The sequence below is a fragment of the Corvus moneduloides genome, chromosome 3 (genome assembly GCF_009650955.1).
Source record: "Corvus moneduloides isolate bCorMon1 chromosome 3, bCorMon1.pri, whole genome shotgun sequence".
Classification (NCBI taxonomy): domain Eukaryota; kingdom Metazoa; phylum Chordata; class Aves; order Passeriformes; family Corvidae; genus Corvus; species Corvus moneduloides.
Genome location: NC_045478.1, coordinates 39,555,292 through 39,815,280, shown reverse-complemented (window position 1 = coordinate 39,815,280; position 259,989 = coordinate 39,555,292). Strand labels below are relative to the sequence as shown.

Sequence of the window (259,989 nt, the reverse complement as noted above, 5' to 3'; positions counted from 1 at the left end):
CCCTGCAGAGGCCACACACCCACCCTCCACCCCAAAGTGCTGAGAAGTCACATCTGATGCTGCCACAAGCAGGACACGTGTGCAGTGTGTCCTGATTAACCTCCTTCCTCCACCGCCTCGCCCAGGGAGACAGTGAAAACAAGACTGGTGGTGAAGGGGAAAGCCTTGCCCCCACACACCACACGTGACTCCACCCCAAACCCTGAGAGCCTGCAGCAGCAGCCACTGTGCTCATCTCCGGCATGGCTCAGTGGCCTGGCACGGGCGTATGTGGGTCATGGCTGTCCTAGGCCGAGCTATCACTCAGTGATCCTGAGGAAAGGAGGTTTTTCTTGCTAGCTGCCAGTGTTGCAAGCTGGAGTCCGAAAATTAAGCAACGATTTCTCAGCCTCAATTAGTCATCTAAGAAACATCTATTTTAAGACTAACCTCATCTTAGATGTGGAGGCATCCACCATAATAGGTGGATAAATTCATGTAGATCTTGGGGAAAATGCTTCATTTTTAAAATTTCATCACAGTTTCAGATATTCACTATTTACAATTGAAAAGCCAAATGGAAACTCTTGCTATTCACTGATGACCCACATCAGGTTTTAGAGCTGTTTTTGAAAAGTAGAAAGGGTATTTGGCCAAGAACTGGTGGTAAATACTGAAGATTTTGATGGGTTTTCCCACTCAATAACTATTTCGTTTGAATGCAGAGGAGGTCTGTGGGATTTAGGAAGAAATGTACCATCCTTATTGGTGTTGTACCTCTGTTTTGTTACCGTGTTTGAGTTAACATAAAGAGAATGGTTTTCTTCTGTTCATTTTCTAGTTATTTTTAAAAAGGAAAGCAGAGTCTTAGAAATGAAGCACTTAAAAAGTTTTCTCTTCTATTTTTACCTGCACAATTGAACACTTTAAATCCAGAGCTTCTTCCCAAAGGACATTAATAAAAACTGACGAATTCAAAAATGGGTAGGGAGAGCATCGGAGATGAGCGCTTGTTGGGCAGACATACAGAAAATGAGAAAAAGCATCAATTCTCATGTGAGTCCTCCCCTTCGGGGCAGTTGCAGACACCAGAAATCCTCATCACATTTGCAGTAGGGTTGGTTGCCTGCTTTACCCTCTAGAGATGTGCCTGCTAGAAGACCCAAACCTTCCCAAACCATTTGCAAATGCTTCTAAGTGGAGCAACTATCTCTATTAAAGCAATGAAAACTAAGTTTCTTTCCCATGCACTCCTGGGATACTCTCTATTTTGGCTCATATTCAGGAAGGCAATTAAATATGTGCTAACTCTATGCTCATGAATAGTCACATTGAAATTTAAAGAATTACACATGCCTAAGTGCTTTCTTGAATGAAGCCCAAAGCTTGTATCCCAAAGAGAGCTAGAAACACCATGGCTGAAAGCCACACACTGCTCTGAAGGCCATGTCAAGGGAGCTACAATTCAGCAGATGCTCCCAGGAGGGTGCGGGGAGTAAAGGAAGGGAGTCCAGATTTATGGATGTTGCAAAAGAAAATTCACCATTTTCCATTTGTAGTCATTGCCCTACCACTCTTGATGAAAGCATATAATGTTTTTCTTCCATTCCCTGTTTCTCCTTCCCCAACCTGATAGAATTTAACTAAGTAATACCTGATGCTCACTATTTTGCAAATTTCACCTATAGGACCCGTAAGTATTGTGGAGTATATGTGAAGAGGATACAAAGAGGCCCAGGGGAATCTCTGCAAACAAGGCATAGGAATTTGGTTAGATTGTTACCTACCTCTGTGGCCTTAGCAAAGGCAGGAAAGTCTTTCTCATTTTCCCCAGCTAATGGTAATAATTTCCCAGGAATACGAAGTGAAACTCCTTCAGGACAATTTATTTGTTGTAATCTGTGCTTGCATTGGTATTAATTGTGTCCTCTTCTGGTAGCAGAGCTGCTGTCAAAATAGAGAATCCTTCTTCCCTGGCTGCCATGAAATACAGTGGTTTACACTCTCTTCTGCCAAGTGACCTCCACCATGAATGCTAAGTTGCCTACCATGGTAAGTGCCAGCCCCGAACATGCTGATGCAGCCCAGCAGCTCCTGTGTGCTTGGGTTGGGCTGAATTAGTCAATAACCTGAGAGAAATGGGGTTTGCTAGGTATCAAATGTATCCTGACGGTATTACCAAGTGGTTTTCAGTCACTTCCCTTTTTTCTAGATGCTCTGATACCTCCTACTTTGGGCAAAATACAGCAGAATACTGTTTAGCACAAAAGATCAGGTTTTTTTCCTTGCAAAGCCACTGTGGACACACTCTACCAGGAGCTGATGAATGATAGTGTCACTGTGAAGGGACACTTGGGTGACAGCTGATAATTTACATATCATTGACTTGGCAGCTTCTCAGGGAAGAGTCACTGAAATCAGAACACCCCCTCCACAGGTGCCAATGGCTGACTCACTTGAACACCACAAATTTCTTGTGTGGCCTCAGACAATGCCCCCAGGGTCCCACCTCATTCCTTTTCTCCATTCCTTTTTGTCCTTTCCATCTGCAATCTCCTCCACTACATCTTGTGCAGGAGGAGGCCTAGTGCCATCAGGCCCTGCTCTTTTGTGGAGATGGTCCAGGCTGCCTAGGGGAAGAGGTCATGCAGAGATGTAAGAGGTTTCAGACAAACCATTCTTTTCAGCTGTGCCAGTTGTTGCCCTTGATTTGCCAGTTTCAAGTCAAGATGCAAAGTCACAGGAAAAAAGGAACCTAATTTTAATTCTTAAGGTTGTTTTGAACCATGATGTATCGTTGATATTTTTTCTGTTTGGCATTTGTCCTTTTTAAATGCAAAGACTTTAGTTTTCTGTTATGCAGAAACATGTTTAGTGGAGTGACTTTTGGTTTCAATTTAGCTAATGGGTGTGAAAAAGAGCACTTTCTTCATTTGGACTCATTCATTCACAGTTAAGAAATCAGTTGGGAGTGGAAGAAGCAGTAAAGCTTATTTCCTCTTCCAGCTTGTGACTAGAAGCAGGTGGGCAAGGTCAAGACATGCTCGTTTTAGAAACATAAAGGATGTGGGTGAGACTTTCCAAACTGCAGCTCAGGGAGGTACCGTTCCCACTTCACACAACTGTCACTAATTTCCAGTGAGATACTTTGGAAAATGCCACAGAGAGCTCATCTCTAAGGACTTATATGTCTTTAAATATCTAGTTCACAGTCACCAGTAGCAGGCTGTCCATTCATTAAAGCACAGTTACTACTTCCCTTATTCAACACATCCTTTAGATGTAGGTACAAAACTTGTTTTGTTGCCTTGCCTATTCAACCTTCCCCACAAAACACCAGGTACATTTGAAACAGTTGGGGTTTTGTTTATTAATAGAAAATATTGGTTAAATGTCTGATTTGTGTACTTCTTATTGATTTTCCACTTCCACCCATCAACTCCTTGACACTAATAATGGAACTATTAGTTCTAAGAAATGTTGTGTTTTACCTTTATCTGATTCAACACTCGTGTGTCCACGCATACAGTCTTGCTCATGATCAGAGAAGTTTGATGTCTCCCCTGCTCAGTCATCTGGTCCTGTGCCTGAGCATGAGAAAGGGTCTCCTGGTTACCTGCCACCCACTACAGCAAGTAAATATTCATGCCCTTTAAGACCTGTCTCTCCAGCGTGGATCACTCACACTCCAAAGGTTTGGGGGGGTTTTTTGCCAGTGCAAAATTTCCTGGAAACCTCTGCAAAAGCAGAACACAAGTGGTGTTCTGGTACCAAATCTAAAATAACTGCAAATGTTTTCTGGAGACTTTGCTGCACTGTGACTTGTCCTTTGCTGAAGTTCCCAAATTATTACCCGATCTGTAACCTAAAACTGGTTTCCGTGAGAAATACTTTCAGTTTGGTTTTTCATTGGGGTCTGAAAATAGGTCTGGCACAAACGTCCTGCCCGTGTTACCAACCACAATTTTTATATATAGCAAGCACTCCTGTGAAATAGATTGATTACAGTTAGCTGACAAGAATTATTTCTACCAGACAGTGAGATCCCCTTGCGAGTGTGGAGACTGTTTCAGAGGAGGTTGCTGTTTTAAGCTTTCTTGAGGTGTGCCCACAAGTCTGTTTATTCTCATGTATCTTATGTGGTCAGGGTGGTGGTGCTGGAGATTTTCATTTCCGAGCAATTTCTTTTAGTTTATTAAATTAATTTAGGTTCAAATGGAGTACTGGGTTTTCGTTTGTGGTGCTGCTTTTCCTGTTACTGTTGTTGTGGTTTACCGTCCACACTGGGGTATTCAAAAACTGCCCTTCAAACTTCACCAAATTTGTTTTGTGATTTGTGTTTTAGCAGTTCTGAGCATTTCTTATTCTCAGGATGCTGGGCATGGGGCCGGTACTCCCTGCAAGAGGAATCACAGGATATACAGTGCTGGGACATCAGTGGAGGCTTGTGGCTTCAGCCAGACTCATTTCAAGTCCTTGTTGGTCAGGAACTGAGCAGATGTAGAGGTCCGTCCAGACAGGGTTTACAATAGCAGTAAGGCCTTCTTTAACATACAAATGTTGTTAAGGAGTTGCATTTCCAGATTGGCTTCTTCCCTGTATCCTATAGTAGTGCATTTTAATTGCTAAAGCAACTCATGGAGAAGACAAATAAATAATTAAATAAATAAATAAATAAAGGAGAGATAGCCGAGTCTTTCCCAGGCTTAAGCAATGATTTAGAGGATGATGTTAGGCAAGTTTTGGTACTAATTTTCCTATTTGTAAGATAGAGATCTTAAGATTAATCACAGTGGGCCAGTCCCTCAAGGATGTCATGAAGGTTAACTCCTATTAGAAAGTATTCTGAGATAATCAAAGAAAAGGTTCTACCCACACGAACATAGTGGGAGGCTTGGCATTTCTCTACTCAGCTATAGTGACGACATTTGAGATCGTGACTCCAGTTCCCAAATATGAGCAATACGGGATTTCAGCTGGGGAGGTGGGAGTGAAACGGTGCAAGAGCACTTCAGGAAAGGGATAACTGAGGGCATCATCTGCTCAGATCCTCAATGGTCAACAGAGCAGGACCTCCTCATTTTCCAGTGCATATTTACATCAGTATACATTTCCTTAGGCTTCAGAAACGTGCAGTTTAAACAGCACAAGAAGCACAGAGGAACAGAAAGATGCCCCTCTTTCCTTTGACAGCAGCTCTGCTGTCAAAGTTGTGTACTTGGCAAGGGCAATATATCTGACAAAGTCTGCTCAGACGGTATTTGCAATCACAAAAAGGTCTGCTTGAACAGCATTACCTCGAGACAGGGTCTGAACCTCGCTCAGAGAAGCACAGCTGCTTCTGCTGGGAGTCTCTCCAGTGAGGTGTGCACCATGGGGTCACAGCAGCTCTGGAAAAGCTGCTGCAACCCAGCCACAAATGCCCCCAGCTGTGCCCCTTGCCTTGCTCTCATGTCATGTCTCTCGCATCAGTCCTCTCTGCTCCCAGACCTACAGTGTCATGCCAGTAATCCCATGGCCACCCACAGGAGTCCTCAGTTTCCCTTCATCACCTCTCATCCTAAACCCGTTTATTTCTTGCTTGCTTGAAGATGGACCCATCATAGTTGTCTGTAATGATTCTTCTTGCACAGCCCCCCAACTTCTACCACCGTGTCATCTTCTTCACACCCCAGTCACATCCCAGTCAGTTTTCTAGCACTCTCCCACTCCTAAAGACCACTACAAACAGATGAGTAACTCCAAAACTAACTTTGCATTTGTTTTTAATAGAGATGGTGAGTTCCCTGTGTGATAACTTTTGCATGTTATCATCATCTCCATCATTTTTTCCGGTATTCAAAAGCCTTTAATGTTCTTTGCTTTATGCCAAAACAATTTTGCCACTTAACAAAGGGAGGCAGAACCCTGTCAGTTTTCTCAGTTGAAGTTCGGTGCAAAATAAATATTGGAAACCACTAGCATAACCAGTTCTTAATCCTGTGGTAGTCTGCAATATGCTGCAGTGCTCCATGGTCCTTATCATTAGAAAGTGTTTCTGATGCCTAAAATAAATCTTCCTTGATGCACATTAGGCTTGTTACATGTTGTGCTGTTGCCACTAGGTATGGACATTTTATCACAGTCTTCCTCACAGCTACATTTTACATATTTGAAGACTGTTTCCTTTTTTCCGGAGTAGATACAGTCTCATTTTTCAATTTTTCCCCTGAGTTCACATTTACTAGACCTCTAATCACTCTTGTTGCTTTTGTCTGAGCTTTCTCCAGCATGTTAGTAGGGCAGCTAAATATATCACTGCTCTTCTTTGAGATTCAAATCGGTCTTTATGCTATGAATTATCCCCAGAGCTCCCATAAGCTTGGTTACCAGCCTATTCACCTAAATCCTTTGCTAAACCACCACTTTCTAGGATAAAGCCCCTATTCCTATAGGTAAGCTGCCTTTATTTATCCCTAGCTTCATGGTCTTTCATTTGGCTGTCAAAACATGTACTGTTTAACTGATCTTCCTTTAACAAGTAATCCAGATCAATTTTTCTAGCTGACCTATCCCTAATGCTTCTTCACCAGTTTTTTGTTATCTCCAGATCTTCCCCCAAGACCAGAAAGAAAACCTGTGGGACCCTGCAAGGAACCCAGGGCCACAAACTCTCATTTACAGGCAATATTTAATCTCTTCAGGATGGGCCCTTTTGACTTTGAAGTTCTCATTTATTTTACAGCGCCGTGCACAGCACAGTGAAATCACTTCTTACAAAACCCTAAAAGTGTTGTGTCATCTCATTTACCCTTACCAAACCTGGGATCTGCTCAGGAAGCAATAGCAAACCTGCTATGTGGAAGGAACCTACAGCTCTCTTAGGGAGTGACAAAGAGTTTGAGGGAAAAAAAGCTGGTGTGTTGCTTGGAAAAGAAAGAGAAATGTAAAGGCAGGAAAAGTATCAGACATAGGAGGAGTGTATCTGTACTCATTTCATAAAGACACGAATTAAGTACTGGAACTGACTAACTAAATTGATTGCATCTGGTAAGCATTAACTGAGCATACATTTCTGAACTGTTTGCTGCCTTTTTGATCCCACTGGGTAGTCAGTTTCTGATATTTCCACTGAACCATGTTTAATCATGTTTAGCAATATTTTAGTGATAAGTGATAGCTCCACTTCCAGCCTTTGATGCACATGATTATATTACCTCCTCCTTCAGTGAATGCAAAAATCCACTGGTAACTGGTACTACTGACGTCTGAGGAAGTCAGGGCTGTTATTGTTTCAGTGTTCAGCATGCTGCTGCTGCTGCACCGCTTTGATCCGTGGCCTTACGTGGCTTTTTAAAGCGGAGGAGGGTGGAGGGAGAAGGGTTACTGGGCTTGTAAACATTTCTATTACATCAGATTAGTTTCCCTGCCATGTGCAATCTGTTGGTGTGACTCAGACTTTCACATTTTATAAAGTCAGTTATGTCTACCGGGACTGCAACCATTCTGAGAAATTCTAGATAAATGTGAATTAGTTTTATTCTTATCTTATTACACAATGTACAATTGTACAAAAAAAATGCCCTTTTGTTGACTTTTAGTGCAGATGCGCAACCACTGGCAGATAATGAGAACAACATGTTCCTTGTCTCACCAGCTCTTTTATTCTTTGGCTGAAAGTCTTAACCCAGGTTTAGGACTAATCCGTGCTCATTCAGGGTGTTCTTAGCTGCTCTCCCACCTCTCAACTTTTCTTTTTTTCATTGGAGCTGCACCACGGTGACCTGAGATAGAAGTCACTAAATAGCTGGAGTCATGTTTCTCAGAGTAGATCATTCAACCACTTTTACCCTGGGAAATAGGGCATGCTTTTTGCAGTTGAAAGATCTGGGCAAGACAATTTATTTTTGCCCTTGATTTCATTTAGGGCACCGCCAGTAGCATGGGAAAAGTGATAGTCATTACCAGCACAAATATTAATGTCTCATACGAAATAATCTGGGGCACCACATGTAACATTTTCCCTTCAGGACTTTCTGGGCAGGATTTTCAAACGCTCCACAACAGTCCAAGTTTACAATTGCTTTGTTATTTCCCACACATTTTCTTGCCAAATGTTTCCACAGTTGTCTGCTATTCAAATAATGTCTTACTAGAGGGATGATAATTTTCATTGTGTTAGGGAATAGGCAGGGTTCGCAGGTTGTTTGCAGATATCTTCAGCAATGGCTGTGATTTCTTCAGCACTGGGGTAAACGAAGAGTGTTTTTCTTTTTGGATGACCTACCTGCCTGCCTCACTAAGGCACATCACCATTTCTAACTTTTCTGGCAACAGTAAATAGGACCCATTCACTAGCCCCAGGCAGAGGAAAAAAGTGCACCACATCCTTGAAGAAAACATGATGATGGTTTGTAGGGAGGCCCCAGATACTCCCCCAGGGTCCTGCAGTGCATCAATGCAGCTCTGCAGCATGGAGAGCCAAAACCCATGTTTTTGGAAAGTGCAGGGTGGGACTCACAGACAAATAAAGACTGTGAGTGAGAAAAAAAATATTCAGGAGATTGTGAATGATCCTTACCAGTCCTTCATGTAATTGACAGGACATCATCCTGTAATTGCTACTAAGCAAAGAAGCCACTAAAAACCATACAAGAAACTATTCAAGATACTCGATCAGCCATCACAATGGGCTGCATCTTGGAGATATCTGCTAGGGTCATGCAGAAAAACCATTGCCACACACAGCAGGGTCCCACATGGGGATGGGAAACAGGACTAGAACACAAATCAAGCAAGAATCTTTCATTGCCCTAAACGAGTTTCTTGGTCTTTCTTTCTGCGCCTGTGTTTAATCCCACACTCAAGACCAGTTTTGAATGCAGACCCAGTGCACAACCCCCCTTTTCTTCAGGTGAAGGGGGACCTTGGTATGGGTGGGAAGTGAGGTGGGTGCTGACAGCCCTCCAGCCAGTGAAGCCCTTTCACCAGGCTGCCATAGACCAGCGGGCTGTGGGATGGCTCAGGAAGATTTTATCACTCAGAGGAGTGTGTCAGTGCAGAATATGAGCCTAAAGATGTTCTATTTGTGGAAAAGCATTTTCTTATTAACCAACCTGTATTTGACAGGGTTTTTACTGAAACAACAGCCTCCCCCAGGCAGGTAAATGTGACTGTGCCAGCAGTTAGCATTCCCCGGGGCCTTCCTGCATCTAGCATACAATTAGATACATTTGTCTGCAAACGCTTTAAATATTTCAGCTGGTCTGCCATTAAGGAATAAGAAAGGGTTTTATGTGAAGAGCACTGCAAGGCAGCCAGTATCACAGAGAAGGCATAAGAATGATTTGGGAAAGATAATGGTTGTGAGTAATGTTATAAATGATCTCATAGACTTTTTATTTTTTTCTTCTGTGAAATAAATGACCTTCCTTCTCCCACTTAGGGAGCAGAGCAGCCATTACAGCGTGAAAAATGTTCCTCTCAGTCAAGACCACTCAGTACATTTTTACTGAGGTCCGTTGGATAATTTTAATGACGTCTGCTCATTTTCACTCCGCTCTTCCTTGTGGTCTTGCCAATACACAGAGATGACAGCAAGAAACAAGGGCTCTCTCACAAGGATGCAGGAGGCTTCGCATGCCTAGGTCTTCTCTGATGTCTGAAACATCACTTATGCACCTTTGCCTTTCAACTCCAAATTCACTGCTAGTGTTCTTATTGGCAGCTGTAATACTCATATTACAGCTAAATTTATAAGCCTCAATGAGAACCACGACACAACATGATGAGACACTACGCCCCTGTAGCAGCAAACAGAATATCAGGCTTTCAAAGATCTAATGGGCAGTAACACAAACACGGCAGGCATGTGAGGATGCAGACAGTGACAGTTTTCTGTGAGCAAGAGGCCAGAGAAATGAGTGTGTGACCCACAACACCGCCGTGATGCCACCAAGTGGGTTATCCGGGGACATTGCAGTGCCAGCAGGTGAGTCAGGCTTTCTCCTCACCTTTCCAGGCCGTGTCTTGCAGGTACCACATCTTTCACCCCTGTCACTCTATGCATAGTCACAAAGCTGTAATGTGGAAGTTTTAATTTGAGACATGCCTAGAGGCAGGGTTGCCCCAAGATCTTGTCCTTGCTCTCTTTCAGTGTTAAGGCCGTGACAAATAAGCTCCCTTTGGAAAAGAATCCCACTCAGGACCCACTTAAAATTTTCCTTTCTTCCTCACTTGGTAAAATTTTCCTCCTTTCCGTCTCTGTGGGATGTGCAAGTGATGAGAAGAGAAAACAATTATACCTTCATTATGCCTTTGTATTCAGAAGATACTGGCACAGGAGATCTCATGAAAAGAGGCCTTGCCCCCAGTCAGGTTTTACTGTTCTGGATGCCTAGTAATGGGTGAATAGCATGCGAAAGCCTTACACACTTGTTATAAGTTTAAGCATTTGTAATCATGTATTCAAGATTGTTAGACATCATGGCTAAAAGTCCAACTGAGACATCTTTCGGAAGAGCAAACCCCCCACAATAATGTTTCTGTGTTTCAAATAATTCAAATCCTTATTAATCTCACCCATTCTACTACTTAAAGCCTATCTCAAGGATTCCTGCATGGAGTAAGATTCAGCACACGTGGCAACAATTGTGCAACTTCTTTTGATTCCCAAATTGCTATATTTACCACAAAAACTTTGTTTCAGTCAGAGTCCCCTTGCAAATGTGTTTCAACTTAAAATGTCAGTTAAAGCACCAAAACCTGAAGCCCTGCCTCCTTTTTCATTTAGAATTTGTTCTGGCAAAGCTCTCCTCAAGTCAAGCAGAGACACCACCACTCCGAACAAAAGCTTCACAGTTTGACTCAATAAACTTGCCATCTTCACATAAAGAAATGGATAAAGACGCAAACAAGCCATTGTCCTGACATGTCACGTAGCTTTTAGGCAGGACACTGTGTTCAGCCTCTAAGCGGGCCACCAGACCAGCCCTGGCACTGATCAGTGCTGCTGAGCTTAAACCTTTAGTCACGGCAGTCCTGCAGTGATTCTCAGATCGCTCTGCCAAAAGCAGCTGTGGTGGCTACACGGGAGCAGATGACAACCCAGGTCAAGCTTGCAAGCTCTGATGCATTTCTGGTGCTCACAGCAACACTGTGGTGTCCTGCCCGACCCCATCTCATGGAGTGGTGGGAGCACACTTAGGTACATCCAGCCTGAGCACTGGAAACTTGCCAGCGATAAACCCACAGGTGCCCATCACTGTTTTATAGCCTTTCTGCCAGAACATAACAATTGCTTCCCAAGGCTTTCTCTCCTTTCTGTAGATAAGGTCTGACAGCACTAGAGTATGGGCTGCTTGCTGGTGCCTGGTGAGGGCGGCTCTGGTGCCAGACTATGAGGTGTAATTAAGACATGGGCAGTGACTCCCATATGGTGCAGGCTGACCGGCTGTGTGCAGGGACCTCATGCTAGACTAGTAAATGACCACGTCATATTTCCAGGGAGAGTAGATGGTGTGCTCATGCTGCATTAGAGCATGCTCTGTGCTGCATTTAACAGAATATTTCTTTCAAGTTTATCCGTGTTTTTCAGAACCCATAGAACAAAATATCTAATGTAGCTCATTTACCTTACTCTCAACATCATCGAATATTGGTCCCTAAAATTTATGGGCATCCAGGGTGAAAGACTGCCTGGATTTGAGATAGATGTCATTGTGCAATAAAATGCTCATGTTTGGAGTAGAAAAAGAAAATGATTTAGTGGAATATTGATTTTATAAGGAGAGGGGGAATTACAGTTGGTGATTGGAGCTAGTCCAGCTAGAGATGAGTCAAAGCAAATGAGAAGATTCATGCACTTATGTTAGGAACTTAGTTTCCCTTACTTAGATAATTACTTATCTGTCATTGTAGAAAACCTTACAAGTGCAAATGCAATGTCTCTGTGAGATAGGGAAGGTTTGTTTTCTTCCATTATGCTCACAACAGAGGCCCAAACCTTATGGTTTGTTGAGAATCCTCTTGAAGACCACCACCATGGTCCAAGCTGTTAGGGCACCCCAGCTACCATCAGATCAGGGATATGGTTGATCATGTAACCCACCTCAAAGGGTCACCTTCACACTATCCCCACAGCTGTCATGTTTACATCCTCTGATCCCAGTCCTTGGAAGTATAGACACATTAGGTATCCAAATCCCTGCAGGCCTTCAGCTTCCCACTGACCGTGGTGCTATGATAGACTGATATGGGTGAGCAGAAAGGGACCTTTTGGAAAGGGTATGATATCTTCACCCATGTTGGGACCAAACACAGAGAGCCCCAGGCAGACTACTCTCCCCTACACCAGGAGCTCTGAAAATTTGTAGAGGCTCTTTCCACCAAGCTCAGACCTGTCAAGCTCAGGGCACCTACCATGACTCTCACTTCTGTTTGCTCAGAGGAGATGGAAGACAGTGTATGAACTAAGAGTTTGCCCAAGGCCCTAAATCAAAATAATAAGCAGATGTACAGTGCAAAACTATTCTGCAATTGTCAAAAGCAAAAACTTCTGTTCTCCAATGCAAGAAAATTATAGTGATCCCCTGCGGAGAGGCTACTGCCAAGGGGTAAACCCAAAAACTGTCCACATTTAATAGCTTTGCACCATTAACGACTAAAAATAACACTAAACTTTTACAAAAGTTCCAGACTTCCTCACTGGGGAATGCACAGATAATAGAGGTATTTTCATATCACTTTTTTTTTAAATTGGGGCCAGCTCAGATAAAGCACAGACCACACACTGAAAGACTGGTCACTCTCTATTACAACAGCCATCTGGAATCCTCTCAGACTAAATGTACCCAGGCCATCACTGGAATAGGCCACGGTAGAAAAACAGAAAGCAAAAAAATGGAATGTGACTTAGAGCTTAAAAGAAAAGTAAGAAATAAAGTCTGCCCTTTTAGCACTTTCTTGTGGTCTGAAGAAGTTCAATAAATAAAGAATGAGAGCCACTAGCCCTTTCTGACTTACTATGTCAGGTGTCAAATCCAGATTATAAGGTATCCTTCCATCTTCTTGGTAAAGTAGATCTGTTTCCATCATCTATAAAATAACAGAGACAGGACAGTTTACCCTACCATACCCCAAAAAAAAAAAAAAAAAAAAAAAAAAAAAAATCAAAGGGGTAGAAAAATCCACAAAATATCCTGGTGGTCTTCCTCTGGGTCCTGTTCATATTTTTCATGCTTTCCTTTACCAACCTGGAGAAACACTGCCAGCTCACTTGCCTGGTTCAGAAGCCAAAGTTCCACAGATGGGGCTGCCTAGTAGGAGCCCTTGGGCTCACAGTGGTGACACCAGCTGCTATCACCCATCTCTGATGCACAGAGGAGGTGTGGGGATAACTGTGGCTTGTGCATCAGTGGTCTTGCACGAGGTGGTACAGTGGCAAGACCTGGCAGTCACATTCCTCCTGCCAAGCATCCTCAGGATTGCCTGCATTTCTGCTCCTCAGGGTCTCCCCTTCTCCATGCAGTGGTGGCTTTTCCATAGCAGCAATCCCATACGTACTCTTCCAGTGTGAAAAGGAGGACCAGGATTCCAGACAGGCCATACACAGGAATACATCTTGTGTCCATGCCCCAGTGGTTCTGTGAAGGCCAACTGCAAGAAGGTGCATGGGATATGATCAGTTTGTCAGTTTTCTCACAGCTTCAGGGCTCCACGAAGGACTCAGAGCAAACTCCAGAGTGTATTGCAGAACACTATCCATCTTTCCAAACATGGATGCTGTGGAGGCCAAACATAAGGCCAAGTTTCTTACATATTTCATGCCTAGAGATGCTAACTGAAGTGCACATGGCTTTGGCAGCTGGGTGCCCAGGCAATGAAAAAAATTGGCCTTGAATTTTCCAGCAGGGCCACTTTTGTTGGATTGAGTTAGATAGATGCTGACAATGGCTCAGGAGAAAAGTGCAGAGTAAGAAGCTGAAGTGCAGGTCTCTAAACACAGCTCTCAATCTCCTCATCTGTCTGTCCTTGTCACTGTGTATCCCCTTATGCAGATGCCTAAGCACAAAGCAACCCCTATTTAACCCAAAACAAAACAAAGCAAACTTTTTCTTATCACCTACTGGGCTTTGTAACACATGACTCTGTTTTTCTTCCAAGCATAACAAAGGTCTGTGGCAGGATTTATCTGCGCACCAACAACACTCTTTATTCAGCGCAGGTGAGAGAACAAAGCGGTGCCTCCCTGCCTGCCCTGGAGGACCTTACACAGTGCCTACACAAACATTAGCAATACGTGTAGCTGTTGCACTGTGCACTTGCAGGGTGGAAGTGTCAATCTGATCTCCTGAATGGGTACTTTTCATGATGCCTCATGACATAATAATCTTGTAGCATCTTTAATTTAAAATAAAAGCTCCTGCAGAGGATTGCTCCTGCAGTCTTCCCGACCTGAAGAACTCAAGCGGGGAGATGGCATGCAGACAGCTATACCTTAGAGGATTCCACTCATGGCTCTTCCATTGTTTGTTTGACGGTAATGCAAAAAAGGTGCAATCGAGATCAGCATCAGTTGTGCTGTGTGTCACCCAAATACACAGAGAGATCTAGATGCAGGTCTGAAAATCTGTAGACATATTTAACTAGCTGCTTTTGATCTGTATGGCACCGTGGGGCAACAGCAACTCTCCCTAGACAGATGAGCAGAGGCTGAAGGAGCCAGAGGTCAGGTCTGTACAGTGTCACCTGCAGGCACATGAACTGACACTGTTAAACAAGGTGGTGTCAAAGAAAAGCTATCTGATTCATCAAATCATAGATCCACCCATGCACTGTATCCATTCTGAGAGTGATTTTAAATTAATTTTGGCCTAGGAACCCAAAAAATATACATTTACATCTTTCTTCACGCAGAAGAGGTTCCTGACCTAATTTACAGCAGGGACACACAAGCAACACTGTCAGCACAAGCACGGGGAAGAATCCCTGGAGGGGGGAAAAGAGTGGCTGAAGGTGAGGCGGAGGTCCCTAATTTGGCATTGACACCAGCACTGGGGTGTCTGCAAAGCTCAGCCTCACAAACATCAGGTCTGGGCACCCCCACTGCTGCCAGGTAACATATGTCCATTCACAGCTGCATCCACAGCAGGATCAGGGTGGAGAAAAGGAGAATTAGAGCATAGCAAGAGAGGAAAGATATCATTAGCTGCTCAGGAATGCTGTTTTTTGGTACTGTCTGCCATTTCTTTTCCTCCTTTTATTCTATTTCTCTGGCATGAATAATTTAGAAAATTAATAGATTAAAAATTAATATATGCCATTGTAGAATGTTCATGAAGGCACATTGCAAGAGATTATCCTTTCCCCATTCATACTGCAGGCCCAAAGCTGAGCTTAGCTACCCCACTGGACTCAAACATTTTTATTTTTCCTTTGTGCATTTTGGATCCAATAGCTCAAGGGAAACTGAACAAAGCTGGGAAATGGAATTACCAGCCTAAAAACAAGACAAATCATGACTGTCACATTTCTACACTAAAAACTAAAAAATAAAAGCATGGAGAAAAGAAAGACTGACTGAAAGGGTACGTGAAGAATTCCCCCTTGAGAACCTGTTTCTGTGTCTTTCGGGATTAATTTAGTCAAGGAGGGGACTGTGGATACATTATAATGCCTGCTGTTTCAACTGAAGGCTATTCTAAGCAAACAAAATCTTAAAATTACACAAAGCAAAGCCATAAGCCCAAGAGAGATGGCTTTGAAGTAGTATATTCGATCATCCTGTATCTGGTACAAAAGCTTCTATTCAGCTCAGTTTACAACAGTTTAAACAATGTATTTTTAACAGGGAAGGAAAAGAAAAATAAGATTTCATGGTAAGCCACATGGTTAATGGCCATTTGCAAGGAATTGCTGTGCACTCACCAGGAAGACGAGTTTTGTGATCCAGCCTTTGGGCTTGAGACAAGTTCCAATTTTAGTAGAATCCATTCAATGTTTAATTTTTCCAGGGTAAACTCAGTGAATACCTTTCAGTGCTCTATCTGTATTTACACTATTAGGATTCACATCACTGTGTTTTCCAATCTGCTGCTGTGTGAGAACTTTCGTGAGAACTTTCTTTATTATCTGCCTGATATGGATGTGGAATGTTTTGGTCAGGGTGGGGCTAAAGTCTGATACAGTGCACTCAAAATTTTCCACAGTACAGCCTGGCTTTTCTCTGGCATGGGTTGATCAAACCTTTGTTTCAAATCTTTGCAAATTGTGATCTGTTCACCTTGGGTTCACCCTCTGCTTTTCTCTGGTTTCTCCCCTATTCTCATTCCTTACCCTTTCTCCCACTTGTCTTTTATTTCCACTTGCATTGCAGCTTTCCATGTGGAGATACAGCCCTACAGAGGAACCCCCCAAAACCTAAACCCAAGACACAAATCACACAAGAAGCATGCAGTTAGTCTCGTGTTTGCTGCCATCACATTATTTGCTGTGCTTAAACATAGCATCCTATTTCTGCCTGGATCCAGAGACAGACAAAGACACTTTGGCAGCTGAGGACACCCTACTCTCCTTTTTTTTTAAATATTGTTTTGTGTCCCTCCTTCTCCCCTGCCACAAGCCCTGAGCATCCAGGCTGGAAAGACACATGGAAATGGGGCAACCCATGGGCTGGGGGGCAGGTCCCCTCATTGCCACTGCCCCAGTGAGTTTCTCCCCTCTTACAGAGAAAAGCAGAGGCTGCAGCAGCAGCTAAATCAGGGAAGGCGGGGGCTCTGTAAGGTCGTCCTCCTACAGCAAGGGACAGTTTTCTCTGCATTTCTGTATCACATGTCTTCCCCTGGGTGGCTTTTAAGGGCCTGGACCCCTCAGTGTGGAGAGGTTGGAGCTCTGCAGCAGTGTTGCATCGGGCAAGAAACTGGGGCCTTTCCCCTCTACAGCTTCATCTGAGAAATGAGGATGCTGGGGACATGCATTCAGGGCTCATCCCAGAACATTTGGTACACTCATCCTTAACCCCGAGGAGATGATGGTCCCACAGGAGCCCTCACAGTCTCTAACACCACCAGTATCCCAACAGCATCAGAAGACAGAAGGGCTGCAGCATATTTACCTCCTCTTAGCACCTGTCTTCTTAGGGGTGATCAAGGAAAAAGTTTCCAGCCTACCCATTATTAAGGCTTTTTTTTTTTTTCTGGCAGTCTATCTGTCCAGCAGAAACTGGCTGCTGTTTTTGCAGTGTCTGGCATGTTCAGGTTACAGTTTTGCTGGTCCTTTAATAATTTTACTAATAATTATTATAGTTGATTTACATTGTCCCACTCCACGGTGTACACATTGGCCTTGCAAAGCAGTTGCAAGCCTTGTCCCCCAACACAGCTGCATTTTCTGTGGTGTGCCTGATCTACGTGTAATTCATGGCTCAGCTGGGATTTTGGTGGCATAAATAGCATTACACCATTATGAGATGACAACAGATGCCAGAGCTGTTATCTGTCAAAGCGAAGCCCGAGAGTGCAACTTCTACCAGACTAGCAGCAATTAGGTTTGCAAGTGTAACCAGATCCTATTGTTAATCCCAATTCTGTTTGGGCATCTGTAACAACTGGTTATGTTGTAAGACCACGATGGCTTCCAAGTAAGAAATCACAGCATTTTCATTATGTGCTGAGCATTCATCACATCGGATCCATTTCTCAGCATTTAATGTTAATTACTAGCTTGGGGTTGTATTAGCTGAGAGCTAAATGATGTAGTACTGCAGAAAACTATTAAGATCTGCGTCACATAGGCAAACATGACCATCCACTTCTAGAATGTGAAACGAATAATGAGTGGGTATAAAGGAGTTCTCAGAAACCCCGGCTGAATGCATTCAAGAGTAGTGCTTCCTCTTTAATGGGCTCTCTGCCAGAATGACACATCACTCTGCCTCACTGGAGTAATTTATAAACAGTCCTTCACAACACTCTTTTCTGTCTTGCATGTGCTGCTTCTCCGCACAGGGATAGCTGCAGAGGGAGGATGCACCTGACAGTAAAATGCTGCACTGTTTAGAATAGCAAAACTCCTGAAGAAAGGAAGAACTTGACTCTCCCCAGGACCAATCCTAAAGGAAAATGGAGGGCAGGGTTGATGTGAAAAGCAGAGTTACATAGAAGGAGTTGGCTACCGACCAAATTCCCAATTCTTTGAGGCTGACTTGGGTTTTCCACTCGAAAGCACTGCCTTGGTTTCAGACTGTAATGCAATATGTGAAAGCATTCTGTGTAGCTCCCTGCATTCCTGGAGAAAGCCAGGCCAGAGCTAGAGACTGAAGTAAAGGTCTGTGAGGTTTACACAGCATTCCCCCCGAGGGTTGGTGCTGAGGTGTATCAAAGAGAGTGTTTAAAGGGAGAGAAAGGAGCTTCTTAAAATCTCTGTGTACCTTCCCCTCCCTTCCTCTCTTTCTGCCCATGCACGCTCCCAAGCAATGAGTCACTGCTGGTTGTCACAGACTTGGGATCCCCACTGCACTATTCAGTACACAAGAACACAGTCCTTGCTTACAACACAAACATGAAAAGCTAGATCCAGAGACACAACAAAGCGTAGGACAATTTTAGCCACCCTGCAGGTCCAGCAAATTACGGGCAAGATTTTGGCCTGCAGTGTTCAAATGAGAGCCTTTCTGGAAAGAGGGGCTGAAAGAAAGGCAGAGAGCATTGCACATTTTTAATCAGGAACTCCACCCAAGCCCGAGGAGAAAATGCAGAGGTGCTTGCTTGTGGCTGATGAAGGTGGAAGTCAGCCTCCTGACAGTGAATGGAGGTTTACGGGCAGGGTGGGGATAGGCGCTATTAGAGCTTGCAAGCAAAGAGAAATTATTTCTGCCTGATATCACAGAGAGATGAGAGCCAGCACAGGGATGTGATCACCACAGAGAGAAAGGAGCCAGCAAAGAAAAAGTGATGACTGAGTAGTCCAAGCAATGGGCGAAGGAAATGACCACTGCAGCAAAGTTCCTGCTGCAATAAAAATGTTAAGATGCTGGATGCTGAGATGCTATGAAGCCAGCCAGCCAGCCAGGAAACATTATATCTAGATAGAGTATTAACAAGAAATCTTTGAGGCATAAACTTGGCATGTTTATTTTAAGAGAAAATACTAATTACTTAGGTTGGAAAAAAAAATGCTTCCACTAATATCTGAAAATCCTTATGCCAGAAGGCCTGTTATGCCTTTCTCAGGGAAGAAGAGACAGCTTTTCTTTTGGGTAACTTGCCCATCTATTACCTGCTTCAACAAAGTGATTCCTTTGTCCCCTGCCAGATGTTTATGTGACTGTTTATACATGGCCCTACAGAGGTTCTGTACTTGCAGACTAGATGTGAAACTACAGACTCATAGCGAAAGCACAAACAGCACTGTATCATGAAAAAAAATGTTCCAAGACAAGTTCTAAGCAAAATCCTTTAGCAGGACTTTAAAAGACTGCCCTGCCTTTAACCAGTTCCGTGTTAGGAGATACAACACTGAATGACGATACAGCCGATCTGCCAGAACAGTGCTGGAAGTTACAAAGGAAGCTGTTCGGTTGAGGGCTTTACACAGAGAAACTATGTGTATATCTTTTCTTGCTACAGTTTCTTGGGCTTTAATGGCCCTTCCCTTTTGTCCCTTTGAACATGCAGTACTTCTGCCTAAACGCGCTAGAGCCTCTGTTACTTCAAAACCATTGTTGGGAATTTCCACAATTGCAGCCTTCTCCTACTGATGGAGGAAAGGATAGCTTCTGACAATGAACTTCACACACATGCAGACAAGAAATGCATTGTGTGGCTTGCCACTTGCCTTTGTTTCCCTGTTTTGCAGAATTTGCTTCTCTCATCAACCTGCCTAGGGCTGCCAGGGACTAATGTTGCCAGTGTGGTGTTGGATATGTCAGTCAAATGCTGAGCTTTGAACAGAGAATATCTTCCTTTACAATTAAAATGAGCTGCTATCTGGAGAAAGGTATGGCTGTCAGCTCCATGGAAATTTAACTTGTCCAGTAATCTCCTCCCTGTTTCAAGAGTTTGTGACCTCCGTGAAAAGACACTACAGATGTTGTCAGTATAGCTCTTTCAGTAATTCAGCTAAATCCTATTGAACTACTTGAGCTACTTCATTTCATCTTTAACAGCAGACTTAAAACCTGAACACTTCTGTAAATGAAAACAAATGTAGGTTAAATACCCAGCAGGGATTTCTCTACCTACCTCAAAAACAACTTAGCACCTTCTCTCCTCCTAGTAGTACCAACAACTTCTTGCTAGGAAAAAATTACTAGGAACACAGATGAGCTTGTAGCAAATACAACACGGTAAAACAAAAATGCAGCAGCAGTGGAAGAAAAAAGGGGAAAGCATATAGAGTAAGAAAACTTAATTCACAGCTTCACAAAAATCTCTGGTTCCATCCCTTCCTCACTATCAATGGCTTCAAGACAGGATACCTGGGAAGGACAAGGGACAGAGGTATTCACAAATACCAGGTTTTGCCTTCTCTCTAGGCTGACTTCAGAGGCCAGTTTGCCGAGGACCTGTCCGTAGTCAGTGGAGAAATACAGGCAACTCCAGAAGACAATCCATGGGACCTTAAGAGACTTCAGATCTGGAATGTCCTCGGAGCCCTTTCGCTCCAGCACAGCAGCAGACAAGCGACACTGGCTTGAGGTAGCTTATCAGCCCCCCTCTCGATATGGTAAAGCCAGGGAGAGGACCACAGGGAGAAAATGCAGCTCTTCTTTCTGGGCTGAGGGACTGAGCAGGTCTGCCCACTGGACTGGATGATTTATCTCCACAGGCTATACCCCTCAAGGCACCTCCTGTGGCAACATAACCAGACACAAACTTCAATCTGGAGGAAACAGGCTTCTGAGGAACAGCACCTTTCTTGTGAAGAAGGGGTGATTTCCCACACACAAGTGAGGTCCTCAGATTGCCTGACGTGAAACAGCATCGTACAAGAGTGGCTCTGCTCTCTGCTGCGTGGTGCTGCTGGAGAGCTGGTGGGAGCCCAAGCAGTGGCTGAGCCAACAGATTCTTTCAGATTTGTCCTGTACCCTGTGGGCCAGCTCGGTTAGCTGGGGTGTAAGCGAAAAGAGGCATAGCCAAGGACTGTAAGCTTAGCTAGTGCTCCAAAAGGAAAGAGAAAAGGAAAGAAGGGAAAAGCCACTCCAGCAGAGAAAGTTGATAACAAAGTTCATACTTAGGAGAAAGGATGTCAAATGTTTCAAGGCTCTTTGATGTAAATCACCAACCTGGAACACTTAAAGAAGAGTGAGTGTGGGTGTTCAGCAGAGACAGATGCCCCCAATTAGTAATTATCCATGCTTAAAAGAAAACTTTAAAGTTTGCTGCCTTACAGATTTCACTGGCAGGGTTACTTGTCAGAGGAAGTGCATATGCATAGTACTAATGTTAGCAAGGAGTGGGATTTACAAATGACATTTATCTCCGGCATTCAAAGAATAATAGCTGAGGAAGTGAAGGGCTAAGGAGTGCTTGTTTGGCTATTTCATTACTCTGGTATTGTCAAAAATTAGCATACTTGTTGCTGTGGCTCTTGCATTCTGGACTGTGACAAATCAGTCAAAAGACAAAAATTTTCATACAGAGAGCGAGCTATATATAAATATGTGTGTGTGTGTGTGTGTATTCCAACATACACTGAAAGCGTTTTCCCTGATTCTCCCTGAATCATTACAGTGATCTCTTTTAGTTTGGCTAAAAATATGAACATTGTGTCATCAAATATGACCAAGAGGTAGTACTATCATAGATATTGCATTCTTACCAGCAGCCATAAACAAACAAACAAACAAACCAAAAAATAAACCAGGAAACCCCAACAAACAAACAAGATTATAAGACCATTTACACTGCAAGAGATGCTGGATAATGAGCTGAGGTATTAGCAGATGACTAAGAATATTCCTGGACATTTCTGGTCCCTGAAAGAACTTCTTTTAGAGTTCATACTTTATTAGAGAAAAACTCCAGCCCCTGGTCATGGTGCCACAGCGAAGCAATCTCCCTCAGTTCTGCTCTTCTGACCTACTTAGTTGGGCTTGGGCTGCTATTTTCATGCAAAGTATTTGAAATCAGCCTCATCATTACAGCGAAGAGCATTATCTCTCGCTGTTTTCCATCTAGCCCCAAGAATAACTCTGATGTCAGCGGGAAGCTCTCTCTCTGGCAGCAGTCTCCTTGCTGCCAGCTTGTCAGATAAAAGGTCAGCTGGCTCTGCCAGCTCCTCGGACAGACCCACCCTGTTGGGTCCTCTGCTCACACCCAACTGCCCCAAGCAAAGCAGCCCTGGAGGAAGCCAGCTCCTGCTCTCCGCTTCCACGATCCCATTCAGTTGCCTGTCCTCAATTACACAAGCCAAGTGCAGTCCTCAAAAGCACACACTGCAGCAGGGCCATGCCAGTGCCTCCTGGTCCAGCCATTCCTCCTCCACAGCAAATATCCCGAGCTGGAGCCCCGGGAAGGGGAAGAACACTCCCATCCTCATGTCAGGGCTTTCCCAGCAAACAGCTGGCATGTGGCTTCCACATTTCTCCTCTAGCAGGATTAATGTGGAGAGAGGGGAAGAAGGCAAAAGCTGGGACCCAAAGTGCTGACTGGTAGTTCTTGGGCATGCAGATGGAGCACAGGCTCCTACTGGCCTCACCAGCGAGAGCTGGGATATTTTGTCTGTTTCAGGAAATTTTTCCCCCAGCTGCAATACAGCCTAGAGTTCATTACATGAAATCACTCTTCCAGTGAGGATATAAGAAATTACAGGGTGAACAAGAATAACCCCCCAGGAGTCCAGCCCTGAACACACAATCCTAGCAAACCTCATTCATATCACTAACCACAATGGCCATTTTGCCTCAGGAAAGACAGAGCTAGGACTTCAGAGTTTGGCCCAAATCCTAGACTATATAAATAGATTTCTATGAATCAAAGCTCCATTATGTAAGACATAAAAATAAAAGAACAAATGAGAGGAAAAATAAGCTGAACTTCAGAGTCTGCAGTGAAGCATCATCTTAAGAGTCTGGGCACTGAGTCAAGACACAGATCTTTTGCTTTTCTTTTATTTTTTCCCCAGTTTGCCTGCTTTGCTTTAAAAGTGACTCATCCACTCACTCCCCCTTTCACCACCACTTCCCATGTTGTTTCAAACATGCCTATACATTTTAAAGCTCAACAGGACCATCCAAACTGCCTGATTATCCACTGCACATCTACATTTGCATTTCCAAATTAGAGGGGAGAAAGGGATGTGCCCACATGAAAAATGCCTCAAACACGTCGCCAAGGTTAAAAGAACCACGGTGTGAGGCATGCTGCAGTTTACAATGAATTGAAATGTGACTAAAGGCAGCATGTGACAGCCTTCTATATTTAGCGGTGGCTTTTGCTTTTACACTCTTTGAGATACCCTGTCAGAAAAGCATCTATGTTTGTGCATCTCAGCAGAAGAATGAGCCCCTGAAGGTGAAGGAAATCTCCAACAATGGCTTTGTATACATTCCAGTTGTCGCTGGGGCATTTGTTTATACACATTTCAGGCTTGCCTCCCTCCCCACCTCTGGCACATTCCCATCCACTCTTTGCTTTGACCAGGGAGTATTTTTAGCTGATGTAGAACAGTGATTTCACCATTGGATCTCCTTGTCACACCTTTTCCACAAGCCTTTAAAAGAGAAGGCTTGAGAGCAAAACACAGTGCCCATCATAGGAGTGCTGTGGTTATCATTGCAGTAAGAGATGAGATACATATTCCATTTGCATTTTCCTTAATTTATGTTATTTGCATAGCCAAAGGAGTGAGGAGTCTGTTTTGTACAAGGCAAATCCACGTTGAACACAGTTTGGTCTGAAGGGCTTTCTTTTGTTCAGAGAGATTCCACTAGTCATATGTGCACCCTTTCAGCAGAAAAAAAAATTTAAAAAACAAGTCAACTATATATATGATTTTTTTTAAAAAATCACCCTGAGCTGTCTTTCTTTTGGGAGAGGGAGATTCTTTTTTTCTTCTTTTATTGCAGCTTTTATCTACTGTTTGGTAAATAAAAGCATTTCTTACGTGTACTTGTATTACATGCATCCCTTTAGGTTTATAAATAGTTACAGAAAATGATACTTTTTTCACAGTCCCTTTCTAGTCTGCCTAAAGCCTTGCCTGACTGCTTTTAAAGTGGGCTTAGCGACATTTAGATAACATGGTGATGCATGCATATAAGAACAGCACTAATAGTCTAGCTGGGATAAGCATTAGAGCATTCCCACTATTCCAGATTTCCATAAATAACATAAATTAACCTCCCAGCTATTTATATGCAGCACCAGCTACAAAAGGCTTTTATTTCATTCCTTTTTTCTCACCATTTGCTAAATCAATATTCAGCCAACATTCTGGGGATGGCATCCATTTTTTTTGCAACAGGCTGCACAAGCACAATGGATGTTGCATAAGTTTAATGGGAAACAGCCACAAAAATGTCTCACTGCAGAACATTGCTGGTCCTTATAGGCCTCTCCACTGGGAGATTTGCAAAACAAAAGTAAGGCTTGTTTTACAAGAAGCTCCACATATTGTCATCCCCAACCAGGACGACAAAGTCTGCCACTGAATTCATGGCAGCTGTGAGACTATACAGCAGTAAAACCATTTCTTTGCAAAGGCCAGGAAAGGGATAAAATGTTCATCCTCCAGACCTTGCAAAGATTCTTGGTCCACAGCCCAGCTCTAGACCTGTACTCCATGTTTCCAGGGTTTGGACATAGTATTTTGTGTGCTACCATAGCAACTGATGCTCACATATCTTCTAGCAGATGGCAGTTCCAGGAAGGAGGCCTGAAAATGTCTTTGTAGCAATAATTGCATCCCTCGGACATTTCAGAATGACTCTGTCTTCCAGGCTGCTTCTCATGGTGTTTCAGGCATCACTGGTTGGCATGTGGCTTCACGAAGTAAAGACAGGGCAAACTGGGAGCTGCCTTCTCAGTATCAGTCAGCTGTCCTGAAAAAAAATCAGTAGAAACTTTTTTAAAAGCATAGAACAAGTAGATGCATGGAAAAATGTGACAGAGAAGAATCATGAAGGATGTTGTGCAGGGAAGTAGTGTCTTAAAAATTCAGCAGAGTTTTCTAAAGGAGTTTACAAACATGTAGATGTAGCTCATTTGATTGATAAAGTAGGAACAGATTTACAGCAGGGTTTCACAATATCCCTTACCAAAGGCTCATAAAGATGCTAAACTAGGGGGGAAGTTCTCTCATGAAATAAAGTTAAAAGAAACAAAGAGGAGGAATAAACCTGGAAGTCCTGTGAAGATCTGTTCTGCTGGTGTCATTAAGCACATTCACTAACCACCAAAAAATGGCAATGGAGACTAAGCTAATGAGGTTTATTGATGATACTAAGCCACTGAAGCCCTAAAAATGAGTGATGACTGTGCAGAATCACAATGCAGTGTATGAGACAAAGCAACAGGGCAATAAGATGTCAGACAAAAAGTGGTGCCCATGAACACAACCTCTATGCATATAAGGAAAAGCAACCCTAAATTCAGAGATAAGTTATGTATTAACCCTCAGAAAAGTAATCCTGGTCTTACAACAGCGTTTTCTACAAACACGTTAGCTCAGGGTTTAGCCGCACCAAAGGAGTAACTGGTACAGCCGGAATTCTTAGGAAAGGAACAGAACCCAAAATCCTTGTTATTCCTGTGTTTTGAAGCACCTATGGAGTTCATCAATCTTGAAAAAAAAAAAAGGATACAGTTACAAAAAGGATTGTCACACACCACCAGTGATTAAACGTATGAAAGAAAATACTCACGAAGCAAGTAAACAACCTAGGAGTCTTAACGCCAAGAGAGGTCAGTAGGGAGATGGAAGGTAACCTTGAATGGCGTGGACTAGTTGGATAGGGAATGATTATTCACTCTTTCTATACAACGGGAAGTACACAGCGTCACATATTGAACCTACAAGGCGGTAGTTTCGAAACAAAGGTGGCAATTTTTCACAGCAAGAAGGATACACTGAGGAATTAATTTCCACAGGATGCCGTAACTGCCAAAAATTTGCATGGGTTCAAAAAAGCAGCTGAACAAAGTCATAGAAAAAGACCATCCTGAGCTGTTCTGCATAAAGATGCCACCTCCAGCTCAGGAAGTTTCTGGGTTAGAGATTGTCAGAAAATGGGAATATACCTGTATCACTGGCACCCCAAAACCATTTTCCTATACACTGTCAGTCAATGTCAGAGACAGGATACTGAGTTAGCTAGGGCTTTGGTCTGGGTGGTCACAGTCCCCTCATACTGCATCACCTGAGCTGTAGGAACTGATCTCAGGCTCTGCTAGATGTGGCCGAGCTTAGCACTTTTGACTGAAAGCCAATCTCCATCAGCTGCTTCAGATTTACCATAAATTTACAAGGGCACACACAGTTATGGTACTATTCCATCCTGCCTCGGCATCATGTGCTCTCTTACTTCAAACTAAAAGGGGCAACTCACAGAAAGCATGAAGGGAAGCCGAATATTCTGTATTAGGCTTTTTCAAGCCCTATGGACCTTATTCTTTTTCCATGCTTTGTTTTCATCCTTATTTTACCTGAAATGTCATAGAGAAAATGAAGATCTGCTGATCCAATAACCTCCCTCGTCCATCAGCTCTTTTATTAGCAAATTACTGCCTTTTGGTCTGAGCTTTTCTCATGGAATCAGGAAGGGACAGATTCTGAAGACTGGATTCACCCTAAGTTGTACCTCACTCAAATACAGGTCACATCGCAATCACTGCCACTGTTTAGAGGATTAAAAATTACAGGGCTAGTAAGAATGCAAATCTCCCCCTAATGTACCAACTCCGTCTATAAGAGCCCTGTTTGGTTCATCTTACTGTGGATGCTGCCCCATTAAAACCTTAAAGAGAGCTCATAAATATAAAAATACCCAAGAGCGTGGCAGAGAAACCTGCCCTGAATAATTGTACTGAAATATTCTAAAAGGAACTTAATTTCCTTCTCGATAGCCTCAGTAATACTTTGAAGAGAGAAGAATGAAAGTGAGGACATGCATTACAGTCTGTAGAGGTACAAAAAGAAACCTTTTCTCAGTGAATACGTCAGGGGAATATGTCTAAAAGGGCATATCTGTGAAAATATGACCTCTGATTTTGCCAAGGTCAGCAAAACCTACTGTGATTCACTTTGTAAGTGTCGGTCACACAAGTTAAAGCTGCCTCAAGGCAACTTTAACTTCTCTCCCCAAATTCAACAAGACATGATGTTTTTGAAAGGTTTGCAAAATCTTCCTCTCCATGGAGGAGCAAGATTATCTGGTCCAACATTTGTTTATTTATGGATCCAAATCAAGTTAGTTCTTTACTATAAATTCATATGGACTGGCAGATCAGAAAGCCATTAAGAGATGTTAATCTAACATGGAACAGGCTTCTTAATTTGAGTTTCCTAGCACATGCTGCTCACAGGTGAGTGCTGTTCTTCTCTTAGCCTCAGTGGCAAGAAGACACTCACATCACACAGGCCTACAGTGCCATTTGTTGAGAAAGTCTGTTACAATTCTGGGTTACACCATTTGCTAAATATTTCTTGAGTTAAAGCTGAGAAGAAGAGGGAATGGGTCTTGCACTCTGCCTTGAATGCCTTTACACGGCTGCTCAGAGGCTGTCACTGCATCTCATAATCACTGTTTTTGGAGACAGAGATGGGCATCTGGGGTCACACCATTACCCATTCCTTCAAACATTCCTGGTTCATAGTGTCAGAAAAATGAGCTCCCAACATCCTCTGCACTTGTGCTCACATGGGATTTCATTATTGTGCTAGGAATAGGAGGATTTCCATAGAAGGTTAAAATATTTTTTGTCCTACATAAAACTGGCCAATTCTAGACGTTTTGGGAAAAGGTGCCAGAATCTTATTAAGCAGCTGTGGAGTAGTGTGATATTCAAAACAGTTTCCAATTCACCTGCACTAGGAAGAGAAAGTAGTTTATCATCTGCAAGGTATTTATCGCCTTAATTTTTTCAGATATCTTAAATAAACTAACAATACACATTCTTTCATTGATGTGTCTAAATGCCTAGCACTCCCTTTACTTTCTTCATATCTTGTAGCAATGAACATGATAGATTGTTGAAAAAGTATTTACCTTTTACTGGAAGTGGTTATCCTTCAGTTTCACTTTTGTTTTATCCCAGGCAGTGTTATATGCATTGTTTGTGTGCCATAGGATGCTCTGTCCCCTTCTGTTCACCTCCCACCTAACATGAGCAAGCCCTTCTAGTCAACCTTTCATCAAGAAATCTCCCATCTCTTTAGTTGTTTTATCACCAAGTTTCTGTAGCGTCTCTAGAAAGACTGTCTCAACTCTCAGTGAGCATACCTTACATGACTTACAATGATTTTGCAGATGTAAATGGTACCACCTCACTCATTTATTAATTGGCTGAAGCACGTTGCTTGTTTTCTGATAGCTATGGTATAGCATGTGGTGTCTTGATTGTTCCTGTTTACAAAAACACTAACAAATCCTTCTGGTTTGGTTGTTGCTTTGTTTTAAATTCCAGTTTTGCTAGAGCCTTAGATCACTTGGTGACCTGACCCTCAGCCCAGCCTCTCCCTGGTCCTGGGCCACCGAGGAGGTTGAGCTCTAGTGGGGCGCCCTGACTGAGCTGCAGTCAGACAGGATCACTGCTGCCAGGAGGTGATGCTCCACTTCATCCTCACGACACCTCTGCATTCCCATCATGCAGCTGCACTTATTCCCATCCTGCAGCACCAGTGTTTCTTGGAACTCTCACTGAGCTGAATCAACTCCTGAAATGAGAGGGAAATGAACATCAAAAACAAAGGGCACTTTCTGATGGATCAGATAGCTGGATCAGCTGCACAGTCAGCCTGAAAAACCATGTCAGAAAGAGGGTGAGAGTCCTAGCTGGCAGCAGCAGCAAGAGGAGGAGGAAGGAGAGAGAAGAGGAATGAGATGGCATCTGTCAGCAGCTACAAGCCAACAGGGGACCCCCAGGGAGAAGACAGGAAGATGTTTGGGATGCACCTGTTTCAAAATACACCTACCCAAAGACAGAAATACTGTTTAAACTACCTGACTGCTAAAAGCTAAGGGCATGCAGAAGAAAAGTTCATCTTTCCATACAGCTGCTGGGCAAGCATCCCAGCAGTGCCAAGCCTCCAAAAGTGTTACACCACTGCTGCCAGCAGCCATCTCGCTCTATCGTCTCAGCCCTCTTTGCTGCCTTTCACTGCCCTCTCTTGAGTCACGAACCCAAGGCGGCTTGTGTACCTCTGTGGCTGCAGTGGTTTCCCTTCCTTTCCAGAGTGACATATTTCAAACACTTGCTCTAGATAAGGTGCTGGAAGCTTCTCCCTGTTAGCACTTAGCCACTGAGAATTGCCAGCCTACTTCTGCCCTGCGCCTCCCAGCCATCGAATACAACACCCCTGGTCCTGTAACTAGCTCCTCTGCGAACTTTTTGTCAGGGACTTTGTCAAAGGCTTCCTGAAAGTGCAGGTACTCAGGATCACTGTAGAACAATCCCAGCCACGTATCTAAGGAGTCCATGGAGCAGTAGTGTTTTGTGGTGTTTTATTTTTGCTTTAAACTTTTGCTTTCTCCTGAGTTTCCTTGATATTCAGATGCAGAAATGATGCAGAACTTCACAGGAGGGAAAAGGTGCACAGCAGAAAAAGATGAGATAGGGAGCATGATTATGCAGGAATCCTGTGCAACTTGAATTGTAGGAAAGTCATTTTGTCTCCTGCACTGGAATGTCTCCTGCTGATGGGTGCAACCCTTTCCCAGTGACTTTGAAAATCTTGATAAGGAAAGTGATGAGACACTTAGTGCAGCTAGAGCTCTAAGACTTGGGTTTGCCCTCCCACGCATTTTGGGTGGGCAGGCAAACCACAGAATGTCATCTGTGAAGTCAGAAAGCATTGGGTACATTTAATTACTACATTAGCACTTGCTAACTCTTTGAATGCCAAGAACTGGTTGTGGAGGGTTTGGAGTTGTTGTTCAAACTTTGGTTTTACCTCAACATAACTATTGGGGAAGAGGCTCACACATCTGAGAGCTCGAGTCAGCCCATTAATGGGCACTTACTGCAATAAATAGGTCAGGAAATAATTGAGGCAAAGCAAAGAACTGAGTGGCTTTGGCTTATTCTTATACTTCTCATTGTTTCTAATTCTGTATTTTCTCACTCACAAGGTTTTTTCAGCAGTTTTCTATTTCCAACAATCTTACTTGTTCTGAAGAAAAATAAGCTAATGTAAATAAAGGATCTTTTCAGTTAAACAAGGTATTTCAGCCCTTGGGAGTTAGGCACCACAGAAATCCCCTCTGGGAATCTGTGCAGATCATTTTACCAGGACTTGTGTGTTCCTTTCTGCACAGCCCACTCATCAGCAACACCCTGATGACTGACCACAAGCCTCATCACGCATCCCATGGCCTAGTCACTCCCTTTCCGAGATATCCTAAGGAGCAGACCAAATCCACTGACAAGAGCAGCCAGCTGCTGCCACCCCCTTTCTCATGAGTGCACAGCCCTTGCACAGCCATGGGGTAACATGCCATGGCATTGGAGCAGAGAGGGATCCCAACATCCCAAGGAGACACGAAAGGTTCTTGTCATCCCAAATTATCTGACTCAACCCAGTACCCAGTTGCTCACCCAGCAAAGCAGCTGTTTCAGATCTTGTTGTATGAGTTCTCTGGGCAAGCCCAGCTGGCTCCCAAAGCCCCTTCCCCTGGGAAACACACTCAGTACCTCCAGGACCTTGTCAGAGCCATAAACAACTGGAGGCATTGCACAGCACACCTCTGTCTAACACAATGGTAAACCTCACGGCCTAATGACCCAAAAAGTTGGGTGCTGTTTCTTCACACAAGAAAGGGAAATTGTAGTTGCATTTGGCAGTTTCCCTGAGAACAAAAACTGAGGCATGCAGCTGTTCTGATGTGATCTATATAAATATTTGGGTAGGCAAATATCTGAATCAAAAGGAGCTTTCTGACAGATTTAGGATCTTTCAGTTATTTTTCCATTCTTGGGATATCTGAAATGAGTCAGTCATCGAAAAATCACTGTTGCTTTGTGCTGGGGGATCAGTGACAAACCCCCCCCTGTTGAGAGCTCCTCTTTTAGTCAGCATTTCCTTCCTGATCCCATGACAGGAACCAAGGTATGTGTGTACCAGGGCTGAGATTTGCCATCCCTGTGCATGCTTGTCTCCTGCTCACCAAGGAAGCAAGAGCCTTCCCACCACTCCCAGTGTGCTGCAACCCTGCCATCTGCCCCGGGGACATGGAAATGTCCTGACACTGGGCGTCTTCTCAAAACACGCTCAGGCTTGCAGTATTCATACTGTCTTGCCTAACTCTGCTCCAAATGTTGTTGAATCAGAGCCTAAAGGATTGCAGTGCTTGTTGTTCAAAGCAGGATTAAAATACTACACAAGATTGGGTTTTGCTGTTGAGTTTGGGGTTTTTTTCCCAGCAGATCCCCCTTTACCAAACTATAACTTTGAGGGCATTTTTGTTCTCTTCTATTACCCCTTTAACTTCTGCCATGCATATCCTTGTCAAGCACACACTCACGCATTGGGACACCACGACTTTACTCCATAGAGAGTTATTAAGCCTGATGTAAACACACTGTTGTTTTCATTTAGCTTCTAGGTGAGATACTAAGCAGGTTTTGATCAGCATGAATACATCTTTTCACTGAACCTGGGGTAGATTTTTGTACATGGATATCCCTTACAGGTCTTCACTCAGGCTTCTACACGAACAGTAAGGTAAGAGGTTATAACCACATCCTAAGTCAGCCCAGAGAGGTTTGCGCTGATGCAACTGAACTCATAGAAATTTGGGTGTGCACAAACTCCTGAATGTCTAGCAACCAGCTTTCTGCAGAGTTGAGATCCATATTCATATGTATCTTTTTCTAGAGAGACTGAAGGTGGTTGCCCCAGAGAGCACTTTGTGGACACCAGCGTCTGCCCACACAACTTGTAAACTCATATTTTACTGAGTTCAGCTGGCTTGCCAGCTCTTATGAGCTCTGAGCCACACGAACACAGAAACAGAGATCAACAGGACCAAGAGTTGCAGGCTCTGACCAAGGAGAGAGTGCCCCAGGGCAGGGAAAGTGCAAAGGTGAAGGTGCATCAGCAGCTGTGGACAGGTTCACCCACCACGTGGTGCAGTCAGCTGGGCTAACCGTGTCACCTCTGCACCCCTGTCGTGCCTGACTCACCCACCCCACATCCATACATTATCATCCAGGACATCATCACAGTGGGAGCTCTTTTCTACACAGTGTCACAGACTAAAAAGAGAAGAGGAAAAGAAACATAAAAATACAGAAAGTCCATGCTTTTTCGACACTGACCTCGTAAAAAAAAACATTCAAAAAAGCTCCCATCCCAAATAGCAGTGAAACTGTTTGGTAACTTTCTGTTCCACACAAGTTCTCAAGCATTGTCAGCCTGGAAAATGGCTTGGTCTTAACCCGGCCCAACCTTCTGGGGCACCGTCTGTGACACTATCTAGGAGTGCCAGACTATCTGCAGTTGGGCCACCAGCCCACAGAGACACCAAATTTACACCAACCCTTTGGAGTAAGTGGGTCTAAACCCCACAGTGTGAGACCTGACAACATCAACAAGGTGTGCTCACTCCTAGTGATTGGAGTGATGTTACCTGGGGCTCCAGATGCCATACATGTCACCTGAGGTTGCTGAGAGAAAAGGGCAGATAATAAAAACAAAAGCTGTAAAACACACACAGCAGATGTTTTTCCTTGCAAATGACACTGGAGTGTTCAGGAAAATAAAGTGTCTGCTTATTATCTAATATTTTCACACATTTTATTTTCACTTGTATCATCCTTTCAGGGTATCAAGCTCTTAGAAGGGTTTTGGCTAAATCATTCCATGAATGGGAATAATCAAGCTTGTTATTTTTTTCCTAAAGCTTTTCCCTGCTTACTAGAAACGAGTTCCAGCACAGAATTGCTATGTCTTCCTTTTAGATTTAACCTTCCTGTCACTCTAGTTTTACTACTGTGGGTCTGAAATTCATTGACATAGAAGCCAACTGTGGACTGGTGGTTGTGTAATGTCCCTTTATTTTATTATTTAATCTTCTTTTTATCTTGCTTATGTATGATATCTATGGCTGAATACATTCAGCGTGGTTATGGAATATCAGATCACTCTCTCTTCTTCCCAAGAAGGGAAAGAGAAGGAAAAGGGGAGATTTCATCTCAATCCCCTGGTATCAGGCTCTGAGTGTTATTCACTGTGCTAATAACTGTATCATCATGTTTATAAGCTGATATGCTTTTAATTGTTTCACTCACTTTCTCATACACATGAAGTAAGCACTCTAATGGGTTCTGTACCTTTCATCCTTTTTTTTATTGTTAATGGTATCTCCAGTAATATAAAATGACGGATGAGTGCAGTCTGAGAAAAGCAGAAAAATCAATACACGTCCAGACTCCACATGTGAGAGGCGAGGAGCTGGGGCTGCCAGGCACTGCAATCCCTCTTGGGCCAGACAACAAGAGCAAGGCAGTGAACAACGAAAGGCACACCAGCAAAACAGCTCCTGTGGAAACAAGCAGTTTCCTGGGCATCCTGCACACTCTGCCCCACCATTCTACCACCTGTTTGTAAAGAAGGGGTGTCCAGCCACACTTGATGTACAGACACACATGCAACATGGCTGTGAGCACAGCACTCGTGCCCCAGCTGGGGTCACTCCCAATTCAGGCAGCACACACGGGTGGAGTTACCCCTGTGCAAACTGACTGGGTTGTCTTCTTCCCAGGCTCTGCCTGAAGTGAAATACAAAGGATTTTGAGGAATGAGAGAAGAAATGGCAAGCCTTTTCCTTGAACTCAGAAACAGATGTGTCCATCCTGGCAGGGGCCATGCCCAAACTCAGGTGTGGGCAGACTCACGTGTGCTTGAAAATCTATGCCCCAAAAGATGTGATGGTGTTAGAAGGTGTCAAGCAGAACAGTGAAGCAGCTTTCTATAGCTTGTGAGGAACACCTGACAGTGCTCTACATGGCTAGAGGAGGGTGTCACACACATTCCACAGGAACATGACAACCCCACGTCGCATTCAGCCATCGCCAGCAACCGTGTTAATAATGCACAGGGGCAGCCACTTGCCATTTCCAATTCTGTAGACATCTCTGTTTTCCCCACAGGAAAACATAGTTTGATCTTTGGACATTCTGCTTAAAAACTCTGGATTATATATATATATATTTTTTTTTTTTTTTTTTTTTTTTTTTTTTAAGGAACAGGAACAAAAAAGTCTAATGGATACCAACAAATTTTAATGCATTTAGGGAAATAAACCCAAAGGTAAGGAGAAGTATTTTTTGTTTTAAAACAAGAGCCCATCCTTCACATCAGGCTGTAGCCTGGAGTGGGTATGGTACTGCCAAGTCATAAGAGCCTGTAATGGAAATGCTGACAGACCTTCAGCACCACCACAGTCACAGTCACTCTATAAATAGACTTCGCAAATGCTTGGTATGTGAGATGGCTTCAAGTAGCCACTTGACAGACTCTGGCAATCTGACCAGTAATTATTTCAGAAAACAATCACAGATGAGATCTGTTCATCTTTGTACTCATTCTTGCAGGTGGTTTGGGTGCGTACCCTACCTATTCTCCAGTGCCAGATACAACGCATTAAGGATGCTGTTCTGGCAGGTACAGTGCTGCCTCTCAAACAAAGCTGTAATATGACCTACTTTGCTCAGTCTAGTACTATTCAATAATAAGTGGCCTCTATTGGGTTTCTACATGTAGACAACATCAAACACATTTCACTGAAACATTTAGATATTGATTTTACTCAGTCTGGGAACTTCAAAGTGGGTTCTTTCCATGTCATCTTGGAAATGCATCCTCTTGCCCCCATGCTATAGATTCTGTGTTAGTGCATGTGCATGCGGACTCCCTCAGCTGCTAGTCATCCCTCTGCTCTTTGTTCCTAAATTAAGGGCAATTGCTGTGTCTCTTTATCCCCTAATGGCAATAACTACTTTGTATAGTAATGCAGGAGCTGTCCCTGCTGCTTGGCTTCCTTACAGCTACCCAGCCGTGCCTGGTTTTTAACCAGAATGCAAAATAATACACTGATCCTAAACAGGAGCACTGGGGGTACTGGAGGACTGTTTAAAATTTGTGAGCTTCTTTTTTTAGCTTCAGGGAATGTGTTAAGTTTTTCTCATGCATTTGCTCATCCCATCATATGTTCTGGGGCTCTGTCTCCAACTAAAAACTTCATGGAGATTTTTTATGTTCTCCACCTATTGGGATTGCACTGCTGGTTTCTTTTCTTTCTGTTTTCTTGCTTTTGGGATAAGATCTCAATCACTTAGAGACCCGAGTACAAAAGGCATCTTGTTAAGAGCTAACTAGAAAGTGAAAAAGGGCCATCAATACACTTTCACTAGGGGAGTTAAAGGCTGAGCTTGAGTCAGATTTCCAAAGACAAGGTGCTACTCTTTTTTTTTCTAAAGTTTTCATGGTAATTTCAAGCATGGGAAAAGTGTTCCCTTCTAGTCTCAGTTTATTATATTGCTTTTCTGCACATAATTACACTGCTGCCATGGTTCCATCCAAAGCCAGTTGCATCCCGAGTCAGCCTCATGCAGAAAGTGGTGGAGGGCCTTTAGTCTTGAAGTATGGGTGTTTAAATAAGCTGTCCTAATAAGCTCTCCTGCAGCAGGAGAGACCACTGGTATCAGAGCAGATTGATGAAATGGAGCCCTACCCAGGTGTGGTCCATGTTCTTGTCACGTATTTGGGATTGAAAAAACTTCTCCTGCCCAGAGTCAGGAGGTGTTGGTGTCCTCTGCACTCTGCCAGAGCAGTACAGAGCAGATTTCTGTCCTCCTTATCTGTGAGCCAATGCAGGTGTCCAAGTGAAACATCCATATATCTCACCCTCAGATGCATTCTTCAAAGTTGAGTGTGTGGTATTTAAACAGAAAAAAAAAAAAAAAAAAGGGGTAAGTAAATGTTCTTTTTGGGGATCTTTTTTGATGGAAAGCCTTTATGCAATCTATTATTATGGTGTGCTGGATGTGATGTTGTTATTATTATTATTCTGTCTCGACTACCATCATTAGGTCAATGGCAGTTATTTTCTTGTGGAAAATAATGAGTTAAGAGTGCCACAGCAAATGAAAATCAACAAGCACCTGAAGGAAAGGAGCTGCAACACTCTGCTGCAATAGGTCAGCTCTCTTTCAAACACAGCTTTTTCAAACTTTTGCTTCTTCATCAGCACAAATGTGTGTTCTCGACCAAGTGCCATTTACTCAGTAATCTCTCCTCCTAAAAAATTAGGTTAGAAAAAACACATCACTTATATTCCCAGCAATTATTTCCTGTGAATGTCATTTGTTTGAAAGGCTGAACACAGGAGATGATGTCATATCCCAGTAACACTTGAGGAGGTTTGAACCAAAGCAAGACTAATCACATGGGGCACTTCATGAGGAAAACATTTAATCTGGGAAGCACAGACAAGGTGGACAGTGGCACCATCACCAGAGCCCTTCACAGTTCCTGGGGTTCCTGGTGCTTCCCTCAGCTTTCTGCCCAGCCTGCAACAGATAGACTGTCTGGGGCTCCAGGCTTTGTATGGACACTGCTTTGGGTATTTCTGTGGCTTGGTAATGCCAAATGTCACCTGCTCAGTCAGCACTGCAGAGCACATGATTCTCACCATGACTTTGGTGACAGTAGATGATTAAGCATCAGAAAGTACCAAAGGCAGAAAGGATGGGGTTGTTGTTTTAAGTCTGAATCCTTAGGGTGATGGGGGATGTTAGAGCACTTTCAGCGTATATTACCAAAAAAAAATAAGACCATGAGTAAATCGGGACAATTTGATACTGCTGAAGTCAAAAGCTTCTGCTGTTACATTCCCTTATGCATCAGAAATACTGAATAACAATTGCATATTTCTTTCAAAGGAGCACACACAATCCACTGTGGTTTAAAGAAGGTGAAGGAGACCCTGGCAGAGAATAAAGATGAGCTACAAAACCCATAGTAAAGGAATTCCTCAGTGGAGATCTCTTTTCTGCATCCTTCCTGCTTTCCCTGGAGCTAAACACAGTGCTGTATTTAACTGGGGATCAGATCCTGCTCATTTTTTCAAGGCCTGTCATCTTCAGTTTCACTCTTTGTATACAGCAATTGGGATTCTGTCCTACATGTTAAAATAAGGATATTAGCTAGCAGAGAGAATCCCTTCCCAAGCTGTGAGATAGTGATGGAGTCTGCTTTGTGAATGCTAAAAGGGAGCGTGCAGTGTCTGGAAAACACTACACTGACCTGTGGGGTTTGAAACCTGCCTATAAAGTTCTCATTTAGATGAGATGCTCTCAGAGCAGATAAGCCAAACTATGCTCTTCCTAAGTGTCTGCTAATAACCTTAATGGAGTGCAAAAGCATAGAGAGGCACCAAAAGGGATTTAAAAGCAGAGAGAGCGGGAAGAGCAGTAATGTCACTTCACAGATAAAATCCCACACCCCGAATAACACAGAGGTGCTGAGGTAGGCAGGAACCTCTGGAGATTGTCTCATCCATATCTTAAAATGAAACACTCCGATCTACACGTTCGCATATATTTAAAATGGGACACGGACATCACATCACTATCATTTGACCAAAAACCGTGGAGGACCAAAGGCATTGTCCGGAAAAGAGGAGGTTGGAATCACGGGATGAGATCTGCAAACATGCCTGAGAGTGCTGGCACACCCGAGGCTAAGTCTGCTCCAGTCTCAGTGCTGCCTGACTTAGCAGTTCGGATCTATAGGAATCATAGCCGCAGGGCAGAATCCCACATTCCCCACAGGCTGTGTGCAGAGGATGAAAAGCCAAATAGTGAGCTCTTGAAACACTGGCAGGGTGAGCAGGGAGTGAAAGTAGGTGGCCATTAGCTCCCAGAGCAGACTGGGCAAAGCCCCTCAAAGACAGCTACGTTCTCTGCTCCATTTGGAATTCTCACTTGGAGCTGGCTGCCAAAACTAGCCGAGCCATTTCGTATAGGAGGCAAAGAGCTTTCCTGCTCTGTCCCAGCATTGTCTGTCCATTAGTCCACAGACACAATACTGGCTGGGAAAGCAGCTGTGCTGACAGCCCCATACACTTGGTGTGAGCAGGTTGTGAGTGCAGGACACTCACCGTGAACACGAGCTGCCCTCACTGCCGAGCTATGAACACTTTGGATGAGTAGGAACTTCCTCTTTTGAGGACATTCCACTTGTAAGGGCCCATACCCTGCTGAGAGAGTTAGGATCCCATGGAATGCAAGCTTTCAAAGTGCCAAACGAGGCAGCACAAGAGTTAAGCTTGAGCTTTGTGCGTGCTGGGGAAATACTCTTAACACACAGGTGAGATAGGAGCTTACATGCAGTGTTGCTCTGAGGGTTTTGTCTGCACTGTTTACAGAGACATTAAAGCAGCAGTTTCTTTTGTCAGGGCTGGTGGGAATTAGGTACTGTTCTCCCTCAGGGGCTTGAGAAATCCCACCCAGGAAAACAGAACACACCCAAAGATCCTGCCGAAGCCAGGTGATGATAGTGGAGGGGAAGACATGATTAAGGATCTCCCTGAGGATTTTGAGCACCCAAATTGCTGCCAGAATCTATGGGGATCTCTCAGTAGCAGTCAGGGTGGGGGAAGTGTGGAAGCAGCAAAAAAGTGCATCTGGCTGGGCCAGCCCCTTTCCTTCAAGCGGCACAGCCAAGCTTTGAAAGACAGAGAACAAAAGGCAGACTGGTGAGCAGGGGAAGAAAGTGCTGGAAAGGAATTTGTTGCTACAGGAAGCTCAATGGTTTGTCATAAAACAGACTGCAGTTCTGTTGTTTCCATGTTAAACCCTAGAAAGGGGCAGCTTCAGCACACAGTGGATTCTCTGGTGCAAAACCAGTGGAGGTTTGAAAAGAACGACAGGCAACTTGAGTTTCCCAACTACAGTAAAAAATAATAGCGGATACTAAGCTTTTTTTCCTTTTCTTCTCCTTCCAGAAATTCCCTGGTTTCATCTTTTTGAGTCTTAAACATTGATTTAATTCCAGGCTTGCCTTTAAGGAACAAGAAAACATGTAGCGGGCCTTCTAGATCCCAAATCTATGGCAACACTTCCAATTTTCATTACCAGAAATAGCAAAAGGAAATGAAAAGCAGGTGCGGGAAGGCTTCTCTAAATGATGCCAGGGCTGTGCTTTAACCTTCACTGGAGGCAAACACACATCTGTGCATGCCAGGCTATTGCCTTACTGCTTAGTTCCCTTACAGTTACAAAAACCTGACAAAAGCAACCAAACACACTCAAGTTTCTCTAAGCATGTTTGCTGACAGCCCTTGCCACCGAAATATTTCACTGACCTTTGACAAAGACAGTAAATAAGGTTTGCTAGGCTGCAGGGAGGGAAAAAATCAGGGCATTGAGGATCTCAGAATTAAACAAAGGAAAGGGTAACATGAAAACAACTTTGGAGATCAGTAGGAAGAAAAATAGGCATCTCATTTGTCTCTTGATCACATCGTGTCCTAGCTTTTTTGCATATATTCGCAGTACTTTCTCCAAGTTACTTGAGATGACTTTGGTTTGATCCTGCCAGATGCTGAGCAACAAGCCACAGCCACACTCAGCAGTTTGCAGAGATCGAGCTGAGATTAGTCCCAGATTATCTCAGCGCAGCCTGCAAAAGCCAGTCATTCTGTTTTCCATTTCTGTGGCAAAACTGCGAGATCCTGGAATTTGTTCTTTCTCCTCCTATATACCATTCAGTGAAGCAAGAATTAATGCCCCCGAGCTAGCTGTACACTGCCAACTCAAGCCTTTAAAATGAACACAAAAATCACAGCCCAGCCTGAACAGGGAAATGTAAGCCTGAACCTGGCCCCAGCGACAGTGGCTGCTGGAAAGGCCCCCCGAGGCAACTCCAGCACTGTAATAACCTACGTAAACAGGGACGGTGTTTTTTCTTTTTTTTTATCCTCTGCCTTGCTTCAGTGGAAAGGGGTGGAAAAATAACTCACTTGTGTACACAGTCATTTAGGCCCAGTCATGATTCCTTTAGAGCGTGTGCCAATGGATTTTAGTCATTTTCTGGCAAAGGTTTCCCTTTCAACCACAAATACTGAATAGTTACTGGGTGAGTCACCACCTTGAGTAATCTAATTACTTGACCAGTACATGCTTGCTTCCTGTGCTGCAGAATGTCTTTCTTCACTAGGATGTTTTAACGTGTGCCTTTTGTTCAGGGATTTTCTTTCCTGCAGTGGCCAGCATTGCAGGGCTGGGAGTCCAGAGGGGTGCTGAGGAGCTCAGAGTCCAGTTTCCAGGGCAATTCCTGCTGAAGGTTCCTGGCTGCCTCAGGGCTGAGAAAGGTGCTGTGACCTACTGGCCTCCCCCACTTCAAATCCAGCCTGTGCTGTCCTTGGGAGAGTGGCAACCTGAGGGTTAGAAGGTAATTTTTCAGACAGAAGGCCTTTACTCAGCAACTCTGGTCATAGCTGCAGGCATCATGTGGTTCTATGCAGCTTTACCAGCAAACTGTAGAACAGCCAAACCTGCAACATTTGCCTTGTGCTGGTGTCCCAGTCAGCCCCTCGGATCAGAGCAGTCAGTGCCCGAGGGCTGCTCTCACTGACTTTAGGAGGGGAATGTTAATAACAGCTGCATGGGATGGTGTTGGTGTGAACCATATCAGCTGGTGTTGGTACGCTTTTGCAAGGGTTTTGACCTGTTTTCCCTTTCTCATGTACTAGCTTTATAAGAAAACATGCTGCTAAAAAATCACAGGGGTTTAGAAACACTACAGGACAACAATATTTCTTTTAGCCTTTAGAAGATGCAGTGTTTCAGGAGAACTTAAATGCTCGAGGATTACACTGTGGTGAGTGTTCACAAGACACCTTTTGAAGAATGTTATTAAAATCTTTTCTAGCCCTTCCTTTCATGGTTGCAGCTTTCTGTTTCATTTCCTATTTATGGGGGCCCATGCTTTCCTCAGGGCACCTTCTGGCCACTATTTACTGAAAGCTTCTTCTCTTCAGGAGAGAAAAAGAAAAGAGAGGCAGCAAGAGGGGAGGATTAAATTATACTCTGATATTTTCATGACAAGAAAAGCTGACTATAATAAACTTACTCTAATATAAATGTATGATCCTGGTAGAAAAATCTCGAAGTGAGATGTCTTTGGGCATTTATGTACATATAAACACTGCTGACAAACACAGCAGATCCAACTGTGGCTATGTCTGATAGCCTGTATCTCTGCTAGAACCATTAGATTCTCTCCTGACCTGGCCTATGTGAACACAGAATTCCTAGAAGAAAGCAGAGCTGTTGAGAGACACCCCAGAAGAGCCCAGCTGGCTGCACCAGCACTGTCCACAACGTGCCAGTCAATGGAGCCCAAGACAAACCCTATTTTGTACCTTTTCCTAGAGCCGGGGCTAAACATTTCCATGTTTGATGTGAGACCAACATAACATGTTGTTGTCTCTGCTCTCATTGTCCTCCTGTCAGATGACATTTTTCCGTCATTACTGCAGAAGCACACCAAGTTGGACTGGAAAGGATAGGATGATATCACCTACTCCAATTCTCCTCAATCTTGGGTGCTTCAGGAAGAGCATTGCCAGCAGGTCAAGGGAGGTGATCCTGCTCCTCTACTCAGCCCTGGTGAGGCCACACCTGGAGTGCTGTGCCCAGTTCTGGGCTCCTCAGTACAAGAGAGACCTGGAGCTCCTGGAGCAGGTCCGGTGGAGGGCAACAAACATGATTGAGAGACTGGAGCATCTCTCTTATGAGGAAAGGCTAAGGGAAGCTGGGCCTGTTCAGCCTTGATATGAGACAACTAAAAGGGGACTTCATCAATGTATATAGGGATCTGAAGAGAGGGTGCCAAGAGGATGAAGCCAGGCTTTTCTTGGTGATGCCAAACAACAGAAAAAGAGGCAATGGGCAGAAACTGATGCACAGAAAGTTCCACCTGAACATCAGAAAGAACTCACACTGGAACAAGAAGGCTACACACTGGAACAGATTGGCCAGAGAGGTTGTGGAGTCTCCCTCACTGGAGACATTTAAGAATCGTCTGGATGCAATCCTATGTCATGTGCTCTAGGATGACCCTGTGTGAGCAGAGAGGTTAAACCAGATGTCCCACTGTGGTCCCTTCCAACCTTATCCATTCTGTGATTCCTTGAACTGTGGGCCTTTAAATGTTTCCTGTGATGGCAAGGTCTTCTTCTGAGGTTAGGAGGTGGCTTGGGGAACCCATGTGGCTTTTGAGCATAACCTGACATCATACCTAAGGCAAACCATCACCAAAATGAGCAGTCCTTCACCTCATCATCATCCCCATGAGTTGTTCCTGTCCTCTTTCCTCCAGGCATTCATATGAGGTCAGGATTCTTCAGTACAGTAGCTGAACCAGCCAGGGAGCCACACACCTTTTCTTCTGGGGTTAGTTTTCCTATGGCTTTCTGACCTGGCCAGGTAACAGCAGGGCCAGGCCAGCCAAACACAGATGGTGGCAGTGAAGGAAGCTGTGGGACCAAAAAGAGCCAGAGACAGGACAGCATTCCTAAGATATTGGCTGTGAGTTTGGGCTTTCATAGCCTCAGGCCAGCCTGTGAAAACCACTGTGCTCTCTGCTCTGAATCAGACAGGTTCATTCTTTAAAGATAGTTGTCAAACTTTTTTTTATATTCACTTAAACTTTCACCCATAAACTATCATCACTTAGAAGTTACCTTCATTTTGCTCCTTAACTTTCTTTATAACAAGAATAATTTTTGTCCCATATATAAACCTGAGGTAGCCTCAGTAATGTGAGCAAAACAAGGTCTAAAAACTAAAATTAAGCCTTGGAACTCCCAGGCACAGTCTCAGTGGAGGAGAAATACCTATTTCCTGCAATGTCTGTGGCCACCACTGTAGACAGAAAGCAATCAGGGGGTAATGTTCAGATGTTCCTAACAGCAAACTTCTGTACCTGATGCAGAGCCCTGAGTTACCAACCTGGTACTCAACGCTTCATGCTACCCAAGACCTGCATCCCTCCTCACCCTGCCTCCATCAGAGCTCTGGTTGATCTCAGGTGTGGGGCTCAGCCTCCTCCCTCACAAAGCCAGAAACAACTGTATCACCATAGGCATTCTGAGAGCAGTGGGATAAAGATGCATCATTCAGAAAGGCAACTGATCTCATCCTAATGACATGAAGCAGTGTCAAGGCCATCACCATTGTGGTAAGCTGTTTCAATATCTATTTACCAACACTGCTAGGAAGGGGCTTCTATTTCAAGGTTGAATTCATTTAACTTCAGCTTACAGATATTGGATCTTGTTATATTTTTATATATGGCATTAAAATATCGTCCTAGGTCTCATTTCTCTGTGTAAATATCTATAAACACAGATCAAGTCACCTCTCAGCCTGCATAAGCCTTGTCTTTGGGACTTGCCTTCCACCACTTGGGTCATCTCCGTAGCTGTCGTTTGAATTTCCTGCATTATTTCACATCTTCCTTGAAGCATGAAAATGAGAAGTGGACAAAGTGTAGTAACAGCTGTCATTAATTCAAAATCACTTTCCTTCTTCTACTTCATATTCCTTTATTATACATCTATGGGTTGCATTGGCCAGTTTTTCCCACCATACGACATTAAATGCTTGTGGTTTGGTAATTATTTGCACCGACCCCCGTGTCCTTCTGTTCAGTACCACTTTCCAAGAAAGGGCTCTTCATTCTGTGCAAGATTTTCAATCAGAAGATAATGCAGTATGAAGCCAAATGGCTTTGAGAAGTATAAGCATAGATATTGATGCAGCTCTGTGGGCCAGTAATCCTATCATAAAAGGGCAAGAGGTTTGTGTGATGAGACACGCCACACCTGAAACCATACTGACTTACATTTCCTATCATTTCTGATGTAACTACGGATTGGTTTATTGTTTATAGACTCCTGAATTCAGTCTTCTAATATTTTGACCAGGGTGTCAAATTTCCCTGAATTACACTGCTCGCCCCCTGCCTACATATCCAGTTTTTTCAAGCTCTGAGCACCTTGACTCACTCCTTTCATCCTCTTGGCTATGTGTAAACTGAATAGGCTGATTTAAAATTTTGATCTTTAGCAGATGCTGCTTCATGAACCTTCTTCTGTACTTCAGAGGTTTCTACTCCCGGCTCTAACTTCATCTGAGCTGGATATATTCTCCTGCTCCACCCCACCTACAACACAAAAATCTCTCTGAAAATGTCTGCCTTTTTGAGATCCAATTCACACACCCACCGTCTGCAAGCAGCAGTGGAGCCTTAGCTAACCTACAAATTTATTTCTTAATATGACAAAAACACCTTCTTATTGACTTTAGCCATTTAGACCCAAGCTACGTGAGTGACTCCTTCAGCTCTCCCCATCACTGGGCATTATTTACAGTTTTTAGCTTCACTGTTCATCCACCCTTTCAGCCTGGAAATCTTTCCAGCAGCACATCTTCCCCATGTGACTGCAGAACCAAGGCTGAGGGATGCCAGTAGGACAGCACGAAACAAATGCTCAGCTTGAGGTAATGGTTCCCAAAATACAAATCGGTTCTGTCAGCAAGAGGCTTGAGTTTTTGGAAAACTCTCCCTGTTGAAGTTCAAAATATGCATGATAGATGTTGGTACTTTCTTTACAAGGTCAATGAAACCAGGCTGATTTCACTGGTGCAGGCACAGCTGCCAATTTTTAGGTCAGTGATGATCTCATCTTCTTCAAGCAGAATGAGAACCAGTATGCGGAGTTGTCATATGTTCTCCTGATACCCGCATGGCTACTGCAGCACCAAGGTCAATACTAATTTAATCTGCTTTTGTGACTGCAGTGAAGCCACAGCACCTCTGCATTAAGAAATCATTCGTCATTTCTGGAAACTCAGGAAATGTTGCTGCTGGCCAAGGGAGTCTAGTCAGTGTGTCCTGAGAGAAAGGGGTGTGTGATAATGCAGTTTTACTGCACATTATATAGAAGGATTAGGAGCACATAAGATTAGATGCACTTTAATAAATGTTCACTAACATCAACATGTCTTTAATTCATTGCTTGAAAGTGCAGCCTATAACCTTTCAGAGAGGCTGGTTAGGATCTGTAATGGTCTAAAAAGTACTGATGTTCTTAATGGACAGTGCCTTAGGTGAGGCTAATGTCACTAGTGCAGATCCCCAGCATACATATCAACCTGGGATGCCCAACATCAGTGTCCTTTATTATTGTGACATTGTCCTTCACTTCTGGAAAGCAGAAAACTGCTGTGGGATCCACCTGTTCCTCCAAGAGCCATATGCACTGCCAGCCCCCTTGGATTGATGACTCTCTGCATCTTTTGTGTTGACTGGGACCAGCTGGGAGGCCCTTATGGGCTTTTCTGAGATTCCTCTGGCTTTAGACAAACAGGATTCCTCAGTTTCCCACTCCACCACCTGTATGTCCCTTCTTGGTTCTTGCAGGTTCTTTGCAGATGTCTGATTCAGCACCTGGTGGTGACTCAATGCCTCCTGATGCGACGATAAGATTCCGGTTCTTCTGCTTCTGATCATGACAAATTGCCAAACTCTTTCTTTGGTTCTCATGTTCCCTGCACAACTTATCTCCATTCCCAAAGCTTGAAAGATTTGCCATAATACTGGCCAGATCGAGGAAACTTTAGAAGAGTGTTTGTATTTCTGGCCTTTTGTGAGATCATCAGCTTTTTTTAAGACCTTTAACTTCTCTCTGTAGATCTTGTAGCTCCCCCTTCAAGACAACCACAGGTAAGAAACAAATAAGATGTGGTAGAGGTAAAAAGAACTGGTAGTGCTCTTCTAATCCTGATCACTGCATTTGTAGAAGAAAGCTCTCAAACTACCAGAGAAGAACCTCCTAAATGAGATGCCTGAGCTCAAACTTCATATTTTTTCAAGAGCTGTTTGCTCAAATAAACACTTCTACATTTCGAGTAGAAGTGTTTCCACTTGCAAAAGATATACAAGAAGTCTGAGCAGTGTTTGGCAACGATATAGAATGAGAAATGGATACGATTAAGGTCCTATTAAAAAAAAGTTTTGAAAGGGATTAAAAGATAATTATAACGAGGATTAAGAAAAGAAATAATATTTTTCCTACTTTTTTTTTTTTAAATTCAATGCCTAATTCTCCAAAAAGAAAAAAAAAAACCACCAAAACCAGACAAAAGACATTTATACTGTATATAAGCTTAGCTATGAAAAATATGCCTACCTTATTTTTATGGTATTTCAGCTTTTGTTCTGTAGCTTTCAGTTTGTTTTTTTGCCTACAAAGACAAGGTTTCTATTGTTGTTTAGCACATAATGTACTTTATGTCATTATGATCCACAAAGCAAAGAACTGACAAAGCTGGGTCTTTGACTGTACAATAACTGGAAAGCACTGTGGGCCCTGTTCTGCTCTTACGCCTTAATCAGTGCAGTAATAGGACCTAATTCTGCTCCCATTCAATTTTCACTGTTAACTTTTATGAGAATAAGGACAGAAAATATATTGCACGGAACTAAAAACCTGACAGGTTGGATGTTGTTTTCTTTTTTTTTTTCTTAAAGGGCTAACTCTTCACACTGAATTGCTGGGAGCTACAGTGGAAATGGAGAATGAGTTGCTTCAACCTTTACAGGCAGTGCCATGGTTTTGATCTGTATTACAAAGGATCACTGAACATGAAGAGACCTGGTGGCTTTGGAAACCAGCCCCAGAGTGGCTGTGAACATATTTTGCCCCACATCCCACCCACTTTCAGTCCATACAGCTGCCTCACAAACAGTTTCCTCTTGGACTGTTTGGATGCACCTGGGAGCATCCTAGCCCACAGAGCAGGCTCAGGCAAGCACAATCCCTGCAGCTGCTGTAGAGAGCACACCTTGAGCCCAGGCAGACACTGTGCTTACAGACTCCCATCATGGAAAACAGTCAAGTCTGCTCTTGAGGTTGGTATTGGCATAGTCAATACTGTCTCTAGAGATTTCTGGGGATCTCTGAGTGCTCTCTGTGACCCAGTTCAGTTTCTGTTGCACCGCTGTTTGCCCATAGCATTTCCCTGGTGTGGGTGGAAAGAAAAACATGTTGTCTGCCAGGTACAGATGTCAGAAAGGGCTAGGCCCTCCCTGCTCTGAGTGGAGCACGCCTGCATACTCATAGGAGAGGCCATAAGGAGAAGAGTAGAGCTGGGCTGTGCAGCAATTGAGGGCTAAAGCTGCAGCCAGCACAGATCAGCCATGCTCCAGGGATGTTAGTGATGCTACCTCGCCTGTGCCAGCTGAGGATTTGGCTTCTGGCATCCTTCTTGTCCGTCAGAAAGGCCCAAAATGCAACATAGCTGTGAGCAAAAGAATAACAAAGGTTTTTGCTAGCAGCAAGGGTTAGAGAGCAGTATCAGTTTCTTCAATCGCTGACAGAGTCCCTGCTGCCGGCCTCATCACCTGCCTGTTTCAGGCAATCTCTTCTCTAGGCTGCTTTAGCCATCTGGTAAGATTACAAACAGAACAAAGCAGCAGCAAAGGAGAAGAAGAAGTAGGTGCAGACAGAGCTCGTTCATCCTACCTCCCCCCTATGCCTCCTTTCCATCCTCTGAATGTGTAAATCCTGGCTGTGGCCAGGCTCCTAACAAATTGTGTGCGCAGAGGTAGCCAAGGCCATTTGATGCAGCTCTATTGGAAATCTGATTTCTCGTTGGTTTTACACAAAGGTCCATTAATTAGGGCTGATAGAGTTTAGTAAAAAAATCTGCTTGGCTAGCAAGGGCACTCTCTCATTTGCTCTCGCTTTTCTTAGATCTTGCCAAGATCTCAAAAATAGAGGAAGCTTAATTACAGTCAGTGGATTAATCTCTAAGGGAAAGAAATTGTAATTAGGTCTTTGAAATGTGCCACTTTTTCTTCTGGGCTTTCAGAGTTTGTCATTGTGTCTGTCTGTCCTTCTGTAGGACTGGAAAAAAGGTAATTCTGCATAGCTTTTATGCTTATTCTTCACCCCAAGCCAGAGATGCAAATGGCAGCCTGACTTCATAAACTTTTCCAGTTGAATATGATGAAACTGTTGTTTCTTCAGTTTTTCTCTTAAGTCCTGCTTGCTGCTTCCTGTGGAGCAATTCTCTGAAGCCGTGGTCACTTTGGGTCCTGCAGCTAAGGCTGCAAAGGGCTTTTGGTGTCTCTTTGGACTCGTTCTCCCCTTCATGAGAGGAACAAGGAAAGCCTGGGGTTTGACTGTGCCATTTCGAGCTGTTCGTGTGATGGCATGAGTTGTAACTGCCCGTCAGTGATCGATGGGAAGGCAATAAACCCAACGCCTCGTAGTCAATCATTTATGTTCATGTTCAAGTAGGTTTGAAGGTGAACAGGGGTGTTGGGGAGATCTAAAGCCAGAACAAGGCATTGCAAGAGATTTCAGTGAATTCCCATTTCTCACACATGGGAATTAGGCACAGGTTTAAAAATCACCTTGATAAATGAGAATGTGTCCAGCAAAGACACACCAAGCACTCTGATTTATAACAGTCATTGCATGCAGTCATGTTCCTGATACACAGTGCCTTTGCTGTTGACTTTGCATATATGTAAGCTGATTTTCCAGACATGTGAATTGGGGTACATCACACTTTGGCAGGTGAGACCAAGCCCTTTATGTGTACACAGTGGCAGTGTATCAAGGAGAAGAATAAAAAGAGAAAATTAAATACTGTCCTATGGGGGGGCGAGCATGGAAGGATCCTTCAAGATGTATATCCCTTAATCCTTCTGCCTAGTATTTCATCATTCCTCAACAGTGTAGTAAAGCTATCCCTTCATTAAAACTCTCAGTCCTAGGGAAGGTGACCCAAACTCCCCTTCCATCCATTTGAATCTTGCTCTGACAGCCAGTGACTAGTTAATTATTAATATGAAATATTTGATGGTACATACAGCAGCTGAACCCAGTTTAATATATGCTCAGGGCGACTCTCTGAAGCTGAAATCAGCCATTCTGATGCTTTGGATTTTTCTGCTGAAGTTTTGCCTTTTGCTTCCTCTTTTACTTCCCTGTCTTTCTTTCTTGTGCCTTTGTGCCTTCATGCTGAGTGTCTTCTTTCATCTCAGCGATGAACTTACAGGTCTGCATTTCGATTCTATCCCTTTATGTACTGATCAGGCTTAATGGAAAAAATAAGAAACAGGACACAAGCCCTGGCTTCATCCAATCCTCAGAAACCCTATTTCTTTCTTCCATCTGAAATGGTCAGCCAGTCCAGCAATCCACACTTTGAAACACTGCTCTTCTCTGCATACCCCTGGAGTCCGAGCTGTGCTATTAGTCTCAACTTATGTGAAATCACATCACCCAGAGTTAAACATGTGCTACATGGGGTAAATATGGGCTTTGGAAGATTTATCTTTCGTCTTAGGGCGTGCTGTTAGGATGCAAATCTCCTCTTTAGAATGATTTGCTCACCAGGAGATTATGATTGGCTACCTGCATGCTTTGTCCACACACACATAAATTGCAGAGGTCATAACTACCTGCCCACCCTGGGTGCAGCCAGAATTACTCACAGAATCTGTTTTTTTATTATTCAAATTAGAGGGATATCATCTGTTTGACTCCCATGCAAGCTCTTCAGCACTGATTTTTCAAAACAATTTTCTTTTATTGGGGCAGGTCACATTTGGCTACACCACTTTTGTCCTTTGTTTGGGCAGCATCTTCCATGCTGATCAAGAGAATCTACTTTAGTTAAGGTTCCCCATCCACCCACCCCCACTTGCAGCAAATATTTTTATCCACTTCCTTTCATTTTGCCATTTTGAGAGTCATGAGCCATGATAATACACAAAGGCTGGGCCAACACAGTCCAGAATCCAAGCTTGGTCCTGGAGAAAATCCCTCTCCTGACTGGCAGAAGCAAACCCCAAAGCACCCAAATATCATTTCCCTCTTAACATGAGAGTCAGCTCAGTTAAAGCCTCTTTGAAAACCTGGCCATCAGACCATTCAGGAAAATAGCAACCAGAACAGCTACTTCAAATAGTGCTAATGTCAAGTGTAGCAAAGACACTGGAACTTGGCGAAGCCTGATTGTCTGTTCTCTCTTATTTACTGTACCGCCAGTACTCATTTTATGATCACCAGAATACACACAGTAGTTATATGCTCATTATATTACACCCATCCCTCTCTAGGGAAAATGTGAGCATGTATTTAACCAATATTCTATTGCCTGCTGTAATTCCAGCTCATGTTAGGGACTTAGCAAGCAGCACACAGCAGAAGCAATAAGCCCCATTCCTTGTTCCTCCTCCGCTCATCCAGCAGCCACACTAAATAATGCACGTTGTTTTTCCTGAAGAATCTCTTTAAGCAGCATCATAAACCAGCAGTATTTGCATCGCTGAGACAACCTTTGTTCCACTTAGCACAAAGTAACACTCAGTATCTGCGTGCAAAAGCAGAAGGGGAGGTGATTCGGAAAGTATTTTGGGAGAGTTTAGAAAGCAGGATTGAGATTTTATTATTATTATTATTGGAAATGTGAACATTTTCTATCACATTAACTGACTTTACAGCAATTTATTTTGCTGCTATCATAAAGGGAGGTAATGAACCATGAAGTTTCTTCAGGAAATTGTCAGCATCTGCCTGCAAATAATTTTCAAACACATGAGCCATGAAGGAAGAACACAGTGATTCAAAGAAAATTGCTTGTCCTCATCCTAAAAGAAAACCAGTCAGTGTCATTGGTGTTGGACACATTCAGGAGAAGGATCTAGTTCAAAGATATGTCAGTGGTATGTAACAATGGAAAATTTAGATGCATGTTAGTCATCTCACAGATAAGATTATCTCCGTTGAAAGCATATATTTCCACAGCTGGATAATCCTACTGAAAGGATAATCAATAAAATGAGAAGAAATTCAACAACCTGCTTTTTATTCTCTTAGGGATCTCACTTTTAAAAACAATTACTTCTCTGTTATCTGTGACACCTCCTTTGTTCCTCACAGTAGGTGCCCAACACTAAATCAAAACCGAAACCCATATCTAATCAAAGATAATAGGAAATTTAAAAGATTTCCTTATCAGTTCCAAACACATACGGCATCAGGTAGCAGTTATCTTGGGTTAGGAAGCTTTCTGGGTGTGATTCACAGATAGAATTTACCTCATATCTCTCTAGCTTTGGTGACAAACAAGGTACTGAAGAATAAAGCAACATCCTCAGGTTGTGATATACTGGAAATCTATGGGAAATGGATTCTCCATGCCTACAGCCTTGTGTGGTCACTCATGGTGCAAGGGGAATATAAAATGCAACCCGCCATATGTGGAGCACTTTATTCACACCATTAGTGGGTGTAATTGACTGTGCAACGTGCCTGGAAGTGAAAAGTCAAGCTCACGTATGTTTTAATCTTTAAAAAGTTTCCCAGTGATAGAAAAGTTGTACATTTTCTCTATTCAAGCTTTCATTTTATACAGTTAGGACATCTACCATTCCCTCTCTTGGATCTTTTCTTCCTTGATGTAATAAGAAAAAAGGGGGTTTCATTTTTTTTTCCTTTACTGATACATTATCATTAAAAATATCTCAGACTTTGTTATGACTTCACACAAAACTGGTCGCTGATATTTCTCTGACTAGGAAAAAGCCAGTGTATGTCTTCATAGCAAGTTCACCAGCTGAAGAAATGTCTCACTAAACTCATCACAAGCAGAATTAGAGTTCATTGATTTACTCATTTTACCCTGTGCTCATCACTTTAACAGCTGAGCATTTCATAACTTTTGAATGGATTTGTCTCTGAAATAGATTGGTGAGGTAAAGAAATTTTATTTACTTCAATTTTAGTGGTGAAGAACTGAGGCAATGAGAGACTAAGTGACTTGTCACAGGTCGCAAAGGAATCCAATAACGTATCCAGGAACAAAGACCAGACCTCTTTAATATCAGTTGGGTGCCCTAGTCACAAGAACATCTTTCTTCTCCTTTCTCCCTTAATAACCTCTAACTCATTTCTTCCAGGGATTCTTGCAGCAGTCTGTGTCTCTGTTCACAGCTTGCTTGCTTTTACTGTAATCCCATCAAACTCTCCATCCTTATGGTGCTTTCAAAAACATTTTATATTTATTTCTGATATCAATGCAAGCAAACGATCACAGTATTCTCGAAGTAGCATTATAGCAAAGTCAGTATGAAACAGATGGAACAAATAAAATGAGGTGATGAAATGCCTCTCTAACAATAGTGCGAAGACGATATATTGCTAACAACACACAGTCTGCTGCTTCTCCACTGTGTGTGTATAAAAGCTTTGTTAACAGAAATCACAACTAGTTATTAATCAGTATTATGGTTAATGTTTGTTTTTACTTGGCTTTCAGCTGGGAGAAGGATATGTAGCAATTCCTCCCAGAGTACATGTCAGCAGCCTAAAAATGTCAGAAATACCTGGATTCAGTTATGCACCGTAACAATATTTCCTTGGCTGGGAAGAAGATGAGAAGGAGAGCTTGCAGCACTTAGAAAAAGAGGAGAAACACAGCATTTTGGATACATCCTTACAAGTGCCTATCCCATTTTCTAGTCTTGCTGCAAAAATTGTAATGGTCAATGGGGAAATGGATGGCGTTCATCAAGGTCTCTGGAGTCAGCAACAGTCCCAACTACAGTCATGTAACTGCCGGTGAAGTCAATGGGACAGGGTATCCAGTGGGCTGCAAAGCCATTTCTCCAGTGTATGGCTCATACAAATCATTCCCATTTCAGAAGTGACCTAACAGATGATTTATGCTGGTATCAGTGAGTAAGCATGCAAAAAAGCCATGAAAAATTTGAAGGTAGAATTCATCTAATTGAAGGTGGAATTTCTCCGTGTTTAATTTTCAACATGGCTATAGGTCAGGAAAAAGGTCTGTTCCGTATCTGAGCTGGGATTCTTGAGGATGCCCACGTTCTAACTCCCCAAAATCCTTACTGTGTTTGCATTCAATCTGAACTTAGGCTGCTGCAATTTACAAAGTCTGCATGTCCTTCTAGTATCACCCTTGGGCTCTTTCTACGAAACACTGTAAATCTTCTCATTCACCCAGCTCTGACTGTGCCACATGGATGTGGAGGCTGCTGGCAGGGGACAGTCTGTCACACCAGGCACAAAGACAATGGCCATTCTCCTCACCATCATTAGCGCAGCCCTAAACAGGCACAGAAACCCACCCGAGTATTCCCTCGTTGTAATTTTCATCTCACCACGATTTTCAGGGTGAATACCAGAGTTCTTCAGCAACTTAGGCCTCAAGCAGCATCCAAAATTTTCTTGAAGGAAGGTCTAGACTCAGTTGGGATATTTAGAATTAAATAGTTCCCACTTACTTTGTTTAGCCCACATTCAAAGTTCCACTAAGTTTCACATCAGCTGCGGGTAAATGTTCTAGATCACACCTGCAACTTGTGTCTTAGGGGGAAATATTTCAGTGCTTGCCCCTGAAAAAAGTAGTAGTTTCATTTAGCTCCTTCAGTCCCACTCAGGTATTTCCAGTGGAAGAAGGAGTAGAATAAGAAAATCTCCCAGATTTACAGAAATGGTGTACAGGTCAACTCTGTCAACTACTTTCATCCAGACCTGGCAGGAGGAGTCAGCTCAGTGAATGGGACTGAAAGACAAAGGGCTGGAACTACTGAAACTTCAGTATGTGCCAGAGGTACTGGTTTTCTCCAGCCTTTTCAAGGTCTGACTCTACAGAAAACTGGTCCAGAATTAGCAGTGGCAGCCCCAGTGTGGATGAGCATCCACACAGCTCTGCAGCCACAGCCACATCCCGTGGCAAGGCAGGGCGCTTTGCACAGCACTGCTGAAGGAACAGCCCCTGGTATGGCACTACTTGTGGATGCTATGTCAAAATCCATCAGCAAAAACCTCAGCCTTTCACTTCAGAAAACACATTTCTGGAGAACATGAATATACTTGTTTGTTAATTCTGGTAACATCTGTAACAGTCAGTTTTCAGGAAGTGCCATAGGTTTTTAGCAGAAAAGTCCAGAAACGTTAAAAACCCCCAAACCTCCATATAATTAGAAACACTTGTACTGGGAGTGATGGCTTTCTCTTGTTATGCTATAAAACAGAGAAACTTGTCTTTACATGAATTTCCAGTAACCTCTGTTTTTCTTACTCTTTTATACATGCTGTCCTCATAATATTTTTATAGGATGTGACAAAGAAACTATTTCAATAAAGCTTTTCTTTCTTCATGTACTGAGGAACTATAACTTTTCATTTAGCCTTTTAAGATATGACACATCCTTTGACACTTTCTGACTCCAGGTACAAGGCAAAGGCAACTTCTGAGCTTGTGTTTTGGTTTTCCTTCTCTTTTTGATCTGTTTAGCTGAGCTCCTATCACTTGAGAAAGAATTTTTAACCCATACATTTCTGGATGCTGAAAAAAAATTGCTTTTCATTAACACCAGGACTGCTGCACTTAAGAGCTGCAGCAGAGCTCTCTTTTCCACCACATGGGACTGGACACTTTTTAGCAGAGCTTTCTTTTCCACCACAGAGGACTGGACTCTTCTATCCTTTAGTGCTTCCTTGATTTGTTGATAATGTCCCACTTATTAAAGTTTTCCTGTCATAAGCTCCCTTTAATAATTTTCTTATTTATTACTCATTATGAACATGGCTATTGGCTTTGATCAATAACATAATCCCATCTGCCCTACAGAGATCACTAACTCCACAGATAAAGATGACCTTACAGGTCTTTCCCTTCCTTGGTCTTTACTCACTTTTCCACCTACTTCTGAGCAAAATCCACAAATACTCAAGTTGTCAAATTTTTAAAATTTTATTTTCTTCACTAATATTTGCATTGGCTATTTGGGATCTTTAAGACTGAAATACTGAAACTAAATTGTCACACTTTTGTATACAAGTATGCTCCTACAAAGGCTAATAAAGAATAGGCTAATTTGCACATTCAGATAAGAAAAATTTGAAAAATCAAATATATTTTTGTGAATAGACAATAACACACATAACACTTCTTGCATATGAATCTGAGCTTGATAGGTACATTTTTCCTTCAGGTTAACATCAAGACAACATTCTGCCCAGTCACACCCATATTCATCTGCAGAATTTAGCCCTAAGCCAGTTCAGATATAATTATTATCATTTCCTCCTACTTCCCTTTAAAGTACTGCAGGCATCGTTTGCTTTGAAAAGAGCTGAACAACTTTTTCCCATGAAATACATAAAATAATCCTCTACTTAGAGCACTTGCTTCTTTTCACTCTCTACACAGCACATGTGGTTCTCATGACAAGAGAAAGGAAGAGATTATTTTCCTCTCCTTTTTAATTAATCCATTTTGTGCCAAAGCTGTAAAAAGAAAGCAAAGATTACTCAGTCAAAAGTTTTTCTCTCGTGACCTTCTCAATGATAAGTAAAAATGGAAATTACTTGGAATTAGAGTCTGGGTAAGGTAGTGAACTAGCTGTGCATCTTTACAGGTTTGCCTCACTGCTAGTTTACATCAGACATACAAATTAAGTTTGTGGTCCTATCCTGGGCCTCATTTGTACAAATCACAAGCTCCAAGAGGGCAGTGCTGTAAATCACCCCCACAGGCAGCCAAGAGAGGTGGGTGTGTGTAAGTGCTGTGTTTCAGCCATGGTCCTTGGGTCAGGTAGTCTCCGAGTTTCCTACCAGCTCCTCATTCAGCTCCACTCTCATTTCCTCCCTCACCTCCTGGCCCACCTCACTTCCAAAAATGCTCACTCCTCAAAAAAAAAGTCAGTTTTAATAGATGAAATTGACACAGAGCCTAGAAGAAACCACTTGCAATGGTTAAAATGAGGGATTTATAAGCAGCTGACAGGAGGTAAGTATCTGATAACCTTAAGTTAAAGTTGCTCTTCTGGCTAATATCATTGTTAATGATAACAATATTTAAAAAATCAAATGCCTCACTGAAACATCCCATTGTACTTCTTTATCACACTGAACTGAGGCAAACAAACCTTTATAAAAAATTTCAGAGCCTTAAAGGCTCTTTCAAGACAGGAGCTGCTGTAGTAGAAGAGTGTGGTGCTGTGAACTTCAGAGACATTGGCCCCAGGACAGCACTGGGGGAGCTTTCACATAGACATGTTAGAAATTCTGACTGAACCAGCTCAGCACAAGTAAACTGTAAATAGACAATAATTCAGAGTGAGGAGAGGGAGCAAACAACCAAAGATAATAAGATAAACAATACATAATTATTCAAATAGACTAAACAAAAATAAAGCTGCATGTATGTCTCTGTAAGCCCTCCGGGTCATTACGGAATTAAGGACACAATTAACAAGGATTAAGACATTTTCAAGAAGCTGAATTTATTATTTACATTTGTTCTCACTGTAGTGGGGGATTTTGAAATTTATTGAAATGATGATTGTGCTATTATGAAGATAAATATTTCTGAAGAAGAGGTACTGGAGCAAGTTAAGAAAACCTAAGGTGATGAAGTTAAAAGAATTCAGGAGTGTTCAGAAGCTAAACTTCAGAACAGAGAGACTGACAAGAGCATGCCATGTGCAAAAACAATGGTGTTTTCCAAGACAAAAGAATTTCTCTCTTCCAAAATATGAGACAGAAAGGAACGCAGGCAGCATCAACCCCAGCACCGAGGATGCTCACTATGTGCAACCACAGACATTGTTACTTTGGGGTACAGGATCAGGCCAGGTGAGCTGCTGCTCTCTCCCTCAAACCTGCAAAAGAGTCCCATTAAATTGAGGAAGCAGAAAGTGTCAGCAGGTTCTCAAAATCCTTTGACAGAGCTCCAGCACTGCTGGCAGAGCAGTGGGTCAAATGACAAACTGTGGATTAGTACACTGCATTATGAACAGATTAAGCAATAGGAAATAAATAATCTTGGTACAGTCCTGTGAGACAATAGTGAATGCTACACCCCTAGTGTCTTAAAGGTTACCCCTCACATCTTCCCTTTTCCATTATGTTTATTTGTTCATTGTGAAGTTTTATGAAGAGATTGCCTGAAGAAAAAGGGGAGCGTTTTCTTTCAGCTGGATTCTCCTTGCCTTCGCCACCCCTGGGATGACATTGCTAGGTTGAATAGCTATGCCAAAGTTCATGGTACCATGTTATGCATTCCAATTTCTTACTATTGGGACAATATTTCACACCTTCCTGGCTGTGATTTTTCTTCTGCTGTGTCATCCTGCCACATCAGAACCTGGTCTGGAAAGTGAAGCAGGAGAAACACAGAACACCATGGATCTGGTGCTGTTCCTCAAATGATTTTTCAAAATGATTTAGAGAGGAATGACAAAGTGTCACTGAAGTTTATGCATGCTGCTAAGACTGAAGAGCAGCATAAATTATGGAAGATGGTGAGTGGTTTCAGTAGATCACATGTATACACCCCAGGCATGTAAAATGTAGTCTGAGGAATACAAAATAACATGCTCCTAGGTGAAATAACAGTTTCTTGACATGAAATGGTATTCTCTCCACATCGTGGTTTCAGAAAAATTCAGTACAGGTTGCAGAAGGCATTCCTCCCACCTCTCCCAGGATGCACGTAATTACACTTAACCAAATAAAATAGCATGAGCCATGCTAGGTAAACAGACCAACACACTGCAGGCAGTTTCAGACCTCTCTATTTGGCAGGCTGCTTCTTCTGTGTGGAGATCATTGCTGAACAAGGGCTCTGGTTTGGGTTTTGTTCTGTTTGCCATAGCTGAAGCAGCAGCTGAAGAGATCCTGGGGAAAGCTGGTGGAAACAGAAGCATGGCTGACTTTAGCTATGGAGAAGACATGAAGGAAAATGGACATTAGCCAGCAAAATACACATATGCCCACCCCCACTGCTCATGCAGGCAGCTTGCTCCCAGCCCTTGCTGCACTCCCAACTCGCCCAGTGTCTCTGCCTCGCATGGAAGGGGCACGCAATGGGCCAGCAGATCCATCATTTTTTCTTCACTGTCTGAGCCCACTACATGAACCCCATGTCCCCTCCCCTCCTCCCTTCCCCGCCGCACCAACCTGCCCCTCTCCTTGGACTCACAGCACTGTGCCTCGCTAAAACACAGAAGTGCTGCCATCTGTGCCCTTGGTCAGATGCTGGGGAGCCTCCATGCTGGGGAGCATCAAGCAGGCAGATCATCCTCTTGTGGGGTGCCAGGCTGGGGCGGGGGTGCCTCTTTGCTGGACTCTCGAGGCAGTGGATTCACATCGATGTGGGGTGCTCTGCCCTGTCCCCAGCCTCCCACTCCCTCTCCTCCCTTTGCGTGTCCTGGTCTTATCTATCTCCTGTCAGTTCGTTCAGAAGGTTAGGCTGGCAGAAAACTAATTCTGCAAAGAAATGTGCAGCCACTTGAGGTCCCAAACTGGCATACTGTAACACCAGTGCCTGACTTAGGGGCAAGTAGCGGGTGAGGGATGGGAAAACACAGCCAGAGGTGAGGATGTCATGAGAGTAGCACCATGAGAACTGTTTGGAGCTGTCTCAGAAGCACCCCCTTAGGCACCAGTCTGCTGGCCACCTCAAAACTGAGGTCTTCACCTGTGCAGCAATGACAGCCTCAGGCTGTAAAGGCAAAACTTTGGGATGAAAACCTGCAGAGTTTGGGCACTTCTTTGTTTAGGAGGCACTCCTCTGTTCAGGAGCTCAGGGTCACACCTTTAGGCTTGAGCACTTACGCCCCATGGGGAGTAGTTAAGCCTTTTTTGATCTCCTTTACCTTCTGAGATTGCTGTTAAGGTCCATGTGCTGGATTTGAATAACCATTTTGCGATGTACATAGAAGAAAACCACATGCAATGGAGAGAGTGCAGAGAGGATTATCACTCTGATGTAATGGAGCCAGGATCACACTGCAATGATGCTCAAGGTCATGCAAGGTCATCAAAGAATTATTTGAAAGCATTTCTTGCATTCTTGCCCAGGAGAGAAGAAAATCTGGACTAAGCTGGGAAGGAGAGGGAGTCTCAGAGGCACTGTGTGTTTACACAGAGGAGCCCAAGCGGAACTCCTACTATTTCATGAGGAAATACTGAAAGGGCAGAAAGAAACTGGCACCACTGCTGCCCTCTGTGAACCTTTCCTATGCCCTGTTCCTCTGCCTGCCACTGCCCTCTCCTTTGAGACAGTGGGAGGGAGGCAGCGTGGCCAGGCAGCATCCTCTGACTGCTGGCAGACCTCTCACATACAGAGGTGAGACACAGAGAGGAACCTGTCCAAACCTCCTAGAAGGATAGAAAGGGAGAGCCACTGCCCAGTGCCAACAAAAGAAATCTCTCCAAAGCAATCATTTCGCAAGTGGGGGCTGGGAAAGAATTAACTGCTTCAGTTAGGCAGGGCTCAAGGGGAAGGGAGTGGTAGCTTGGGTATTTTTTATCTAGACAATTAGGTCTGATCCTCGGGCAGTGGGTGTTAGGCCAAGGCTGGAAAACTTTCCCTAAACTAGCAAAGCACAAAGCTTTCACGCAGTGTGTGCTCGGCCCCGAGAACTTCCTGGTAACTCTCAGGTTATTGAGGCAGATTGTTGATTAGAATCCAAGAGAGGATTAGAAACTCTTTTAAGCATAAATAGTGTTTGCAACTGTGTGAGTTAAGCAAACGGATACAAGGGAAATCAAACCTCACGCTTCAGGGCATAAACTGCTCTCTTGTGAGTCAGGATCAACCTTTTTTTTTTTTTCCCTCTACGCATAGCATCTCATAATTAGCTAGGTGCTTGCTGTGGTTTTGATTTGCTCTGAAGCATCAGTTACTGGCCGCTGCCAGAGGCGGGATGCTGGACTAGATAGACCCGTGATGTGTTTCTGTAGGGCAATCCTTTTGTTCCCATATTGGCAAAGCTTTGTGGGAAAGCTTTAGTGATTCATGTCTTCAGCAGCTCCTAGTCTTGCCGAACATTGTCCTCTCATTTCCATAGGCACTAAAGTCACTCTGAATTGCTAGAGAAATAAAAAGGCAAAGTTGCAGGAAGGGTTATTTATCTACATGGTGCAGACAGCATTTATTTAATAAATACAAAGATGCTTTTAAGACCCGAATGGGCAATTTTTTGCTAGCAAGAAATTAATTATTTTCCATTTTCCATTTCAGTTGCAAAGCCAAACAACTTCCAGAAGGTTTTGTATGTCAAAAAATACATATTTCTCTGCGTGTGTGTATACACATACTTTTATGCATACATATATAAATATAAGTTGCTCCAATAAAGGGGTTTGAATTACTAGCATTTCCTTACAAATTAAAGGCAGGCAAGGACCAGTAATGCAGGTGACAGAGCATGCACTAACAAAGTCTGCCTCTCCATGCTGCCTCTTTGATGTACCTCATCTTTGCCCCGAAGGAATTTCATTATCCTATGGTGAGCTGGTAATGAAATCTGTACTCAGAATCAAGCCTTCATAGAAAATGATATCTTGAGTCTTTGTTCTGTACAGACTAACTGTGTGTGGTAGGAATATGTTTCTATTTGTGTGTGATCTGAGTGTACTTTGAATACTGATCTCCAGATAAAAAGGATAGAGATCTAATTTGACAAAATACTAAATTACTCTATCTTGCCTTATCTAACAAAATTCTGATGCTTATTATAGTGATGAATATTTGGGGCAATACTTGTAGTGTTCAGCATGTGTGAGAAAAATCTCTCTGTGGAGAACTGACTGGAGTGTCAAAGACCCTGATTTATAAAGAGTGCAGAGGGCTCTTAAGTACTATTTTTAGAACAATGCCGCAACAGATTTACACGCAGGGAAGAAACCTTCCTCTACAGTCACTTAGGAGCAAAGTAGCATTTCACTGCATAATAATGAGGAATTAATTGCTCTTTGTCATCACTTTTTATGCAAATTGCCATAGAACACTTGCCCAATGTGCATTTTACCTTTTAACAAAGAAAGTAGTCATGACAAAATAGACCAAATTTCATAAGCTAAAGACAAAAGTAGGCTGTACCATAGGCAAATTGAAGCTAGAAAGTCTATTCCTTTGAGGAATTCTATCAACATCCTATGAAAGTCCATTAAAAAAAAAAGAAACAAGGAAAATGTTTCTTGGCCTACATGTCTAGTTAAATTAAATTAAGTTCAATTATTAGACAAGTCACATTTCTTCACATGGAATTTGCTCATCACTCTTTACAGCCTTTGTTTAATTTTTTCTTTTTGCTTGGCATAATCACCAAATATCACCAATAGTTTGTTTCCTTACTGCTTAGAAGATTTTACTGTATCCTTACTGGATTTCAAAACTCACGGGTTGCCAGTTATTAAAAAATGTTCTGACTTATATTAAAAAAAAAACCAACAAAAATAAAAACATTATCAGCCTCGTGTTTCATGTATGTTTTCACAACATCTACATTTAGATTAAACTGACAATTCTTCAGAGAAAACTAGAACAGAAACAGCTACAGAATAGCATTTCCTTTCATTGCGAGAAAGAGAAATACATAATAAATCATCATTCTTCTACATGAAGCTTTTTTTTTTTTTAGTCATTCTGCAACTGACATTGAAAATTTAATGTAAAAATTAACTAGATGGCAGACTGGGTCAAAATGTAGACATCCTAATGGATTGCCTTGTGTCAAAGCATTTTGTCCAGAAACATCTCAACATGTTTTCTTTTTCCTGAGAAACATAGGAAGGATATCAGTGTGCCAGGAGTTTCTGTCTTGCATGTGCAATGAATTAATTCAGTGAACCAGCGGGTCTTTTCAATCTCTAGTTTCTACCAACTTCAAACATAATAGCAAGTTCCAACAGAGTCCCTTTTCTATTCATAAGCTATTCGCTGCAAACCTTTGTAGTTCACAACTTCAAGTTAACATAGCAAAGAGCAGTTTCAAATCACTCCCGTAATCAGGGGTCACAATTATTTGCTGCAGCTACCAAAAAAAAACCCAAAAAACACCACATGCTGCAAGCCAACACACTCTGCTTTCACCTCTAAGACAGAAAAATAACAGAGACTTGACTTCTGCCTTAAGTGTTAACACTTCAGCAATACTATCTATTAATCAAAAAACAGTTGAATGCAGCTTATAAATCCCTCTGCGTGGAAAGAGCCATCTTCATCCTTACAGAAATATATATTCTGTCCTGGTCCTTGCTTAAGGTACCTTCTTGATAAAAGCAAAATAAATGAATGTGAAAAGTAAATTAATCAAACAGATAATTACATATGTCAGTGGACACCCACAGTTTCACTGGGGTCAAAAGTCTTTGGTTAGTATTAAAGCTAAAAGCAAAATGAACTACCCTGCAAAAGCCAAAGCCGTCAGTGTAGCACTGAAGCACTCCAACCCCCCCATAGCCTCTCAGAACCCCCCCATAGCCTCTCAGAACAAGTCCAAAATACTCCAACGGCTTCTCTAAGGCCATCAGAAGCAGGGGGAGGCACCATGCCAGTAGGGCCAGTGTGTGCCCACTGAGTGCCAGTACATCTGCATCCTCCATGTTCGCCTCCAGCACTCCCACCAGTCCTTCTCCAGTCTCTGCTCACCCAGAAGCCATCCCAACCTCCACAAGCCTTCTTATGCTCCAGTCATGTTTCAGCTTCATGAAGCACACATTATTATTAAACTACATGACGATCAGACTTGCCTTTTAAATTTTACATTCCCAAGTGTTGCTGTGTGTCACTTCCCACCCCTCCCTCTGAAGGACACAGTAGTGTCTACTGCAGCTGGGCTCTGACAAAGCTGGTGGCTTTGCATTCTGCTTTGTCCTCCCCTCCATCTCCACTGCCCACCCCCAGTGCTCCAGGCTTCTCTCCCAGTCACACCAGCACTGCATTGTCTCCATGGCTCCATCTGCTACATCCTGCATGACTCATCACCAGAAATACCTCTCCAGCAGCAGCGTGCTCAGTATTCCTTCTCCAGCAGAGGCAAAGAGAGCACACAGCCACCACGACAGCAGCCCAGATGGAGAGAGACCGAGAGAGACAGTGCCAGAGGCACAAGAGGCAGCCAGGCATCCAGTCAGACATCCCACCAGAACTGCCACTTCTGAAGACATCCTCTGCTGTGGCTGCACAGCCCATCCAGGAAAGAAAGAAAAAGCCCCTGTTACAGTATGCACTGAAAGCAGAATCATGGGTGCTAGAAGGTCGCAACTGTTACCAACTCAGTACCTCTGTGAGTAATAATTACCTCTAGGCTTTTACTCTTAATAAGTGGATTTAAGTCTAGTCAGCCATTGGCTCATGTGTATAAACTCTCATTGATGTTGAAGACTATGTAGAGTACAAGAGTCCTTAGAAACAGCAATTTCTCTCCACAGAACGGTGCTTTTCTTCTTACCTATCCTCTGTTCCTTCCCAAAATCATGACTTTGAATTAAATCTTGCGAAATAACTGGTGTCCTGTGACATGTCAGAACTGCGACCTAGACTGCTCAGAAATGTCTCTGAGCTCTTGAATGGAAAAAAGTCTCCAGCCTGACATTTAATATCTAGAACACAAACACCACTCTGTCATATCTAGATTAACCTCTGTGTGCCCTCTTTGTTCTCCAGCCCCAGATGTTTTCCCTCCCTCGGCACTGTTCAAGAGAAAGAAGTGTTTTTCTAATCCTCTTGTGCATCCCTTGATTTGCAGCAGGACAGCCTGGACAAAGCAGATGTTTTGCCTTGTCTCACAGTTTGCTGCAGATATTTTCACTTTTCTGGATAACGGGGTTAGGAATGAGGCCTACAGCCATGAGCTATGCCATAACTGATACGGTGAAGGGAATTCCATGAGACAGTGGTGAAGGAATTACCATGGACATGATGGTCTGCTGATGGGGGAATAACCTATCAGGAGGACAGATGACCCTTATCAATTGGCCAAGTGGAAGAGGGAGTGGTACCGAGGTGTCACGGTTCTGTGCTGGCCTTGCACAGGACCCACAGTCTTTGCACCCTCTCTCTTTGTAACTGTCCATTTACATTTGAAGTGGCTGCCCTCCTCCCCCAATTATGACAGCAGTAACAGAATATTTTACTACCTCCACTTCTCCCCCAAAGTGGAAACTGGCATTTGAAATCCCTCACATTGCAGACAAGTCAATGGGCTTTCTCCTCCCTTTTCCCCAAAGCCAGGGATGCATTTTTGGTAAGATTTGTACTTCTGACTGCATCGGAGTATACCTGGGAATGCTCACACATAGTGCTACATGCTAGTATTTTGCAGGTGTAGTGAACTTATCACCAGCAATCTAGGAAGAACCTATAACACGTAGCTCCAATAAACAGCACTATTTGTAAAAAAAAAACCAAACCGTGTTTGTGAAAGTTTCTATTGAACCCGACAGCGCTGAATTGGCACACTGCACCATTTGTGAATCTTATTGTGAAGGAGACCAGACTAATAGTGTAACCCAAACTATTTGTGCACCTAGGACCTTAATGAAAGCAACTGGATTTACAGTGTCAAACTGGTTCTAATCAGAAATTAAACTCAGCCACACCTAGCGCCTCTGATCTCAGGGCTAGCTGGAGAGCAAGAGGGCTTAATTTCTGCCAAATGTCTATACTCTTAATACAATAATTATAAAGACCAAGTGCTGTTGAAAAAATGGATTACAAGGCTTTTGAGCAAGCAGAACTAAAACAAGGTTTTGTCCACAACTGCCCTCAAACAATTTGACTGTGCTGATTCTTAGTGATAGGAGAATGTGTGAACCGAGATTTAAGTATGTCATTTCAGATGTCCTTGCTTTTAGAAGCAGACTCTGGGATCATCCTGACCTGCAAAATCATGGAATTTGACAGAATTGACCTTTAGAACTCTTAAAAAAAATAAGTTTTATATTATATTTTTAAATACCACTCTAAATGCAAATTCTAAAATGTAACTCACAATTTGTAAATAATAATGAGCACACTAAGTAAAAAAAAGCTGAAAGCAGTAATAGAGCTGAGGAAATTCTCAGCAGATGGCACTGATTTAAAACAAAATGAGGAAGGACAAAGACTTAACCTGGCTAGCCATCTTCAGGACTTGCTGTGGGCTGCATTTGCACTGCTTTTCACAGCACTGAACTTCAAAGCACCAGCAGGCTGCTAGGACTGTGTTTGCTTTGGGGCCGACAAATTCTGATCTCCTGTAAAACCATTGGAAAAAATAATCTTTAGCTCATTCATCCTACCTGTCTAGCATAGGTGTCGCAATTACTTTTGCCAAATTAAACTATGTCAAACTTAAGTCGGGTGATCCCAGCAAGCAGGTGACGTGAACAGTTTACTTCTTTTCTTTTTTTTTTTTTTTAAGACAAAAACCAGAGAATCCACTTAGCGAACACAGAACAGTTTTTGGACATATTGTGCAAACCTTAATGATTCCTGGCCTTTTGTTTCTTGCCGTACATAGAGTTCCTTATATTCCCTTTTTATTATGTTATCTGCATCAATTTTTTTAAAGGTCAGCGCCTGCCATGTTTTCCTACCTTGCTTCCTGACACTATAATTTTAGTCCCAGCAACAGTGCTTCATTGGTACTTCAATATATTTCCAATATTATATCCCACCACAACCTCAAAATACCATGCCAGGGATCTGAAGCTCTGTGCATGACAAATGTTCCTTTGTGGAGCTTTTGATGTGATGTCAAGCCACGCTCCGGAGACACTACATTGTGGATCTTTGATACCGCGCACCATGACAATGTCTCCTTCGTAGCTGTCACCGCCACTGACTCAGGGTGTGCTGTTAGTACTGTCAGTGCTCCAGGAAACGTAATGTACCTGGGGTGTGTTAGGCTCTGCTTGCGAAAAGACATATGGTGCCTGTAGTATAATCAGTAATCAACTGTGAATTTCTTAATCACGGCAAAGAAAATGATGCAATGTCATTAATTCTACCTGCGCAACCCAGGAGAATATGTGCATAATTACCAATAATGACTTAGATCTCTGCACAGGACCAGGGCTTACCCAGGAAAACTGGTATTTTTCAACCCAAATGCTGCAGGGCAAAATGTACTTCAGAAGGAAATTACAACTTCCTGAATTAAAACCTGCAAAATCTGTCCTTATTTTTCCCTTTTCACTCCTTCATTTCCATTGTAAAGATCAAATTGCACAAGATCCACTAACGTGTTGCTCATTCATAGTCTTTGAGTCAGCGTGGTTGAAGCCAAGACTGCAGTACTTGTCTTCCCGTAGCACTTTAAATTAGGAATTGCCTCTCACTAGGAAAAAGCCATTTGTTTTTATAAATACGTGACTGAAATACCTTGCAATACACAGAGCTCTCCAACAAGTGGCACTATTAAGACTATTCAAGTAACGAGATTGATATGCAAATGAGATCTCAGAAAGGGATGTTGGGACATGTTTTACAATATTGGATTCACTTTAAAATCTTTTAAATTTACATATGAAATATGATTGAAATATATATTCATAATTCAGCTACTCTGGAAAGTTTTGTGTTATCCAAAAAGGAACCACTGAAAAGTAGGTCAAGTGCCATAAGCTCAACCAGGCAGTCCTCTCCAAAGAGATGAAGTCATGGCAGTGTGGAGAAACCACCTAATTAATATCTTAGCAAAGGTAACACACAACCAGTATATTTGTCCATAGTACTGGGCCAATGCATGTTGTTGAATGTGTGGACACAGCCTTTTCTCGAGGATGCGTTGCAGCATTCATGGCAAAGTCATCCTTTAACTATTCTTGGGTCAACTTCTAAATTGTACCTCTTCACATTCATTCTTACCTCATTTTGTTGTCTTTGCTTGACAATTTGGGGATTGTTTTGAGAGACCATACATGATGCTTCTTCAAATAATTCATATTTGTCTGGAATATATGCTTGGCTTCACTGCAAGAAAAATGGTCCAGAAATAGTTATATATACAAAAATTTAGGCATGAAGATAGTTGACTGCAATGGAAACAGGACCAGATTTTTTGCTGGAATACATAGATTTGTTGCTGGAATATAAGCAGTTTGGAAATGAATTGGGAAGCCAAGGCATTAAAATGCAAAATATGTGATACAAAAATAGCATTTTTAAACAGTAGGCTTCATTTGGTTAGTATAATATTCCTTCCATATTCGGAAATCAACTCTGTCAGTTTTTCCCAGTTTTCTAGTGTTATATAGAGGTACAACAACCACAACAAAATCATCATCTGAGTGACATACAGGAATGTGAATTCTGTCTTGCATTATGAGCTGATCACAAAATGATTAAAAGCATTTAGGTACCAAAAGCTGCATAGAGCTACTTGGTGAGTTTTCAAAAAGCCTCTGTGCAGAGTCCCTGCTTAGCTCTACCTTCTTTCACTCTGTGCCAATATCTCTGTCCTGCACAAGCGCGACCTGATTCACACTGAAGCCACTACAAATTTTATCACAGCGTAAATTGAATAATAAAATCTAAAATGGACATTTTCACATTACTCTTCCTTTTAGGCAAATAGTAGCATTCATTTTAAAACATCAGCCAGTAAGGTAAATGGCAATTATTGTGCTATGGGCAGAGCGTACACAGCGTGCTTTATTGAGTTCTCAATTTGGACGGCTTTGACTACCTGGAGCCGTATCTCCTGGAGTGTGCTGTAAACAACAGAATACGTGCACTTTGAATGCAGTGGCATAACGAGCACGTAGCGTGCTAACTAAAGCATTACAAATGATGCATGGCTTATTTTTATCTCTCTGTCCTTCTCATTATAGCATTTTTATCTCTCATGCCAATACAAAATTATTTTTGTGTCTCAGGGAAAAACAAGGCAACACGAAGACTCAGCCCTACCAGTGTATAAACATGATGAGTCTCCTTACACCCTGTGGGACTTTTTTCGTGTGCTTAACACCATATATGTCTGCAGAACCAGAACCTAAATTGCACTGGTGAGCAAGGCTTTATATGAACATTATTTGGAAAGAGAAAGTGAAGTTTATGAGTCAAAATCTCCACTGGGGTGCTGTTCTGCAGCCACATGTAGCTAGGAAAAGTAGGTGCAAAATGCTATAAGGAACTAAAGGCTTTCCACTTTACTCAAGTGGACTATAGTGCAAAATGCAAACTGGGAAGGATCACGTTTTGGAAAAGCGACTATATACTTGCCCTGACATACAAAGAGTTGAACCTAGGTTGACAACATAGTTTTCTGTAGTTTAGCAGACTTTGAAAACGCAGGTAGCCTGATGAAGCTGCTGCAATTTCAGGAGAAGAAATCATTGAGAAAATTTCACTGGAATAGCTCACTCCTCTCTAAAAGATACAGAAAACACAGCGTATCATCTGGCTGTAGTGAAAGGGGAAACAGAGGATGAAAATGTACAATGAAAACTGACAAACGCAGAAAAAATAACAAACATGCACGTTAATTACTGAACGTGCTTTTGTTAGCAGTAGGTCACCATCATTCTTTATTGACATTTACTGCAACTGCAATTTCTTTTTCAAGACCACTGACCCAGGAAAATGCAACCCTCTAGTTATCCAACGCCCTTTAATTAGAGATGTCTCCAGAGATAATCTCACTCACGGCCCCTATTGTGAATCATTTATTCTCCAACTTTCCTTTTTATCAGCTGTCTTTCATCTTTATGTGTTTCTGTCCGAGCTCGGCTGAGTAACTCGGGCTTGCAGAATGCGGCTTATTCATTTTCCGGCTCTCCCAACTGCGTTTCACGTCCATTGACATTTGGGGTCTCGCTCAGAAGCACCGGCTGCCGGCACCAGGATAATTTGCAGGAATCACAGCTTTCCACTTGGCGAAAGGAACCATGGCGCCAAGCCTTGGGGTGGGAAAAGGGCTCGGAATCGGGCGCTTTACACACACACACACACACACACACACCCCCGAGAGGAGGCGAAGAACAATCAGCGCTCCCGCGCCGGGAACACTTGTCGGGGTTTTGTTTTTGTTTTCTGTCCCGGGAGCGCCCATCTCCCCGTGCGGTGTTCGGCACGGCTGACTCATGACTGTTGGGCTCTTGCGGTCGGCACTCTAAGTAGGATGAGGTTTCTCCGGGGGGCGGAGCGCGCAAAATAACGCAGACATCAACACCGAGGCGGCCCCGCCGGCAGCCAGGGGTGACCGGGGTGGGTGTTCTTTGCCCTGCCCGTCACACCCTGCCCCGTGCCTCCCCACCGCCACAGCCGTCGCCGCGGGGCCCCCTCGGGCCGGCCCCGCCGCCATGGCTGCCCCTCGCGGCGGACTACGGCTCCCAGAGCCCCCCGCGGCCGCCGGCGCGAGCCCCGGCGCGGGGTCCGGCGGCACGCGCGCACGCACGCACCCACTCTCCCCCCCCCCCCCCGCACACACACACACACACACACACACACACACACACACAGAGTGCCGCGGGAGGGAGCGAGCGAGCCCGCTCTGCGCATGCGCCGGCCGCTGGCGGAGGGGCGAGGCGGGCGGAGCGCCAGCGGCGCCGCCGCCGCTATTCGCGGAGCGGCCGTACGCCGCTGCCCGTGCGTAGGGGCCGAGGCGGGCGTAGGCGCGGCGGCGGGCGCTGCGCCGTTGGCGTAGCGTTGTTGTGAATGAAGCGCGCGGCGGGGCGGGGAGGGTGACGTCAGCCTGCGAATGTCAACAATGTAGCGATTGAGGGGCGGGGGCGGCGCTGGGCCAGGGCGCGGGAGGCGGCGGCGGCGGGCGGGCGGCAGAGCCGGGCAGCAGCAGCGGCCGCGGCAGCAGCAGCACAGCAGCGCCGCCTTCTCTCCTCCGCCTCCACCGGTCGGGCTGCCACCGCCGCCGGCCCCGGGTGCCGCTCCGGCAGCGACACAGCCGCCGCGGTGCTGCTCCCCCTCCCCCCCGCCGCCCGCCCTCCCTCCGCTGCGGCTTTCTCTCCTCCTCCGGCCCCCCTGCCAGCCCTCCCCTCCTTCCCTCCCTTCCCCCTTTATTTTTCTCCGCAAGACTTTGGCTCTGGAAACAGCTGGTTCAAAGCAATCGCCATGTGATGATCGCCTGGGTCGGGTTTTTTTTTTTTCATTTGGGGGGGGGAGGGTGCAGGTTTCTGACCGCAGAGAAATACTAATAAGAATTTCCGAAACAACAGCAGCAGCAACAACAAGAGCAACCTCCCCCTTCCCCAAACCTCCTCAGCCGTAACAGCCCCCCCAGCCCCGGGCCCACTCCACCCCGCCCCATTGCCTCCCCCACCTCCCGCCCAGGCTGCAGCGAGAGGGGCGACCCCCGAAAGTTGCGCGGAGGCGAGGTGAGTGCGCCTGTTCCGCGGCTCGGCAGCCCCGCTGGGGAAGGGGAACGGGCGGGGGGGGCGAAGTTTGGGGGGAGGCTGGCCGGGCGGGGGGCAGCGTGGTTTCTCCCCTCCTTCTCCTCCTCCTCCTCTCAGGAACAGCAGCTGTTGCGCGGGGTCAGGCGGGGGGCTGCACCCCCGCCCCCGGAGCTCCGCGGGCTGTGCAGGCGCGCTTAGTGCTTATTCCTTAAAGTGGGAAATACGCACGTTGCGTAACGGGGAGTGTTCGGCGGGCGCCCAAGTGCGCGTGTGTCCGTGCGCGCTCTCCCGCTCCCCTCCGCGCCGCTCCGCACGGCCGGGAGCCCCGGGCAGCCCCTCCGCCAAGCGCCGGCCCCGCGCCTTGCCCGGCCCCGCCGCGGCCACCTGCAGCCTCCCGGGGCAGGCGGGCAGCGCGTCCCGCCGTGCCTCCCGGTGCCCCTGGTGCCGTCGGTTCGGTTCGGGATGCGAACTCCGGTAACAGTTTCTGGGATCATTAAGGCGCAGCGTGCGGGCAAGGCAGCGCGCCGCGGAGACGCTGGCTGTCATGAAAGAGGCTAAGTGTGAAACCGTGCCTCTCCTTTTGTGGAGCGGGCTATTTTGGTCATGCAGCGGGTGTCTTGCTTAAATCGCTTCAGTTGCAGTGAGATCATTGTGCCCTTGTTATTGAAGCCCCGGAGGCTCCGGAGTAAACCCCGTGTTTCAGTCTTTAATAATAAACGTGAGGCAGGGACGACGTCTGATTAAAAATACTCCTTAAGATGTTGGAAAGATTGGGAAATTACAGCGTTCCTGTTTGCTCTAGTTGAAGCCGTGTGTCAGTGTTTTCGTGATGAAAGCCCGTTTTCAGGGACTTTGGAACTGTCGCTAAACTTGTGCATATTTTAATTTTTTCTTCTGAGGCTCGAGCTGAAAACAAGTTGGGGTTTTTTTGAGCTGGGAATTGTCTGAGATTCTGCTGTAGCTGGTGGAATGCTCTGCAGTTTGGGGAGGGTGGTGATGCTTGGGTAAATTGACTTTTTCAGGTGTGTAAATACTGAATTTTGAGGTAATTGCTGAGATGAGATGGGTAGAATAAAACGATAAGGTGGTGTATTAGACTTTTGCTGCAACAGCCCCATAGACAACAGCTTTAAACCACTGTTCTAGGAGCTTTACATTTGACAAGTAGAAATAAAATTCCACCTCTCATGTGGGCTTGCTCTTTTAAAAGCCTTGTTGGCTTTTGTGTCCACCCGCTTGCCCCCTGTCACTGGGATCTGGGCAGCTGTGCAGCAAAATGGATCGGCGTCGTGCTTCCCTGCAGTGTACTGAACCTGTGCTTTCAGCATCGCTTTTCGCGTTTGACCCTCCAGCTTCAAAGGCTGTTCTGAAGGTGCTCTGCAAGGAATGGAAGGAAGCCGTGACTAATTGGAAAAGTAGAGAACTGAAAAATCAGGATCATAGGTCTAGTTTTCTTGTTAGTTTCCTCTGTAACGCTGGGCGAACCACTCAAACAGATGTATGCCAGTACACAGCTGTCAAGTGGACAAGAAAGGTCCCTAGTGATTTTGCAGGTAGGGTGGTTCTCAAGATATTTAGGTATCTTTTGTAGAAATGTTCCACAGAAGCAGAGTGTGCATTTCTGGGCAATCCTGGGCAACTCTGCTGTGAGACTTGAGGTTAAACAGCTAAAATTTTTTTGAACTTTTACCATTGTGGAGAGTAGATGGGGAAGATGCAGGCAGCAAATACATGACTAATGCACATGCCGACAGATCCTGAGTTGTTAATCAACAGCAATTGTTTATGCTGAGGTATCTCACACTGGGAAGCAGTGCTAGGACAGGTATTCCTAGTCTTTTTCTGACCCAGAGGTACATCTGGAACATCTGTTGGTGGTAATGTGCATGCTGGCAGATTGCTCTGGTGATGCAGGTGGGATGCCTTCCTCTCTTTTCCTCTTGCCTTTCAGTCATTCATTTTGCAGCAAAACATTGGCTGTTTGCTCTTCTGTGCTGGGCAGGAAGGAAAGTTAGGCATAAAACCGAGTTTATGAGGAGATTTTGGTAAATCTTTGACATTGTAAAAGTCTTCAGATACTCATTGAAATAATAAAATCTCACAAATCTCTTTCTACAAGTGCATAATAATAGACAAAGAGACCTGAAAATAAAACCCTGTAGAGATGATGTGTAGTGTGGAATATGTGGCTGAAGTTGCTTGCCTTTGCTTATTTTAAAACTTTCGTTGCTTGATTTTTCAGTTCTGAAGTGCCATAGCTGTTTTTCTTAATAAGGCTGCAGTATGGTTGCCAATTAGTTATTTTCTTTCATGTTTTCTGAAAAAAAAGGTGTTATGGAAAAAAATCAAGTGTTTTTTTTTCTTTAAGAATAGAAATAGATGTTTTGTCATTGTGTGCCTGTGACGCACACAGGCACACAATGACCCTTCGTGGGTAGGGCTTCACATATGCACAGATAAAGAGGAGACCTCTCAGACCATAGTGAAGAGAGGTTTATGGTACTATGCTGAAAAATTATATGTGTAACATTGATATATGTGAAGTAATCTTTTCAGTTGTAATCACATTTTTACGTAATAAACAGTTGGTAAAATTGAATAGCATTTTTTGTGTGACGTGAGGAGTCTCTTGGGGTTTTAATTTAGGTGGTATGAACATGTTTTATATATTCAAATCAAAATGTATGTGCCTTTTTACTCAAAGGAAGACTTTCTCAATGGCTTCTTAGTTTACACTAAGAACATACCTGTAGCGTTGAACAGGTCTGACTTAGATTTGAAGGCATGCATGCTTTTGTCTTTCATCTTCGGGTCTGAATTTTCAGCTCAGCTCATTTTGGGTGTGATAGTTGTATATCATCATTTTCTGAGTTGAGCTGTTAGGGGAAATACACTAATCATTCCATTGATGAGTTGAAGAAAATTCAGATTTAAACTTCACGCTTTCTCTAAATCTGAGTTAGTCCTGCTGCTTTCAGTGTTCCTGTGGACTATAGATGCTTTAAGAGAATGTGTAGAGAGTGTTGTTCTGATACTGCAGTTTTTTATTGATATTTGAGTAGGTGCCCAAATGATTTTGATGTGGTAGATGAATGGGCAGTAGAGTTCTACTCCCAGTAACTCCTGCAGGATTTCCGGAATAGTGCTCAAAGTACTCATTCAGGTTGTTAAAAAAAATGATCATCATTCCTTTAAATTCAGCCAAAAGATACTAACCTTGGCAGCTGTCTGAATATTACATTTATTTGAAGCTTGCATCAAGAAGATGTAAAATGTATGAATATAGCCAGCTGAGTTGCAATGTGCTCTTCTTGCTTTTCAGATAGGCAGAAACATCTTTGTAGTGGATTGAAAAGAGCACTGCATACTATGCCGCTCTTAGACTATGAATTACAATTTTAAAGCAGGCAAGCAAAGGAATGTACACAAATGCCTCTATGACCAGTGATGGACTTGCAGCTTCTAAGTTACTAGAACTAATGATCAAAGAGCAACCACGTGTTCAGAACAGGCAAATAAAAAGGAACAAGGGAATAAGTTCAGGAAAACCCTTATGCTAAAAGTTTACATGTGTGGCAGAACTTTGATCTGTCAAAAATTGGGCTCAGAAGACTCCTCTGCTCGATTGTATTGATCTTTCTGCAGAAGGAGCCACAGCAACAATCTGAAGAACACCACCTGTGCTGCACTGGCATCTCAGCAGATCAAAAGATGGGTCCCGTTTAGCTTGAAAAAGACTGTCTGTAAAAGCTCCTAGTACAGTGGGGGCTGAACTGCAGCTCCTGTGTGGGTGAGGGGGCCGCCAGGCATGCAGCCCCTCTGTGTGTAACCTCTCGGCCCTCCCTGACTTCCGTGTCTGCTCCCCCTTTGCTATTTACACCTGCTGGTAGAAACCTGCCCTCGGAGACGGCTGGGGCATTTCGGATTCAGTGCCTCAAAGGAAATGGAGAAGGAGGAGGTGGTGGTTGCAGGGGCAAGAGGCACGGGGACCTGAGCTATGCCTTTTTCTTCTTTTTAGTTTGAAAGGTGACCTAAGATGGTCAGATCCTCCCAGATTTATTCCTAAGACCTACCATTTGCATACAACTGTCTCTGCTATCTCAACTGAACAAGATGTTTGAAAAGCTATTAGGAACAAAAGACATGGGAATTTCCAGTTCATCCCTAGAAGGTATTGAAATAGAAGCCTGAAGCTTTTTTTTTTTCCCTTTTTGTCTTTTTTTTTTTCTTTTTTTTTTTTTTTCCTTTTTTCCTGAGTGTTGAAAACAATCAGCTGGGCTGTGATGGGTAGATGGGGTTTGGTGCACAGGTTCAAGAGGAGTCTCCCCACTAAGAAAAACAGGAACTGTTTGCTGCCTGTCACCACACAGGGCTTCTGGGCTGTGGAGCAGCAATTTTGTTTTTTGAAAAGAGGAAAAGCAGCTTAAATAAACAAAATGACCCTTGAGACTTAATCACAGCTACTTATTATAGCTGACATTCACTGAGGGGTTTTTTTTCTTTTTTTTTTTTTTTTTCCTTCTTTCTTTACTGATCGCTTTAAAATTTAAACCTGAACTAGGAAAACAGGAACTGTAGGTGTGGAGGTGTTCCTTCACCCCGATTTGCATGCAGGCTGTTTTTTATTTAGTGGGTAGGTGTGTTCGGTGTGTGTGAGAGCAATTGAACATGTCAGCAGTTTCTTACGAGCCGCTCTTGCTGACTCACGTGTCTGGTGCAGCTTGGAGCTACCCTGGCTATAAACTATCCACAATAGGAGGCGCGGGCAGAGACCGGCAGTGCCGAGCCGCTGTTCAAAGGTTATTTTCGGTTCTCCGGTCACTGCTTTGCTGTGGTTTTCTTCCCCAGCAACATCAAAACACACTGTCATTTTGCCAGGCTGCCATTCCTCTAGGTGCGGAGGGTAAAGTGGAAGTTCATTGTGCCGCTGCAGAGGTTGCGCTCCAAGTGCATTCTGGCGCTACTGATGTTCAGCAGGCTAAACCTCTGGGGTTTACTTTTTGTCTTTCTTTCTTTCTTTTTTTTTTTTTTTTTTTTTTTTTTTGGGGTTGTTTTTTTTTGTTTACTTTGGGGTTGGTTGGTTGGGGTTTTTTATGACTGGGATGTTACCAAAAAATCCCCCTGAGTATCTTTCTAAATTTGGGTATGGCAAGTCTAGCCTATGAATTGTGTTTTCCCTTTCCAAATGCAGGCTGTGCTGTGGAGTCTCCTACTCTCCACCCCTTTTTATGGTAGAAATCTTCTTTAAAGCCAGCAAGGAATTCTGATTAAACTTTAAAAAACCTGGTTTACCTGTGTTTAATTTTCAGAATTTTGCTATTTCTTAGTCTGGTTTTTACCTCCTGTGTGGCAGTATCACTGGCTGCTAGCATGAAAGGATTCCTTCATCTGCTCATGCTCTTGTACAACTGCTTCTTTATTTACAGACTCTATTCTGATTACTCATAAGGATCCTAAAATGATAGCTGCTGCTGACTGATGATTTTTAACTGATCTTCTTGTTGTGGGTTGTTTTTTTTTCCTTTCTTCTTTCTTTCTTAGCTGATCACAAAAGCCTTTGCAGAAGTGGAGTGAATTAGCCATCTGCAGTTCAGGATTTACTGTCAGGGAGTTTAGATTTGTAGCTGTCTTTTGTGTATTTTTCTTCTTCTTGTGGAATAGGGTGAAAAATAAGCGGTCTTTGAAAGTGTGATAAATAAAATCAGCTGCTGTAGAGCAGGGTTTAATAACAAGGTGAGTTCTTGTCACTTGTTTTGTTTTTAGTCAACTACTTTGACCAGTAATGAATAGAAAACCACACTGAGAGCTTTATAACACATGAAGAAAATGGGTGTTCTTGGTTTCCGCCAATACAAATGACTCATCAGTATCAGTAGGGTTTCTACTTCTAATAATAAAACTGTGGAAGACCTTTAAAACGTGTGGTTTTGGCCCCTACTCTTAGTGAAAGGTTGGAAAATATTACTTTGAGATTTTTTTTTTTTTTAAACTTACGGAAGATTTAGTGATTTGCTGTGATCTTGTACCATCCAAAGAAAACCTACTTATACCACTGCTTGCAGTGCGAAAGTCTTCCCCTCTCCTGTCTCCTTCTCAGCATTTTGCATTTCACCGTAGAGTGTTGCTTAGCCTCGATGTCAGAGATGCACATCTGGAAAATATAATGTATTTATGTCGAGTGGGGGAAGACTTGGCACACTACCTCCTCTTGCTGAGCTGCTGTTCTCTACCTCTTTTCCAATCTGGTAAAGAGAGGGACAGTAAGACTGCTGAGTGACCTGTATTGCTGTTTCAGCTGGGGGTCAGGGGATCTGGAGAGGAAAGTAAACAGAAAATAGGAGTTGAAACATAACTGACAACGGTAGGATGTGTCTGTCGCTACCTGGAAGGAAGCGCACATCTTCCAGTACTGAAAGTGATACTGAAAAAAGTGCAAATCAGAAAGTGATCTTTTAAATTATTTTATTTCTCTCTCTCTTAAAAAGTAATAGTTTTCAAATCCTTTTATCTTTTTGTAAAGATTCTGCGCTGTGTTCAGTGCAGTGAAGCAACCTCTAGCACATCCTGCTTTTTTTTTTTTTTTTTTTGAAGGTGTGCCTTGTAGAATGCAAGGTTATTTTGTTTCCATGTAAGCAGATCATGCCCTTCATGGTGTTACAGTATATCAAATTTTAATTCTTTTGTTCAAGGTGTAGTACCTTTAATGGTAGTCCAGTCAGTGTCTCCTGATCTGCTGCATTAATATTTAGTGTTGCTATTTGTTTTCAAGTGGCCTGTGTTGTTACAAGGTTTAAAGACTATACATGAGGCAGAGCTAGTATTTTCTTTGCTGTTAGAGTGAAAATTCCCACATTTATGAAGCCTCCATGATTACTTTCTCTGTTGTTGCAATATTTATACTAGTAAGTTATTCCTTGTAAGGATGTGATGGTTCTTTGTTTCTTCTTATTCTGTTCTAAAAGCAGAGTGTGCTTTTTAAAAAATCTGTTCAGGGGCAGATTCTCAAAATCTAGACTCATCCCAGCTCCCTCATTGTCAGCAGGCATCTTTTACCACTAAATATTTAAATATATTTATGTAGTTGGTTTGGGTTGTGCTGAAATACCTTGGATGTGTTTGTCAGTTTCTTGTGTCACCAGACTGTGATGGAGAATCTTTGTCTTGTAGCCTCTTACTGGGAGAGGTACACTGAAAATAGAGGCACAGAAGCCTGTGGAAATAAAACTTTGCAACATGTGGAAATCCAATTGTTTGTTACATGGCAACAATAGGACAGGTTTTATTATTTTCAGATGGATATAGCATAAAAGGCCAAATTCCAACTTAAAGGATTTTAGGGACAATTCTTCTTGAAGTTCACAGAAGAGTAGTTGGTAAAGACTGCAAAATAAGATGTCAGTGGTCATTCAGAGTTCAAGAGGACATAGGTCCAGCACTCTGATTCTGACTTGTCTTTAGAAAATCATGCCGACAGAAGTGTCGTGAAGGTTGGATCATGGCAAATGAATAATGCGTCTAAACCTCATTGATGTTTTGAGCTCTGCTGACTCTGAAATGGGATTTGTGTCCAAAATCACTGAAGGCTGGACCTGTGAAGGGCAGCTGACAGTGTTGCTGCTGAAATTTGGGACTGTGATTCTGCTCAGCATCTCCTCCTTGCCTTTGCTTGCCCTGGCACCTGTCTCTTCCCACAGTGGGCCAGCCCTGAGAATTAAATTGGCAGGAAATTAGTCAGCCGATGTGTAGGGTTAGTTCTGTGCATGTTAAGTTTGCTGTGGAGTCTGTCAAGAACCTGGATAATGCATCAAATTAAACTACAGCTTGGTAAAAGACTTAGAGCTGGCCATGGGACATCTGGTCCCCAAAGTGCACTGACCATCACTGCACCAGGCCCCATCTCCTGGAGATTGTTCTTGTCTTCCTCCAGCAATGTGTGGCTCTGCAGAAAACCAGTAGCAGCCTGTGCCTAGCCTAACCTATAGCTTGGCAGTAGGAACTTGCTTCCCAGGGCATGACAGGTTTGGAATATATATTTCCATCTTGTGTCTGCAACGGACAATTGAAAAAAAGTTAGAGGAAAGCAGAACTCATTTGATTGAGTCTTCGATGTTAACAAAATGCAGAAGTACTATCTCCTGCAAATGTTCAAATAACTGAAAGAGGGTAGGTTTAAATTAGATATTGGAAAGAAATTCTTTACTGTGAGGATGGTGAGGCACTGGAACAGGTTGCCCAGAGAGGCTGTGGATACCCCAAATCTGGAAGTATTCAAGGCCAAATTGGATGGAACTTAGAGCAACCTGGTCCACTGGAAGGCATCCCTGCCCATGACAGGGGGTTTGGAACTAGATAATCCGGAAGGTCGTTCCAACCCAAACTATTCTGTGATTCTATAACTATTCTAATTCCTACCTGATTCTGGCTTCTGACCTCATGCAACATGGTCATGTCACCGATCTCCCGGATGTGATGAGCTCTTGAGAATTTTAAATCTGTTGCATAGGAGGAGATGAGCAAACCTAGTGACTGTGGAGAATTTTCTGAACCATGTGGCTGCAATCCAAAACCCTTGGGTCTTCTCGCAACCTTTTATCACTCTGGGGATGATGGCAAGCAATGCTGAGTAACAAGTTCAGCAGATGACCCAAGTGACTTGAATTTACTCAGGTGAGGGAGGGAGTCTAACTTCATCCTTCAAAACAAGAGGGTGAAATTAGGAGCTGGTAGTGCCTTGTGCCACTGGGTGAGAGTAAGAGGTCCTGCTTGGCCATGTGCTTGTGCTTTGCTGAGCTGATTCAGCCTTTCAACCTAGTACACATCAATTTACCCTGGCTAATTTTCATAGGCAATTTGATGAGTAAGACCACAGGTCCAAAGAGCAGCAGAGCTAATGTGGGAAAGACAGGGGGAGCAGTGGGTGGGCAGGTTGCTGAGGGCAAACACAGATCTCCTAGATTTGCTGTCTGTAGCTTCACTCCACCAGGCTGCTAGAGCTGGATGGCTGTTGTTTGGGAGGGGGACGGCACTGCTGCCCCTTTCCTTTGTTCTTGAGCAGCACCTGGGGTCATTTTCTGCAAAGCTGAATGCTGGCTGTGCATTAGGCAAACTTTTCACCAGAACCTGAGTAGTAAAGATGAAAATGTCAGGAAACTTTGAAGGTCCTCCTTCTTCTGGGAAACCTAAATTCTGCTTCAGGTCATCTTCAGGTATCTGCTGTGCCTGAGGTACTTCTGTGTGTGGAATCTGTACCCTGCCAAGTGCTTGTGACTCAACTCGGCAATTTAACTTCATTTCCAATCCTTAATTTGTTCCTGTAATTTATTAAATGTGTATCAAGGGAAAGTGTGGAGCAGAGTTCTTACAGAAATCCAAATTAAGTGATGGTGTGAAATAATCATGAGGCATGTCAGTAAGCTAACCCCAATGTAAAACTCATGGTAAATTATGAAATCTATGCATAGTTTGTCATAGCTGGAAAATCATGGGCAATGCGAATTTAAACACTTGCAAGGAAATTTATTTGTTTGTCTTTTTCCCCTTCTTGGTCCTCTTCATTTGTCTTATTATTAGACTAAAAGTAGAGTCAGTGATTCATTCAGTAATCTCTTTCTTGGACAGTTAGTCATCTGCCAATTTGTGTTAACTTTCCACTTTGTTCAGAAAGTGAGTAATGCTTTATGCACCAACCAGCAAATTCCAAGCTTAAAAAGCTGTGAGTATCACTTAGATCGTCTCCAAACTTTCTCTAGAAATATTTTACTGTTTTCTAAGATCAAAGTGAGGTCTGCCATGTGGTGTTGTGCAGCTACAGTCCAGTTGTTTTGTCTAGCCACAGTTACTAAAGCCAAGCACAAGGTTACAAATGCAATGCACAAGTTCTGTTGTACAGCAACCCACATGTTATGTAGTCAGTGTAATGCTTCTAGTTTTTCTTCGCAAATCCTATTTTCAAGGGGTAAATGCTGCCTCCATGGTTCTCTTTCCCTGCCCTGACTGCCGTGGCTTGTTAATTTCTATTGTTTCCTACATCAACAAATTGTGATGCTATCAAGGCTAATTTAGTCAAAATAGCTTGCAAGGAAAGTAGTAATTGGTATTAGCTGCCTGCTACAAATATTTCTGGTGCTTTTCGTGATTAGTTTCGGTAGAGAAAAAATTATTGTGCTGTTGAAGTGTTATCTATATAGAACTTAAAGCTATAAAGTCTCTCTATAGAAGTGGGGTAGATATTTTGATCTCAAAGTGATGCCAGTTATTTCTGAAGATGAACACAGTACTTGATTGAATCACTTGAGAATTTAACTACTTTTTTCTTTCTTATGGAAACTGGAGTAGCATAAAGAGCAACAAGGTCAGTAATGTCACAGGAGAACTTTATAGGACCAAGTCTTTACAGTCTGCTCTAAAATAACATGAAATGGCTGACTACTGCACTCTGCAGCAAAGAAATTTGAAGTGCAGATGACACTTGAGTGCTCTGGAGAGGGTGTGCAAGGGGGTAGGGCAAGGTGGCAGTGGTAAACACGAATGCCAAAAGTGGTTTGCTTGGCCCCCCACTTTTCCTTTCTCCTTCCCCAAGTGCCTGTTTTCCTCCCCCACGATTTGGAGTCCGTTTCTTGCAGTGAAGTTGTCCTCTCTCTGACTGTCCTTTGGTATAGGTGGTTTCAGGGTTTTCCTAGTGCCACAGTTCTGTAAACAAGCAATGCAAAAGCTGGCAGAGAGGACAGAATAGCCTTTGGTTGTAGGGTCTGCAGTGTGATGGGGCCATAGAAGAGCTCTGTTGTGCTCAGCTGTTGTCAAAATAAGACAAACATGATTTGGTCTTGAGGAAAAGATAGAAGAACTTCATTTTCCCAGACTGGATTCCTAGAATCTAATTCCATTCCATGTAAATACTGAAAATATCCTGTAGCTATGTTCTAGTGTGAAGAATAAGGGCTTCTGAAAGGTTTTCCCTTCCAGTCTTAACTTTGCACATCAGCAAGTTTGGATAGTTTGGTTAAGCTTTGGACAAACAGCCATACTGGGGATGCTTATTTGAGTGCCAGCCTTTGGGATTTGCCCGTCCTGGTTACTTGCACATTTCCTAGCATCAGCAGTGTTAATGCACTCCCCACCACACACAGGATGTCGATGCCCACACTAGCATTGCTTGCAGATTTCTGATTTAAACCTTCAGAGGATTGTGAACAAGCTTGTCTGCTTGCTAGTTTTGGGGTGGAGGTGGGGGTGGCGGGGGTGGGCAGGCAGAGAAGAGCAAAGGCTGAGGTCGGTGGTGCAGCTCTCAGTTGAGTTTGGTTCACGCTGTACATGCGTGACTCAAGCAATGCCTGATTCACCGCCTGAAGGTGGCTTGGGATTTGCTTGGTGGTTTTTTGTTTGTTTCTTTAAAGTAGGAGTCCACCCAGAGGTGAGAATTAGTGCCCTTTTGTTGGACTATGAGTAAACCAGAACTGTGAGGAATGTCTTTGCTCCTAGCATTTTGCTCCAGATGTGCAGTGGTCAGTGTTGGTCAACAGACCTGGAGCACAGAACTGATGCTGGAGGAGATGGGCATCTGGCTTTCATGGGACTTTGCAGGGTTTGGGGGATTGCTTAATCGCCAGATTTGGCACTTCAGGTTGCAGGTCACCTGGATGGGGCAGAGGAGACTGCAGGATTTACAGCTGTACTTGGTAACACCTGGCACAGCTGCTTTCTTTGGCTAGTCAGAAATGGTGGGGTGAAGGAGAGATGACCAGGTGCCTGAGATCTTGTATGTGTTGAAACCCAGATAAGGGCAGTGTTGACTGTTGCAAAGCTGAAATTATATTCAGGGCATTTTTTTTCTGAGGATATATATATAGATATATATATAGATATATATATATATATATTTGGTATTGTCCCCTGCCCACTTACCATTTGTTACTTGACTGTAAAGTTCAGGCTATTCCCAGGAAGATGGGCAGCCGGTGCCATCATCCCACACAGAGAGGCGCCCAAGGATCACAGCCAGGCGAGGGATCTCCCGGGTATTTATGGAGGGGTGTCTCCTGCCCCGACTCACTCTGCAGGTGTGCTGTGCAGTCGGTTAGAGAAACCGCGAGTTGAAGGGTTCGCTGGGGTGAAACAGTTTACAAATAGTTTTCAGTGTTTGTTTTTATTTTTAACTCCCTCCCCACCCATGGGTCCCTCCCCCAGTGTATTGGCAAACGTGAAATGGCTCAGAGAGAAGATCGTTGCAGCAGAATAGGAAAAGCACCCCAAGAGTTTCCAGAGGACCTTTGGAAAACAAGTTGCTTTCCCTGCATCTTTTTTCTGCTCCTTTCTTCTTTGGGGTTTACAGGGGTAAAACTTCTTTCTCTGTGGCTGCTGGGTTTTTCAGGGCAGCGGTGATATCACATGATTTCTTTTTTTTTTTTTTTCCCTTTAAGACTGACCACTGATGAAAAGATACCTATAGCAGTGTATTTGAAGCTAGTGGATTCAGGGTGCCCTTCTGGCACCTGCAAGGAGAGCCCCCAAACCAGGTGGTGCTGCTCTGGCACCAGTTCCCAGTGTCCCCGGTAGCACGGTCCCCATGGCCAGGCATCTTCTGCAGGCATCTTCTCTCAGGCACTTGGTGTATGTCCTTTTTGCCCTAATTTTAGCTCATCGCGGGGAAGTGATCTCAACCATATAGCCGCATCTGAGCATGAGAGGAAATTTAGACATTTCTCTATTTTATTTTCCTAACCAATGTTCAATTGCTTATGGAAAATTCTGGTCAAAAGGGTAAAATTTCTTTACTGGGTGCTTAATCTCAAAACCACAGCTCCCTGTACCCAGGACACAATAGTGGTAATGCCATGCTTACAGCCTTTTTCCAGCACAATGTAGGTGTGGGTAGGTGTGCGTGCGGGGGAGAAAGGGAAAGGGCACGAATGTGATGGAGGGGGTCCCTTTTGCTCCTTGGGCTGCTTTTCTGGTTTGTTTTTTAAATTAAAAAATGAGAAAGTAATTCCGGCTTGCCCGCAGACGAGGTTAATCATAGCAGAGAGACCCGATGCCAGTACTCCATGCATGTACTTCCCCACATGTGCTGCTGGCTGCGTGCGTACTGTGCGGCTGGCACAGCATAGCTGGAATGTATGTGGGAGCATGTCTGCTTCCTCTGAGGGTGCTACAGGTGGTCGGGAAGGTGGGGGTGGAGGAGGAGATGCTGGAGGCAGGCGAGGTACGACACCCATTTCCTTTGGCGTGTGTTTTGCACTCGAAGCCGCTCCTCGCCGGCAGCCAAGCGGCTGCATGTCGCACCCGCGGTACTTTGTCTTTGCACTTACTGGAGGTTTATGACTAAGGTTGTGGTTTAATATGCCCTTTTTAGGTATGCGAAGTGTTTAAAATTATCTAGTGTTGCATTTCTTCTTTTTTCTTTTTTTTTTTTTTTTTCCCCTCCATGGCATCTTCTGCCTTTAAAAGTTTCCGTAATTTTTATAGGGCAAGCATAACTTCATTTTTAAAAGAGAAAAGAAATTTTTCCTGATTACTCATCAGCTAAGAGTATGCATTTTTGCCTTTCAAAGATCACTTTTTGAGACTAAATAATTTTATGGCTTGTAAGTTTTAAATGCCTAACACAAACTGTTGGAGAGCCTTAAAATGAAATAGAAAGCTTAAATACCTGGAGTCTGTGAGGAAACACTCTCTCTGTAGATGAGTTGCCTTTTTTTTGCAGCCGTACCCCAAGAAGCTTGGTGTTAACAGTTGCAAGTACAGATTTGTTTCCTTTTAATTTTGAAGTCTTTACTTGAGGGCTTGTAATTTTCCTGAACTGTTCAGGTGCCTCTTAATGCCTTGAATATTTGTTGAATGTATTGCATGTGGCTCATATTCCCTTACATTTCAGATGGAATGCTATAGCCCAGCAGGCTACACGGGATAAAATTGCACGTGCTAGGTTGGGAAGGAGGTGGAAATGGAAGGGAGCAGACATACACATGCACACCTTGCTGGTTGTAACATTCTTCTTTCTTAGCAGATTGTGCTGCTTTAGTGCCTGTGATTCCTTTTTTTTATTTTTTTCTTTTTTTTTTTCTCTTCATGTCCTGTACTGCCATGGAGCAGGATATAGTTTACGTACTCCTCTTTTTTTATGAAGAAAAATGTGGTTTTCCCATGAAGGTACCTGGAATATTTGGCATCAGCTTGGTTGACAGGAGCTCCAAATGCTCTGCTCCAGGGGAGCTTGAGCAAGCTGAACTGTCAAATGTAGGTATTAGATATCAGAGGTGCAGAACAGTCTTTCTGATGTTTGTGCTACATCCTGTCTCCTTGTCAACTGAGGTGGCTACTGAAGGACCCAACAGTATTTCTCTTCTGTGTGTTTGACACTTTAGAAATTGTTGTACACAGCCACGTATGTTGATGCAGAAGCCTTAAGGCTTGATACATGTTTTGAAAGGGTGCAACTGCAGGGAAATCTAATATTCCACAAAGACGTAGCAAGCTCTGTGAATCGTTACCAAAGTCACACAGAAAAAAATTAATTTAATTTGGAAAAAGGTGCTGAAAATCCCATGGCAGTGTGGCTTTAGCTTATCTCCTGCAGAAAGGCTGCAGATTTGGTGTCTTTTGTGTATTATCTCCTTTGGACTTCAGGTTGCCATTCTTTGTAATCCTACAATCCGCTTGCCAAAATCCATGTATAGATAGGTGTCCCAAATGTCCCTCCTTGAGCACTGTAGGAGCTCCAGAAGCAGCTCAAGTAGAAGGTTCCAGTCCTCTGCCAGAGGATTTTCTGCTCAGTGCTACCTTGCTGATGGTCCTGGGAGCTCAGCAACGCCTGTGGAATTAACCCGACTCAACGCTGCAGGGTGATGGATGGTCCCTGCACCAATGGAACACTCACACCTCTCGGGTAATACAGTCAGTGGGAATGGCTCCTGAATTGCTCATGAGGCAAAGACTGTGATTTAAGGGCTGTTTGCAAAAAGTAACAAGACGAGGGAGGTTGAGTTGAAATAGTCATAAATGTTATGTGCAGCTGCCAGGCTGGAATTGTTGGATTAGAAAATGAGAGAGAAAAAGATGCAAAGCCAAGAAGCATCTGAGAAAAAAATCAGGAATTATACAAAGAGTAAAAATGAGAAAACAGTCGAAGTCCAGTACTCTGTCACACTGGAAAGGGAAAGACATAATTGTTTCAAAGTAGATAATGTAGGAATTATCAGAACAGAAACCTGTTCTAATTTGCTGCTTCCTAAGTAACCTCACTTAAAAATTAGCCCAAAAAAGAGCTGCTTGCTTACAGGAAACCATGTTTTTGACTAGAAGGTACAGTAAAAAGACAGGGTGGGGCATAAATGTGCTTTATGGTATAAAACTTAAAGTCAAGGGTATGCTGCAGAGCACTGTGAGTGAATCCATGGTACTTTTCTTTCTTTTTCAAAATGAGCTCAGAAGGTATTGTGCTCTCAAGAATACCACACCAAGGTTTGAGCAGTTGAAAAAGGCGCTTAGCAGTTTCAGGGAGCTTTAAAACATTTGACTCCCTGAAATAACACAAGCAGAAGTTCAGCATATAGAACTTGCATGCTGACCAGAGGCATGGCAAATACAGTTCTGATTTATTTTATTTTTTTAGCAGTCCTGCTGGTAGATGTAAATGAAGCAGATTGAGATCTCACCATGGTTGCAAGCTGTGGCAGAAAAATTAGCACCACACTTTCCAATGGAAGCAGAACAAAAATGTAAAGTCTGCCAATTAAATTGGAAACAGCTCTTAATTTCCCCTCTCCTTCTCCTCCCACAAAGGATGAATGGCTTACTCTTCTGGATGGAACTTTGTGTAATGACTCATATTTTTGTATGGATTAGTGTGAATATGTAGGTGAGGGAGATGCTGGTATCTGAGAAACTATATATAGTGTCTGGAAGAAGTGTCCTGGAACGCGGAATAAATGAACATTTGATCTGTTTCTCATGCTGAATTAATGGAAACATAAATGCAGAATATCTTCCTCCCTTTACTCCCTTTCCTCCCAGATGCACTCATCAGATACAAAGGAGGCTTACGGTGAACAGAGAACATGCCTGTTATGATAACGGAATTAGTCACTAAAATGAGGGTATTCCCCTTGCCCGATCTGAAATACGAATGGACAAGGCACTAGGAGCCAGAACTGTGGCACTGCAGACATCAGCAATGAGCATGCTAAGTTTTGTGGTGCCCTTTGTGAGGTGGTTATTGTTCTGATTGGTTTCCAGCAAGGAAAGAAAAGCCTGTCCACCTCTTTGCACTGCACTTCTTTGGTCGCAGGACACTGGTCCGTGCCTTACGCAGCAGCTGGAGGGAAGAGCATCACACTCATTGCTCTTCTGGTGGCACTGTGGCATGCCTTGTGTTAGACTGTGTCACCATCATACCTGCTGCTGTAAAGCAATAGGTAGGGCAGCTGCATTCCTGTTTGGCTAAGCCAAAATCTCATGGCTCTGCAGTCATCTATAGCTGGTAACTTGAGCTGAAAGTATGGATTCACATGGGGCTTCTCCAGAGGACTGCCAAGTTTTCATCTCAAGGCTACTGGCTTACCCTCTCCTCTCTACACACATTTACTATGCATCCATCTGCATCAGAATAGCTTTTAATGGCAGGTCTGGGGAAGTGATTGTCTCCCTGTGCTTGGCACTGGGAAAGCCACACCTTGAATGCTGTGTTTGGTTTTGGGACCCTCACAACAAGAAGGGCTTGGTTGGGGGGCTGAAATGTGTCGACAGAAGGCTGATGTGAACAAAGCTGGTCTGAAATACATATCTTAGGAGCAGCTGAAGTTGTTCAGCCTGGAGGCTCAGGAGGGACCTTATTGCTCTTTACACCTACTTGAAAGGAGATTGTGGAGAGGTGGGGGTCAGTCTCTTCTCCCAAGTAACAAGTAGTAGAACAAGAGGAAATGGCCTCAAATTGCACCAGAGAAGGTGTAGATTGGATAACTGGAAAAATTTCTTCATGGAAAGGGTCATCAAGAATTGAACAGGCTGCCCAGGGCAGTGGGGGCTCCATCCCTTAAGGCATTTAAAAGACATGTATCTGTGGCGTTTGGGGGCATGATTATTTAGTGTTGGACTTGTTCAGTGCTGGTTTAGTGTTTGGAATTGATGATCTTAGAGGTCTTTTCCAACCTAAGCTATGCTGTGATCTGGTAAAACCCTTCTCAATGAAATGTTCAGGTTAGAGATAAAAAAGAAAAAAGACAACTTTCTTCAAAGACATTTCAAACTTAGTCATTTAGCTGTGTTTCTCATAAGTGGTAAAAGTAAGGGGTCAGTGAATTCCAGTAGAGGAGGTCAAGGAGACAGAGGAGGATGGACACGTGTTGAGCTGAAGTTGCTGCATGTACACACAATAGGATCTCCATCCTCCAGTTTTGTTTACTCTTCTTAGTCTGCAGCAATGTCACTTGGTCCTCAGCAAAAATGACCTTCCACATGGAGTCTCCATTGATGGCAAAAGCGAGAGAGAAAACTGTTCTTGCACCCTTATATGACAGTCGTACCTTAAAATTGGACCTGAACTGTCCTTGTTGAGCAGTTTACCAAAAATCTGATGTAGTTGGGTCATAATTTTTAGATTATTCACCACAACTTACTTTAGCATCTAACTGTAGGGACCATGTTTTTACATCTCAAACCTGAAGAGATGTATTGTGGTAGTGTAGCATTGTTATTAGGTAAGAAGATTGGAAAATCTGAGGTCAGTTCTGAGCTCCTGGCCTCTGCTATCCTCTGGCAGTGTGTTGCTCCTCTTCTCTGGGAGGACCCTGGCTGTGGGGTCTCCTCAGTTCTCTGCAGGAAAAAAATTCATTTTTCCTTTCAAGCAAGATGCCATGCAAGACTTACTGTCAGGGTGCCACAATACCCTGGGACCATTTTCTGGAGAAGGGGAAATGCATTTACATTAAAAACACACCAACACCACCAGCAAAAAGAAGCAGCTGCTTCTCATATAAGTGTGGGGGGGAATCCCACAGTGTCTTCAGAGAAGTAGGCTTATTTGGTCATGTGCAGTATCTCAGACCTCCCACCATCACATGTCAAGGAGGTCTGACTTCCATTATAAAACTAGTACCTGGCATGGAATAGAGTTATACTGAAGCCTTATTGCCTAGAAACCCAAACATGGACACATCCAGAATTCATGTCATTTGGTATAATTTCTTGAAAAGAGTTCAAAACTCCAGTGTTTATTTTGGATCCCCAATGCAAGGCACAGGAGGGTATTTTATGATTAATGAGCTTTTCTGCATATGTTTTTTTGTGCCTCTTGGCATTTAGAAGTCTCACTGACCTAGCTTTTTACTACATTTCTGTCTTGTTGGCATTCTCATCGGTAGTCTCTCCCGAGATGCGAGAATCTACCCTCAACCAGCCGGTCTCTCCTTGGCTGCAAGGATGCAGTCCACCACTCATGTAGCTTTTCTGTCCCATTCCTGCCATCCCTCCTTTTGTTCTCTGCTTTGGTACAAAACAATTCCTGTAACACATAAAGCCGTCATCCTCACCTCGTGAACAGGATCTGGTTATGATGGGGAGCAGCCTTATACTGGAATTTTTGGCTTAACCGAGAAGAGGTGAATTTGGGTACCAGGAGTCTGGCCACAATACTTGCTGCTCAGGGGGAGTCAGAATTTCAGCCCAGGCTGGCCCCCCTGCACACCAGGCTGGTGGTCCCAGTCACTACAGCTGCCGTGATGGCAGTGCAGACCTGTCCCACACTGAAACACTGGCCCATAGGAAGAACTGCCCTTCACCTACCTTTCTCTGCCCTCAAAAAAGGAGAAACACCGCATAAAAGCACATGGTTGCTGGTACTCACATGAGAAAGGAGTTTTTCTTCTATGGATTTGTGTGAATTTTATGGATAGGGAGGGGTTTGGCTTAGACATGGGACTGATCCTTCCTCTAAGACAGTGTGAGGAACTTCTGACATTGAAGATAAGCAATTTATCCTTTCAGATGGGAGCTTTCTCAACTGGTGGCAGCCTGTATATGGCACATCAATCACTCTGTCTCCCCTGGGGTTTGTCCCTGCAGCTGCAGACCATGTGCTTGTGTATGTTGCATTCACCAAGGAGGTGGGGGTAGTATCTAACCAGCTGTAAATCAGTGAATCACTGTAGGGGAAATGATTTCCCTTGGGCAGAGGAATGCTGTGCTGGAGCAGAGGCTGGCAGGCCCTCCAGTGGTTCAGGGAACCCATGCTACTACTCTGTGGTGGCTCACCTGGGCTGGAGAAGGGACTCCTGGTTGTCAGGTCCAAGACTGAATAAGTCTTGGGTGCTTCACAGCCACTCTGAAACCATCCATGTCATTTCCTCTGCAACTTTGACCAAGGTGTGGAGGGGCTGGGCAGGAAATGTGGGGACAGAGGGCTGGAGCATGAGCCAGTGTCTCTGTAGAGCGAGAGCAGGGAGATGGAGGACTACTGAAAAATAAGAGTGTGCTGCAGATCAGGCAATAGGTCTCCAGGGACTGGAGCATGAGAAGAGCATGCTTTTGCTTCTCTGTAAGTAGGACTTAGACTTCCTTTCCTGCCTGTCTCCTTACTCAGAGTAGTAAAAAAAAAAAGTCATCTAATCAACCTGTCAGAAGCCCTGCCTGTTGCTTCTGCCCAGCTGAAGAGGCAACCATAAGTTTTCTTTTTTTCTTGGCTGTTAATGCATGAGTGAGTTCAGTCTATACCAGTTTGTTTTGTTCACATATAGCTAGTCTATCTACATAGTAAATATTTTTTGTCTTTCTCCAAACCCTGGATACAACACACCTGCTTTTTACAGTGATAGATGTATGTTGATTTAACTAATTGTCTTAAATGCAGGAAGTCAGCAAGTAGATGGAGGATTTTAATTTCTTTGAAGCCATTCAGGAAAAGCAGCTGGATTTCTATTCTGCATATGTCCTTATTCCATCCCATGCTTGACTAGTTTGGGAAGTGCTGTGATGAGCACGTTCAATGGTGAGTTCTGTCACCTGCGTGAGTGGTTGGATGATCATCGCAGAGGCTGCAGAAGAAAGTGTGCCTGAACGTTTGGGGCAGAGAAAGTGGCTCAGCTTCATTTTTATGGAGGAAGACTTAGAGGTTTGAATGAGCTTTTTCTCTATCCTGGTGAGTAACCCAAAAGAGTGAGGCATTCCAGGATAGAAGCTATTGGAAAAAGTTGCTAGCTGACAGCCCTCTGCTTTGGGGCAAAGGCATCCTCCTCAGAGCTTGGTTTCCAGCATGGCAAGGGGAACAGAAGAGACAGGATGGGGTAGTTTTTCCTGTGATTGACTAGTGTTAGTCTTTTTGCACCTTGCCCTGAAGTTTCTGTAGCTTTATTTCCTGAAGCTGATAGTGAGGTAGATCATGAGTGTGATCTGAGAAGGCATTTTCTTGTGTACAGTATAAACTATTATACTGACAGTATTTCCTCTGAATGATGCATTTGGGAGTCTTGTAAAAAATGTAAACAAAAAGTACTACTCTGTGGGGAACACTTAGCTTCTACAGAAATGAAAATGAGCAAAACTAAATCAGTGTATTACATCCAGCAGACCACTATCCAATATCCAGTGAAATAGATAAAGGGCTAGCTGTTGATGGGAGATGCCGCATTGACCTGTGCTGATTTAGGGTCCCATCTCCTCCAAATGGAATAGAAGAGCTGTAGTGAACATTAACACAAAAGCAGCCATTCCCTGTATGGGACAGCAAAGATCATGCTTACAAGCTGTGATCCAAATAATGAAACAGTTTTCACTGTGGGTTTTTGGTGATTATTTCCTTTGCCTGGGAAGGATGTTGTTTGAAAATTGACAGCTCATAAATATGTAGTGAGGCCTTGGTGCTCCGGGCAGTATTATACTGCTCTGAAAAATGTATGGCAAAGATGTTCCAGTATGTTTCCTCTTGGATCCTGAATACAAGAAATATCATAGGGGTAGAATGGTACATCAGTACTTGTTAGTGAGATGTGGAAGATAATGTTGATTTAAAGAAATCACCCTTTGGCTGTAAATGCTTTCAGTAGGTCAAGGGGATGGCATAGTCTGGAACAGGTCACAGCATGGAGGCAAAGTGTGAACGTGACCATTAGCAATTGAGTTCAGCAAGGAAGGTATCTTGTTTTGTTCATACCTCATGGATTGTGCTTTTCATTTCTTACAAAACCCCAAACGTACCACTTTTAAAGTGTTGGACCTTTGCTTAGTAACACCATCCTTCCCAGAAAATCTATACATAATAGCATTGTTTTAGAGGGCACAAATCCTTGCTTGGGCTACAAACATGTGTTTTGGATGGGATGTATTTGTGCATGGAGTTTTATATAGCAATTGTCCTCTCTGCTTTTGTGGGTAAATTTTTTAGCACTAAAATATTGAGCTGCAACACTGTGCTTCATTGTTAGACTCCCTGACCTTTGCCTCTAGTTGGAAAGGGGGCAGGAAATCTTTGTTTCCTAAAAGCTGCCTGAAGTCACAGAAGAAAGCAGTATCCCTTCTGCTAGCAACATATGAAATGACCTCTTGGTGCAAACAGAAATAACTGCAGCCACATGAAAGCCATGCAGAGGCTTGGTTGTGGGAAGTCAGTGATGATAGGAAGCAAATTAACAACAGGGAACTGGATGGTAATGTTGGTTATCAGATATGTAAGCTCATAGGTTGCAATAGTTCTGCTTATCAGGATCTGCAACCCTTCTCTTCCCAGAGCAAGGGTGAGCCATGGAGCAGTTCTATCCTCACTGCTTCAGTGGAAAGACCCAGTTGTGAGCAAAAGAAAGGTGATCTTACAGGGAAGGGAAATCAAAATTGTTGCCTCTTTCCAACTCTTGGATTGTGTAAGAGAACAAAAAGCAATCCAGAATGGTGAAGACAAAACATCTCAGCCTCTCTTGCCAGTTGGAGAACTGCTAATAATGTTTATAGTCCTGGAACAAAAGACAACAAAACAAGTTACTTAAGAAAAGAGTCCATCACTCTGACAAAAATAGAGCTTTCAGCTAGTTTTTTGTCTGAGCCTGTGTTTCTTCAACCAATCAATCCTGTTACTGAATAAAACTCTGGAAATAAACTTAACAAGATTAATGTCTGTAACTATTTGTAAAACCTATGTGTTACACAGTCTCCTTAAATGAGATTATGTCATGTTTATAATACTTACTCATATTTTGTCCCCAGTCTGGTCTAAAATTGAATAGTTTTCATTAATTTTTCTTGCTTGTTTAATTTCATGCTTAAACCAATAAGTTGCAAATCCGCATGACTGCCCACTTATTGTTACACTCAGAATAATTGCACTGAGTCACTGTGCATGGACTCAGATTGCCATAGGGTGTTAATACTTGATACTTAACCAAGCATGTTTATCTGAGAGCTGGCTCATCAGTCTGTGGAATGCAATGTTTAGTACATGAAGTTCAGCCTAGAATTATTGCAGTTAGGAGATGTAGCCTGTGATCATTAATAATGCCTAGAATTAGTGCTGGTATTTTCAGGGGTGTTAGGGAAATTAGCTGCTAAGTGTGGGAAAATAAATGCAGGGAAAATTAGTGTTAGGCTTTGAGAAAAAGGGGTTTATATGCATTTAATATGGTCTTCCTAAAAGCTTCTTTTTTCTGCCTGTGTTTTTTTTTTTTTTTTTTTTAATCCATGTAGGTATCTGGTTTTTGTCTATGCTCTGTCTTGAATGTCTTGGTTACCCAGAGAATTTGGGATTATACAAGCTAATAATCAATTCCCTTCCTAAATGAAAAGATTTTTTTTTTCATGCCCAAGTTTATTTCCAAGCCTTAGTCCAAATGTTTAGTTCCAAAACTGACGTATTTTTCCCTAGTGAAATTTTCCTCTGTGGCAGAATAAAGACCAGGGAAACTGGTATTTGAAATTCCATTTCACCTTCATTTATTTTGCTAATGTGTTTTCAGATAATTCAAATGCTGAGAAATTTAGTGGCAGCATCACCTGCTGGAGTGTGTTTTACAAAAGAAAAACAAATAATGAAGAGGGTTTAGGGTTTATTTGCACCTTCTGCTGAGGGGCTGTTCTCCAGTACTGAAAGAAGCAAGTGATGTTCTGCCAACTCTTGGCAGGCAGGTAAGAACAGGGAACCCTTCCCCGAGCAGATTCCATGCACCAGCAGGTAAGCAGCTGCTCGGCTGCTCTGTGGGGTATGGGCTGGGTAAAGCCTGCAGAGCTTCTCTTCCTTGAGCGGGGGGGATGATTGCATGTAGGACTTTGTCAGAACCAATACTTGGGTTTCAGCAGAAAAACATCTTTTTTTTTAAACTGCAGTGGGTCCCTAGTTCTTGCTTTTGGGATTACTAGCAAAGTGTCAGCAGCAGGCTGGATGTCATTTTTCGTGGTGGAAGCATCTGTTCAGTTCCTCAGACGGAGATAAAGCAAACTTTGGATTGGAAATCAGATGAGTTTGTCAGTCAGAATAACTGTATTGTGAAGCTCCAGGTGAGGAGTCAGACGGCACTTCATTCTTTGTAAAAACAGAGGAAAGATTTATATGATGTACCACTCTTTCACATTCGTAGTATTTAATGCCATTTAGGACAGTGGCTCCCGACCATGGTGGTTTTGTTAGCTGATTTCCTGTTACTGCAGTTACTTGAATATCCAAAGGAATTACTGTTATGCAGAGACCACTGCTGTCAGCTTAATACTTTGTGTTTCAGTTGGCATTTTTATGTTCATGTATGATAATTATAAATAATGTTTCTTTTAATTTTCCAGCATGTGTATTACAATAAGGACATAACGGGGGAATGGACTGGAGACAACATAGTTTAAACTATTCTTTCATTTATATACCACTGTTTGATCTCTTGTTGATCGTCTGCTATCTATACAAAGAATGCTTTAGTAAACAATATTGATTTCATAGAGAATGTAGAGGAATTGTATTATGTGCACAAGAGAAGTTTGCATATTTTTTCCAACTGCATTATATTTTGCTTTAGATTTTAAGTACTTTGCATTATTCTTAACAGCAATAACAAATGGAGCATACTGAGGTATACACATACCATTTGTTCTTGGGAACCAGTGTAACATACATGGGTGTCAACTGCGTATCACTGTGGTTTTTAACCAATTTATGATAGTTTTGTTCTGATGCAAAGCCTTAAGTATGCTGGAACCAGGATTGCCACCCACTTTAAATGTTGTTAGCAGATAGCATTTATTGCAGAGAATTGAAAATCTTAACATTATGAAGTGGTTGTAAGAGGCTTTTGTCTTTCTAAAGCAACTTTTATATTCCATCTGTGTAATATCTACCAGCGTTGGTACTGGAAATAATTCTGTAACATGTAATGTGGCTGTGGAGTTCTACCACGTTAATTAATTCCACTGAGGTCTTGGACCTCCTAGAAAAGTAGAGGCATCCCCTTTAACTGTCCAAGCAGGGTACAACTGACTGAACAGCAGAGTTCTCTCAAAGCTCTTGGTGACCATAGAATCCTCACTGATCCTCTGGATGGAGTCCAGGAAGCCCATCACTTCGAGGAACACATGTGTCAGATCATATGACCTTACATAATAACCACGCACGTGAGAAACCCAGAGGGTGGGTAATCCGTGGGATGTCCAGTGCGATGCTGGCAGTGGACTAGCAACTGCTTGTGCTGGAGAGGTTTGCAAGTGACTACCTTGTGGTTTCTTCAGCTTTCATTTGTCCTCCTGCTTTTCTCGTATAGCAGTTAGGCTGGAAGAATGGGAAGTACGGCTCATGCAGTCCACTCAAATGTTTCTGGAGGAAGTTCATAGATTGTTCCTGTTGCCTCCAGTCAATTCTTTGGCTGAAATTAGCTTGAAGATTAGAGGAGAGGATACAGCCACAAACGTGCACACACAAGCTTACAGAACAATGAACATACCCAGAGAAATTGCCCAGAGTAAATTTTTTGTGTGTCACGTAAACAAACAGATCATAAACATTCAGTACCTGCTTGTTAGGTTTGTTTGTTAGGTTACCCTGTGTTGCCCAAGAGCTTAAGTTAAAACGCTTACCAGTGGCGTGTTTGATCTTCAGGGATCTACTGATAGAAACAGGCTGAACCTCTTCACCCCGTCCTCTGTTTCTATATGTGTAAAATGGACACTACCTGCCTTCCCCGGGGCTTAGAGAGGATTATTTACTCCTTACAGCCAGCTTTGGAGAGGAGAAGCACTAAGCAGGGTGGTGTGACGTATGACTGCTCTGATGGAGATGAGGACAGAAAGGCACCAGGGTGCTCCTGGAGAGGGAGGAGCATCCGCCGGTGAGGACAGGGTCAGGAGAGTCCCTGCGTGGGTGCATGGGGGTGAAGGGAAGGCCACTAGTGGCCACAGGGATACTGGAGCTGCTTGAGGCTGGTTGGCCCTGCTGGGACATACGCAGCCTGCTCTTTAAAGCAAGCAGAGTGAGACAGGCAGAGGCAAAATACCCACAGTGTTTTGGTGCTTACGAGCACAAACCTGTTGGATTTAATCAGCTTATGCAAAATGAACTGTACCTGGGACCTGCATGTGCTGGGCTTGCTGGGTGAGCTCAGGTTCTGGCATGGGTGTGTGCAGGTCCCTGCACCTTCCGTGGGCTGAGGGTTGCTGTCTTCAGACTCCATCACCCTGCCCCAGGCCTCCCCCAGAAAGCCTACAAGGTCAGGAAAGCCTCATCACTTGTCATGATCCTGCACAAATTTGGTGTTTACCTGGAAAACCATGCTTGGGTTCTGCTTGACTAAGTCAAAACCTAATTCATGACAAGTTAACCTTATGTAGCAGAATTGGGAGAGCAAATGTTCACCTGGCTCTTCCTGCTCAGCTGAGCATGTTTCTTTCTTGTGAGCTCTGTGCCATTCCTGTTAGTCCCTGTTGCCTCTGTGTTCACAGAACCAATTAGGTTGGAAAAGACCTCTGAGACTGAGTCCAGCCTGTGACCAAACACCACCAAGCCATGGTACTAAGCGCTGCGTCCAAGTCTTTCCTTAAATGCCTTCAGGGATGGTGACTTCACCACCTCCCTGGGCAGCCCATTCCAATATCCGATTGCCCTTTCTGTGAAGAATTTCTTCAATCTCTCTAACCCAGACCTCCCCTGGCACAGTTTAAGACTATGTCCTCTAATCCTGTCACTGGTTGCCCGGGAGAAGAGACTGACCCCCACCTGGCTGCAATCTCCTTTCAGGCCATTGTGGAGAGTGATAAGGTCATCCCTCAGACTCCTTTTCTCCAAGCTAAGCAATTCAAGCTCTCTCAGCTCCTCCTCATAGGACTTGCACTCTAGACTCTTCATCAGCTTCGTTACCCTTCTCTGGACCTGCTTTTGCACCTCAATGTCTGTCTTGTCGTGAGGGGCCCAGAACTGGACACAGCACTCAAGCTGTGGCCTCACCGGTGCCAAGCATAGGGGAACTCTGTTGAAGGGATGCAACCCCATGCTCTTTGCTCTTCCCATCAGTAGCTTCCCCATCATCTGCTGAAGGGTCCTGGTGGCTTTCACCCCCCTGCCATGACTGGTTCTCCTTCCTGCCTATTCCCTTCAGCCTCCTTGGGGATTTAACTCCATGTAGTTGGTCTGGATAATCCCCAACAGATAAAGCAGTGTCTGAAACTGGGGTACAGTGAGCTCCCACACTCTGCAGAACAAAGGGATGCCCAAGTGCATTCCTGCCTTCCAGAGGACTTCAGATCTGTACACTAAAAATCAGCTGGCTTCTCACATTAACTTTTTGGTGGTGGTTTTTTTTAATGCTCCTCATCCCTCCCAAGCAGACAAAAGGCTGTAGTATTAGAAGAAAATTTTATAAATCCAGGGAGAACACACTTCTCCTTGTACAAATTAATGGTCTGTAATAACTACTGTGTAGGAATTGATTTTCTGCAGGTAACAACTTCATGGTCTTGATATGATAAGGTAATAGAATTGTGCATTTTGTGTGTAACCCCTGCAGTATTTCAGGGCTGTGATAGAAACAGCCTTTATCATGCAAGAATAACAATTGCATTCCAACATTTTTAGGTTTCAACATCAAACACAAGAGCAATAAAACAAAAAATCTGAAATTCATTAGCCATTTTCATCTGAGTTTGCCAGGCCCCATGCTGTAAGTGTGGTGGTACTTCAAAGACCATGACAGCTCAGTTTAAAAAAAAAATTAAATAATGTCATCCTCTTGAAATATTAGCATAGCAGAAAAGCAAAGGAAAAGCCTCTCTTGGCATCTGCATCTGTGATGGGTAGATGATTCCTTTGTCATCTTGAAGTTCTACCTAAACTTGTGACAGAAAACCCTGGCACTTCATTATCATTAGGCTTCTTGCTGTCTTTTTTTTGGAGCAGTTGGCAGGCTCGTTACTTTCCCCATGAAACAGGGAACCTCCAGCTCACAGAGATCCTGGAAGAATGCGCAAGGAGCTGCATAGGGGCAGAGAGGAGCTGTGAGGTGTGATTCTGTTGTAAATAGGCTCACTTAGGCCTGGGGGCTTGTTGCAGCAAGAAGTAGGGCTTGGATGGCAGGTGGTGTTGGTTCCTGATACAGAGGATCACCACTGTGATTCTAGACAAGCGATGCCCTTAGAGTGCTTACTATGCCCTTCTCTGTGTCGGCTGAAAAAAAGGGTGGAGCATGTAGACAGAACTGCTGGTTTGCCTGGCTGCATGCAAGTCTCATACTCATTGAAGTAAAAGATGGTTTCTAGAGCCTACATAAAATCCACCCATATGCCTGGGTCCCTCTTCTGTGCCTTGGACGAACTAAACTTGTGGACACGGAGTAGGTCTGAACTCTGGCTAAGCATTTGTATGTTTAAAGCTGCTGGCAGCCTGAGAGGATGGTCCTGGTCTGTGGAGAGAGGGAAACTGCACTGTGATATCCTGTTCTGAGGGAAGCCATTGGAGAGCGTGACCTCAGGAGGTGCCAGAAGAGACACCAGTGTTGATACGTACTTGGGTCAAGACAGACCTAGAGGATGAAGTTGGCTTCCCAGGGCAGCAAGAGTGGGCATGGATCAGGTGCTGTGATTCTCCTGGTTGCACAGGTTGTGGTTCTCCTGGTTTTACCCAGAGCTGTTTCTTCAGAGGAGTAGGACTTACCAAAGCCATAAGTACCAGCTGGGCTGGTAGCAAGCAGGTGCTGTTGACACACGAGCAGGGCTGCAGGGCTGTTACCTCCTCTCCTGGTGGGGAGGGTGATGCACTTGTGCCCCATCCCTCCCTGCTTATGTTATCAGCACTGCAGTTCTGCAGCCAGCTCTTCTCAGTGTGGCATTACAAGTCTCCTCTGTTTTTATGGCCACATTTGAAATATCTCATTGCTTATTATGCAAAGTATCTGCTTTTCATCACTACATCTTTTTGTGTGAATGTTGTATTGAGTCTTCAGTATGTATTTAATATTTCTTGAATGTTACATGTTAATCGCTTCCAATTTTCTATTGCTTCATCTTTTGGCCACTTCAGCGTAAATTATTGTTATAGCTGCCCTTTTGTGAAATGTGCAATGCCTGTTCCTATTTTTCTTGTCAGTTTCATTTAAATACTTGGCATTTTAAATAAACCTTCTTGCCTTATATATTTTGTTTAGAACAACAGATTCCCACTGAATCAAAGATCGGAATTTATTTAGTTAATAGGGAGGCTGTGTTGCATTACTGATTGTAAAACAGACTGTTGTAGCCTACAGCATTAAACTGAGAATGGTGCATTTTTTGAAAATTGAGGTTTGTATTTTGATTCTTTTTTATATATCGGGTTCTCAAAAAATTTTATTACTGCTCTTCACGCAGAATTTCACCACAGCAAATGACATGTGCTATTCCCCTAGATCTTAGCCTTTGTATAGGGAAAAGGGTAGAGAATCATCTTCATATTCTTGTTGTATGAAAATGTTCTCCTTCAAAAGGCTAATGAGAGAAACTGGACCTCAGCAAGAAAAATGCATCAAGGTGATGTGTCCCTGACTCTGAAGTTTGTGTGGTGCTTTCTTCAGTGGCAGGGGGAGCTGCTGGAGTCCTTCTGAAACACTGCTGAGTGTCCTCATCCCAAAGACAACTCCTGAGGGATGTAGGGGACAGAGCAAAGTTTGGAAGTTGCAGGGGACTGTGAGAAGGGAGCGGCCAGCAAAGAAAGCTGCATAGATGGTGATAAGTTTTATCTCAGCCCACTTACAAAAGCTTGAATTCCCCTTGGATCTGTTGGTGACAGAGTGACAGCTCTTCTGAGCGTGTCCTTTCCCTCTGGAAAGTGAAGGATGGGAAACTTCTTCCTAGGATGTGTGGGAGCTAGTAGACCAGATGAAATGAAGGGTGACAGGAAGGGTCCCTGCTGCAGTGTTGGGGTATTTTGTTTAATAAGACAACTGTGCTAGGACTGAGAGGTGCTGATGCTTCCTCACAGTCTCAGACCACTTCTTTCCTGGCTGGCTGGCTGTGCAAATCCAGGTCCTGCTGTTTACCCTGTACAGAAAGTATTTGGTGTAAAGGGGATGTGCACACAAAGACTGGTGTGAGGAAATGCAAGATCTCCCAGAGATAGCACGGAATTGTTTCTTAATGGGGTTGTGGTACAGTATGTTGTAATGGACCTTCAGAAAAGTATGAAAAGTATTTGCCTTGGTGTCTTAATACCCTCTCCAGAGCGGGGAGTGGTCTCCTGCCTGTGCGCAGCTGTTCTGGGCTGGAGCCTCAGGCTCCACTGTGGTGAGCAGCCCCTCTGCATCCTGCACTCATCACTTCTACTCTTGAGATTTTGTATTTAATAACAAGGCCACTCACAGGCTGGGATTTGACACTGTCTTTTGTAAATGAGTGTTTTGAAAGGAAACCAGTGGACTTTGCTGGATGCCCATGAGTTGGTCCAGGTGCTTGTTTCTAATGCAGTGAGTAGCTCATTCATGGGCATAACCCAAAGGGGATGTAATTGGCTGTATCTTTTTTTTTTTTTAACTGAAAAAAGTATTTTTGTAAGTTATTTTAAAATGGCATTAAGTTAAAAAAAAAAAAAATCAAGCAGGTGCCATGCTGAAGCATGTAGTGCTTTTACAGTTTCACAGCATATCTGTTTTCTTCCTTTGTGTTATTGTTCCCCACAAAAGCAAGTGAATTGAACACACCAAGCAAATGACTGATCATAATAACCTTTAAGGAGCTGGATTATTCCTCAGGTTTATGCTGTTTTGGGATGCCTGTTGGTTGCATGCTGACTGTGAAAGAGTTCGTTTATCTTAATAGTCGCAAAACAAAGAAGCACAGGATCAAAAGAATGGGTTACTGTTGAGATGTTATAACCCAGAAATAAAAAATAAATATGCTAAAAATGCCTTCCATTTCTTCATAAAATAAATTAAAACAGTGTTAAACAAGCATCCAGTTATTTTTAGAAATTTCTAGAAAGCTTAGAATGCAAGGACATGTGTGACAGCTACCAGGCCACTGCAAGACCACATGGAAACATTTAATTAAGAGACCGTTTTCTTTTCAGATTATAAGATATTATTTAAAACCAATTTCAGCTTGTTTTTAAAATCAGTTATTTTCATCCACTAACCTCTAAACACTGCCTATTTCTGCTTTGTCTGCTCTGAATGCACTGAGTCTGGGAGAAGGCGAGAGGGGCACTGAAGCTGTGGGTATGTGCCCTGTGCTGCCGTGGCACTATGCACCAGATGGTCCCACCCTGCAGCTCACTTGCTGCTTATTCCCTTTGGTTTCCCAAGACTTACTAAATTTTTTCTTCTATAAATCATGAGTTTCCTTTCCTAGGAATTAATCATTTCGCTTATTTTTTGGTTCTATATTTAGTCCTTCCCATTCATCAAGTCTCTCACACGTTAATCTTCCAATATTGGAAGAGATGCATGTATTTCTGTGCCAGTTCAGATCCCTGTCCATATACCCCAATTTCCTCTCTTTGTTTGGGTGACCAGGAACAAGATGCTCCAGACGAAGGAGCAGTACTCCTGCCCCACCTCGAATGGCAAATACAACATCCTGACAGCCTGTGGTATCTTCATCCCTTAGTTATTGGGTCAAGACTGGAGAGACATGAGATGTTTGTGTTCTTTTCCATGTCTTGCTGAGATGGGAAACTCATGTCCATTCTCTTTTTTAATCCAGATGGACTTTTGTCCTGCTTGGTATAAAGAGAAATGAATTACTTTTGGGTAAATTGCATGTTGTATAGAGTATTTTTTTCACATACTGAATTTTTATTTGGGTGAAATTTATTTTCTTCTTGAGTTACAAGAAACACAATCTCCTGGTTTATCATCCCAGTTTATTTTCTAAAACATGTATTTTGAGCAGACCAAATGAAGCATGCTCTCCAGAACCGGAGCACACCTTCCTGCCTCTCAACAGCACTAGGGCATAGGTTTTGCTGTCTCCCCTTTTTTGGATCATGCATTGCTGGAATGCCCCTTTTTGGAGCCCAGGTATGGGCTGGCCAGGCACTGGTCCTGTGCTGTCCTGCCACCACAGGAGGGCAACCCACGCCACCCCTGGTGGCACCACAAACTGCTGCTTAAATTGGAGAGGTGTTTGTCAAATGACTTAAAGGCCACCACTGTGTGGATGCATTTCTTGTTTGTTTTTTGGGGTTTTTTTTTGGGGATTTTTGACAAAACAAGGTAGAGATATCTATCAGCTGAGTGGCCTTCTTGAATGGAGGTAGGACAAGGGGTAATGGCTTTAAACTGAAAGAGGATGGGTTTAGATTAGATATTGGGAAGAAATTCTTTCCTGTGAGGGTGGCGAGGCACTGGAGCAGGCTGCCCAGAGAAGCTGTGGATGCCCCATTCCTGGAAATAGTCAAGGCCAGGTTGGATAGGGCTTTGAGCAACCTGGTCTAGTGAAAAGTGTCCATAGCAGGGGACTTGGAACTAGGTGATCTTTAAGGTTTCTTCCAACCCCAACCATTCTATGATCTCTGAATAAGAGCTCTTTTGTTCCAAGATGCACCTGCAGCACCTATGTAGATTGCTTTATTTTACTTATATCTATGAATTCTACAGAAAACTTTGTAAAAGTCACATCATGTCTTTTAAGTGATTCTCCCAACCAGCCCCTGGCTTAAAAACACTTCATGGAAAGGATGAGGGGGCGTGCTGAGGTGTTGACACGTGCAGCATGAGTTGGGAAGACCTGAGGCTCCTGTGTCCAGTGGAGTAGGGCTTCCTATGGTACAAACCTGGCCTGTAGAGCCTACAAGAGGGTGTGACAAGGGGGTTTATAGTTCTGGAGTTGAATGCATGCATGCAATGCCTTATTTTTGGCAACGTGTCCTGCCAGCATCTCTTATTGTTCCATGACTTACTCAGACATGTGAATAACTTCCCACTTCTCAACTGCAGGTTGACAGTGGTGCCCTTTGTGGACTTGAGTGAACTCCTTTAGAGTACATAGTGTTGCTCTACCTTCAGTGTGTGTACAAAACCGCTCAGATAAAATAAATTCATTGTACCTCACTGCAGCTGTCAGTTAAAGGAAGTTGTGCATTTTTCCCTTCAGTTTTGGGATAATTTTTCTCCAGCCTTCTTTGAAAGTCCTATAGCATGCTACTTTTTAGATCAATCTCTTTCTTTACAGAGGAAAAATCACTTTCTGATTATTTGTGTTCAGAATTATGCAAAGGAGCTGCTGAACATAAACATGCAACTGTAAGTGCCATAGAAATGTACTCTACAAAGATTCCACCGTTAACCGCACCAAAGAAAACAAAAATGCAAGGTTATTCAAATCAATGTCACGTGCAGGAAGTGACATTTAAATTCTTACTCATTTAAAATTAAGCCATCTTACCATTTTCCTCTTCTGAAGTGTTGAAGATTTTCCATTAGTTAAAGGGTTGCCTTGCAGGCCTTCAAGAATAAGTTTTTCCATTATTTTTTTTAAAGGCTTGAGCTGCAGGGTTTTTAAAAATGATAGCATGCATGCAAGTGTGAGAACTGTGTACATTTAATTGGCTATTTGAGAAGCTGTGCTAGAAGACTGACCTCAGAAGCATTAGGAAATGGCAGTTCCACTGCTTATATTTACACTTCATAAAAAGTATTGTTTAATTCTTGGAAGAAGAGGGTGTTTCAGTCTTGCTCAGTTTTTGTCTTTGTTCTGGTTTGCTTTGCTTTTGTTGGTGTTTTTCCTTGTCCACTTCAGTGCTGGAATAAAGTACTGAAACAACTCTGTGGTTTATGGCTTTTACTCCGAAGTTTTTCATTTTTTCATTGTGTTGAGCCTTCTGTAAACAGATTTTCTTGAATCCAAACAAAAAGCTAGGGTTGCAATGGGGAGCCTTTTTTGGCTGCGAAATCATCAGGGTCAAAATCACTTGCATACATCCAGTCCCAGGGGCAGTGGGCTTGGGCTTGCCCAAGTGTTGACCTTCCCCACTGCTCCTGGCTGAGCTCCTGCCTGGATGGTATCCTGAGCTGTCGGTCCCCTCCACCATTCAAGTTGTCTAAACAAGAGTGCTCTTCTTACTTTTTAAAGGAGTGTTGCTGGAGGAAGCATCTTTCCTTCCTCTTTGTTACAATTGCTGATCCTTTTGCCCACAGGTTGCACTGTGTTGAACGCAACTGTTGATGCTCTTCCGAAGCATGAAAGGACAATGCATTTGTTTTGTTTCTCAGGTATCTGCCTGAAATATTTGATACTGTTGAAATATCAAGATGTTATCTCAATCACTTTTGTACTTGAGCATTTCTCCGTTGCTAAGATTGAAAACAAAACCACCAAATCTGAAGTATGAACTGTGTTTCTAAAGAAGTATAAAATTTAATACACTTTTAGCTGGTAACACAAGTGCTAACTGGTGTAATTTTTATAATTACTGTTGAATCTTGTTTATTAGATTATGTGTGTGTTCCTTTTATCTACCGTTTATCCACAACATTGAGGAAAAACATGTCTTCATTTCCTGTATATTATTCTGTCAGCCAGAAGTGTTTCCTATTGGAAGATCTTAAAATACAGTGTATCAAGGAGAAAATAAATTAAAAGATACTCTGTTAATAAAAAGGAGGGAAAAAAAGCTAAAATCCTGTTAAATAATTAAGATGCTTTGGGCTTTATCAGGATTGACAGTGTTCTTGCCATAATATACATATGCAAAAACTGTAAGAAGTTTAATATTTTATAGCAAGGATAACTCCAAACCCTAAATCTACTGACTTGTTTCTATGGTAACAAATATTGAAATATGTCTAGCCAACACTGTAGGTTCCCCCTATTTAATTTCTGTCTATGGGTTCCAGGAATTTGTTAAGGCTGTAGAATCCTTTTAAAATTGGTACATTCTGTTGTAAAATTCCCTAGGATTAATGTTGAACACAACTCTAAATTTTAACATAAACATTTCTTTGAAAGAGATTTCTTAGCAAGTGAGGGATTAGAGTTTTATTCTAAGACTGTATGTGCATTGATCTGGTATTTTTGTTCTTCATTGGCAAGTTGAATTTTTTTTTTTTTCCTGTGCATGACTATACTGAAAAAATGGAGTTTCAGTCTATGGATTCTGATGAAAATATTGACGTCTGCTTAACTGGATGAATCTGGCTGGAAGACAATTATGGCATGAAGTCAGCACCTGCAGGCTTTGGTTTAGTGGTCAGAACTTCTTGGCCAGGGCTACTTTTTAGGGATCCTGTCCGACTCTTAAGATAAAAATGATGATTTACAGGGAGCTTCAATCTTTATTTCAATTAGTTGCACTTAACTTTTTGTGTGTTACAGAGCATTTTCTAAGTGTCTGTTTGACATCTTCTGGTCGTTTTTCTTTTGAGGGCAGCCCAGCAGTGTTGGGAAGTAATCTGAAGTGTTGGCTGTGAGATTCCATTTCCCCAGTGGTAACTGAAACCACAAGCACCTAGTCCCAGCTGTAAGAGGAAAATTTTGAAACTTTGAAGTGAAACATCAGGTTGATGCAATATTTTGCATCTGGTTGACTAGCCAGAGTTAGATGCAGCTGGAAGCATAAAGACTTCCTCCCTCAGCCTACAGGGACTCTGGTTTCTGCTGGCATGTAGTAAAGATAATGAGGCAGCAGAAAAAAAAATTTCAGAAACTGGGATTTGCGCTTAACAGCTGTGTTTCAGGAGCCTTGGTTATGGACTAAATGCATGTTTTCTCATAGGGCTAGTAGCATCCAACCTTTTTTCCCTCAAAGAGACTTATAGCAGGGGACTTGGAAATCAGACCCAGCAACCTTAACTGATGCCTCATAGGGCAAGGAGGTGCAGCTGGCAGTGAGTGAAGTACTCAATAAAAGCAGAAGGTGGTGTTCAGAAAAAGTGTGATTCATTCATTCATATCTGTCTGGAGCAACAAGGAAGAAAGTGGGCTATTTATTGGGCAAAGGATTATCTCCACAGTCCTGTGTGAAAAGGAGTGATTTCAGTGTGAGCCTGAGGCAGCGACTCCCTCCTAGTGCTGGAGGAGCTGACAATTCTGCTTACACCTCAGGCAGAGCCAGGCTGAAAGAAGGGGAGAGTGTATGTGCACAAGGGAACATGAAAAGAAAACAACAGATATCAATGCTATTTAACTGTATTGTGAGAAAAATATCCTGTCACCTCACAAGCCCTAGGTAAATATCCAAAACCTCTTTTTATTACAGTAAACAATATGTAGAAAAAGAATTGAGGCAGTGTTCATGAAGAGCTTGCTTTAGGTTGGATATGGGAGGCTCGAGAGATGTTCCTGTGGGATCATTCAGGGTGCACGGTGGCAGGCACAGTCCCACCACCACTGCTGGGACTGAAGCCCCTTCGCAGCAGGCAGCTCCAGTGACCTGACCAGTGCCCTGCATGCCTCCCTACACACAACACACTCACACAGTCCAACGAGGTTTCCTTACTAGCTCAGCACCAGGTTTCCCCAGACATCTGGATCTTTAAAGCAGTTTAATCATGGTACAGTAACATAGAAACTGGAGCCCCACAGAAACAAAGGAAACCCTGGGCTTTCTTACACTTCAGTCTATGTGCAAGATAGTCTAGAGTCTTCCTGCTGATTCACTGGCTCCTGCTGTGTCTCTGAGTGCCAGTGACCTGGCTGGCACCACTGGTCCCTGTGCCTTCTGTTGTGCAAGGGGTCAACAGCACCAGTTTGTGGCCTCTTGCCTGGCGCTCCTGCTACCCAGGGCACAGCCTGCAGCTTTCAGACTGAGCTACCTGCACTGAATGTACTCCTTAGCAATCCCAGCTGTCATCTTGCTTCACTTTGGTGTGTATTTATCTGACCCTGGCCTGAGATACTCCTTTTTCCGCCGTGTGTGTCCTGTGGTGTTCTTTGAACTAGCATGGGCTGTGGAAATAGGAGCTGCAGAGTCACCAACAAAAAATGTTATCAGCCTCCCTATGTCATCAGTGAGTTGTATCACTGTGCTGTCTGAAAGCTCTCGAGAGTGTGTGCTTTTGTGGTACCCAAAGTCCCTGGGGTTTCTCGTACTGGGAAGTGTTATGGCCGTTGTGGGAGTTTTGCCTTCATGCACCCCTACACCATGCAGTCAAGAACAGTGATGTCCACTCTCATCAGTATTTTGAACTCTCCAGGCTTTCTCCCAAGTCTGTGGAAAGACTTTTGATCTCTGCAATGGGCTTTACCCAAGGGGCCAATTTAAGTGATAGATGCATATTCCTGTTACTCTGAAATGATGCTTTTCTGCAGGGCTGCCTTTTTTTTTTTCTTCCTCTTTTCCTTTTGTTTTAATGATGAAGTTTCCCTTTTATTGAAATAGAAAAGAAAACAACCTCCAATCTTTTAACGACAAGGTGAAACTTGTCTTTTCAGGATGTGAAGTCTCCATATGTATTTGTAGAGTGCAGTGAGGGTTGTGGCTGAGGTGAAAGCCTTTTTAATTTGCTTTTTTTAATATCCAAACACAAATTCAGAAGAAAATTTTCTAAAGGAAACTGACTCAATACTTGCTAGAAACAAATGAAAAAAATTTGCTCTTTGATTTCTTGGGTTAAGTGTGGTGCTTGGCAAAACCATGGATATGCTCCAGCCCCAACTTTTTTGTGTAGGTAACAAAATGATTCTGTTTTGAGGCCTTTTTCACATCACAGTGATGGACTTGTTAAATTTATTTTCAGGAAAAGAGAGTAGGATTATACATGTGCATGAAGGCTGTGAATACTCCCATTGCATTAGGCTTGTAATCTTCCACAGGCAGAACAAGCCTTCTCCCTGTAGTAAGGCCAGTTGGTAACTTTCAGGAAGCTTTCATGATGGACAAATGTGTCCACACCAGTTTTTCCTTACTTTAAAACATCTGGTATATATCAGGGTCCTACTCACCCTTTCTGACTCTTGGAGCTGTGAAATGAAAAAGTAACTTGTATTCTTCTGTGACCGACTTACATGTTTTCATATGGTCTCTGTGCAATCAGACACATCAAAATATGCTTTGACTTGCTCCTACAGTTTGAAAAAATACTGTACTGATGAACTGTGTAGTAAAATCCTGCGGAGAGTGAGCACGAGTTGAGGGGAAGCACACGTGTGGTAAGATGCCAGTGGTTGTATGGACTGCTCAGCACAAGGCAGAGATTAGCCTTCACAGTGTTCATGCAGAACAGGTAGTCAATGTTCTTTTGCAGACCTAATGCTAGCATTTCCTCTAACATAAGCATGCCTAGAAAGATGCATACCAGATGATTAAAAAAAAAAATAGGCAGCGTGAGTACATGCAGAGAATACCTGCTTTGTTACGGGAGCATGTGTTTCCTGCAGGAGTTACAGCCCCTAGTGAGAGGAGAAACAAGGATTTGTAGAACTGTATGCCTTTTTAAATGTCTGTGAGTGCTTAGTGGTTTCCTGATAGTGTGGGTAGTTGGATTTTTTCTGATAGGTTATTTGGAGGCCTACAGTTTGGAACAGAAGGTGGATGGTAAAACTCCATAAGGCCTTTTATGTGATATTCACAACAATAATTTTACCAAGAGTGTCTCCCTGCTCCATTTCCCAGATGATTAAAAATTCAGTTTCTTATTTTTGCATGCTCTGGAGGCAAAATTTTGAGAGGTCAGGGGTGACTCTGTTGCAGCTCCTTTTCTGTCCTCAATTCCCTAGCCTTATGGTGAAGTGTTTTTCACTGTAGTTGGTTCTGCCGTAGTGGTTAAAGACAGAAAATGTTTAGCTTAACCCTGAGGCAGCTCCAACTTTGTGCTGGATTAATTAAAAAGTAGTTCTGTGCCTTCTGCAGCAACAGTGTTTGGGAGGAGAATGGAGGAAGGAGTGCTGTGCACTGGGGGCAGGAGGGCTCATCATGCCAGCCAGGATCCCTGGTGTCTGCCAGAGATCCTGGCACTTAAGGGCAGTGTGTATTTTCTCCCAGGTCTGCCACAGCTCCTGGAGCTGAATTTTGCTTGCAATGGTCTGTTTGTAAGGGAGCTGTTCCACTATCCCTGTGTTTTTTTTTCTTTTTAAAGTTGTTTCAACAATCCCCTTTTCCATCCTGGGGGGAAGAAGAAAATAGCCCTTTGGAAGAGGGGCTAGGTAACCAAGTTCTGTGCTTATCCTCCATGTTATGTACTTTGTGCAAGTTAAAAGGCTTGTTCTGCCTTTCATCTTGTGTGCTGTTTTCTGCAGATATTTCCTAACTTCTCCCATGACGTTTTTGCCTGGTTCTTCAGAAGATTGTATGGACTGAAAGAGACTATTGTTTCCACAAGAGTGCAGGCATGTGCACATTGGCTAATCTGGTTGGTACAGGATTTCAGGAGTGGGTGTTGAACTGAGGAACAGGGTTGGGATGTGTGCGCCTAGAATTCTTGTGAACAGCATGCTCTCCTATTCTGTAAATAATATCACATTTCACTTTCTAGGTTTACCATTCATGTTTCTCCAAAAGTTGAACTCCCGTACCATGAGATGTAAACAAGGAAATGGCATACAGGAAGGTTGCAAAAGTTTTGGTTAGCAGGGATTAGAAAGCTGATCTGGTTTTCAGTCCTGCACCTGGATAAGTGTCAGCTACTTGATTGTGTGGAGACTCAGAATGTTTGTTTTTCATAAACATCATATGTTTAGAATGTTGTCTTTCTGGTGTTTTTCTTCCCCAGTTTTGAAGTACAAGATAGGCAAATGAATACATTTTAGCCTGGTGTTTAGGAGGAGGCAGACTTTGGCAGTCGAGGTGCATTTGCCAGCTCTTGAGAAACTGCAATCTGAACCTTGCATTTGCAGAAAACTCCTTCTGCAAAGCACTTTGGATACAAGACACCAGGCGATATTCGTTGGGGTTTTGTTCCATTTGGATGATATCACCAGGGAGCAAGGAAACCCCCAGTTGTTGTTTTTGTTTACAACCAGCATCTTGTCAAATGAAACCTTGCCACATACTTGTTTCCCCTTTTGGGAACATTACCTAAAAGATGATGGTGCTGGGATAACTCCAGCTTCCTGGTGGTGACCCAGATCTCTGCTGGCAATGAGATCTCTATCTCCGCTGGGCACGGAGCGAGAACAGCAGTTGTGTTTTCGGCTGCTGATTCGCGGGCATGTTCCCATACAGTGTTTCCAGGCTCCTCAGAACGCCTTGGCTATTGCTGCTGACGTGCCCTTGTCTGGCGGCAAAAGGCGGGATTTCATTCCACTGTTTGGTTTCATGTAGGTCTCGTAAGAGGGTCTGAGGCAACTTTAGTGTTGTTAAATACTGCTTTTAGAGTATGAGACAGCATAAAAATCCTTGTAGGTTTGTTTGGGTTTTTTGCAGCACCGACACTGTATAACTGACAATTTGCTGCATCTTGACTTGATACAGTTTCCTTGCTTGGTCAGGAGTAGTTGCTGCTTGTAAAACACCTCCTTGGAACTAGAGGGTGCAAGCTGGGAAGACTGACACTTGCTGGTAGTTTAAGAATTTATGAGGATTTATTCTGTGGTTTGTTGATGGGATTTGGCTGGCCGAAATGCGTGTTGACGGATGCACAGGAATTCCCAGGTGTTGATAAAAGCACTTGGCAATAGTCAATCGAAGAGTATAGAGAAGAGAGATAGTGAAGTGAGGAGGACTCGAGGGGTAGTCTGGTTTCTTTCCATCTATGGGCTGTCATATTTAACAAAGAGCTGACAGCTTCACCCATAGTCTTGTGTGGTTTTAGCACCGCTAGACCAACCTGCTGTGTTGGCTATCCTTGAAGGGTTTTTCCAATGCTTCTGTTGGATGCAACATGGGTCAGCTTCCTTGCTTCACAGCCACCTCACTGTTTGCCCAAGTAGTGTTTCTGAAACTGCATGTCCTTTTCAGCAGCTCATGGTCACAGTATGGAGTACTGGAAGCAGTCTGTGAAGCTATCTTTTCCTGTCCAAGACTCCTTTTGTGTTAAAGTCCTTGCTGGCATAGCCAAGGATGTTTGAGACATATTTCTGCTGTTGGTTTTCTGCTCTGCACTCCCGAGGATTGGATGTAGGGCAGTTTGGAGGGTTCCTCACAGTGGAACTCCCTATTTACAGTCAGTGAATTCATTAGAGCCCTGAATTATTTACCTTAAAGAATTCAAGTCCTGAATTATTTACCTTTAAGGTCTGTCTTCCTGTGCTGTGCATTTGGTTGACTGTAGACCTGTGTTCCGTTATATGCTATGAATGTCTAAGGTAGCTTAATATCCAAGGCAGTTTCAGCTATTTACTGTTAATTTTATTTTCATACACAAATACATTGCAACATTACAGCTGATCTTTAGGGTCCCTTCCAACCCAAAGCACTCTGTGATTCTCTAAGTTCAGAGTGGTGCTCTGATATAAAATGGATTTCTGCAGATCTTGTAAATGCATAGACAGTTTTTGAGTATATCACACTCTTCTCTTCCTGCAAGTTGCCTGCCTACTGCCAGCAGTAGCTGCAAGCCCTGGGCAAACTCCCTATTCAGCATCTTGTTTTTTCCCTGCTGTCCTCTGTTTGGCCCAAATTTTTATTTATGGCACAGTACTCAAATCCTACTGAAGAAGTTTGTAATTTCCTCACGATCTTACTCTGTTTACCAGTGTCAGGCTTCAGGATTTGACAAATGATTTGGGAAGCGCCACTTCTCTTTACAGGAAGAGACTTAAAACAAGAGGACAAAGCATCCTGAGGATCTTACAGCCTTGCTGCTGAGATGTCTCTGTACTGTATAGTACTTTGTGCACTGGAAATAAAGTTCCCTTCTGCTGTGACTGTTCATTACTTTTAGTTGAGAGAAGCCAGGGTTTCAGGTTGGTTAGGAATTCACTGTTAATGGCCACTTGAGGGATACTGAGTTTAAATAACTGGTGTAGTGGTTCACTGGAGCTGCGTGGCAGCTCTCCAAGGCACAGCTCATGTGCCTGGATGCTGAGAGGGTGGCAGGGAGTGTCAGGGTGGCTGCCATCCTTGCTGCCAACAGCTGTTAGAGTTGTCATGCACTCTTATCCTGAAGCCCTGATGCTCAGCTCAGGTATATCCCATGTGCCAAGAGTGATGGCAGCCGCAGCAGGCAGCACTCACCTGCCACATTTGCCTCCCTTTTGAGGGATGAGTGCTTGAACTCATCCATGTTCTCTCTTGCAACATACCTGTGGTACACCAAAGATTTTTGCAGGAAGAAAATAAATGGCAGCATCCACTGGCATCATAGAATCTTGAATGTGATTCTTTGGCAGTGCTGCAGCTGCACAGCCACCCTGCAGCCCTCCCTGCCTCACCCTAATTCTTGCTCTCTCCCCATCCTACCTCCAATTTTCTGTTCCCATTAAGTGAAATTTCTTGTTTTGACATGTTTTTCCATGCCGTCCCCTGGCCCAGATCTTGGCTGCTCTGTTTTGAGCATATGTGACTCCAGGCTGCAGGAGAGAGGTCACCTGGATCAGGAGACCCTCCTTGCTTGAGAGTTGGCCCTGCCCTGTGGTTGGCAGCAGATGCCAGAGGCAAAGGTCGCCTCTTTTCTCCTCCGCCCTGGACTAGACTGTGTTCTTTGCTTTATGTGGCATCAGGCTAAAACCAGGTTTAAACTCCGTTCCAGAGATTGCCAGAATTTGGTCTTTCCAGCCACTTTTTTGGGAATGTCTCAATCAGACATGACCATGACCAAAATCTTGCGACAAAACTTTCTGTCAGTCATCCATGTCAAAAATGGACAGAGTGTGCCAAATGCCTGAGCCCTGAAACGCAGGAAGGCTATCGCAGCCATATTCCCCACCCTGTGCTGTGTGTCTGGCTTTCATTGTAAAGTAGGCAAGGGATCATGTGCACATGGTTGAGTTGCATCTCTTTAAGTGAAGGGGTTTGTTTTGTTTGCTTTCAAAGAAAGCAATGAAATACTGACACTAATGGCACTTCCAGTACTGAAAATCCAGTTTCCTTTACTTATGATGTGTCTTCTGGCTATTCAGGGAGGTTGGGGGTGGGGGGTTGAGGTTGTGTCTTCAGTTGGATTTCTACGGTATAGGCTTTTTTCTTCCTTATTTAAATGTAGAAATGTCTTCTATGAAGTGTATTGGCAGGAGAATTTGACACTAAAGCTTAAAGCTACTAATATGGGAAGCAAAGAGTAAACACAGACACTAAAAGACCCTTCTGAGAATTTTAAGTGGAATCACTACTTAAATAATGTTGTAGGTACAGAGTATGGGGAAACTTTATGATTAAGTAATCTACTATCAATGCAATTTTGCGAGTATTATTTTTACATCACTGCTGTGGTTATTAGTGGTATGTATTTGCTGTTGACACTGAAAGAAATTTAATTAGCGTTCTCTCCCTCCGTATTTCTGCTTTTGGTGGCACTGTCTGCTTGGCATTGGTCCTGGTGCTGCCAGGCAGGATGCCCTGGGAGGAGGGCAGAGGATGTGGGCATAGGAGAGCTGTGTTCTCCTGTGTAGCTCTACAAGTGATGGGCTGTGGTATCTCATCTGCCTTTTCAAACTGGCATCTGTTGCTTCTATTTGATCAATGAGTGATTTTGGGGAAGCACTTTTTCTTGTTTAATGTTTTTATGAGATGAGGCAGAAAACAAAAGACCTGAATATCTACTGCGAAACTGCTGTAATGCAAATAATAGATAATGGCTTGCAGTTAATCAGTTTTCTCTTTTGTGTTGTTTTTCACACAGAGCAATGAGGCAAGAGAGAAGTTTTTAAAAACAGAAAAATGTGATTGCATAAACATCGTTGTTGGCAGGAGGACTTGGTGGATTCAGGTAATAATGTGACACCACTTTTTATTCTGCTTTAAAAACTGGCTGGGTTTCAGGCTGCCGGTGGCCCTTTGTCAGAGGCCGAGGAGTAGAGGAAGGTGACAAGGTATAACAAGACCCAGTAGCTGGCTGTTAATTCATTCAGACCAGATGAGAGGGTGTGGGTGTTCCCATAGTGCTGGTGGTTGGTGAATAGGGGAGTGATGCTGGGGCTGCAGTAGCTTCCTTCTTTATGTCAGGCTGGTGAATCTGAGACTGGGTTTTTTTGTTTTGTTGGGGTTTTTTTCATGGGTTTGTTTTTAAGCCTAGGAGATTATCTCCTTCAACCCATTACAGCTGCGTCGATGTAGGTGGGGAAGCTCCATGCCTGTTTCATGGAAGAAGGTCAGATGATTAGCTGTCCCTTCAGACTGCAGAACTCTGAATCTATGAATATTTCCCTTGAATTCCCCCTCTAAAAGGATTTCTGGATCAGAGCAGATCATTATCTGCTGAAAGACCCAGACATAGACCTTTAGAGAACTACTGCTGGTTGTTTTCTGTGTGAATGAAGACAATTTCTCATTGCATGGTTGTAGGAAACCTGGTGCATGATGTTTGAGCATACTACTAATGTTTGCAACATATTATCTTAAAATAATGGACTTTAACATATTTACATCCTCTTTTGTAGGAAAAGTAAATTGCTAGCTAAAATGCATCTCTTATGGTTTAAATCATTTTATTTATTTCCCTCACTGAAGGGGAGTGCAAAATGAAGGCAGGGGGAGTTTACAGTGCTAATTGCACTCCACATTTGTAATTGGGAGCAGATCCTATCCTCAAGCGTCTTAGGCAATCCTAGTGAAGTCATCAGGCTTTTCACAAGCATATGGTTTTCCCCACGCCTGTTTGATTCTAGGATAAGGGCCTACAGTGTGCTTTTTCGTTCACTGATTTCTCATATGGAGCAAGTTTGAAAAATATGCATCTTTTCCAACACAGACTCTTGGTTTCCAGCAACGGTTGAAGAGGTTCTGCAGTATTTTACTGAGAAACAGATCAGTGAAGCTCATTGCCTTAGACTGAGCTGTTTCTAACTGGCAAGCGCATTTTCTTCATTAGGTGCAAGGTGGAGAAAAAAGCAGTTGTGGCTTTGCATTGCTGTAGTCATGACCAAAAAGGATGTGAGGGGGTGTGGATTTGATATTTCCTAAAGCCAGCTTCTTTTTAGTATTAAATTGCATACTCCAGGAAGCTAGTTGCTGTATCAACATTGCTATAATGACACATTATTAAAAAAATCAATATCCAGTCATAGAAACAAGTCTTGGTGTAAGCAGTCGGGTGCTTACAGCTGTGATTTGTATGTATTTGCAAATGTAATGGGCTTTTTTTTTCCCTCGTAGCACTGGTAACTTGGATAAACACTGTATGTGTGAGTCATTGCAGAGTATAAACTTATTTTAAAGGAGCAAGTGCTGGATTTGCTGAATATCCTATTGCTTGCATCCCTGAATACTTACTTGTAATGGGTCATGATTAATCTTAAATTGGCCAACCTGAGGGGAAAATTACTGCTGATGTCCCATAGGTACTTCAGAAACAAACGGAATAATGGAAGTGCTTTAAAAACATAAATAGTAATTAGAATTCACAAAATCATAAAGCAAACATATGGTACAAGGCCTTCTAAAATATAACACTTGAAAGCTTTTTTTATCATTTCAGAAAGAGCTTGTTTAGTTATCACAGGAAAAGTAAATATTTTCATTCCTTTTTCTTCAGCGCACTCTCATTCCATTCCTCTTTCTCCTTTTCTTTTTTTACTTCTTTTTTTTCTCCCCAGAGCCTTCTTATTTTGGTGGGACAGGGGACCAACACCTAATGTGCATAGAAAGCCCTACATGAGAGCAGGAGATAACACTGCTAATGGTCCTCCTGTTGTTAGGTACATTCCTGAGGTCCTTTTGCAGTGTCGGCATGGAGTTGATGTAATCCAAACTGAACATTCCCTGTGCACATGTGTGCGTGAGCGAGATGTGATGGTCACTGCAGCAGCTCCTGGACCACTCAAGAACACACTTATTTTTTAATGTGATACCCCAGACATTGGTGATGAGGGATGCAGTCCGTCTGTGTACACATGTGCAGCTCACGGAGGGCAGAACAACGCAGCATCCCTGCTCTTCTGGTGAACCTGTGGTGGGGTGGCTGTGGTCTCCACCGCCTCGAGCCATCAGTGGGACAGGGAGGCAAAGTTGCCGCTGGAAAGGCACGAAGGAGGAAGATGGGGAGCAGAGGAGTGGGGAGCTGGCTGGGGATCGGGGGCCACGGAGGAAGACACAGCTCCAGAGGGAAATACTCTGTGCTTTGCAGTTGCTTGTGTGGATAGAAACCAGATGGTGCGCTGGAACACCCGCTCGCTTGGGCGGCGGCGGAGCCAAACATATGGTTAATGGTTAGGAGAAAGAGCTTTTCGAGCCAGGGCTTTGCTGACTGCCTCGCATTACAGATTGTTGCAGTGTGTCATTACATTGCCAAGCTAAGTGCTTAATACCCGCTGCAGGCGCTGGGCAGGCATTTGCAGGAAGGATGCAGAGGCTCCCCGGTCAGGGTGGGAAGCTGACATCACGTACGGCCCCCTGCCACACCCCCCCACGCCCCCTTTCCCCTCTGGAAACCCTGTAAATCTCCCCATTTACAAGCCCAAATCCTACAGCAGGCAGTTTTCCTGTTCTGAGTGTCTCTAAACCATTTATTTCCAACAGGGTATAGTTGGTTTTGCCTTTTCTTGAGCCTTTTTTTTGGGGTCCTCAAGCAGCTGAATTCACTGAGGCTTGCAGCACCACGCTTACATGTCCGGCATCCGAAGTTCCTGCTCTGGGATCTTTGGGCGACACCAGACCCCATGTTATCTAAGGAACTGCTGAGCTCATTCATCTCCTTTTCACGGCCCGCTTCCTTTTATTTTTAGCCAAATCCGTCAGGCCTGACAGGCGGGTAATTTGAGCCAGAGAAAGGGCAAAGCTCCAGGTCCTTTCCACAAAGCAATTCTTCTCCTCCCTCCTGGGACGGCTCCAAACTTGGCCTGCTCCAGGCAGATGGATTTGTTGAGTCATGTGAGATCATTTACACAAAAACACAGCGAGGCAGTGAAAAGGAAAAAAAAAAAGAGAAAGAAAAAAGAGAAAAAGGTGGGGGGGAAGGGGTGGGAGAGCGTGCACTGCCGGGGCTGCTGCGAGCGTAGGAAATGTGCTGCGAGGCAGCTAGACAGAGGAATGCAGCAGATTCATTCTTGTATAAGGTAATGTCTCGTTTACAGTACAGGGTGGAGCCAGCACGGAGGAGAAATCTCTCGAAAACAGATTACTCATTTAAAACAAAAATCCTCCTTAAAATAAATAATAATAATAAAAAATAATAATAGTAAAAAAACCAAAACAACAACGCAACCAGCAAGCAAGCGGCGCACACGGGCGCGCAACAAAGGCGGCGTTGTTGACAGCACTGGATTACAGTAGCGGTAAACTCCGGGCTGGGAGGTTGCTGGAAAATGAGTTTGCTCCGTGATGCAACTGGAGTTTGCTTTGTCTGGCTGCCAGTGCAAGTGGTGCGGGGGAGACCGGGAGCCCAGCGGCAGCAGGGCGAGCTTCCCTCCATCCAGGGATGGTTTCGGACAGTGGGGAGGGATGGAGGGAACGGTTAACAATCCTGGGCGGACAGACTGGGGGGGCATCATTAACAGTGACAACGAGGGGAGATATGCATGGAGGGGGTGGGAGAGAACCTCTTCTTGCTTTGGTTTTGAGCTGGTTGTGCATCATCTTCACTGCATCAAGGAGTAAATTGCGTTTGTTCAGTTGAATGTGAATTTTGTTTTCATTTGCAACCTGAGCTAACCTCAGCATGTTGGGTTTTGGTTTTTTAAGTGGGCGGTAAGAGAGAACATGAAACTTGGAGCTTTTCAGATCTTGTTACATCCTAGAGAATTAGGTTGGGTTAATTTATGCAGTGTTCTAACAAGATGCGTTCAAACCTTTAAATAGACTGTATTTAAGTATTGTTAATATAACTCCCAGTTACTCCGGTTTTCTTAGCAAGGCAGTATCTGAATGTTACTGTTTTGTCCCAGTGGTGATTAAAAATAAAGAATAAAAGTAGAAACTGGAACTGGAAATTGCTGGGAAACATGCAATAAAACAAGTCCAATGCAAAGTATTTCCTAAAATTCTCAGCAACTGTTGAGGAACTTGGGGGAGCATGTAAACAAGGGTTTGTATTTTAACATGACCCTCTCCCCTGCTGAATAGTATCTTCTGCATTGCTGTCTCCACAGCAATGTCTGTTGAGGTGCTTTCCTCTGGGGAGGGTTTGTCTGGAGCCTGCCTCCCTCTAACTTGACCTTGTCTTTCCCTTTTTCTCCTCCTGCTTCTTTTTTTACACTTTTGTCTGAAAGACAGCTGGTTTTCCCAGCCTGCTTGCCCTGCTGGGCTGCGCCACTGAGCACAGCACGTTCGGTGTGGGGAGAGCCTTCCCTTCTCACGCTTACAGGTTTTCGCACTTGGTGGAAACCTTTTGTGTTTTCTGTCTCTTGATGAGGCTGCCTCATTACTTATGTACAAGGAGCACTTGGCAACACCCCAAGTCCCAGCTGGGGTCCTGCACTGCACAAACCTGCCATGGGTCCCTGCCCACCAGCTGATGTCTGGTGTGAGGATCTGCAGAGGGATAGAAGTGTAAAGATAAGGAGTACAGCCAGGCTTGGGACCTAGATGGTGCAAGAAGCTGTGGCCGTAGCACAGCAGCCTTTAATGGGGAGTGGCTGTAGGTTGCTCCCAGATCCTCGGAAAGGTCCTGGAGAAGGACAGCATTGTTATTTATTCTGTTTGCATAGTTACTGTAACTTTCTTTCCCTTCTTCCCCAAAAACCTAATCATCCTACATTTTCTGTTGCTGTGAGCAACATTTCCTGTTGTTACCCAGAGCTGCAATTCCAGTTAAATTCTCACTTTGTAAAGCTAATCTCCCAGCAGTGGGTGTGGGATTTCCAAAAGAAAAGGCATTTGTGAAGAGCCAGTTTTTAAGATTTTTGTCTTAGTGGACAATTCTGCAAAACTCCTATTTAACTATTCACATTCATTATAGGTTGAAAGCTCTAGCTTCGTCTCTATTTATGGCACTTAGAAGACTTGTAGGTTTTTCATTCCCCTACAGAGTGCCCCACTCCTCAACGTCTCCTTTTTCCGCTTCAAAGATGCCACATGTGTTGCTTTTTGCATCTTTACGTCAGACAACCAGCCCGACCAGGCAGGTTTCGGGAACTGTTCATGACCTGTCTATCGGGAAAATCAGCCTTACTCTTCCTTCCCCCTCTTTCACAGCCGCTCAACTTCCTCTCCTTCTTCTAAAAGTGTGTTGATGCTATCAGCCCCCTAATTCTTTTATCTCACTTCTCCTATCGTTTCCATTCTTCTGTCTGTCTCATGATTAGACTAGAAATTTCTCTGCCGCTGCTGGCCTCTTCCCTCCTCGCACGTACTGTGGCGCTGCCTCCTTCGGGATCTGAGGAGGGATAAGTATGGAGTTCATGCATGTTGAATCATGTCCTGTGTTTGGCATTAGTTTGCACAGGTAGAGGACATTGTCTGTGGCAATTTTTCTTTCATTTAGTAGCTTTAAACTACTAATTCTCTCCATCCTAGTTTGGAGGATGAGCAGGAGGTCCCCACCAGGGCTTGGTAAGGGAGGCACTGAGAATCTCCTGCTGAGGTTGCTTAACCTTCTTATGTTGTGCCAAGGAGAGATGCTCTGGGAAATAACCTCAAAATAAATAAATCCCTAGCCTGCCTTCCTCCTAACAGAAAATTATAGAAGTTATAGTGTAGTGGTGGCAATTTCCTCTTTGTCATGTGTTCATCTAGAGGGCATTTCAGAGGGAGAGGCAAGATTTGTTCTAAACAGATTAATCTAAATTTCTGTGGACCTTTAAATGTGTGTAAATTTTTCTCATCCAGCAATGAATTGGCGCAGCAGTGAAGTGCAGGACTGTTTGTAATGTATTCGAAACCTAGCTGTTTTCTGGATGCGGCCAAATCCTATTTACTGTGATTTCCCTGCTTCCTTTTTCCTCCTGTCAAGCCTTCTGGATAGCGGCTTTTCTTAACGGCTTGTTTGTAGAAACTGCTCCGAAAATCTCCCAGTGGCTTCACTCTTCTCAAAGCAAGGGAAACTCTGGGAGCAGCTTGTTATCTGCTTATCATCCAACTTCCATTTCTGTTAGAGAGTCTCTGTCAGCCATAGACCAAACAAGCTTAAATCTCTTAGCCTTCCATGTGGTCGAGCACAGCAGAGGTAAAAGTTCTTTTGGAGATTAAACTTTGCAGGTTGGTTAAGGGATACATCAATCCAGACATTACTTTGTGTATAAAATTGCCATCTTGAATTCCCTTGGAGCATCCTTAGGGAACCTTGAGAGTTGAAAGATGCTAATGAGGATGTCCAAGCCCCTTGTCCCACTGCCTTTGCAGTAGCAAGTTTTCAAGTCTGTGTTAAAAAATACCAAGTTGTTTTAAGGCTCTGTTCATTTAGTTAGCTTTTCACTGATAGTTCCTGTAGCATTACTAACCACTAATGTGATCTTTTCGTTTTTTGCCTTGATTTTGTTATAAATTAAATTGGTGTCAGCAAAAGCCGCTTCTGATCAGATACTGTAGAAATATTTTTTTTTAACCTCTTTGCAGCCTTTGTATGATTAATTGGAACATACTATTGCTTCTTGATAAGTTCATTCATGTTTAATAGCTATTTGTGAGCCATATTTGGCTTTTAAGTGGATGTATCACAGCTCTTGAAGAATTTTGGTGGCTAAATAGCTGGGATTAGACACTCCAGTTGCTCTTGCCAATTGTTTTCCTGTGCTCATACTGAACTCTGTCTGTTACAAAAATATTTTTAATAACCTTGTCAGATTTGTTTAAGGAAAAGAGATGTCCTCATTTTTCAGAGAAGTTTATCTGGGAGTGAGTGGAATTATATTGATGGTTTTTTCTCACTTGATCAAATTCTAAGTGCTAAGATAAAAGGCCCACTATTACTTGCAAAAGTAAGACTTGCTTTTGCAGGAGTGGAGTAATTTATCTTCTGTATCTGCTTTGCTAATTGCAGCCTGTAAAGACCCTAAAGAGTCCCTCTAGTCAACAATTTCTTTACTGCAACCAGTGAAAAATCAGATTTAAAATGCACTTAACTGGTGCTCTGTTCCGCATTTAATACGTCTTGATTACTGTGGTCACAGCATAAATAAATATATTTGATTGCTTACTGGATCATGCAAATGTTGGATGCCTTCCTCCTTCATGAGAACACTCCTTGTATCAAAGACAGCTGCTGTCATAGAGCCCCAAGCTGTTGATTAGGTAAAAGGGAATGCCATATATAGGAAAATAAACCAGCACCCACAAGGTATCTTCTTAGTAGAAGCTAATGAGATTTATGTTAGAAAATTCAGCTTGTTGTTTTCTATTTGAATACTTTTTCAAAATTAATAATAAAATACTGGAAAATGAACTTGTCATGCATTCTGGGTGAACGGCATAAGTAATTAACATGGGATGTCTGTCTATTTGGTTTTGGGTTGATTGCTAATTGGCTTCCACATAGTACCGTGAATAGGTTTGAAGCCCCTGTGGTGGGCTTGGACTAGTCTGGACCAGCTCAGACTTGTTGCTGCCCTTCTCCATGGTGTTCACTGTGGTTAATGGTGTCCAGAGGGATGGCAGAACCCAGATAATTATGATTAAAGAATTCTTCTCCTGGGATTCACCGCTTGGACACAAGCATCAGTGAAGCCCTTTTTGCAGTCAGTGATGTTGTAGGCAGTGGGACCACATAGGGAGGATGTCGTGGGTAGCACTGCACTGCTGAGGGTACGGGTGGCACAGCCAGACCTGCTCAGCTGGCACTGTGTGAGCGAGAGGTTGAAAGGACAAGGGTAAACCACGGTCTGAAACAGACTCTTGCCTCTGTCAGGTCTGTTCTTGGGTGACACTCATTTGGTTTCGCAGCTCAAGTGTAGCAAGAGTTTCACCCCAGCCCACAGGCTGACAATCACACGCCCAATGGGAAGTTATTTTTCTGCTGGGTTTTGCCCCCTGTGAGAGTTGTCATTGGACGTAACCAGTTAAGGTGCAGAGGTTTGTGGGGTATCATAGCCTGTTCACCATTTAGAATAAATCTTCTGTGATTAATTCTCCATGGGGCAAAGGGGGAGAGGATTTCGTGCCCTAAACTCTGGAAAATTTTTAGTATTTAATGCTAATTTTAACCCTGAAGGATCAGTGAGTTAAGTAGAGCTCAAAGTGCTGCAGTTAGCCTTCATCAGGAAACACTGGATAGTATTGCTGAAGGAGTGGTGACAGCAGGGAGTTCCCATATGCATGTAGTTCCACTTCTAGTAGAACTAAAGGTTGGTATTTCCAAACAGAAGTGGAAATGCCCGTGAGTTGGTGACACATATTTTGGTTTTCAGTACAGTAGGTGGCAGGAGAGACAAAGTGACAGCTTGGCTGGGATAGCTGCTGATCCATGTGCCGCAGTAACAAATGAAGGTCTACGCCCAGTACTGTGGAATAAACGTGACACTGTATTGCTGGGTGCTTTTGTGAGGTCTGTCGTATGGTGTGATCAACACAATGACGTAACAGGATGGGAACATTAGACACACATATTGCAATGTCCCCGTGTCAAATGCCACAATGCGCACTCGTGTTTTCCTACGGTGTCTTTGGTACATGTCAGGGACTAGAGGTTTTTTGGCAGCCTACACCAGTCCCAGTTACGACTGCTCATTGTCTTTCTCTTGCTACGTTGTCCTTGGCCAGGACTTGCCCCATTCCCTCATGTGCCAGTGTTGGTGCTTGTGAAGCTGACCATAATATGCTTGATTGGGTGATGCCAGTCAACAGTTAACTAAGCTGAAGATGTGGTTGGATTTTGTGCAGCTCAGAAGCAGCATCTCACCTCACGGTTGTGAAACTAGTGTTGAGGTAAAATAAGTAGTAGGAAAAGGGACTGGCAAATTCAGGGTATAGAGTGCAGCCTTGATCAACCCTATCAAATAGGATGGAAGGCAGTGAAGTAGGCACCAGAGACCTCTCTAAGCGAACAACTGGTATACTTCAGGGCTTCTGATCTGCAGTTGCATAAAGTAGCCTTAAAAGCTGGAAAAACTTTTTAAGTATGTAAGAGTCTTTCCTGATGGAGAGGCACACTAAATAAGTGAAATTAGTGGTGGTTTCCCTTTGTCTCTTAGACATATGTCTCCCTTTATAGGTGAAAGGGGATATTCTTCATCCCATTTCAGTTAAGGTGAACAGATTGTTTCCTTTCTTATTTACGGGAGATTTGGTCTCCCAGTGCCCCCAAGGACAAAACCTGCTCTGGAGCATGTGTAACTTGAGCAACATCAATGAGATTGTAAAACAGAGAAGGTGTTTTGGCTCTGGGTTTGTAACTGGAGAAAGGAAGAGCTTTTGTCCATTGATCTTTATGGAAATTAGTGCATGGCTAAAATATGCCCACCTGTTTGCTGTGCTTTTTTCCCAAGAATTGTTCCCTGAAGGACTTTTGGTCCTGGTGGAAACAACTTCATTGTGCAGGCCTGCCTTAGAGACAAAAAGAGCCGACAGTATTTGGCTCGTACTTGTCAGAGGAATCTTTAGTATATATACCAGCTTCCAGTGATGACTTTGGCCCTCCTTTTATCTGTATTTGCACATAAATTTTGAATTCTGGCATATCAAAACATGCATGTGTGATGGCCTAAATTTTGCATCTTCATAAGATGTCAAGCCCTGTTTCTCAGCTCCGTTATTTATGTTCTGTTTCTGTGCCCACTGGTTTCGTAAGATTGTTGTCTGCATTTTTTCAATACAGTAATGCTGTTTTCTTCACTGAAGATGACTGAGAACTGAACTGGTGTTGAAGTTGTAAAACTGCTAGTGTAATGTAGTAGCAAGGACAAGACATCTTTTGTCTTTGCTGGAGAGCCTGACTCCCCCATAGATAGAACCTGAGCACTTCATACTGATGAAAAATGAAGGCAGGAACCCAGTGATTTATTGAAGGCCATGGAGGAAACCTGAAAGGTTGAGACCTCCGTCTCTTCTACCCCACCCCAGGAAGCTGAATCCTCTGATTTCTAGTATGATGAAGTTTACTTCCTCTTCCCCTGAGAAACATGAGACTCTTCCCATTGGGAAAATATTTGTTCTTGTCACGGCAGGTACAGACACACATTTACAAATTTGGAACCAAGTTTGACTCATTGCCACAAAAGCAGGCACATTTAGAGAGTAGCTAGTTACAGCTGTATTGTGCAGAATGAAAAGGGGAATTGATCTGAGAGGCACAAACAACAGTTAGTAACTGCTCTGTTGTTGCTTCACATACTCAACTCTTTGAGTTTTATCTGGACCAGAGGAGGGATCTGGGCATACACTGGGTTTAAGCAGCTTTTGGACTTCTCCATCCCTTGCACCCAGGATAGGCCTTTTTTCATAGAAAAGCCATTTGTAAAGAATGGGGCCTTGTTGGCCAGATTTTCCTTGAATGGGCTGGTATCTTGTAGAGACTGGTATGCTGATAGAAACTGTACGGCTGCAAATAATTAGTTGGTTCTGTAACCAGGTTTAACTGTGGAGGGCTCTGCTTGGTGGAGAGGATCAGGAATGAATTCTTATTATTTTAAAGCAAAAGCTGTCTGAGGCTAATTATGAAAAACATGCCAAGTTGAAATACTCATTTTTTTAAATTAATTTCCATAAGCAGCTCATAGACAGGTTTACGCTGCGCTGGAAGAAGTCTGACTGCATTTTAATGTTGATACCTGGATTGGTGATTAGGAAAACATTGTTAAACAACTGGAGTTTAAATACCAGTACAGCTTCATTGTAATAATTTCCCCAAAGGCACATTGGTAATTCTGCTAAATAGAGAGTTTAATAGACTTTAATAATGTGTACTTGGGAGACCCTATACACAAAGGAATAATGCATAAAACATTCATTATAGTAAACTGCTACCTTTGCACGTAGAGAGGAATCTGTTGGAAGAAAACTGTTGTGTTGAGTGTGGCAACATGTTGGAGAGTGTTAACAGACAGAAGTCATTGTCACCCTCTTGCCTAATTCACCTGCTGTGATTGAAGTTGCATCATTTTACTCAATGGTGAATTAATTATTCGAGGTAGACATTAGTTTATTTTCTGGAAGTGCTTTGAAAGCTGGTGGGCCATGGTGGTTCACAGGGCTTTGTTTTTCTTTGCTATGCTGATTTAGTATCAAGAGAAGAGGTACCCATGGTAGGAAGCACAGAATAACCCCATTAAAAAAAATGCCATAAAAATGTTAACATTTAAACAACAAAAAGCAACCTTAGCGAGTGGCTCTAAGTGCGTTTAGTGTTGTATTTGGATTTGTTTTCACTGTGCTGCTGCTGATGGCCCTGATGGAGAACAGGCGAGAAGAAGGAAGGAGCAGATGCTTTTGGTAGTACAGTAAGGCATTTATCTCTTTTAATGAGGTAACATCATTAGTGCTGACAAAGTGCTGCAAATCCATACGTGTAATGGACTGCTGCTGTCTTTCAGTAGTGCACAGGCTGTTGTATTTCTGAGCATTTGAATCTGCTGAATCACAGGTCCGGCTTTATCTCCTGTCTGACGCTGGGTTGGATTTTTTGGTGGTTTGTTTTTTATTTTGTTTGTGTTGGTTTGTTTGGTTGGTTTTAACCATTTTATCCCCCCCTGTCCCCCCCCCCCCATCTTTGCCTTTAATGTCTGAGAACTGAAGCACTCCAGGATATGTGTTGGGGCAGGCAGAAGGGTACCCATTTTCCAAGCATAGGAGCTGATTGAGATGCCACGTGTCTATTGCAGTGCAAGGACCTTCTCTTTAACTGGAAAGAGTGAGGTTGGTTATATCTCTTTGAGGCTGATTCCTTTTGCCTAAGGTGGCTACAGGTTTTGGGTTGAGTTTTTTTTTTTTTCCTTTGCCCTCTGCCTGTTTCCTTTAGAGTAGTGGCATAATGTCAGCCACAACAATCATGTCAGCCAGTGACACTGGCGTTCAGTAACAAAGAGCTGCAGAAAAAGGGAGAGAAGTGGCTGTGGCACTGGACAAGGAACAGCAGCAGTTGGAGGGAAATCTACAGATTAGAGCATTCCTCTGTACAAAATCTGTCGCAGTAAGAATCATGTGCACTGCTGTATTCAAGGTGTCCAAGGGAAGAAGTGAGATGTGTGTCAATGGATATGTGTCCTTTATGTCTCACTTTTCGGATGGTAAGCATTACAGCACACAACTATAATAGTATGGAAATAACAAAACTTCAACCAAACAAATCTAAATTTTAAAAAGGTGGGAGGTTTTAATAATATTTCTGTTAAAAATTACTTAATAACCCCAGAACTCCCATCAAAACCTCCACCACAAACAGGCAACACAATCTAGCCATTTGAGCTATGCTGTGTGTTTATCAGAGAGCCATGGAGTGACGCTTGGGCATCCGTGCTAATTCCAGGAAGAGAGCCTGTCGGTAAAAAAGATTCATCTGAATATATCACGCACACCAGAAAAAAAAGTGGTTCCTCTTTCTTTTTTTTTATCTGCATGCCCCTCCCATCCTGGGCTTCCCAACACCTGCTTGTGGTGAAAGAATATAAACAGAATTGCAAGATTCCTCAGCATTAACTGTTGCCTGACAGTCCCAGCTAAACACTGCAAGGCCATCCCATTTTTCCTCTTCATTGTTTTTTCTTGATCTCTGCTACACATCCAGTGAGCCTCTGTAGCATCCTCAGGTGGATCTCCATGGTTTTTTGCTCTGCCATGAACTGAAAGTCAGTTGTGTTCACCAGAGTTGAAATGAATCCCGATTTGGGGGTCTCTCACTGCCCACCCCTGTTATGTTACCCTCACACCGAGTGGGGGGACATGACTGAGAGCCAAATAAGTCACAGCTGGTATGTCCATATATCAGCCTGTACTGAAGTATTATCCAGTAGCAACACCACTGAGTGGAGGTTTGGGACAAGACTACATAAAGCTTCATTAATACTTGTAACTTTTGTTAAATTTATTTATTTAACACTGGAGAGATCCAAAGGTACACTTCAGTGATGCCCAGGGTACAGTCAGCATTCCCCACTGCTGAACTGAAAGCATCGTTCTGCAAAGCAACAATCTCACTAGTGGTTTATTGCTTCCTCGTGTTCCTGACTGTCTTGAACTGGTAGAAAGTAATGGCCAACAGGTCAACGAAAAGGTATTGTCTTGGGAATACTTTAGGGCTTTTAGAGCTTTTAGATCTTTTTTGGTTTTACACACACACCCACACCTCATTGCTTCTATAAATCATCATTTCTACAGCACATACCAAAGATTTTCTGTGCTATCTTACTCCAGCAGTGAAACCAGAGTTCAATTACCTCTCTTTCAAGGCTGGGATTACAAAAACTTTACACCGTCTCACCTCCTCTCTTGCTGCAGGCACTCCAGTGCAATAAATAAATACTTGGCCGAGTTTTACTGCCCTTTACCCCATTAACTAAAACCAAATTCCTTCTGCTTTGTTGAAGGCAAGTCGTGCCTGCTTCTGTTGCTCCAGCCAGCAGTTTCTCAACCAGTTTGGCTTCTCAGGGACTGATTAATTTTTAGTGACTCTGAAACAGCTACCAAACCTTTCTGTGATTGATGTATGAGAAGAAAGTAACATTGTCCATGGCTCTTAGGGAGAGAAAATAGCTGGTCATACCCTTTCCCAAGACTACAGATGACCCATCTTCACTCTCGTTTCTCTAATAAAACTGAGGTGAAAGTGTTGTGATGGAGGGCAAAGAGATAGGATGGAAGGGTTTGACAAGTAAACAGGTGATAATATTACAGGCTTCTGTATTAAGGTTATCTACTCCTTTTTTATTTTCTTTCTTGTGGCCAGTTTATTAAAAATATTTTAGCACTTGGCACCACTTCTCAAGAGGACAAAGTGCAGGTCTGCTCATCAGTACTGTTTCAGGGCAGACTTAGAGGTGATGCAGCCACAGGCTTGGCTGCTTGTCAGGCTTGATGCTTATTTCTCATAGGAACTACAGGGCAAAGCCCTGATAGAGAAGGGCTGCTCGTCAGCAACTGCAGCACTGGTGGGCCACAGTGTGTTTGCCTGGCTTTCCTGGGTGGTCGACTGTCTCATATGCAGCACATGGAAACAGATCTTTTGGAATGTGAAACCGTGCCTTCTGCATTTCTCCCACAAGTATTTTATAGTTTTGACTGGCATGTGCAAAGGAAATGGAGAATAATAGAAGAAAAAACTTGTATAATCCTTCAATTGTGCTTCCCTTCCATACTAAGGTTTTGCATTTAAAGTAAAAAGACCAGTCTTGTGTTGTTGCAAAAGTCTTTTTTGAAAGTTTAGTGAAGAGTTTTTTGGTAAATGAGTAAAGAGGTGGTATTTTTCTTTTTTCCTCCTGAAACTCATCTCCAGTTTAGGTAGTGGATATGCTCAGAGAAATGGAATCTGATTCCTGGTTTTACAGAAATAGGTTGTGAAGGGACCCTGAATGTTTGGGGATTTTTTTTTTTTTATGTCCTTTCCTTTTTAGTAAAGGTGTTATAAACCAGTAAGTATCCGGGCTTTCAAAAGTCTCATATGTGAACACTGTATATGGGATGAGAAGGATGTTCTGTCAGTGTGGCTGCCATTTACTTACTAGCTCTGTGGTCTTGGCTCTCAACATTTTGTTGAGAGCATGTCTTTTAGACAGGCCCTTGCCAGCAGGACTCCTTTCTCCCTCAGGTTCAGCTGAACAGCATGGAAAAGACAGCCCGCAGATGTAAGAAGTTGAACTTTCAGAGTCCGTGGAAGATCCAGCTTTGGTCCAGGATAACCTTTGTGCTGCCAGAGAAGTTGCCTCCCCGTAACAAACAGAAGGATCTTTGCCTTGGAAGTGAGAGTTTAAATATACACAAACATGTGGAAGGGGCATTGCAGCAGTAATGGTACTTGTATAAATAGCAGTAAAGTAGTGCAAGAGTATGGAGGGTGAATGAGCATGTGTCAGTCAATAGAAATGCTTGCTTTTCCCCAGTTCTGCCTTCAGAGGTAGCTTCGTTCTCTACGGACATGCTCCTGGTTTTGTGAGGAATGCCTGAGGGCTCAAGTCACTTAGCTTCTGAGCTTTGTAAATCTAGGTGTAAGTGTTTCGTTGTTTGCAAGGTGCCTTGCAAACATTCTCTGGTGAGAATGTGTAAAAAGTATACATGTAAAAAGTACCCCTGCCTTTGCAGTGGCTTTCAGAGTAAAGATCTGCTTTGTTAACTCAGTGGCTCCTTAGCCTGCTTTTTCAGCACTGAGCATGCACTGAGATGCTTCCCAGTGGCTTACAGCTCTTGGTTTCATGTAGCAAGAGCAATCTATAGTCCAGGGGTGTACAGGTAAGTGAGCTCTTGAGAGGTCTGTGGTAAAGGAATGATGCATTCAGTGTGATACTTGGAGAAGGTGAATATTCTGACAGTTTCCCATTGTGTCACGCTACTCCATTTTGAAAATTGTGCCTTCCAGTTATCGTCTCAGTAGAACAAGGCACTTCTCTTGGGCTCCTGGAGGAGCCCAAGAAGTGTACACTTAATTGCTTTGTGAATGATGTGAAGCCTTGGAATGCAATCTAGCCATTGCTCATTAACTAGCTGAAGCTATTAAACCTGGACAGCAAGCAGGACTGAGTCGTCCGCCCTTGATTGCAGGCAGCTAATGGAGCTGTGGGAGCAAGCTGTGACTGCAGAGTGGAATTGGCAGTAGACTCCCAGCAACACTCCCTGTTTTGAACTTGCCCTACACTCCATTTAGACTTCTGGCTTTGAGACAGATGATTTCAGAGCAGCGAGGAGGGGGGAAGGCAGAGCGTGGAAAGCATTGTCTTCCCAGCTATGTTAGCTTTGATCGGAAGTTAAAAACGAACCAGAATTCAAATGGCACTGGTAATGTGACATTGAAACCTGCAGAAGCAGAGGGATTTGTCATCTGGCCATGGCTGGCTTTGATTATTGATTTGTTCTCATGCAGGTGGTTCCATATACAATATTAAACAAAAACAATTCCCCAAATTATGTGACTTGGCATCTTCTCAGTGTTTCTTAGCTCTGAGGGAATCAGTTGATCTTACAAAGCACACATAGAGGTGGTTTGGTACCCATGAAACACATCCTGTCTTGCAAAAGAGCATAGTAGCACTTTCTTGCATCTTTACACCACTCTAGCAGCACAGGAGAAAACCAAAATCAATAAATGTTGAGATTTTGTTTGGGTTTTTTTCTTCACAGTAGCTTGAAATAAAATGAAGACAGTTGGGATTTGCCCAGGAAATTTGAAGTGTTTAACCTTTTAAACAGAGAAGTGTTTAACCTTTAAACATATCTTCAACTGGAGATAGATACAGCCCTGACTATGTAGTGTTTACCTCTAGAGCACTCTTGGCACTGTGCTTGAGCATTGTTTCAGATGAGCTTGTGCTGCTGTCTGAATCGCCAGGATCTCATTCTTCAGCACTCACATGCCTCCTATCCAGTTGTACTTTGTGCCCAGCCTTATTTACCTTGTGGGTTTTGCCAGGATCACAGCTTGGTGGTGTGGCTTCGGGCCCAGTCAGACCATCTGTCAAGAAGAAGGGGAGGAGAAGGTAGTGGTTTTGACATGTTGCATGAAGAACCACGTCCAAATGTGCTTTGAAATCTTTGTTCTACTTGCTTGTTCAATACTTTCAAGGTGCTATGTATTGTGGAATATTTTTCCATTGTGCTGCCTTACTTTCCCTGTTGTGGAGAGATCTTTTCATTTCTAGTCTGGATTCGTACATTTTGTTTGTGCTGCTGGCAGATCCTATCAACACCCACTTTTCACTGATATTTAAACTTTAAAAGATAAAATAAAAATCTTTGGTGTCATGGAACACTGACTTGCTTGTAAAATAGTTCTGTATACCAGAGATGCTATTTAAAAATATTGTAGGAGTCTAGTAATACATTAGCATTTTATGCATTTCACTCTGAGCAGTCCCAAAGTGCTTAAACTGTAGTGCACACATGCAGCCCTGCGGAGATGCAGCTCCCAGGACAGGGGCTGTAAACCAGCCCTGCATTTGCTGATGGAGGGATGGGTACAAGCAGCTTAAAGCAAAGCAGCCAGAATAAACTGCCTTCTGGAGGAAAATGCCATGTCTAGGTGTACGACCCCCAGGAGTTCAGCTCGGGATGCTGTCAGAGTTGCCCACCCTGGGATCATGAATCCGTGTGTGGACCGGGACTCCCTTAGCCTGAGTTGCCCGGGTTTTGTCACAGCCGCAGGTACAGCCCCCGACCAGCACTCGAGGCCGGATATCTGGGGGGCAGCTGTCAAACAAGTGTCCCTGTGGGCTCTGTGTTAAGAACTGGTTGCCTTTAATACTCTTCACTGGACTAGCAGCAAGTAACTCTTCTGTTTGTCCGCAGCTACCAATGGAGTCACCCTCTGTAGCTGTTGGCTGGGCTGGGCCGGGCCGGGCTGGCTTACGGAGGCCACACACGGGACCAGCGTGCAGGCAGGCAGCTGCCACATGTCCTTTGGTGGCTGATGATTCCTTACAGCATGCTGAAGTGGTTGTGTCTCTGTGTGTGCAAAACACGTTTCTCTGCATCATCCGAGGTATCCTTCAGCCCATTTTATATTTGTGTCCCTTAGAAACCAATGTGTGAGTTGATCTCAGATTAGCTGTTCTAGACGTAGCTCAGCAGAGGGGAGATGTAGAGCTGTAGTGTGAGGACAGAAAAAAACATTTTTAGATGATTTTGAGATGGCAATTACATCATTCTGGGAAATTCAGCCTTGCAGAAGCTAATAAAAACTAAAATTTAAGCTCTTATACTGTTTAGCAGAACTAATACCACAGTGTGTTTTCTGGTTATCATTTCAAAACCTCAGTGACATTTTCTCTTAATGTTCCCATACAGGCACAGTTATTCACGTGTGAGAATCTCAGGAGCAGCCAGGTGGGGGGCAACAGCAACCTCACAGGTGTATAAAAGAGCTTCATCTTCCCGAAAGATTTACATTGTGGCCAGCTCTGATGTCATAGTTCAGGGTTCAGTGAGTTGTCAGCAGCCTCAGTCTGATGTTTCTAACCAAGCAGCGTAGCAGCCTGTGCTCCTTTTTCACTCTTTAAAGAAAATGAAGCAATTAATTCTTTCAGTTTTAAAATACATCATGTCTAAAACAGAGAAAAGAAAAAAACCCCACTATTTTATTTTCATTTGACACGACTCTGTTAGGCGGAAAGAACCTTTTGATATATTGAGTGGGGAAGTAATTAATCTTGGGACTGTGAGATGGGTTATAATCTTAATGTCATTTTACCATTACTAAAATAGGCTAATTTTGTCCTTTGCTAATCCATGTAAATCCCATTGATTTAACAGTGTTGTATGGATGAAAATAAGAAATGCAGCAGCCTATATTTTGGGATCTCCTTTCTTACAGTGTAAAAGCTTACAGAGCACATGGTTTGATGAAACAGCCATCCCTCTTGTACACTAGAACACCACTACCAAGTGCTGGCACAAGCCAGAGCATCACCTGCAGCTTTTTTCAGATGGAGCAGGTGAAGCACAAACCCTGTCATTTCTCTAGATTCAGCAGAATATGTGTATGTGCAATTTGTATGTTTATAGCAAAAAGGCTAAGAGCAGAAAATATTTCTAGGGATAGTGAAACCTGCTTTAAAAGAAATGAGAGGCTTTAAAAGCTTATACAAATCTTGAAAAACACAAAAGGGCTGGACTGAACATTGCCATTTCAGTCAAATTTAGAACCTCCACCTACTTCAAGAGGAACACATTTAGGTCAGCACTTTGTGCTTGGCGAACTCGTCTCCCTAATCTCCTTTGGAGCATTTCTGACTGTGATTTAGGTGTAGGGGGGAGGGAAGTGCTTCCAGGCTGAGACTTGTAGCTAAATTGTCATACAGAATTAATCTGTTGATTACCACTGAAGTGGTAGATAGATAGGTGCTGATTTCTGAAACCTGCTATCCACGGTATACTTGTGTGCAGTTATTCATTTGGTAGCATTCAACCAAGGTATCCAAAACCTTCTGTTCTGGGTTTTAAACCATTTGCCCAAACCATGGCAGCAAATTCTTTTTGCAACCCAGTTGCCTGGGTTGATCTTGCTTTGTTTGTGTGTTTCAGCAAGATTCAGAGAGGTTGTGTCAGTTGATCTATATGCAGTTTCTTGCATTTGTCAAGTGGAGCAGAAATACGGTTTCCTCCTTTCTCCACCTCTTCTTTCATTTAATGAAATGGGAAATGTTGAAGCTACTGGAAGCCTTGATGTGACATTTCTAAATGTAGTGATGCTGTCTCTTAGATTTGGGTCCTGTAAGCAAGTTGCAAACATCAAGAGCTCCTGTATCGCTGGTCTTCAGTGCTGTTGTTACATAAAATTGATAAGGAATATGTGATACATAAGACTTATATATATTTTAAAACAGATAATGAAAAGTGCTTTCTTGGCAGATTATATTAGTAGTAAAGGTGTTGGTAAATCTCTCCATTACTATAAAGGATCCTGAGTTTGAGTCTGCTGACAGAAGACTTGGAATAATGGGAGATGGCATTGCGATTTAGGATATCTTTCACCAGCATCTTGAGAGCAGAGCCTCCAAGACGACTGTAGCTGGTGCAGCTGTGATTGCAGTGTGAACGTGGGCGTCTTGTAAGTGAGATGAGTCTCCTGGGAATGAACGTTGGCGCTCTGTCTTCCATGAAAGCCCTATGTGCTCACCCACGTTGATATGTACGGCTGTCGCCTACCTGCTAATGAACAACGAAACAAAAATTCTGCAAGGAAGTCTTCCCTTGGCATTCTTTCCCCAAGTATTTCTTCTTCTGTCTGCTCAACAGGTGCCAAAATGGAAGGCAAGAGAGTTACGGAAGTGGAGGAGTTTAACTAAGGCAAAGGTGACCCTGTGTGTTCCCTGGGGTTCCCACGCGCCTCAAAGTTCTTGCTTTTGAGAACAGGGATTGGAGCTCATTCCTGTTTGAACTAATGCTTCAGTTCTTGCCTTTCCATGCCTGCACTTAATAAAATCAAAAGCTGAGAACAAACCCAATCTCAATGGGTTTGATGGCAGCCCAACTTACCTACAGATTGTATTAAAACATGCTCCATCAAAGAGGGCTAATTATCAGGGTGTAGAAATAAAATTGAAGTACAGTCATGCACAGAATTGTTGTCTAGCCATTAGGAGGTCAAGCAAAGAAAATCAGGTATCACAAAATTAAAATTCATAATCAAAGCAAATGAAGCAACATTCTTATTACTTAGGGCAACAGAAGCTAGCTGTCCCCTTGGGAATCTGAAATAGTCATTTCCGTCTTCCTTCAGCTTTCTCTTTGCTTCCTCTGAGACCTACTAGCTACAGGTTTTCAGACACCTGTATTTTTTCAGACACCTGTCTTTTGCTAGTAAAAAACTACACTGGAAGTCCTTTGCTGGAGACTTGGTGTAGGGAGTTCGTGTATCCTCTTGCTGATCACTCTTTCTCGCCGGGAGGTAACTCCACGGTATCATGGTCCAGAACATCTAGGGGTGTCTCTTATGTCATTTTAAAGTCTGGATTTGAACAAGTGGATTCTAGTCTCTTTCTGTTTCAGAAACACTTTTTTTTTCTAGAGAGAAATGATGTACCAGATAACCATAAATGGCAAAAATTGCATAACTTTGAGAAAAGTTATACACTAAAACAGTACTTTAACCACCAAATTTTAATTAAACCCAGTTGTAGTATATACAGCTTTTATGTGTGTATAAGCTGAGGCACAAAGTAGTTGCTTGAGGTTATACAAGAAAGTTTTTAACACAGCTCAGGTCCCTTGTTGTTTGCTTTCCATAGCTGTTTGTTTATTACAGTGTGTTAACATGAAGAGGTGAAATGCAGATGGTTTGTCTTTTTTAAAGCAAGCTATATATTGATTACACTTGCTCAGACTGTATTTATACTACTTGAGAGCTTGTTATCTGCGAAAAGCATTAAGACATCTCTGGGTTTTATGTTCTTCTGAACATATCTTCTTTGTCTTCCCTGTTTCTGTCTTCTGTTATGATTAAAAGAGTGACACTCATTTCCCAATTTCTCAGAAATAGCATTTTTTTGGTCTCATTTTTTAGCCAGAAAACTTTCTTTTACCCCAAACCATGGTTTTTCCTTCTTCCCTCTCCCCACCCCATCTCCCACCCCGTTCACTAATGTGGCTGGTGCCAAAGGTGACACATGTCAGTGCAGGTGACCTCAGTGCACTGACCTAATCCACTGTCCATCCTGTAGATTTTCAGAGCAGTCCCATAAATCCTGATTTGGCTTCTTCAGCTCTCATTTGGTCAATAGTTACCCACTATAGTTTTGCTCTGGGAAAGTGAGTTAGCAAGTCCCAGGTACTGGCCCCCTGGGTTAAACTTCCTTCCCCTCTGTGCGTGTGTCTCCCTGAAAGACTGGGCTTTTTGCAATGATGACCAACTGTTCTTTTCAGCACTGCTGGCCCATTTCGGCTCTCCCTTGAACCTGACTTTTGAATGTTAATATTTCAGGTCTGTGGCTTGACCATTCAAGCGCAAAGTCTGCTCTTCCCAACAGTTTACCCATTGTCAGGTCCAAAATTACTGTGTCACATGGGGCCCACGTGTAGCTAACATTTCTCGTGTGAGGTAGTAGAAATTGTTGGCAAAAGGGACCTTCCTTTACATTCTCCATCTGCTGAACCAAATAGCACTGTAAGTATAGAAGAATATGAGCTAGTTCAGCAGCCAAAAAAAAATTTTTATGAATGTTTTTCTCTCAGCTCTGGTAGGTGTTAAGTTTCTGTGCTTCACTGTATTTAGGGAGTCCTAATGTGAACCTGCGTAAGATTCAGGTGGTGATAACTACTAACATTTAGTGTGCTGGGGACAAGGGAGGGAGGCAATGCAAAATGTCATGCAGAAGAAGGTATGAAGAATTTACATCAGCTCTGGAGACAGAGCACGGCCGTTTCTGAGATGTAAGATGTGGTTTCTTTTTTAAGCCAGGTATTGAAATGGCTGCTGTTACTGTAAAATGTGAGTACTCGGAATCTTTTCATCTTGAGGCATCCTTATCAAGTAGAATGTAGGTGACAGGAAAACTGCTGCGTTCCTTTAGCAGCTGGCAGTGCATGACTACCACTTGAACCCAGAGGCCAAATCAAGGCTCAAGCTGACCTCGCTGAGGGCAAGGTTGCAGAGTCTCATGGCCCAAACCAAACTGGTCAAACATCATGGTTGTGGTGAAAAGCAGTAGTAGAACACTCTGTGGTTGGGGCTCAGCTACAGGCAAAAAAATCTGTCCTTGGAAAAGAGGCCTAAAAGGAAGAGGAAATTAGAGGAAGATGGGAAGATAGCTGTTCCAGCAAAGTACTTGCCAGGTAAACAGCAGATTCTGTCTTGGGTGAAATGATGCGACCTGCTTTGGTGAAAGCCATGAGCCAAGCAAGCCTCTGAAGAGTTCTTTAGGGAAAGGTTTGGAAAAAAATCTAACCACAGAAAGTAGGTTTCTGGAACAGTGGAATAAAGTCTGCAACAACAAAAGAGATGCAGGTGAAAGAGATGGAGGAATAAAGTAAAATCCTTTGAGTAAGCAAACTGTCTGTGACCAGGAATTGACGAAGAGCAATCTTAAGAATGAAAACAAAGCTATAATATATTCATGAAGCAAGATGATGATAACTCGGAGGGAGTAGCATTAATTATGACTTCCAAGGCAGAAAAATAGCTTGTAGACTGGGAACCAATTAGTGGTCGATTGCTCTGAACTAGATTTCAAACACAGTACATGAAATGACAATTACACTGTATTACCAAAAAACAACTACTGCGATAAGAGCTGTCAGCAGACTTGGACCAAATTTCTCAGCCTGACATCTGCTTACTAAAAGGGAGACTTCTTTCTTGGGGTTAAGGCTGATGACAGAACAGAGGAATCAATGGCCGAATGTCATCTTCTGTCTCCAAAGCAATAACTTGGGGCCTGGCAGAACTCTGCCTGCTCTCTGGGCTCTTGGTGATGCCTGGACATAGTGTAAAGGTGTCCCCACAGCAGTCGGTGGAATTGTTGTGGTCTGAGTATATTGGAGGCAAATACAGTGTTTATCTTTAGCACATCTTAGCAGGCAATAGAAGCGATTCTTTTTTTGTGACAATATGAAAAAGAAAAAGAAAAGGGAAAAAAGTGCAGAAGAACTAGTAAATTAGTTTTACTACTGAAGTGAACATGCCATATGTGGCTAAAAATGTAACTGGTTTTCAGCTGAGCAATCCCAGATAGTGGGCTTTCCAAGGATGGAAATACCAAGGCCAACACTGGACATTTGAATGCACACAGCAAAATCAGCAGGAAAATCAATTCCAGAACAAGAATAGAGACCCCAAGAGAAATAAAGAAGATAGCCTTGTCCAAGAAGCTGGTCTAGTTCCTGAAAAAGCTATTTCCTTTGCTCAGCAGGCCGGGTTCTACCACCCAGTAGGCCTGTCTGAGGTTAGCAAGTGAAAGCTATTTAGTGACAGGAGAAGGATGATGACGGTGGGAGGAGCGCTGTGACTTTGCCAAAGGAACTGAAAATCCCAGAGTAGAGATGCTGTCTCATAGTAAAAAGGCAGATGCGAAAAGCTCTCTAAAACCACAATTTGGAGTAACTGGAGGTAGAGACCATTGTTGAAAAATCATTGAATAAGCAGTTGCTGCGCTCTTCAAGAAATCCAGGAATATGAAAAAATTAATAATCCAACTGATACAAAAAAATTGCATTCCAGATAAAGTATTTTAGAAAGTGATGCAAGCGATTGCAAGAGTGGAAGAGAAGTTCTGTTCCTTTCACTGGTACAATCATCAGAAATGAAAAAATCCCAAACCACAATGAAAAACAGAGATTCTGGGTTTTTTTCTCTTACAGCTTCAGCTCAGACATTTCAATTCAGGAGATAAAGCAATGGCCAGATTTTTGGATAGCCTCTGCTATCAAGATTTTGGATAGCCTCCTGCTCCCTGGCTTGAGGCAGATCACCTGCCAGTTTGATGCGGTTGTTTGTTTGGAGCTCTTGGGGAGGATATTTTTATTACCTTTTTCAGGAGACTAATCTATTCTTTTCAAGTATGTGTTATTTGTAATGGCTGTGAAGTCACTGACAAGCTCAAGCCATTGAACCAAGTAGAAAGCTGAGTGGATGGTTCATCATGGATAATGCTGGTGTAAAACCAACCTGCATTCTTTCACCTCTCTACGGTTGCTGTTGAATAGATGGTGACATGACCAAGTCACCGTAAGAAAAAGTACACCTGGATGTATTATAATGAGCTGGTACATCAGTTAAATCCAGCATCCTGAGCTTGGGATGCTTAAGTGACAATTCAGAAAACATGTAAGAAAAGACTGTCTGGCATTTCAGGGCTAATAATTATTTAAGGAAACAAATCTCAAGAGACCTGTATAGAGATCTGTATAAACAGGCAAAGGAATACAAGGAATGAGTCAATTTACATGTCTTGGCAGAGACACACCAACCAGGGGGGGAAGTCCAAAAGGAAATGTCACCAACTGGCAAGGCAACAGCTGCGTTTACCAACTTAAACAAAATCAGTCATTGAAAATACAAATGTAAAGACCAAACTAGGAGTCTTCCACTCAGATGTTATTTCCATTTTAACATGTGGATGTGAGTATTGGAAACTCACCAGAGGCACAGACATCTCATGCCTCCAGAGGTAAATACCTGGGGAAAATACTAGGTAACAGACGGAGTGAATGTGTCACAAATGCAAAGATCTATCACTTCCTCACCAGTGTGTCCCCCAAGTTCTCCAGGGTAAGCGGTGGAAACATTGGGTTGTGTGCAGTGAGTGAAGCCAGCAAGCCTGTCTGAGCAGATGGGCTCTCAAGCAGCTGGAGGAACACGGAAATGGTCAGACCAGATATTACTTGGAGTGTGAACGCTTACTGGCACTCAAGGATACAGAAAAACTGCAGAGAGCGGCTGAAGACTGGCACAGGCTTTGGAGCCACATTGACTCCCAGAGCAACATCTGCAGGTGCAAGATGGCTTTGGGGGAAAAAGTTACTCTTGGTACCCTCGGGGGAGTGGTGGGACGGAGCATGGGACTTTACATGGGATTTTCCATAGCATTTTCTCCTTTAAAGATCTAGACTATTTAAAGTCAGGTTACTGAGAGAAGCCAGAGCTTCCCAATGACAGCATTTCTGGCCCAGGCTGCGGAGGGCTGCACTGCATGGACGAGCCAAGATATCTCTCGTCTCTGGTCTAGTGGGCTTTTTCTGTCTGACCTCAAGGAAATCACATGACCTCACCACAGGACTAAGATTTTAATTAGAAGCAGTGGACAGTACACTACCTTTTCTAGTTTCACAAGCTGTCCTGAGGGGCTTGTAGGTGAAGTAAATTTCTGTGGAAATGGAAAAAAACCCCCACGTTTCACACGCTGCACTGAGAATAAAGAAGTTGCTTGTAGCTTTATCTATAAATGGCCTAAGATGGTGTAAGTGTAGCTACAGATTGTCTTCAGAGGTGAAGGGTAGCCCTTAGCTTTGTACTGTATGTACAAAGTGCCTGTGCATTAGACTTAATGCAGTTTTATGAGTTTATTTCAGCTGGTGTTTTAGCTGATGGCAGTTACCAGAGCAAAGAAAAAATGTTTAGGTTCTGGAATTTTAGACCAGTTTGTAGAACATAGGGACAAAAGTAACATCCCATGCTATTTTTTAATCAATAGTACAAATAGATCTTCAGTTGTTTGTTCTTTATAATTCTGGTTCCTGTATGCAAACCCTGCTTTCTTAGAAAAGTTACCGGACCCTATTCATTCTCCCTGCTTTTGTCACTGCATCTTAGCACCTTGTGTGTCAGGGTTGAAGCAGTTTGCACCCCTCTTGCTAGGCCAGTTGTGCTACATCACTTCTGCTGCTTCTCTTTTGACATCTGTGCTGGGGTACAGCTGTCAAATGATTATTCCTAGTGGCAGTGTCACCTGCCTATTGGATGAGAAGCTGATTTTTCAGAGAGTTAAAAATTTAAAGCAAAAAAGACTGATTCTATCATCTGCTCATGCTTTTCCAGCCAAACTCTTACTATTTTTCATTCAGCCTAGCTTTGAAAGGTTGAGGCAAGAGGATCCCAGCCCTGTGCCTAGGGAGACTGTTCTAGCATCCAAACCAAAGCTTTCTGCTGTGTTTGGAGTGAGAATCCCAATGTCTTCCTCCCAGATTTAAGCTTGCTGTTTTACTTGCGCCTGCCTCAAAGGCATTTTTTACCATTTACCATGAACTTCCTAGCTAGCCAGGTTTAGCCCTTCCGATTCTTCCTCGGTAGCCTTGTAAGATAGCTGTGGCTCCCAGGCACTACAAATCTGGGGCCAAGCATCTCTTTTGAGGGTTTGCTTTCAGCCTGCCCTGTTTCATGCAGCAGACCCCTCTGCAGCAGCAGGGTGAGCCATGGCAGTAGGTGCAGGCACACCTGCACACTTCACATGATACCATCTTTTTGTGTCTATGGCCAGGTGACAAAGTACAAAGTCACCTATTTGCCAGGGAGAGCTAAGCCTTGCATTTTGCCTTCAAGAACTGGTAGGCATCACAAGCAGCTCAGTAAAGTCGCACATAGTGCTTTCCTGAGCTGGTGCTGTGCGTTATGCAGCCATCCCTCTCCAAAGATGCTCAGAAAGCAGGGTCTGACCTTAGGAGCATGATCAAGGATTCCCTTTCCAACCACAGTGAAAGGCAGTCTATCTAAAATGATTCTGCTCCCTTTTGAAAACAGTCTGCTAAGTGGGGCTGGAGACAGCAAGGGCCACTGTCCTCTCCAAGGAGCTCATCTGGATTGCATTTAAGAGGGAGTTTCAGACGAGTAAAATGTAAATGAACCCAGGATCTGCTATATTTACAATTTTGACATCAGCAGACATCAGAATACAGACTGGTAGCAAACACTGTAGGTAGATTGGGATGCAGCAGAGGCCGGTTGTGAGAGCTTGGGCCTTGCTGTGGGGTTGCCTGAGGGTTTCCTTGGCCAGTGCTCTGCAGAGCCCCAGGAGCATCTGGCAGGGCTGCTTGGTGGTTTCCACAAGGAGCTTCACTCGCAGGATCTCAGCTGGAATCCCTGTTAAAGTAGTAGCCAGCCTTGTTGGGACCGCTTCCCTTCACCCGTGACCCAACGCGGACGTGAGCAGCACTGCCTGCCTAGGCTGGGCTGGATCAAGGCATTTGGGCTCCTCGCATAAGTGGTTGCAGACATATCCCCAGAACAAAGTCATAGTACAAATTGATTGTGGCAGCAGGGATGGAGTTCAGCAGGAATTAGCCTTTGGGGTATTTTATCAAATTTTTGAAGCATGAGTTGTTGGTAAATCAGAGCTAACATTCATAATCTGCAGCAAGAAACAATATAAAGCAGCTGCAGCCCTGCTGCTGGTGCCTGGGACTGCATTCCTCCTGCCCGTTCTCTGCAGACTGGCTGTTGTTGTCACCATCCTTCCCAGGGGCGTGGGGTGCACTGAGGACCCCAGTCCAGATGGAGATGGCAAAGCATCTGGAGTGACCTTTGCTCAGGAGACCAGACCCAGCTCTCCTGCCGCCAGGCCGCTTTGAGCAGGAGTTTGTCCATGTGGAGGTGGCCACAGTGGAGCTCTTAGTGCCTTCCCTAGGCAGCAAGGCGTTCATTCACTGCCTCAAAGATGGGTACCTGCAGTGGTGTGACATGTGCCCTGGAAGGGACTGTCACTTTGCATTGACAGTAAAGGGAATTGGGGGAGTTGACTGTCACAGCTGCAAGTTTCTACATTGCATCTGAATCAGACAGGATTAATCTTGCTGTAGACTGCTGGAGTGATTGGGCCACAGAAGTAGCCAGATAGTAGGCAGCTAATTAGACGATATTTTACTTTGTAAGATGTCCACTGTATGTGAGTGTAGCAATCAGCAGAGCTGGAGAGGTGGGTGTGAGAGGCGCAGTAAAACTGAGATTGTTATCTTGTTAAGTCATGGTGCTTGATGATCGTGTTTATTAACTGGCAGAAGCTTAAGTATCTGTAGTGGTCTTGCACATTTTGACAGAGAAAAGTGTTGTACAAATTAATGGGGATGTTCTCTAAAATATATTAATTTCTGCAGGAATATCATAGGTAGCCTTCTGTTTGCACCTATCCATTTCAGGATTGTATCAGGAGTAACTGGGTCTTCAGTCCAAACTTTTAATTTGAAGGAAGTTTTTGTAAGCCTTGAGCCATAGGTTTTACCTTCTTCTGCAAAATCCTATGAAAACATTGCAAACAAAAATAATACATGTAGCTCTTCATGGCCCCAGCTTGATTTTCATACATTGCAAGAGGTATACATTTGTTGTATAACTCTTGATGAGGACAGGAGAAAGAGCTTCAAAGATATTTTCCTTTGTATGAAACGATACCTCTGCTGTGGCTAAACCATAAGGACTTCTCACTTTCAACTGGTTTCCATGCCCTTTAATCTCTCACAGCTCCACATGTCTTTTTGCATCATCTCAAACCGATTAGATAAAAAATGAAAAGTTTAGTTGGAAATTACAAGAAGTACTGAAAAGTGTCATACTCTTTGACTGCCTTTCTTGCAGGAGGCAGTGGGTGGGAAAGAAGAAAAACATACCTTAATTATACAGTCTCTCTGTTTATTTTCACAGCTGTAGCTTTGCTGAAATGTGCAGTAGACATCCTAAATCCACCAAGCGGGGTCCCTGGGTGTTGCACCTGCCAGTCCCACAATCTTGGTACCAGTTGGGGATGTGTGTGTGGCTGAACAATGCAGGGAGACTACAAGAGGTTTATCCCATTAGAAATAAATTACAGTGTAGTGTAGCATGAAAATGATGTGTCAGTGAATACAGAACACAAGATTACTTTCTGTCTCTTCCCTTTATCATAGATAACAGCAGCAGTATGGGAAGGAGATTTATATTGCGCTTATTTGAAGCTGACCATGCAATTTAGATGAGATGAAATAGGGATTTTATTTCTGGGGAGAAGAATGTGTTCTTGCTAAAATGCCATTAATTGCTTCATTATTTAAAGCACAAATTATATCCAGCAATTTGTTGGTCTCCTCTTTTTTTCCAGTGAAAATAATTCACCGTGGAAAGATTATTCTGTCAAAAAATGATGATGAACCTACTAACAAATTAAGTTGAAAGAAGCTGAACTTTCAATTAAGCTTCTATTTTTGCCCCCCTTCTCTCTCTTAAGCACTGTGTGCATGTGTGAATGTCAATAAAAACAATAGTGGCTTGGCTAACTATGAAAACCTTAACAAAAATTACAGCAAATACCACTGCAGCACTGGAATCACGGGCACCCCGTTACCTGTTGGGAAGCTGCTGTCACGCTGTAGTAGCAGTGGCACAGCACACTCATTGCAGGCAGAGCCCTGTTGTGCTGGTCACACACAGCGCTAAGGAGCTTAGGAAAGCTCCCAGCCTTTCCTGGAGGCAGAGGCAGTCACCAGGGCAGACCAGTCCCCTCCGGGGACTAAACCCTGCCCTTGTTATAAAAATGCTATATAGAGCTTCTTGCACAGACACTGTCCCTGTTTGTCAAACTTCCCTGCTTTGGCTCTTTCTCGTTTTTTTGGATTTTTTAGATCAATCTCTTTGTGATCTTTTTTTGCTCCTGTCAGTGCAATTTTGTGTTTCTTTATTTGGTTCCTCCATTACCCTACCAACAGCAGGCTGGTGGCCAATCTCCATCACCCAAAGCTATGCTTCTTCTCCTAGGGCTTCATGCCTGGAATTTGCCCTGCCAATATTAACCCAATGCTTGCCCATGGCTGATTTATTTGCCTTAAAGGCAAGTTGAGCACAAAGGAGATGTGTCTTCCATGCAAATCACAGTTTTCTTGTACAAGCACTGCTTGCAGGAATGGTCACTTCTGTATCATGCCCAAAGCACAAAGTTTGGGGTTTCTGTTTTGCCACAGGCTGAAGATTAAGAAAGATTTGGAGGTTATGAGATGAGCAGAGTCTTTTGTATTGTTGGCTCACTTGAGTCACTTTAGAGACCATGAAAGCATTGCTTGCTTTGGTTGTGGCCCCAAGGATTCCCTTACATCCAAGAGGGCAAAGGAGAAGGCATCTAGATGTGTTTTCTGGAACAAGGTGATAATTATGTTTTACTTCAAAAAATAATAGCTGCTCTATGGAAAAGAGCTTTGAGGCCATTTCTTGTATTTTTCAGTTCTTCACAAATAGAAATAATTCCAAGATATATGTATAGATAGATAGATAAATAAATTTAAAAGTTCAGTTATTGCTGTTTTCCTTGTGAGACAGAGTATTGCTCTCTGTTTTGATCAGTGATTAAAGCTGCAGTGACACCCCTGAATTGCCAGCGATTCTGTATCATTTGTGTCACCATCGATAGGGAAGAAGAATAGCTGTTAGAAAAACTATTTTTATTACAGATGTGAATTTATAGCTTCAATTGTGCTTCCAAGAGAGCAGCTGTGAAAGTGAGATAGATAGAAAGCTGGATGAAGGAGCTGGCAGGAGGAGTAAAACATAGCGGGGGGACTGCAGGAGGGGATAACACCTGGAAACATCTGTTGGGAGAAGTAAAGCTGGAGAAGGCATGGAGCCACTATACCGCACCAATCCCTGACCAACTACTGGCTTCTTGCCTGGTTTTTGTTTTTATTTTGTTTCAGCATTGCCTGGTGTATTTATCCCCACCCTTATTTGCAACAGACGATTTTTATAAGGTTCGGAAGTGAGCAAATGCTTTTTCCAGCTCTCTGGTCTCCGTGCCTGCTGGAACATCTGTACACACACACACACTTTTCCTGTCTAAAGATAGTTTGAGCTAGTGTGCCCAAAATACAGCTTCAGGCTTGGGTTTGTTGTTGTCCTAGTAAGCATAAAAATATGTTCTAATATTATGTCACTCCGCTTATGTGTTTCAGCAGCTGCAGTCTGTCTGTGTCCAGTTTGTTGGGAATGGCCTTGCTTCCTGGGATTTGTTTTTCCATAGCTGGAATCCTGGGTTACTTAGTTTGACCAAGACTGCGCGTTGCAGTCTTTCCGTGAGTATGATCATTCTTGCCCAGTAGGATAATTCCAGCAGGGTTTTCTGCTGAAATGGCATGACCTCCTTTGACTGACCTCAAGCTCTGCCAGCACTGCTGTTTGAACATCATCCTTTCCCACCCCCGCTGCTTCCCCCTGTCCCTGCAAGCCTTGCTGCAGTTGTGCAAAAAAAATTCCTTCTTTCTTCAGTGCCATCACTATGTTGAGTATTTCTGCTTTTACTTCTCAGGTTTTCTGGCTTGACCTCTCCACCTCCCTCCATCCAACATGGACGTAGTACCTAATCCCTTTTGTGGGATATGTATGTTCCTGTGGTGTGCACTGAAAAAGTGGGATTTACTTATTGTAGACCTTTCCTTATTTTTACTTGTATTTTGTTATATTTACTTTAATGCACTGTAGCTTGTGCTGTGTGGTCACAAGGCATAATCTTACCCCCCATCATGAATTCCCAGATAGGAGTCTGGGATGGGAGCTTTATGCAACCTGGAGATCCAGGGAAAAGGAAACTCTGCTAAATGGCAAGTTGTGTACCAGCGGCACTTCTGGGTTGGCTGGTGCTTGGAAGGCTGGTGAATGCTGGGAGATTTCAGAGGAGGCTGTTGGGAAAGGTAAAGAGGAGCAGGGAAGTGACCAGGATCAGCAGCAAGTGTTAGATGTTCAGGTATCTGTTAATGGATATCACAGTCCATGTATTTATGTGGGGATGTTAATTTTTGCTGATAAAAGACAAACTACAGTAGGCACTTTTATACATAAAGCAAAAAAAGGGATATGACTGTGCATGACTGTAAAAGCTTTTATACTACTTATTGCTGTAACTTAGGAAATGTGAAGTGGCCAAGTGAATTATGTGGGTCATCTCAAGTGAGTGCCTGTGAAAAAATGTTTTGCAGCTCATTATCTATTCTCTTTTTAAGGGTTGTTTTGTGGAAAGGGAACTTTTGAAACTTGGAAAATTCTGATTTTTATTGGTGATATTCCTCTATCCTTGGAGCAGCAAAGGCAAGCTCTCCTTTCTGCAGGAACTCAGCACACTTGGGCTGAAAGGAAGGTGAAGGTGTCAGAGCTTCCTTAGCAGAGCAGGAGGGTGTCCCCTCACCTCTGCTGGCTGGCTGGCTGGATCCGGGAGAAGGACGCAAGGAACCATACAACTGGCATCCTGCTTACGACTCTTAGTGTCTGCCAAAATTGGTTTAAAATAGCTGTTACTCAGAGAGCAGTATTACAGATTTGCATTTGATCTATTTGGACTTCTCACAAGGGTTGGAAAAACAAGATGCCAAACAGTGCAGCTTGCTGGGTTTTTAATACAGACTTTCACGTCGTGCAGTTTTTTTCACACAGATTTCTATTTCAAGCTCTGGGATATGAGGTGTTTGCTGTAAAGTGTGCTGCTGTTGCAGGGCTGAGTAGCTGCCCTTCTGTGGCATTTAGATTATCCTCATTTATGCTGCTGTGATGCCCAGAGGCTGAGCGAGTCAGGGCCCCACTGCGCTGTGTGCTGGGTGACAGTCCCTGCCCCACGAGCCAGTAGCCTGGGTCACTGGCTTCAGATGGCCACTGCCACAAGCTGCTTGGGAGCATCAGCTGCCAGGCCAGAGCTTACTAGGGACAGAAAGCAGAGATAATTCAGGTGAGGCAGCCAAATGTGCGTTTTAAACGCAGTTTATAGTCAGGACATCACTAGTACCTTCTTTGCCCAAGTCAGCACCTACAAACACACAGCTCGTTGTCAGTGACTATCCTCATAGATTTCAAAGCCTTATAAGCCCTGAACTACAATTTGATCTCTGCCAACACCAGTTCCCACAGGAACGCAGTACCATGCTGAAAACAAACTGTTAGAGGCATGTATATTCTCCTTCACAAGGGGGAATTTCTCTGCCATATTCTTCTTCCCTGTGCTCTGTGTGCAGCATCACTGGCTGAAGTACAGGGGATGGTGTCCATGGTTCAAGTGAGAGACTGAGCTGTAATAGTGAAATGCTGGGAAATTTTTTCATGTTTATAGAATGCCTCAGTCCAAGGCATGTGCAGGTTGGAGAAGAGTCATACAATTGTTTAGGTTGGAAAAGACCTTTAAGATCATCAAGTCCAATTTTTAGCTCAGCACTGCCAAGTCCACCTCTAAGTTGGACAAAAATGCACCACTGGGTGCTATTTGTGTGTTGCATAGGAGGGTGTGAGGTGGTTTCTGTAGCATATAATCTCAACCATTGGTGTGATTCCGTTGTGCCATTGCCACCTAGGACGGGTCTGCAGTTTTTGGGAACTAGGACAGATCAAGCCTTGCCCCCACCTCCCCTCGCCAGGCGGCGTGTGTGCTGTACGCAGCACCAGTGTGGGAACAAGCTGAAGGGAAACTTCATTATGTTTGACAGCGCCTTTTTAGCTGAAGTACTGCCACGATTGGCATGACAGCAGTGAATCCTAAAATTGGTTGATTGCCGAGAGAGCCTGTGAAGACAGACATGAGGGATAAAAGGAATTAAATGCTTAATTAATAGGTTTATACTTCCTATTTCTTGGAACATGACTCTTTTCCCCTTCTCCTGTTTTGTTTACTTTAAGGTGCCATATGTTCCACTTGAAGCTGTATAGAAATTTGCTAAAGAAACCTTCACACCAGGGTTAAGACAGTTCTTAACAAGGTGATCTGCTAGTTGAATACTGGACCTCTGAAATAAGAAAATGTTTTGAGATACCAACATAAAGAGGCTATTTGGCCAATATTTTGTACACTAATGATAGCACCTATACAACTATGTAGTTACTCTTGATCCTAAGGGACTAAAGCTTCTGCTTCTCATGGCAGAAGTTCTCTCCTGTTTTCATGTATTCCTGATAACATTTTTCATTAGAATTCTACTTGCGAATATCAGCATTTCTTTGGTGTCTCCTTCTGTTAGTTCTTTGCTTCCCACATGCTGTTCTATGTGAAAGTCTTTGTGAATTGCTTAAAGGAGTAAAATCCTTCATGGTAATGGAGATGCTAACATGCATGACAGTTCTTATCCATCCAAAAATGGCAGCAGTTGACTTGTAGTTTTTCATATAAGCTGATTTTTCACTCAGAAAAGTTTTCACTTAGAGAAGGTAGCTATTAATTACTTATCTATCCATGTTTCAATATGCCACCATCTCATTAAATAACTCCCTTTTCTATTTCTTTCTGAAACTATAAAGCACTCTTTTCTGCAGAACAAGCTCAATGACATCTTGACACTTCCCTAATGTGTTCGAATCCTGGTGGGTTTGAGTGAATTACTGGATTTATTTGAACATCAGATCCAGGGCTTGTAAATATGCACAGATGAAAGCTAAAAAGGTTGACAAGAATGCATTTGCAGTTGCAAGTGCTAGGTTTGGCATAGTTATCTTTGGCAACGTGAGCCTAATCAAGTCCAGGAACTCGAGTGATCATAAATCTGTTGTGATACCCATAGTCGTCTTGTATTACGGTAGTCAGTACTACCTCCTCTATTATTAGATTGGACCCTGGGGAAATGCAAAGGAAAGTGTGAGTCTCACCCACAGTGTTTTGGTACTAAGCAAGCCAAGCACTTGGAGAAGATCCTTATCTTTGCTTAGCAGATGGAGGGTGAGGTGAGTGTATGAGACCAAGTTGCTAAAGAGGTCTCGTCTTCCAAATGTTAGTCCAGAGCCTTAAAGCAGAATGGCTCTGCTTTAGCGGATTGGTACATGGCTGTCCTGTTTCCAAACAGCAGTGCTGCTACCCACGAGAGACCTGGGAAGAGGAGCCCACCCAAGCAGTGAAGCTTTCAACGGATGGCATTGTTAAGGAGGATTTCAAGAGCTGACTTCTCATATTTCAGTAGTCCAGGTATTTGAAAGATCTGTGAAACCCTCCACCATGGATTTATTTAAATGGAAGGCTTTGTGTAGGGACATTAGTGCTATGTGCATGTAGGTAGCCATTAAGCGAAGAGGGGAAGTAGGTGGCACCTCTTTTGCTGCTACTTCTGCCTGATAAACCTTTCTGAGAAGAATGCTTTTTAGTTTACGGGCTCCTAGCATACCATCATCTCCTGGTGAGCACTGCTTAGCTGGCTCTGTGCAGGGAATGATTGGATTGGTAGGTGTTTAGTTCATAAGTTTCACCTACTCGTCTTGTTTCTATTAATAACTTTATGTTTTAATCCTGTAAGTATATCGCGCCATGCATCTGTCTATTTGGGGAGATAATCTTGTAGTGGAAGGCATCTATTTCAGGAGCAGCCTAGACAAAGCACAGTCTATTCGAGTGCTGGCCTCCCTTATTGTGTGTAGGGGGTTAAATCACCGGTATTAGTGTAGTGTAGGAGTTCAAAAAGGAAAGACGTTATTTGCAGCGTCAACTCATTAAAAATACTCTGTACAGATTTTTCCAAAAGAATAAGCAGCCCAAGCACACTGGGCCCCATGCCAGGGTATGTAATAGCCTTGCACAGCACCAGTTGAAACTCCAAGTTGGATAAAAGGCAGCTTTTTCTGGGTTTGTTAAGTATTCCTTTAAAAAAAAACAAAAAAGGTTTGTGTACAGAAGTAGCAAATTAATTCAGTCCTATCAGAAAGTAGGTCAGTGGCTGACCTCCTGATAGCATGAGGCAGCAGTTTCAAGCAGAAGTGACAGCTCAGCAGCGTGGACCCTCCATGTCTCCAGGAAACTTGTTTTGACAAATGTAAACACGTTATATCCTGAATTCCTCTTGCTTATTTATTTTTTTGCTGCTGCATTAGAAACCACAATCTGTCACTCTCTGTCCCCTTTCTTCACCCTTTCTGGTCCCCAAAGGGAAATGCCTTATATTGTAGCTAATAATTTTTGCAGGGCTGTGTAATGAGTAAGGCGTTCCAGCAGGGTCGGTGTTTTTTTATGACACACGAAGTTGGGCACTGTAAACCAGACTTGACTAAAATCCAAACCAAAGTCTTTCCAATAGTGAGGGAAGTCAGTGGGAAGACAGAAACTGGATTAATTTCGGATCCTTCTGTCCTAGTGTTGCTTTTCTTTGTGCTGAATGAAATTTTTGCATATACCCACGTGCCTCTTCAATGTTTATGTTGCCAGTGTTGGTGTCCATGTTGCTGAACAGACAGTACTTTGAACACATCTTCACTGCAGCCCAGCAGCTCCTGAAACTGGGATGTTTTGCAATTTTGGGTGAAGTAGCAAAGTGTGTATAAATGGGGTGGTAGTTCCTTGAACACCCCATAAAGAATAATTGCCTCAGAAGGCATGGGAATATGTTCATCTTTTCATTGAGTTGTCATTATCAGCAGGTATTAAAGGTGGAGTGAACACCACTAGTTAACTAGTTTCGCTTGTACCTTTCCTGCAGTGATTTCTCCTGTGGAAATCACTGTGGATCAAAAGGTCGTGCAAGGTTTTCACCTGTATCCTTCTCCTGACTTGTAACCAGGTTGCACAGACAAGATACTGTCATGTGGAATATATAGAGGAGGATTTCAGGATGTATTAGCCAACCTGGTTCACTTTAAACCATTTTGCTAAGGATCTCATAAAACTTGACATGATTTTCTTCATTACCTAGTTACTCTTCTGGCCTGAGGTGGCTCAAAAACATCTAGAGAATCCTATGGGTATTTATACAGATGCCGTACAAAGAATGATTTTTGCCACGTGATAGATAAACCTTCAGAGCCCTTTAGCTGTACATTGCCATTTAACTGAATTTTTAAGTTCATTTGCTTAGAAGTAGTACACTACAGTAAGAGTTTGATGACATTGTCTCAGCTAGAAGTAGAGATTTGATTTGGAAGGATGGGAATATATTTGTTAAAAACAAAATGCTTCTGGGTTTAGTAAAGATTTGATCTGAATAGATCCAAATCAAGCAAGAAGTCATATGGATTTATATAACAAAACCAGCTATGAGAAGCTGGGGAAGAAGAAAGTCCTGTTTCAATGAATTACATGTTTCTGTGCTAATGCTATAGACATAATGTTGGCATTGATTGTTACATACCGTGCAATGGATGTCATGCTAAGAGAGTAGTGAAAAATATACTAGTGTATACAGTTAAAAAAAATAAAAGGCAAAGGAGAGGAGTGCCCATGTACGTGTGTGTGAGTGCACTTTGTGTGGGGCAGGCAGTTCCCGAACTGCCTCCTGAGGGATCTTTGCGCTTTCTTTCTGCTGGAGCAACAAAGTGGGACACAGATGCTGGCTTTCAAGTCATTATACTCTCCATGGGGCCACCAGGTGTTGGGGTCCCTCCCCCTGCCATGGAGCCCTGGGAGATGGGTCCATGGGGCCACCAGGTTTCCTCTGCTTGAAAGGGCTGGAAGTGCAAGGTGTGCTCCAGGTGAAGACAAAGATGTAATGCTTTTTCCCAGTGTTTCATGTTTGCAGAGATACTGCTTCCCTTTGCTCCCTCCTGCACTGGGGGTAGGGAGTCAGGAAGGAAACAGCAACTTTAGACTTCTAAGATCATCGAGTCCAACCATTAACCCAAGACTGCCAAGTCCACCCTGAAACCATGTCCCTAAGCACCATATCTATACATCTTTTAATGACCTCCAGTATTCCAATACTGAAATCCTTTCAGTTCAAGGCAATTTGAGCATCTCTTAAGGTTTAAGAACTGGAACCACTTTTAAAGTGCCCACACACACAAAAGTGGGGAGCTGGTAAGTTTCCTCCCACCCCCAAATGCTCACAGGAGGTCCTGCCAGGTTGGGCAGTTAAGCTGCTTCCCCACTGCTCGTAGGTGGCAGAGCTCTGTGTAACAGAGGTGACATGGCCTTTGCAGCAAAGTGAAGACAGGCGCAGAACTGGGACAGGAAGATTGCCCATGGTGTAGGCACTCACAGGTGTCACTTGCCTTTGGGCTAGTGTCCTGTCTCAGTGGTTGGAAAAGCACTCCCCATGGAATAAGGAAGCTGCAATCCTCCTTTTCTTTTTAATTTCTAGCCGGGGGAATTTGTTTCACAGTCTGCATCCCATGTAAGCAGTGACTACCCAGTGCATACTTGGTATAACTATTCAATACATCAATTTACCCCTTCAGTTGTGTGCATGCATCATCAAGGATCAGGACACCTTCATATGTTCCCTTTTGCTTTTGAAATCCTGGTGACGGCTTGCCTGGGATGAATGTCACCTCTATGGCTTTGTTCTGATGCCCTGCAGATAGCAGTGTGAGGGAGTGTGGCTGTGCGATCAGCCAAGACTCTGCCTTCCTCCCTGTGATGAAACTGAAGGGCAGAGTGGAGAGGTGTGATGCAGAGGCCACGGGAGATCCTGGGTCTGCATTTCCCCAATGCTGAACCTTGCTGCATTGGCCCTGTGTTGGGTAGAGCAAGCTCAAACTCACACAAGGGACTTTGGCAAGAATGGCCCTTCTGCTTGGGGGTGGTTTCTTCACATTCACAAGTTGAATCCATGAGGATAAAACTTGCGAAAAGTGAACAGATACTTTGTCTCAAAATAAAAAAAAATCCCCCAAACAAACAAAAACAACTAAAAAACACTTCAGAAAACCCCAGGTCCCACTTTTTCCCTCATAGTATTCTTAACTAGATTAGTGACTTGGATATCTTGGGCTTTTTCCATCCCAAAGTTAGAACTTCAGGAATTTAAGTTGTTTGTTCCCTTCTATACAGCAAAGAAGTAAAAAGGTACAGGAGAAATCGTGCTTTGGCAATTGAGATAACTTACAGTAAAACTTAAGATTTTATTTGTTTTCTTCCAAGGTGGAGTAGAATTGGTTTTGCCTTCTAGCTAACTCAACAGCTGAAGTTTTTGAATTAATAGTTGAATCATCTTTATTCCAACCCTGCTGACTCTTAAACTGCATCTAGTGAAATAATGCATTTCATATGATGCACTGAAAATATTTATAAGTTTTTGTTACTTGGGGGAGGAAAGTAGGAGTTGCCACTTTAGTGCTTTTCTGAATGTACAGTGATCTATGCTAATTAAGCATGGATGATATAATTTCAGTCAACAGCACAAGGCAATGTCCATCCTGACTATAATGATATAAATGTCCTTTGCTTTCCTTAGATCTGTCTGAGAGTATATCAGAGTAGCATCTCAGATGTTGAAATTCTATACAGGGTGTGTAAAGTGGGAGCAAGTGAAGAGTCTGTATGAAATTTCATCCCTCCCTAATGTTTTGCAGGAGCTCTTTTTGCTTGAAGTAACATGTTGTGACTTTTGTAGAGAAATTAGGGGGGTCATTCTTGCGCTGATGCAGGCATAGGGTGAGTTCTACAAAGGTAAAGTGTTGCCTCTCCTCAGGACTTTGGAAGCACTCAAAGCATCTCTACTTTGTACAGGTGTTAAGGAGTGGGGAAAAAAGAGAAAATTAATTCCTTGTATTGCCAAGCTAATTTTCGGAATGAATTTATTCTGCTTTCTTGTGTGGTCTGTGCTCTGAGATTTGGTCATCCTAGGGAGAGCTACTGGAGCACTGGCTGTCCAGGTCACTGGTGCACAATGTAAAGCAGTGGCTTTTACAAGCTCCTCGTGAAGCCCATTTGGCAGGTGCTGTGAGTGCTCATTTTGCTTGGCTTTGTTTCTTTCCCTGGATTTAGGCTAGTTTGGGGTTAATGTTTCAAGTTTGCATCACCACCAAAACACTGCTCATGTCAGCTGGCAGCACTGTTTTGTCCATTACTGATTCCAGAGTGTAAACTAGATAGTTTATTTGTCCTGCCCTGAGGAGAAGGAGTTAAAATTTAAGAGCTGCCACTGGTGGGCATGAGTGCTGACTAACACCTACTATCTTGAGTACACAGAAATCAATTTGAACCTTGTCTGATGAATGCCACAGCTGGAGTTCTTTCTTTTCCATATAGAGCTATATATGAGAATCGAGAAATAAATGCGTTCACTTAAGATAACATTGTGTGACAGCTGAGAACAATTAAAACTCTTACTCGTAGCTATATTTTTCTTCCTTCCTTTCTACAACAGGAGGGTGGTGTTTGCAGCTCTGAGGAGTTGATCCAGGCTATTTGTCACTGCTGTGATCTTATCTAGAACAAGTATAGTGCAAGATTATTTATTTTACAGCCTTTTATTCTAGTTTTGCACAACACACAGATCTTGGTAGATGGGAAAGGATTTTTTTTTCTTACTAGAGTCTTTTTGGCAATAAACACATGCCTAACTGTAAGAGAAAAAACTTTCACAACCAAGCTTGTTTTGTGAAGCCCAAACATTTGTGAAGCTTACAAACCCTCAAACTTTGCATAATGTGCCCATCCCTGGTCTCAAACATGAAGTGGCAGAAGAGGGAAGTGTTACTTTTTTTAACCAACAACTTATGACTGTGTCAACACATGACAATTTGTCAAAGCTTGCTGTAGCGGTACTGTAAATTAATTTTTAGCATCACTTGTGAGTGGTAAACACTTTGTGCAGTGTGAACAGCTCCTAGTACAGTGTGAGTTGTCAGCAGCTTGTGAGCTACCCTAAAATAAAAAAATAAAGAAAAAAAAAGTACGGAGGAAAGGATGCAAGCTCGTTTACTAGTACAAAATGGATCTGAGTCTGCAAAAATTAAACATGTGGTGGTATGTTGACTCAACCTTGAAAACTTATTTTTTCCATTAATAATAATCACCTGCAAGGCTGGGAAATCACAACTCTCAATTCTGTGCCCCAAAGAGTGCCTGATAACAACCAGCTTTCTCAGGCTCATGACTTGGTGAAGTAGAGCCCTCTCTTTGCTCTTGGGTTTTGCCTTTGCTTGCTTGCTTTAAAAGCAGAATATCCTGCAAATGCAAGTATGCTCTTTTGCTGAGAAGTCTTGAATCAACCACATAAAATGCCTGGGAAAAAATTAATATGGCGGCCCAAAGAGAAATGGGGGGGGCTGAGCGCTCTCTCCTCCTCACCTGTCCCCTTGCTGTTTCTCCTTGCCTATCCCATCTGCTGTGGTGGAGCTGGCAGTGGTGGTGCATACAATAGGAGTTGACATGATGGAAGAAAATTATTTGGTACGAAAAGACAGGGAATATGTATTGTAGAAAACAACTTTTCAGATACAAACCTATTTTAGCTTGTCACTTTTGCAGAACAAGCAGTAATAACCTCCCAACCTAACAATGACTGTTAAGTTGAATGTTAATTCGCTCAGTCGTTGAATTGCTAACATGTCTACAATTTACAAGTGAACACCCACTCAAGAGAGAGAAAATAGAGGTTGGTGCCTGGAATTCCTGGCCTTACTGAAATCACCTACATTTTTTTGGCACTAATTCATCTTGCATTTCCTGCAAATGTTTTAAGTAGAACTAGATGAGAAAAACAGCTGGGAGCATTTGTTTTCTGCTTTGATGCACTCGGTGTGGGGTTTTTTCCTCAGGCACAGTCGCTCTTGGCTTACATGCTGTAGGGTGGCTTTGGCTGCACCTTGGGGCTTGTTCCTGTGAGCAGGCAGCACATGTGAAGCTAGGCACAAGAGCTATTGAGACCGGCTAAAGCTAGTTTTAACCTGGTCATAGTTTTAAAGAGAAAGATGACTTTACTTGTGTATTTGCTCATAAAGAATTTTGGTTATATTTCCTTTTCTAGATACAACTGTAAGTGCTGCCTGTATGAAAGAGCTGAGCCACACCATCCAGTAAACTAGAGCAGCAGTTGGCTTGCTTGGAAATCACTTCCAGGACTGCATTGTAAGTAAGTGTTTTTACAAAAGCATCATCAAGTGGTTTCTTCAGGTTTGGGGTGGTTTTGAGATGTTTTGGTTGTTTCTTTTAATTTCACATTTTTACTCTAACATCTAGTAAGACTAGCAATGCATGTGGGAACTCAAGCACCTCCGTATCTGTGCATAGCATAAAGCTAAGGTCCTTTCAAGGCTTTTTGCTGCATTGCTCTAGAACTCCCCAGCATACTACCTGAACACTTCTGAGAACAGGCAGCTACATAGAAGCCTAGAAAGAAATCTGACCGAGTACATATTGGTCTGTTTTGTCATTAGCTCTATGGCATACATGTTTTTTGAGTGTTCATCCCAGCCTGCACTTCAGCATTTTAGCTATGCTGGTGTAGCCTTGCTAGAGCAAATGCTGTGTGGAGATTTTCGTAACCTGTGGTCTGGCCTAACTCAGTTTGAAATGGTCCATGAATAGTTGCCCTGTCTGATCCAAAAAGAGCATTGCTTTGTCCCTTTGACCATGCAGGGGATATAGCTAGGAAACCTCAGCAGGCTGTGAATGGAGGTGAATTTGGTCAGCTGCATCTGTTTCTGTGATCATGGAATCACAGAACATCCTGAATTGAAGGGGACCCACAGTGATAAATTGAGATCATCCTAGTGATGAGTGAGTCTCAATGAAAAGGGCCCTATTTCAGGTTGCAAGCCAATTGCATTGCATATGGCATTGAGAATGTGTTTACATTTAGAACAAATAATATCATCCTAGAAAACTTTGAGATGTACACCAAAAAAACCTTATTATGCTATTTATGCAGTTTGTTTTGAAAGCATAATCCATTCAGGGATGTTTGTCTCCTGAAATTTTATAACTTTTATTTTTTTATATATTGCCTTCATTTTCCTGCTGCTGCTGGTTATGAGAAGTATGATATGAGAAGTATTGTATGACATAAGTGCATTTCCCTTGAAATGGCCTCTGATACCATGGTCACTTGAGAGAGCAGTGGTGGGAGAGTTGGTGACTTAGAGTCCAAATCACTTAGTTAGGCACATTTATTTATACAGGCTGCTCACATTCCTCAGCACCTTACAGAATATTCCCTACAGGTGACATTTGCATACATATACTATGTATAAAATATATATATACTTATGCTAAACCTGTCGCCAAGTCCTTCAAACACAGCGGCCAAGTCAGTTTTTTGCCATAGGTTTCTTTTTTGTGAATCTTTACTCTGTACAGTGAACTGGCACACCTGGGTCACTCTCTAGGTGAGGTTGTGCTGGACAGGAATCTTTGGCTCGGCCCTGCTTGCAGTTATCTGCCAGATACAGTAACTGCTCTTTTGTCCTTGCTCCATGCCTGCTGGACCCATGAGGGGCTCAGCCCAATTCTGCATGGGTGAAGTTGAATGAGATGAAGAAAGGACTGGTTGCTGTCAGTGATGGGACATTTCAGCCATGTCATATGTGCAGAGAACAAGTGAGGGAATTGTTTGGGGGAAATTAGGACTTCGAAAAGTCCGAATTCAAGCAGTTTTCCAATTAGAAGTTTAAAACAAGGCATAATGTTTGTTTTCAGCATAATGCCTGTAAATGTTTCATCTGCTTGTGTAACTTACATCCTGACCTAAGCCACTGTTGCTTTCATGGAACCATAAAATCACTAAGAATCATACAAGCACAGTTGTTTAGGTTGGAAAGTACCTTCAAGACCATCAAGTCCAACTGCTAGCCCAGCACTGGCAAGTCCACCACTAAGCCATGTCCCTAAGTGCCATATCTACGCGGCTTTTAAATACCTCCAGGGATGGGGACCCAACCACTTCCCTGGGCAGCCTGTTCAATGCTTGACAATCCTTTCTGTGAAGGAATTTTTCCTAGTGTCCAATATAAATCTCTCCTGGAGCAACTTGAGGCTGCTGCCTCTGATCTTGTCACTTGGGAGAGGAGGCTGACTCCCACCTGGCTACAGCCTCCTTTCAGGCAGTTGTAGAAAGTGGTAAGGTCCTCCCTGAACCCTCTTTTCTCCAGGCTAAACAAACCCAGCTCCCTCAGCTGCTCCTCATCAGACTTGTGCTCCAGACCTCTCACCAGTGTGATTGCCTTTCTCTGGACATGTTCCAGCACCTCAGTGTCTTTCTCGTAGTGAGGGGCCCAAAACTGAACACAGGATTTGAGGTGTGGCCTCACCAGTACAGAATACAGGTGGATGATCGCTGCCTTAGTCCCGCTGGCCACACTTTCAGCATGGGAAGCAGGCCCCTGGCTCCTCTGGGGGTGATGAGCACTTCTGGTCCTTTCTTGCAGGTCTCTGCAGCAGTTGTTCGCAGGAAGCCCCTCTGTCACTTGGCCCTTGGCTGATGCCACCATAGAGTTGCCCATCAACCCCTGAGGCAGTTTGAAGGGGAATGTTTTCTCTGTCACTGTTAGTGATGGATTTTCATCCAGTTTATATCATGATGTTTGCATTGCTCTGGCACCAGGAGCTAGAGTTGTGCATTCATTTAATTTACCCCAGGGTAGTTGCTACTGATTTGGTTCAAACCTGGTGTTGTAGTGTGCACACTACTGAGGCAATCACAGTTACACCAGTTCCTTGAAGGATTCACTATTCCAGTGTGGTTTTCTGCCTCATGTCCTTCCATTTCAACTGTATTAGTCTGTTTAATGATGCCAGAAGGCCACATATTTGCTCTCTGTGAAGCCTCAAACAGTAGATGCATGCTTTTAAATAGTTAAATAAACGTTAATTATGATTCACAATTAGTTTTTCCCCAACTATTAAGTAATATCAAACACTGAATTTTTCAGTCAGTAATTGTTTTTCCAGCTGCTGAGTGGGACCAACTATTCAATATTTTTACAGAGTTATTTTTGCAGCTGTTCAGCTGCTTTAAGCATGAAAGTCCTATGTTATTTTGTAGGGCTTGACAGCCTTGGATGCACAGTGGGACAAAAAGCCTGTGGTGGGAGTGGAATGATTACAATCTTCTGATGCACCTTGGTTAGCTGTGGATAGTTTGGGCTTCATCCAGATAAGCTGAAAATACCATATTGGGCACTTTCAAAAGTCTGTGGTTTTGCAACATTTTCTCACAAAAATGTGAAATCTTTTTCTTTCCCACTGTTATTACACAGGTAGAAATTAGTTATTTTTTCCTTTTCAAGATCTTGAGACATTCTGTGAGGGATTCAGCCAGTGTGAATTATTTCATGAAATAGTGGTTTGATTCGTTGCACCTCCTTGCAAATAGTATAATACCAAAGAATTTTGTCTTGGAAGTGCATATTATGTGCCTTACACAGAAAGATCTTAAAACATTTTAAACTATCAATTAAACCACAGGTCATGATGATAGTGAAAGAGACATTGTTTTCACCCACTGTGGCAACTGCCCTGGCAGTGAGCACATGGCTCACATTTTCCCAGTGATTCATTAGCCAAGCCAGTAAAACATCCTATGCAGTCTGACACTGTGGCTTACTGGTAGCTGTTCTTCAGATGATTGCTCACATTGACATGATGCATAGCAGCGTCAGAACACTCACTTTGGAACTGACCTTTTTTGTGCATCTCTTTTCTCTGGTTTTCCCACCAGGTCTGCTCTGCTGCCTCACAGCACTGCAGTTCGCATAAGCAGTTGCTGTAAGTCTGTGAAGCTACGAGTAAGACATCTCCTTCTAAATATCACTGGTGTGTTTTGGTGAAGTCACAGGCAGCCACAGGGTGCACAAAGGACACAACACTGAGCACTAGGGAGAGGACAATGTTGGTAGGGCAGAAGACCAAACCGTCAAGGGTAAATTCTGTTTGATGTTCAGCTGTGTTGGTTTTTTAAGCCAAAACAGAAAAGAAGCAGGATAAAAAGCCTTCACAAAGCAGAAGTGTGAGTGTAATGAAACGTAGTGACTAGACAAATGAAAAAAAAAGAAAATGTTCATTATAAAACCCACCAAACTTCAATTTCAAAGCCCCATAAGAAGAGGTGGTCTGTCAGCCACCCAGCTTGGACTGGGCACCCAACTGGAACTCATGGTCTGGGTTCAGTTCCCTGCCTCAGTCACAGGTTTCCTGTGTGTTCTCAGGCAACCTCCTTCATTTGCCCCATGACTGACTTCCTCATTTGTGCAGTGGAGATTATCTTCCTCACGTTCATTGTGAGCACAAAGACTACTGATGCTGCTGAAGGACATGGATGTTGCGATGGGAAGAGCCACCCTGGAGACCAGAGCGAGAGAGGTGTGCTTCCTCACAGGGGATAGTCACCCATGCTGCTTGCATTTTTGTGTTAAGGAGTAAAGGAAATTATTTCTAGATCTCAAAAGGGTTGATTTTTTTTCTTTCCAAGTCTTTCAGGCCTATATTTTGTGGAGTTTGGCTGCCCCAGTGCAGCAGCAGGCATTTGGAATATTCCCTGTCTCTCACCTTTCTCTGCTCAGTCTGTCTGCTTATGGCTTTGAGTCACTCCTGTCTGCTCAATACGTGCACCTGGCACAACCCAATGGGATCAGAAACACAGCTTCTGTTGTCTCCCAACTTATGTGGAGATCTCCTAACACGTAAACACCGTTGTGTGTAAGAAAGAAACCAAAGAGTGCTTGAGGCTGGTTGGAGGGGCACCAAAAGTGACCCTAGCAGCTGAGGAAGGTGGTGCGAGGCAGTGGAATGCCACACTCGTGGACTCCTGCCAAGGTGTGGCTGCTAAGGATGTCCACATAGCCCATCACCACCACTGGCCTTCAGCCCCTCTGCTCCTCCACTCAATCCCTAATAAGCAGAAATACTCATTTAAGGGATTTTTATATACTCTCACTTGGTGCTGATGCTAATTCTGAGTAAGGAATCAGAAATGACAAGTCACATGCCTTTTGATGTGCCCTTTTATCTCCTTTGGGTTGGGAGTTAAACCTCTAAGTGTGAGGACTTCTCAGTACAGGAAAAGCAATGTCTCGTTCCTTCTGAGGCTGGTCAGCTCAGAGTCCTTTGCCATGAGGAAACAGGGACGGTTTGAGATGTAGTGCTGTTGACATTGGATGTCGCCTCTCTGCCTGCAGTGCTTGTCCCTTTCCCCAACAAACTGGGAATTCAGTCTGCTTACAGCTCTAAAGGATTAGTGCCTGAAAATGCAGCAGCTGCTTAGTTGTCCAGTGCTGTTTCAGCCCTTTGTCCAAGCTACAAATAATGAGTTATTGAGCTAATTTAGTTTTATAGAGAAGTGTTCTTCGTCTTGCAAATCAGGAAGGCTATTTAACACAGTGTAATTGGCTTCAGCTGTAAGATTCAATACACTTATCTAGGATTACAGTTCAATAAAATCTAATTGTGCTGAGAGCAACAGGAATTATAGAAACACCTGGGGATTGCTTTCTGCCTTTCCCATGAACAAGGTGAGCTGGATGTCTTCTGATCCTTATGGTTTGGGTTACGCTGTTCCTTGACCTGCCCACTGGCAGGAGCAGCTTGAGGTGGCACTGTTTGGCATGGGGAGGTGAAGCCAAGCAGGTGAAATGATGGGTGGCCTTCTTCAGTCAGCTCTGTGTGAGTGATGCTCTCATTTCTATGTGCCCAGCCTAAGGCAGGCTGGGGGAACGGGAAGTAAGCGATGTCTGGTTTCATTATGATGGTGATGATAATAGGATCCATGAGGTATGTGAGATTAAAAGCCCTATAACGTTGCAGGCCAAGTCATTCACAGAGGACAAGGCCTGAAATCAGTTCAGTGCCTAAACATCCTTTTGTCTTGCCTCACCCGGTGTAGAAATAAATACAGGAAAACAAATATTTTTTCAGTATTTCCTGTCACTATTTACCAAGTAAGAAGCTGTGTAAAGCCAATTGCTACTGGGAAACATTTGCTGGCCATCGTGCATTGGCTTTATGACGGTGTGCTGCAATTGTAGAGAGCCTTTTTGCCCAAGTATTCATTAATGAGGTTTTCATCAGCCACTGAACAAATGGGGAAGCATTAGATTTAATTTTTCACTTGCAGAGGTTCAGGGAAAAGCACTTTTAAGTGGGATGAGGACACTGGCACAGGTAGCGAGTAATTTGGGATGATGGCTGAGCAGGCGGTGTGGCAAGTGTCCTTGTGACAAACATGAGGTGCAAACTTTGTTGTTCTCTTGTAGAGAGACATCCCAAACAACAATCCTTGATCCAAACATAAGCTTGTGTCATTAGTGCTTACCTAACACCATGCTTACTTTCACTATTATTTCTTCCAGTTATTAATTATCCTGGTGCAAGCAGAAAAGGAAAAGTGTACTTTCAGACCGAAGTAACACATTTGGCCAGTTCCAGTACACTGACTTCATGAGCAATAAAATATGTAACATTGCTTGCTGCAGCACGTGCTGTACTAATCATTCTCTGTGCAACTGCCTACTTTTTACATCATTTTAAACAGATGCCAGGACTACAGGGAGTAATAAAACAAGATAATAATGGCAGAACAGGTAGGTTTTGTCATACAAGTTAAAAACAAAACAAAAAAAACCCCACCTCCGAAAGCCATGTGAACTGTAGAAAGCAGCTCTTTTCACCTGACAATGTTAAGCTATAATTACTGAGTGCAGAGAACATCTTTTCTACAGGAACAAGTGGTGAGAATGGACCATGCAGGATGTCCCTGAAGCTGCTGCTGTCACATTTTGAGAGCAGAGAAGAGAGACTGATAAGAATTTTTTTTTTTTTTTCTGTTATGGAGTTGGCTTTGCTTGTGGCCTAATGATTGCTGGTTCTTACTACTTCTTTAGGTGATAGTTAACTGGGATGGTGATAATACTGATATTAAACTTCTGTTTTCAGGTAACAGGAAACTGAAGAAGAAATTCATGTCATATCTAAGTTTTCAGTTGGAGCTGAACTGTCAGGGAGAACTAGACAGACATTTGAAATAGTCTTTGCTGTTTTGGTTACCTTTATGAGGTGATAAACCCTGTTTCTCTATGTTTCCCACGCCTTTATTTTTTTCATTGGGACATTCAAGAGTTGGTGCAAAATTAACTAAGAAGCAAATGCAGGGGGCACTTCAAAATTTGTCCACTTTGCATGCATCAAAGTACTAATGTAAGCTTGTGCACATTACCTGCTGGTATGCAGCAGCAGACAGCAAATGGTTTGTTAGTGTTGGCAGTGCTCTCATGAAGCCAAATACAATTCTTACACTTGCTGGCTCAACAGTGAAAAGTGCTTTTAATTCCTACCCAGTTTTTTCTGCTTCCTCTGTCTTTATATTGCCACCCTCGTACCTTGGAATAATAAAATGAAACTTGGAAGAGTTTATGAAAGTCACAGTCAAAAACGTGCGTTATCTTAGGTCAGGTAGATGAAACCAGTGCTAGCTAGGTCCAGTCTCTTCTCAAATCTGGCCAAAATAGTGTTTCACCTCACATTTTGGGAGTGTGGCAGTCCATTTCTCTCTAAAATAGCTGAAGCTGGTAAAAGTGTTTTTCAGAAAAATGCAAGATTCCCCAAGATGTTGCAAGGTTGATGATACTCCTTGGATTCTGTGCTGAGCAGGGCTAAATCCATATGATTTCTGGACATTATATCTAAACTACAGTTGAAATTCCATCTTGTTTAGTATTGTCATAGGATTGTTTCTGCAGTAATTTCTTATTTCAAAAAAATTGCATGCATGAAGATTTTTTTAAAGCAAGACTTTCAAGAACAGTTCCACTCCATTCAAAAGAGTACATACAGTATTTTGCAGATATGTCTTATACTAGTTTCATGTCCAGCTATCTGCCACAGTTAAGGAAAATAAAATCTAATGTCTTCTTCAGCCAGTAGATCATTTCCTTTTCCTCTTTTATGCCATTTGTTTTAGCTTTTCTCCTCTTGCACAGCTTTGGATTTTGTCTGTCTTCTTGTTTTAAAATCTGCTGTTGTATTACTCTCAGTACACAGTGCTTAGATGGGTTGTCCTCCACCTTCTCCAAAGTATACCAAGGTTCTCCTATCTCATGCCTTGTATTTAAGAATTAGTGGCATGATGTGTAATCCATGAGTTACTGATACAAGCTGAGAGTTGTGCCTCCAGCTGTGCTGGTGATGTACTCCAGCTGCTGGTGGGTGCTCAGTCTGCAGCACCAGGCTGGAGTTACTGCCAGATAAAATACAAAAATTGGGCATCATATCAGCAACACGGTTCCAGTGGAATGGTTTAGGTCTAAGGGTAAAAGTTAATACAGACATAGCCATTAATTTCTCACCCTTCCAGGGGTGTACTTCTAATTAAGACCATGCATACACTATTGAATGTTTCTAGTACTATCCCCTCAATCTATAAATTATTGGTCCATTTAATAGGGCTCTGCATACAGTCCCAGCTCAGACACCTGCCTGGTACCCACTGATCCTGGTCCTCCTGCCACAGTCATCTCCTCTTCATTTACTTGCTAATGGAATAGCCTGCTCTCTCTGTTATAATCTCACATTGTTTCTCGAATTGGCTTCTTTTTTCTTTCATTGTAATGACTTTGCTATTCCAGGGCAGATTCCCTGGCAGAAGACTCGCAGCATGGCAGTCTAACATCACCCTTATCCTGGTAGTAGCAACCACCCTATTTTGTGTCACCTTTTCTTCAGAAAACACCGCTAGAGGCAGTTGCAGCCTTACTTGATCTTTCCCTATGTAGAAGATGTGAAAATACTTAATGAATCATTTTGGGGAGGTGTGACCTGCGGGATGCAGACGCGTGGGAGCGTTTATTTGTTGAAAGCATCAGAAGGGGAATCACTCCGTTATCCGAGTACCCATGTCAAAAGGTGGGAAATCGGCATGCTCTGAAGTTTCACTTTACCTTGATTCTTCTCCTAGCTATCTCTTCCTGGAAGGTAGTTAATTTTGGAAAAGTGCACAAAGAGAGGAGAAAAGCAGCATGTAAATTCCCAGGATTTCCTTTGGGGGAGAGATCCCGCAGGGGAAGGAGGGAACTCTTTTAATAATCTTTGCAGCATTTAATCCCAAGAAAGCGCAATAAAATCAGTGCTTCCACTGAGAGCTGGTAGCGAATTTTTTCTGTAACAAGACCAGTTTTTAGTTTCTTTGTAGTACAGTCTGATTAAGACTGTATCAAGTTGACTGAGGAGAGCAAAATCTGGTTCTGACAGATGTTTCCCATGATCTGAAGAATACAAATACTCCTGCAAGGTGACAGACGGCTTGTTTACATAAGAATTTTTTTTTTTTTAATTAAAAAGAAGAAAAACCAACAAAAACACACAAACACAAAGCAACATTCAGATCAGTCATTCTGATCAAGGCAGTGTCAATTATTAGGCTGTAAAGGGAACTGATGACTCAACTTGGGCACAGCGCTGCGGCAATCTCCGATTTTCGGTTTCATAACAGGTTCTTTTCAGGAATGCTTTTCATTGATACCTGCTGTTTGAATGTGTCTCTGGGAGCGCATATCACTTTGTGATGGGGATGTGAGACACTGGTGTCAGCGTGCTCCGAGTGGCTGGGCAGAATTTGGGAGGCATTCCTGTACCTTGATGGGATGCCCAGTGGGAGAAGGGTCCTCTGACCCATCGCACTGTGCACTCGTACCTGCACATCACCAGTGTTGTTACCAAGGTAAACTTTATAGATAAGTTCACATCAGTAAAAAAAGCACTTTGATTCAGAAAGCGAAATGTTTTCATGAGATCCCATGCTTAGTAATTCCAGCGAGTGCGCTTGTTAAAGCAGGTGAGTCAGAAATGGAAATGCAAAGCATTTCTCTGAACAGTGGCCGGAAATTAGCTTTGAAAACTGAAACAAAGCCCCGACCACAGTTTTATCTATTTACCTAACAGTTTTAGACCTGTGAAAATCCCTTTGTCTTTAGGACACATTTCGATTCCTCTCTTGTAGTGCTGGTGCGATCCTTAGGCTGGATGATCTGCCATGTCAGGACTATCTTGGTGTGTCTTAATTTTTTGGTTTAAAGAATTGGGTGCCCTGTTAGTGTCTTCATTGCCTGTGGTGCTGCCATATTCTGTCATGGCTTGTGGTGGAAGTATAAGGCAGGATGGGATGTTGTAATATTTGAGTTAATGTAATACTGAGGAAGAAGACCAGGGGAATTGAGTGGAGTCACTCAGCTGCTTATTACCCAGTGCATAAGCTGTGTATATATATGTGGCACATGGGGCTATCTGACTGTTCTGGCACCAAAAACTCCTTGGTTTGGGGCTGGCTGCTCCCCAGCTTAGCATGGGGAGCTTCAGTGGTCACAAGCCCCTCTGTCAGGACATAGCCCTCTGTCTATAGGGAGAGGGCAGAAGGGGGTCATGAACATTTTCAAGTCAGTAGTGGTTGTCTTGCTGAGAAAAAACTTAAAAATCAGTGTATTGAGTGATAGATAGCAATATTCTTTTCCTCATCCTGCACCTTTCTTCTCTGCTGACATCTTGGTACCTCTTGCTTATCCTTGAGACTGAGTCTGGATGCTTTGGACTTGTCACCCAGCCTCAGACAGCGTAAGGACTGACTGCTTTCCTGGCAGCTGTAGTGTGGTCTGAGGCCCATCATTGTAAATCATGGTGGAGGAGGACAAAGTAATAGATGTGTTTAAGAGACTTGCAATTCCCATGGCAAGGCTGGTAAAGTAGAGCTCATTTCAAAGAGAAGGCGGTTTGGTGATTTTTTCTTAATTACTGTTTACCTAAATAAATAAATAATGCATATTCATGGATTTAACTAGAGTAAGTCATGTTGAAATGTTTACCTCTCCCGAGGATAATTATTAAGGGCGGGGTGTGGGGTGCAGCAATTAATAATAAAACATTTAGATGAGATTACAGAATGTTCTGATTGGAATAGTAAACATTATGCTAGAAATAAAAGCAAATAAACAAAGCTGTCTTGAATTTCAAAAAAATAAATACTATGCCATCTGAAGAAACATGCTGAACAGAAGCAGTTTGGGTATGTGAGGGACGTGCCCTTGGAGCTCTTCAGTATCACAGGGAGGCTTCTTCAGTATAAAAAGCCATCCCTGTGGAAGAAAGCCCCTCATTTCCAGTCTGGAAAAAGGATAACACAAATATTGGCATCCACACAGATTAGTGTAGCAGATATAACACCTATCTGCACCACTTTGAGGCTGGGGTCCATTGATTCTTAAACCACACAATGGAGAGTATTTCACCTTCTTACATCAGTAGTAAATAAAACCTTCATTTGCATTGTGAGCCTCCTCCCTCCTCATTTTGCACATTCCTTTGAATGAAATTCTTTGCTCGGCTGAGAGTTTGAAATTTGGACTCATCCTTTCATATCGTTTGGCTGTGGTTCCTTATCTGGTTAATCAGATCAAAGAGAGCCAGTGATGTGTTCAAAGATTCTTGTGACAGCTGTGTACCATTAGGTTGAATGATTAAAAAACCCCCATAATTGCAGTGCAGCGCAGTAGATACAGATTGGTCTTTCAGTTTAACATATGGTAGCAGGCGAACTGAGCCTTTGACAAAAGACCTGCTGCTTTAACCCCATGCAGACAAAGCTGGTCTTCCCCCAGCCCCACCTGCCCCCAGCTATTTTGGGCCAGCAGAGGAGTGTGGTCGAGCAATGGGTGTATCTGTCCTGTTGCACTAGGTTGGGGCTGAAAAAGAAAATAGAGGACAGGCAGAAAGCAGGTAGGGAGCACCAAGGTAGCCTGTGAGGACCAGTAGCCTCAAAGCTCCTTGTGCAGCTGGGGTGGGCTCTCTTTTCTTATCGAGCTGTCTCTTTGCAAGTTGTCTGGCCTCTCTGGGCCATTTCCTAGCTTGGGCATCTTTTGGGGATGAAGGCTTCCAGACCCCCTCATCTAGACCAAATTGGTCTCTTCTAAAGTAGCTTCCCAAGTGCTAGGATGCTTGCTGGCACCTAGCATACCCGGCGTGCTGCTGCCATGTGTCTCCTGGACTCCCTCTCATCTAGAAACTGAAAAGTGGCTTCTCTTAGACTGGAAGTGCGGTCTGACTATTAGATGTGGTGGAGTCCTCGCTTATGTCAGTCACTAGTGCAAGTCTCTTGCTGTCTCTGAAACAGAGCAAAATGTCGAGGAACAAGCACTGGCGGATGGGCTGTCTTGCTCCCAGCACAGGTGGAGGGAATGTCCCGTTGACTTTGGTTCTTGTGAGGCATCTTCACAGCTGGTTCTTTCTGGCTGATAAATTACCTCCACCACGTTTTGTTACTCACTTAAATGGATAAACCTTTTTTCCTGACCCATCTGCCTGCTCTACAGGATCTGTGAATGGTGTCTGTATCCCAGAAGACGAGAGTGCTAATGGTGGCACAAGGTGTCCTGCTGGTCCATCTCCCCTGTAGCAGAGGGGTGTGGTTTTTTAAACATGGTGCATTTTTCCCCATCAAAAGAATATTTCTGGGCTACAGACAAGATTTCTGTGGAGCAGAAATATCCATTTCCATCTTCACCTCTTTTTCCTAAGGGTTTCTGGGAGTTTCAGCTGCACGCCTTCTGGCAAAGTCAGCGGCAGCAAGGCAGCCATAGCCTCGTGTGGGTTTTTGCAGGTTGAGACCATGTTGCACACACAGAGTGTACAGCACAGTAAACCTGATATTAGCTCACAACTAATTATCTGTATAAAAATTCCCCTGCTCGCTGGTTTGCCGTTAGAGGCTCACTGGTAAGATTTATGACTGGCTAAAATGAAGTACCATTTCCTTTTTCTCAACATTACTGTGCGTGGCCTCTCTGGCTTTTCTTGTTAAACAGACCTGAGTTCACCCAAGAGGGAACATATTTTTGAAGCTCTTTCCCATCACCATTCTGCCTTTCTCTTTTTGTATTTTTAACAACCACTGAAGGTTACCCACAAAACAATTTCGGGTCTTTTGACTTTCCCCTGGAGAAAGGGGTGGAGACAGAGAAGCTAAGAGGCAGCTCCTTCATGGGAGATGCAGCACTTGCCCACTTTCAGCCCTATCAGTTTTCACAGGCTTAGGGTAGGTGTGTACCTCCATCAACATGGATGTACACATCTACCTCTTCATAGTTTGGTGAGCAACTGTTGCATCCAGAATTTATACGACCTAAAGGATATTTTCCTCACTTCATGCTGTAACGTGGGGGACCAGCTGTACAGCTGGAGCAAGACTGTTTCTCCTGCCCTTATGTTGCACACGTATATCCTCATTCCACGGGCTGATGAAAACAAGACCACTGACTGAACTTTCTGAACTTCCAAATGTGCAACTGACTTCATCCTAAATCACCTTAAAATTAGTTTGTGTAACATTGTAAGACAGTTGGGGTTTTTTTCTGAGTACAGAGGAAAAAAAAGGGAGCAATGTTGAGCTGCTGCCATCTCTTCCCAGTTGCAGTTAGACGTAGTTATTTTTGTATTAGAGCTTGGAGGAAAACCGGTAGAGATGCCAGATAAACCTTCCCAAAACAAACATTTGTGTTAATACTTAAATATTGTTCATCTTTTGCAGCATTTACTTATCTCTTTCCCACATGCTGAACCTTATGGGCAGTTTTTGTGGTTGACTGTGGCCTGTTCTTTCGTTCTGGATGTTAACTGGTTTCTCAATTTGCAGTTTTTAAAAGAATTTAGCAGTAAAAGTCTAACTGTGATAATCATTCAACACGGGAACATCTTTTTTGCATGGCAAGTGTGTGTTTTTGTGGGTCATGTGTGTTGGGTCAGGAGTCCTGGAGCATTAACCCAGTGAGCGGTGTCATTTCATGATGACCTGGGAAGCATCCTTGTCCAAGAGAACCAGCGCTGGCTAGTCAGGTATCATCTTCCAACATGCCAGACTAAGGGACAGCAGTTTCATCCTCATCACTGCACCATCTCATTTTCTCCTGTTTGCATGTGTGTTAACCATAATTTCCAGCCCTTAAGGGGAAATAAGGTAGGTATCTGAATTTTCATCAGATCTGACACAAAGTATTAGTCTGCAGCTTTTGCTGTTGGCTTTACTGCATAGGACATAAATATTCAACTCATGTCATAAGGTTACTGGGGAGGGTTTTTTTCTCACAGAATGTATTAACTTTCCTTTCACACCTAGCCATTCTTTCATGAGTCATAACCCCAAGATAAAATATTTTCGGTGGTGGCTTTAAGTCATGTATATTCCAATGAGAAAATCATTCAGGATTTACATAAAAAGATTCATAAGTTCCTGTGGCAATACTCTTGAACTACAGCCTTATGCCTCTCCTAGTCCTGCCTGGTTGGTGTGTCACAGACCTAACTGCAACCAGAGGACAAAGAGGGGTGGAAAATTCTCCCTGTGCACATTCCCCAGCTACTCTGAAGGTTTTCTGTTTAAGCCTGATTGGTTTTGTTAAGTGTAGCTGGTAAAAATCCAGTTTGCAGACTCCAGAGCACTCCCCTGGCCAGCGCAGGGCAGCAGCAGCTGCCTTCTCCTGCAGCCAGCCAGCCAGCCATGGTTGTCTTTATGGTTCTCCTGGTGACTTCAGTCATAGTTTCTAGCCAGAGTGGTTCCTCACATAGTTTTGCCATTTTCCCACATCTGTGGGAACAGCTCAATCTCATCTCCTCTGACTGTTGACACAGCTCACCCAGATAGGGATGCACTGCAGAGCTGGTTATCGCAGCCCTGGGATGGGTGAGTACCTCCCTGTTTCTGGTCCACACCTCCTTGGTTGTGTTGGTTTTCTGCATCCCACCTCTGGGCACTGGGGAAGAAGCTGCTGTGTCCTTCTGACTCCTGTTTTGGCTGCCCCTGGTTAAACAGTGCGTGTGGGAAGAAGCAGGAGTGATGGATGAGCATGTTCTTTCCCTTCGGAAGAACTACGCAGGTTATTATGAGGAAATTAAATGCACTGAGGGTGAAGCAGACCATGTGTCTTTTGTGACATAGGTATCGATATCATCTTGGGTTTAATTTACAGATTTCAGGGATAGATCATGCACTAGATGTCAGGAACACTGCAAATGCCTTCCCAGCCTCAGGCGACCCTTCAAGCTACAAATGTTCCAATGAAGCTATTTCAACCAGAAAGAAATTACACACAAAACGTAAACAAAACACATTTGCTAATCTCTGATGGTATTGCATGTGACAAAGAGGGATCCTTGACTTCACTGGGATCAATTTCTGCACGTATTTGTGTAAGTAGCATCATTGCACTCCACCAAGTGAGGCACTGCTTCAGAAAACACCATCTCTGTTTGCACACCTGTGCTCACCTCTCCTGGCTCGCAGGTGCACAGAGTTCCTTAAATATTTTTTCTCCTGTCCACATCTGAGAGAAGTTCACCAACTTGTCACCTTGTGTGGCTCCTTTTACTTAGCCCTCATTTTACCCACCCATGCTGAACATCAGGGTAAACCACCCACTATGTATTTGTCACACTTGTGTATTTGTTGTTCACCTCCCTCAGGGCCCACCCAGCATCTCCAGTTTTCTTGAGCACAACTACACGATTTTCAGTCTGAAACATCTTTCATGATAACTGGAGTAATACCCAGGTACATTCATCATGCCCTTCTCAATTCACCTTTCTTGTTTTGTTCGTTGCAAACAGAAGAACTTGCCAATTTTCCTCCTCTTAAACATTAAAGTTCTATTAAAAACAAAACCTCTCCTTTGAATGCTCTCTCTGTACAACAGAAATCCAAACTGGAAGGTGTTTTATTGAAGCAAATGGTTTTTCAACTTCATGCATTCTTCTGCCAGTTAGGGTGTCTGGTGTGTCTTCCTTTACACTTGCGTTCCTCAGTGCTAATTTCAGCTGCCAGGCAGTACTGGAAGCCATCAGAAAGGGGGAGAAAAAAGTTAACCTGGTTCAAAAATGTACAAGAGGTTGTGAAACAATATAAGTTTTAAAAAAATCAAACAGATTTGCAAAGTGCAGTTTGAAGTACTGTTATTTTTCTAGATTTCTTTGCAATCTGTTAAGGGGGATGCTTTTTTTTAGAATAAATATAAGGTTTTCTTGCAACCTCCAAGACTCCAGGAGCTGGGTCTTCAAGCTGGTGTAGGACAGTGATTTTATGGCCTCCCATGACCCTATAACTGATGTCCCGCATGTGCAGGTCTGTGCTGAGAGCTGAGACCTTGATGTGAGCAAGCCTTGGAGCAGAGAGTGCATCTTCCCCTGCCTAAGATCCAGCTCTTCCCGATGCTGTAAACCTGGCTGATCAGCATGTTAAAGTGCTGAAATTTCTCTTCAGTAGGTGCACTGCTGGCTCTTCATATGAACTTAATTTTTATGTATTCCTGTAAGTTTGCAGCTGTAGTAACAGTTTTGCCTTTAATAATTTGCCTGTTTTAGGGAAAGTCATTTGTCAAATGGAAAGCATGAAGAAGCCCTTGGGCTGAGCGTGGACAGGGGTTAGGTTTCATTCTACCCTAAGCTGACCCCTGGGTAGAGAGATTCCTGCTTTAGTCTTTCAGATCATGTGTAAAACCTGATGCTGGCTGGATCATCCCGCATAGGGCAAGAATATCTGGGGGACATGGGGAGAGGTATGGAGTGAGACATTTGCAGAAGGGAATGAAATGTTTGGGATGCAGCCTCATGCTTTCTACAGCAGTGAACATCAATCAGACCTTCTCAGAAAAGCTTCAGTGGTGCTGAAAATCTTCTTTTCCCTCCCCCGCCCCTTTTTTTTTTCTTATTTCTCTATTCGCAACTTCTGTTTCTTCTCTTTTTCTTCTGATACATTGTGGCAAGTGCAATTTTTGCTCAGGAAACTAACTTATCCTTGAAAACACAGAGCCTTGCCTGATTTTAGTCCTTTGGCCGTTGAGTAAGCAACAGTTATTTTTGTTCTCCCAGTGATTTATGACTGAACAGATTTAGAGTTTATATTTTCAGGTTTATTGCCAATTTAGATAATGTATATTTGGGACCCTAAATATTTGGTACTCTTACAGTCTGTCAATTAATGTTATGCCCAATTGGAGAAAACTGTATAAACTGAAGAGACACAAGCATTGTGTTCCTAGCATAGCCTCATGATTCTTTTCAAGTACCAAATTAGGTAATCCTTAAAGGTAGCAAGAGTTTGAGCTTCTGTTGGTAAACCATCTAGGAGGGTGCCATCCAGAGGGAATAACCTACTTTTCTTAAGTGAACCAATTCTCTGCAAAACTTGGAGTAAAATGCAGTAGGATCAGTGCTCAGAAAATATTGAACTTTTTTTACCAGCACAGCATACTTAGAAAAATAACCACCAAATCTCTCTTCTTTTCACTGCATTTTATTATTCTTTTCATTTTTTACAGAGTCATAAGAAGTCATTGGTCACAAATAGACATAGCAGACATCTCTTGGGAAACCAGATCTTTTTACTGAAGAGTGAATTTTGCAAGTTTGTAAAAAATAAGAGGCGTTTTTAAAAAATCTAAACTTCAGGGGTTTATTTTCCTCTTTCTCACCTCCCCCTTTATCTAGCTTTAGTGTGTGGTAATTCTGCAGACACAGCCTTTGCAGTGATCCTGTGAAGATAGATACATGCCACTGCTTGTACTGTTGCTGTCCCCTTCTGTTCAAAAGAAAACCATCTTCCTTTCCGCTCCCAGTTGCCAACTTTACTCAAGTAAATAGTAGTTAAGCATTCCAACGTTTTTTTCCAGGAACACAGTAAAGTGTTGGGCGCTGGCAACCTGAAAACCTCGACTTGAGAACCTCTGTAGCTTGAAGCTAATTACTTCTCCTTCCACAAGTATTTTCTCCTCATCCACTTCAGAGTGTGACCACTTCCTTGGTAGATGGGGGAAGCCTTTTCCGGAGTCTGGGATTGGGCCTGTGTGCACTGTGGGATCTGGGCTGTGTGGCGATGCTGGGATTTGGGTGCTGGGGGTTTCATCTCACCTCCTCCAGCCCCCTGGCCCCAGCCCTGCTCTCACCAGCCTTCCCCATCCTGGAGTGCCTCCCCTCCAGGGACTGAGCCCCTTGCACAGACGTGACAGCACAAAGAATTTCCTGTGGGCAGCTGAACATTTTATTGTCTCTCCAGTTTTCTTTTGACATGGACTGGCATGACAGGTAGCTTTGCTTTAGGGTGGCTGCAGGATTATGGCACACACCACGTCAACCAGGGATACCAAACTACGCTGACGGTGGTTCTTCTCTGAAGCTCCCCAGAGAAAAGGAGAAACAAAGGAACAAATTTTGTGTTCCCAACTTTAATTCCTTGATAAAATCAGTGCAAAGCTTTGACAAAATCCAGTATTAATTATTATTTAAATCTCACTAGATAAATTTGCTGGTTTTGTTGGAACTCCTTTCTGGTGTGGTGTGCAGTTTCATAGAATCACAGGGTGGTTTAGGTTGAGCTTTAAAGCTAATCTGGTTCCAACCCATCTGCTGTGGGCAGGGACAGCTGTCACTAGACCAGGTTGCTCAAAGGCCCATCCAGCCTTGACCTAGAACACTTCCAGGGATGGAGCATCCACAGTTTCTCTGTGCAACCTGCTCCAGTGCCTCACCACCATCACAGTAAAGAATTCCTTAGTATGTATGCATAAGGATGCACCTATCTGTGGTATGATCTGGTAAAATAATCACAGAAGTGTTAGTTTATCTGCTCAACAGTTCTCAGAGGCCTCATACTATACAAATACAAGGAAAGCATGGTCTTTGTTGGAAGGTATCTACAGCTTAAAGCTTGGAGGAAGTGTGAAACGGGCATAAAGTAATTGTCATGTTTGGCATAAAGACCATCCATATTTAATAAAAAAGACACCCCAGTTTTTTTTTAGAATTCAAAGGAATAAACAAAGAGCTGTTTGTGAAGATTCAGTGCTTCATTTTTTTTTTAACTCTTGCCTTTATTTTGTTTTAGGTTGCTACAACTGAGTTGCCTGAGCACTGCCCTACAGAATTTTGGAGGGTCACTTCTTAATGGATTGCTGCAGCCTCTTAATTTCTCCATTGATCCCGTTCCCTGCATCGTGAGAACATTTTAGCCAGCACAGAACCTAGAAAAGTTACATGTAAGTTATTATTCCAATTCCTTTCTATTTAAAGAAAAAACGAAAGGAAAAAAAGAAGAAAAAAGATCTTGGGGAGGCAAGGTGGAGGCAGTAAATATCACACTTTAGAAAAACACTGTAAAAGCTGTAATTCAACTGCAAACATTAGGTGGTGAATAAATTGTTATTGAAGTAGTTACTTGCTTTTTTAACCTAAATAGTGATTGTCATTTTGACGGCTTTCCTAAGTGTTCTGCTACTACAGTAAACCATAGCGAGAAGTATTTAAAATAGCTCTGTTCGCCCCACTGCTCCAACTGCGCTTTGTTTTCCTCGGCACCTGGCTACGTGCATGTACGCTTACCTTGGTGTGCTCTGCCAAATCTGCACGTGCTCCGTGCGAGCTTGGAGGCCATCACCTGCCCAACAAGACTGCAGGCACCCTTCTATTTCTCACGTGACGAAATCCACATCCTTCTCCTTTCGGGTTCCTGGACTATTTCCCTTGGAGGAGCCCTGGTGCTGCTTTGTCCTTCAGCCTGCTGCCCCAAAAGGCTCTGTAAGCATCAGCAGGATCTTCATGGCTACCTCCAGCTCCTTCCAGGTGGAATTAAGTGCTCCGCCTGACTGTGGGAGGGTAAAGAAAGCTGTGCACTCATCTACTAGGGGCAGATTGAGGGGACCCCTTCCTGTCTTCTCAACCTGGGTAGTAGTTCCCAGTGCTTGTAGTGCTTTGATTTTTCTCCCAAGAGGGGGAGCAGCTTATGGTGCTGTGCATGTATTTCATCCCTAATCTCGTGATGGCTGAGTCTTCCTGTGAAACATTCCGTAGCACAGCCTGACATAGAATCAGCGGGGAGAAGCTTGTTTAACCCTTTGCAGTTTGTCAGCAGTTCTAACCCTAATTCTGTGTTCTGAGATAGGAGAAGCTTCTGGACCATTGTAAGGATGGCATGGATGTGATGGCCCGTGCTCTACGGAGGACGGGACACCCCAGAGATGACGCGTTTGGGAAAAGGCTAGAGCACAACCTAATTTCATTAATTTTTAAAACAAAACCAAATATTTTTGTGGTTTAGAGGTTTTTATCTTTGAGATGGTGGTATAGAGCAGCTTGGCAAAAGGAGATAATACAAAATTGTGGTTCAGAGTGTGGCACTGTGCATGTTACTGCCTGTATTTGTTCACTGCAGTGACAAATGCATATGGTGCAGTTTAATCAGAACAGGTCAGTGAAGCAGCACTCCTTACTGGTCAGTTTTTCTTGAATGCCTACTAACACCATTTTTAATCTTAGAAACTGATCTGTAATACTACTTCTAAAAAAGTATGAGTGTTTTGGAACCAAAGCTTTTACATTAGAAATATACCTTTTTTTGAAGTACTTTATTTGCTTGTGTGACACTAGAAGATTTATTTAAAGCAAGAAAAGTCTATTGCAAATGGAGGACAGTGTTCTTTAATGCATATGGAAATTCAGTTTTTAAAGAGAGGAAATTTTTTTTTCTGGTGTGATGAGTATCAGAAAAAACAATGGTGAAGCCGTATGCAGTGGAGACAGTCTGGGTAGTAACAGAATTCACTGTCAAAGAGGCCTTACAGGGTGTGAGTTTGATTTCATTTTCCAAAAAAAAAGGGAGAGTGTTGCCATTTCCTTTAGGGTTTGGCATTATCTGGTGCAGTTATTAATCAAATCCCCTTTAGCAGGAATCATCTGACTACAGGAAAATTTTGGATCTGGCTTGAAATTTGTTTTTAGTGCTTGTCTTGAGGGAAGAAGACTTGATATGAGTTGTAACAGCTAGGCAGGCAGAAAAAGCTTGTTTTTCATTAGTCCTACTTAGCACTACTCCCATGAGGTTTGGAAGGCTTATTCACAATTTTTTGCAGGGTTTTCTCATGATGTTTGAAAAGCTTATCATTAGGCATCTTGCAAATTCACTATTAAAAACACTTCCTGAAGAACTAACTTCAAAAATATCATCCTTGTTGAGGGACTTGAAAAAGCAGACAGAAATGGGAGAAAAAGCCTCTCTCATTCCAAGAACTGAATAGGAAGTTTTGTCTTGCTTCTTGTTGTGCTACGTATGATCACGTCTCCTTTTCAAGGAACAAAATCAAGTCTGAGGACCAAATGAACTTGAAAACCAGTGTGAGGATATAGGAGCCATCATCAAATATGTGCTTTTCCATTTTTTTCTTTCTTCTTTCTCTTTTAACTGTGGTTATGTGCTTGAGCTATGCATCATTTTTAAAACATGGTGTGTACTCTAGCTCCTAGAAAACCCATGCACCACCTCACAGGCTGTTGGCTGGGGTTGCACCCGCCGTGTGTGCAGATCCACGCCGGCACAGGTAGACATGAGGGCAAGCTGCTCGTTGCCTATTTGATTTCTCAGTATTTCCCACTGTCTGGCTATTTTTGATGACAGACTGCTTGTAACAATTACCTTGTTATAGCAATTTCCATAGAAAGAAGCAGACTTTCACTTGTTAATTAGCCCTGCTGGAAAGAGCAGTTGCACAGGGTTGACCCAGCTGCAACAACTGCGTTCTTGTTGCTTTTCCCAGGGTACAGTGGGATAAGCAAGTATGCCTTCCCCCCCGTGCATTTATTATTTCATTTTTATAATACTACTTGGATGCTGATTGATAAAATTTCCATAAAAATACTGATATGTGAGTTCAGAGCAGAAAGTCCCTTGCTCATTCTGATGAAGCATATTGCAAAACCCTGTTATGGTGCATGTGCCAGGATAGTAAAAAAAAAACCCATTTCTCTAGGTTCTCAGGGAATTAATCCTGGCTAGGTTAGACTGAGTGTACTGTAGTGTGGGAATACAGCAGCTGGGGAGAAGCTATGCTCTCTGCTGAGAGGCTCTCTCCGTTTGTTATCCCAAACAATCATGAATGACAGAGAATGTACGGAGCTGTGCCTTGGAGCAGCTCCTGGGGCAGGGCTGCTGGCATCCTAGAGGAGGCAGGTGACTATTCCTAGCAGTGTCCATACTCTGCTCACATTTCCTGCTTTGTTTTAGCCCTGTGTGTTTTCCTCTAAAAGCAGCAAAAATAACATCCCAATTAATGTCTTTCTGCATCTCATAAAAAGACCAGATTTGTACTGCTTATCAAATGCCTATAAGTGCTTTATACAGGATGGAAAAATAAGTCAACCCAAAAGTCAGAAACTTCTGTACAAAAATTTCATATTTGCTAGGTATGAGTTCTTCGGAGTATTAAAAAAAATTTTAGAAAGATTTCTTGAAATCTGTCCTATGGCCACCTCTAGGAAGATGTAAATAATGTAAAATTTTAAATATGCAGATATTGATGGTTAAATGTCTGTCACCTGCCTACCACCACAGCCTGGGAAAAATGTATCTTTTTTAAAATCTGCACTTAAAGGTCAGATAACTTGACAGAATTCAGAAGGAAATCAGATTTCTGAAGGCAAAATTGTATCACTTTGGACATTGACTTATCAAACACTCCTAACTATCAGTACCAAACCCTCTTCCCAAGTGCCAGGACCAATGAGGACATTGGTAGGTTTATCTTACTGGATGAGAGATGTGGCCATGTCTGCATTTCATGATTTCTCTGGTACATTTTCCTGTTGGAGTGCTGTTCTCAACAGGGGCCAAGACACTTTGTTACCTATTTTATGGTACTGGCGTATCAGGACTCTGTACCTCATGCCACCAGAGGGTGTGGAGTGTCTTCCACCTCGGGGACCTTTACAGCCTCCCATGGCATCTTTTCCATTGACCACTGCCAGCAGCACTGTGTCAGTCCCTCAATGTGATCAGGGGCTTCTCAGCATCATCAGTGCCTCTGTACCTCAACCGGGCTGAGTGGCCGGGGACAGCTTTTGATACAAGTACATCTGATGACTAAATATAATTTTATTTATATGTGCAGATGTGTGTGTATATATAAAAATGAAACTTAAATATTTATAAAACTTATATATATATGCATGTGTATGTTTTCTAAAATAAAATATGTATCTGGACAAATGTATGGTCTGAAAAGCGCTGGTGTGGCTTCAGGCAGGGCACATGTGTGCGGGTGGTGAGCCAGTGTCCCTTCCTGGAGGTTTCTGACCAAGACCCCGGTGTTGGAGGCATCCCCACCCAGGCACACGCGATGACCACAGGCTGTGTGGCCAGGAAGAGCACTCTGCTCATGTTTAGCTGGTAACAGCAGCGAAGGACAGCGGTGTTTGTTGCAGTGTAGTGTGCCGCATGAACTCGAATTACTGTGACACCTCTCGGCCTGTTGCCATTGGCCGAAGGTTTGTTTGTTCGTCACCCCAGCGGTGCCACGGGCTGCGTGGGCGCACGGTGTCATTGATCTGTTTACTCGGCGTTTCCCGTGTGGCCACCGTGTTGGGGCGAGAACTTTTATTTTTCGCCGTGGCAGGTGACATCGCGGGTGTGTGTGTGTGTGCCAGCCCCAGGGACTGAGTCACAGCCCTCCCTCTGCCCGGGGCCAGTGGCGCTTCCCCTTTCCCGGTGGGGTGAGATGCCAGCCTGTCTCCACAGGACATCTTACCAGCCTGCACATTGCTTTATTTTTTTTTCCACAGAAAAGCCTGAGAGATGGTGACAGCAAGACCAACTTTCTCTGTAACCAGTGAAAAGTAAAATCCATCTCACCACATCAGTTTTGTTTTCACTGCTGGCTCAACCTCTCCTCTCCCTCTGGCAGAGCTCTGCACAGTCATTCAGTGCCCGGCTTGGGGGTGGTGTGGTTGTTAGCTCAGTGGTGTATGACCCATTTATTTTCATAATACTTAGATACCCGCGCTTCTGCGGCGTTCAGCACACAGGTCCTGCGACCTAAATCCTTGGCAGGAAAGCACACACCTGATTTCAGCAGCGTGCGTGGAGAGCAGCCGGCTCTGCCTTTGCCTTGTCAGGAGCTGCAGGAAGGTGACGCGCTTTTGGGTCTAGCGGGCAATTGATAAGCAAGGGCAGGTAAAGGTACATTTTTCTGGAGCCAGCACTTGGTCTTCGATCATTTAGTTAAATATTGATTGCTAGCTGGTAGGACGTGTTTCCTGTTATGATTTACAAAGAGTTGAGACGTAAAAGCGTTGTATTGGATCGTTTTCTTGCTATAATAACCCGCACATTCAGTGACAGCAAGATGATTAATGGCATGAGATTGTTCACTCTCATCATCTCCAGACTTGGCATCACCCTCCTGTTGGGTCTGGTCTTGAGACGGACCTTTTTTCCTTTATTTCTCTTTTACTCAGTCAGTTGAATTAGTTTTCTGCGGGTTTTCAAATGATAATTAGGTTCACGCTTGTGTTACTTTCTGTAAATTGAAAGAATCAGGCATAGGACATACAGGAGAGCAAACTGGCATCATAGTAGACCTGAGAGTTTTAGGTATAAAATTAAAGAGTAATTTGCAAAGTGACTTGAAATAAAGTGGATTTAAACACAATGAAATCATCCTTGACAGCAATTTGTTTGAATTTCTTCTACTGTTATGAGTGTAAAGGGATTTTTTTTTTAATTGCCAGTTTCTGGGTAGAGTATTCAGCATAATTTCTCACAGGTAAGTGAAGCATTAACTCCTTGTACCTCAGTAGTTTGGGCAGCAGGGGAAGAAACTGAGAGTTAGGGGGAAGCACCTTCTCTACTTCATAATTTGAAAATCAGTCAGTGGTCAGCTAACTTAGAGAAGGACTTTACCAGGCATGCTGGTACTGGGAAAAATGTGTGAAAATCCAGCAGAGTCCTGGACAGTAGATACGCACAGTATGTGAAAATTGTCTTCAAAGTTTAACAGAATATAATGGCCCACTAGATATAAACTGGAAAAAAAGTTAACAGCAACTAGCTAGTTTACATCCCTTGTTAAGATGAGCCATGAGTTTTGGGGCTTTTGCATTTATATACTTTTGCTGTAGGTGTTGGAAGTGTGGGTGGCCACGAAAAAGCAGTGGTTACAATAAGATTTTCCATTTATTGCCCTTTGTGTACAACTAAAAATAAGATTCAAATGCTTCAGCATTTGTAGAGCAAGCATAATATTTCTCTTAGCTCTGATGACTGGCTTGCCTGCAGCTTCGGCTCTGTCTGGTGGGTGAGTCCTAGGTTTTAATGCTTGTAAATGGGTCTGTGTTGAAAGGAGAGTCAGAGCTTACTTGTGGTGTGGTCTGGCTGTGTTAATTCATCAACTTCTTACTGGAAAAAAAAAAAAGAAAAAGTAGTTAGGCATAGTACATAAGTAAAAGGTGGTGATGAAAGAATTTTGGAAGCAGAATTATTCTGCTGTCTGGAAAAAGCAGCTTTGGAGGGGACAGGAAGATCTTTAAAGTTAAAACTTTCAAAACTTCACTGGTGTACCTTGCGTTGTTGATCTGGAATTTCATCTTCTGGCAGAGAAAAAGTGAAGGAGAAAAAAAAATGGAAATCTATACAAATCTGCTGAGCTTGAGAAACAAATTCTCAGGGTTAACTTTTGGCAGATAAAATCCTTTTGGTTTGCTTTTTAGGGTGACTATTGAAATACACTGTCTGATACTTTTCCAGGTAGTTGCACTGGTTAGGAATCCACTAAACCAGTTGCAGTATCTTGAACTACTAAATGTATTCTGACCACATTAATTGATATGTCAGCTCGTGGCCAAGAGAAATATTAAAGAGAGATGTCAGTATATGCAGGGAAATTTGTAGCTTCATGGTGTCAGCTTTGGTGCTGTCCCAGCTTCACTCATTAGTAGCTGTGGCATTTCCAGAGAATGAGTGTGCCTGTGCATGTCAGGCTTCTTGGTCTGATGTCATTCTTGTGATGGATGAGAGGAGAGAGCATCTATCCAAGAGCTGCAGGACCAGAGGTAGAGGCTGAAAACTTGCTTTCTGCTGTGTGGCAGCTTAAGCATCACTGCTTTCTTGTCACTTCATGACCTTCCCAGCTTTGCCAGGCTTGGCAGGGTAGCAGAGGTGTTGGTCTTGAAAATCGGGCTTTGTAAGACAATACGTTTTCACTCTGACTAACACCACGTGGTGAGGAGGATGTGCGGTACTGGGGGCACTTAGAAGCACACGCGCTTGTTCCATGGACTAGTCACGCTGTCAATGGTGAGTCTTTCATTAGGCAATATGAAATCCCTTTAAATTAGCTTGGTGTAGTCCTCCCTCTCTTCCTAGGAGGGCTCATGCCTGTCATTGCTGCCTTACTTTTGCCTTTTTGCTGAAATGTGCCTTTCTGCTCTTACGTCTGTGCCTGCTTGTTGGACCAGCTCTTGCCTTGATACAAAGTACAAATGGCAAGAGAGCTGATGCGGTAATCAAGGCTTCAAATACTTCAGATGGGAACGGGCAAAACTTCAGCAATTATTAGTTTCCCCCACAGTGGTTGCTGCAGGGAATTACATTACCTCTGTTATAATCACCTGCATGCCTCAGTCCTGTAGGTGCCCAGATGCTGACAAGGAGCGTAATCATTTGCTGTGATATTTTTCTGTGGAATTTTCCCTTTTTCAGTACAGTTGTAGAGGTGGTTTTTTTCTCCCCACCCAGCCTTCTTTTCTACTGCTGTGCCAGCTGCAGGTGAGTTCAAACCTGATGGCTTTGAAGATAATGACAGGAGAGAGTGCAACACGTGTGTCATGTGGCAGCAGCACTCCTGCGCTGATCACTGCTGCTGCTCTTTCCAGCGGGATGAGACGTGCTGGACTCTTCCAGGGGTATCGCCACACGGGCTATTTTTAGCGATGGCACATCGGGCGCATTGTGCAACTATCAGTACCCCTGCTGTGCTCTTCATTTTTTTCCCTTGTATGGTGATGAGGTTTATAAGGTGTTTGACTTTCTCTTGAAGACGTAGAAGGATCTCTTTTGATTTTTTTTAACTACTTGTAGAGCTGCTCTGGGGAATCTGTGAAGTTGTATTTCCTGTACACAGTTTGAAGGGAACAGTCCTACATGTGGCCACTAAATTAGGATTAGTGTAAGTGACACAAACAATGTGGTTGAGATTTTCAGCTGAAGACCTCTAGCAACCTTTTGGGTTGCAGAGCAGAACTGCTACCTTGGGAAACCCCAAGCTTGTTTTTGTTGGGTTTTTTTTTAACTTTACCACAGAAAACAAGCTGTACTCGGGCCTCTTTACAGTTGTCATAGACTCTTTCTGTGGCTCTCAGCTTCTGGGGTCCTTTGAACAGCCACCTCATGCTGTACAGGAGGTCCTGTGAGGCGGGGACAGCAGCAGATGCTTTGGGATGTGGTGCAGTCTCACAGTGCGAGCAGAGCTGGACACAGCAGTGGACTGGGGGCTTCGGCCCATCACTGCTGGAGGAGCAAGGCTGGCTAGTCACAGGCTCCTTATTGCATTGCTCGAATAATGTGAAAACATTAGCAATGGAGATTTGCTGTAATGGTGTATTTTAAGTGCGTCTCTGCTCTGCCAGCTTCACTTTTAATGCACTCGGTTAAGGAATGCTTTGGAGGTTGCTGCTAATGGATGAATCTCCCAGAAAATTGAAATTTTGAAATAAGATTGACACTTTGGAGTGAGAAATATAAATCTAATGAGAGTATTTCAGCAGAGGTTTGTAATTAGGAATGAATGGAGGGAATTTGTACACGCAGTCTGCAGAGGGGCACAATGGAAGGTGAAATTGCACCCTCTGTGCTGAATGAGGGATGAAAGCCAATGTATCAGTGTCATGGCATGACAGTGTAGAGTATAAATGATACTGTCACTGAGTGCTGCAGAAGGTATCAAGGGAATTCCACTCCAGTAAATTACATTACTTAGACAGACCTGAAGGCATTGTGTCTGAATGATTGGAGGGAAAAAAGGTTGTCAGCACAAAGCAGAAGATATTATAGAACAACTGGCTGCAGGCTTGGAAACCAGTGTTTTTCTGATGTTTACCATGCAAAGCTTTTCTGATGCTATTTTAATTTATTTTTGGTTGAATTAGAAATGTATTGATGAAGCGAAAGTATTTTTGAGATGGTGTTTGGAGTGGATACCAACCTGCAGCAAAAGGTGTTAGCATGCACAGCTCCCATTTTTCCATTAGGAATTGGGACTCCTTCAGGCTTGAGGAAAATCTAATCATGTTCCAAGCTCAAACAGTGTTTTTTAATGCATTGCTTCATTTCACTGAGGACTTCCTTTTTGGCCTGGATTTTCCTTACAGGGTAATTCTAGCATAAATTTGTAGGGAGACAGGGGTTGTTACTGTTCTCACTAGCAGTGAGGGGCTGGACTGTGGTGAGCAGCAGCAGATCACGGGACACAAACTTTAAGGTCTCGTTTAGAGGCGTGGTGAGGTCCATGATGCGGGCAGGTAGGAGCATGATGTCATCCTGACAAGACAGCAAAAATCCAGAGATTTACCCTTTCAACATGTATGCACTAATGCATCGCAGTGTGTTCCTCACACTGTTCTGCTTTTTGCCCACCAAACCCCACTGCTAATGCCAGTCCCAGCCACAGTGATGGTGTTGAGTGAAATAGTTATTTCCCACCATTTTATTCTCTGTAACAACCTACTACATCCACCCGCACAGGGACAGTACCTTAGAGATGGGGTTTAACTGCTTCTCTGTCTCTGACCTCACACACAGACAACACCTACAAGCTCCTGTAATTTCCTAGTTTGCTCATGGGTGAGACAGCCCAGCTCCCACAGTCCTCCCAAACTGCTGCTTGATGATAAAACATCTGTTCCCCGAAGATGCTGCATTTCATCCTGTGGTACATAATAAGCTCTGCTTGTTTTGGGGCTTTTTGTAAAACGGTAGCAGTCTTTGTCCTTCTTAAAACATATTTTCCCACTTGTCTACTGATAAAAAACATCACTGAGAGTACATGCTATAAGTAATGATAAGGGAGCAGGCTTCATTCCTCCTCTCCAAAACTTGATTTTTGGCAAAGCCCACACAAGGCAGGAGGATGGACATGGAACACAGTTTTAGCAGTCCATGAAACAGGCTTCTTCATGTGGAAATGGTGGTTCAAGTTGTGGGAGCATTAACCAGGAAATATGGCCAAACTGGAGGGTGCTGACTCTAGGAAGGTAGCAGTTCAAATGCTCCCATGAAAAGGATTCAGCCCCTAGAGCCTGTAGCTGGAAACCAAAGCATCAAACCCACAGACCATGTGGAAAAGCAGTCAGACATCTGTGGAAAAGAAGATGCCCTGTGTGGGATGGGATTCAATAGTAGAGCAATTTAGCAGTGGGTCCTGATCATAGCCAAATGTGAGTGGGAGGAAGCAAAGTGCAATTTCCTTCTATACCTCCTGCATTAGAACTGGGTCGGAGTGGTCCAGGGTGTAGGACTGTGTCTGTCTGTCTGTCTGGATAAAAAGGGGAATTCAGACATTAGAGATATAAAATTTGTCCTCAGACTGTCACTGTCATGGGAAACTACTATGCCTGCTTAAGCACCTGTTCGTAGTAGTATTAAAAATCCGCTGTCACTCACTTCTCCTGTGGTATTTTGTGTCAAAAACTGGCATTTTGCCACATCTGGTTTTTTGCGTGTTGGGAAAGCAAATGCTTTTTTCTTATATTTAGTGTTACTCCTGTGATCATGATCAAGCTGTGTTTTCAAAATGTGGTTCTTTGTAGTCATCCATCCACAATCCACAGAAAGTCCATTAGTTCTCACAGCTCTAGCTACTCATATGAGGCTTTTTTCCTCTTCCCATGCTTGGTCCTGTGGCATGAAAGCCTATAACCAGCACCTGTGAAGTCACCAGGGCCACTTGGATGAGTGATAGGTGCAAAACTGGACTTTAAATGCTGCAAAGTGTTGTGATTGCAAGAGTGGGATAGAGCAGGAGAAGGAATGACCAAACTATGCCTTAGAGAAGACTGGGAGACTGAACAGTATTGCTTTAACCGAGAGAAATATTGAGCCTGCTCAGTCAGGTCGGTACCCCCTGGCAAATGTATTTTGTTGTATAAATGTTTCCCTGAGGTCCCAGAAGACTATCCCTATCTCTTCCTATCTTGTACAGTGGATTTCTGAATAATCAATCTTGGTGCAGGAAGGCTGTGGTTTAGTAAGTGTAGCTTGCTAACAAGTCAGTGGTTTAATCTTAATTCTCACTCCTCGTGCTTTTGATAACACAGGGCTATAAAGTTTGACATCGTAGAAACTTCTCTATAAATTCTGATTTGCTTGCCAAAAAATCAGCCTATTACTTTCAATTCCCCTGTTATCATTAGTGTTATTAAACTGACGATTGATGTGTAAAAACTGCCATTTGCATGAAGTTCACAAAACTGCAATAAAAGACACTTTTGTTCTGACTTGGTAAGGAGAGAGGAAAAAAACCAGCTAAATAACACTAGTTCTAACAGCAGAGATGTTCATATAAAGACATGTTCTGAACAATAAGATCGTTTATCCATGTATGACATAAATACATCGGAATTTAAATAATGAGAGATCTTGTGAAATGCAGCAAAACGCACACCACTGGCATTGTGAAGTTTCCCTTCTCTAAAGCCCTGTTCTCAGGGAAAAGCAGCTTTACTTTTGCTTTGAAAATCCATTATCATAAGCCTTTTTTAAAAAAAAACGTTTGTCGTAGTGCAGTATTAAAGCAATTTTATACCCTAAGAGCAGCTCTTTCGTAAGGTAAAATGCAGTCCCATGTGTGTATGTAATTGCGGTTTATAATACTTCTCACAGCCCTAATTTTCCCAAAATTAAGAAAACCACTAACCTTTTTAGGCTTTCCTTTTCCTAATTGTTTTTTGTTCTCCCTGTCTTTCTTCCACAAAATATTCTTTTTTTAAAATCCCTGCTCAGGAGAAAAAAAAAAAAGGCACAGAACGCTCTCTGGATTCATTGCAAAACACTGCTTGAAGGAAGCATTTTAAGAGTTTAGGTTAAAAAGTTTCTGCTTCTTTCAAACTACATGGGTGACACTGCTATTTTGGGAGACCATACCATCTGCTTGTTAACCAAAAAGCAGGGAAGATATTCCTAGTTCTAGTATAGATTTTTGGGTTGATTCCACATAAAATTCCCAACTGATCTCCGCTTGTGTTTGCCCCCTCTATAAGCTAAGGAGAACAAGACCACTCATCTCTTGCACCTTCACAGCTCCCAAGATAAAGATGCTCAGCTTGTGGTCCTGAGTAAGGCATGGTTGTTCACAACAGACACAGTCCATCATGACGTATGGGGGCCCTAATCCTTCCCTGCAGGTGTTTATGTCACAAAAGTTATGACAAGGAGTAAAAGAGCAATATCATGCCCAGCCCCTGATGTGCCACAGGTGACTACTACCTGTGGATGAAGAAGAAGGTATTTGGGGGAGGCTTGGATGGGTTGTGTTGGAGGAGCTGACTTCTTGTTGGTGTTTGAGTAAGAAAGGGGGAGGACACATTTCCTGGGGTTTTGCCTGCTTTGGGAGGGGTAAAAAGGCAGAAGAACAAGGTTTCCTGGCCCACAGATCAGCCATCTACCAGGTAGTGCAGGTGGAAAAAGTGCAGGAGCTAGAGAGGACAGTAAGACTGTCCTTCCCTTGGTGGAGAGGAGTGGCAGGGCCTCTAGTCCAGATGGATTGAAGGAAAAGGTTGACATGAGTAGGAGCAAGGTGGAGTCTGTGTACTTTGTCTGGTGAGTCTGTGGAAATGGCACAGGGGAACATGAAAATGTGAGAAGATGTGGTCCTCCATAGGTGATGAAGACATTTGTCTGAGACAGGAGAGATTTAAGTCTATATTATATTGCTGGAGTATCTGCAAATACATATGTATCATCGTTATAATATCTTCCTGACTGGCAAAATGTTTCATCCAATCTCTGTTGACAGAAAAGATTGCCTACTGATAATTGCTTTGCTTAAGTGTCTGATAATATGCCAGAAATGAGAGCATTCTCTGTTAGGTCATCTTTAATTATGCATGTACCACCTGTCAGCTTTAAATCTGGAGAAGATTAGTTTTCTCATTGGATTTGGAGTAGGGAAGAGAGCCTTCAACAAGAGGACTAGGCTGTTGCAAACAGTGTCTATGGGGGAGTTTCACAAGCAGTCTCCTCATCATCCCTAGTCATGGATACCGCTGTTGGCACATGCGGAAATATTTGAAATATTGCCTAAGCTCAGTGCCGTAGTGATGGGTTTCGCAGAAAGAGGATTTCAGACCATCTGTTGCGTTTTCTAGTTCTCATCTTTCCCCATTTCAGAGGGAGAGGGAGCGCTGAGGTGGGAGAGGACACATGGCAAGTTGTGGCTCCCTTGGCAGTGCTGGGAGGAAATCCCCCCCAAAAGCCATGTGAGGAGGTTATTCACTTACCACTGGTGAAAGCACACAATAAAACCAGTCAGGCCAGTACAAATATGCCAAGTTAATAGGAAATTAAGGGCTCAAAAGACTGAAAAATTATGAGGATGGTGCTTTGCAGAAAACCTCAACAGGGAGAGATGGTAAAGATCTCGGCGGATATTAAATTAACGGGGTTGCGTTACCAAGCCTACTTATAGTATTAAAAATTATATTGGAGAGGAAATTTATCTTTGTACAAAATGAGGAGGCAGTAGTTGTTTGGGAGTAGTTGAAGGGATTTTCAGTTCATGGGAGAATGCTAGCTGTGTATTTGGTACAGTAATAGATTTTAGGAATCCCCTTGGTTTTCTGGTCTCATTTACTCCAAGGCCAGTGTGGTTGGTTGTTCTCTGAGATGCATCATTTGCACCAGAAAACAGAAAAGGTCTTTGTTAAGCTTCTCACCTGCCTTTGGCGGAAGAGAACATCACTTGCACTGTCAAATGTTGCTGCTGTTGCTCCTTGCCTATGTATCTGAGTGGCTTGTGCTTCCCCCTCTCTGGGATTTTGGTTTTCCAGCTTCTGTCATCACTGCCTCAGCCTCCTGGAAAGAACTCCTCAGTTACACTGGTTAGCTGACACTGATCGTTTTTCTTGGTAATACCTTCATCCTGAGCTATTTCTGAAAATCTGGGATTTGGAACAGTAGGTCAATTTGTAAAACAACAAGCAAAGAGGGACAGATGGCTGTGGATACGAGAGCATGTTTCTGTTCATCTCCATTTGGCTTTTGCTGATGCTTCGTTGTTGCGCGAGCGTTTGAGGCTGTCGCTTTGCATCCGTTAAATGGTTGCTGCTCCTTTGCTTGAAAGACTGGCCTGTGGCACTTTTCATGTCCCCCCTCTGCTCCAGTGGGGCTCCAGGGCAGGCTGTGTCTGCAGAAGCTTGCAGTGCCTTTGCACCCATGGACATGGAAATGGTTTGCAAGATGAGTGGATTTTTTGCTCGAAATCTGGCTGTGTTCTTCCTGACCTTTTCTCTCAGCAGCTGCACTGGGCGAGGCTTTCCTGATGATTCCTTTGCTCAGGGTAAGGTTGCTGGACTCACCTCTCTTTGTTATTCCTGTGTAAATGATGACAACTTCTCTGTCCTCTGTTGTGCTGGAGGATTTTGCTCAGGTCTTAGACAGATTCTGATTGATTCAGACTTGCTTCTCTCTGAGCAGTGGTGTCAGCAGCATCACCTCAATGTAGCTGAATTTTACAGACCTGAAATGGAAAAGTGTGGGGGTGTGCCACAACCCTTTTTTCCTAGCTCATGATTCATTCAGCCCTTCTTTCCGCCCTCCTATTTCATGCTACAGGGGTCTCCAGTCTTGCAGTGGTCACTGAAGACATCTCTTTTGTACAGGCTCCTTCATAGAATACAAGGGTGTATGCATCCCATTATCCTGGTGCTACTGCTGAGCTGTGCAGCACCACTGGGCACTGCGGGAGGCATCCTGTTCACTGGTTTGAGGAACAACCATACTTAACAGAATGTAGTACTTTGCTTTTGTCTCTGAAAAAAGGGACAACTAGATGAGATTTAAGAATATCTGTAAGAATTGAAATACTTACTTCAAACCATCTGAGCTCTTCTGGCTTGAGAGATGTGGCTTGCATAGTCCTCAGACCATGGCTGGTCCTGGGGGCTCTTTCTTGTCCTGTGTTTTACAAATGATTGCTTAAATTACCTAGAGCAGTTTTTCTGGAAAATCTTCCTGTTCTCGAACCCAGGATGTCCTATCTAATGACTACCTTCCTCTTTTCTCTCCTGGACTCTTCACTGGAGCTTGTCCACTGCCTTAGTCACAGGAGGGGCTTCAGCTATCCTCTCCATTTCTCACAGGGACACGCATTTAACAGTTCTCTTGTAACCTTTGGTGTGTTGATGGTTTTAGTCTTCGCATGTTTTCTCTCCCTTTTCACTCCTTTAGAAACACTACAATAAAACTCTTCACATGTCAGATTTAGTATCTGTTATAGCAGAGACTTCCTACAGGATTCATACTTTTCCTTCCATAGCAGTGCAACAGTGCTTGATAGTGAAGCTGGTGAAATTCAGAGTGATGTGTTTACATTGAGCTATCTGACTGTATACACTACTAATTTTAAGAGGAAGGGGAACCCTTCTTGGGATGATTAGTTTTGCCATGTTTATAGACACAATCTCTTGCTGAAGCATGTTTTTCCTGACTCCGAGGTGGCTGCTGACAGCTGGTATTACAAGAGTTCATTGGGAGTCTCATGGTCCATGTGTCCTTATGTATACACAGCACAGACAAGATGAAGCCAGGGAGAGATAACGAAGGCGGTGATGCTAAACCCTCTAGCAGTGCCCAGTAGTGAAGCATTTGAACAGCCAATGTGAGCCAAATTCCAGCTCCTGTCTAGGCTGTAATGATTAGGAAAATCACCTTGTCTTTTAACAGATTTTGCCAATCTGGTTGAGCAGCCAAGTCAGGGGAATCATTTCTTCTTACTGCCGCAGCAGTGGCAGCACAAGCTCCTAAATCAGGGGGTTTGCCTGTGCCCCTGTGGCCCACCAGCACATGAGGGTGCTGCCCCATCTCTCTACATGCCCTTCTGAGGCATAGGGGCAGAGCAGCGTGTGGGTCGTGTAAGTGCAACCGTCCGGTTTTGCGGCCTTTCCACCGCAAGTCAGTTGGCAACACAGTGCTGAAGATTGACGGTAAATACACACAACCTTCTCAAAAAGTTCAAGTGGGCAATCAGAGCACAGCAAGTGGCTTCTTCTACACTTGGGTTGCAGAGTGATTCTGGAGGGATTTCAAGGAAACCTCTTGGTAGCAGGAAGCTGCTGCTCTAGGCATTCGATGAAGGAGCTGCGCCTTCTGAGCCTGGTGCCTCCTTCCCTGAGCGGCTTAATAAATACGCGAGTGTGGCCATTACCAGCCAAGCTCCATTTCTTTTGCCTGTTCTAATGTGCTGGTATTTTATGTCACATCGAGTGAGGAGGGGAAGCAGTGATATGAAGCCATTCCTCCCATTCCTTAAATAGGATTGATGACCACAGCTTAACAGCATTCCAAGAAAAAGACATTTGCTTGAAGATGGCCAGAGCTTCCCCTGAGATGGTGAATAAGGATGTTCATCCTGGTAATAACTTGCCTTTGCCATTTTCAAAGCAGGCGTTCTATTGCAAATCCTGCATTAGCTTGCCACAGTTAAATGTGCACACACATATCTAAAGGTACCTCTTTGATTTTCCTCTTCTGCCTCCCCCTGCCTCCCACACAGGCCCAAGGGAGCCCCATCGGCTCATCGGCAGCTCCATCTCGAGGTGGTTCCTCCAACAGCGCTGCTTGTTGCCCTTTGGTGCCCCTTCAGCCATGTGGGGGTCCTCTCTGCTGTGCAGGAGCATCAGCGAGCTTTCTGCACACTGTGAGCTGGAATTCCCTCTGGGCCATTGCAATGAATATTGCAAAAAACTGCACTGAGCAGGGGAGGGCATCATGCTTTTATGTGCCATGGCTTGCCAGTTTGAATCACATCTGTTGTGTTGCAGAGGGGAATATTGCTTTGGTTGCAGTGGGTTAGTGGAGTACTAGCAAGTCTCATTTGTAAGGGGTCCTGGGCTTAAGTCTCATCTCATCTGTCACCGAGAGAAGGAATCTACTCTGACAACTTCTGCAAATGCTGGTTTCACTTTTGTTTATTTGTTCCCCAGTCATGTCCTTTGTTTCTGAAATGGTGTTTATATACTGCAATTTTTTTTGGTGCAAATCAATTAGCTTTAATTTCTTTCTCAACTCTCTGATTTTTATCCCATTGCTTCACCACTGTCTCATTGTTAATTCACATGATTATGTGATGTGATATCCCTCCCTGGTTAGAAAAATGTTAGAATAGCTGTTGGCAGCTTCTGGAAGAGTAATTAACAAATAGGAATTACTCAAAGATGTGCACACTAGCCTAAGTAGGCATTTTCCAGCTGTTTGCAAGTTCAAAAACTCATGGGCACTTTTTGGGTGCTAACACAAGATTAATTACTTGCTACTACAAAAGAACATTTACAAAAATGTGTAGTGTGCAATCCAGACTACAGTGTTTTGTTCCTTAAATTGGAAGCAGACATCTTTGTCAAAAAGAGAGGGATTTTTACAGTGCTTGGTAGTCCTTTTCCTGAGGAGTCGAGCCTTTTCATTACAAGGGGATGTTACATTCACAATCAAAATAGTGACAGCCGCCGTAGAAAGTGCTGGGGGCGCAATGTAGCCGAATCCTGGTGCCGTGGGGCGTAGCTGTTCCTGCGTGGGCACGGCGCAGTGCCAGTAGCTTTGTGCTGAATGCCTGAGCCAGGAGCCCCAGCTCCCAAGCCATCCCGGGCTAGCCCAGGACATCCGCATTTCCTTTCTTTCTGATCTGTGGGAGGTGCTGTCCACAAGGCTTTCTTTAGGAAGCCATTTACACTGCTGTGCCTCTGTTTTGCAAGAAGAAGCCCTCATAAATCAAATACAGCCGCACAGCTCTGATAAAGGTCTCCTTTTTATCCACGGGCAGCTACTGCCAGCCAGCTTTTATTTCTCCTCATTCCTATTCTATTGCTCCTCCAGGATCAGCCTGAGGGCAGCTGGATTTTTGTTTGTTCCCTGCAGTAATAAGGTAGTTGATCCCTGATGGTGCGATGGAGAAAGGGGGCAGGCAGAGGGGAAGTGCATGGCTAGTGTATTTGGACTGCTTGACAGTTTTATTTTAAGCTCAGGGTCTTCTTGCCACATCCGTAGCCTCTTCTGCTCTCTGCCTTTTGCTTGACATCTCTTGTGCCTAATTCTCTAATCAGATGGATTATCATCTCTTGGCACCGTGTCCTCACCCACTCTCTAGCCTCTCACCAGTGATTACCTCTCCCCTCTCATCTCTTCTCCACTCTGACATTTCTCCCTGTTTGCTTCTCTGAGTGCCTGAGACTTTTCTCTCCCCTCACCTCCCAGCATCATCCTACCTCCCAGAGGGAGAACAGACAATTTCCATGAATCTTCTTTCTCGGCATTGCCTTCATTCCCACTGTTCTTTCAAGCTCCTTGGCTGTCGCTCCCCTCTCTGTTCTGGGCAGTGAAACATTTCTCTCTCTGCCGCCTGCGCCCTCTTTTCTTCTGCTCCCTCCCAACAGCCTTACATACTCACTGTAGTATGCAATGCTTTATCTTCAGCTTCTTCAATTTCTTTTTGCTCACTGAAAACACTGGACAATAGCCACTCTTTCTCACCATTCATTTCCCTATTCTCACTCCAGCCCCTCTGCCTCCCTGGAAGCAATGGAGCCAGGACTGGGCTCCTGCCCCCTTACTACAGACCTTTCTCCCTAGAAACGTCTCCAGCCATCCCTCCTCTGCCTTTCCGTCTGAGCAGCTCTTGATCCATGAGCCCTAGCCTCTTCAGGACTCTGTTTCTCCAAAGTAACCCAGGTCCTTTCTCTTCTTTTTTCTTGAACCCTTCCATACATCCATAATAACACAATTCTTAACATCCTTGTGGATGTTGCTCCTGGCTCTTCCCTATCCTTTCAACTTTTCACCATCGCTTCTGCATTGTCCCATTTCAGAGGGTTTTTTTCATGCCTCTATCCTCCTTTATTATTACTAAAAACATTTGCACAAACATCTTTTTCAGGATTTTAATTTCTTCTCTTTCTTGTACTCTTTTTGGAAAAAATTCTTGCCACGTGTAGCAGAGAAGAATGCATGTGTGCATATGTACTTCAGGTGAGAAATGCATGGTATAAAGGCTACAAATAATACTGAGACAACCTAATTTGTAGAGTAAAAGGAGCATTTCTTTCTTGATGTAAGGATGGGTAGCTTTGTTGATAGGACTCTTAACAGAGACATGTCATTTTTTAATGTTTGAAAAGCTCATGCCAGGTGACATGAAACACACAATGATAATAATACATATTTTTTAAGAGAGAGCAATTGAATGTTGTGCATATGTTTGCACAGGTATACAGATACATGTCTATGTGTGTGCATATATATATGCACATATATATGTGTGGGTATATGCATTACACACATTTATAACTATAGGCACATGCACATATGTGTCTGCTTTAAAGACACTATATTGGAGAACAGTATGCTGTGATGGAATAGCATCGTGTCATTCATAATCCAGTGGTGGCTGTCCTGTATTTCATCAAGCAACAGGTATTTATTTAAAGCATTTTGACATTCCCTTGGACATATAACCAAACTGTGTCTTACTAGCACTTTAAATTCTTGAGGTAATGGTATGAATCTGTGGATGGACTTACCTGATCTTGACCTCTGATAAATACAAATTAACTGAGCCTATTTCTACAAGACTTGAACTGTCCTAATGGCAAAATCTTCATTTAGTCTGATAGCTGAAAATTGTCTCTTCCTTTTCTGAAGCTATGTCTCTATGTGGTCAAGTTTGTCTAAAAAGATTGGATTGGGTCCTGCATAACAATGATTGCATTCTTATGACAGTCCAAGAAACAAAGTTCATTGGTTTAGTTAGAAAGACTTGTGGAGTGATTTTTTAACTAGTTTATTTTTTTTATTGCAGTCTACAATATAGGTTAGGTACATTTAGGTTAGGCAGAAGTTGAGGGGGAAGAAGTAAGAAAAAAGCATGCTTGTTTTTACATTGCGGACTGTTCTCTTTTCCACGAGACAAACTCCCTGGCAAGCACTAGAGCTTGCCATCTAGTCTGGTCCCCTTTATAGCACAAAAATTGCTGTAGGGGTTTGCAAGCACGGAGAAGTATTGATTGTTTCCTAGCATGCTGTTTGTATTACATATTTCAGTTAATAATTAGTAATGCTTTTAGATTAGTTTCATTTGAAATACTAATCAATGAGCTTTATAGATCTCCCGCTTTATACATAAACTGGACATATGCCAATTTCCAGTGGAGTGTAAGAGTTTTATTTTATCCCAGATTGTTTATACTATATAATTATTAATCTGTAGTTTAATCTCCTTGTCCTCACGCTTTTATGGCTTGATCCCACTTGTTGCAAGCGATCCCAAATCTAATTAAAGAGCGTGGATTAATGGCACTCAACACCTTCATAAGTAAGTGCTGGAATGTGAAAGCTACGTCCCGTTGCATGCAGACCTCCTGATGCTTCTTACTCTATGTGCGCAGCAGAAACAGGACTGGCTGTCTTGTGTCTTCTAATTTCCCTCTATGAAAACTTATCTTGAACCACAGCAGGTTTGCCAGACTTCAGGTGCACAGAGTCGTAGTTTTCTTGCTGTGATGTTTTCTCAGACTGTCGTTGGAAAACCACCGCCGAAATGTTTCAGCTAAGGGGGAAATAAAAAGGAAAATAAAGCTTGAAATTATGTGTTGATTTCCCAATGTTCAGCATTTTTTTGAGCTCCTCTAAAGCTCTGGTGCCCTCATGCTGTGGAGCAAAGACATGAGATCTCAGCTGGAGAGTGGGCTGGGGACATGCTGCAGCCGTTGCTGGAAATCCATCTGACCAACCAGAAAGTTTGCTGAGGAAAGCCCAGGGCAGCTAGCAGTTTCTGCTCAATTCTTCCTCGAAAGTCAGGTTTCTGACAAAACAGGGGGACCTGCAGAGCTGTGCTCTGCTTGCTCCATCTGCATTTGGTGCGGTGCTGCAGACTGTTCAGGTGAGATTTTGCAGACCAGTGATTGTCAGCCAGTTCTGCTTGGGAAGCAGGAATCTCCTGGCTACTACCCTCATCCTCACCCTCGTGGGCTCAGGGGTCAGGTTATACAATGGCACCTTCAGTTTGTTTAAAGCAAGGAAATTATGCACAAAAGCTGTTAAAAGAATATAAGGTTGTCAAGTCAAGTGAGAAATGTTATAACATCGCCTGCTCAGCCTTCAATTGAATCCTGCGTGCATGCAAATTTGACAGTCTTTAATTGCATGTCTCCAAGATCTGTGGAGAATATAGCTTCTCAATTCACATCAGAAAAATCATACAGACTTTTCTTCTCAGGAAAAAAAAGCATTCTCTCTTAAAGATTGTCCAGACTGTAGGTATGGGCGTACATCTCATCAGCCAGGCAAAGCTTCCTCAGGTCACAGCTGCCCAAAATACAGCCCTGACCAAATGTGCCATGGTCCTGAAGGTAGCGTGGCAGTGATGATTCCCACTGTGCAGACAAGGACCTCATTAATTTCTTTTGTGTTGTCCTCAGATATGATACAGCCAAGGTGTCCTGGAGTGTCTGTCCCCTTGTGAATGGAGAAGAAAGGGAGAAAGTAGCAGCAGGTGGCACCCACCATGCTGCTGAGGGTGGACAAGGCTTGGGATTTTGTGGATCTCCAAGCTAAGATCTGCAGAGACTGTGGGAATGTCTGGTTTCAGTGGCCTCTTTCTCTACCAACAGTACATTCCTCTTGAAGACAAATGAGCAGACGAGGGCTGTAAATAACCATAGAGGGAGAGAGTGACATCAGTGAATACCCAACCACATCAACCAGCCTTGCGTAAGTCTGGTGTAACTCTAAACCGGTATATGTAAGTCTAAACCATTAGGATTGCACAAGAATCACACTGTTTGGCGTTTTATTAGCCAGGTTTCTAGCATTATAGCAGAGGCATTGGAGAGAGTGGTACATGAGCTGTGGGATTTTCAGTGGGAGTGGTTCTCTTAAAAATGGACTGGAAAATACAACTTTGCGACTTGATGCATGAGAAAATGAAGCAAGAAGGGAAGCAATTTGTCAAACAGTATTATCTGTGGACAGTCTTAAATAACATGAATCACGGGGTCTCAAATCCCATACAGTGACCTTGTGCAATCAGGGTACATCATATACTAGGAGATTATGAATTTATGCATACGCTGTACTCAGAATTGAAAAAGATGTTTTCCAAAGTTAGAATCTGTTGTGTTGGCATAACATTGCATTTAAAGTAAAAAGCGTTGAACGCACTGGGAATTGTTGAAGAATATTCTGCCAGCTCTCAAAATTATGATTTTACACTGCCATCAATAACAAAAAGTAACTCTAATGAGAAGCCATTCTGGTTAAACGAAGAAATACAAGTCATGATAAAACATTTACTAATTTAATATCCAAAAAGGGAAAATAGAAAAGGCAGAAGTGTTCCCCAGGTGTTTTTTGTATTTGAAACTGTGGAAGAAGATATGTCCATCCTGTGCAGTAAGATGGAAAGAAGAGAAAGTTTGCTGCTTATAGCAGAGGAGAATCTGAGAGGCAAGAGTGGTTGAAATTAAACATTCTCACATCCTACTAATTTTACATCCAGGAATTTTAAAGGAAGTAGCCAAAAAACTCTGTTAAGTGGCTGGTAATTTATAATAAATCTTGGGAAATGGGAAATTCCAGAAAATTGGAGGGCTGCCAACTGTATTTCCAATATTTCAAAAAGATAAAAGGGATGTCCCGGGGAGCTGATGGCTGGTTTTGCTTGACGTCAGTCCAGGGTAAAATAGTGGAACAGCTATTTCAGAATCTGTCAAAAGAGAACTTGGAGGCTAAAGGTACAGATAATTCCAGTAACAGTCGAAGAGAGAGCTTGTCAAAAAAAAAAACCCGCTGGATTTCATTGCTCTGTCAGGATTGCAAGTCTGTGTGATAAAGGCAGTGGTTGATTTGCCTTTAGGAGGCCAGAGTAGGTGGTCCTTTCTGCCTTTCGGGTTTGTGAACCATATAAGGAATGCCCTGAGATTAAAACTCCCATGACAGAGTTTCAAACAAAAATAATCAAACCACTCTGTTTCCCTGGGATAAAGCATGGCTTAGTTTTGAGTTTGGGGCGTTAATCTCCTATTTGATTTGATTTGATGGCTTTTGCAGCTTTAAGTGTGTTTGAGTACGTTGTAGTTCTGTGGGGGTAAAGAAAAAAACAAGCTTCGAAAAGCTTCATGAAAAGCTCAACAAATAATACAAGTGTTCTCAAAGAAAGATAAAATCCAAGTTCTTCTTATAGCAGTCTCTGTAGCTTTAATCCCTTGTTCTTTACCATGGCAAAGAAGATTTCATAAGCTCCTCTGGATCTTACAGGAGAAGGAAAGCTTGTGTTTGCCTTCTGCTGTCTTTGCAGACCTGTAAGACACTACAGATGCAAATGCTACATTGGTTTTACTTGTCCTCAGAACCACTACCCAAATACATCAAATCTTTTCTTTTTCTCTGGGCTCCTTCAGACTGCAATTGTACTGAGTCCAACTGCCCATTTCTGTCTCACATCCTCTCCTTACCTTGGCTGTAGTCTGGTAGGTGTTGGCAGCAGAATTGATTGCTTTCCGTGCACCTTTCTCCATGGGACGATTTATTGTCTACAACAGGAAAGGCAGTCAAGTTCCAGAATAAGGGCCAGTCCATGGATAAAGGGACTTTAAATAGGCATCTAGGCATATGTCAGACTCTGAGAGTAGTGGAAAGGCTTGCAATTCCTGCTTAAACCTTCTGATAACAAAAGGGAAATTCTCAGATCTTTGCAGGATCAAAACCACAGTCAGAATCCCTTCATGTAATCCAGGTATCCCCTTGACACTTGCTCTGAGTTTCTAAATAGTCGTTCCAGTGATCTTCTGATCATTTGATCACTAGAAAAACACATGAAAATTGCTTTTTGCATGTATTAATAGTACTTCCAAGATTCAGATGTGTAAATCTGTGGGTCATAATGCAGTTGTCACTAGAATATATTTATTTATTCGTTTGTTTAGTTACTTAGTTATAGATCAGTCAAAATCTATGATCTAGCTGTAAAGAAACATTTTTCCTTCAGTTTTCAAAGGAGAACATTATTGTTGGTATCCCTTTGGTTGTGGAAAATGCTGCACAGACAGATAGTGTCCCACTCTCCAAGGAGAAGGCAACACCTGTATTCTTTCCCGAGAGCAGAAGGTGCGAAGTTACACCCTACACAAGTCTGTCCCAAATTTAACCCAGTGACCTACTGCATGCGTCCCTGCTCTTCACACATTAATCACAACAGACATGTTCCAAAGGACATGCCAGTTTGTGTCCCAAGGAAAGATGAAGGATGTTTTGACCACCTGCTAACTTGCAGGAAAGATGAAAAGCTTGCATTTTAGGGGGTAAAACAAAGAGAGCAGATTTTTCCCATAACAGCTATGCAGTATGACAGGAGAAAATGGAATTGGGTTGCTTTCGCAGCCTCTGCAATTTGTGTAGTCAAAGATGTTTGCATGGTTTTGGCCATAGCCTCTCAAGCAGATAGAACTGCTTCCACCAGTTCTGCAGATAGGCTGGAAAAGCAGTAATCAGTACAGCTTAGTGAAAAAAAATACAATTTTGAGAGAGAACTTTCCTGTCTGCTTTTTTTGTGGGGTTGTTTCTTTGTTGGTTTTTGGGGGGGTTTTTTGTGTGTTTGGTGTTTCTTTCTTTTTTTAAAAAAGTGAAAGCAATGCTCATTTGATAGCAATCAAAATTTCAAGTACAGAGCTTCAGCACTGAATTCCACTGGAGCTTTAAAGTTGAGAAGAGAACATAAAGGAAATTAATAGCTTTTATTCAAATAACTTGTTAGCATAATCTTTGACATTCAAAGGCTGCTAAAAGGAGCTGCACAGTGCTGTTGTTCATAATTTGTAGCTTCCAAATATTGGTGGCATTAGGGCAATATCATGTACACATATGCCCGCAGAGGTACACATAAAGTATATAGTGTTTTAGGAAAAAGGGAGGAGCCATAACACTGTATCATTCCTCAAGCAAACCATCCCCCCCCCAAAACACTCAATTAAAGCAAGGAATGTAGTGGGCTTTTGCCAGAATTTCCAGCCCCTGTTTGTGTGGAGACCTTTAACTTTCTCAGAGAGTTTACCAAGCTGGAAGGCAAAATAAAGACAAATTACTACTTCATTTTTCCCTCTCAGTTTCTTTAATCCGGCAATCCAGCTCACCCAAGAACAATCCAAAAGGTCCTGAAACCATTGACTGCTTCAGAAGAACATAATATGTTGTTTGTTGTGCTTGGTGGTTTCCTGGCAGTGTTTCAGTGTTGGGCATTCCCCATTCTGCTTTGAATAAGCTATTTTGAGTAGCAGACTTAGTTCCGGTCCCCTTCACCGTAGCCAACTACTGTAAAGAGCAATGTGAAAACTGTGAGAGGAGATTTTGTCAGGAAAGAGTTCTGTGTTTCTTATTTTCCATGTTCATATATGTCAGTTAAGTAGCTCCTGAGAAATAAGGATAGAGGACAGTTTTTCTGTTGTTCCTCCTGTTTTCCTGCCTGGTCTATGTGGAAGGTGTCCCTGCCCATGGCAGGAGGGTTGGAACTAGATGACTTTTAAGGTCCCTTCCAACCCAAACCATTCTATGAATCTGTCTTCCTCCACGCATCTACCATGCCTCTTTCCTGAGGGCATCATCAGTTTATTTACAGAACATTGAAAATGCATGTTAAACTAAGCGTGATTCACTCAGTGTAGGAAAATTAGTAGTATAATTATATAATTTTTACTGAGTCATAAAAATATTCATGTGTATTCTTTGCCTAGTAGGCCTGTATAGAATGTATATGTCAATGCATGTGCCATGTGTAAACATTATTTGCATGTTAACTAAAGTCCCTAAAGAATGTGAGCTCTCATTACCTTGTTCATCTGGGTTACTCTCTCAAGAAACAATAGCAACACAACCCTCTGAAGTCAAGAAATAGGTTTTATCTCTATGTGGAGCATAAATCTGTTTGGACTCTTCAAAGCAACCTCCACTGGGAATCCCTGACTCCTTGTGGTACCGATCTCTGAACAACCTGAAGCACAATTTCTTTAGAGTAGACACCTGGGGTTTAAATAAACATTCATCATGGAGACTACGGGCATCCTGACAGTACTTTTAAAAAAAACAACCTTCATTGTAGAAATGAAGCTGTGGTACATTTTTGCTCATGTGTGCATTCTGCCAATAGCAAAATCATTGTGAGTAACCAAAATGCTACAGATTGAAGTTATATTCAGCAGTTCTCTTTAAAGGTCTGCAGGATCAGAGTCCCTCTTTTTTTATTCTTTTTTTTTTTTTTTTTTTTTTCCCAGTATCTATCCAGTTGTGCTGTAGGGTCTAGGTCCAGTATAACAAAAGCAGTAAATGACTTTGCAGTGGGACTTAATTCCAACATCAAAGCCTCTGCGCTGTGATGGCATATGAGCTGTTCAAAAACAGTCTGCAGGATACATCCCTGTTCCTGTCAGTTTAGCTAAGGAAGGAATTTCCAGTGTTCTCATCTCCATTTGGAATCCACCTGAAGCTTGCCAGAAAAGGGGCTCATGGCCCAGCCCAGCAGCCAGCCCAGGCACTGATGCTTCTGCTCAGTGCCTGTGGTGTAACTAATGGGGACTGGTTTGTGGCCCTTGAACCACGTGCAGCTGCTCAGCATTTCCAAGGGTACTCCCTGGGCTGTGGACGCTCAATGTGTTGGAGCCATGCAGCCTCCTCAGCAACAGGAATTCTTGCCTTTAGGAGATGTTAGCAAATGTCTGCAGGGCCCTGCTGTGTGCCCAGCCAGACCTGCCTGTCTAGAAGGCCTGTGGTTTAATTCTCCCTTGGCTTTCTCTTAGCTGTCCCCTTTCCCACTCACAGTCCAGTGAAGGTCGTGCTTCAAGGCACTATGGTCAGGAGCACCAGCCATCACTCTTGGCAGCAACACGTCTGCAGCTGCCAGCCAGGAATGCTCTACAGTGTCTTTTCCAGTTGTCCATGTACCTTCTGCTTTACAGCAGAAGCTACTTGATCAATGTGAAAAGCTCATTTCTTAAGACAATCTTGCTAATGGCCCTGGCACCCACAGTATGTTTGGCAGGAGGAAAGTCCATGTAGCCTGGCGGCCTGCGAGTCTATTTTCAATTATCTGGGGTGCTCAGAGGAGAAGACATTAATATTGCTGAGGATGACATAGCAAATTACTACTGCTCCCTAACCTTTTTAAATTGCTAACACTGTTGTAATCTGTAATTACAGAAATCAGTGTGAGAATTGTGGCACAGTATAATTATCTTTCCTGATACTTTATTGCTGTATGAATTATTAATCAAAATCAGTCTTGTATAGTATTTGCGGCAACTAAGAAGAATAAGCTATAATTAAATTTCGTTGTTTCTATTTTTGTGCTGGTGTTTTATGATGTTGTAATTGATAATTAATTGGTTAAAAATTCACAGAATTCTTGGGAGTTTCATATGACTATGACTGCTCAGTATTCAGCATTTATTAATTGAATAATGGGCTCACTGAAGAGACCTTTGTATATAGTCTGCTGTCATTACAATGAGCTCTCAAAAATGGTGAATTAATCATTAGGCCTTTCAATAGTTTCTTTTTAAAGGAAAGCAGTGACAATATAATCATATCCTTTGTTGTTATAGCTATAATTGAGAGAATGTAATAACCAATTACAATCATGGTCATTTTAGGAGCTCTGAAGTGTCAGTTATTGATAACTCTCTTTAAAAACAAAGTGTTGATTACACAGAACAAGTCTTTTTGTAGAAAAAATATTAGGAGATGGGGAAGGAAGCCTGGAAAATTATTTTCCTCCCACTTGCCACTTAAAAACAGTGCATGTTTATCCCTAAAAACTGTCAAGTCTGATGTGCTTCTGCTGCCATTTGTCAGAAGGACAAGTTGCTCTGAACTTTTTTTCATTATTTTATCATCATTCTCCCCATTGTTTTTCTGAGTACCTTTTGCTAAATTGTTAGGAGGAAAAAACAGTAGAAAATGTCAGAACAAAAGAGCATTTTTTCACCTTCTCTGCCTGAATCCTGTTGAACAGAAATTCTGTGAGATGTTTACGTGCAAATCTGTGATGCAGACTCCAGCTACTGCTGACCAAAGAGCCTTAGATGTGTTCAAGCTGGCCACTTCAAACCATTCCTAAGAATATTTCTTTTACTGTTAGTGGAGCTGATTGAGAGAATGTGAACTGGAACTAAAAATAGTCCCAGTTGAGTATTGATCCTCTCTTAATGCAATAAGGAGAAAGTCGGGAGTCACCTTGAGTAGTAGGATATAAAATGTGATCTCCAGCTTATGCTTCCAAGCAAAACCTGTGGTTCATTTTACAACAGGTCAGGTACTGCAATTCCTAAATGAGGAATCACAGTGTTATCTGTTGGCTTCTTTATTACAATGTAGCATTACAGGCATAATGAGGAGATACTGATAAACCTTTTTAGGCCTTCTCAGTGAAGTTGTTGGGAGTCCTCTGTGCACTGTTGTAGATGTGATTCCTGTTAACATCTCCTAGGGGACAAGGAGGGGGATGAGATGGTGCCGTTGGGTCCCTCTTTTCCCCTATCCTTGCTGGTGGTTTGCCATGGACAGACTACAAAGATGCTTCTGCTGCAGTTTATGCACCTTTTATGAATTGAATTTAGCATTGTGTGGCTTCTCATGTCCTGAACCAGCTGCTCTGCTGGAACCAGTGGGAGCAGGAGTCCCTGGTATTGGTGACAGATGTTTTCTACTGCTTGCCTGCAGCAACTTGGTCCCACACAACTTCAGTTTCCGTTCAAGAAAGGGGAGCACCAGCCAGCATGTCCATTGCTGTCTCCCACAGCTGGGGACACAGGGGTTGAGAAGGTCTAGGAAACAATCGATTTGGAGTTTTATCTGCGTTGACATCCATCAAATAATTTGTTTCTGAGGCACTGGTTAGTAGGTCAGGAAGGATAATATAAGCACATTTGTTGTTGGACAGTGGAATATTGTCTGTGGAATATTGGACAGTGGAATATACATGCTGCAGCGTGTAAATATTCATCCCATGTAAACTTGTACTCTCAGTAATGTGGCTCTGGATATTTTTATTAGAAGTAACTCATCCTTTGACATATGCAGTGAGTTCTTTGCCCAGTAACATGCAGCAGTGGTCAGTTGTACATACGGTTTATTGCAGTGACTGTGAAATCTCTCAAGGAAAATTAAACAAGCATCCTGCTATGAGGACAGGGTACAATTTTGGTTCATTTCAATGGTCAGGAATCACAGCCTGTCCAGGCATCCTGTTCCTCAGTTTTTCCTTATGTTCAGTCTAAACCTCTGTTGTTTCAAATTGTTCCCAGTGTCTGGCTCAACCTTATCAATGACGTTGCAGGAAGAGTGGGCAGGCTGCTGTGAGGACCCTGCCTGTACATACAGGCAGTCTGCCATGCAAGAACTAAGTGTGCCCAGCCTTGCTGTAGCTCCAGAGATCAGAGGAACTCGGGCATGTTGAACAGTGTGACCACAGCCAGATGTAAGCCAGTTTCTGGAGAAATTTCACTGCTAACCTGCTGAAAATTGCCCCTGCATTCCTCCTCTGTAGAATACAGTTTATCCTAAGTGATTTCCAGTCTGATGCAACTTCTCAGCTTATGACAACTGAGTTTCTCTAACAGCCATTTTTAAAGGTTTTTTTCAAAGGATTTCTGAAAGTCAACACTAATTACACTTACCAGTGTTCCTCACTGCTAATTTGACACACTTCAGGAATTCTAATAGAGCCCATCAGAGACATGACTTCCCCTTGAAGAAGCCATGCTGCTTTGTCACGATGATAATTTGCCTGGTTAAGTGCTCTGTAGCTCTGCCATGATAGAGATTTACCTTTTCACATAATTAGCCCAGTTCTGATGCAGGACTTTCTGGTCTGTCTTGATAAGATTTTCTCTCCCCTCACGTTTCCCTTTAAAAACAGACACCACATTGCGTGTGCTCCAGTCTTGTGAGGCAGGAGCTGTTTTTCTGTGATAGGTAATGTATTTTTGGTAGCAGCTCAGTCAATGTGTTCATGAGTTCCTGGAGAGTTTTGGATGAGCGCCAGCCAGTGCAGACAGCGCGCACAGAGTGATTCGGATGTTCCATGAGCAACATTTTTGGTCTCCTGAGGTTTTGCATGCTTCCTCCATGCTGCCTGTGCAGAAGGGTTTGGTGGGATCTTCCACCCATCACCATGGAAGGAACGTGTAAGCAACCTTTCAGTTCACTTCACTGCAGTTGCTGGCCTTTACCAGCAACTTTTCTGCCTAGGTTTCAATGGTGCTTTTCTTGCCCACAGTAGCTCATGCCAGTTTCTGGAAACTTTTGTTTCATAGAGGCTTTTTCTGGCAGCATGGTGACCTATATGCAAACAAATGCACAGCATGTTCTTTTGAGCCAGAGAAAGGCTTGCTAAGACATTCTCTTTTCAGTCTGAAGAAATACCAAGTGTGTAGCAATGATTTCCATGAATAAGGTTCTGCAAACTCAGCATAATACTGAATTCAGCAAAAAATGATGCAGTTTGAATTAACACTGTGTAAAAGGCTTGCAGCCCAGCTTGCCTCAGAGTTCAGAGATAATACCAGATCCCTGGGTCTTTTTCTTCCAAGGAGAGGGGAAAAAAAAGAGTTGAATTCTGCTAATTTTCGTGCTACTACATGCCAAAGTCCTACAGTGACCTTTTCTCTTTGCTCTCTAAACCCTTTCCCTGTGAAAATGAACAATATACTTCCCAGTGAAGGGTTTCACCATCTTGCGCCTTTCCTGCAGGATAAAGCCCTCTTGGAGAGGAAACACCTCATGTCTGGAGGTCATTTGGTCGATGGCAGATCGTGGAAAAGGAAAGACTGTAAATCACTTGTGTTGAAACATTAAAAGCTGATAAATAGGTGGTCCTGAGCTGTAGCCCAGACCCAGTTTCCCTGTGCGCAATGCAGGGCTTGGGGTGCTTCCTAAAGGGGTCAGGGGCATGGTCAGGGGGAAGTCTGTGGAAGGCTGAGATTGCAGCTGCCAGACAGGGCATCCACATGGATCCTCAGGGGCTGTGGGAAGGGGAACAGCATGGGTCCACCTTCAGGAAGCCCCTGGAGTCACAACAGTAGCCCTGGGAAAGTACGATGTTATAGGCAGCTGGGTGGAGGTCCTTCCCGAGAGCGCAGGTGGGGATCCGCTGGAGAGGATGGTGCAGTTTATAGCCCCAGCAGCCCAGGACTGCACCGCTCTGGTTTCCTAGCAGAGAAGGCAGGCTTGCTCACCAGCGGGGAAATACATCATGGTATTTTCAGCACTTCACAGCCCATGCAGCAAATTTTTTAAAAAAATACACTTGATGAGAGCTGTAGTTAAAAAGTGAGAAATTACTAATTAGTAACCAAGTAATTCAGGGTTTGATTCACACAAATTGCACTATTACTGTAAGAGAGGATTGCAATTTCAGGCTAGCTGGGGTTTGGTGGGATTTTTCTAAGGCACTGAAAATATAATTGAAGTTCTATTCATTATCTGCTGGGTTTCAGGTTTCTTGTCCTTTTTTTTGTCATCTGAGATATTACAGGCATAAGACATGCCTGGAAAATAAAGGGAAAAAAAAAGCTTACTGCTTTCCCCTTTGCATTGTCATTTGCAACTCTCAGGTTTTCCCACTAGATTGTTCTTGTAAACTCTTTCATTTCATAGCACGCAAGAGTGACCACTTAGAACATCATTATAGCGCTATCATTAGCATCGGGGTTTAGTTATACAGAAAGCTGTGAGTGAGATGAGCTAAGTGTCATTTTCTTTTCTACCTTGGTGGAGTGCTAATAACATGATTGCTGTCAATTCTCCTCATTAGTCTCAATTTATACAGAGAAAAAAATTTTTTTTTTCTAGTCAAGAAATCCAGCTGGTATAACCCACCCCCCGAAATGTCTCCCTCCCCTGCCTGTATGTAGATCAATTAGCAGCTATGTATCTTCTGTCTAGATGTTAAGTTGTTGAAGGGCTAATCTGTGCTGGTTGGTTGTGGGGTTTTTTCTGTTCATGTAAGCATTTCAGCTGAGTGCTCAAAAGTGTAGCGTGAGTCAGCATAAAGATTGAAAATACCAGTAAAAGGGAATCTGTAAGCATTCCATTAAGACTTCCAGTAACAGTACAGTTTTGCACTGTTGGCAAAAATACCTGTTTTGTACAGAGTCATTGTAGCCATTGGCTTAAAAATACTTGTATAAAGGTGGGAAGATGAAGTTACAATTGAGAAGTCTAGTAAATATAAGTAACAAGTGCGTCCTCTTAAGTCCATTCTTGTCTAGATGATTAGTGTCTTTCAAATGGCACTGTAGGAAAATGGTAACCTAGTTTGAACTCACGGCAAGAGAAATAGTTTGAAGTCATGTTGGGTCTAGCAATGTGCCTGTATATTGCACTAGCAAAGGAGAATGCTGCAATGATCCACATTGGAAAGTAGCAGAAGAGGAATTTTGCTTTTACGTGATACAGTAGTCAGATATTTGCAATGCAGCAATACTATACCAAAATACCATCATCTTACCCTTAGCCCTTGATGCCTCCGAATTTTACCTCTCAGAAGGCAGTTGTTGTTCTCAAGACGGAGAAATAATTCCTTAAAAATACTGCAGGTTTGTGCATTTGCAGAACTTTCCCTTCAACAACAGATAGAGTAATACATACAAATAATCCTTTTCCCCATGTAAGCCTGAAAACAAGAGGGTTTGGTTTGGGATACATGGTATGTTCAGTCACAGCACAGGCTTTTACACCTTCCTACTCAGAGAAGTTGAAATGGGAAAATAATGAAAAGAGGATTCAGTCTAACACTAGGGAAGAAGTTTTGGGTAAATTAATTACTTCAATGTGTTCAGGTGCAAAGGGGGTTCATGCAGGGTGGGGTATTGGGGGAAGGTGTTTCCTTCCACCATCACAAATCCAGTCCCAGTGTTCAGAGGCTTTCCCAGTTCTACATGTGTCAGAAATTGCAGAACATCAGGCAGAGAATTTCCCTGACTCAGACAGTAGTAATGGGTGTGTAATGGGTGTCTTACATCATTCCAGCCTCTGCTTTGCTGTCAGAAGGAGGGGGAGACCTGCAGGCAGAAGTAGCCCCAGCACCCATATGCTGCCTGGAGCCAGACATCCATACAGGTCAAGGGATTTTCTTGGGTCTGTGGGTGTGGAATTCAGTAACATCTACTCTTCTGTAAATGGCGTTAAGCTACTGATGAAGGCGTGTTGCTTTAGCCATACATGGAAACAGATTTCTTCTGGAGCCGCTAAATATCTCTCCCTCTTAAGGCCTAAAATTCTGATTGAGAAATTAAGTTGCTGTAGTTAGTCTTGGCTTGTCTTCATCAGGTGCAGTTCCACCTTGCCTTTTACTTGAGCCAAGGTCTTCAGAGAGTAGACTGGGGGGTTGAGGGCTTTTTCCCTTTGATCTGAAAATATCAGAAGCAAGCGCAAAGCCCTTTTTTTTCACCATTAGAAAACCCAACAGTAACTCTAGCATCTTTTTTTTCTAAAATCTTCTAAAATTTCCAATGTCCCCATGTTATTGCCATTACTAAATTGGAAATTGGAGACGCATAGTAGGTGGTCGAAGAAAAGCACTTTGCAGCCCGTCCAAACCCTATTTTGGTTTTGAGGGGGGAAGTTGGTGGGGCAAGTAGGTAATCTGGTGGCATCAAACCAGTATCAATCGCGATATCTTTCCCTAGGAACTTTCTTGGATTTAAGCATTAACGGGCTGCTTGGCCATGGTCCTGAGTTATCCCGATATTGGGCTGAATCTCACCATACCGCATTCACGCAGGGACCGTGCTGCTCCTCACCACCTTGTTTCTGCTTTCTTCTCCCTTGTCCCCTGCAGGGTGTGAACGGCATGTCTGTGGATGAGAAGACTGACTCCCCCATGTATGTGTATGAGTCAACGGTGCACTGTACCAATATTCTCCTCTGCTTAAATGACCAGCGGAAGCAGGACATTCTCTGTGACGTGACGCTGATTGTGGAGGGGAAGGAGTTCCGCGCCCACCGGGCTGTGCTGGCTGCCTGCAGCGAGTACTTCTTGCAGGCCTTGGTAGGGCAGACGGAAAATGACCTGGTGGTCAGCCTGCCGGAAGAGGTACAGTATGTCGCCGTGCCCCCGCCGTAACAACGCGCCCCTTCTTCCCGCATGGTGGCCAAAGGGAGCATGGCACAGGTGTCAGTGGCTGCCCCAGCACGGCTCAGAATGTGCTTTTTGTGTTTGGGTGGGTTGCGAATCGCTGAAGGATGGACGTGTTCACACCACGCCAGCCTTATTATGGAGGCAAAGCTTTAAGATGCTTCAGCTCGCCTTTGTCACTGCTGCTGAAGGAATTGTACCCAAACGTTTAATTACCATAGCCTCATTCAGGGCAGTATTAGGACCCTGATATTCCTCTGCTCTTCTAGACAGGAAATTTGAAAGGAGTGATGCGACAGCTACATGGCAGGTTATTGTTGAAAAATCATTTGAGCTGTCATGTTATTGGGAGTTTCATTGCTGTCCACCCCTCTCTGGCAGCTCATATCTTTATTCCACTTCTTTACGCTCTCCTGCACCTTATTCAGACTGGCTTCCTCACACCTCCCCTCATAAAGAGTTTGGGATTTAACTGTGTTTTCCACTGAGAAACCATGAACACAGTCTGTCAGAAAGCAGAGGTTTTGTCATGCAGTGTGACTCCCACAGCAGGAAGCCAAGGGACGTAGAAAACACATACCTCACTGGAAAGTTTATTTTATCACAGAATCTCACTGGCTGGCTTCCACCCCCACTGTAATTTCCTCACAGCCATAAAGCCATGACAGCACAGCTATCATAGGGCATGCTGGTGGCTTTGTTGCCCACAGAGGGGAGGTGCATGCCTGATGGCTAGGGCTGCCATCACCTGCTGCCTCAGCACTGCCTGCCTGGTGTCTCCGGCTGGGAAAGGTGGCATGAGAAGAGCGGCAATGTACCCAGGGCACAGCACAGCAGTTGCTCAGTGGGAAGGTACTCTGGCATTCAGAAGGTTTTTCACCATCATTTGCTAAATGCCCTTGAAGAGGCATGGTGGGTTTTTAAATGATGACAGGTCCCAAAGTGTCACACATCATTTTTCCCCCTCTGGTTTAGTTCTCCAGAGATTTTAGCAGCATCGTGATGTTGTCACAGCACAAGTTGGAGAGCATTAGAAGTAGGTCACTGGCTGTGACTTCATGAGTCCTGACACTGGATATTACTCATGAAGACACTTCAACCCAGACATAGGAGTTTAGAGATGTTGCAGAGGACACACTAGGATGCGCACTTGGATTCTGCACTGTCCGCTAATAATTTCCAGTGGAAGAATCAAGTCTCAGTCAGTGTCACATTGCTTTCTTGCCACAAAGCAGGGGTAGGAGCAGAGAGGTGACAAAACATGCCCAAGGGTACACAGGTATGAAATGGCAGGAGACTATCGAAGCCTTAGTGAAACACCTGTATATAATTCAGGTCCTGTTACATAAAGAAAAATAATAGAAATTCAAATAAGCATGTAGAAAAGTGACTGAGATGTTCAGAAGAATGAGCCTGGCCTAAAGGAGGAGAAGAAAGGACCATGGCAGGTTCATACTGCTGGTATGACAACTGAGTGTGCTGCAGCTCTAGTTAGGCAGAGGAGCTGAAACAGCTGAATGGAGGATTTTCTCTTCAATGCTAAAAGTCACTGTTGACTCAAGCACTGATTGGTTTCAACTGGCTTTCAGTAAAAGTAGATTGAAAATTAGAAGATTTCTAATTTCAGCAGCAGTGAGGTGCTGAGCTGCTGGCCAGTGGAGGGGTTATGATGTGTCTGCACTTGGTCACCCAGTCCTATATTAATATGACACTAAAGATTTAAAATACAAAGGTTTGTCTTTCTATGTGTTTTATATGAGATACTGTCTAAGAAAAAATCCTCCAGTTCAACCATAAATTATTTCTATTTAAGCAAATCCCCTTTGAATAAATGAAGTATTGGAGTTTTACATTTTAGAATGCATCTCAATGAAAGATCAAAACATTTTAGTGACTTAGGGTTACACTGGCTGCTCTTATGGCTCCAGTGAAGCTCATGGAGTTGCAGAAGTAGTGAATCTAGTTCTTATGGTTTTTCCAAGAGCTCTGAAATTGTTATGCCTCTCCTAAGACCACCACTGCTACTTTGCCATGTGCTTCTATTAGTTGCAGAGTACAAGGGCTTTAACTTTCTCATCCTGGAAAAGAGCTCTCTTGGCCTATTAAAAAAGATAATGACAGTTACCAATGCTTACTTGTACAGATATTTTCCACATGCAAATTAATTGCTGCTAAATGCATTGCATCTTAGTTTTCTTGGTGGCTACTTTACTTGAACAGCTGTGTGTGAGGTGCTCAGCTAAATAATTTCCTCACAAAGCTAGTCACTCGGGATAAGGAAAGCTGCCTGATGCACCTTGCTGTTTCTCAGTTACTTCTTGGTTAAGATGCACATCTCTGCTTCTAGTGTTACTTGGCTTCACAGCGCTGGGCACTTTGGTAGGTGCTTGTGGACAGATACGGGAAGTGCCTCCAAGAGTGTCAGAGCTCCCTGCAAGAGGAACTGAAACACTCCTGGTTTTTAAGAGCTGAAAAGCAGAGGAAATACCATCTTAGTTATACTGCATTTAAAGAAGTTAGCAGGGTCATCTTTGGTTCACAAGCTAAGGACGCTTCCCAAGGCTACTGTTTTCAGCCTGTGGTCTGCAGACCTCTGGCAGCAGTGAGTTATTTCTTAAGGTATCTGTGAAAACTGACTTACTCTGTCATGTAGGGGTTATTCTTCCAGTGGAAAAATTTCAAACAAAAGTTGAAAGTGAATATCCTGAGTGAATACTTTTTTTTGTGCTTAGAGACAATTTATGTTGGTATGTAATATTATAGAAAAACAGATACTGAAAATAATTTTTAAATATAGTCTTCACTGTTCAAAACTTTTCTGAAGGTGACAATCATTCATAAATTCACAGAGCTGTTTTTAAGTCAACCACAAAAACACTGTATTTTAAATTCTGGCGTAGTTTGAAAACTGTTGAAGTACATTGCAGAGAAAGGGCACTGTTGTTACTATTATTTCTCAAAGGTTTCATGTTGGATCTGGATAAAGCTTTATATATAAAGCTTTTACATTCATGTTATGTTGGTGTGAGGAAGCTTAACATCAAAGAAAATAACTTATTTCTGATTATTCAAAGCAGTAAATCTGCCTCTGAAGTCTAAACTGCAGACTTTTTTTTTACTTCATAGCATGTTGGGGTCATTTCGTTAATCTGGCATCCAGACATTGTTAACTGTTGTCTAGCTAAACAGGGAACAGATGTTTTTTACATTATTTCTTGTTTATATCCAGTTACAAGTGAGAGCAGTCTTTACAATACACCAGTCATTTCAGTAGGGAGACATTGTGCACACACAGAATTGGGACTAGTTGGATTTAGAGGGTTTTAAACCACTGCAAAACCTTGTGTTAGACATTTCAGGTTAGTTCAAGCATGTCTTAATGTGCCTCAGTTCAAACCTTTCCTTAATCAACTTAAACAAAGTCAGGATGGAGCTAATTCTGCACTGATTGAAGAGTTTCCATAAACCCTTCTGTGCTGGTCTTGGTAATTTGATTTCATACCACACCTTTTGTTAAAGCAACATATTTCAGTGTGTAGACAAGCTGCACAGAGCAGCTGCATAATAGCAAGGGCTCAGATGTGGCCTTGTGAACTATCTGATGTGAACTCAGAGTGGTGTGTGAACTATCAACCCTCAGATCCAGTTAGAGGAATGGAGTGTTTCAGCTGCCTACAGCTCATAAAAGAGGGCCCCATTAGCTCTTAACTTCTATGCTTTTTTCTTCATTTGCATTTTGCCAAACAACTAGAACCTTGCCTGCTTTTCACCCGGGGTATTTTTCAGCAATTATGCAGTTTTCCTCTAGCAGGTGCTGGTAAACGCAACCCAGAATTAATACTTTCAAAGAACTGAGTTTGAAGCTGTAAAGTTTGTTATTCACTCCATACCCCTAACTGTTGTTTTGTTTTATTTAATCACAAAAACTGGTCTTCCTTCCTCTAACAAGGCACTTAATTAAGTTTTTAATTTATGATAAGAAGTTAAATGGCACTTATGAGGCTTTTTTAATGGTTTCCACTTCCCATCCAGACTACAAAAAAAGGTGTGATGGAGAGAGACACGGCTGTCAGCCAGGGGTTTTGTAGGTCATGCCAATATTAGCTGGCAGCAGGCCGTTATCCAATTAACATTGCTTCATCGCTGCAAGTAATAGCTCTCGAGTAGATGATTGAGTCATTCATGCTGTAGTGGTACTCAACTTTACTTGAGAAGGAGCCAGTGCTTCATCGAATGGGCTTTTTATTTGCTATTATTTTATTTGCTATTATTACCTGCCTAACTCTGCTAATGGAAGTGCACGGTGAGTCTGCATGGGCAAGCTGAAAACTGGGCACCGAACAGGGGAACATCTTCTGTTCAAACACCTTATTCACTCACTCTTTTGAAAGCTGGGGGTGCAGTTACATGGTGAAAAGACAGAAATAGAAACAGCAACAAGTAAAACTCCTCAGTGGCATTAGATTCTTACAGGTTGGAAATAGAGATTCTCAACCTTGCTTGCATTTTTTTGATTTGGGGGCTTACAATTGAAAAGAACTTTCACCATCCATGAGAGCACCAAATGCCTTCCTCTCAGATGAAGCTAATCAAAAGTCTTCTGAAACAGCAGACCAAGCTTTCTTTAGCACTGGTCTGATACCAGCCTTTCTGTTTCAAGTTTTAGAAACTTGCTTCTCCAGTAGGTTGGTTCGTTTTACCTGTAGCGCTCAGATTTCATGAATCTGTTTCAGAGTGATGACCTTTTTTTAGTGCAATGAACTGTCTGCTGGAAATGTTTTCTTCCAAAAGGATTAAACTGAGCTATCTGTGGTGTCCAAGCCTTCCAAGGGGCAAAAGGAAGCAGCATCTCTTTTAAGATGAGGTTGTGGGATTTATCCACACAGCTCTTTCCTTTGCTGTTAAGAGAATGATGTTCAAAGTAGATGTAAGCACACACCAAAGGCTGAATTTCTCCACGTTCTCTCTCCTTTGATGCCTGGGGTGGCCACCTAAAAACAGAGGCTAGACAAGAATAAGGGAACAGAGGTAGGTATTTATTTGAAGGGCCTTCAGAGGTACACCCTGGGTAGTCAAAAAGGCTACACCCAAGATGGACCCCACGTCACGAGTGCTTCACACTTTTATTAGTTTGGTTCATTTGCATATCAGGATCAATTCTCCAATTAAAACTTCAGTTAATTATGCAATTTCCCCAAGTTTACTCCCCTTCTTAAGATGCTAGTTTACACATTTTGGGTCTAGGACAATCTGGGTGTCCTTGGAGAGCAAGCTTGGAGAGGCTTTGTTATGTCTAACCAGCATGAGAGAGGAGAAGTTAACAGGCTACAAGAAACTTCAGTTACACACTAGTACAGGATTTGAAAAATATAAAAGTTAAAACCTAAGGCATCACCTTTACTGCTGCAAAACCTCCCTTTTCCCCACAGGGTCTAGTCCTGTGAATTTTGTCATCTGCTTCTTTGGTTGGCATGGGTTAACTCCCTCACACGGTTGGTTAAGCTTTGCAGGGAGAAAGGCAGGACAGGACCTCAGATTTGGGATTCAAGGCTGGCAAAAGCTGAGTATGTTGGAAGCGAAGGCATGCAGCAGCACCCTGGGTGGGACTGAGCCAGGCATCTAACATTAGCATGGTTCGTAGCTGACAGGGAGGAGAAATACTGGCAGCTGCTAACCATCCATGCCAACCTGCCAGCCTGAGGGAAAAATGCTGGGAATTAGCCAACGAGAGATGATTGTGATGAGGAGAAAATCAAAGGCAGGATGCAGGAGGTCAACTATTATATACTCTGCTGGATAAAGGCACTTACTATTCCTTTTAATCTCCCTAAAAATAAACAGTGCTCTCTTACTTTGTCTTTTTTCCTTTCTTTGTATTCTCTGTATATATAAATATAATATCTTTGAAGAGTATAGGGACTGAGCTGGGAGTGCTCTGCACAGGAGCATAGAGTGAAAGAGATGATAAATGTGGAAAAGAGGAGCAAGAGGGCAAGAAGTTTCTTTCCCAGCTGGAGGGATGTTTAACACAGTAGGGAACAACAAAAGACCCTTTTTCATTGGCATCCTGGAGATATATTAGGAGTAGCTAAGGCTAGCTCTTAGAGAATGGAAAGCAGTAATGTGGTTTTCTCTTTATGTGACTGTATTGGCCATTGATGTTCCTCACAGATTGCAGCACTGGCCAGAATTATTTCTGCTTTGGCTCAGGAGGTGGCAAGAACCTGAAAGCCATTATTCCCTTCATCTGCAGAGGTTTTTGTAGTGGCAAAGGGTTATATCCATCAGGCTTCTAATAAAGTCGAGCTTCAAACTTACTCATGCTTCAACCTTAGCTCAGTAATGCCACTTCAGTCAGTCCATATGGATAGAAGGTTGGGTCTTTGGTTCTCTAAATTCCTCCTAGGGAATGTGTTATTTTTCATGCTGCCTCACAGTGCCAGCACTGACCACACAGAGGGATGACTGGAGGCTGCAGCTCTGTAGTGAGACTAAAACTGAGCATTTGGGTACTCTTTGAAGTCTGACATGACAGGACACTAATTCAGGGGAAACCATGAGGCAGAATTGGATGTTGTTTTATGTGTGATGCTTATGTAGCACAGTACAAGGTGCAAATGATGTACTTTGTTTCTAGCAGGTGAGCAATAAAATAGAAACAAGATCTTCAAGATGTGATATGAAATTCCATCCATGTATCACTGCAAAGGCTTCCAGCACTGCTTAATTTTTCATGCCTCAAGTGTGGTGAAGAAACTAGCCCCATACTTTTCATTCCGCATAATGTAACTTCCATTATTTTCTGATGAGGGCTGTCTTGCTATTTATAACATTCTCTGATCTTTTCAGGTGGAGAAAAGCAAAATACCTCTATGTTGTGGTGAGAGCTAGGCTTCAAAAAGTAAAACAGAAGTCATGCATACATGCATGTTAAGTAGAGAAAATCTTGCAATAGCTCCTTTCCCCCCCTTCAGCAGTAGCTGTACAATATATTTATTTATTCAAGTAGGCATATAAAAGTGTACTGTCAAAGGAGATAGGGAGATGAATGTGCAGAACAAAATTCACCACTGCAATAAGTGGACTCAATTTTGTTGCCTTTGTTAGACCCCTGCCTGCCTCTACTGTTCAATTGGCCTGATTGACTGTGATTGCACTCGCTGGTGTAAAGGCAGTTTGCAGCGTGGAAACTTTCTTGGTCAAATATAACAAACATAATTTAAGTTGTAAAAGATATCTTGAATAGTATGTCCTACCTTAAGGGCATGAGAAGAAGCAATAAGGATGTGTAACAGGAGGTGGGTTGGTTTTGTTTGTTGTGTTTGGGATTTTTTAGTTTTTTGGTTTTATTTGCTGTATTCAAATATATATTAATGAAAATGAGATGGATGAGCCATGACTGTGCCTCAGCTCTCTGAGCACTCTGGCCCTGCAGACTGAAAGATCTCTCCCTCTCCTCCCTCTACACTTAGAATTCTCTTACCTTTGCTTTCTCTCTCTCTAAAAATCCCTTTCAATTTCTTTAATGACTTCAAACCAGGTATCTGCTCTTTAAAGAGTCCAGAAATACAGGCTGAGCATTTGACTAAACAGACAGGTAAGGTCCAGTGAAGACACCTGTCAGCTTCACAGTATCAGACACCACAACCTTCAAGAGACTTTCTGATTCCAATACCAAGTTTTGTTCCCAAGACCCAAAAAAAAAAAAATTTTTACTCTTCATACAGCACTTTCTGACAAGGATTCCCTGGTGAATATTGTCAGACTGACTGTTTTTCTCAGCTACTAGTGAAATTGAGCATGTTATGGGGTGGAATATGCTATGTATTCAAATGATGCATTGCAGCAGTCAACAAACATTAAGCCTAGGAAGTATGGTTCAGTTTGGAAGTGAAGTACGGGTTTTAGGTGAGCAGAAGGCAATTGAATGGTACTAGGATGTGGGAATGAGGTGCTCTTTGTGAGTTTTACAGGGTTGTTTTTTTAGAGGAAGAAGTAAACACACACATTCTGTTAAATTTGATGCAAACTGAAGAGCAAAATGGTTGGTTTATTCCAGGATTTTTGTGTTGTAATGAATTTTCATCTATCCCATTTTGACAAGAGACAGCCAGCAAACACCTCTGAGTCCCAGTGCAGTCTAACACTACTAAAAGCTTTGTCCTTGGGCACTTTATTTACTTTAATAAAATAAATAAATAGGAGCAGCTGTAGTTGGTCAAACTACAGCTCTGTCTAGCCCAGGCTTGGTTTGTTTTAAAAAGTGAGTTTTAATTTCTCTGAAAGAATTTGAGTGGAGGCTTGTATGGTTGTTTAAAGACTTAAATGAAAAGAAAGTATCAGGCATATCTCTAGGAAGCGTGTTGTAATTTACTGGGGAAAGATATCAAGAGAGCCACTGGCAGTTGTTTTGAAGCCAGATTAAAATCAACTGAAAAATTTGGCATGGGTTTTTAGCAACAAACTGTTCAGTGATATATGTATGACTGTACATTGTTTCATAACTGTAAGGCAAATGGCCTTTGAGAGGGACAAAATTTAGGCACCCCTTTAAGAAATTTGGTGCTCAGTAGTGATGTAGTTCAGTGGAATTTAATATCCTAGAAGAAGATGGATCAGATTTGCTAATAAACCTTTCTTCTCTCGCTTTGTTTAATCTGACCTTCTAAGAGCTGATGGCATCAAAGTGTGCATTTAAGTGTAATTGTCTGTTTCCCGCACACAAAAGTAGTTGAAATATTTCCTTTTTTTTTTTTTTTTTTTTTAATTTAGAAGCCTTTAAAAGATGTTGTGGAGAAGGTTGATTTGTAATTGAAATGGCACCCTGCTCCTTGCTGCGGGTCCACAGTCAAAATAATCATAGCTGAACTCAGAATGGCAGAAAACTGCAATACAAAAGCTTTCAGTAAAACCAATATATAAACAAGGTGTCACCAAACAGCTGGAATTGAGAGGTATCAGCTCTGAAGTTAAATAATGGTAATATAAAACCTTCAGATGTAGATTTCTGGGGTCTCTTGTGACCAAATAAAATACTGTCATCACCTCTCTGCACATGCTGGAGTGGGAGTTGATGCATCAGATGGGAATTACAGCACAGGTCTGTGCATCAGGTCAGTGAAGATTAAATCACCTTGTGTGAACCCCTCAGCAATGTTTACATCTCTCTAAATGCTCTGGTTCACATTACCTCACATGGAAGTGAACAGACTGACCCACAGCTGGCACAGCTGCTGGTCCCAGACCAGCTCACACACCTGACCCAGAGCTTCAGTTTCATTTCCTTCCCTCTGTACAAGGCATTGAGGATCTTGTTGGACTAGCTGCAGCATTTCTCAGGATGATCAGGGTAGGATGGAGCTGCTCACCTTACCTGGGTGACTGGTCCTGGGTGACAGATGGGCTCTGCTCTGTGTCCTCTGCCTGTTCCTCTTGCATCACTCCTGAGGTCCTGTGCACTGCCATTGACAACAACTGCTGAAATTACCACATCCGAGAAGAAAGTAGACTTGGAGGCATGGAGCAGATCAGAAAGAGCCTGTGAATTGCTACAGGCTTCTTGCCCCTCACCAGGGACACTTTGGGGATGCTTAATTAGGAAATTTTGCTTAAGTCACAGCAGTTGCAGACCATTCCATATATCCCAAACAATACGTGAGCAGGTTCCTAGCAAGACTTAATCTCTTTCAAAAAGAGCTAATCATTCTTGGCAAATGGGAGCTGTAGGTTTTCAGGACATCAAAAACAAGGCATCTCTCTCTTAGTGTTGAAGGAACCATATTTAGTTGAGTATATATTGCACCTGGTCCACATCATTCCCTGCAGCAGCTGCTCATCATTTCAGAGCAACACTTCAGAGAAATGGAAGTGTACAGACTTACTGTAAGGATAGCAGAGAGATTTGGCAAGTGTGAGCCAGGATGGATTCATGGGCACTGTTGTGTTCTCAGTGCTTCCTTCTGTTCCTGCAGTGTTAGATGTGCTTCCCAAAGCCAGGGCTGAGGTGGGTTTATGAGGGTAGTAAAAGAGAAAGGAGACCATCTAAATAAATGAATTGGCCCAGAAAGGGACCTGAACAGGGATAATAGTTCGAAGACATGTGGGCATCCATTGTATTGTACTTCAAACACATGGTAATACTCTGCTTGAAATTTGCTTGCTTTGAATTGTGATAGGACCAAATTTCCTCATCTCTGCGTATACCTCTTACTTTATGTTTCCAGAATGGATGGGAATGCAGTTTGTGTTGATGTTTCAAGGTGTAGAAAGTAGATAAAAAGAAAAAAGGATTGTCTGTGCAAACTTTACCAGTACAGTTCTTAGTTTCTGGAAAAAATACTTTTGATGAAGTGGTCCTGGATTTTTGTGAGACTGTCATCTAGGAGGCTGAGAGTACATTTCTGACTGTGTAAAGAAAACTTTTGCATCTGAGAAGTGTCTTGGGTTTTCGCTTACCTTTGAAATTCAGACCTGTGGTTCTCTGTTTCAAGGGCCTGCAGCTAGTAAGAAACAAGTCTTAAACAACTCTGAAAGCAAAATATCTTTCCATCTCTGACCACACAGCATGCCTAGCCACCTCTCTCCCCAGATACACAGGCAGCCTTCAGAGAAAATTTGCCTGTCAGAGGATTCCTGGTCAAGTAAAAACAGAAAAGGTTTGAGTTGTTTCCTGTTTCCTTCAAAGGATGATGTTGGAGCCAGTAACCTTTCAAGACAGGAAAAAGCTGTGGAGACACAAAACCTGACAACTTCCCGTCTGATCTCCGTAGAGGACTAGTGCTCATTTCTGTTTCTGGAAGGGGAAGCTGGACTTGAGGTAGATAGGTCTGCAGCCATTCCATCTGCCTGTTGAATTCAACTATCTTTTAACCTTATTTTTGTCTGACTGCAGATTTTCTTGTTGTACCATGGATGGCTTTCTGCATATGGCACTTTTGTTTGGACATAAAGCCAAATCAAGCAGTTTCTGTCTATTCCTTGAATTTGCTAGTTTTCAGGAGACTGAACACATCAAACCACGTTTTAATGGGTATGTTTTAAATGTCAGAATTGATTTGTCAAATGCAAGGCACAAAAAATGGAGAGTTGCCTGACTTTTGTAATAGCCATCTACCCTTGTCATTTTTGCTCCATTTATATAAGCAGTAGCCATTGAGGTCACATAATATCTATACCATTGTCCAAGGAAGTGAAGAATGAAGAGATGTCCCTGGCATATATAAGCACTGGGCATTCTACAAAGAAACTTGTTCACATTTACAAAGTCATCATAGCATTCAAAAAGCAGAAAGAATTGCTTTCAGTAGTGGCAGAAGCCTTTAAATCACTAGCTCCTTTACTTCTTTCCTTGTCTTCAATGTATCTTGCAGTTGGAGGACTGAGAAGACCACCCAGTAAGGGCTACCTCAGACTTGGTTTAGTTTTGCTTCCTTTTCAAATGTGAGCCTAATCCTTCCCTTTTATTCCCTTTTATTCAGGTTTTATTTCACTATTATGCATGAACTATCCAATTGGAAAACTCAATTGAGAGGGCCTATGCAGGTAAATCGTTAAAGACAAACGTTTGATCGTGTTTCTGGCCTTTGTCTTTAGCTGGTGTTATTCAGGTATGGTGATCCTAGCAGGAGCTGCACTGGACCTCTGCAAGCATCTCTGTAGGGCAGACAGGCACTGCACACATAAACTGCTCTTCAGGGGGTTTCAAGTCAATCCCAGCCTTGGAGAACCAGACTGTTTGCATCATCTGCTCTTGCACTCATCTTAGTTCTCAGATATGGTTTTAATCTGAATTACTGGACCAAGTTACAGTTTGATTTTAGAACTGCTTTTCTGCAGAGGAATTGCTTAGCTAAAAGGCTGTGAGAATTTATGGTTGTTTCTTGTCACTGTGCTTTCAACCCCTTGGTTGAATGATAAGGTGGTAATAAAGACCTCTCTAAATATTCTCTTTCAGGAATGGATGTTTTACTCATATCTAGGCTTTTCTTTTCCCAAACTGCTCTGATTATGGGTAAAAGAAAAGAAAAGGTCAGTGTCATATATGTCCTCAGGAGACTTCAAAGGTGTCTTTGCTATTGTAAAAAGCAGAAGAAATATAAATGGTTATAACAATTTGACCAAACTGTTTTCCTTCCAATGCTACTGTTTTCTTAAAGCCAAGGTTTTCATGAGGCCTTTCTGTAATTAGTTGTCTGTGCTATCATTTTTTTTTTACATTTAAGGGAGAAAGTAATTCCATTTGCAGATTGCAGCCCTTGTCCATCTGTCAGATGGGTGTGTATTTACAAGATGAATGCCTGTTTCTGATTTCTCCTGCTAAAACAAAGGTCACTCTGTCATTGTCCTCAGGGAGCTTTTGGACTAGCTTGCTTTGGTGTGTGCGTGCCCTTTTTTTGGTACAATGCTGAGTACCCTGTTGGGGCTCTAGTAGTGACCAAAGGAACAGAAGGAGTTTTGAGGATAAACCTGTTCACATGGCTAAAACTCTGTAAATCCACCACAATGATCTGCTGGAGAGTGATGGAGAGCTGGGCTCTGTATTGTGTGCTCCCCATGCCCATCCCTGCTGAGGTGAACCAGCTGCTACCCTGCCACCTCTGAACATGGGGTTCTCCAGCACCAAATGTGGGAAGGACTTGGGAAAGCAGCAACCCCTGGACAGGCTGGCATTTCCACACCCTCTTTATGCACATAGTACTGGCACATAAATGCTCTTGCTCAATCCTGTCAGCTGCATATCATTCTATTCTGGGGAAGGTGAAAGCAGTGCTGGAAATGACTCAGCTCCAAAAGGTATCAGCTTTACTCCTTTTACCCCCCAGAGTTGTTCCTTGCTTTAGGTTTGTGCGGTAGCTACCGTACAAGGGGGAAACATCAGTTTTTTAGAGAACAGCCATGAGAAATGCCATGGTTGCCCATCAAGTGAAAGCATTTGTCCTTTGGAGTTTATATGGCTGAGGAGTTCTCTGCACTTCAGCAGTGCTCTGCTTTGCCAGGGGTTTTTAAAGGTCCCTGGGAAGCCTCTACAGCAAATGAAGGAAGCTTGGCAAGATCCTGCATTACACCATGCCCTGCCCAGCATTCCTGTAGTTCTTTCTATTTCCTGCCTCTTACAACATGGCTGTGGCTTTGGACAGCAAGCACATTCTGTATTTCCTAAACTAATGTTTTAAATGTCTTTATCTGTGAGGGTTTTACAGTGTGCAGTGCATTTGCACAGGGGCAGGGGGATTTTTGGTTTGTGTGATTATGTGCTGTTTTGTGACCCTGTTTTATTTCCTCTTACATCCTCCTTCCCTCTCTCTTGTACCTGAAACAGTAAATTAAATCTAACATAGCAGTACTTTCAGACGGAGGCGACACTTGGCTGTGCCAGTTCCCTGGTGGCTTTAAACTGCTGGCTGCAATACTGCAAACACATTCAGACCCTGGCTTGGCCAGCAGTTCCCCCCAGCTATCTGCATGTTTGCTCTCCAGGATTTATTTTACCTACACTATTGGAGACTCTGGAGTCACAGCCTATGTCTCATTGTTATGCATGGATGGGAAATATTCCTATACTTATTTGCATTCATTAGCTGTTGGGAGCTCCTCTGTTGAGGTCTCTAGCCTTGTTTTTACAGTGCTTTTGGCAGTGTTTCTGCACTTGGTGTGCGAATTTTTATGATCTGTTGCATGTTATTCATGCAATTTCCTGCCCTGTAATGGTATCAGTTTTCCAGACACAGAGGAATACAAACGAAAACCCAGGAGCCTGCATTAGCATAAAATGTCCCAGTTCTGTCAGTTTGATTAATTTGTCTCTTTGTCTCCACTCTATATGATAAGTGCTATTAATGGTTGCAACACTTCATATGTCAAAGTCTTTCTTCCTAATGACTTGAAAATGTGGTTTATTTCCCCCTTTTTTGTATTATTTTTCTCATTTAGCATTCCACTCAAGTATAGATTTATGCCATGCTCTTTCATTATCTTACTGGTTGCAGCACTGGAGTGATTACATATGGTGTAGGGTATGAGCAAGGATGCGATCCCAGGGGCAGCAGCTGCTGATGCAAGCTGAAAATAGATCCAGCGTATGCTCAGCACTTTTCCCAGAGGTCTTTTATTTATTAGGAACAGTCTTCGTACAGGACAGCTCGGACCCTCATTTAGCAAGATGACTTTTTGCCTTTCAAGAACAGTGCAGTGACTTTGCTCTATTTACTGACTGCTGTGTAATTTTTTTTTTTTCACCGTCTCCTATGGAAGCAGAGACTTTACCTAACATAAATTGTAATATAATCCTGATTTATAATGAAGTCAAGAAATGACAGGCTCCATTTGAAGTAATGGAACTTGACAGATCTAAGGTTTAAGTTAAATAATCCTATTTGTAAGACAGCATTTGTACATGGTACACTGATTTAAAATGAACTTCAGTTCTTCTTCAGCAAATCCTTTACCATTCTCTGTGTTTTACCTTCCATAGAGGCTTTTTGGGGGACAAAGTTCATTTGAAGAGAACAAATTTGTCTTTGAAAATGTGTATGGAACAATACACTGTTTTCTTTCCCAGAGTTCTTATAAATTGTTTCACAGAAGACTACTTTAATTACAGAGGAAAAATTAATGTAGGTCACTTATTCAGGGCAAGCCACAGCTAACCTGCTTTGGTGGCCAGAAGAGGCCGATTGCTGAGAAGGAAGAGAGGGAGGATGCTGGAGGGAAAATAGTGAGGAGGGCTGTGGCTCGACTCTTCCCCTCCCAGGAGCAAAGGTTCATTCTCACAGTGATTTCTATGAAGGGAGAAGGCCACCTCCTCCTTGCTGTCCTTCCCTCACAGCTGGCAGAGAGAAACTCGAAGATGATGTTTCCTCCTGCCTCTGCACACCACTTTTCTTCATCTGTCACTGTCGTGGCAATGCAGGCAGGGAAAGCGCCGGGGTGCACAAATGAAAAGGTGGTCCCGCCGTGGCTGCTGGAAGCTGGCAGTAAGCACTGGAGTGGGGGTTGGTGGAACAAAAGGCTTGCAGAGGAGAAAAAGAGAGCAGGCAAGGAGTGTGAGATGCTGCAGAAATTATTAAAAAGGGCAGTGGGATAAAAACACTAAAGGTACAGTGCATGATTTTTTTGTCTTAGATTGAGGGAAGCTGTTTTAGAAAATTCCCCCTTCCCTTTTCTCTCACCCAGCATAGCGGTTTTGCCTTCCTTTCTAGCTGTATTTAGTTGCAGCTGCCCTCTCTATCATCTTCCTAATTTTCCTTCACACCAGGCAGGGATGTGGCCCTTTTCCCAGGAGTCTGACAGAAGCTCTCACCCTGGCCTGGCCTCACATGGTCAGGCCGAAAGGTCCCAGTGTGCGTGTTCAGCTCAGTAACATGCCTGTTATTCCTGTGTCACCCTGCCACCATCACCCTTCCTTCCTGGGAAGACATGGAAGCTGTCGGAGGGCAGGGTGGTCACTGACCCACAGGATCCCACTCAGAGGAGGGCAGCCTCTCCTGCCCTGGGGCCATGAGAACCATCTGCCCAGGCTGGAGCTTCAGCACCCTGTCTGCCCCACAGTGACTGGTTTCAGGACCAAGTAGCTTCTTTCTCCTCTTTTTGGTGAGCTCCAACAAACAACAGACAGTGAAGAAGATGAGATGACTGCTAAGGAGGGTGTTGCTTGGGCGCTGGGGCTGGAGGCCAGCCTGGGGACATGGGGCAAGAGGCTCCTGCTCCCATGCCCTTCTCTCTATGTGATTAAAAACTTTTTTCCCCAGTGCTTGCAGGGAATTAATAATTTCTATTAATTAGAAACCAAGCCAAATCTCCCCAGTGCACTCAAGAAAGAACAGGACTCAAGAGTATTACTGAGGAATGGGAGGAAAAACAAGCTCACAAAGCCAAAGTGGTGCAGGCCAGTGGAAAAGATGAAGGTGAGGAGTATCTATGCACCAAACACAGCATTGACATCGTGTGGGCCCTTGCTCCTCATCTAGGGAAAAAAAGGGCGAGGCCCAAGAGTAAAAATCCATCAAGAGGTTTTAGAGTTGCTGCTGGTAGCTTGCACGCTGCCCATGTCCCTCCTCCAACAGACGTGTGCATGGCTACAGGCATGGCTTTCTGTTCACTTGGAATTAATGGGATTATATACAGCGGGAAAGGAGGCGGGGTACACCGAATCCTGCAAATACAGAGCTTCAGCCTGTGCTGCTTGATCTTTAGAAAAATACAAGTAAAATAAAATAAAATAGCAAGAACCAATTCCAGAGTGCTTCAGTATGCACATAAACTGGTTTTTGTTGCTCACAGCACACATAAATACACGCTGGTGACTGAGGCAGCAGAGTAACACTTTGCTGTTCATTATTTTATCAGACAGTGATAATTGTAGTTAATATTTTCTTAGTAGTGTCTCTGAGAGTTTATTTATGCTGTTAATAATCTGAGCAGCTGTAATGATGCTGGCTGCCAGAGCTGTAGCCTTTTAGAATCACTCCAGTGTGGCAATGATACAATGGTAATAGAAATCCAAGGAAAAAACGATCTTTTCAGAGCAGATGGGGCTAATTCAATCCCTTTCACACACATTCACGTTATCTAGTCTCTTTCTCACACTAGCATGCGTGGGTGCACGTGAGCATATGTAGTCACACACACACACACACACACACACAAATAGCTGTAAAGTCCCACCTTCCACCCTCTGAGGAAGTCATGCTGGAAATGCCATAATTAGTTTCTGTGTGAAGAGTCTTTCTGGGGCTTCTAGGGTAGATGGCATTTTCTACCCCTCGGTTTCTGGGTAGATCTTAAAAATATCATGTATGAAGCAGAAAGGGGGAAGTCCTGTCCTTAGGAACAGCCTAGAGCTGGACACAAGGTTGTGGCTGCACTGGGATGCTGTTGCCCAACCTTCCCATCTTTCCCTGCCTTTGACCTCTTTACTATGGGTCACTCCTGCTAAGCCTGCACTCTTTAGGGACTAAAAGAGCCATTTACCTTTTGCTCATAGCAGACATGAAATCTCAGCAAAAAGGCAAATGCCTATGATTTTTTCTGGTGGGATTTACAGAGCCTAGTTAACCTTTGGGGCCACCGAGAGAAGAGTTAACTGCTCCTTGTGGAGGATGGGAGGGGACCAACTTTGCCAGCTCAGCAGTGGCTGGTTCTCCTTGCAAACCTGCATTGCTGAGCTGAGCAGATGTCATTGATGAAATGTGAACACCAAGCAGTGGAACAAAAGCCACCATAATCCTCAGATCTGTTGTAGCCATGCAAGAACAAAAACAAGGTGATGGCAGAAAAATTACACATCTGAATACCGGAAATTAAATGGCAAGGCAGGGCAGGAGAAGGAAAACTGGAACGAATGCAGAATTTGGCAGGGTTTTGTTTTAAAAAATCAGGTGCTTGTAGGAAGCTGGGTCACTTTTACAGGGTTTCAGCCTACCAGTTAATAGTTGTAATTGCTTGGTTACCTCATTAATTGCAATAGTAAAGCCTTTTACATTCATTTCCATCCACAGCCCAGCAAGAGCATCTCTGGATTTGAAGCGTTATGGTATTTGCTGGGCAGCACTGTCTGCTGCCCCAGTGTAAGGATGCCAGTGATTTTATCTGCTGTGCCATGCCAGCACATGGTGACAGGCAGTGCCAGAAGCACGGGTGTTGTCAGCCCCGTGGAAACCATGGCAGAGCATCCGCGAGCTGCTTCGGATGTTACCCAGCCCGGTCTCCTGAGCCTGCTTCTCCTCTAGCTCCTTTGTCTTCTGATTTAGTGCTCTTCCTCAGAGTGCAACCTTGTGGTTTTTTAAATCATATCTGACAGAGCGTGCTTCTTCCTCTCCTACACTGCATGGAGTATAATAGTAGGGCTTGTAGTGAGGTGGCTTGCTGTGAAGTACTCCTTGTTTTTATAAAGTAATTACAGTGTATTTAATGCACTGTGTATTTAATACACTATTACATAGTTCGTGTGCATAAATAAATACATTCTGCTATGCCTGGGAAAGAGGAGTATTGGTAAGTTTACAAATCTTGGTAATTTTTCAGTGTTGTTGTGTTTACTTGTGTATTAATTACAGCTTCAGAAACTCTGAGCCACTCCTCTAAGCACCTTCTGAATTAGCAAATTTCTACATGCATCTTCATTTTCTGCCTATTTTGATATTTTCTAATGTAATTTGGAGGCTTTTAGAGATTCTTTCCTCATTCTAAAAGTTCTTAAACTGCTTTTGTTTTCTCTTTTTCTACCCCTTTGGCTCATGATATGCACCTAAACAGATCTTTCACAGACTCTTCTCTCACAATTTATATTCTGTGAAAGCTTTCCCACTCCTTCCTCACCCCTCCTTACTGCTAACACTTTCTCTTTTTTTTTTTTTTTTTCTTTTTTAATCTTGGGGTCAGTTTAATTTTCCTTTTGCAAAAATGTGGAACTAATTTTAATTTTAAATTAGAGTTGTACTTTAATTCTGATGATTCTTTTCAGTTAAAATCTGTTCATTTCTGCTTGTTTCTTCCCCACTGGTTTCAGCATGGCTTGCACAGGCACCCAGGGAGAGAAGGCAGCATTTCTGCTGAGCCACCTTCTTGTGTCATCCTTTGTTACTGTGTTCTAGGTTTCTTAAGATGCATGTAGCACTGGAAAAAACAAAAGTATTTGAAACAGCCAGATATCACAGCCATGTCTCCCTTTTCTGTATCTTCCAGTTCATGAGTGAGTGTTTAAACTGCTAATTAGTGCCACTTCTTTACATGCTCTTTGTTGATTGAGTAATGTTGTGGCCATGTTGTCCCTTTAGAGAAACGGTTGTTTGAAACATCCTCATCTCTAATTTTCTTTTTAACACCTTCACCCAGAGTCTCACCTTAGCAGCCTCCAAGTTCTTCTCCCAAAGCCTTTTCACCTAGGCTTGCCTGCAAGTACTCTCTTGGCCATAACTTGGAATTTTCTGTGTTCTTGTTATGTTCCAGACATCCTCTGACATCAACAACATACCCCAAGCCACAGAATTAGTTAGGAAAAAATAACAAAATTGTATTTGACTTCAAAACAGGTTACTAAGTGAGATTTTAAAATAAGGACTCTGACAGGTATCATGTGGCAGGTTTGCTTGCAGGAGTTTAAGAGGTTTCCCCCTCCAGTCCAAGAGCTGTTTTGCTGAAGGTGTTGTGCTGCTGTGAGGTGGCAGAGGGAGGTGAAGCACAGACCTGCCTCCCTTAGCTGCCCAGCTTCTCATGGCAGAGCTTCTCTGTGGCCCAGAGGAGCAGCCATGCGGGCAAATGTCCCCTTCTGCTCAGAAGACTGCTGTGAATGGTAAAACCTAGGGCTCCCCAGTGGGTGCATCTGGCAGTGACCAGTGTTCCGAGCAGATGTGATGCAGGCAGTGCATCCCTGCTATGGAAGAGCACTGCATCTTCCAGTCCCATAACCTTTCAGTTTTCCAAGTGTATTCCTCGATGTTTTGTGAGACGCCTGCTGTTTCCTGCACTGAGATGTGTCTGCAGCAAAGTATTGAGGCTTGTGCCTGGTGATTTCTACCTTCCTTCTCAATAAACAGTGTATTTTCTGAAAGGTGTGGCAAATTCAGAAAATTACTTTCCCCTCAGAATTTTCAGAGGTGCTGAAAATGTGCAGGGATACTGTCATAATTTCCAAAACTAAATTCTTTGCTTTGATTTGAAACCAGTCTCACTTTTGAAAGGTTGAAAGAATTTCAATTTGGCTTCAGTAACTCTGAGAGGAAATAAAACTAGAAGTTGTGGATTAAAATAAGCATTGCATTTGGATCAGAGACTATTTTTACTTCTATTACACTCTAGTTTATTTTTTTAATTTCTTAAATATGTTCTGATTCTCTCTTCCCCTTTGGTTCCTCTGACATTATTGGCCCCAGGCTTAAGGCCTTGGGGTTTTGAGAATACTTCAAAGCTGGGGCCATTGCCACGGTGAATTTGATTCAGACAAGCCCAAGTATGTGGGTGCCTCAACTCTCACACTCCACCCATGAATCACGTGCGGCCGAACGCTGACATAACCGATAACATGGTCATCGATCCAGCGGCTGTTTACACCAGCTTTGCCCTTGGCAATCAATTCCAAGCCACTTGCCCCGCCATCAGCGCTGACGCACTTCTCACGGAGCACTGGACACAGTTTGCAATTATTGCTTCCCATCCTCGAGGCGAGTCTAGCATGAATGGCTTCTCCTTCCTCCCCGGCTCACCTCCCGCAGTCACACCTGCCACATTGGAATGCTCTGTGGGCACTAAGGGATATTGGTCTCTGCAGCCCTTTTGGGTGCTGAGGGAGGAGGCTCTTTGAAGTGCTCGTGGTGCCCCTGGACGTGTTCATTATGCCAGAGAGAGGAAAATGAGAAGTCACTTGGTTTCCCTCTACACTCACACAGGCAATCAGGGCTTCTAGTGTAAATTTGTTGTCTGGCCAGCAGCTGGGATTTCAGGGGGGAAGGCTGAGGGGGGCACTCATAGGGTTTTATCTTTTGAAAGCACAAAACCGAAAGCTGGACAAGCACTTCCAGTGTGACATATTCTGTAAAAGCACCACTAAGGGCAGGTAAGCATCTTCTTGAAGCTCTCAGTCTGACAGCCTCAAGAGGCTGTTGTGGAAGATGCGCTGGAAAGATACCAGGATACCCTTAGACCACTCAGGGTGTGGCTTTGCAGATGGCAATTTTTCCAGGGGGACTTTTGAAATTAATGATTAGGTAATGGGCCTCCTAAAGAAAGAAGCTGTGTGTCCAGTTTCTCTGTTCCCCTGGTTCATGCCCAGGGAATGCGTGGTGATGGTGTGGTGGCCTCACACCCCTGCAACGTGATGCCATGTGAGAGGCCACACTGCCACTTGGACTTCAGGTTACTCTCCTGCACTAAATTTGTATGCACTACCAGAAGAGGCAGGATGTTAAACTAGGACTGGCAGGGTATCCACTTAATTTTAAAAGTGTTTTTAGGGTGAAAACAAAGTCCTCTCTTTGTTGGTCTTCTCTATCAGCAACTTGTACATTCCTTTGTTGTATAAAAGCTTACATAATACAAATACCAGCATCTGATGCTTCTCACCCAAGTGGAATTTTTAAAGAGTGATCACTCACTTTAGCCTCATGAGCAAACAAAGGAAATACATCTATAAGCTGTTGGCGAGAGAACATTTAAATGCTGTTAAATCAAAGAGGGGAAATACAGTAAAATATTGATGTAGCATTGCCTTACAAATGTACTCTGCTGTTTATCATCTCTTCTGATTTTTTCCTGCATCCTGCATGTTCCCACCTTATGTAAAAGGATCAGGGTTTCAAAACAATTCCTGCCTGTGTGCATATATAGGAACAAACTGTGATGTCTTAACACTGTTGGTTTTGCACATGTGACTGACCTGTTTGAGCCTAGTAATATACTTAAATCTTTCAGAGAGTTTTCCAAAACCAAGTAAGCCCAAGCTAGGAAAAAGCCAGGCTTCACCATCCCAGGTAAAAATAACCAAGTAAATAACCAGGAAGTCTCTTAATTCTTAATGGAATAACAGCTTTGGCAACTGATTTTGGTTATCAGATTACACTCTGAAAAAAACTCCTGTGCTATACTTGCAATTGGCTGTAGAAGAAAAAGAATACACCGTGTGCTAATTTTAGCAAATAAGATTAGAGTTAATATTTAATCCCAGAGACCTTCTTCAGGCTGTGGAAAAAAAATAGCAGCAGTTAACTGTCACTAATCTTATCTCTTATTTTTCTAGCATGTGTTTGATTATATAACTTGTAGTGCTGGGAACATGCTGGCTGAGAGAGAAGTTGGTAGTTTGTTGGCTACATGCTTGGGCATATTAGACAACGTCAGGGCTGAGATGGATTTAAAAGGCTCTACATGTGCCTTTAGACTGCAGTAGCAATGCTGAAAGGGCCAGTAAAGGGGGTGCCACAGTAGACCTGCTATGAAACAGTGTGCAAATAACTGATTCATTTGGAGTTCTGAAAGAAACAGTTACATTTCTGCGATGTTTCTACCCAGTTGTTTTAAGAGATTTGATATTCAGCATGTGAGGTTTGATTCAATTTTTCTTTCTTCCTTCCCCACAAAATGGCTTAATTGAATCCATGATTGGAAATTAGAGATGAGGGGTTTCTAACTGTTCTTAGGTGCCTGATGATGAATTTAACCTGAAAACCAAAATACTAAAAATATAAACCATTAACCTACAAGCAGCTTGAGTGCTTCACAACAAACCTATCAGTGCTCCTACTGAGTTTTAAGAAGTCTACTCAAATGTGTAAAGATAATAACATGTGCCTGCGCTGCTCTGTCAGGACTTGTGCATTCTCAGTGGGTCTGAAGGTCTCACCACCTAAATTACCCCCAATTCAGTAGGATTTAGCAACTAATGTGCTGCAGATTTTGTTATATCCCTGGAGGGGAGGAGAGGGTTCTGCCCTCTCACACCACCACCAATGAGCTTGTTCTTTGCATGTGCCCCAGGTATGCTTTATTTGGAAAGGAACAATTGCGTGTACATTTGCTGTTGAACTTTATTGCTCTTTTCTAGCAGATCATTGGCACTGTGCCCTCATTAGCACGGAAATTAGCCCTGGAAAAGTCTACTAAATTAAAGCCCAGAGCCCAGCTCTCCAGAACAAGGTTGTGCTTTGTTAGTTTTCCTTTGCACTACTCAGACATAAAGTATCCATCATCTTCCCTGGAAAGCCTTCCAAGATCGCTCTGAATTGACTGTTAGGTTAAGAGTCAGGAAAAAAATCCCTACATTTTAATTTCTTCTCACTGCAAATGCCAATAGCGTCCCATAGCAAACTAGACAGTTCTTCTCTGTTCTTGATGTTAGTTTGCATCAGATTACTGTAAACATTCCCTTGCTCCATTTTAGATATTGCCTTGCCAAGTTTTACATTCCTACATGTTTACAGTGATCTTTTTTTGCCCTTAGTCACTCTTCCCCTCTTTAAATTGAAGTCAGACTTTGCTGGCATTTTGCAGGGGTTGACTTTCCCTGCTCCAGATGCAGCTTTTCATACAGATGCCATTCCAAGCAGGGTTACCAGACATCCGTGTTTCCTTTGGAAATAACCTTCCCTCCCACCCCCCATAAGAAATACTGTCTGTGCAGAATTGGAGGATTTTGTCTATTTGTCTGGGATTTTGAGACATCTGGAAGTCTGGGCAGCTCACTAATGAGCGTGCACTGATGAACTCTGCGGCGCACAGTGAGTCCGGCCCATTGGCAGAAATGTCAGCCCTCTGCGTGTGCTCCGAGGCCACATCCCATGTGTTCAGAACAGCACAGAGGCCTCCATGGCATGCCTGATCAGCCCTCACCGAGGACACGGATACAGTGGGGAGCCAGAGGGAGTTCACCCACGGTACTGTGTCTCCCACGGTGCCTGTGTGTGTACAGCTACATTTAAAATAGAATTTCTGACCTAGAAGTCCCTTACAAAAAGATGCTGTTCCCAATGTGGAAGCGAGCTAACCCTCCTCCTAATTTTAGAATAGTACAGAACTAGAAGAATGCTTTGCTAAACATGCTCTGTTTGCATCTGTAATGCTGCCTCCTTTACTAGCATTTATTGCTGACTGTCTTCTCAGCTTCTTATTCTCCCATCCGACAGTGATCAATATTCTTTTCCTTGAATTAGCCAGTTTTTCGGTAATGACCAACCAAAAAGGGAAGGCAGAGAGTCTAAAAACAATACAACTATTTCTCCAAAAGGAAAAAACATTACCCGGAATGCATCAAGGAAATATAATGAGAGATGATGGAGGAAAATAAGGGAAATATTTCCTCACAAGGAGGTTTTAAGTAGAGTCTGGCAATGATCTCCCAAAGGAAGTAGTGGAAGTCTGGTCACTTAAATCAATTAGGACTAACCAGAGCATTGCACTCCCCGGGAGTCTGTAAGGAGAAAAGCAATGTCGAACTGAACTAAAATAGACTTTGCGTGCTTATTTTCTGCAGGGCTGCTGTCTGTATTTTGCTGGTAAATTCAATATGGCTAATGCTGATTAACATCTCTTGATGGTGATCATATCATTGCATTGTTTCCAGCCTGTTCCTCAATATCACAAACTCACAAGGGCATGGCCATACAAAACACAAATCCCCCAGCTCAGCTAGCTCAGTCTGAAAGACAAGGAGATAAAGGGCAGGAGTTGTTTTCTCTCACCTTAGCAGTGGTCAGGCTTGTTATCACCACAAAGCTGAATTGACACAGACCTCCCTACTGCACACTGAGCACGGTGTACCTATGGCAGCATAGCAGAGGCAGAAGCTGCACATGGACTTGGTCTCGGATTGCTGTAGAGCAAGGAGGTGTGCCAGGTTCCTTAGGTAGGGCTGCAGTACCCGTGCTCTCTGTGCACTAGACGGGTTTTAATGCCTACAAGACCAGCTGGGGACAGAAGCAAGACAAATAAAATGCTTTATGCTTAGTCTTGGTGGACTGTTTGGCATGCTCCAAGAACACAGAAGAAGTCCTCTCCTACCCTGCCTTGAAACATAAGGGAAAGAAATCATACCTCCAAGAAGCTGTGATCTTTGCTTTGCTTTTCTCTCTGTGTGGGCATTGTTTTATATGTATGCTTTACGTTTTCTCTGCCCAGTTTTCTAGTAGCCAGTCAATTCCATTTAGACAATAGAGATGGGTAGAAATTGGAATAAGGTAAAGGATTGAAAGACAGTGACTTGGCATATGAGCTTGGACAGGGTGCCCAGTGGAGGCTCCCCCAAACTGACCTGCCTGCTTAAACATCAGTTAGACAGAAAATAAGGTTTTAAAGCAAACAACTTTTGGACATCTTACTTTCAATAGGGGAAAAAAACCCCTGGGATTGTTGCTGGCATGGGTTTTACACATCCAACAAAAGTCTCTGTCGCATGTAAATGAAGACTGTTATATCAGAGAAATTACCTCTTTCCTTCTGCAAACGTAGATCAACTTGTTTTCACTAACTTTTTTCACTGGGATGCATCAGTCAGATTAAATAATTTTAAAAGACTGTCCTTATCTGTTCCTAGAGAAATGCCTGTGTGGTGGTAGTACATGCAGCTTCAAAGCCTTTTCTTTCCCAGTGTGCGGTGTTCATAGTCACGCTCCCGCGGCTCTATTGCAGCCTTCCTGCCAGAATACAACAGATGCAAGCAGTCCCAAAACTGGTGGGGCCGAGGCAGGGAACCTGCCACGGGAGCCGAATCAATATTTAGACAGCTTCAGGCTGCAGAGCTTGCGCTGGCTTTCACACTTGGCAACAAGCTTTGCACCCGTTTGTTTCCAAAGTTATTGTTTGTGCAGTTTCAAGAATTGGCACTTGAGAGATTTCTGCCTGAGGGCAATGACAAGCGCCGGGTGCTTGAAAAGAAACTTTCTCCCTTTGGATCTGAAGATTGTGAGAGTGAAGGTTGTGTCACTGGGTAATATTTCCTAAGGAAGTCAAGGCACACATTTGCTCGGTGTTTTCATTGTCCTTCACGTGAGGCATCTGCTGGGCATCGTGGGGAGCCCACGGCACAGTCTCAGGCTCTGCTTCCGATACATCCAGCGCAGAGCAGCTCCAACAGCTGCCTTGCTGCTGTTTGTTATCGTGGTGATTTACCTGGAGCAAAAGCCTGTGTCAGCGTGGGAGACAGCCTTGCTGTGGGGTTGTATGAGTCAGCCCGAGGCTGTGCAGAGTGCCTGCGCTGGGGTGGCAGGCAGGCAGGTGAAACCCTGGCCCAGCACAGGAAATTATTTTAATTTGCTTTCCAGCCATTCCACCTAGTGGCCAAGTGACACCACTGCCAGGAGAGCTGGGTTTGTGCTCCAGAGCCCCTGCAGACCTATGCTGCTGCCGAGCTTACAAGATATACGGCAATATGTAAGCCCCCACACTGAAGATCTTACCATCAGCCTGCGAGTAGCTCATTAAGTTCCCGAGCAATTTTGTTAATCATGCTGCATAGATAAAATGCAGATAGGCCTTTAGTGAGCTGATAATCTAACAAATAGGCAGAAAGTGTAACACAGATAAAGCAGAGATTGGTTTAATAGCCAGCTGTAAATCTTGGCAGTTCTGTACCAGAGGCGTATTGTAAAACAGGAATGTGCAAGTGTGTAAGTATGTGCATGAAAATGCACTGCTTCTTAAAATAGCAGATAGAGAGTAATGTTATGGATGGAATAGCTATTGGGAGCAATTTTAGAGGTGTTTTAAAATATTTTTCTCCCCATCAAAATCTGCACCACTTGTGGTGTCTTCATAATCCGCCATCATAAGTACAGATCTATGAATAACAAAGGCTTGTTTCTGGAAGTCAGGATTTTCTATAAAAATCTGGGAACTCCACCACTGTTCCTGAGGCAGTATAGGGATTTATAGGCTTTTCATTGAGATGAACCAAATTATTCACTCAGATACACACTAGTCACGAATTAGACCATCGCAAATTTGTGGCCTCATGGCTCACCAGCCTCTTGAGCAGCTTCTTTGCTCGGTGGCATTAATTCAATTGGAAGAATAGTAAAAAGCTACTCACCTTGAGTGTATCCCATGCCATCCCAGATACACCCTTCTGAGGAGCTGGGAAATGGGAGTTTCAGTCCCCACAGCCCGGGGAAGGGACCTGGTCTCCTACTTGCTAGTGTTTAGGCCATTTTGCAAAAAAAAGGAGACAGCAGTGCTTCCTCTTCCTGTTTGTTTTAAAAGAAGAAACTGAGCTGGGGATGCCTGCCAGAGACCTCTGCATCCAGAAGGAGGTTGCAGGCCGTGCATCCCAACCTCACACAGGCATGCATGTGTTGGCATGCTGAATCCCATCTAGAGGCCTTTCTCTGGTAAGCAAAGCACAGGGAACTCGGATAAATGAGTGCTACTTGCAAGAAAGCCAAGAAAGCATCTCAGTGAATTGACACTGAAGTGACTTAGCAGGGTCATGTAGTAGATGGTTGGTGCAATGGGAAATTGAGTTGTGGTCTTCCAAATCTCAACCTTGTGGCCAAACCACTGAATTTTCTTGTGCAGAAACCTTAATCCTTGTTGCTGAGTTCTGGTTCTGAAGCAGCCTCTTGCTGCTTTATGAAGAGTAGAGTTTTTCCAATCCCCTTGTTTCATGCCCATTGGGAGAAAAAATTTTAACGGGAGTTAGTGGCAGTGCATTTTTGTCAAAGACAGACAATATCTTTAGTTTACCATGTGGCAACTTATTTAATAGCTGTATGTAAAGATACCACTGAAAAAATGGGGAGGGGGGGAAAGTGCGTATTTTTAAATATATGGCATATTAATGTAAAACATAGATGGTATGGTAAGAAAACAAGATGAGTAGCAGTGCATAACTCAGACCTGGAACAGCTGACTGGAGATCACTCTCCTGGAAATAGTTTTTACTCTTTCTACAAAGAAAACGGTGGAAAATTAAGTACTGAGGTGGGACTCAGCATAATTTCTATCATTTGAACTATAAATATTAATTTATTTTCTGTTAGCTGTACCTCAGGCTCACTAAAATCAGGAACAGTATGAGGAGAATAATCTCCATGGGATGGAGGAAAGCTATGCAGTCAGTACTTACCTATTATGTATTCAGCAATGGCTTGCAAAAAAATTTGAGAAGAAAAAAAGGAAATGGTTTGCTTTCGAAAGAGGCAGAAAGATGCTTTCTGTTGAATTTTGCTGTAAGACTAAGTGTTTCCTTCCCAAAACACTTTTTGGATTTAAGTGATGTCTTAAGATTGAAACCACTGTTCATTGGATTTTCCATCAGGGCAGAAGAATCAAAATTTAACTGGTGCTTTCATGGTAGGGTGCTGTAGCACAGTTAAAATGAGATCCACGTAAGACTTAGCAGTGTCCACACCAGGCTGGTTTTGTCAGTCTTTTATTAGGGCAGAGACTTAGTTCATAGGTCCTCAAGATACGTGGGAAAAATAGTGCTCTGTTCAACCTGTGCCGTGATGTACAGGAGCAACATAAAGGGAGCAGTGCTAGTTGCTGGATGTAGCATCATTGCTGGTGTGACAGAAGAACAGCTGGTGTTGAGCAGCATTTATTTCTGAATGCCAGATCTGCTAGTTTATCTAACCACATGATGAAGGACTTGGGATGATAGCAAGAGCTGATGGTAATGCTGGCAATTTCCCTCTCTCTTTTTGCAGGTCACTGTCAGGGGATTTGGTCCATTGTTACAGTTCGCCTACACTGCTAAGCTGTTACTCAGCAGAGAAAACATCCAGGAGGTCATCCACTGCGCTGAATTCCTGCGCATGCACAACCTGGAGGACTCCTGCTTCAGCTTCCTTCAGACACAACTGCTGAACAACGAAGATGGCCTGTTTCTGTGCAAGAAAGATACCACCTGTCAGCGCATGCACGATGAGGAGAACTCCGATGGAGACGAGGAGGAGACGATGGAATCGGAGACGTCAAAAATATCTTGCCCAAGGGAGAGGATGCACCAAGAGCCCTTCAATTTTGAAACCACTGTTGCTGGAGCAGAAAAAGGCGAAGGGATGCTGCCTGACTCTGACATGCTGAGAGATAGCAAGGACAATTTGGATAAAGATGCAGTAACACGGTACCCCAGATACAAGAAATACCAGCTTGCTTGTACCAAGAATGTCTACAACACATCACACATCAGTACCTCAGGTTTTGCAAGCACATTCAGCGAAGAGAGCTCTGGAAATGGCCTCAAATCAGGACTTGCTATGGGGCAGATAAAAAGTGAGCCTCAGAATGAAGAGAACGATGAAGAAAGCATCACACTTTGCCTGTCTGGAGATGAACCTGACATCAGGGATAAAGAAGGGGATGTTGAAATGGACAGGAAACAGCCAAGCCCCACTTGTGTTGACAGGCCAAAAAGTGGGTCTTCTCCTTCTTGCTTGCGGTCTTTCTTCAACAGAACAAAAAGCATAGATTTGGTTGGCTTCCCCAGCACTTCCCAACAGCACTTTGGCAGGAGTCCAGCATGCCCTTTTGAAAAAGGGACAACTCAGGGTGACCACAAAACTGATTATGTCCCTTTCACAGGGAACTATGGACAGTCCCATGCCATGCAGAAGGATGCTTCCAGCTTCACAGTGGGATCACCACTCAGGGGGCCTGGCTTTGAAACTCTCTGTAAGCAAGAAGGGGAACTGGACAGGAGGAGTGTTATATTCTCTTCAAATGCTTGTGACCAAGTAAACACTTCAGTGCATTCATATTCTGGTGTGAGCAGCTTGGACAAAGACCTCACTGAGACTGTGCCAAAGGGTCTGTGGGCTGGTGGCAGCCAGTCTCTCCCCAGCTCTCAGACCTATTCGCACAGCGGACTGACAGCTGATCACTTGCCGGGAAGGATGCGGCCGAACACCAGCTGTCCAGTGCCAATTAAAGTTTGCCCTCGCTCTCCTCCTCTGGAAACCAGAACCAGGACCTCCAGCTCATGCTCTTCCTACTCATACGCAGAGGATGGCAGCGGCGGCTCTCCCTGCAGTCTGCGTCTTTGTGAGCTCTCCTCTTCCCCTTGTTCCCAAGGCCCTCGATTCCTGGCGCCCGAGCACCAGGAGCCCGGCGTGGTGGGGGATGGATTGTACAACCCAGTCCGAGCCCAGATTAAATGTGAGCCATCCTATGGAACAAACTCCAGCGATGAGTCTGGGTCATTCTCAGAAGCAGACAGTGAATCATGTCCTGTGCAAGACAGAGGGCATGAGGTAGGGATTTAAGATAAGTACATATATCACAGTTGTTATGACCCAATTAATCACTCCTTGATTCTCTCAAATGACTTTGCATTTTCCCAGCACTTTCTTTGTTTATAAAGGCAAAGAGTAACTTCTGGTTGTTCCCTCATCAGCTGAGTGCACATGGTTGACTTATAGGTGTGCTTGACCTCTGAGATGTTCTGCACTTGTAAAAATTTGGGTATGGGAAAATAGCAAACTGCTGAATGATGAGAGTGCATTGATGTGCTTAGGAGTCTCCAAGCAATGTTCTGTCTTCCTCCCTCCCTCACCTACTTTCGTGGCACAAAGCACTGCTCCTTATTCTTAATTTGCTGAGGTGGTTCCTGCTCCACTCGTTATTGCTGCGGGTGTGTTGGAGCAACCTCAAGCTGTGCCTTTCCTGACACGGAGGGTTGGGCAGCCTACTCGAAGAGCCAATGCTGCATGTTGCCAGCAGAGGTGTAAAATTACTTAAACAATTGCATAGCTGGCCACCCTGTGCTGTGGGAATGGCATTCAAGTCATCTTCCCGTGTGTGTGTGTGTGTGTGTGTGTGTGTGCGTGTTGAATGTTCAGGTACTGGGTTTTGCCTCTATTATGTGACAGCTTGAGATCATGTTCCCGGCCTGTGACATTTGGTTTGGTGGTGAGCTCTAGCAGCCGTGGCACAAATGGTTTCAGAGAGAAGTTATCCTTTAATTTCCAGGACTGTTCAGGGAATGACAACAGAATGATCTGGGGCTGAAAAGCAAGCTGTCAATTTCCATATCGTTCTGCCAGGAGAGGCAGGAGAAAGAGGGGCCCTCTTTAAAGCTAGAGATGGGCCAGCTGAAGATGCTGCAGTGATAACTGGCTAACCATAACCAAATAAACTGTCTGTGTGAAGTCACTAGTGAGAGGGCAGACTTGAATCAAGGAGACGTTTTGTGGAGCCCAGAAAGTGGCTGGGCTGTTTATTGTTGATTCACAGGGTTTCATTAGGAAACTGCATGACCTAGAGAACATCTGGGTGAAATCACGTATCAGGTTCCTCTAGTAATGCTGAAAAATTCCACTGAGAGCTTGTGCTTCAGTGTGGGGAGAAATGAGTGCAGCTTTGGGGGGTTCATATTCTCAGAGCACCCAGTTCAGAGCCATGTGGGCTTAGTTATGGAGTAGGGATGAAAAGACTGAACTTAATTCTATCCCTCAGTCTTTATTCCAGCTACATTCCAGGCTTTCTTTTTTCCGACGGATGTGGGTGCTTCCTTTAATTAGCTGCTTAGCTTTAAGGAAGGGCTGAAGAGCCTGGGGAGCCTCTGGTGTCCTAAACCCTGGTAACACTGGACCAGTGATTCTGAGAGGACAGTTCTTCTTCATCCCCATGTCGTAAGCAGGGGACAATGCAGAAGGGAGAGGATTCTCTTTGGGAGGCTGCCTGGGATACTGTGCAGGAGATCTCATTTGGGAAGCTCTGCAGCAGCTCAGTTTGGCCACAGCTGGGTTCTCAGTGAAGTCCTGCTTTTACGAGGGGCAGAGGGCAGCAGGGACCAGGGACCATCCATCTCCACCCATGTGTGCTGCTTGCTCAGCATGAGGCAGCACAGAGGGCAGAGGTGAGTCTTTTGAGGTTTGATAATTAATTAGCTGTCATAATTACCTAATTGTGCGGAGATATGCTGCAGCAGAAATGAGCCTGGAAGAGTGAAATTAGAGGGTTATAGGGGACTGGTGGTGGTTTCCCAGAAAAAAGGTATGTGAATATGTGCAGGAGACCATGGATGAGAGGGGGGACACAGAAGGAGCAAACAGGCAGCTACAGGAGGCCATCTGGGTGTGCTGCTGGCAGGCAGACATCTGGCTCTGAGACAGTGCTAGGAGAGGTTTGCGCCACACCTGGTTTTGCTGCTGGTAGGCAGACATCTGGCTCTGAGACAGTGCTAGGAGAGGTTTGCGCCACTCCTGGTTTTGCTGCTGGTTTCCTCTGGGGAAGATTTTCTGAACTGTGCTGAGCAAGTTTTCTCCCTGGGACTGCTGATAAGGCGCTTTTTTTTTTTTTTTTTTTGGCTTTTTTTTTTTTTTTTTTTATACCCAAGGCATTTTGATTAGGACTGCTAAGCATTAAAAATGTGGTGAGGAATTAATGCTCCATGAGGTTGCACTGCACTATCCTGAACAAGCCAAGGGTAAACAGATCACACCAGTACTTTGGTAGAGATTTTGTCTCAAAAATGATCTTTTGAAGGTTGTTACCAATACAAGAACAGACTGCAGCCTCATTAAACAATACTGTATTTACACAGTGACTTGGGGTGTGTATCCTGCAATCCTGCAAGATCTGCTGCTGTGGAAACCTCAGTAAAGGGTATCTTAAACCAGACACCAGAAAATATGTAACAGCAGCAGGAAGTTCTTGTATAACTTGCTCTACCTACTTTTAGCAGTTTGGCTGTGATGAAAACAGCAGGAGAGACTCACAGCTGTCTGAAATGGACAGCTTTCTGCTCTTCACCTCTCTGCAAGCTGCATGGGAATCTTTCTCCATTCTTGAAATTGTTGCTTTGCCCTTCCTGTCCCGATGACTTCACAGATGGGGTCCCTTTCCCCCTCCATATCAGAACACACAGTGTTTTCTGGGCTTCTATTCAAAAAGCACCTGATAAGATATCTGGGGGTGACATGCTTGCCCTTCTGGAGAGTGGCCATGCAGGTTCTTCTGCTGCAGGTCAGGTTCCATCGGGGTGGGATGGCCTGATGGGAATAAGCCTGGCGGACTCTGACCATCAGTTATCTCACAGGGCTGCTCAGTTGCCCTGGAATTTGGACCTAGTTGGTCTTAATTTGGCTCCCAGAGTGCTGTCGCTGCCAGAATTAATGTCACAAACCATCATTTGCTGATGTATTGATTGTGTGAGAACTAGGTAAAAGGCTTCTCTCTGCTTTTTTCAGGCATTCTGCTTTCCCACAGTCAGATGCCATTCAGGAGCACATAGACAAAGTTGTTTGGTGCCAGAAATGGGGTGCTAGGGCTCAGCATGATGTCATGTGGGTGAAGGTGACCCCACCTTGTGACGAGCCTCTGTCTTATTGGGGGTGCAGATGGCAGTCACAATTGTCAGAGGAGGTGGCAGTCCTTGTAACACCACTGGTAAATCCTCTCCAGGATGTGCTTGCCTATTGCTTCCCTTCCTGGAGCCACCAAGACTCTTCTGCAATCTCCCTTTGTTAAGGCTTCCTGATAGAGGCAGCAAGTGCAGTGTGGGGTGTACCCATGGTACAGACTTGCAGGAACAGGGCTGTTCCTTGAGCTATTGGGACTTCACAGAAATATTTAATAGTTTGTGTTGCTCTTTTCACCCAGCTCTCTCAGGCCTCCACAGGTTGTGAAAAATCAATTACTGAGATATAATACTAGAGAGAAGACTTAAAGCTCAGTGCTTACAGGCAGGTTCTGACAATCCTGCTTAAAATAGCAACAACAAAACAATAAGCCCTGAAATAATGAATTGTTGAGAAGGAAGTAGTCTGTCAATCTGTTAACCTACTTAGGAACAGAAACTTCTGCACTACCTACTTTTCTTGGTATTCTTTTTCTTCATCAAGTACTTAAGAGTACTTAATTTTCTGATAGAAAATTTGTAAAAAATATTGTACTACTAAACCAGTTAAAAAGAAATCTCAGCTCAGTCTAATCTGATAAGTGAGTTTTCTGAGGAAAAAAATAAACAAGGGCAAGAGGAGGTAAGAGGTGGAGTTTTCCAAGAACTATCTAGAGAATTGCATTCAATGTCTTTTCATCCATATTTCAAAAGAATTTCCCGCCTGGGTTAGTGAGTCACTTTTCAAAGGAAATTTTCATAAAAGCAAAGCTAATGCAATTAGACCTTTGAGGATATTGTTGGTAAATAACCTTCAGCAAGAGTCAAAACCCCTCCATGTTAAGTGACAGGCAGCCACCCTTTCTCTGTTCATCTGCTGGTGCTTAGCAAAATACTGCAAGTCAGAGCCCCAGAAAAGAGTAAACCAATGTTGCTCCACCAGGAATCTACTGGAACTGTGCTGAGTTACCTAATCTGAGTCTGCTTCACTGCTTAATATTCCTACCCAGTGAAGAATGTTACACGGAAAGAAGGGCAACCAAGAAAAATACATGTGAAGGGTTTAATTTGCTGTGGTATGTGATACCTCCCCAGAATTTGATGAGCAGTGACCCCAGCATTCCTGATTTTACTAGGTTTGCAAATTTGAAAGTGAGAAAAATTGGTCTCCAGATCATTTTCTGGTAGATGTTCTCCTGACTAGGATGGCATCAGCAGAGCACTGGGAATTGTTTCTCAATGTCTGTTTAAATGGGGTTTGTCAAACATCAGTCTTGTAAAATAAACTTCATGGGAGTTTTGTTTTCTTTCCTCTCTTCAGTAGGAATGGTTTCCATACTGGTAGCAAAGAATTTCTGGATTACAACAACACCGAGAGCCTGAAATTTCAAGAGGGTCCTTTTAAACACTGTATTATTTCGTGGAGCCCTACAACCAGTTCTTTTATACCCTGATCTGAAGACCTTGCATGAGCTCTTAAAGGACTCCAGTTCTTGAGCTGCAAAAGCAAACCTTTCAGAGAAATACTGTACTTTAACCCCTCTCATTTCACTGCCTGATCTTCCATTCTTAAGTGCACCTGTGGCTTCTGTCTGTGTTTCTGTGCTATCCCTGGTCTCAGAGAAGCCTGTTAAAGGGCAGAAGTATCGTACTGTTGTGCCCTTTGAAGAGCTGAAAGCTGGGGACACTGCAAGACGTGAATGGGAAAAGGTCAGCCCAGCATTCTGAGCACCAGCAGTGTGTGATCTGAATACAAGTCCAAGTCACGGGCTAAAGGATGAGAACCCCATCCACATCTCCTGATTGTTGCATTAAAGCACTCAGCCATGGGATTAGCCTGGTCCCCTATGTCTGTGAGGCAGGTAGCAAATCAAAAGGTTACCCAGGCTGCCTCCACTAGGTCCATTGCAGTGCCCTCTCAGGCAGCTTTTGCTGACCCAAATGCCTCTCATGGCCCTCACAAGGTGGGGCTGGAGTTGACCCCATGCCACTACAGGGCCATCAGGTGTCTTGTGTCAGATGGAACTCACTGTCTGCAGTGGGACCTGCTGATCTGAAATGGGACAATTTAGAGCCTGGTTTATTGACAGAATGGTAGATCTTCACTGCCTGGGCTCACCATTCTCCTTTTGCAGTCCTTTGCCATCTTGGTGTAGTTGACACCTGGAAAAAGGAGGTGTTTTGAAGCTTTACCTGTGCCAGTAGACAGTGGGATAAGAAAATGAGTGGGAGGGCATCTTGGCTATCTCTTACACAAATGATGGCCCATTGTCTTTGTGCTTCTTAGATAGTCTCTGTCCAAGTGAAACCAGGACAGGAATAGGTCCCTATTCTGTAGGACCACAAGTGGTGCCTGAAATACCATGTAGGCAACTGAGCCCCTAATGCAGGTGGACGTACCTCAGCTCCTGTCCTGGAATTAATTTCTTCTTGAGTGTTTGTGGAAGACAGACTTGCATGCTAAGGAAAGTACTTGGAAAAACAACATTGATATCTTGGGCTCTTTTGTGCGAAGCAAAGTACCCATTTCTGCATATAAAAAAGGCATTAGTATGATTGAGCCCCTGTGCTGGGTTGCTTGGGTGGGTCCTGAGAGCCTTCCAAGGACAGCAATTTTAAGTGTCAGAGGCTTTCAGGATTTGAGGGCACTAAGGCAGCAGGTTTTTTTCTTATAGCTCTGGAGCAACTGACCAACTGGTATGATGAGTTCCACCTTCCCATACCCCCTACATAATGGTTGTTTTTTCTTATGGATAATATATTAGTCCTTTTCGTTTCTGTGATGTTAAAGTCAGGCTTGGAAAGTTCATTGCCTTTATTAGCACTTAGCAGCTCAGGGAAGATGATGTCTTAATATAGATACAAGGGAAGAATGAAAAAGCTAAGGTTAGGCATAGGATAAAGAAATTCCCAACAGTTGACATTTATATTTTAATGTGAGTGAATACAGGTCCTAGACTCCTTCCTTTATTCCAGACAAAAAGGAGAGGCAGGAGAGCAGCAGCAGCAGCAGTAACTAGTACAGTAGATGAGCAGGACAGCAGTAACTAGCATATGATCCAAGCTGGCACTAACTAGTGAAGCTTGAAGGAATTGGTAATATATGGGCCTTGCAAGTGCTGAGTCAGTCACTGTCCCTGTCTGTCTACATCGCTGCTCTGACTTAGCCACTCAAAGCATTGACATTTACACTGGTATCCTAATATTAATATGGGGGGGAAAATGCCACAAAATCCTAACCAGATTTCCTTTTTCACCAGGGTGGATTGGGTGTCATCAGCCAGAGTCGGGGCAATAGAGTCTGCAGTGGTGGTAGAAGGTGCCAGGTTGTTTGTTGTGTGGTGGATAATGAGCTTGTGCTGCTGTTGTAAAAATGCATGGAAAGAGTAATTGTGCTGATAAGGGAAGATTCTGGAGCTCTGTGAGGTTAGCTCTGGCTGGAGTAACTCCTGGAAGGAGCAGGGATCCCACTTACATTTTTAACTTGAAATAGTTTGAACCAAAAAGTCATAGTTATTAGAAAGAAAACTTTTCGAGAAAGTATACTCGCTGGGATTTTCTTTTGCATCTTAGAAAAGATTGACTGTCTTTTTCAGACACCTCAGGTAAGGTTTCTCTCGCCTCCTTATAGATAATGTAAGATGCAGAATCTTTTCTGAGTCTTAAGTCCACTCCTTCTGCAGCCAGAAGCGGGGAGAAGCCGCGCAGGATGCATTGCCATCTGAAGGGACCCAGATACTAGGTAGTCCCAACCCATCATTTCAGGCAGCTCTGGGTGAGTCACATGAATCCCACCCACTGCACAGTTGCAGGCTCTTGCAAAATGACTCACCACTCTGTTATGATAAATACCAGCTGAGAGTCTTGCCCTATGCAGATGTAAAACACTTTAGCCTCTCACTGCAGCAACACCCTGGTGCAGTTATTCACTGTGTCCGTGCCAAAAGCTTGGTGGGTTGGTATTTTTTTTTCAGTTGACAGCTGATTTCGAAGAGGGAGACAGGCAATAAAAATGCTGTGAATGGTGAAGGAAATGAGTCTGACTCACTTCCACTTTCCCTTTCACATTTTTAATCGTGTGCAGTGCTGCCTGTGACATGAGTGGGATTATGCTGGGATTACTGATAGCAGTCTCTGGTCTGCTGTGTAGATGGTTTTATTTTCAATCCCTTTTTTTTTTAATGAATCTGTTTTTATTTATTTTCCCATTTCCCTTCAGCAACTTCTACCTGACATATTTAAGTTGCTTCTCTTTCATTCCCATTCCAGCTGCAAGCACATCTCCTCCTTGCAAGTAAATATGTTTTGAAAGGGAGAGGTAGGGAGAAATAAAGGTAATGCTGCTTTCTGTTTTGGTCTTAAAAAAATAAGGAAAAACTGGAAACATGAAAGGGCTGGTTTTGCAGTGAAACTGTGGTGTCTTTCAGAGGAAAGCATGGGCTGTTTTCATTTTCAGACCCTGGTTGAAGCTTGAGAGAAAAGCAGGTGACAGAGTTTATGTTGACCATCCAAAGGCTCAGGAGGGGAAATCAAACAGGTTTCTTGTCATTAGCTGGCAGTCTGTAAACAAGGTAGTCCACATCACTGTGCCGAAGGTCAGCCTTTGTGTGTACAAGCAAGAATTTGGGAGGGTTTGGGCAGTGTTTGGCATTCCTTGCTGGTATAAATTGACCTGTCAAGTAGTGTGTTATGAAGCAGTGCCTGGACACATGGGGCAGAGGGGCATGAATGAATATTCAGGGCATGAAGCCATCTGAAAGAACGTGGTAGGTGTTTGCACGTGTTTGCACGGAACTTTACATACCTCAGGCTTGGCAATGCTCAGGGCAATGATAGAAGGGTACAAGAAAACACCCAAGAACACTCATAGACAAGGTGAGGAGCTGCTTACTGGCAGGTTCAGGTGCCTGGTGAGGGTCCATGACTGTCGATGCCAGAGGCCACCGCTGTGTGTTGGTGTACGTGTGTCCTCAGCAAACTGTTCTGCTTGAACAACTCAGCTCTTTGATAAAGATAACTTACTTATAATCCATATTGTACTTTCTTTATCTCCAAGTAATTTTGAAGTGCACCATTTGAAGACAATGCACATTTTAAATATCAAAGGAACATTTTCAACCCATATCTTTCATTTGGCTGGAGCAACTTTACTTTCTTTGATAGCCCGTGTGCAGAATAGTCTCCTTGTTCCAGAGGTTCGATTGTACCAAACAGGGACAGAAACATAAATATTTACTGCCATCTTTTGGGCAGTGAGGGTATGACTCATAAAAAGAAGGGGTCAATTGAATTACTCTGCATCTCCTTCAGCTTTGTCAGCTGATTCTTATTTGACCACCAAATATAGCAGTTGGCCGAGGAACATCAGTTTTTTGATAGTTATCAGTCCGAGGCTCTACATCATCTACATCGAGCAAGGTTTCTAAGGAGAGGTGCTTACCTTGATTTGAGCAAGCTGATAGATTTTGGGAAAAAAAAGCTAAAGTCTTTGAGCACATCCACCCTTCTCCAGCTTTTGACACAGTGTGTGTTCATTGCTTCAGACTGCTGGGAGCTTTGTATTTTGCTCTGCTTTAATGCATAATTGGAAGAATTCCTGAAGCCAGACCCTGACTTTTTCAAGAAATACAATTTCAGCGCTCTTAAAATCTGCAAGATTACAGTGTCAACATATATTGGTTTATTTTAAAATGTATATATTTTAGCAGGGTAGGATACGCTGCATCACACTCCTCTGACCCTTTCTTCTTACGTGGTGTACTGTTCAGTTGAAATGTTGCTTAGGTGACCTTTCCTAATTGCAATACAGTATTTTTCATCCCCTTGAGGTGTCAGTTGCATTTTTAACCTCACACTTAATCAAACTTCCAGTCCTGCAGTCCAACCAGAGACACATTTCCTGCTGTGGTAATAGCCCCTTCCTTGAAACTAGTTTGAATTTAATAGCAGCAAGGTACTTCACTCTTTCCAAAAGGCCATGTCTCCTAGTGGACAGAACCTTCTTTTAATGCAATGACATCAGTTATTAGGTCTTTGTTGAAAGATGAAATTTTTGTCCGAGATTCGTATATGTTGCTGCTTTAAGTACAATTATCATCTTATCCTTACCATCTGGACCTCCACAGTGTGCCACAAGGGAGTGTTAAGAACTTGCTCAATGTAAAACTTGGTTTGTTGTTTATTGAGGGGGTGGCAGCAAAGATGATCGTCCTTCCGCTCACTGTTGTTCAGCTTGCATTGAGCAAGCAAAATATGACTCTTTGTTCTTGTCTTGTGTTTGTTTGTTTTAGGTGAAACTTCCTTTTCCTGTTGATCAAATCACAGATCTTCCAAGGAATGATTTCCAGATGATGATAAAGATGCACAAGCTAACCTCAGAGCAGCTCGAGTTCATCCACGATGTCCGTCGGCGCAGCAAGAACCGGATTGCAGCTCAGCGCTGCCGCAAGAGGAAACTGGACTGTATTCAGAACCTCGAATGTGAAATCCGCAAGTTGGTGAGTTCCGTGCTCTCGTCGCAGCCCAGCTCCACCCACTGCAGCCTGCAGGTCATTGACAGCAATTCCACTCCAGACTTCAGTGGGTTCAGTCAGTTTGTACATTCATAAGCAGAATGTACAGTAAGACAGTGCTACCACATTTTAAGGGAGTGAGGTGACTGGAGTGAGGCCAAGTGGCTGCTCAGAAAATTCCTCTCTCAATCATGGTATGGACAACTCAGGTGTGGTTTTTTGTGCTTCATGGTGCTTTGTTCTCTGCACAAGCTGTAGCAAACATAGTGTGAAAGAAGCAGGGATCTGTTGGAAGAAGCTGAGTTGCCATCACCTCACAAATGGCAGAAAGCCGCGTGACTTTGGGTTACTCACTGCTCCTTGTGCCTGTCTGCTTCCTGTCTGTAACAGGGAGATGACACTGACCTCGCAAGATGGTTGCAAGGCTTAAATCATCAAGGCTTGTGAAGCCTTCAGATGCTGTGCTGCTGAAGCCCTGGGGGGAAAAAAGAAAAATCAAAACATTGTTCAGAGTAGTGCTCCACTGATGCAAAACAAACAACATAACAAAGATAAACAAAATAGTGAGCAACTGCTTCCTGCGCTGAGTATAATGCACAGTGTGTACAGGATGAGTCAGAGGTTCTGCACAGTGAAAGAGTAGATGGATTCTCATCAGGTTGTCAAAAGAAGCAGGTCCAGTCTTAGCTGCACATGCCTGTCCCTCTGCACTGAGCTGGTGATGGGGAGGAGTTCCCATCTCTCACTCTCCAGAGCCCCAGGAGCAGCTCTCCCAGGGCTGGACTACCAGCAAGGGGTGATTCAGCCTTTAACCTGTAGCCTTCACTTGAAAATTAATTTGGGTTCATTGATTTCATGCAATCCTGTGACATTGCCTTTATTGTCTGACGTAATCAACTGTGGATAGAGAAAATAAAAATTTTAAGTCCTCTCCCCAGCACAAACACGCATCTCAGGGAAATGAATGAATGAATGGCATATGAGTGGCCTTGTGGGCTTGATCCCTGCTTTTGAGGAATCAAAAACCATTTGAGGTGCAGGATTTTTCCCAAAAAAACACCGACTTTCTATTTAGCGAAAGGGACTTGGATATGTGTCAATATGCAGTGAGTGAGCCAAGTAGGGAAGGCACTCCAATGGACATGTTTGCAAACAGTGAAGGGCTGGTGGGTGAAGTGATGGCTGGAAGCGTTTTTGGGCACAGTGATCACAAAATGATGGAGTTTTTGCTTGTTGGAGAGCTAAGGAGGAGGGTCAGCAGAACTGCCACCTTGGACTTCCAGAATGCAGACTTTGGCCTGTTTAGGAGACTAAATCCCTAAGGAGGCAGTACTGAAGGGCAGAGGAGTCAAGGAAGGCTGGACATTCTTCAAGAAGGAAATCTTACAGGCATGGGAGCGGGCTGACCCCATGCGCCAAAAGACGATCCACTGGGAAGACCAGCCTGGATGAACGGAGAGTTTTGGCTGAAACTCAAGGAAAAAAAAGAGTTTATTATCTTTGGAAGAAGGTGCAGCGACTCAGGAGGACTACAAGGATGTCATGAAGTTATGCAGGGAGAAAATTAGAAGGGTAGAAGTCCAACTAGAACTTAATCTGACTACTGCTGTAGAAGACAATAAAAATGTTTTTAAAAACAGACCAGTAACAAAAGGAAGGCCAAGGAGAATCTCCATCCTTTATTGAATGCAGGAGAAACATAGTGACAAAGAAGGAGGAAAAGGCTGAGGTGCTTAATGCCTTCCTTGCCTCCGTCTTACTCAATAGTGAGACCTGTTGTTCTCTGGGTACCCAGCCCCCTGAGCTGGAAGACAGGGACAGGGAGAAGAATAAACACACAATACGTGATCACTGGAATTTCCTTTGTTATCTTCTGTTCACTTTGTGATCAGCAGTTTCCAGTCTCGTGAATTATATAAAGGTGCTGTGGTTTAAGGGTTTTTCACTTGCCTGGGCCTTTTTTATGAAAGACCCCTTTTCCCCCTGTAGTTACTTACTGTAAGTCACCCATCTTCTTGACACAGATGGTTTCACAGCAGACAGTGAGTGAAATGGTTGTATCCTCAGAGTTTGATAGGTAATATTTTTTGCCTGCTTTCTCTCACTCATTCATCTACCCACTCACATTCCCTTTTTTCCCTGCAAACTCACAGCATATTCTCCTCCATAATTCATCATCTCAAGATGTACTTGAGCATCTGTTTATTTTTTTATTATTTTTATGCTTTCTTGATAGATTTATCAATATTTTAGCAGTTCGTTCTTTTCATGTGCACTGCTCTCTTTCGCATTCACACAGCTGTATGCTTCCAGTGTGGGCTCTGGACCCAGGACAATACTATCAGCTGTCAACAACTACCCAGAGCTGGATTATCTGAGTTGTGGAGCTTTCACACCTCAGATGCCGAGACATCTTGGGTTTAGCAGTGTTACTAGGTGAGATACGTGGCTGTGCTGCTTTTGGGGCCAGCTCAGCTCTGGAAATAGTTCTGGTACTCTACAAAATCTCATCGACTCTCTTGAGCAGTATGCCCACCTGCCTGAGACAGAAGGAGACACAGCAGGACCATCCCAGTCAGTCTACACTGAGTCAACACCGTTTTTTAGAGGTGAAACCTTAGGCTGGGTTCATAAAAATATCTGTATTAGATCATAAAAATATCTGTATTAGATCATAAAAATATCTGTATTAGATCAAGCCCAAACCATTGAGCACCAGGACGTAAGAAAACAAGCCATGGTGCAGTCCACAGAGCACACTTAGGTCCTCTCTTCTGAATAAACTCACCTCTCTCAGTGGTAACAGGGCTCCAGGGGGTGGACCCCAGCCTAAGCAGCCAAGCCAGCAGTTCAAGGGTGAACCAAACATTGGCAGCTTATCCTCACTTCAGGAATTAACCCCTGTGTTCTTGCTGATTAGATGGGAAATGGCACTTCTCCATCGAAATGGTTTTTTCAGAGTTCTTTTGTATCATCTGTCAGGCAGCCTTAGTTTATATAGGGAACAGTTCTGTGGGAATAACTTGTGATTCTATCCTCTTCCAGTTCAAATGTTTTTCTCCAGATGCTTCCCAAACTACAGTCCACGCAGACCTCGTGGTGGTCAAATACTTGATGTATTTGTGACTTTTCTTCTGGCCATATGAAAACAACTGTGACATGTTGGTGTTCTTGGGTTCTGTTCATACATGCCCAGAATGAGCATGCAGTGGATGTACCTTCCCCAGCCTAAGATGCCTTCTTTCTTTTTCAGGTGTGTGAGAAAGAGAAATTGCTCTCCGAAAGGAACCAGCTGAAAGCAAGCATGGGAGAATTGTTAGACAACTTCTCGTGTCTTTCCCAAGAAGTGTGTAGAGACATGCAGAGCCCGGAACAGATCCAAGCTCTCCACCGATACTGCCCCGTTCTCAGACCCATGGATCTACAGCCAGTCACCACCATCAGCCCCACCCCAGCTGGTGTGGAGCAGAGCCTGGTGACCTCCCAGTGCGTCGGGGAGAGCATGCAGTGCTGCTCGGAGCAAGGCTCAGTGCAACTGGGAGCACCCTGGCTGCCCAACAACATCTCGGAAAATTGTTCAGCTGGCGGGGGGTTGGATGGAGCTGACGCAGGTACTTACCCCGAGAGAGAGCTTCCACCAGAGCAGAGCAGCCAAACGGTCACGGTAGACTTCTGTCAGGAAATGACTGATAAATGTACAACAGATGAGCAGCCTAGGAAAGATTACACCTAGTGACTCGTAACCTTAACATTACACCTGGTCAGGTGTTCTTCAGTCAGCCAGTGGCAGTGTTCATTTGTTGTCTAGAAGAACGTATTTGGTGCACACTACAGTGGTCTTAGCAGCAATACTGTTTTTAAGTATTCCCTCCTCTCTACAAGCAGGAGTTCTCTTCACAATGGTGCTATCCCTTGCTCAGGCAGGGAACGAAGCAGTGGCAACACTGTCTGTTTTTGTATGTTGATTTCAATCTTAACAGGGATGGACATAACACCTCTGAGGACCCAACCACAGCTTTTTTCTCAGTGGCCCATGTCACAAAACCCTAACTCAGGAATTTCCTCTGAATGTTCAATTTTTCATTGAAGACAGCTTCTTTACACATCAAAGTTTTATAGCTAAACTGTACATATTATATATAATATATATAAAATATATATATCCATATGCAAGAGTCCCTGCATGCCTCAGTTTTTCTCATCCTACAAACTGGAAGCTTTCATTTCTATTGTATAAACAAGTTCCAACATTCCTTTTTGTCTTCGATGCTAGAACTAGTTTGGTAACTTGTTACATGATAATTTTTTCCTCAGTTCGCAGTTCAGCAATAGCATTCAATTTGTACTTATTTATAAAATTTTAATGTTGGAAACTTATTTGAGATTTTATTATAGACAATTTTTTTGGCACAGCCATTTTGTGCCACTTGAGCAATGTGGAGTTATTTTATTTTCTTGCAGATACTGTACAGTAATGGTCAACTTTGCCACTTGCACTGAGTTTCTGGTCAAACCTCTTTTCATAAATGAAGTCACGACTTCAGAATAACTTGAGTATATGGTTTTCTTTGCTTTATGGCTTAAAGGAAATAGAAAATTTTTAGCTAATAGACAAACACTCAGGAGCTCATTATGTAGTAAAAACGGTCTTGCCAAATACTGAATTCACTATACAATTTGTAAAGAGAATCTGCTTGAATTATTTTTATATTTAGACTTCTTTCTGTTTCACAAGCCAAGTTTAAGTGCTGTTAATGATGCTTTTGGAGTCTTATAGGGGAAAGTATATTTCACTCTTTAGAGAAAAGTGTATTTGACAACTGGATCAATTCATCATATGTTCCACGAAGTAAGGCAAACAGAGATCTCATCAATATACTTGGGGGCTTTTTCTCCAGCCCCACTCTGCATCCTTTACTCATGGAAGCAACTGCTGCTTCGGCTAGTCCCCAGAGCCTGACCTCAGCTGTCCTCAGACATTACCTGTTCTCCCCACCAGACCCAAGTTGCAGAGGTGGGTCTGGTGAAGTTAGTGACCCTGCCTAGGTAGGCGGAGTTGCAGGATCACACCCCTAGTTGTTAACTTTGGCTTCCTTATGGAAGTCCAGCTAGCACTGTATCCTCTAAGAGCAAAACATACGTTTGCCAACACCCGATTTGGTCACTTACCCATCAAATTCTTGTGTTCCAGGATCCTCTCATCCTGCAGCATTGCCCTCAGCACAAGCTGCAGCTAAAAGAATGCTGTCTCAAAGGAGACTACTCAGTGAATTGGCTTAGTTGTAACTGTATTGGACTTGTATCTTAATGTTGACTCATGTTATGACTGTGTGAGACAGCAGCTTTCCAAGCATAACATCTGTATGTACAGTGTAGACAGAAGAACAACCTCCTAATGCTTTTTTAATAATTATTACTATTCTAAGTGTACTGAGTTTTTATTTTGTGGTTCTTTGCCCTATGTGTGCCAGGTTGTGTGGCTTTATCGACGACAACTGTCATGTGCTTTATTGGCTGATATTGTTTGTTCTCGCTGAAAAAAAAACGACCAGCTGTTCACACCTGTTAAAAAAAAAGGAAGTGTGGGGAAGCAGCTTCTCAGAAGCACTAAGTGATAATGTGGTCTTCTGTGCTAACGTTTACACTAGAGGTGTGCGCTGGTGGTTTTTTGAGGCACTCAAGTAGATCAGCATCTTGAACCCTGGAGGAGGAATCAGCTCCCTCTCTCCACTTTCTTCCATCTTCAGACTGTGCTCATGGACTGTCGCCCACTCGCCACAAAGTCTTGCTTTTATCCTCTTCATCCAAACTATTGTAGCCAAGCTACTGAGGAGGAAATGCATATAGCATGTGCCATGTTTGTTGAAAATACTTTTTTCCCCGCATGTACAAAGAAAAACTAGTATATAATGTAGGAAAATATTTATGTTTAAGTATTAATCATTACTGTACAAAATCCTTACCTTTAAATGTTCAAAAATATACAAATGCCATAAACTCCTAGTTCACATGGTTGAAAAAGGGGGAGGAGTTGTCCTATCTTTTTAGAAGAGCTTAACCTAAAAATATCTGAACCCCCTCCCAGCCATCCTTTGCAGGTAACTTCACTGAGAAGCTCTTTGGCGGGGGGGTGGGATTTGATTTTCCTTTGAATTCGCTGACGTTGCAAAGCAGTTCTGTGCTTCGCAGAGAAGTTTTGTTTCTATGAGACCATGTTGAAAGCTAGAATTTAAAACTAAATGTGAATCACATTATAGAGTCATAGCTACTTGGGGGGGCTGGGGGCGGGCGGGAGGGAAGGGTCAACTGACACAGTATTTTAAAGATGTTTTTCTGTTGCCTTTTTTATTTTTAAGTGACCTCCTATATATATGAATAGATAGAATGTTTTATGAGTATAAAACCAAGTTTTAACTTGCTTCCTGACATGAAGATTTACTCTACTAACAACTCATGTGCAACTGGTACTCTTGACCTCATTCCAACGGTTTAAAAAACCCACCCACACAACCCATTGCGCTGCAGCTCTTAGGTTTGACCTGGCCTCATACTGGTGCTGGGTCTCTTGATTTCCTCTACCTTGGGAACTGATATTTAAAACCACTGCTCAAATAAGTGTCTCTTCCTCAACCTTTCGCTCGTGTCTCTCTTTCCCTCCCCTGCAAGCTTTTCTGGATGTTTGATTTCATTCTTTCCCATTAGAAGTGGCTGATTTTGTGTCATTGCTTCCTATATTTACATGTATCATGGTTTTTCAGTGGGGTTTTTTTGGTGGTGGTGGTGGTTGCTGTTTGTTTCTATTTTGTTTTGAGGGGTTTTTTTGCTATTTTGAACCATGTGGCTTTCAAAGCAGTTTCTGGGCTAACATTAAAGGAAGATACTGGGAGAATTAGTTTCAGACCTGGACGCCAGTTTACATACCCAACCATTCTTTTCTCACAAAGACAAACCAAGTGACCACAAAATATCATTGGGAAGAGCGAAAAAAATCTGACAGCAGAATTTTAAGAGTTTGGCCAGTGGTCACTGTGATCTTAAGAATCTCTTTGCATTTGTCCAAGAGGATACATGCAGCATCTGTCCTGCCGGGCGTTGCTTGGGAATGGCGTGGTGAGACCCCATCTCCCCGCTGAGCACTGTACTGCTCCCATGGGCATGTGAGTCCTTGGAGCTCTGTCCAGTCTGTATCTAGTCCTCCTTTTCCTCTGCTATTGCTATACTTGTATTGCCAGGAAACCTCATTTCATTTAGGCTTGTTATGCTTTGTCAGGTGAGTACTACACTATATAATGAGTTTGTTTCTCTGCGTTCTCTGGGGGTGCCTTGAACACAATTAAAGCTCATTGCAAGCTGATTCTGGAACAAAAAGGTAGTGAAAAAATATATTTAAAAAAAAAAAAAGAGAGAGAGAGGAAAATCAAAACGGAAAACAAAACGGAAAACAAGCAAAACAAAAGCAAAAATGTTGGCTGTGTTATCAGGAGATCCCAGTATTTATATCACTGACTTCCTAACGTGATGACTCAGGCGTCAAGAGTTTGATGCTGCAGTATAAAACTATTATTTTATATATTGTACAAGTAATTTATTAAATGTCTTTCTAAGGGTATATGCTGCTTTTAAGATGCACTATATTTTTGGATCTAATCCCTGTATTATTTTTTTCCCAAGGAAGTAAAATGTGCTGCAAAAGCAAGCCACAGTGATTAGTATGCTAACTGCTACTTCTCTTTAAAAAGGAGAGCGGGAACGAGATACATAACTTTGCTAAGTGGATTAAGTCCTGCCAGAGAAATGATTAATGCTGATAGTGTGGTTGTTAATCTGGAATGCGACACTTCGTCAAGTCTGTATCCTAAAGAGTGCTTACATAGAAGTTAAAATGCCTAGATATATGTTTAATTTTTTTAATATGTGACTTCATGATTGCCTAGTAAATAAAACAAATCTGCATGCTGGACTCACTATAATCCTGTAATAAAATGAAAACTGATCCACGAGGAGAAAGCATGGTGAAGTGTTGCGATTCCAGAATCAACACCACATCCTCACCTGTGTCTTGTAATCCACTGCTGTGATGGTGAAGAGAGAGCAAGGGGTGCACTTGCAGAATAGGAGACCCACAGTGAATTTTGCAGTGAGATAAAGTGAACTTTTGCCAGGTTTCCACAGGCTTACATTTTGCTCCACTTCACATCCTCTACCATTGCAACATGGAGTGCTGCTTCCACCTTTTTTTTTCCTGATCTGAGATGATTTTGAAGGTGTCTCTGGGTGAACGTTGTAGCCTATGGCTACATCATTTTAAAAGTCTCTATTTTAGGGCTGCCTTGAGAAGTTTTAGCTCAGTATGAGCAGCGTCTTTGCATAAGGAGGGGATCTGCTAAGTATGGAGCAGTTTTATTTTTATCAGAAGTGAGGTGAAACTAAAACTATTAACATAAAGAATTTCTGCTCTCTTTCCTGTTAGAAATTTTCTCAACAGATTTTTACTTCATTTCAGTTTTGTCTCTGCCAACACAGTCCAAGTTAATTTTGCATCCATATATAAGATATGTGTATGTATGTATACATACATCTATAATTCTAGTCAGAGTGTGTGTTTGTGTATTTTCCTGTTTATAATACATATATGTATATTTATAATACTCCCTGGAGTATTTTATGACTCAGGCATCAGGTCTGATGCTGTAGAATACAATATATGTGTATATGCATATGTTCAAATACTGTGTGTATATTTAAAAGATCTATTGTTGGTGGTCTGTAGAATAATTATTCCCTTTACTCTCAAAATTTTAATGGCATTACTTGCAAAGACTAAGTGTACAGTATTTTCCTACACTCCACCAAGATAGGTATTATTTATATCGAAGTCAATTATTGATATGCATTTTAAGGTATTACACGGATAATATTGCCATTTTTGCAAACAAAATCACTTTTGGGCAGGAAAGAATAATAAAAATATCTTTTTATGAGCTCATTACCCCAACCAAACAACTGCTAAAAAGCCAGTTAGATGACTCCTGTTCTTGTACAAACTTAAGAGACTGTGGGCAGAGCCCTTGCCGTAAGTGAAAGTCACTGTGTGGTTCATGCAGTGCCACTGTTGTCCCTTTTGGCTAATTAAGGGCATGCAGAAAAAAACTCGCATCCCAAAATAGAAATGGCAACTGGCAGTGTTTGATTTCATTGATTGCTTAGAAGCAGAGATCGTCCCAGGCTACAAACCCAAATGACTCCCCCCCGTTTTGGAGGGAGCCAAGCAGGGGCTGCAGTCGACGGTGGGCTCATCCCTGCAGCCAGAGGAGCCCACACTCTGGGATGTGGGCAGAGGAGGGAGCAGCTGCCCCGTGCTGGGAGCTGTGGCTGGCACCCCGTGCCCAGGCCAGTGGTACCCTGCATCTGTGATGTACCCGAGAGAAATGTGCATGTCCTGTTCCCACTACTGCGTTCGCTCTGCCTGAAGCTCTCTGGATCCCTCAGACCAGCAGGAATGATACTAAACACTTTGGTGATATTCGGTGCGTGGTTGTTTACTCAAAGTTCCAAGCATCACCTTTGATTTCAAGGGTGGGGATGCCCTAAGAGTTTGTTCCAGAACCAGTTGGTTACAAGTGCACCTCTTATATATGCCTTACAAACTTCAGAGGCCATATTCAAAACAGGGTTTTATCAGTGTATGCAAGGGGGTGCAACCCCTCTTCTCTTCCTCCCCAGGTCAAACAGTATGGACAGTTTTCACACATATCTACCTGTATAACCCTCTGTACCTCTCATAACTGGTCAATGACTGTAACAGGTTACATCAGGTGTTTTTTCTACATACTTTTTACACAAATTCTATGCGATTAATGTAACTTAATTCAATGCATCATTTTATTGTACTAGTTCTTAAGCTTGTCTTTATTTTTTTTTCTAGGTGACTGTGGTTTCTTGTGATTTTTATTGTATAAATAAATGAGGTGGCTGTTGATGCTTACTCTCTGTTACTAAGAATTTTTACCTTTTTGGAAGAAAGCATTGCTATGAACTAATGAATTTAAAATGTCATTTACTCATTGTAAATACAGTATTGTGCAAAAAAAACAAAAATGAAAAAAAAACCACCCAACCCTTTTCATTCATTTGAATTGCTAGTGTTAACTGAATTTTGTCTAGACACCATTTCTGTTGATGAAATAAAGACATATCATTATGTATTGTAAATCGCCTCATCTTGACTCTGAAATCGATGTTGCAGGGCTCGGTTAACACGTAGATTGTAGGTGAGATTCAGGAGGGTAGGTTGGGTGTGCTTGTTACTGCCAGGTGAATCTCTAGACTGATGAAAAGACTTCTACTCACGTGGTCCCACTGCTAATTCACTAGTAGTCTTTGATCCAGGGATCCAGTTACCTTTGATCTGCAGGAACAGCCCAGGGTGTTCCTTTGCAAACGTGAAATAAGTTTTTTTGGAAAATCAAATAAGCTGTATCTATATGCATTCCCCTAGTGCATGACTTCAGGCAATTCTGCTCAGTCTTTGTTTTGGTCTTCTGAAGACCCAGTGTTCTTATTGGAAGGTAAGGGAAGAGGCTGAGGTTTGTTTCCCCTTTAAGGAAAACGTGAGAGAAACTTAGAGAGGTTTCTGTAGAAACAAAACATAGCTGAAAAATCTCTGTAGTGTTCCTCTCTGAAAGAGGAAACCTGTGCCATGGACCATTAGCAGAAAAGCCAGAAAGGAAAGAAGAAATTACAACAGCTTCGGATGCTATTACCACAAGCAGGACATGGGGTCTAGCGGGGACTGTGCTGTGGGGCTCCCACATCAACCACCTCTCTCCTTGTGTCAGACACAAGCTGGGAGCCTGCTCAATAGCTTGGCAGGAGACCCTGGGAGGGGGAATGGCGTGACCAGTTGTCCTACCCTGGCCCACATGCTTGCTGGCTGTGGAGTGGGGAGGAGGGCAAGCTGCTAGAGGGAGGTCTCCAGGCTTTTTTTATCACCAAACAGGAGACTGTAGATCGTGTTCCCTGGGCCACCAACCTTAGAGATGCAAGCTGCATTCTCCTCCATCTGCAGCAGTGAAAGTTGCCTGCAGTGTTTCAGTCTTAAGGTTCTCATGGAAGAAAATCAGACACTACTTTCCATTGCATTACTCAGTTTTCTGAATCTTCCTGTTGAGCATGTATGAATATGAGGAAGGCTTCCCACCCTATCAAATCTGTCAGAAGATGTTGCATCCACTGCATCTACACAGCCTGGCAGTAGACAAAGTACTTTAGCAAAGCTGTTTCTCCATCCCTCAGTTGTTACTGGCATTTAATGGCCACCATTTCAAGTATTTCCTTTTTTTTTTTTTTTGCCTTAAAATACTGAACAAATGCACAGGCAATTTGTCAATGAGTTTCTAGTGAGGCAGAATATGAATGTAAATCACACGCACTTGAAAAAAACAAAACACTGCAATCTTTATGCTTGAGTTATTTTCCAGCAGTCCTGCTTTCTGCTAGCCTTGCCTTACAGTTGTCAAGTCATGGAGGATTTTTATGTTTAGGGAAAGCTGCATAGCAAACGAACTTGTTCCAAGCATCGCTCCCTGCTGAGCTGATAGCAAATGTGAACTGTGATAAGCTTGACAAATAAAAGCAGCTTAAAGTATGTGGCCAGAAACAGGGTCAGGGACAGTCAGAAGAAAGTGCTTTATTTTCCAGGTACACAAGTGGAAGTGATGCTTTCTTGGGCTGCATAAAACCCAGAAAGCCAACCCTCCAGAGCTAGGCTGTCCTAGCAAACTGAAACGAGCTCTTTTTGGCTTTGCTTGTCTTTTGGTTCTTCTGTATGAATTAATGAGACTGTGAAACAAATAAGATTTTTGTGACCATGATGTGACCTTCTCAAACAGCAAACTAAAAAGTATAGACGTTTTGCACTTAAATTGTCTGATATCAGTTTCAATTTTGAATCCAAAAGCATTAGCTATGAGGAGGCTACATTAGCATGGAAAAGCTCTATCAGAGTTTGAGGATTGCATTAGCAAAGGCAGACGAGCAGCAGGTATTCTTCAACTGTTTTTTTCCCTTGCTTTAATTTTCTGTCCTTTCAGATTCTGTGAGTGTTTCCTCTGTCTTTTTATTCATTGGCTGTTGAAGTCTGGAGAGATAGAGACCATGTAGCCTTCCAGGTTACTTTCAAATCAAACTATTCCTTTCTTGTCAGTGGCTTGGGTCTTACGCTACCTTGAAGGTCTGTGGATCAGGCTGGTTTCTGATATGAAC

General features: G+C 43.2%; 1 protein-coding gene across 6 annotated transcripts; it reads left to right on the top strand.

Moving 5' to 3' along the window:
* Positions 1 to 69,975: 69,975 nt before the first annotated feature.
* BACH2 (BTB domain and CNC homolog 2) lies at positions 69,976 to 257,937 on the top strand. 6 transcript variants are annotated; one of them, XM_032105077.1, is made up of 9 exons: positions 69,976 to 70,357; positions 113,434 to 113,520; positions 155,265 to 155,365; positions 158,955 to 159,155; positions 174,135 to 174,285; positions 208,156 to 208,410; positions 236,580 to 238,124; positions 247,504 to 247,710; positions 250,979 to 257,937. In XM_032105077.1, the coding sequence occupies exons 6-9, from the start codon at positions 208,168 to 208,170 to the stop codon at positions 251,456 to 251,458; spliced, it is 2,475 nt and encodes an 824-aa protein (XP_031960968.1). In that variant the 5' UTR covers positions 69,976 to 70,357; positions 113,434 to 113,520; positions 155,265 to 155,365; positions 158,955 to 159,155; positions 174,135 to 174,285; positions 208,156 to 208,167; the 3' UTR covers positions 251,459 to 257,937. The 6 variants fall into 6 exon arrangements, with proteins under 6 accessions (XP_031960968.1, XP_031960967.1, XP_031960966.1 ...); XM_032105076.1 differs by lacking the exon at positions 158,955 to 159,155 and adding an exon at positions 195,941 to 196,040 and having other exon boundaries at positions 155,265 to 155,369; XM_032105075.1 differs by lacking the exon at positions 158,955 to 159,155 and adding an exon at positions 144,585 to 144,704 and having other exon boundaries at positions 155,265 to 155,369.
* The last annotated feature ends 2,052 nt before the right edge of the window (positions 257,938 to 259,989 follow it).

Excerpts from the sequence above, each read along its gene's own strand:
- BACH2 (XM_032105074.1), top strand. The coding sequence starts at position 208,168 with ATGTCTGTGGATGAGAAGACTGACTCCCCCATGTATGTGTATGAGTCA. Across the intron at positions 238,125-247,503 it reads TGCAAGACAGAGGGCATGAG|GTGAAACTTCCTTTTCCTGT; the intron begins GTAGGGATTTAA and ends TGTTTGTTTTAG. Across the intron at positions 247,711-250,978 it reads AATGTGAAATCCGCAAGTTG|GTGTGTGAGAAAGAGAAATT; the intron begins GTGAGTTCCGTG and ends TTTCTTTTTCAG.